This window comes from Rasamsonia emersonii, assembly GCF_000968595.1.
Source record: "Rasamsonia emersonii CBS 393.64 chromosome Unknown ctg1118621760073, whole genome shotgun sequence".
In the NCBI taxonomy this organism is placed as follows: Eukaryota; Fungi; Ascomycota; class Eurotiomycetes; order Eurotiales; family Trichocomaceae; genus Rasamsonia; species Rasamsonia emersonii.
The window spans coordinates 1-243,440 of record NW_013563214.1 but is presented as its reverse complement, the minus strand read 5'-3'; the positions used below and the strand labels follow the sequence as shown (position 1 = coordinate 243,440).

The following is a 243,440-nucleotide window of genomic DNA, read 5'->3' as shown; positions in this document are numbered from 1 at the left end:
AAAATATATTAATATAGACTTATAATTATTAGTTTTTTAGCTATAGCTAACTTATATTATTTTTATTTAATTATAGATATTTAAAACCTCTTTATACTCTTATTAAAGAATAATATTAAGAGACTAATAATATTATATTTCTTGAAGTACTTTAATTATTTAAAAGGGATAGTTTAATTATGACTCTCCTTTATACTAAGAATATATATCCCTTTATTAATTATACTTCCTAATAAATTTATACTTAATTAACTATATTTTTTTGCCTTAATTAATTTAAATATTCTATCTATTATATCTTCTATTACCTCTTATAATCATATTTTATATCTTTAATAGCTCCTTTATAATTAATAATCCTACTTTTAACCCTTATAATATTAATATCTCTATTAGAGCTATTACCTAGTATTAGCTTTATTAGGTAATTAAAGGTATTATAATATTAAAAAAGATTAATATTAGAATTAATTTCTATAACTAATATAATAATCTTTTCTTACTAAATACCTTTATCTTTTATAAAGGTACCCTAACTATAAAGGAACTCCCTAAGGGACCTCTCTATTTAATTATTAGGGCTAATAACCTATAAAAGTAGGATTATATAACTTTCTCTAATAGTAGAGACTAACTTTATTAGGATATAGTAAACTAGGTAACCTTAATAATAATATCTTAAGATAGTTCCCCTAATAATTAATATCTACTTAACCTTTATTATTAACTTTATATCTATAATCCCTATAACGACTAGTACTAATTATATTTTTATCATTAATATTATATTAAGTCTTTTAATACTATAATTTAAAGGGTTTTATATTTAATATTTTCTACATCTACTATATACTCACTAGAATTAAGTACTATTAAAGACTATAGTCCCTTAACTTAGTTAATATATTTTTATTAGTAATAAAATTATTACTTATTATATATATAGTCTTAATAGTTCCTAAGCCCTTTATATATTAGTATCTTATCTAGCTTATTTACCTTTAATTAATTAATATCCTTAATAAGATTATACTACCCCCTAATCCCTTTATTCCTATTTTAAGATTAATAAGATATTTTTAGTCTATTAATAACTCTAATACCTTCCTAGTCCTCTATATTTATAGCTAACGTATTTCCCGGCTGTTTCGATCACCCGGTTGCTCCGATCACTAGAATACCCATACAAAATGCGTTTTTTTGTACGCTCATATCTCAACAAGCTTTAAAGATATTAAAGAGATATTTTATATACTATAATTATAAAGTATTTACAGCATGCAGCATTAATCAGAAGTAGTCTACTCTATTATTTACTGGAATAATATAAAATACAGTGTAATTTTTATGTAAAATTAAAAAATAGGTATCTAAAAAGCAATATATATAATATTAACCTTATATTTCTCTTACAAGTAGTTATACCTATATATAATCTGATTTTAAGATTAAAGGCCAGGATATAATATAGACATTGTGGTATGAGCGTACAAAAAAACGCATTTTGTATGGGTATTCTAGTGATCGGAGCAACCGGGTGATCGAAACAGCCGGGAAATACGTTATGATTGGCCGAGTCTGCTTATTCAGCACCAGTCTGTAGAATCCCCCCTATTGTAAAGGAAATAACAGTTTTTTCCATTCTGCAGTTTTGTGTGCGGATTCCTTTTGATTGGTCCGTTATGCTTACTCAGCAAGCTATACGTATTATGATTGGTTGGATGTGCTTATTCAGCACCTGTCTGTAGAAATTATATAAGCATACCACAACAAGCCTGCCTACCCACAGGCTTCACACTGGCACCCTTATAAGGCTTTATGCTGGCATCCCTGGAGGCTTCATGCTGGCATCCCTATATAGGCTTTATATTGGCACCCTATAGGCGCCCCTATAGGCTTCATACTGATTGATACCCTTGGAGGCTTCATGCTGGCATCCTTGGAAGCTTCATGTTGGCACCCTAGAGGCTTTTATATAGGCTTACATTACAGGTATGCGGAGGGCCGAAGGTCCGGAGCATTTATAGACATTATACTCTGTTAGTAAGCCTAAGTAGTCTTTCAAGCCTTAGACGAGCGGAGCGAGTCGTTAAAGACTTGTACTAAAAAAAAGCAAACACACATAACCTGCCTTAGGTATCTATCTGCCTACACTTCTTGCTTATGGGTTCTTACTGGCTTCTCTATAGGCTTCCTTATAGGCTTTACGGAGTACATAGGCTTACATTACAGACTTTCAGAGGCCTGAAGATCCAGAAGGTTATAGTAAAACCTCATGTAGTATTAATTTTTATGCGTATGATAATAAGAAACCCATACAATAATAGGGAGCCTGTATAGAGCCTACAATTATAGGTCAGCCAGGGCTAAAGGTCCCTGGAATGAGTACTAGTGAGCCCAAGCATTATTCTTTCCCCTTCAAGTCCACAGAGCAGACGAGCGGAGCAAGTCGTTTAATGCTTGTGTTTGCCTCGAATTTGTTCAAGTCAAAATTGAATTCAAGAGGCCATCTCAGAATCAATTCGATCTATATAGTTTGAAAAGATCGGATTGGAACTCGGAGCACGAAGTTTAAAAAGCATTCCTGTTAACCACTTTACTACAGAATTATCACAAGCTTTAAAGGATAATATGCAAAGCTTTCGCGAACCAACACTAGCAATGGTGTTTAGCTCTCTGATTATCAATCATACACGGATGAAAATACCCACAAACTCACTATTCATATGGACGCAACCGCACTGCGGCCAGTGTTGTAATCAAAATAACAGGATAAAAAAAACGAAACGAATAAAAAAACTGAGAGAAGTAAATCGAAATTAATTAAAACCTGCAAGTTAATACAGCTAAAATGGGGGCAGGAAGAAAGGATATCCCCCATTTTTCATTCTGAAGATGCTAAGGAGGAAGCTGTACATTCCCAGCAGCACTACTCCCCAAACGATCACTGCCAGCTGTTGCGCCTTTGCATCCGCCATGCGTGGAACTTTCAATGCCAGTGCGATAGTTGCAAAGGACAATATTCCATCTGGATGGATTAGGAGATGGTTAGAGCCAATACCGATTTTAAGACTCAATTTCAATTCCAAAGAGAACTTACAAATGGCTGCAATGATCTGGGTCTCCATTCCAAATTGATTTGAGAATCCCCCTGCAAAATAGCTTATACCCCCCCTACCGTCGCCAGCAACATATGGCACCTTGCGGATATGGTTAAACATATGGCCGCTTGTGAAGAGCAGGATAGCTATGAGACTGATAGCGGCCCACAAGTTTCGGTTTTGGACTACGGGAAGAACGTAAGGGGATGACACCGTGAAAAGAGTAATAAGGCCCAAAAGGATCGTAATGGCAGAGACAAGACGCATGTAATTTATAGGTCGAACCAACGGAGGTTTCGGACCCTCTGGGAGATGGCGATTCATCCACACATAAAGCTGATCAGCGGAAATGGGGCTGCATTTGAAAACTCGTCAATCGAAGTGACTTAATGAGGCAATGAAGGGATGTCTTTACCCGCTGAAGTCAAATCTGACTGGTGCTCCATCCAAGGTCGCAGAGGGGCCTACAGTCGGCGGAAATAAGAGGACAATTGGAGCAGTTTGGAGCATAAGCTGGGCCAGCAATTAGATGATGGCTCTCAAATCTGGGCTGGTACACATACTTTTTGAAATGTATTCCTACCATTGCTGAAGTCCAAAGTCCCAAAGAGGAGTTTGATCCCATCAGGTTGATTGGCCTTGTTCCAGCTCTTTGCGATAAGTTCCCATTCTGATTGAAATTCACGACAAAGAATGCATCCATAGCGAGCTTCTAAGGCTGTGAGAAGAATAGCAACATAATAGTCGCGCGGAGCCGAAGTGAGTTCGTCATACACGGTGTCATCTAGATCAATGGGAGCGTAGCGAGATAGGGATTGGAACTTGTGGAACTTGTCTATTGCGGGCTCAGCAGATAATGCAATTCCTGCTGTACACAGTAATGTAATGAAGCAAGAAAGGAATTTCATTTTGAGCGACACGATGGAATTGCAGAAGGAAAGTCTTGAATCTCTTGCCGGATTCTCTTGTAGATAGTAGTGTGCCTCACTGCAATACAAGTACCACAGTGCAATGGTGCTCCGAATGTCCAGGTGTCCACTTAGAATACGCGTGGTTGCAAGAAGTAGCTTAGCTCCACACCAACAGGTCGGCTCGGGTAGGCAGACGCATTGCAACTAATACTTCATCAACTACCATCAACGGATTTTATGTTTTAGTGCTTCCAAATATCTTGATTCAGCACATCTATATCTACCGGCATCATAGTGACCCATCAAGACACAGGTCAAGTTTGTATCTCCTCATGGCGCTGTTGTGCCCGGATGAATCATGCCCTGCACCTGAGGTATCTATCCTACTTTTAACGCAATGACCATAGAACTTACCCTGTTGTCCAGTATGAGTTGTCTTTGAGGACAGCGCAACTTGAAAATGTATTTGAGAAGACGCTTGCTCAAGTGAGGCAGCTCTTTGATAGCGAGTCTACCCGAATCGTCAAGGTCAATCGATTACTGCTCGAAGCCGACAATGATCATCTGCGTATGCGATGTCAGCAGGCAGACAAGGAAATATCAGAACTGGTCGAAGCAGAATCGGATTTAAGACAACGGCTTCTCGAAGCTCACCATGAAATATCAGATTTAAAAACTGCTCTTCGCACAAATTCTCGAACAGTCCAAGATCTAAAGGTATGTACATTCCCCCACTTTCCTTTCTCCCCGCTCTTCCCACCCTGAATCTACAATTTTGGAATTTAACTAAATTATATTGCACTGGCAGAATGAGATTGCGTCTCAAAACCGCAAGTTGTTGGAATATGAAACGGTCTTGGCAGAAAAGCTAAGCCTCGCGAAGGAGCTGTCAGATTTACGGTCAGAAGTCGATCGTCTTAGAAGCCAGAATATCTCACATCAAACTTTACTCTCCGAGAAATTGTCACTTGAACGTCAGCTTAATTCACTTGAGATTCAGATGGAAAATGAAAGACGTGCATTCGAGCGTGCAAGGCTCAACGATTCAAAGCAAATGGAAGAAGAGATGAAAGTCCGCTCGCAATTGGAGAAAATCCAGACCGAAATGGCCAAGGAGATCTCGGAGAGACGGCGACTTGAACGAGAAAACCGTGAAAGAGCCATTGAATGGGAAGGCCAGAAAAAACTCCTGGAAGACAAGCTGGAAGCTTTACGGAAAAAGTTGCGATCGACAAAGGATAGGCTGAAAGAAGCCCAAAATGAATCGCAGAAGCCACGTATCGTTTTGACCAAAGACAAAACTAGCGAGACTGGGCCACGTGTCCAAAGCATTTCACTTAGCCGTGCAACATCCGGGTTTGATCCTGATATGACCATTGCGACTCCGGGAGCTGTCCATGTCACAGAGAAAGTTAAGCGATCGTCGACCCTCCCTGGAGATAAATCATCATTCTCAATCACGCCGTATCTCAGACGCACAAACGCTGCCCCGGACTCGCCCGCCGGCTTAACAGATGATGAGGAAGAACGCTATGAATCACAACAAGTACTAAACCGTGATATTGATTCTCATGATAATAGCAATGTGGAAAGTGAAGCAGGGCATACTAAGTCAACTATTACGAGCACTCTCCGTCATTCAACGGACCACGATGAGGTCAGGACGCTCAATGAATTCCCCGGAACAAAGTCAACAGAAGCGCCAGTTGAATTTTCTAAACAAAGTGAGGGAATTGAGCCGATAATTCCCACTGCGTCAGTTAATGCTATGTCAACGCAGGGGAGGCAAAAACAAAAGAAGCGCAAACTTCTAGGTTCCCAGCGTGAGAAAACCTTGTTTGATGAGGAAGATGATAAGCCCGAGAGGGGAAGAAAGGACAAAAGCCTCGCAACTGGCCAGAATTCGGCTATTAATCACCCACAGTTATTCGGTGTTTCAAGCCGAGGGTTTGGGGGTACAACCGAGTTTTCCCCGCTGAAACGAGACAAAAGACCTGTGTAAGCCTGCGCGCGTGTTTTTCTTGGCTTTTGTCGTCTTTAGAGGATTGTATTTGCTGCTTTTTGACATTTGGGAAGGGTGACGATCCAGGGTAATGAGAATAGGAAGCAATCAGAATTAGGCACCAAATCCGTGCAATAACATTCAAAAGCAGTTGCCGGATTTGATTTAAGTCCAGTTTGATTAAAGGTTACTCGGATCTCTACATTGAGTATCTGCATGTCTATATATAGATCCACAAACCTGTGCTCTGCATACCAGTACGTTTATCTCCTCACTGGGCTAGTAGTCTGTGGCTGTGTGTTAGGACAGGATTAGTAGCCAACATTTGAGCACCATACCAGACGAAGGGAGATGAGTGGTTGAATTGTCCTGAGATAACTATGATCTTCTGAATTACAATAGTCCAACACACGGGGGGTCATTTAATCATGGAGAGCACACTGTATGTGCAGCAAAAAAGACTCGAGTTGTTGGGACTGAATAATAGTAGGTATTTGCGGTAGGTAGTCTCATAGCAGACTTGATGTAATAATGCTAATCATTCGCTATACAAATTCCCCATTCTGAACATACTCCGGAGTACAATGTGGGTTGGAGTGATAGCCCAGTGGATCAGAAAAGAAAAACCAACACTCTTTGCTAAGGAATAATGTGATTACTTGGGAGGATGGAATTCCCTCCTAAAACTAAATATATCGGTTAACAATAATTCAAATGTCCCTTGATCAAAATAAAATGGCATTTGGCATTCTGAAGAACTCCGCTAGCATCTATAATTTTTGTAAAATCCAGCACATATAATGCCCCCAGCCAATCAGAGGAATAGCAGTGAAAACGCCAGTTACATTGGAGTCTCTACCTTATTTCTTGTACGGAAACTACATTTGTCGAGAAATTTTTTTTAGCGAAAGAGCTATTCCCTTATAATTACCGCTGGAAAATCTACACTGCCCATTTAAGTATGTGGTCACGGTATATTTATAACCATCGCAATACTCCGTAAGTAGAGGGGGAAAAGGGAGGGCTGTATTTAGGCGTTTGTAGGATAACAGTTATATTTTAAGCCCTTGTTACTATGAAAGTACTTGTTATATTCAGACTGTGAAATTTTTATGTCAGAAAAATGTCATGACTCTTTTTTACAAGTGGTTGATCGTCACCATATTTAATGTTATTATTCTGCCGCTATCTCATGTATCTAATGTGCAGCACATATTCCATACATACTTCAGATGAAGGTTCGCTGGTACCGGGATTCCGGGACTGCTTCGTACTAGGCCAGACAGAGCAGGTACCAACTGCTACCGTACCGGATCAGGGGGGTTTTTAAAAAAAAAACATCATTCAACTGTTACATAAGGTCAAATAACCGGTTTACTATAAGAAATGTTAGCATTATAATAAAATGGTTATATAACAGTTATTTTATAACTAGTTAGTAATTAAGTAATGTTAATTTTTTAAGAAATGTTTATTCTAGGAAAACATTAGTTTTATAAAAAAAGGTCAATTTTTAAGAATTGTTTTTTCAAAAGTCTGCTCCTTCTTCTACCCTTCTGGCTTTTAACTATAACACTAAAAATTAAATAGTCTAAATAGTCTAGTAGTTAGATCAGATAGTCTTTACTATATAGGAATGCCAAAAAAAAAGTTATTTCTTTCCTTTGTGTAGTGATTGTAGTAGCCATAGTTTAAATCTAGCCATAGGTAGAAAAAAAAGATATAATAGTCATTAGTAAAAAAAGGATAACAATAGTAAAAATAAGAAAATGTTTATTTTTTAAAAAGCGTCAATTTTTACTAAATATTAATATTTTGGGAACGGTTAGGTATAAATAGATTTATTTTTTACGTTAAATTTTTGAGAAACTGTTAACTAACTGTTAACTGACGGTTTTTCAAAACCCCCTAGTCCGGTATGGTACCTTACCTAAACACCCGATACATATGTAGGTAGACCAAGAAACTTAAAATTTCTCTGACGAAACACATCAGTAGAAGCACGTTGTGAAGCTTACTATTGTGAACTTCCTCCATCGTAAACTCATTTGACCAAATTGCCTGTCTAATTTTGCCCTCAACTTTATTTAACGAGGACCACAAAGGATTTTAGTGCCTTCAAACATATGAAGCTGACAAGAATATGTGATATATCACCATGGAGGCAACCTTTGTCCTGTCGGTCTGGAGACTTCTCGCCAGTTTTATTAAAGCGTCTAGTGTCTTCAAAACAATGGCAGTCTCGTCAGAGAAATGATATATTCACAAGAGAAGCTGCGGTTCAGGGATTAAAGAGCAGGGCAGCATTCAAGCTATTACAGGTTGTGAACTATGCTTGCTTATTGACAATCTCTGCTAACGCAAGATTGATAGATTGACGAAAAATATCGCATCTTCCGGAGTGGGCAGACAGTTGTTGACTTAGTCAGTCTAATCCTATTGCTTTATTGATCTTTATTGACAATTGTTTCAGGGTTATGCACCTGGTTCATGGTCACAGGTTCGACAAACCAGCGGAAATGTTGTCGCCTGTTCTCTGCTAATTGTGTAACAGGTCGCAGTGAGCCGAACACAACCTAATGGACGAGTCCTTGGTGTCGACATCATTCCAGCTCAGCCTCCCAAAGGGGTATCAACAATACAGGGTAATTTTCTTTCTCCCGAGATACAGCATTATGTCCGAGAGTTTCTCCGCGATCCAGCCAGAGGTCGACCTCGCGTTTCAACTTCTTTCGCCTCGGAACGCCATTTCCCAAGCTCAGCTGTGCAAGATCCAAAATATTTAGATGAGGCAGAGGTTCATCGACCCTACACCGAGAACGAAAATGCTACAGTTTGTGATAAAGAGTCAGAAGAGACGGTGGATGTGGTTTTGAGCGATATGTCCGCTCCCTGGGTTCAAACAAGAGGATTTTGGAAGAGAAGTCTAAGTAACCCGTATCACAGGATGATGAACACCAGCGGCGTTAGCTTCCGAGACCATGTCGGCAGTATGGTATGTTCTCCAATGAGACGAGTTCGCTGTTAGACTATGTGTTGACGACCTTCAGGATCTTTGTCGAGCGGCTTTGCGTTTCAGTTTTAACGTCCTTAAGACAGGCGGTCATTTCGTCTGCAAATTCTATCAAGGACCTGAAGACAAAGCCTTTGAAAAGCAGTTGAGAGAATTATTTGAGAAAGTCCACAGACTAAAGCCCGAGTCTTCTCGCAGTGTATGACAGCCGATCTCTGTATAAGCCTGCTGTCAAAAGTCTTTGCTGAATAATGTTGATAGGAATCGCGAGAGGCGTATTTCGTTGCCATTGCTAGAAAGATGAAGGTCCCTAGATCCGCGGTGTTTGAGAATGAGGAAGCTTAAAGGAAGGTGTCATTCATTTGATTACAGCCTAATTCGACACTTGGCATTGTCAAGGTCGAGGGCTTTATTTGCCGGAATTTTCTTCTTATCCCTGCTTTATTCATCCACTAGTCCATCGAATTCGTCATCCCATTCAATTTCCGCTGTTGTAGCTTCAGCTGTTCGCTGGACCTTTCGACTTGTTAGCATTCGGACCAGAAGCAATTTCATGAAACGAACCTCTTTCAGGCCACTTAATTCCTCCAGATATTCCTTATCATTTAGAGCCTTTTCAACAAAATCCCAGCCATCTTTTCTATAAGCGTTGATTATGTTATCTGAGCATGCACTACAGCAATTGTAGCTTCTACCAGTTACAGAGATATTTGTAAAGGTAGAAAGAAAACCTCTAATTTGGTGCGGAACGAGACCAAGAGGATGGTCTTCTTGATCAGTGTTCTGAGAAGTTGGAGCAGGAGCGGCTGCTCCTTCGGGGTGTTGAAGGATCGACACGAAGAGCTCGACCAGCAATGCTGACGCTATAGCAGATACTCCCGGACGTGTGACAGTGCATTGCTGGTCGAGTGTTTGATCTTTGAGAGACTATATTCACGTTAACAGCTTTCGACTAATAGAGTGATGTTTGACTCACATCCATTGGTGCAACAACATCATTACAAAAATAACAGCCAAGCTCTGATGCTGTGTTGGACGCAGTCTTAACACCATGACGCATGACGACAAAGGTATCGAATCCCAACGCTGCATTCATGACGATCTTCCCTGTGGCTTTCCCGATCACCGTGGGTAGCCAGCGAGACTCCCGACTATCCATGAGGAGAAATATAGCGTCATGGTCGTCAATTAACTTTTTAAGGACCTCGAAATCTGTCCGAGTTTTAACAGTATCGGTTACTGGGTGGCCAGCCATCGGAACAGAAAGGACATGCCCGGTGGAATTCACTCCTGGATAAATATCTCTCAAGGCCTCTGAAGCCCGGTGGGCCTTTTTAGCCCCTCCTTCCAGGCAGTCCTTGAAACTGAACAATGGTTGCCTCACGGGATTGGAGAATGAGACAGATCCATTGTCCACGAAGGTGATTGTTCGCACACCCCAACCCTGTGTCAAATGATATCAGCTCTGCGCCAGATAGGAAGACACTCTGTTTTTCCCACGTACCAGCAAATTTCGAGCAACATAACTCCCCAACGTCCCTGCTCCCAGAAGAAGGCAGCTGGTACGTTTTATCTTCTCAAGATCGAGATTGGGACTTATTCTCCACTTGATAAGTTTCAGATTTAGGTCGACCGCCTGATCAGCCAATCTGCCACGGAGATTTTCAGCATTTCGAACTAGTATAGTTATCCATCCTAGCCATCTTACTTGTGAGGATCCATGTACGCTGTCAAATCAACGACCCGCCCGGCTAATTTGCCCGCAGAATTTCGCTCCCAGCCAGTCACCTTTGGTATTTGACCGTGCGGAGGTTGTTCAATGTCAGGGTCAGCTGCTCGAGAAGAGTCCAATTCAAGAGTGATCACTAAACTCCGCCCTTGGTCACGCTTGGACTGGACATCGCGATAACACAAGATCTGTACCTTATCTAGTCTCCAACGTTGCCTCACGAGGACGAGAAGATTTCTTAGCATCCATCCAGGAGCATTGAGATAGTTAGAAGGATCCGCGAAGCAGATGTAACAGTCTTCAAATTTTGCGCCGTCGAAAAACCCGGCCTCGTAGCTCGCAAGAGAGGATATCTTCCAGGAAAAGCTGGTAGTATCTGAACGGGTTGGTCTGGCACGGTCGGTTTCAGGCGAATCACCATGTTTAGATCTGCCAATATCCAATTCCGTCCTGTCTAGACCATTCCAATCTTTTCGAGCTAAGAAAAAGCCGTGCTGGCGAGCATCCACCCCATATCTCCATGCCTGCACAGCATCAACTAAAGCAGAGCTTTCCTGCCCTGTGAGCTTTTGTGAACCGGGGATGACGCGGTCATTGGAACTCTCATTAGGGCCTGAGGAGCTTTTCGTTACGGGAACCCATGGGGGGTGAGAATGGATTGCAGGAAAAGCAAACCAATAATGGAATCTGTATTTTTTGAGATCCGCAAAAGAAAGAATAATGAAAGAGGACAAGAGAGAAGGGCAGGAATAGATTGTACCATCATTGATAGCATCCCAGATCTGATAGGAAACGTTAGTGCTATGCCAAGTCGTGCGGAGACTTGAAAGTGCTCACAGTTTTTCCTGCCTGCTGTATCATTAACGCCTTGTCCGCATTTCGATATTCTTCGATAGTATTGACATTCTTGATCATTCCCTCAGCTCTATAGTAGCCAGCAGGAACCCTAGAATTAACCGACTCGTCGATCAGTCGAATCAGTCGGCAATCAAGTGGGCCTCGAAGAAGCGGGAGAAAGATAAAGCAGGGGGAAAAAAAAAGGAAAAAGACATATATGTATGTCAAGGGCTGAAAGTACTTACTCATCACTTGTAAGGGCATTTCCGTGAATCTGCATTCGGCATGATGCATCAGGCGCATCGGATGAGCGTATCTCATACAAACCTAGCACTTTTCGGGCGGAGTCGTCAAGCTTGTCATGATTGATTTTGAGAGATGCAAGTGAAGTGTAAAAGGGGAGTTCGATATCCGATACAAAGGGAGTGTACTGCATTTCGTATGATACCCAAGGAACTCTTTAAGTCCTGTATCAAAAGGGCACGACAGAACAGACAAATAATTTGGTGGCTCGCAGCCGACTCAGAGGAAAAGGCGTCTCTTCAGATACTTGCTTTTCCTTTCACGTCGTACACAAGGATTGTATCGCATCTACTGAGAAACGCATTCGATGCGCCTGGGTCGCAGACAGTGGACATCAGAGAGGCGGCAGTTGATCGCCGGTTATCTTGGAATTATCCCCACTCAGAAAAGGAGGCTTCCAAGATTGTTTCGGTACGGGGTAGATGACGAACTTGGGCAATGATGGGCGGTCAGCAGACTCAGTCACGGTCCAACCAGGCTGATGTCATGTCGGCTACCTAATCTGTACGGAGTACGGAGTAAGCCGTTGCAGGTTAAGGCGGCGCTCAGGCCGAAGTTCAGCACGTGTCGGTCCGCGCGATTACCTCTAGGTCGCAACAACGCCCAGGTTCGTAATTGGTTGCACCACCGGAGTCGTGTAACTGCGAGATTCCATTGGCCACCTGAGTATCTTGACGGGGTGGACCCTCGATCGCTCTTCCATTGGACCGTATTCCGTAATTACTGCCTAGGTAGGTGCCTAACCTGGAACCTACTCCGTACAGCCATTTTTCGTTTAAGCCTTGCAGTAGTGCGTACAAAGTAATAATTATTATGTCTGGGCATATTATGACGTCCAGGCTGCCACCCAAAATACCACGCTGAACGACGTTCTCTTTCAAGGGCGTCTCTGATATATCTCTCGGCATGTCGACTTTGTGAACCGTTCGCCTCATCTCTAATAATACCATTGTTTGAAGGCCTGATTGAAAATATCTTCTGTCTCCCAACATCTATTCTCATTGCATCCTGATCAGGGTATATATCCCTAGCCCCGTTGCAGACTGGCCCGTAGTGAATTGAGGCTTACATTGAGTATTTTGCTTGGAGAATCATGCTCATCGGTCTGTGTGGAGGTCCGTTTGCGGAACCCTGATTTGCAGAGCGTTGTCTATCCGCATGATCTAGGCACAGGCTAGTAGCTGACTCTATAAAAGGCATTTGTGCTGGTAAGCACGCCATCGCGGAGTACTTGATTCAAGAGCAGGGTTTCCAATTGCTCGAGTTGGTCAATAAGAACCCCCTCCAGATATCTGATGGGCCCGATGATGATTTTCTACTGCAAGCTTCCGACATAAGGCGTAAGAGCGGCCATGGCTCCGACCTAGTATTCGAGACCGTTGATGCACTCTTGGAGTTTGTCACCAAGAGATGGAGGGAACGGTGGGTCACAACCGATATCTGGGATGGTGCTACATTGGATCGGCTTCTTCAGCGACCATTCTTTCTCCTCGTTAGCGTAGATGCGCCGGTTAGTTTACGATGGCAAAGATTTAGGGATAGGTGAGTTCAAAGCTTTCGGCGTTGTACATCGTGGATGAATAGAGGTCGAGGCTAACATGCCACTCATAGGTGCTTGAGGCGCCAGCTGGATCCTCCGGATCTCGAAAAGTTTGTTCTTTGGAACGACCGACATTTGTATGACAAAGACATTGGCCGCGCCTATTTGACAGATCGGGCGCAGGTTCGCCTCTTCAATTCTTCGTCGTCATTGGGTGAACTGCACGCAGCTCTGAAGGCTCTAGACTTGGCAAATCCCCAGCGTCTGCGGCCAACTTGGGACCAGTATTTCATGCAGCTGGCATCTCTGGCTGCGCAGCGAAGCAATTGTATGAAAAGAAGAGTGGGCTGCGTTATCGTTCGGGACCATCGTGTTATAAGCACGGGGTATAATGGAACACCGCGCAACATCAGAAATTGCAACGAGGGCGGGTGTAAGTGGTATTCGCATGATTGTCCTGGGTTCGTGGGCGAATCTCACAAACATAGGTCCTCGGTGTAACCGTGGTGAGGGTGGAGGCTCAGGTCTGTCAATGTGTCTCTGTATCCATGCGGAAGAGAACGCCCTTTTAGAGGCAGGGAGAGAGCGCATTAGGGAAGGCGCAATACTCTATTGTAATACGTGAGCATGACTTTCTTCCCCCCATCCCATGCCCTCCAACAGTTGCAAAGCTAATATTCCCATGAAGGTGTCCTTGCTTGACATGTACGGTGAAAATCGCTCAAGTTGGTATTTCCGAAGTAGTTTACTCCCAAAGTTACACTATGGACAAAGAGGTGAGTGGAATTATCCTTTCTGTGTGTGAAGACCAACTTACATGGGGACAGAGCGCAGCCATTCTGGAGGCTGCTGGTGTACGCCTCCGTCAATTTTCACCTGTGAGATCCTCTCCATATATTTCAATGTAACAATGCTGATATTTGGTAGCCTCAAAACGGCCTCATTTATCTTCAATCTTTGGGAGATTCCAACGAAGACACAACTTAGAAGGCACGGAGACATTATCCGCATGATTAGATATCGAGGGTTTAGTGTTTGCTATTTTTCAATGCCATGGCGCATGTAGCCTGGTTAATGTTATCCGGCATCGGCTTATACATAGCCCGCATGCATAATCAATTCATTTGAATTATCCGTCAGGGCAAATCGGACGCAAGAAAAACGGGGGGCGAAAAGAAAAGAGGAAGGGATGGAGGCGGTGGAGAGGGAAACTGAGGAGTGCGAAGTATGTTTGCAAATGTGAGAAAAATATATGTAGATAACGTAGATCATCAATAGAAGGTCAAAAATGACATCCTATGTTCCTGACGTATTTGAACATTGACTTGAATTCAGGGTCCAATTAGTCGTTTTCTTGTGGGGCTTTTGGTTTTTTGGTGGTGTCACGGAGCCGCACAGAGCGTATAAATGGAAACCCTGTTCTTCAAATCATCATCATACTCCGGAGTACATCGACTTCGCTCGGCTAATTGATAAGTCTAGAATTCGGCAAATACGCATTCCACAACGGATATTTAGTGAGGGAGATTTGGTATCTTTGGTTGATTCTAGCATTTATCTTGATATCACGAGGCGGTATCTATCTGAACGGGAAGGAAAAAAAATTATTTCGGGCATATCAGTTGTGACTCAGAATAAGCCCGAAGCTGCATGGACGTGTAAGATCTATGCAAGCTTAAATGAACAACTTTCAATAATCTGAACCGTTCGTCATCTAGCTGCGCAACCGCTCACATCCTTATTCCTGTTGGCAAAGACTGCTTATTCTAAGTCAACATGCCCACAGTGCACCTGCTTGATTATGTTGCTGGGAACGTTAGATCTCTAGTCAATGCAATCCGAAAGGTTGGCTATGAAGTAGAATGGATCAAATCACCTGAGGAAATTCGCAATGCAGAGGTGAGTACTTGGGAGATAATCAACGTGTTTACGTGCTAAATTTATGTCATAGATACTGATTTTGCCGGGAGTTGGACATTTTGGGCACTGTCTTTCTCAACTCGCTGCGGGTGGCTTTTTGGAACCAGTTCGGAAGCATATTGAATCAGGCCGACCTTTCATGGGTATCTGTGTCGGGCTGCAGGCACTTTTCAGTGGCTCTGACGAAGACCCCAAAGTTCCTGGCCTAGGGTTGATACCAATGCGACTACGAAGATTCGATGACAGTAACAAGAGCGTACCACACATCGGATGGAACTCAGCTAGGAGCACCAGTCAGGAAGGCTCCACGTCCACAACTCTCTATGGACTGCGTCCAGATAGTAAATACTACTACGTTCATTCATATGCTGTCCCTTACGAGGCTGGCGTGCTCGAAAAAGAAGGATGGTCGGTCGCTACGGCTATGTACGGAGAAGAAGAATTCGTTGGCGCGATAGCACGAGGAAATGTCTTTGCGACACAATTTCACCCTGAGAAGAGCGGACAAGCAGGCTTGCGCACAATTCGCGCTTTTTTGACGGGCCAAAAGTTCGAGTCCTTTGAGATATCTCCACGGGAAGCTGAAAAGCAAGACGGATTGACTCGAAGAGTTATTGCATGTCTTGATGTGCGAACGAACGATGAAGGAGATCTCGTTGTCACAAAGGGGGATCAATATGACGTGCGAGAGAAAGACGGAATAAATAGCGGTGGTAAAATAAGGAATCTTGGCAAGCCGGTCGACATGGCAAGGAAGTACTACGAACAAGGCGCCGACGAAGTGACATTTTTGAATATCACATCTTTTCGAAACTGTCCTTTGAAGGACACTCCCATGCTGGAAATCTTACGGCGAACTTCGGAAACAGTGTTTGTGCCCCTCACGATCGGCGGGGGAATAAAGGATTCGGTAGACACAGATGGGACTCAAGTTTCTGCGCTGGACGTTGCTACGATGTATTTTAAGTCTGGTGCTGACAAGATTAGCATTGGTTCTGACGCCGTCATTGCTGCGGAAGAGTATTATAAAAACGGGAGGAAATTGACTGGAAAGACTGCGATAGAGCAGATATCGAAGGCATATGGGAATCAAGCCGTGGTTGTCAGTGTGGATCCAAAACGTGTCTACGTTAACGGGCCTGGTGACACTAGCCACCACACAATCAAGACGGCGTATCCAAATGCTCAAGGCCAAGACACTTGTTGGTATCAATGCACTATCAAAGGAGGTAGAGAATCTCGTGACCTCGACGTTCGTCAACTGGTACAAGCAGTGGAAGCAATGGGAGCCGGCGAGATTCTTCTGAATTGCATCGACAAAGATGGGAGCAACAGCGGCTTTGATCTGGAATTGATTCGTGATGTTAAAGCTGCTGTCAAAATTCCGGTGATAGCCTCTAGTGGAGCTGGACACCCGGTTCATTTCGAACAAGTTTTCAAGGAAACCCCGGCAGATGCGGCACTGGGAGCTGGCATGGTACGTATGATGAACGTTTCTTCCTGTGACAAACAATTCTGACAATTACAACCCAGTTCCACCGTGGTGAGTTTACTGTAAACGACGTCAAAACCTATCTGATGGATAGGGGTTTCCTTGTCCGGAAACTTGAGACTGAGTGATGAACCCTCCAACCTATAATAATGCCTTCAAATACCTGTCTGAATACAGGGCATTGACCGGTGTTATTATATCAATTATGATCAGTTTGACCAGAGAAACTTTTATTCAATTGAAATAAAGATTCACATCAGTTAAGTAATATGAAAAAAAAACAATGTATCTGTTGAGACAGACTTTCGTGTTTTATCTATACTTAACAGTGCAAGTGAATGAATGACCCTTGACAACGAACGTTTTCCTGCCGAACGTTCTGCTCATCTAAAACAGCCTTGGTTGCCCATACCAGGTATTTATCTGACTTAAAAATACAATCTGCCTACTACTCTGTATATGTAGTTACTGGGCAAGGTTGCAGGTGGTAGGTACTAGGTAGCCACCTCAGTTCATGGTGTGGCCAGTGTCTGCTGCTAGTTACCTAATTGGTCCCATACGCTGACAAAGCAATATTCATGAAATCCAATAGAAGGATGAAGGTTCAAGCCTCTTGGCAGATTCGACCCACTTCATGCGTTTTCCTTTTCGGGTTTGGGCATGCATAACCTGATGGTCACTTCGCCACTCGTGACTGCACCTGCTTAATAATAAAATCTTGCATCGCAAATTCGCTGTGATTTATTCTTCTCAACATCTTCTTTACCCCCTTTCATCAATCACAAAGCCCCTTTCATCCGGTCACACATCAGAAGTATGATCTAACTTATCTGGGCCGTAACACCCCAGCCTTTTTTCTGCTTGTTGTCGAAGTACCGTCAACTTTCCAGTTCTTCCTGCAGGTACCCACGTACGTTGTGGTCATCTCGGCTCAGACTTCGTTCCCTCTCTACGTCAGTCCTAGTTCTGTCGGCAGCAGAATAGGGCCCATTGCCTACGAGGTATTTGAAGGGCTTCCGAATAGTTCCTTGAATCGCGGAGGAGCTTCGTTGTTCGTTTGTGGACTGGGCAGGGAAATTAGGAAGGCCCTCGTTTCGCCTTCTACTTGTCTACAGAGCTCATACCGCTTCATGTACACAAGAGTCTGTTCCTTGTTTGTATCCAGCAGTCTTCGAGTGCTTTCCAATCAACATACAACCAAAGAGTTCTGTCAATTCATGAGATCGGATAACTTGGTCGATAGACATCGAAATTTGGTCTCTGAATTCTGATTTTGATTGATATACTCTCTTTCATAATAACCCTCTGAACAGACTGCTCGGGAATAAATTTATCTACTGGATCCATAGCTTCTGTGTGATTTGAGGCCTTGGAGTTCTTTGTCGCGTGGTTTCCTTTCCCCTCTTTCTCTGAGTCTATTTGTACCTTCGGTATACCGCAGCATTTCTGTCTAGCAATCTCTCAAACTCTTGGCCTTGAAAATCGAATACAATGTCATCTTCCGTTCACTTCAAGTTCAAATCTCAAAAAGAACCCTCGAGGGTGACTTTTGACGGCACCGGCATTTCGGTATTCGAACTGAAGCGTGAAATCATCAATCAAAATAGGCTAGGCGATGGAACTGATTTTGAACTGTCAATCTACAACGAGGATACTGGAGAAGGTTTGTTTAGGCTCACAAGTGATGTGATGTGTCTGCATTTACGTCAAATGGAATAGGCTAACAATACTTTGATATAGAATATGATGACGATACGGCTATAATTCCTCGTTCGACATCTGTCATAGCGCGCAGATTGCCAGCGGCAAGGCCGGGAAAGGGTGGTGCTGCACGCTATGTTTCTGGCAAGATGCCAGTGACTGCACGTAACACCGCTCGTGCTGAGCCATCATCGTCGAATCGCTCGACTACCGGTCCTGGTCAGATAATCGACAGCAGTATGTCAGAACTGGACAATGCCCAGACCGAGGACGAGAAGATCAAAGCTCTTTTTAATCTTCAGGCCAATCAATGGAAAGAACAACAACAAGAGATGGCAAAGTAAGTCAGAAGTGCAATGTATGAAAAGGGAAGCCAACTAACTGTAAGTGCTTCTCTAGTGCCACCCCCGTTGCGGTTGGCCGTGGCCGAGGCAAACCTGTCAACGTCCCAGATCATCCGCCTCCTCCTGGCTATCTTTGCTATCGTTGTCGAGAAAAAGGTACGGATTTGCTGCTCCTTGTTTTGTTTGGGCGCGTTAACATGGTAATGTAGGACATTGGATCCAGGCTTGCCCCACGAACAACGATCCAAAGTTTGATGGCAGGTATCGTGTGAAAAGGTCGACAGGCATCCCCCGATCTCTGCAAACGAAAGTTGAGAAGTCCGTGGCCTTGGCTCTGGATGGCTCGACTGAGGAATTTAAGAACTCAGGAATTATGGTCAATGCTGATGGTGATTTTGTCATCGCTCAGCCTGATAAAGCAACTTGGGAATTATATCAGGAGAAGGCCAAGGCATCCGCGGCTGCGGCTGCAGAAGCTGCGGCTGCAGAGGGCAGCAAGGAGCTGCAGGCCAGAGGTTTGGAATGCCCGATTGACAAGCGGATGTTTTTGGAACCTACAAGAACACCATGCTGCAAGAGAACATACTGCAATGACTGTATCACAAATGCCCTCATTGAGAGTGATTTTGTCTGTCCAGGATGTGCCACTGAAGGCGTATTACTTGACAATCTTTCAGTTGATGATGAGGCCGTCGCAAAGATAAAAGCGTACGAAGCTGAAAAGGCAGAAGAGAAGAAAGAAAAGGAGAAGCAGGAACAAGTCGATGACTCTTCTCATCACACTAAGAAAGAAGCAGAAGGTGACGGTTCCAGATCTCCTAGGGTCGCGTCCGCAACATCTTCCCCAAGTTTACCAAATCAGCCTGGGTCAAGTCAGTCAAAGAAAAGAACTGCAGAAGATGATCCTCCCAAGGAACACTCCGACAAATCTAATTCTGCCCCGGCGATGAAGAAGCAGAAGTCCCAGGACCAACAGAGATCCTTGGACAGTTCGGATTCTCAGGCGAAAGATACTCTATCAAACATTCCTCAATTCCCATTCAACCAGCAGATGCCTTTCCCCAATCTTGGCTTTTCCCAGTCTCAAGGAATGACGACAATGCCGTTTAGTGATAATAGTTTTGTTCCTGGAGCAATGGGATTCATGAATCCAATGATGTTTCCTGCTGGTAACGGCTATCCGAACGCAATGGCTAATGGTTGGGGTCAAATGAATGGCCTCGATTTCACCTTCCAGCCAAATGGAATTTTCGGCGATGGGGTTAACGGCTCCATGATGTTGAATAACTCATACGGACATCCGAATATGTTTAATGGAGGAGTCAGTACTTCCATGCCAATGAATACAATGGGTCAAATGTCAGGTTTTATGCAGCAGCAACCCGGCTTCCAGCAAGGATCAGGGATGAATGCATTTTCGAATCAGCAACGTACTACGTTCAGTGCACCCTCGACCAGGGAAGAGGATAATGCATACTTTCGCCAGCCTGTCAATCCGCACCGACATCAAGCAAGACAACGGCGAATAAGACCGAGTGATTATCGAGAGCTCTAGTTGCCTCCATCTTATGGTCGCGTGGTTTCTGCCACTCCTTTTTTTTTAAAAAAAAATGTCGGTCCGTTTGGAGTATTCTGGTCCCTGTGTGCCGCAGCATGGTGGTTGTCGCAAGTCCACTACATTTCTAAATTTTCGGCTTAAAATCGAAGCATACTGTTTTACTTCCCGTTCCAGGCCAGCCTGTGCTCTTGGCATTCATTTCTTCGCTTTCTACCTCTTGTGTGTATTTTCTTTTTTACTTGACCATCTCTTCGTTTCGAAGACGACGATTACCTATGCTGTCTTCTAGAACTCACGTCGAGCAGGCTCAGCAAAACTTATGATTCTGCATTGACTATTTGAGAAGATGAGGATTCAAAGGCTAGTTTACCGGAGTTTCGGGGGGCGTTGGGTGGCGAAAAATGAGTCGTTTCCTCTCGACTGTGTTTTCGATCTTTCACAGCCGACCCTAGATGCCAACGACTAGAGCTTTGTCCAATTGACGAGATGAACCATGTAAATATATCTGACTATGAAAAAGCTCTCAATAGGCTTCTTGATAATTCAAATATCTATTTTTGCGAAGACAAATGCATTGCGTATTCTCCCATTCTAAGAAGTTTTGCCACGCTTTCCAGGCTTGAGTGTTCATATACTTTTAGGTTCATATGAACAGGCAGCCCTTTGGAAATTAATTTTAAAGGTCCTTTTAATGTACAAGAAGCAATATGTTTGTTTTGAAAGGCAACACTCTGTACAGACCAGTCAGCTCTTGTGGATGTACTCTGTAGATGAAAAGTCTTGGAAGACATGTTTACTAATTGAATGGCAATGTTCTGAGAAGAACAGGGCAGTCTACAAACAATCCTAAGTAATATGCTGTGCACCCATACTGCCACTAACTATTTTCCAAGTGCTGTCCATGTTCGATGAACAGCTGGCATAATAATATGACCTCATGCAGTGCAAGGATGAATTTAAAAAAGGTCATGTGATACCTGTTTCAGGCTGTTCTGTGTTTACGGCCTTAGGCACAAAGACCAGCCACGCAAGCCTTCCCATAAGATCATGTGCACATGCAGTAGGTTAGGTAGTAGTTAATAATCATCACCTGATCTTCCCGCACTTCACTGCTATCCTCCTTTGACATCCAACTGTGCAACTGTTGACAGCTTGTGAACTAATAGTCAATTTCAAAATAATTTTGCTACTTTTTCATTCCTGGTGTCTGTTTTAACCAACCTAAATCCCCAACTTTACCACTCTTCCCTTATTCACAGCCTTCAGCCTTACTCAATACAACACTATCCCTTATCACGTATCCAGGCTATTCGAAAATTCTCATCATGGCGGGAGATCTCAACAGCAAAAACAGTAATTACAATCAAAAGCAGCACTTTTTCGAAAGTAGTGGTCAAACCCGCGTCCTTGCAAGCTGTTACAGTGTACAAGCATCCTCAGAGGTGGTGAAAGGTTTCCATTACTGCACTACTAACGGGGCCGGTAAGGCATTCTATTTTGATATCTGGAGTTTCTCTATATGGTGTTTCATGAGACGATAATAACAATCTGACTTATTCTGCAGGAGCACGGTGGTATCCCTGAGGCTCCCTCAGGGTCTAAAATGCTTGCAACAAGCCCTCCCCTTGGTTCTCCAGCGATTTCCATCGCTGAGAATTTCTTCTGGCCTAGAGACAAGTTGTCTCGAAATACAGGGGAGGCAGCGCAAACCATCACAGAGGAGTGTGAGAGGCTCTTCTGCGACACGCTGTCTGCAATGTTCCTTGGTGAGAGGAACTGCGGACAACGGAGGTCGCTGGTGGTGGGTGCGCATCGTCAGGAATTTCGGCCAGATAGCGTCAAGGACAACTACCGACGAATCGAAAGTTGGGTTGAACTTTGGGATTACGCGAATGATGCGATCTATAGAGGTTTCGTCGTCGACGATAGCAATGGGAAGACGATGTTCGTGTTTTTCGAAGATCGTACATCTGACCATGGTATCAAGACTGGGTAGGTTATCGAATTCGCTGCTTGCATGATTTCACAAAGATTTCTTTCGCATGCAACTTACGGCTTTCTGGCCTTTGTGTAACGAAGTGCTGACTGTGCTCTAGTTTACTATCATTATTTGAATTGGCCGATATGGACGCGTTCAACTGTACTCGGATTGTCGCATGTGTCCCTCGCTCGGCTGATCCGTCCGAATTGGGCATCGTAAGGAACCTAGGGTGGTGTGGATTTTTCCTTACAACTCTAGAGCCTTGGATGCCACCTGGAAGCGGCAAAGCCTCAATAAGCTCCAGATGGCTGTTTCTAGTTGCTGATGTTTAGAGCATTGTCATTTTGCCTTGTCGGACGGGTGGGCCTGTGGTTCGCATTTCTGATAGTCTAAGGCTTCTCACTCAATAATTACATTGTGCCTGTTGCCTGAGTTGGTGTGCTTTGTTACGACTGGCTGTTTTACGGTTAATTTATCATCGTCGATATTCTGCAATATGGAGGAGGGGGGAAGAAAAAATCCTCGATGCCCATACGGTAACTTCTAGTTTAGTCAACGGCCTCATATCTTCTGTAGGAAGACGATGCAAATAGTCAAATTCGGATGTAGATGATGTCAAAAATGGCAGAGTCCAACTTATTGGTTGGGATAGCGTGTGCCGGACACCGCGGAACGAACCATGTGACATCTGAAGTTTTGGTGATACTCGACTAGAGTTTCGTCACTCAGAGCATCAATGTTCATACAATTCTCTTCTACTCTAAAGAGCCAGTCTATCTAGCGAACTGAGGGCTATAACAAAACTGCACAAGACACCGTCATCTCTAATTGCTATACCTAGTACGACGTAAAGTTGCTGACGATACCTGGGAGGACCCCGCATTTTTCCCCTCCTTGCTCTCTATATCCGAAGCCATTGTTACAAGGCTAGCTAATTGTTAGCACTGGCCGTTTGCCAGGGCCTAGTTCTCTACAATCTCCATGTTTCCGTCGTTTCTCGTCCCATCAGCTCCTTTCCATCGGCGACATCAACACTCGCAGCCGCCCACTCCAGAAAGGAGCAAAGCAACTTCAACAACGGATGACGTCAGTGAAGACAGGTTTCTTGGAGACCATGTCTCCTATATCCGATGTGCTCGATGTGCAGCAGACATTTGCCTGACATCCCAGATAGTCAGCAAAGGATTCACCGGTCGTCATGGTCGTGCCTATCTAGTTTCAGCGGTTCCTATACCTACCTCAATATCCATGGCTTCATCATTTTCTCCCACATCTCTGCCAAATACAATCACGCAAAGGCCAGTTCCTCGACAGCTAGTCACCGGTGCCCACACAGTGTGTGACATAAGCTGTGCCTTTTGCGGAAGCGTACTAGGTTGGAAATATGTTGCTGCAGAAGAGGAATCTCAGCGCTACAAGGTTGGCAAATTTATCTTGGAGACCAAGCGCATAAGCACCTCTTCTTGCTGGGAAATCGAATCCGACACTGCTACAAGCGTCTCCAATGCCGCCCAAATATCTAAAAATACTACATCTCAGCCTTTCGACAGTGCAGTGGAATTTGATAGCCAAGACGAGGACGAATGCGAAGACCTTTTCGCTGGAGTGTGGACCCCAGCCCTCGCTATACGCCGGAGAAGGCGCAAGTTCGATAGCCACTCTGCAGTCTGAAATGTTATTTCGTCATTCCTGGTCTGAATACAAACATCAACAATGACTTGGCGCATTTTTCTTTCTCATAACAAATCGATTTTCGAAAGCCTCAGAACATGATGTACGATTTCCTGTCCATGTTTACCATTCTCTTGAGCTGATACCCCTCGCCTGCTCGTATGCTGCCGAGTTTTGCATCACTTTTACCTTCTGAAAAAGGTTTCAGGACCCGTGGCCTTCCTCTGCTGGCAGCTTTTAATTAATAGTATAATATACATGACTTTCCCCGAAAGACAGGGCCATAATGATCTCCTAGCTAAATTCACAAAATCCCCCATTAAAATAGTTCTGCCCTGGGTATCATCAATTCCTGGCCTGACCGCACAACATAATTGCCTCCTTCGGCGCTGGAAATTTCGAGTGCAGCAGGAAGGATATGTGGTCTAGAAACATCAAGAAGCATCTTCCGCTCTAGCCCGTTTCACACTTTCTCCCTGCTCACTGCTTTCGTGTGGACGTTTCCTGTGCGCGGGATCGGATGGAGCCTTCTTTCTTACCAGTGCGGATAGGTCATTGGCATTCTTCGCGACCTCATCCAGGCGTGCATTTTGTTCTTCGGGCGTCTTCCCCATAATTTGCCCGAGAATGCCGTTTACTGTATTGTCAGCATTCTGACTAGGATCGTTAATTGAGACCAGAGGCTGTCGAAGGTCAACAAGCTACATATAGGGCAAAGCTGTTAGCAAAAGAAAAGTCTAGAGAACCGCTGCACAACTGAAAAGTAAGAAACTCACTCGTTGTTCCATGTCCGCGACAATTTCCTTAACATTGGCAATCTTTCGTCTTGCGGCATTCACTTTATCCTCCTCTGTTATTTCGCCATTGTTCAGCTTTTGCTCCTCTTGTGTCATTCTAATTTTGCAACTTTCAATAGCAATTTCCATATGCTTCGCTGCCTCGTCCCTCATAGCAGTATCAACTCTGGCAGTCTTGCCAGCTTTAGATGGCTCACCCCCATCTTCTTGCTTTGTGACAGAGGCGAACTCAAGAGCAAGAGAGAGCTTGTAGTGACACTCTGCAACTGAAGGATCCTCCAGAGGGAAAAGTGCTTCCTTTAGCTCGAGGGCTGTCCTGAGATCGGTAACGGCATCCGTGAACCTTTCGCCTTCCAATGAGATTTCGGCCTGTAGATCATAGATATCTGCAAGTCGTTCCTTGATGTGTCTAATGTCAAATGGCATCTCCGCCAACTTCCCCTTCTCATCTTTTTTATTCTCCATTCCATCCAACTTTTTCAAGAGAAGAACGCGTGCCAAGTCCAGTACTTCGAAAGCGTTGGCAAAATCATCGTCATCTTCTTCCTTGTCCGCTTCATCCTCCCCCTCCTCGGAGTCCGAGTCGTCGAAATTCTCGTCGCCTGTGAATTGAAAATATTGCTGATTTATTTGCGATTTTGTTTGCACCTGCTCCGTTGTTTCAAATGCACTTTTCGATGCGGAACTGGCAATAGCGTTCTTGATGAGTCCTTCGTTCGTAGACGTTGAGCCGGAAGATGTCGCATTTTCGGCGAGCGCCTGGTCCCCTGGGATCTTAGAGCCAAGGACATCACTTTTGCTTACGGCAACATTGTAAAGAGATCTGCCATAAGCGTAGAGAAGGTCAGCGTTGTCCACGGACATTTCCCCATTCAGTTCGGCTTGGAGCTCAGTGGCTTGAGAGTATAGCTCAGCGGCAGCATTGAAATCTTTCACAGCATCTTTTGCCGCAGCACGGGCGGTAAGATCTGCTAAACGCGCCCGAAGTTGCTCAGGGCTCTCTTTCGGGGAGCTCATGTTCCCAGAAAATGCGATTAAATTGGCCTTGACCTTCGGGGTGACAGTGTATAGGATTCCAAACAAGAGAAGAGGACGGTAAATTATAGCGAATGGGTGAGTACGCTTGATGATATCTCAAATCCTCTTTGGTCCCGGAGTGGTGGAAATGATGACAAGAATGACACTGACGCGGGTACCTACTTAATTACTTTACCTAATTGAGAGGTGACCGGGTGTAGCGCGTCTACATGACGCGGGGGACGCGTTATGTTGCAGGTCCGAGGAGCTCATGTCAAGACTCGAGAAACAGAAAGCATTTCATCACCTCCTACTATAATGTTAATTTGTGTGCCTTAACAAATTGTTACACCAGTATCAATATCTTTTTTGTTGTGTTTTCTTGTTCTCATCTGAAAACGTTTGTCTTACTCCCAAAGGCTCCTTTAAATCTTTCCATTGCTGAAGTTTAGCTTCAGCAGGATGGATAACTCACGAGCATCATCTAGCACACCGAATATCTCACTTCCTTCTAAAAATGCTGCAGTACCGGACACAGCTCCTTCTTCATCTCCAGCTTTTGGGACGCCTCCGGCACGGCCAATCCGAGTCGGCAAGCCAACCTCGCTTGCTGGTAAAGCATCGATACTGCCTATTCTTCTGCCACCATCTACTCTTCGACCTGTGGCCTTTCGGACTTTTACCAGAAAACACAACCTTACCATCACATCCAGCACACTTCAGCTTCTGGCCACTTTTATTGGCAAAAATTGCGGCTCAGGATGGCGCGAAGAGGGCCTGGCCGAACGGGTATTGGACGAGGTAGCAAAAATGTGGAGGAAGAGTGGCGGCGGAGTCATCGTAGAGGAAGGCAATGGAGCTTCTATTAAATCAATTCTGCAGGCATTGGAGAGTAATATGGTCGGTGGCAGAATTGTCGGGAAAGTTTCAGATCGGGAAGATGCCTCGGGGCGTTCACAAGGACATGATGCTTCGGAGAGCGGGGTCAGCGGATTTACAGAGCGCAGCAGCAAAGATCCTTTTGAAGACGACGAAGAGAAAAATGACTCACATTCGAAAGATCCAAGAGGTTGGATCACAATTGTCAGCGCATTTGAGCAACCACGCTTGGTATACAACGCCAACAAGAAACACTTCGAAGCGTCAACATCCAGTCCTTCATTATTTCCAGATCCTTCCCATCAGATCGCCATGTTAAGAGACCGATATAATCTTGTCTATCAGCGATTATTGCGCAATGAATCATTCCAAGCGCCTATTTTCGGCAGATATGACGATTCCTCGGTATTGCCATCTTCAGCACGACAGTCCTACAAGTTAACTCCCATCGCGAACTTATTAGGAAGAAACGGCACATCCCACTTATTACTTGGTCTCCTCTCTATCTCGCCTGCTGGAGAGCTATCTCTTACAGACTTGACTGGGAGCGTTGTATTGGACCTGACACATGCCCAGTCAGTTCCCGAAAATGGAGCATGGTTTACACCGGGGATGATTGTCCTTGTGGATGGTATATACGAAGAGGAGGAAAATATCAGAAGGTCGGCTCTAGGAGGCAATGGCGGAGTTGGAGGGACAATAGGTGGCAAATTTGTAGGAATCTCAATCGCGGGTCCGCCATGTGAAAGACGAGAGGTGACCCTTGGGATGAGCAATCCTCAGTCAAATGGAGACGTCGGCGCAACCGGCGGATTTGGCTGGGTTGACTTTCTTGGGGTTGGAAGCGAACGCGCTCAAGGCCCTCGTATGAGAAGACTCGAGGCAAAATATCTAAGACAAGAGCAGCCCGATAAGCAGAAAGCTGGTCGAAGAACTATGGTCATCATGAGTGAGGTGAATCTTGACAATGTGAACACCTTTGAGGCGTTGAAAAATGTTTTCAAATCCTACAGTGACTTACCCTTGGAAGAGCTGCCTCTTGTTTTCTTCATGATTGGGAATTTCGTTGAGAATGCCATGATTGGTGAAGGCGGTCGTGGAAACAGCATCGCGTATAAAGAGTACTTTGACACACTCGCTCATGTGCTATCGGAGTTTCCTTCACTACTGCGACATTCAACATTCGTCTTTGTTCCAGGCGATAACGATCCCTGGGCGTCTACCTTCTCGGCCGGTGCTGCAACCGCCATCCCACGCGAGGCTATTCCAGAGCTGTTTACTTCGAGGGTGAAACGAGCATTTTCAGTGGCTAATAATGATGCAGAGAAGTCATCCCCTAAGTCCGTTCCTGGTGAAGCTATTTGGACATCAAATCCCTCGCGACTGTGTCTCTTCGGTCCGGTTCACGAGATCGTCGTGTTTCGTGATGACATTTCTGGACGATTGAGACGCAGTGCTGTGAATTCGACTAAAGAGACAAGTGGATTTGATGTAATAACATCAGTCGAAGGGCAGGGTCGGCCTCATGAAAACGCATCAAGAGATACTACATTGGATCAAGGCCTTGTCGATGAAAAGCAAGTTCGTGCAGACTCTCGGGAGGGGAATCAAGGGAATGGAAGCAATCCATCGCATACAATACTTTCGGCCAGGAAATTAGTGAAGACGATCTTGGATCAAGGCCATATGTCTCCTTTCCCGCTCAGCTCGAGACCGGTATTGTGGGATTATGCTTCCTCTCTACAGCTATACCCATTGCCCACCGCGTTTATACTTGCCGATGCTGAGATGCCACCGTTTGCGGTCACTTATGAAGGCTGCCACGTGATGAATCCAGGGAGATTACTGCCAGAGGGTAGGCGTAATGTTTCAAGATGGATCGAATACGATGTTTTGAGGAATCGAGGGAGAGTGAGAGAACAACGGCATTGATGTCACAGAACCAGATGACAAGACCTATGTCCTTCTACTACTTATTTTCGAATCCTTTGTTCATAGCTGTGTCCAGCGTGACATCGCATAGCTCACAGGTACGATATCGACTCCATGTATGCATATGACCTTAGCGTTATTCCGCATTTGTTACTGTATGTACAGTACATCCATACATAGATATAAGCGTGCCTCGTCGTGGCACTTGTAAGTGTCTGGAGGAAAGAAAAATGGTATTTTATAATATAGCAGAGTCTTCCTTTTTATTTCCCAGCGAGACCTCTGCATACGTCTGTCTTGAAGATAAAATATGGAAGAAAAAAATAATTTGCCTTTCCAAAAACTACTCTTTTTTCTGCCAATGGGTTAATGTCAGGGGACTATGACATTCAATCTAATAATTATTGGGTTAGATGTATATTATATAGCCTTCACTCGGTTCAGCTATGCCCTCCTTTCCGAGGGTTCGGCAATGCAGTGTCGAGCTCTGTTAATTTTGGCGTATCAGATATATACCCCAGTCTGTAGATAGGCAAGACAAGAATAGGCGTGGAAGTCTTCTCACATGTTCTCTTTATCAATCAACAGTTTGAAAATTCCAAAGATTGGTTGGTCTATCCTGGACAATCGTAATGCAAACCAAGGTCGTGTTTTATTTTTTGTAAACTTTTTTTTTTGGCACGCAAGAGAGACGCGAGAGGTAAGAAAAAAGATATAAATGTATAACTGCAAAAACATTTACAAATGAAGGTAAGAGGAAAGGGCCAAAATGCTTCCGGGAAACATTCAACCAATTAACCAGTCGATCAAATACCACTATCAACAAGACAAGATAAAAAATAATGCTGGATACCTGAGTGAACAGCAATAACTTTAATAACGCTAATAAATAAAGATATGCAGGGCAAACTTTCCCAACAAGAACTCTGTCCATGTTCATGCGAGCAGAAGCCAAAAAAAAAGTCCCACGTGGACTAGCCAAAAGTGATTTCAATATGCGACACCGTAGGTGTGAGGGGGGTGACTGTAATCCTCAGGAGTTGGACTACGACCTCCACTCAAGCTTCTGGTATGCTGGTGATGATGATGATCGAACGAGTCATCTGGAATCAATCGCTCCGTACTCTCATGCCCCTTCTTTGGAAGAGCCTGATGCCGATAAGGTTCATAGGGTCCGGTCATGTTGAACTTGCTCATCTCCTGCATATCACCCCGGGGGCGTGGGCCATCCATGAGCAGCGAGTTCCGTGCATCAAGAGGTGTAAGGTTGTCCAAATCTTGATTCATTTTCTCTGCATCGCGTGTTAGTCAAGAAGGACTCCTCAGACTGAGACGAAAGACTTTTGAGGTTTCATCAGCTTACCACGTTTCATGCGTTTCATGTGCGGATTCTCTCTGATGCAGGTGATGATGGCATTGACCGCAATGAGAATTGCCAGCAACCCCGTGAGGGTGGACTGTATGGCGATCAAGACAATGCCAGTGATGGTTTTGGTGGTCTGTGATATCCCCAATTCTTGGACAAAGACCAAGATACAAGCAACCGAGAGAACCCGGACAACCTGGATGGTGATGTTGATCCATTGGCTAGATTTGGCCACATACGGCCGACTCCACAAAAGGAGGATCAACATCAGGGCTTCGACAATTAATTGACCGCCAGTCTGGAAGAGCCCGTGGCCTTCACCTGCCGCAATGATGCAGCCTCGGACAAACATGTAGACAATAGCTGGTACGAACAGCCACCAATAGTCTCTCTTGTAGGAGTCGTAAAAAAGGCTGTACTTGCGCCAGACTTCCATGTCTTCGTACAAGATAGACGGGTCACCTTTTGCGTTTCTATAACGGCGAGCCAATTGCGCAATTCGCACTGTGAAAAAGACCAGAACACCGGTGAAAATGGCGAGAGTGACGGCTGCCAGAAGTTTTGCCGCCCACGAATCGCCACGCGTGAACTGGTAAATGCAGTAAAGCGTCCAGATACCGTACACGATCAGGATCAAGTTGGTGATGGTTCGTGCCAATAGGCTCCAATAGTGTTGCCGGAAGTCGGAGAGACTGGAGGGGAGATTGCCATAGAGGGCCCAGACCTCGAGGACGACCTTACACAGCAAGATTCCCACAACGATGGCGGCAATGACAATAGCAAAGAACAGCAAGATGGTCATGAACGTGTTCGCCTGAGGAATCGAGAGCTGTTCAGCGTAGGCCTGAATGCCGTGGACGACGTGTTCGAAACTGCTACTATCGCCAGCGTCCGAGACGTTTCCGGTCCCATTGACTGAAGTCGAGATGTCTCGAGCAAGCAGGCGAGAGCGACCCAGAAACAGGTCCAAAGCACGCTTTGTGACCGAGCTTGAATTGGACGATCCATCATCGTACACGAGCGTCGCGTTCCGGAGGTATTGATAGCTATCATCCGTGAGATTACCGCCAGTCATGTTTCGGAAATTATCGATTGAGATCTGCATTTGACCCCACGGGATGAGACCGGTACTGAAGCCAAAATTCGAGGTGAAGCTTCGGTACACCGATGGGTAATCCACGCTCAGCATGCCGCTAGTCGCCACGGAATGGAACCACCCCATCACATCACCGAACCCAGGACTTGCTGATGCCGCCCCAGGATGTGCCACGACACCCATGGCAGACAGACCGCTCATTGCGAGAGCTGCACCAGCTATACCAACCGCTGCATAGGACACAGCAGGAACCTGGGCGGTTCTCCCATTGCTGACGCCTGACTCAATACAGGCAACGTTCGCTCCGCCATCCTGAGACTTCAGTTCTAGTTTCGCTTGCCCCTCCAAGTCGGGGATAGAGAAGGCGATTGCTGGGATCATATCGGCATACTCAGAAGGGATGGTCTGCACGCCCTGAGCGGCAAAGTTACCGGCGGGAACTAGAGAGGGGCAGAAAGGCCCAGGTCAGTCAGTGCATGAGAGCTAGGTGAATACGATTGACGTACCTGGACAGAGCTGGTCAACCTTGGTGTCTGGCGCACACGGATCAAAATCTTTCTGGTAGACTTGTCTTCCATAGGCAGAGACGTAAAGCGAGGCGGTCACATTCTGCACCTTGTCGCTGGTGCCAGCGACATCGAAGGTGAGCTTCTGGGTGGTGCGGTCATATTCAATGTTGAATCTCTGCACCTGGACTGTTGAATGCGCCGAGCATACTGTATAGCCATTTGTTTTGAGGATGTCGGCAGCGAGAATCTGCGCCGGCAAAAAGCCCGCTGCGGCGCATACCGCCGCAGACCATGGGTTTATCCGCATCGCGACAGATGTGTTCTCCGATCAACAAATATCAGCGTCTTCTCCTGGTTCGTTTGCCGAGATGACACACTCGAGGGGCGTCGGTTAGCGGGCTAGGAGCGCAGGTCGGTAAAATCCAATGACGCGTGTGAAAACAAAGGTGGCAGTCAAAACTATGGTCCAGCAGGCTTCGTAGCGGGCCGGATACCGTAATTTTCGAAGAAAAAAGTGGGGGCGAAAAGACAAATTAAATAATCTTAGATGGACGTTCTCAACAGTTCAGTCAGACCATGAAAAAGGGGGAAAAAAAAAAGAACAGGATCAACCTGGATGGAATGGACGACCGAGAACAGAAAACAAGAGGATTACAACAGAGAGCAGGAAAAGGAGAGAGATTCGTGGACGGGAACGGTTCGGTTATGCCATGCGAGAAGCACCACGAACCAGGCAGAGAAATCGGTCGAGAGACATGAAGTCAAACGAGTGAGGATGACAGACTGGAAACGAACGACTGGGAGAGGCAGAGGGCAGCGAGTGGAAGGAGAGAAACGCTCCGTGACCGAACTGACTGAGATGGGGAAATAATAATCATGATGCGAAGCAGTCGTGACGGCGGGCTGGAACCGTGGGCGGGCGGCGGGCGGTTCGCGGCCGGCAGCCGCCCCTGTGCCTGGCGCCAGGCAGGACGCGCTATGCTTGTCCGTCGACTAGCTGCGACTGGGCCGGATTCTGGACCGTCTCGACCGGACCGGTGTCTCAGGGCGCTGGGCCTGATTCGATTATTCGAACAGCGACTTGGTGCCCGTGGGGCTGCCCGCGAGACCGGCCACAGCCACATCGCTTCATACCTGACGGCTGCCCAGGCCGCCCGCAGCGACATGCCCGGCAGATTCAGAGCTGTCTGCCAACGCTCCAGCTGCACAGTGCCCTCGGGGGTGGCAGTTGACATGACACCGTGATTTGAATTGAATGAAGGAACTTGCCGGCCACCGTCCATGCCATTCATCAACTTAGCCGGCGCGCCACAATGCCCACTGTCTTGCGCGGTCCAGCATCCTGGGCCGTCTGAGTGGCCCGTACGTTTTAACCGTGCCTTAGGTGCGCGCAATATTATCCTCCCCACCAGCAGGATGGCCAACCACGAGCCGCGTCAATCCCCTAGGAAGGCCATCGTCAAACGACTTAATTTGGCTAATAAGACCTACCCTATGCCTATGCGAGCTTCTGGGGCAACGACATACCACCGGAATCCCACTCACAACAGATTGCTCGTGCTTGATGGAGCCTGGGGTGGCATCGCGGGTGCCACAGTATTCGAATTTCGAATGAGAGCCTCTGGTGTGACCCATGCCAATCTATAAATAAAGTTGTCTCGGCAAAGTCCGCAGTGCTGTTGTCCTCGTTGCTTCGACTGGTCTAGACTGATGTTTTCGCCTGCAACTAGGAATGCGGAGCTATGCAGTGTACAGCGTAGCCCAATCTGATAATCAGCGGTACCGACGCAGTCCACAACGGGGGTTGCCTGCCCAAGGAGGCCCAGGCTCTCTATACTCGATTTCACAAAGGCTGAGATCTCACTAACCTAGGCGACCACCATACAAAAGATAGACCGATCACCTGCATAGCGGCCCATGGGACTGGTCTGTTGTTGCGTATCATCATCTACAAATGCTCCGTGCAGATCTGGAAAGACACGATCTTCACAGCCACCCCCAACTCGACAGATCGGAACGACGGAGGGGCCTTGGGCAAAGAGGACTCTTAGTACCTTACTGTGGCCCAGTAGTACATGCAGATAAATCTGGACATACTAGCAGCATGGGTATTAGAGCTCTTCATCTGTTCTTCTTACAAGTCGCGTCACGTGTATATATATGGATCGGACCCTTGATTTGTTCAAACCAGACCCTCCAGATGTCCCGTTAGCCAATATACTGTACTGTACATTGTCATGACACCGGCAGCCTCTCTGTCTGTCTGTCTGTACATACGTACATAGATAGTTGGGAATTGCATGGTAGGCTTGCAAAAGTTGATATAGAATTGACATCAGTGGCTCACAATCATGCGACAATTACCGGTTGCCATTAGTGACATATTTTGCCTGTTTTCAAATATAAAACCAAGTAAAGAGCTCCCGTTATCGACCTGACCGAGTAACCTTGTGAATGACAACTGTTCCAGGCTGAAGTACCCATGCCCATGTGCATGTACACGTGTCCTCGTCTCAAGATGACGGTTGCGCAAAGCAACAGCCCAATAATCTGATCATATTTGATCCTCGGATACTGTAAGAAGATGGCAAAGCAATGTCATTTCTGGCCCGACTTCCCTTGCATCTCCCGCATGGCGGCTCGAGCACTCCGACTACCGCCAAGTTTGGGTCCGCGAGGCGCATCGGACTTGCTGGCTTTATTCCGGGGTCGTGCTGCACGACGACGACTCTGTATCGCTTCCAAAAAGTCTCGTCGGAACTGTTCTGCAATGCGATCATCGGCGGCCTGATCGTCCTGCGTTTTGTCCTCCTCGGGTTCGTCGTACACTTCCACTGACGGACAGTTAGCGGAAAGCTCCCAGAGAGCATAGAGCAGGGGCAATGGGCTTACGTTTGCTTTCCCGCAGAACTTCTTCCACAAGTCTATCGCGTTCAATGTCCTCACTATTTCGTCGCCTCCGGCTGCGCCACGGCTTCCCGTCCTTACCCAAGCGCGTCTTCTTCGACGGCGCCTCTTCTTCTGGCGATGGAGACTTATTGCCAGCCAGTCGCCTTGTCGCAGCTTCTGTTCTGGCGATATTCTGCAGTTTTGCCTCCTGTCCAAGATCAATTTCATGGAGCTTCCCCAATGCGGCGGGCTCACGCTGTGGGAACTGGGAGTCCGATTGTCGATTCGTAGTCTCATCTGCGGCATGAGCACTTGGAGTGGGTTCTTCTGTCGTTTGGTTGCAGTGATAACGCTTAGCCAGCTCTGACTCTATATATTCCATCCTTATCTTGTTAGTCCCCGTCACAACTGGGAAAGCATCTGTAACCGCGGAGATGGAGCCCGTACATATGTTTGTCAACATCAACCTTTTGCCCCGTATGCGCGGTAAACCGATCAAACTTGGCTCGGATCATTTCTCCTTCTACGTCTTCGGCTGACATCTCTGTATGGGCCACGAGATCACCGTTGGTCCTCTGTTTGCTAGCTGTAGAGAACTCGATACCGCCTCGTCGGACTCGGTGAGGTTTCCGAAGGCGCACTATGTTGGAGGCTTCATCTCTGCTATCTCCATCGTCGTCCTGCGACGTGGAGGCCGCATTCTTCGTCCCAACTGCGCTTTGTTGGTCGGGATCTGGCGTTGACCTGCTGGGATTATCTACCTCGAGGTCCCCCGTGTCGTCTTCTGCGCGCCTCCGTAGAAATTTCTGCCTCTTCACAGGCCGAAAGAGAATTTCGGACGGCTGACCAACATCTGTCTCCATCTCCAAAGTGACGCGATCTTGGTTGTTGCGCAAAGTGTAAACGGAGAGGTGACCTATTGTGGCGGTTCAGAACGTGAGGTGGCTGGACTGACTCCGTTGGCTGAGACCGGCACCCGCTGAAAGCTCTCCGTCGCCTTGCAGGTCCGGATTCCTGCAAAATAGTTGCCGACACCGCGAAACGTCCATGTTTGCAACATCCACTTGATCGCCACCTGTCTCCATCCAGAAGATCCGTCTTCGCTATTGCTTCGCAGTCGCGGATTTTCTGGGAACATTGCCATGTACTGTCTGCCTCTTTGAACTGCACGGATTTCTCGGTCAAGTGGTTAGCGGTCCTTGGTGTGCCTTGAAAGACAGTTCACTCATCGGTCAATATGAATCCTTCAATACCACCCTCGACCACTGAATACGGCGGAGGTTAGTACCCAACTATTTGCGATCAGTGATTTTGACTTTGTGATCTCCAAAGTCTCGCTGGAGTCGCATTGTTCGGTACGTCTTGCAACTGACTAGAATGGTAAATAGATGAGGTGTCGGCCATCGTGTTAGACCCGGGATACTCGACGACGCGTGCTGGCTTCGCGGGCGAAGATACTCCCAAGTCCGTCGTTCCGACATACTATGGAAAATATTCTACGGACACGGAGAAGTACATCTTTGGCGACGATATCTTCGTCACTCCTAGACCGGGGCTCTCGATCCATAATCCGATAGGTCGAGATGGAGTGGTCGAAGATTGGGAAATGGCAGAAAAATTGTGGGAATACTCGTTTAAATCAAGACTGATAGGGGCAAAGCCACAAAATCCGTTGCTGAACGGGCTGAATGAAGTACCAGAGGGCGAATTGCCCACGGAGATGGAAGGGGTCGAGACAGAAGAGAAACCTCTCGCGGATAGTCCTCTTCTTATGTCGGAATGTGGTTGGAATCCTACAAAAGCGCGCGAAAAGACTATTGAAATCGCGATGGAGAGTTGGGGAACGCCGGCCTTTTATCTTGCAAAGAACGGGGTCCTAGCAGCGTGCGTATAAGAAGCGGGTGTTTTTTTCCCCCCTGGCCACTGCTGACACTACTTTTATAGTTTTGCGGCCGGAAAGGCCTCTGCTCTGGTCGTCGATGTTGGCGCCTCAAATGTGTCTGTAACGCCTGTCCATGATGGCATGGTATTGAAGCGAGGTGTTCAACATTCTCCTCTCGGTGGCGACTATATCTCCTCACAGATCCGTGCCATGTTCAAGAACAACTCCCCACAGCCGATTACTATTACCCCTCACTATCTCGTCGCCTCGAAGACTCCCGTTGAGGCCGGTCAACCCCCTCAAGCAACGTACAAGACATTTCCACCAGATAAAGCGCCCGACGCGTCATACCGTACGTTGCTCGAAGAGCGGACCTTGACGGAGTTCAAGGAGTGTGTTGTGCAAGTATGGCCAGGTCCGAACAAACTCTCTTCCGTAGGTCCAAATGGCGTGTCCAATGAAGAGTTGGCCAAGAGCAGTCCTGGACGACCTTTTGAATTCCCTGATGGATACAATCAGGTGTTCGGGGTTGATCGTTATCGCGTGGTTGAATCGCTGTTCGACGCAAAGGCAGCTATTCCTGACCCGGGATCCGACTTTGCAGCACCAACCCAGGCTCAGACGATTCCGGAGCTCATCAAGAGTGCCCTCAATGGGGTGGATGTTGATATCCGGCCGCATCTGTTGGCCAATGTTGTTGTCACCGGTGCATCCAGCCTCCTTTATGGTTTCAACGATCGTCTGAGCCAGGAGCTGATGCAGAGCTTCCCGAGCCCAAGGGTGCGAATATCTGCTCCAGGAAACACCGCCGAGAGAAGGTTTGGCTCCTGGATTGGAGGAAGCATCTTGGCGAGCTTGGGTGCGTTCCACCAGATGTGGATATCGAAGAAGGAGTACGATGAACACGGTGCCAACATCGTGGAGAAGCGGTGCAAATGATTGCTTGTCCTCTTTCCCCCTGTTCTTTTGACCATCTAGTTTGAGAGCAACCCGGTGCTTTCCGAGTCGGAGTCAGCTTATAATGGGAGGAGCTTTCTAATTCAAAATACTGGAGGGCGAAAAAAAAAGGTTAAGAAAACCGCTTAAGGGACAGAATATCGGGTTGGTCCTTATAAAGTTAAATGTACTGTACGAATAACGTCGGTTGGTTTACTAGACATTATCGTCTATTTCTGAATCTATGACAATAAAAAAAGAGACCAGACCGCTTTGTCACAGTGATCAAGTTTCACATACAGAAGCCTCTAAGCGAACTCGGTGGGGGCGTCTTTGGCCGCTGTGATTTCGCTTCATATGTATACATTACCACCGTATGGGCAGAGAGTATATATCCCGATATAAACAATAATAAACCCTGGCAGTAACCTGGGAAGGAAAGAGAATGACACTCTTGCCACTCAACCTCATCGGCTTGATTATCGCGTGACCCAGGTGCCATCCTTCTCCATACCGTGATAGTGGAACTTTTCATCGTCAATGCCATTCGTAGATCCACCACGGATTTTGATCCGCGACGGCTTGGCTGTCCGGTCGACATTGTGGGGCTGGTCCTGAATCTCACTACGATCCTCGCTTGTTGTATTGTTGTTGATGCAGGTTGTTTCCTTTAGTGATGCGCCATGAAGCAACTTCTTCAGACTCCGCTTCGGTGATAAAAGACGCCGGGCTCCTGCATCAATTGCTGTGCGGAATTTAGTGTATTTCTCGTGTTTCTCGCCCTTCAAAGCAGTTTCGGCCCCGTAGTTTGGGGAGACCATGACTCTTCCACCAGGACCCGGGGGTGGCGGGCTCGCAGGGCTGTAGAGGTCATCAGGATCACATCTTATACCGATATTGATCCCAAGTCCAAGTCTTGCTCGACTGCTTTCACTCTCGAGTGGCTTCAGAGATCTGGGAGATGGGCATTCATCAATCGAAGAAGGTATTCTTGCCTGAGTCGACCAGAGACCTGGAGGAGTCACTCCGGCCGACGGTGGCTTGGATCGAAGATCTGACATGCTGGACTCAGCAGAAACTGAGCTCTGAGCCTCAGATCCTTTCCTCGAGGAACGGAGGGAGAATAAAGATGGCTTCTTGACCGGCCAATGACGATTTTGATGGACGACATGATGTCCATTGCTCCCGGTTCTTGGAATAGAGTCTGACAGTTCGAGAGCTGAGCCTCGGTTTGGGAACACCCTGAAATTGGATATCTTGAAAAAATCAGAATTCTGATTCTTGATATTGCTATATTTCGACGAGGCTAATTGAGCATCCGAGCCCGGGCCACTGGTAGACTCATCACGGATAGGGTTCCCTGATGGTAGACCAGTAGAATCATCCTCCAGGCCTACCAATGGGGGACCTAAAGATGGCAGTGCTGTGAGTCGCGATTCGCCCTCGTCATCTATGCTGCTATCGTCTTTCAATTCTTCCTCGAGATAGTCTTGATCGGGTGAGTCCACAACAAAGATAAGATGTGGAAATTGGGGCGAGTCGCTGGGGCTAGGTTTGAACGTGTATGTCTCGTGCATGCCAGTCCATGTCATATGGTGGTCTAGGGTGGTCGGATGCTTCGTTTCTCCCCGCTCGGAATCGGACCATTGGGCAGTTCCAGCTAGATCAGTGGAAGGCTTTGAACGGAAAATTCCGAATTGCTTGCACTTCCAGCCAGATTGTGGGCGTTCTCTGACTTGTTCCTTGGTACCTGAAAGCCCAAAAAGGTCGAAAGTTCTCGACTTGGACCGGTGCAACAGTTTATTAACTCGCCTATCCTCCCGGGTTGTCGGCGCCGAAAACTTTCTTTTTTCAAGTTGGACAAATGGCTCTAAAGCCATTCTGAAAGGCGATTTCCCTTGCGCCACATTCGTTTCCAATTCGCTTGATGAATGTCTGCGAGCTTCGTGTGAGACAGAAGGCGCAGACGCAGGTCGAGTTGTCGTTGCTGCGGGCATATCGTCAGGATAAGAATTCTCCCTTGTAATCCTGCTGGCTCGGCTTCCCATGACTGTTGTAGTCTTTTGGGAGAGAGGCAACTCGACAGAAGCTCTACGTTGGCGGCTAGTGTCACTGAGAGATCTTGTGCGATTTGGAACCGCGTCACGCTGAACAGATGAAGTTGCATCATCTTTGACAACTGGAAATCTGGGTCGCAACTTCTCTTCCAGAACTTGCGGCGGAACAGCCTCTGCAATGGCAGGATTGAGGGTCTGGGGATAACTAGGAAGGGGTTTTTCGGAGACTGAGCGGTTCGATGTTCCGCCAGACAGCTTTCGAAAAGCATGAGATCTAGCCCGCGATTCTCTGCTGGTATTTGGGGTATGGAAGATCTGTTTCAACGTCAGAATTGATATTGCTCCAGCAACTGTTCTTGACGGTGCTTTTTTTTTAATACGAACCACACTCTTTCTACTAGCCACACCCACTCGCCGCTGCATCTCCGAGACCATCTTGCTCAGCTGAGCCAAGGAAAACGCAAGACTATACCCTTTCTTCTGGAGCCTATCGAATTCTCGCTCCCACCCATCCACATTTCCAATCATTGCTTCGTACACGGCGTCAAGATTGCGAGGTCGGTTATCCCATTCCTTCCCCAGTTCTTCGAGATAATTCCGAAGCGCGTGGACGGAGTCGATGCCCTTTTTTATGTCTTTGAAGGAATCGTTCATGGCTGCTGCAGACCGTTCGATAATATGCTCGATCCTTTCGTTATCCTCGATGACTGTGCGCCGAAACCAGCGGTCTTCGAGCATCCCATCGAACACATCAAGGTTCTCAAGGGGCAGTCTGAGGAACTTCAGACGTTCCCGGATGTCGTTGCGGGCGAGAACAAAGTCTTCCGTTGTCCTCTCAATAAAGCCATCGAATTCGGCCACATGGGACTGGAGAATTTTCAAGACATCCGATTCCGACTTGGCTAGTCCTTTGGCCAGAAGATGCATGCCGAAAGTGATCTGAGCAATGATCTTCCATAGCGGATGGTACCTTCAAGTCGCGATGGTTAGTGCTTTCTTCGTAGTTATTGTTGGGCTAAATTCACATCTTGCCTTTCACCTGGTTTCTGGCGCCATCGCCTGCCACAGAGGCGTTCATACTCCTGGTCTGCCAGCACCTGGTCGCGTCGAGTTTGCGCGTCTATTTCCACTATCCCATCGTTCCGTGCATCATCGTAAGATTCGATGATAGACTCCTCAAAAGGACCTTGCAATTGGGGAACAGGGTGAATGGGAGGATTGCAGGCTTCTAGATCTACTGACTCAGCCCGGTCTGCTTCTTCACGGGCTCTGGCCATTGCTTCCAGCCATTCTTCTTCACTCGGTATGGCTGGCATCTTGGTGTTGTCAACTCCACTTAGCGACGCCTAGGCTTCGAAAATTCCGGGAATGCTGTTCGCAAGAAATCTAGCTCGGGTGCAGTCGTAGGAATCGAGTGTGCACTTCTTCCGTTCCTTCCATTGAGTCCAGTGTGATTGCATGTCGAACCATACAATCATTGTCTACAGACTCATCGCCAGCAAAAACAGGGACGCGTGACCGCAAAATAGGTCAGAAGAAAACGAAATGAGCTGCACGTCCGGGTTTCAAGTTAGCGTCGTGCTGGTAGAAGAGACTGTTAGATCGGGCCCTTACACATGTTGGCAAAGCCGGTGAAGATACGGGGCACGTTCTCTCGGATCTAGACAATATATATAACGAGTCCGAAGACGGCCCCTGCTGGAATTTGACTGCGCAAGAACAGGCCGGATTGCAATGCAGCCTTGCCTTGAAAAGTCAGGAGTGCTGCAAATCAATCCCGAATACTAGCACCATTATCTACTCCGTGCTCGTTTGAGTTCAAGGCCACGGCCCCAAATCGAGCATGAATCACAAGTCTCTAACAGCTAAAGCGATGGCGGCCCGGGTGGACGCTGCCACGGCTCCTGCAATTGGCCGATGGGCCGCGCGGGCAGGCCGTGCCGCGACCGCTGGAGGCCGCCATCCCCGCCCTTGGGACGGAGCATGCCCAGTTTAACTCGCTTAGCCCGGGTCGGCACTGCTTGGTGTCTGTGCCACGCGGCCGCCAGCGTTCTTCCTCAGAACACCCGTTCTTCAGCAGGAGACAGGGCTCTCAACTTGCATCCAGTCTGGGAAGAGCGCGATTGAAGGCCTACTTCGATTGGCACGTCTGCTTGAGTTCTGCGCTCGCTAGATAGTCGTTGGTTCCCCGTGCCAACGAGCCTGGGATTGGAGCCGACACCAATGCTTAAGATCGCCACATATTATTCTCCCGCCCAGCAGACGAAGCAGAAAGTACGGAGGAGCGGCGTAACTGCCTGTAGATAGTTTATGCGCTGAATGCACGGAGTACGGAGTACAAAGGAACGTGCTAGCCTGTTAGGTAGGCCTGCCTACTCCGTATTATTACTTAAGGTTCGGTACCTGGGTATCCGTCCCAAAAGGGATTTATTTAGGGCTGGACGAAGCCGAGCCGCGGAACGCGTCGACGCGGTCCAGCTCCCGACGCGTCGAACCACGAAAGGCCTTAAGGCATAGGCCAATAACAGAGACATCGATTCCACGCTCAAGGAGCGAGCAATGATCTGAACGATACCTAGCTGAGTCGCCGTCTGGATGGCTAGCTAGTAACTTTCTAGCTCTAGCGTGTCATCCTATTATTGAGCTCCTGACTCTCGTCGCCTCCATTCCCCGACCTTGCGAGCTGCACTCCGGAGGTGCATGCTCTATTCCTGTTGCCATCCACACCGTCTCCTATCTGCGCTGCAAAAGACCACCAGACTCTCATCCCATCTTGTTCTCTCCGTCCCTTGTCTTTCCAACATGGCAATCAGCACACCCCTCAAACGCGATGCCAGCCACCTGTCCGGTCCGGCAGTCGACAACAAGAAGCCCAAGGCCAACGGCAGCATTACCTCGTTTTTTGGAGTCCCGAAACCAAAAGCTGATGCTGCAGCGTCTACTCCTTCATCAAAGTTCAATAAGGAGAAGTGGGTGGCCTCTTTAACTGAAGAACAGAAGGACTTGCTCAAGTTGGAGATTGAGACTCTCCATGAGAGCTGGCTGGCTCACCTCAAAGATGAGATTGTGACTCCGGAATTCCTGTCCCTCAAGCGCTTCCTCAAGAAGGAGAAGGAGTCGGGAGTGACCATCTTTCCTCCAGAAAGTGAAATCTATTCTTGGTACAGCAATCACTTCTCGTCTTCGCGCGTGGATGGACAAGTGCTAACTCTCCAAGGTCTCGACACACGCCGCTCCATACTGTCAAGGCGGTGATTATTGGGCAGGATCCATACCACAATTACAATCAAGCCCATGGTCTCTGCTTCTCAGTGCGACCTCCAACGCGAGCTCCACCTTCCCTCCAGAATATCTACATTGCCCTCAAGAATGATTATCCGTCCTTTGAGCCTCCTCCCAACGGAGGCGGACTTCTGACGCCCTGGGCAGAACGTGGCGTTCTGATGCTCAATACATGCTTGACAGTTCGTGCCCACGCTGCCAATAGCCATTCCGGAAAGGGCTGGGAACGATTTACCCAGAAAGCTATCGATACTGTGGCCAGAGTCCGCACCCATGGCGTAGTCTTTTTGGCATGGGGCACTCCGGCTGGAAAACGGGTTTCAGGCATCAACAGAGAAAGACACTGCGTTCTACAGTCTGTTCATCCCAGTCCGCTCAGTGCACGCAATGGATTTGTAAGTAGATCTTCTCTCGACTCCATCAAGCTTCGTGGCGTGTATGATGTACAACGTACTGACGCGCTTCTACTTGGTTCAGTTTACCTGTGGCCATTTCAAGAAATGCAACGAGTGGCTTGCAGAACGGTATGGAGAAGAGGGCAGAATTGATTGGAGTCTGACACCGAACAAATCGGTGCTGAGTCCAACCGCCGCAACTGCTGAGAAGGACATGTCCGTCTCTGCCAATGGCCAGAAAGACCAGTCTTCATCTGGCACTGATAAGACCAACGGCCAAGCAGCTTCGACAAACGCGGACAAAAATGATCCCGTGTCTGATGAAGAAGACCTTGATGCCATTGAAGCCTTGGTTGCAGCGGAAGAAAGCCTGAAAAGCAAGAATGACGATTCCCTGGATAAACCCAAGGAAACAGAGTCTGAATCCGAAAAGAAGTGAGCTCGACTCGAAGCACTCGCTTGGTTGACGAGCATAATCTGACTTCTACTCAATCCCTTATCTGTATGTACACGTCTACTGTGATTTTCGGTCGCCATGCCTTGCTGTTATTTTTGTGGCGTTTGAAGTATTTGGAATAGGGTTTCTTTATTCGTTCGTGACTTTCAAGGCACCTGTCGAGTCGAGTGACTTGATCAGGACACTGTACTATAACATCTAGTTTAGTACATTTCCTCTCAAGACTTTCTTTCTCCAAGACCAAGATGGGGTGTCTTCAATAAAGAACCTAGTTCTTTCCCTGCCTTTGCTTGCTGTGTTAATTTTCCGGAATGGAGTCTTACCTCTTTTAGGAACCATGTAAGGACAAAAATAGGGCAGTGCTTCTTTTCATCTCAAGCACACCAGAGGAACAGTGACTTGTATATATTACAAATCTCCAGACAAGTTATTGTATATAAGAGCGTCACTGCTACCGGGTACTGATTATAATACCTGAGATAGATACCTGAGATAGGTTGGAATAGCACACATTTCTCTCACATTATCACAGGCCTTAAAAACAAGTTGTTCCCATTTCTTCTCTTTACCAATACATCGGCCATGCCTTGATCAAATCAGTCAACAAAGAGGAGGACAAATCCAAAAAGGGTAGTAAAGACAAATACACAGCCTTGCAGTTCCTATTTCACAACTCATCGTGTTCCTTGGCTTCCTCACTTGCCGACGGGGCGGCAGTCTTGGTCTCAGTCGGGACGGAAGCAGGGGCGGTCACGTCGCCGCCTTCCTCGGGCTTCTTGGCCCCAGCAGCGAATGCGTCGACCTTGTAAGTACCCTTCTCCTTGATGAAGTTGGCCAGGTCTTCAACAGTCCTCGACCCGGCGTACTCAATTGGCGAGTCCTTCGCGCCAGCGGGGAAGAGCTTAATGGTAGGGAAGCCCTGGATCGCGTCGGGAATGTCATTCGCAGTAGCGTCGATCTTGGCCACCGTGACCTTGGAGGCAAGCTCAGGGTCGGCGTAGAGCTTGGCGAGCTCCTCGTACTTGGGAGCGAGTCTAGGTTCCGACAGTGAGCAATGGAGCTAATATCGAAAATGGGGGGTGGGGAGGGGATCTCGGCACTTACGCCTTGCAGTGTCCACACCAAGGAGCATAGAACTCAAGGAGGACATCTTTGTCATTGTTGATGACGAGATCCTGGTAGGAGTTCGCAACGACCACGGTGACAGGACCTTCCTGGGTCTCCGGGATAGGCTCGGATTTGATGCTAGGCTCAACCTTGCCATCCAAGACATCCTGCACGAACTTGGCGATTTCCTTGGCATTAACCTCCTTGGATTGATCCCAGGGGTATTTCAGGTTCTTCTGCGGATCCTGAATGGCAAAGGCGGGGAATTTAGAAGGGTCAAGGTTGAGATTACCGGCATGAGCACCGAACGCTTTCGCATCGATAGTGGCAATGTTGATAGCACCCCGGTGCTTCTCGGCAATGGGCTTGAAGTCGGCGGCGAACTGCTCACGCTCCTCTGGGGTTTCGGCGAAAATGTAGGCCAAGGGAATACCAGCCTGTAAGACATCAAGTCAGCAAAAGGCACCAAAGACTGAAGTGAAGGGACTAATAGTTCGCCCAGAATTGCTAGACATACCGAAATGTATCCAGAGTAAGTCTCGGGGCCAATCTCACCAACCAGTGGTGTGCTTGCCGTTTTGACCCAGCTGAGGATAGAGTCTTGGTCGAATTTCCCATCATATACGGCCTTCTTCTCGTCAAACTCCTTGTAGAGCACAATAGAAGGCTGCTTGACGCCCTCGGCCTTGGCCAGAGCAGCATCGTTGCTTGCACCAAAGAGGTAGGTGTCCCTTTGTGATTCCGCCAAGGACGTGAAGGTCTCGTTGGCCTTCTTATCGTCTGGAGAGATGTATCCAACAATAACAACTTTGTCCATCGTCTTGAAGTCTTCGAGATTCTCCTCAGTCACCGAGGATACTGCGGGGAGAGACTGCTTGACCATGTACGATACAATTCTGTAAAGCGTTAGCAAGAAACGCCCCTCGAGCCTATGGAGATCCGACTTACGCTCCGGATTTACGGGCACCGGCATAGGGCTTGATGTTGTCCAGGCCGCGGAAGATCTTCAGGGTGGGATAGCCCTCGACGCCATATTCATGGCAGAGATCCGTCTCCTCCGTGCAGTCGACCTTAACAAGCGGGATGTTCTTCTCCTTCAACTCGGTCGCAGCCACCTCGTATTCAGGAGCGAGAGCCTTGCAATGACCACACCAAGGCGCGAAGAACTCTGCAAGGACCAGATCATGCTCCTTAATGAAATCAGAGAACGTGTCCTTAGTCAAAGACACGACATCGGATTCTGCGTCGGCAGCTGAGGCCACTGATGTGGCACCCAGGAGGGCCAGAGCCAGAGAAGCAAAAGACCGCATGGCGACAAACGATCGTTTGCTTGGAGAAAGCCGCAAAGCGATAGGATAAGCGGTGGATCGGAACTATAGCTCCCAGGAGGGAGAAAGGCGCTCTCCGCGTAATTCGGGTGCGAGCGCAGAGGACCAGAAAGAGAAGTGAAGAGGTAGACTGGCACCTGACACAGGCCAACCTGGTCCTTCTAGGAGAGAAAGCAAAGAAAAGAATGAAAAGACAGAGAGGAATGAAGAGAAATTAAAGCAGGGAGCGCGAGTAGGCGGCACGCGATAAGGACAGTTTGTTCTTTACTCCGGACTATTACAGCGTCCAGGGCTGGCTTGGCGTCCATGCTGACCACTGAACGACCCCGTAAAAACAGCAAGGGAGTGCCTTGACTGGGGCGGTGTGATCCATCCACTGTTCGGTGCTTACTAAGGGCTGTTCTCACGCAGAGTGCATCTCTTTGATTATTTATAATTAGGATAATTAGAATGCTCTGTGTGGGCATTTGGCATTCAAGGGCCTGGCGCAAGGAATGGATGACATCTGGCTTCTTCCCGGCGATCAGAACTGACCGGAGCATCCCTGCGACCTGCCAGCCCTGGACGTCTGGCACGAGGCATATACTCCTGTGTTGCATCTTATCAATGCAGTGTTACGCGAGAGCTGCTCTTCATGTTGTACGGAGCTCTGTAGTCAGAAATGATATCATACCATTCCTAAGTTGCAGGCGGTCGGTCCCCCACACCCAGTGATGCCGTTCCAGTGCCAAGGTGCCGTAGCCTAGCCTTGCTACTAATTAATATGGACATCCACATCCCAGAATCAGTAACTCCTGGAACACCTGGGGTAGAAAAATGATAATGACAGGACCATGCAGGTGGGGAATGAATAGCACTCTGCACAATGACAGTATGTTAAAGAAAGAAATCTGGGAAGCTATCCAACAAGGGTATAGGAACTGATACCGGGCGTAAGCAGAAGTTGCATTTCAATAGAAAGATGGTTAACTCCAAGCTTTACTGGAGAGACACCTGTAATGAAGCAATAGGCAAGCATTGTCAGTCCGAGGCATAAGTCGAGTCTGGACCCATCCCCTCACGACCCGATCCTGCCTCGTTCTCCTCGTCTACGAGCTGGATGGTAGGAACGGTCTGATATCCGGGCCCGTTCCCTGTTGGCCGGCCTTCCAGCTCAGCTGCGAGGGCGAGGGCGTCGCGTTTGCCTCGATCCACATCTACGAGGAGCATGATAGGTAGAGGACAGAAGACCAAGAGGGCAAGAAAGGCAAATGCAGGTCGGATTTCGCCATAACGGTCGGTAATAAGCCCAACAATGGCGGGTCCGAACACGCTCGAGCCTTTGTCCGTGATGGCGTACAAGGCATAGAACGCCGTCTCATAACCCGGGGGAATCAATTCCCCAAAGAAACTCCGACAGTACGAAGACAAGCCACCCATAACGAGACCGTAAATAGCGCTTAATGGGAACATCTCCCAGGGGTTCTGCAGACCAAGAAAACCCCAATTCTGAACAGCGGGGACGAATCCCAGCAGACCGTACAATGGGATGAGCTCGAAGAGACAGATGCAGGCGATGATGGTATGCGTTGTCCGGAGCTTCAGCAAGCGGGAGACATAACTCCACGAAAATGCGCCACAGACGCCAGAAATGGTTCCAATCACACTGATCAGTCCCAGCGCGGCAGGTTGCATCTCGAGCTGGGTTTTGGCAAAGAGAACAGCCGTTCCGCTCACGGTAGCGATCCCATCACTCAGGAGAAACCACGCCGCAAGAAAGAGGCCAACGTCTTTGAGGCGACGAGCGCGAACAATCGTCTGGCCAAGCGACTTCCAGGAATATGCCATGTAGCCCAACCATGTGCGACGACGCTTGCCAAAACCAGTAAAGGGAAGAGGAGGGCCGGGCCGGGGTCTTAACCACAGAATTGCCGGGATTGTGAAAACAAACCACCACAGTCCGATCAAGAAGAGAACGAGCCGCAATGAGAAGGTGGTCTGATGGGTCACCATGACGACAACGATACATATGATCTGCAAGATGACGGATCCAATATACCCTATACCCATGCCATATGATGAGATCCGGGTCGATAATTGCAACGCAGTAGAGGATCCAGGGTGCACCGTAGGACCAGGAAGTTGTGATGCTGAAGCTCTAATATTCGAATCACGCTGTGACTGAAGTAACGGGGAATGGACGTCGGGCTCCAAGGCAGAGTCGCAATCATCAGTCTCGTTATATGACTGCGAGCCTCCTTCGCCGACATGTGCAGAGACTGCCTCGACTCCTGTGTCCAACACAGCAGGATGGTGGCGGACAAGGACTGGAAGGAATGAGTTCAAAAGCACAAAAGACGCTCCAAAACACGTGTTTGCAATGATCGCCAAAAGCGCCCCGAGAAGATACACTTCAGGCTTCACAGCTAGGAACAGCATCGTCGAAACGGAGCCCACGCATGCAAACACGACCAAGAGCAGTTTGCGATAACTGCCATGGTCGGCCGCTCCAGACATGGAAATGATGAGCAACGCCTGTAATAACACGCTCACTGAGAATGTGTACATGGCAAAACTTGCAGTATTGATTTCAATGCCAAGGACATAGACAACGCATTGGCTCGACTCGGGACCTCGAGAAGCTACACGAACGATGGACGGGTGTGAAGCATCCCAACTGGAGCTACATCGGGTAGTCTTGTCGGATACGAGAAAGCCTCGATCCCGCGCCATCTGCTCCAGTGTCATCGGGAGAAAAGATCCTAAAGGACCAAAGGAGAGACAGGTGTTTGGTCAGTCAAGCGCGATTTTCGGGGTGACACACCCTTTGGACGACATCAATGCTGGAGGAGCAATCCATACCCATGGCGCACACCGTGAACACCTCCGCTGCCCAGCCATAGCTGTACCATCCCGCCAGCTCTTTCTTGCTTGTTGGTCGGGTATCGTCGCCTGGGTATTGGGGAGGGAGTAGAGCTTCGTCCTCCGCCATTTTATCTGACTGAGCTTCCGAAGAATCCTTTAAACAGCAATCCACATCGTTATCCGGGAGGACGAAGATAAATATGTATAGATTATATGCCTTGGTCTATCCTGGGTGCTGCTTCCGACAGACTCGATGCAGCTTGCCAGGCGTCCCGTCCGAGCTCCGACGATCCAGAAGGCGCTCTAGGTCCGTCGAGAAGCTACTGTAGTAGACTGTCAACAGATGCGCCTGGAAGAGGATTGGGAGTCCATCGTATAAAGTAGAACCATAAGTAGAAAAGCAGGAGACGCGAGCTCCGGTGCAGGACTGGGCTGTTGAGGAAGGCCGAGAGAGTCGGTCAGTGATGGTTGTTTATCTATTACTGCGGTGTTACGTTGTCGCACGGGATCGGCCCCGGAGAGCCTTAGTCTGCAGGCTAAGGTCGAGACGGGCCTAGGCCGGCCAGTCGCCAGCAGGGGCCTTGTGGAAGACTTCACGACGGCTGCTCGTCAAGGCCGAGTCGACGACGGATTCCCCCGCACGTTCCTCGCTGGCCGTCTACGATTCCTCGAGACTCGTGCCCTCACCACGAGTCTAAGACGAGGCACGGACACTCCACGCGGTCTGCTGTACTGCAGTCTGCCGGCGTACGGGACCTGGATGCCTTAGGCCTCCACGCTGTCCGTCACGATCCCGTGCGGCACGGGGCGCCCGCGTTATCACCGCCCGGCGATCTCTCCATCATCAAGCGACCTGCCTCTTGTTCTTCCGTCACAGCTGTCTTTGGCCCCGACGGTCCTGTCGTCCCTCACCCGCAGGAAACCAGCTGTGTCGCAGCGCCAGGCCAGCCTGAACCCTTTCCTGGCCTTTGTTCCTTTCATGACATTCCCTTGAGGGTCCATGGCCCATTCGGGATCTATCAACTGACCCGTTAGAGCTACTTTCGTTTTTTCTGATATTCCCTTCTGTCCATTCCCAATCCCTCTTCCACCTTCGCCTACTCTCTCTATCCCTCGATTCTATCTGCAGAAGCCCCGATCCACAATCTTTGCGGCCCTTGTCGTCTTCAAACGCTGTCGCGCCTCGTCGTCCTCCTCCGACAGGCGCGCAAACCAGCCGCCGGTGCTTCATCACGAGTCCGAGCAAATCCCTTTCTTATCTCTTGGCAACTATTCTTCTCTGCGCGCAGCTGGTGAGGGTTTCTCATCCTCTGGAAGCCCTTCCTGACCATCTCTGACGGACCGGATCCTTTGCTCTGACCACGGTACATCTGCGACCTTCCCAATGCCGCCGGGTCCGTTGGCATACAAAACACCTTCTTCTTGAATGTTATTGTAACCGCTGCGTATACCCTCGGCTTGATATAGAACCCTCCTTCTGTCTCACAACCACCGGCTATACGGACTTGAGCGATCATCAGCACACTTACTGTTTGAAACGGGATCGCGTGCACGACAGTGAAACCAAGGGAGGGCGCGAGTTGACAACAAGGCCGCACCCAACAGGCCGGACCCAGTTATGCCTGGTATCGTCATGGAAGATGCCAGTGACAGCGGATCCAGACGCTGGACGAGCCCCCATGACCTTCACGAGAACAATGGGCAACCAAATTCGGTGCGCGCGACCGAAAACAATGGCGCGCTGGCGGACTCGGAAAAAGCCTCGAGGCAGCTGAATGGCTCTTCCAAGGAGCCTGGTTCCCTCGATCGACGTCCGAATATGACGAATGATCATCCCCAGAAAATGGCCAGAGCTGAAGAGTCAACTCAGGCACCGAGGCAACCGCCTCCGGAGCTGGTTCACATCACCCAGGGCTTTTCCCCCTACGGCCAGCTGGTCAATAGAGCCGTTCAGCAGTGCTGGAATGATCTCTCTGATCTGATCACGGAGCTGGCGGACATCCAGGTATCGACCCAGCAGCAGCCGTCTCAATTGACTCTTCCGAACGGCAAACCGTCAGGGAACCAGTCTACGGAGAATGTGCAAAAGAAGCTCCGACTCCTGGAATTCTTGCAGAATAAACGTGCCGAATTTATCAAGCTACTCGTTCTTTCCCAGTGGAGTCGGCAAGCAGCCGACGTTAGCAAGCTGATCGACCTCCAAGGCTTCATCCGCACACGTCACATGGCCTACAATGCAGCCATCCAACGAGTCGCCGATATGAAACGAGACTTGGTGAGGGCTCAGGTCGCCAACCCAGATCTGGCAACCGCGCTAGAGGTTTTGTCGACGGGGAGAGTCTCCAGTATGCCAGATGTCAGTTTTCACCCTTTTTGCTGCACACACATGGATCCATGCTAACTCCTTTGTTTTTTTCCAGCTTGGGTACAAGCCCCCGAAACCTCTCACCGCAAAAGGCTTGCTCCGGACCTTGCGAAAAATAAATCGGATCATCAGCACACGGCTGATATTACATGATTCTGTCCCTGCCCCCTTTCATAACTACCGGGTCCACGACGGCCGAGTGACATTCATCGTTCCTAAAGAATTTGAAATTGATCTTTCCATCGCGGAAGAGGACCCCCATTCTCAGTTTTATTTCATCGATATCCGCTTTCTTTTCTCGCCGTCCTCTCCTATTCCCAAGGGTCGCTTCTTCAACGAGTTGGACCTGCGGATCAACAACATTCTAAGAACAGAAGGTCTGGCGGGTTGCTTCGATTTCGTCCACAACCTCGTTCTCTCGAACAAGATCAACATTCTTTTCAGACAAGCAGTGGATCTCATACGGGGCCAGTGGTCTGATGCCTTGCGCGTTGAATTACTACGCCGCACCTTAGTGGTACAGTATTGGGCCAACAAGCCCGGACCAAAGAGCTGGTTGGAGATCGGCATCAGAAGCGGTCGTCAAAAGACCTCTGCAGGAGAGCGAGCTCCACGGGTGTCACATTTGGGTTTGCGTTGGATACGGGAAAACAAGGAAGTGGATTCCACGGATATCAGCTTCGATACAGAGAATCTTTCGATAGAGTCAATTCTGCGCAGCGCAATCGCCCTCCACACTTCTCATTGGCTTCGTTCCGCGTATGCTAGATTCAGCGTGGAGCCCTTATTTGCGACTCGCTCGCTTTCCCTCAGAGCCCAAACCTCGACCATCGAGCCAGGAGACTGCTATCTCAACGTCCAGCTAACGAGGTCTCGGTATCTCTGTGCTTCTGTTGAACCCGTGTCAGGAAATATATGCCTCCGGACCACTCCCACGCCCCTAAGTCTTCTCGATAAGGATCGCAATGCGGATGACCTTGTCGCGAGGATTTCCCGGCTCCGATGTATCGCAGCGATGGAAGAGATCGAAGCGAACGCCAAGATGTTAGGGTGGGAAATCGTCGACCATCGGAAACTCAAAGTCGATATTCGACGTCTATTCCCGCCAAATATTCTGCGGGCTTCATTTTTCCGTCATCGTCTCTGGCAACCCGGCTGGATTGTGGCTGCGACGACCAGTCTGAGTGGTGATGATTGGTGGGTTCTGCAGTTGAAACCCCGGCCGTCGCCAAACCCCAACTTGCAGCACCTACACAGTTCAGCTTCATCGGAAGGCTTTCTGATACAATCTACTCGGGTTGTGGTCGGGAACCTGGTTACCGCACACCAACAGCTTAGCTACTCCTTCTTCGCAAACCTTGAACATTCGTTGGCCGGCATTATCGCGATGCATGCCAATGCGTCTTGGTTGGCGGATTTGCGTTCTTTGCACTCGTTCCCGACTGCTCAAAACCTACAACTCGGACGGAACCTCGAAGTACCTCATCTTTCTATTCGTTTTGACACCTCCAAGCTGCCAGAAGCGCTCCGGATGCATCCCCCTGCAGGAATCAGGAAGAAGTCATATGTGAAAGAAACGATCAGCCTTTCCTACCACGGATTCGACCCTCGAGCGAAAGCTGTTATCGTCGTAGCGTATGGCCGTTTCCATGCTCCCTTGAGGAATCTCGGTCTCCGGACTTTGAAATTGGACGACTCAGTGATTCTCCAGAGGAGAGGATCGGGCTTTGCTATCCGTTTCTTGGTTGCGGCCGGTCAGTCTATCATTGCCGAGCTCTGCGAGCGTGTTCAGCGACTTGAGATTGTCCTCTCCGTTTTCGAATCCCTTCGGCGGAACAAGGTTAAAATACGGACATTGTCCCTTTCGCGGCTTTCCTTTGTTTACGCGCCGGAACAGGACCTCAGCGCCAGCATCGTTGTCCGGCTTTCTGGGCCCGACTCTCTTGCCGATCTGGAACCTGCCGCCCTCCGCTCAGAGACGACATCGCTTTTCCGCCTGCGCCTCGACATTTCTTTTGCCGAGTCGAATCCTCATAGCCGAATCAGACAATCTCTCGCAGCAATCCTGAATCAAGACTCTTACGCGGGTATTGATTCGGTGATTCGGCTTCTCACTTTCACCCTTCCGCTGTTACGGGCTTTAGATCGCCTGGTCACACAGCCGTCGTGCAATCCGTCCTTGACGGTGCAGGTCACTGCGCGTGGTGCGAAAACATATCAATTCCGTTATTCTGGCCTACGCTTCCGATTCCTTCTCACGGCTGGATATCGCCGGGACGGCATGATATGGGTATTGAAGGACATCGGCTCATCACGAGAGAAACGTGAAGGAGAGGAAGTTATCGCAAGCAAATTACAAGAAAGGATTTACGACTCTAAAGGCGACGGTTGGCAGGGCCTTGGAAATGGGGCTGTGGCGGACGCGGACAAAGTTGGAAATCTGATCACGGAGCTGGACTCGTGCTTTGCCGATGTTGCAACTATGGCTTCCAGTGGGGATGGAAAAGATGCCGATGCGGGACAGATGTCTGCAGAAACGAAGGGGCCTGGCGGGTCAACATCTGTCGATGCTCCGGGAAGAGCAGCGGGCACGAACGCAAATACTTCGCAAGCGCCTGACAAGCCGGCAGGCCCCGACGTAATTATGATTGACTAGTTGCCAGCCTGGTATTCCTCGATGGAATACAGTGGGTAATATCTAATTGACATTTTGGAACGGGTCACTTTTTTTTTTTCTCATTGTCTCACCTGGAATTACAGCCCTTACAGATATCGACTAGGTTGAAGAGAGAAGAATACCTTGTGTATCGGAGGGATTTTTGTCTACGGTACTAACTGTACATATAGTTTTATTCATTTTTTCAAATGTATATTCTTATATTTCTTGCAATATCTTTCACTAACATGCAAGATGTGTGTCTCCATCAGTAGTAATCTATCTATATATAGGGTAATAGGCAATCCCTTTGCCAACGACAACTCGTACAATTCTTGCTAGTCGGGTTCCATGGACGTGAGCAGATATGCTTAGCTAGTCATACATCGAGTCAGGTGCTGCGAGTGGTTTGCAAAAACACAATAAGTTTCCTATAAGAATAGAGTAAAGTAGACAAGACATGAACCAGTCAACCTAGCAAATCTCTCCTCTCCGCGCGACCTATTCATTGATTTTATCATCATCAATAATCCACCGCTCATCACCAATAATCCATTCTCAAAGTACATACATGTGTAGACCCATCCACCTGCTTAAGTTGATACAGACAAGCAGTGTGAGAAAGAAAAGAGAAAATGAGATGATAAAGACAAGACTTTGTTGCTTCAGATGGGAAACGGGGAAGGGGACAAAGCATCTTTGATAAGACTTCACGAGGTGGGTTAGGCTCATATCGCACTGCCGGGTAACTGCAAACTCCGAGACTAGGAGAAAAAAAAAGAAAAGGAAGATATTTCCAGATATGACCTCTCTGATGTATTCGTTCTTTCCTTAATCAAAGAAGGGGAGAGGAAAACATTCGCAGGCACAGTACAAGAACTGAGCCCATCCCATCCTGCTTGATTAGAGAAAGGACATCCTGTCCGTACAGGTCAACCTCATCTATCTTCCAACAGGACTTATCGAGCGTAAGGGTGGAAGCCTCGATGTCCTCCTCCACGGCCTCCGCCTCGGTAGTTTGCGCCCGGCTTGCCGGCGTTCTTCGGTCCTGTGGGAGCGTTTGCGGGTGCGCCGCTCGGCTGGGGAGTCGAACCCTTATTCTGTTGAGGACCTCCTGGCTTGTTCTGATTCTGATTCATACCACGACCCATGCCTCCACGTCCCATTCCTTGAGGGCCCGTGGGGATGTTGGGCTGAGGCACTTCATCGTACATGCCTTCCCAGGAAGTTGGGCCACCTTGCTGATAAGGCGAGAATCCTCGATTCTCCATCGCTCGGCGAGCTTGCTGTTGCTCATACTTCTGCTGCTCAAAGGCGATCTGCTCCTGGGCATTATATCCTGGACCACCCCGTGAACCCGTGAACCCGCCCATGTTTCCACCCATGTTTCCACCCATCCCCATCCCTGCTCCCATCTGTCCTCCCATACCTCCTTGACCTTGATTCTGCATTCCTTGATTCTGCATTTGTTGCATTTGCTGCATTTGCTGCATCTGTTGCATCATGGCAGGATTCATCATGTTTTGCATACCTTGCGGACCAGGACTCGGGGACTGCCCCTGCTGTTGACCGCCACCCATTTGCATCTGCTTCATCTGCTGCATTTGCTGCATCAGCGCTGGGTTCATCCCCATGCCCATTGCGCCCATAGCTTGACCTTGACTGGCTGCGGCAATTGCCATCTGTTGTTGCATTAGGGCAAAGTACTGCTGCATCCGCTGCCAGTATTGAGCCATCATCTGGGGCGTGATTCCGCCGGCCACTCCAGCTTGACCCTGCGTTGTTTGTTGCTGTTGACCACTGTCGCCAGCTCCATGAGCGCCATCTCCCCTTCCACGGCGGCCTCTTCGGTCTTCTTCGTCACGCATATTGCTTCTTGGCTGGGCTTTCTTGACTTCGATTGGCTTTCCCAAAATCTCTAAGGGTCGGGAAAGTGTAGCTTCGACAGCAGCTTCGCTATCAAACGTCACAAATCCGAATCCTCGGGGGCGCCCGGTATCCTTGTCCATCATCAGGGTTGCATCGATAACACGGCCAAACTGCATAAAAAACTGTTTGAAATCCTGCTCAGTGGCTTCCGGGCTGACGCCGCCAACGAATATCTTGCTGGTTTTCTCTTGCTCGTCGCGGGGAATGGCGCGTTTTGGGTCGATCTTGGTAATATGTGAGCTTCAAATCCTCTATGGTCGGTAGATATGGGTGGAACGCGGGCAGGAGAGGGCCTTACAATCTTTCCATCCAAGTAGTGTTCTTTGACCATCACTGTGTTGACGGTCTTTGGATCTTTGAATGTGAGGAATCCGAAGCCTCTGGATCTTCCGGTAGCGCTATCGCGCATCACGGTACATTCTTGGACCTCTCCAAATTGTGAAAAATAATCCCTGAGCGATTCTATTAGATTAAGATGTTAGAATGCATCCTGTTGAGCACATTGCACATTGGGACAGGTTCATACGGTCTGTAGTCTCCCAGTTTAGACCACCAATGAACATTTTCCTATTTAAGTCATTCATTAGCTAAGTCTCAACTTTCATCGTTCGTGCATGTTATCAACAGAGCTATGAAGGAAACAAGAAACCAGAGCTGGAAACGGAAGAGATTTTGATTCGGGTTCATGACTGGAATGTCTTCTTGAACGAACAGCAGGGCATCTCAGTATCCGATTTTCTGTGTTGTAGGCTCAGAAAATGGGTGTACTGGCACGTCAAGAACGTGCAGCTCTAGCTTTAAGAGCAATGCAGAATATATCCAGAGACGGAGGCCAGTGGGAGTAGCAGTGATGGGTCGGCCCTTTCCGAACGAGACAACAAACAGTGTTCGAAAAAAATCGCTTGTAATCGTACTTCCTTTCGAGGCTGTGCCAGGTCGGTCTCATTAATAATAATTGCCGTCAAATGGGTGGCTGCATCCCACAACGGACGAGGGCGTAAGCAAATCTTCTAGCCAAAATCCACCGATTTACAAAGTGGACCGACAGCATAAGACTGAAATCCAGCGACGACAATAGCTGTTGTTGCAGGACTGGCAGGAAGCACGAGTGATATGAATCACTGCCTTCGCAGCTTCTTCTGAATTGATAGGTTGAAATTGTGACAGAGTTGATGCTTCTTTTTTGCTTCTTTTTTTTGTCTGCTCTTCTCGACTGAGGGTCGCGGTCTCTCTAATAGTCCGTAGCTAGGTAAAGCTTGTTCGATATTCTTCATTTTCCCAGACAGCCGAAATGTCTAATTCCTGCTCTGCTCTGCTCTATCAAGATGTATCGATAAGAAGCTATATAGTAACAGCTGTACTATAGTCGCTCGCGACATCGGCCTCGTGAAGTTAGGCATTTCGACCTCTAGCTCTCATCGACTCCAATCCGATAGAAAATGGCCAATGGTTGGCCACGCCGAACCATGAATCCGAAGATTCATTTAGTTGCCATTCACAGCCTGTCATCACAACTAGATCCACTCAGAGACTCAAGCTTGGAGAGCCTGCTGAAACAAGGAAGCGTACAGGCTTGCTCCTTTGGAAGCGGATCCAGATAAGCTAATTCTTGAAATGTGTATATCGGTATCGTCTGGTCTCCATCTTTCTCGAAGCGATTCCACCTCCCGGTGCTTGGAATGAGGGCAGGTGTTCCCTATTGTCGCAACTTCGTGTTCCATCTTTTGCCATGCTTCTCCGTTCAGGAAGCCTAACCAGATCCCAACAAGGCTCACCAAAAAGCCAACGCCATCATTCCCTCCCACCACAAAAGACGAGAGCCAAACACCCAAAAGCTGAGCCATGAATCCGTGACTTGTAAATAGTCGTATACTCACGCTGTTTCCGTTTCCAAGAAGACATTGTCCAGCAGAGGAAAGAAATGATACCGAATCAGATATAACAGCAACATAGATAAGACTTACCCATCTTCCTTAATTCCGGTGCCTTGAGGCTCCGGCTCTGCAGGAGCGGTCGCATCCTTGGACTGTCCGGCATCAGTAGACTCTGCACCATTTGTCCCTTCGGTTGGTTGAGTCTGACTGCTGTCATTCGCTTGCGAAGTCTGTAAGCTTTCTGCGGCCTGTGCAGGTGTCGCCTCACTGGACGGGGGATGAGTGGTAGATGGAACAGGCTCAGAGGGGTTTGGAGCGACGCCTGTCGAAGTAGCCTGGTTTGCCGTATCATCTGCATCATACCTGAGAAGGTGTAAGTTCGGCCTTAGGTTTCAGAGAATCGAGCAGGAATAAGGTCTTACAGATCGGCGAAGAGATCTTCTTCGAGATCCTCTGGTTCAGTCATGGTGGGAGAGTACTATAGAGACGGGGTAAAGAGCGAAGAGCAGAAACCCGAGGGGCCTGCGGCGCTGCGAGATAGGGAAGAGGGATGCTTGAACTGGTTAGTGGTTAGGATTATATCAGATCACGTCCACTTGAGGAGCAATAGTTGGGGAGCCCATGCAAGGTTCAGCTATCGATGCGATCGGCAACTGAGCCTTCGATGATCGCTTGGTGAGGGCTGGGAGGAGAGTTCGATGTCGGTGCTGAAGGCAGGTCACCCCCAGTCAGGTGCTCGGCAGGCTAAATCTGAACGGGAAACGGGTGGAGGTGCTGACCGCCCGGGCAGAATGCTGGTTGTTTGGTGGCCCGTGGAGGGGATATCAGATGGAGGACTGTTTCGAATGAAGGAGCAGGGAGAAGACAACACACTGATGCTGTCTGCCATTCTACGCTTAGACCCTCTAGGGAGTGCCAAGAATTAATCTGTGTTCTATTATACCCTGATGATCGGCTTTCGTTTGTGCCACCCATAGACGTATCCAGAAGATGGCCAGCAAGAAAGGCCAGCAGCAGGTAAGTTCCAACCTCTACTCTGATGTGGACACCTACTGATCAGCGCCATTCAACATTGGTGCAGGAGATGGTCCAGGTTGGTTCGTACCTCACATCATTTCCCCCAGATCCAATTGGCCTGAATACCTCATCTAATCTTCGTGCTTGTTCTCAGCAGACCGCTCTGAGTATGTACTGTACCCTCCCGAAGGGCCTTGGTTTCCCGTCGAGAGAAGCCTTCTGATAAGGACGTCATATGCTGACATCTAAAGACGGGGTGGATCCCCTTTTTGGAAGACAAGAACCGCCCCCCAGCGACAGAGCGCTTCGAAGGTGTATGATTCCAATACGGTTGTCGGTGCGTCATATTCGCACGCTGATATCCTAAAGTATATCGCCCAATCCTTTGTTCGCTTCAGATTGATAACATCAACCCTTGCTAACAATATTTTTGTATTTGAAATTTATAGGAGCATGTCGCATGCACGACCTCGAACGCCACCTCGTTCCACTCAGTCCGCGGGAAGTGCACGCCATGTTTCGTCGCCGCCTGCACGGCTCGGGGGAAAGACCACCTCTCCTCCACATCAGTCGTACGAGAGTATTTTATCGCACGGAGTTGGGGGCTGGAGCAATGACAATGCAGTCGAGGATGAGGACGAAGACGACGAGATCGTCTATGACGATGATGAAGACGAATTTGGACTCCCCAGCATAACGAGCATGCGCAGGAAGGGGAAAGACTCTGGCAGTCTTCAGAGAGAAGATAGCGATTCAGGAGGCTGTATTGACAGGAACATGCCAAGTCTTGCACCTGACTTGGGAAGCGGAAGGCAGCGAGCGAATAGTTCAGATATTGCTGAGGAACGAGGTGTGCCTCTGTATCCTTCCGCCAAAAAGAGCGAAGGAAAGATCCTTCGACCTCAGTATAAGGAGATTTTGAGAGGTAATCAATGGTATATGCCGTGAGGAAGTTGCAGAAATGCTGACATGACCCAAGATCCTGTCAACTCTTTGAACTTGATCAATCACTCCCCACCGCCACCCAATGCTACTCCCACACAACTGGAAGCGCATTCGTCTCGGATCTCCAGAATCAACAAATTCAAACGCATTCTACAAGCTAGTACTGTTTCCTTATCTGAGCTTCGCGATTTAGCATGGTCAGGGATTCCCGACGAAGTTCGAGCGATGACCTGGCAATTGCTTCTTGGCTACTTGCCGACAAACAGTGAGCGGCGTGTCTCAACGTTGGAGCGAAAGCGCAAGGAATATCTTGATGGGGTTCGGCAGGCCTTTGAACGTGGTACGGGGGGCGCTGCCGGACCTGGTCCGGGAAGTACGAGTTCGGGACGAGGCAGGGGCCTGGACGAGGCGATATGGCACCAGATCAGTATTGATGTCCCTCGAACAAACCCGCACCTGGAGCTATACGGCTACGAGGCTACGCAACGATCCCTGGAGAGAATCCTCTACGTTTGGGCAATACGACACCCAGCCAGCGGATATGTGCAGGGCATCAACGACCTTGTTACGCCATTCTGGCAAGTATTTTTGGGAGCTTACGTTACAGACGCCAACGTCGAGGAAGGGATGGACCCCGGGCAGCTACCAAAATCCGTGCTTGATGCAGTGGAAGCCGATTCATTCTGGTGTCTCACTAAGCTGCTTGATGGCATTCAGGACAACTATATTTATGCCCAACCAGGTATACACAGACAAGTGAAAGCTTTGCGTGACTTGACCACGCGCATTGATTCCAGTCTTGCCAAACATCTGGAAAAGGAAGGCGTCGAATTCATGCAGTTCAGCTTTCGATGGATGAACTGCCTGCTTATGAGGGAAATGAGCATCAAAAACACAATCCGAATGTGGGACACATACATGGTGGGTTTTTGAACTATGCTTCTTGTGTGGATAGCATACTAACTTGTAGAAAGGCCGAGGAGCAGGGTTTCTCCAGGTTCCATTTATATGTCTGCGCGGCCTTTCTTGTGAAATGGACTGATCGGCTGTTGAAGATGGATTTCCAGGTTCGCACCCATTACTATATTAGACTGTCTTGCCTTGACCTGTGCTAACAGATCAAAAGGAGATCATGATGTTTCTTCAGGCGCTTCCGACGAAAGACTGGACTGAGAAGGACATCGAGCTTTTGCTCAGTGAAGCATTCATCTGGCAGAGTCTCTTCCAGGACTCAAGCGCTCATTTGCGACTTGCAGGTGAACAAGCTTCAAGCTCTGAAGCCCAGTGAAGATTCAATATATGTTTTTGGGCGGATCCCGGCCTTCGATAGGTATCCCTTCCAGGACTAGATCAACTGAAATGAATACCTCTTTGGTTGAAAGCCCATAACAACTTCAAGAAGTCGCCCTCATCGCACATCCTTGCGCGTTTATCCGCTAGGCCCGTGTCATCTTCCAGAACCTGCCGGACTTTCTCGCGGACAAGCTGAGCAACTTTTCCTTTTTTCTTCCTGCTGGGCTTGTTCTTCAAAGCTTCTTGAAGACGGGAACTTGCTTCGTCCTTGAAGAAGTCAGGCACATCTTCGTCCTCATCCACATCCATGTTACCATCCCATTCTTCTTCGCCAGTTTCCGTCTCTCCCATATCCATTTCGGTGTTGTCATTCTCATCTGCGGGCCCATCTTCCACAGGGATGTCGTTCTGTGCACACCATGTTCGATAATTGGTCTCAAGTAGATCCATGACACTTGAAGTGCCAAAGAAACTCGATCGGAGGGTCTTGTTCTTTCGCACAAAAGCAATTCTCAACAGGCCGTCCCACTCTTCATAGCTAATTTGAGGTCTTGGATTCTTGGGAACCAGGCGAACAACACTTGATTCCACTGCTGGTGGTGGCTTGAAGTTGTTCTTGCCAACTTTCATGACATGATCGATTTTCGCCCACATCTGTGCGTTCACCGAAAGTCGACTGTACAACTTGTCACCCGGTTTGGCAAAAAGTCGCATGGCAAATTCACGCTGAAACATAAGAATACAGACCCGGGGTGCTGGCGTGGTTGCTAATAATTTGAATGTAAGGGGAGAAGAGATCTTGTTAATTGTTAATTGTCGTCAGTTCATGACTAGGGTCATACTAAATCAAAGGAAAGAAACGCACCTGGTATGGGGTGTTGCTGATACAAACATCAAAATACGGAAGATCCGTCTTGATCACATCTCCTATCACAACCTCCAGCCGTTTTTGTTCTGGTTTGCCTTGCACACGTTTTGTGACTTCTGCCGCCATTCGGGGATCCAATTCCACTGCGATGACCTTTTTCGCTTTCTCGAGAATTTTGACTGTAAGATTTCCTGAGCCAGGGCCAACTTCTAGGACTATCTGTAGATTTAGAGGACAGTATTAGACGTGAAAATGTTCATACTAATGAGAGTAAATGACGAAAGAAGGTCATGGTACACACATCACTTTGCTTCAAGTCAGCTTTATCAACGATAGCTTGGGCGATACCAGGGTTCTTGAGCACGTGTTGACCAATATCAGTATTCATTTTGAATATGCTATTGGCCGCTTTGGTCTTCGCCGCAGCCTGCGCATAAGGGCTGGCCGATGAAGCGCTATTGCGCTTCTTTGAACTGGCTTTGGGCATGATTTAAATCTGGTGGTTTTTTTCAAATGCCAACCATATGTACAGTGTACTGGATCACTAGTAACTTTTTTTTTGTGAGGTGGTGGAAATCGCAGTCCGATAAGATCGGCGCTCGGCATTACTTTTAAGCGGTATTACCAACGAGTAACATTGTGGTATTAGTTCACCTCCAGAGTTGCCTCTCGCCGCACGCTGCCAGCTCCCCTCACAGCATCGGCGAAGCGATCTTCTTGCGCTCACAGTTCAGCCAAGATGTCGGGTAGAAAGGACTTTTTGAGCCAACCAGCTCCCGAGAACTATGTCGCCGGCTTGGGTCGAGGTGCTACAGGCTTTACCACCCGATCAGATCTGGGACCTGCGCGAGAAGGTCCGACGCCAGAGCAGATACGGGAAGCTCTCGCAAAGAGAGCTCAGCTTTTAGGTGCTGCGCCGCCCACAGCATACGGCGTGGGGCGAGAGAAAGGTGGGAAAGGAAAAGAACAGGAAGAAGAAGAGGAGGACGACGATCGTTTTCAAGATCCTGACAATGAAATCGGACTTTTCGCCTATGGGCAGTATGACCGCGAAGATGACGAAGCAGACCGTATCTATCATGAGGTTGATCAGAAGATGGATAGAAGGCGGAAACTAAGAAGGTTAGTATTCCAGTCCAGCTTCGCATACCCATCCCCCTACCCTTCGGAAGAGTCTTTTTTGTTCATCGTGTTTCTATTTTTCTCTGGACAGAGAACCGACTTGAATTCGTTCGCCACATATAGGGAAGCTCGAGAGCGTCAAGAACGAGAAGAGTACGAGAGAAATAATCCGAAAATCCAGCAGCAATTTGCCGATCTCAAGCGATCCTTGGCCTCCGTGACAGATGAGGAATGGGCTAACCTCCCTGAAGTTGGCGACCTTACTGGCAAAAATAGACGCGCGAAGCAGAATTTGCGGCAACGCTTCTATGCTGTTCCGGATAGTGTGATCGCAAGCGCCAGAGACTCGACGCAATTCGAGACCACAGTCACCGATGATGGCACACAAACGGATGCCCGTAGCGCAGAGGGCGCAGAGGGAACGATGACTAACTTTGCGGACATCGGCGCAGCTAGAGACAAAGTCCTCCAAGCACGCCTTGATCAAGCAGCTCGAGGCTCTGCGGGTGATGCGTCATCAGGAAATGCGACCAACATCGACCCGAAGGGCTATTTGACCAGCCTAACGAAATCAGAACTTAAAGCGGGTGAAGTTGAGATTGGTGACATCAAACGAGTCAGAGTTCTCCTCGAGTCAGTCACACGGACAAACCCCAAACATGCGCCGGGTTGGATCGCCCTTGCGCGTTTGGAGGAGTTGGCTGGGAGAATCGTGGCGGCGAGAAACGCCATCGCGAAAGGGTGCGAGTTGTGCCCGAAAAGTGAAGATGCTTGGCTGGAAAACATACGGCTCAATGATAATCACAATGCGAAGATTATAGCGGCAAATGCGATTAAGCACAACGACCGCTCGACGAGATTATGGATTGAAGCCATGAAGCTAGAATCAGACGTTCGTGCCAAAAAGAACGTCCTCCGACAGGCAATCCTCCACATTCCGCAGTCTGTTCAAATTTGGAAAGAAGCAGTGAATCTTGAAGAGGATCCGGCCGATGCTCGACTCCTCCTTGCCAAGGCCGTTGAAATGATTCCGCTGTCGGTTGAGTTGTGGCTTGCTCTTGCTCGACTTGAAACCCCGGAAAATGCCCAGAAGGTGCTGAATGCGGCCCGAAAAGCAGTGCCCACGAGCCATGAAGTCTGGATTGCAGCCGCTCGACTACAAGAGCAGATGGGTACAGCGAACAAAGTCAACGTCATGAGAAGGGCTGTTCAGGCTCTTGCTAGAGAAAACGCAATGCCGAAGAGAGAGGACTGGATTGCGGAAGCAGAGAAATGTGAGGAGGAAGGTGCTGTTTTGACCTGCGGAGCCATCATCCGTGAGACTCTGGGATGGGGTCTCGACGAAGATGACGGTCGAAAAGACATATGGATGGAAGATGCCAAAGCCAGCATTGCCCGAGGCAAATATGAGACTGCGCGGGCAATTTACGCTTATGCTCTGCGTGTCTTCGTGAATAGCAAGTCACTCTGGCTTGCTGCCGCGGATTTGGAGCGTAACCACGGCACCAAGGAGGCTCTTTGGCAAGTCCTGGAGAAAGCCGTGGAGGCATGTCCTCATAGCGAGGTGCTCTGGATGCAGCTCGCCAAGGAGAAGTGGCAAGCTGGGGAAATTGATAATGCGCGGATCGTACTGGGAAGGGCGTTCGCGCAAAACCCCAATAACGAAGATATTTGGCTTGCCGCCGTCAAGTTGGAGGCTGATGCGCGACAAACTGAACAGGCGAGAGAACTTCTTGCCACAGCTCGTCGCGAAGCGGGTACCGATCGTGTTTGGATCAAGAGCGTCGCATTCGAGCGCCAGTTGGGTAACCTGGACGAGGCTCTTGACCTTGTGAACCAGGGGCTTCAACTTTATCCCAAGGCTGACAAGCTGTGGATGATGAAGGGCCAGATCTACGAGTCACAGAACAAGTATCCCCAAGCTCGAGAAGCATATGGTACCGGCACCAGGGCCTGCCCTCAGTCAGTTCCCCTGTGGCTCCTTGCCTCCAGGCTCGAGGAAAAGGCTGGTGTGGTCGTCAAAGCACGCTCAATTCTCGACAGAGCTCGCCTCGCAGTACCTAAAAATGCTGAATTGTGGACCGAGAGTGTTCGGGTCGAGCGACGAGCGAACAATATCAGTCAGGCGAAGGTTTTAATGGCCAAGGCTCTCCAGGAAGTCCCTAATTCGGGGCTGTTATGGAGTGAGAGCATTTGGCACCTTGAACCCAGAACCCATCGGAAGCCTCGGAGCTTAGAAGCAATCAAGAAAGTCGATAACGATCCGATACTGTTGGTCACGGTTGCCCGCATCTTCTGGGATGAACGCAGACTGGAAAAGGCAATGACTTGGTTCGAGAAAGCTCTCATCGCGAATAGTGACCTAGGAGATATCTGGGCCTGGTATTACAAGTTTTTGATGCAGCATGGCACCGAGGAGAAACGCCAGGAAGCGCTTGCCAAATGCATCGCCACCGAACCAAGACACGGTGAAATATGGCAGTCTGTCGCCAAAGACCCGGCGAACGCGTACAAGTCGACGGAAGAAATCTTGAAGATGGTCGTGGAACGCCTTTCTTGATGTAATGTTCAATTAATACCTTTTTCTGTTTAATTAGACTACAGTTTTATGGATATGAAGGGTCGTGTGGGCGTTCGGAAGGGCAATGGGGAATAATTGAGCGTTTAGTTATTGAATTTGTATACATAGCCAACTTTGGATTTGGCATGACATGTGTGTGTTAGCAGTATATTGTAGTTACTCGATACAAAGATTTAAATACGTTACGGCTTATGAGTAAATCAGACACAATTTCACTCCGTTTACTTACGATCCCAGCAATTCGAGATTGACCATCAAATAATACGGTAGTGATGCAATAATATTCAATAGTAAATGGTGAAAAAGTATGGTGTCATGAACTATAGACATACATTTATTTTCGAATGGTAGGGAGAAAAAAAGTAGAAGATGGAAGCCAGAAGACAGAAAAAGAGGAAGACAAAGCAAAGGAGTATAGAAATCGAGAAACTCCGCACCAAATGCCAGTAATAAAGCTGTATACATGACAGAACAGGGCCGACCAGACCAGGTATAAATTTCTCTCCGGATTCCACGATTTCACCCAAAAAAACGCCACGTCCACGCCCTTCCCACCGTCATCAGTCAGTCCAAATGCATTGAGCTAGGGGATTTACTTCCCCAGCAAAATGCCTGTAAATGAAGTAAGACAGACGCCCCCTTTGATGATGAAAAGAAAAAAAATGAGTCTCACGACTTGAGACTTAGGCTGCCATTGATAAGCACTCGTCGAGGAGAGAGCCTAGTTGCTCCCTATCCGCCGCGGTGCCTCCCTCCCATCCCAATTCGTTCTCGTCAATGTCCATCTCATCCACACCGTTTGCGACCCCGGTGTCATCGTCCATCTTATCATCCCACGTCTGCTCCGCATACTCTTGCCGTTCCAATTCCAGTTCATCTTCATCATAGGCCCCCATAATCTGGTCCACAATCAAAGGCATCTGACCGAGAAGCCCACCACCGAGGGTGAGCGCGAGCTTAAGATCTTTCACCCCGAGTGGCTGTCTCGTACTTGCTTCCTTGGCCTCAACAGGTAGAAGTCCGGTTGCAGCGTCCTTCGTGATCTCGCCACGTGTGAAGGCCAGCTCTTCGCGCTCCAGCTGCCTGCGGTACTTTCTCGTTACCATGCCGTTGATCGTTCCAGAAGGACCATTATGCCTTGTTCGTGAAAACACACTCGAGAGCACCTCCTTGACGAATGTCTCTGTCGCAATCGCCATGAACTCGGCACAGGGATAGCCTGCGCCGCTGACAACAGACTCCTCGTAGCAGATAGGCACCATACGCGCGTGGATCGTTTCTGCATCAGGGAACTCGCCAGTTTCAGAAGCTAGAGGCTGGGCGTAGCGCTTTCGAATCTCGAGTTCCCAATCTGTTAAAGGAAGATAAATTAGCAAAGATCGGACATGAAACTTGCTTCTGAAGACGGATCGCAATCATATTCTTGCTATGAGGGGGTTTCTTACTTGTCTTGTTTAATCCTCCCGCACTTGCTGGGACTTGACTGGGTAGTTTGATCTGCTTAGCCCGGTGATATTCTTCCAATTCATTGCTCGCCAACTCATGAGGTTCAGGCTGGAAATGACAACCGGATTGTCAGCATGTCCTGTCCTGCACTTGAAAATGTCGCAAGGGAGCACTTCAGGGCTCGTTGTCATACCTCAGGGATGGCTTTGATTCTTCGACGATCCCTAGGAGGCAGTTGCATAACCTCAGTCTTTAGTCTCTGCTCCGCCAGGTCGCTGGAGACCGGCTTCGACACCACCGTAGGTTTATCATTCGCAGATACCCAACTGGCGACTCCATGATCAGGGAGATCTCTTGAGAGATTAGCGATGATAGCGCATATGAAATTATTGTGGAGATGTTCTGTTTTGGGGTCGGCGCATATTATGTGGTCAACGCGCGATGAGAATTCAGCCTGGTTGAGATGTCCTGCAACAATCAAAGTTAGCAAGGCCAGGCCGAGAAAAATTGCATGGTTAAAATTTCGATTGACGAAGTCGCTTGAGGTCATGCATGCATACCTAGAAGGAACAGAGCTATCGACTGCTTATACTCGGCCCAGTTGTCGCCGATGGCGGCCTTCAGCTCCGTGTAGATTGGCTCGAGATCGAGCCGCGGGACAGAGGTGAAGGCCTTTGTCGACTTCTGCGTCGAAGAAGTTGTAGAAGCGACAGGCTTAGCCGCCGATACAGGGGCTGATGCAGAGTCTGTTCGGCTCAGAGCCGCTGGGTCGATCTGCATTGTGGTGGGATGGTCCTAGGAGCGCGTTGGGCTGCGCGAAGCCGAAGACTCCTAGGCCTTCATCAACCGGGATAAATATGGCATAAGACGTTGCTGAGATGAGATCTGCAGCAGAAGGGTATCCAGCGCCAAGAACGCCGATAGTTGATGGTTGGCGATGATGGAAGGTGGCTCTCAGGGCCTAAAATCAGATGGACGGAGGTGCACTTCGGCACATCGCCCGCATTCGGTCTTGCAACGCGCGGAGTCGACTATCTATTATCTATCGAGGTCCTCCCTTAGCTACGCATCAATACATCGTCTGACTATTCTCCTAGAATAGCATAATAGTCGAAAAAAAAAAGCGAATTCTATTCACTAAGCACCTACGCGCCAACGCCTTTCAAATGCAAATGGGCAATAGTAGGATACAATTTACTCTCGCCCTATCCCCCGTTCACACTACACTACCGGAGCTCTATTACATCTTCGCTCAAAACACCGAAGAGCCTACTTATTTCACCGATGATCTCCACAATTTCATTGCCGAGCTGGCCTGTTACGAGGACTGGCGATAGTCAGTAATTACGATGATCAAGCGTCTTTTCCGGTTGACAAAACTCACCATAGGCATAGAGCAAAGCGTAATCGCCATCAGTTGTCAAGGACGACACGGTCTTGTCCTGGCGAAAATGAAAAATGCGGGCCAAAAGCCTGTCCCTGGCATGTTCGATACTAGGGAGGGCATCATTTAATGGGTACTCAAGCCTCATTGATGAAGCCAGCACTGAGAAAAGATCAGATGCGATGCCTAAAATCGAAGAGACATGATTGAAGTCTTACCCGATAACAGGTGGCTGATGCGAGCAGATAGCTGGAGTCTTTCTTGAGCTGTGTATTGAAGCAGAGCAATTTTACCTTCAGAGGCCGAGAGATTCTTTAACACCTCGAGGTTCATGGCATAGAACGCATTCAGCATGCGTCTCGTGCGGCTAAGCATGTTTCGATATGCAGCATCGGGAAATGGACTTCTCAGCTCAAATTCCGACCGCGCAGCAACCTGAAGAGCCTCGAGATGAGATACGAAGCGCTCGATTAGGAGCTTCTCCCTAGAGCTTAGATACGCGGTCGCTGGTTTTCCGTTCACCATCGTCGATAATGGATCCCGTTTCCAGATCAAGCTCATTTGGAGCCAGAGTAGACTTAAGTCATCCTTGAGCTTCTTTCTTGCGCTGATGGGCCAGATAATGCGCGTGACTATTATGCCCCAAATACAGCCAGACAAGACAGCAACAACGCGGTGCAGTGCAATTTCGGTGATAATCGGATGTACCCCTCCCTCGTCGTCGTCGTTGTCATTGTCATCCCTTGACAGGGAATATGCGTACAAGACTGAGAGGTTATACGTGAGCATGATGAATCGTCCCATCGGGCCTTGTCCCTTGACTAGAATAATATAAGCAGTCCACGTAGCCATCAGCCAGCCCAGGAAAGCTAGGCCGAATACGTTTCCCGCAGAAATATACCACGAGATAATGGCGCAGCAGGCACCCAGGCATGTACCCAAGAATCGAGCATATCCAGTGGTGTTGGAGGCGCCAATAGTCATGGAACAAACCAACATGTAGGACAGAAGACCCCACTCTCCTCTCCACCGGGAGTATATTGGCCGACTAGATGCAAGAAAAGAGGGCAGAGCATAGAGAGCCGCACCAGCACCGACTTTGAGGGCAAATTTCGTGTCGTCACGTCGCAAAAAGCTGAGAGACTTCCAGATACGATAGGCAAGTCTATCTTTTGTACGCATTCCCAGAGAACTACTTTCCATACTGGAGGGAGTTTTTCGAATTAAGGGGCGCACCGCAGCATCATCATGCCCAGCGGAATTGGTAGCTAAGCGTTCTAGATGGTCCTTCAGTAACAAAAACTTGATTTGGATGTAATGTATGCTTACCTGTATCTGGCGAGTTGGTGTTACTTTTCCCGACATTGATATGCCGCCAGAACTTGAGCCAGTTCCATGACCGTCCTTTGGGCCGTTCTTCAGCTTCAAGCTGCAGCTCGTCTAGGATTGCCAATACATCTTTCAACTGCTCTCCAAATTCCAGAAGGGAGGAGCTGAAAAGGCCACAGCTGGCAGAAACTTCCTCGAGATCAGCCTCAACATCAAAAGATTTAATCTTTGCAAAGTCTTTCTGTCGATAAATCGACGTAAGAGCCTCCTCTCTGGCGGTCCGATACAGTTCAAGTGCACGGTCAAGACTGATCTGATATCGGCTATTGAAAGAAACCTTATATTCAGGTGGTGGTCCAAAAGGAATTTCTTCGAATATCTCCTTTAGAGTGAACGCAAGAGACCGCTAGACAATTTGTCAGTACCTTGCTATATCAGCTAAGCACTTCGGGAGCAAATACCATAGACGGTCCGAGATGATCGATGAAAACCTCAAACATTCTCTGCGGCGAGAGGACTGGCTGCAGCTCTCCATGATCGTTCCATGCCGAAACGGGCCCAGTCTGGTCCTCGTCTGGCTTTGACATCTCTTCTTCCGGTGATTCATCTATCGAGGCCAGCATAACTGGTTCCTCGTAAACGGACCAAATACCTGGGGAGGTAATTGAACCCCTCTGCCCGGAAAACGGTCTGTGGCCCTGCTGGGTAGGCGCTGTACTAGACTGAGCTTGTCTGAGCAGCTGAAACTGTAGGGCTGCGGCACTTTGCAATCCTCCCATATTTTGAGCGATGTCTTGCACACAACGAACAAGTCTCTTCTCCAATCGATACTCCCTTTCGGTACCCGCCGCAAAATGTTCGAGCTTCGCCTCCTTCACAAGCTTGTCGAGCTGACCATACGCTTTTTTGTTCTGCGCAGACGCATCGACAAAGTCTGCGGCATGCAACTTATCCTCGGATCCAGTGAGAAAACTCTCGGTGACACACCCCAGCATGACTGCCAGCGTATTTGTCATTGTTTTCAGGTTGGACCGGAGCTTTTTTCGCGCAGATATCGGAAACATGAGGAAAGAAACAGCCATTGTGGCGCATACGCCCATGATCAGCATTTTCAGGACCTGGGAAATTTTGGCGAAGGATAGAGCTCCCTTTTGAACGGCCCCTTCTTTCGTTAGGACGGTAATTGTAGAAAGTGAGGCCAAAGAGCACGCAACGTTGACCAACGGATCGTTGAGTCTTTGCTTTATCCACCCAATAAAGCCCAAGCCACCGCCGCAGAAGACGATGAGCACCACAGCATGACCGACAGGGAGAAGATCAAGAGTATCTTCGAAAAACATGGCCACGCACATGCTGGTGATGGAGATGAAGGCGGCATAGAGAAAGGCCAGGAAAGCGCAGATCAAGGCTTTGAACATACTCCCCCTCGACCGTGCAGGATGGAAGTAGACAGTAATGGTCGCAACCACATGTTTTCCATCTTGGTGGCCGAGAAACGCAGAGATGGCCGGAATAAACGTTGCAAGAGATCCCAAGAGATACGCCAGGCTGCACTTGAGAACTCCCTTTCCTAACTCCGACGTTGCAAAGCCATACGCACGTTTCCACATCGCGGACATTGGGTCACGAAATCTTGAGAAGGTATCTGGCTGGTGGACAGCCTCACCGTCCTCCTCGGCGAGTAACGGTCGTTGCTCTTCATGGTTGCCGTTCTCCGTCGAATCGCGGCTGCTGAGATTAACAAGACCTTTCAACCGTTGGCCAGTTTTGGGAAGGACGAAGGTTGCCTGCCGCAACTGCAATACCGAGTCAGCAAAAATCAGGAAGCAGCCAAGGCAAGCTGAAGAGGTAAATCCTGTCCGAGCGAGCAACAAGTTAGATAGCTTACTTTGGGCCGCAACATGCGGGAGTCTGAGGACGACCGCTCCGATGTCCTCATTTCCATTCGGCAGCACTTTTCTGACTGTCGCTGTCAGGGCCATGTCCATATCATGGCCTGGAAATCTCTTTTCAATGGCACAAGGGCACCAGGCGCCTTGTGGGCAGCTGTGGTCTCATGATCCACGTCTAGTCATGAAGCAACGTCACAGCTGAAGCTAGCTTCCCAGTTGCGTAACCGCTGCTGCGGGGCTATTGCCACAGCCCTACGATCGGGGCACGCGCGGTCCGTTTCGATGGACAATGAAACTGCACAGGATGTATCCTGGCGTGCGCACATCAGAGAATAAAGACGATGAAAGATACGTGGAGTTTACCTGCTAAGGCCTCGGTTTCAGCATCTATCTGGAGTCCATGCCAGCAAAGAGCGTCAAACAGAGCTAGCTCGTGAAATTCCAGTACGGCCGTGCATTGTTTATGTTATCAAGCCAACTACTCCATACCTACATCTAGCTACATGCATGCATATGATTATCCTTTACTGTGATCAAATCATCAATGTTCACGGTCTCATCTTATACCAAGCTCTCCACTTTCCAAACCTTGATTGTTGCATCAGCACCAGCTGAAGCGATCTTTGTTCCCCCAGCAATCCAAGCAACACCATTGACACCCTCCTTGTGGGCATTGGGAACTTGGATCCAATCTCCAGGATTGGCCAGGCTCCAGACAAAGATATTCGTATCCAAAGCCCCACTTACCACATGGGTGCCCTTCTCGTTCCATGCAATTGAGGTGATTCGAGCGGTATGAGCGGTCCAGCGGTCGGTGACCAGACTGCCGTCAGCGACCTTGAACACTAGAACTCGACCACGAGAATCTCCAGCTGCCAGGAGAGAGCCATCAGGAGAAAATGCCAAAGCGGATATCAGATTGCGTGACGCCTTGATCTCGGTCTTAGGCGTCAAGGTCGAACCTGCGACGGTGCCGATCCGAATCGAAGAATCTTCTGCTCCAATTGCTGCAGTGCTTCCATGCGCAGCGACCGCAGTTACGCTAGCTGCTACGCTGAAGTCCCCGACTTTCTTTCCATCTTTGTATATCTCGATGCCTTCTGAGTTGGCCACGAGAACTGTCTCTGCCCCAGCAGCAACACCCTTTGGCTGACTTGATAGCTTTGTTGCGCTTCCCGTATATGTTTTGGCGCTGATATCAACAGAGCGCAGTGTATCGTCCCAGCCGACGCTGTATATCCTCCCCTTGCCTTCCGGAGTCGTTGTGAGACCTGAGATGTAGCCGGAATGGCTTTCGCCTTCAATCTGCTCTGCAGTTCCCGTTGCAACGTCCCAGCTACATACCGCCCCTCAAAGCTTCCAGACCAGAGGGTCTCATTACCGTCATCCGACTTGAATTGCGTCAATGACGTGATGTTCTTCTGGTGACCCTGGAGAACTTGTCTAGGCTTGGGTGTCCCTTCAACCAGATAGTTCAGGTCTCCACTGAGGGACAAGCTGATGATGAGCCCATCGCTTCGGCCTGGTGGCCAAACGACACCGACCTGGTGATCCTGGGGATTCACAGTGCCCTCCTCCCCCAGGGTCCAGTTCTGAGTGACCTTGCCTGTTTCCACATCCCAGATCTTCACCGTCCTATCAGCACTAGCTGTTACAAACCTTCGCGAATCGCTCGACCATGAGACACCGAATATACTTCCTTTATGTTCTCCTTCTCCAATTTGCTCCTTTGGCTCCCCGGTCTTGCCATCGTACAGCCAGATTCGTCGATCTCCGCCTACGCTGACCAGGTGAGAGCCATCGGGACTGAAGGCGACGCCATAGATGTAATTAGTGTGTTTGTCGCGAATCCCTGTGTTGAATTTGAACGGGGCGCCGTGGTAGAACACGAGAGTTTTGTCGTCTCCGGCAGCAGCAGCTCTCAGAGGCCGCTGTTGCCTGATTGACACGGAATTGATGGGCTGGGTATGTCCATAGATTTCGCCAACACTGTTTCCGCTGTCTGCAGTGAAACAGTGTCCATATCTTTGTTTGCCATCACCAACGGCGATGATACGCTGCGAATCACCATCCCACGCAAGGTCATTAATGCGACCAGTAACAATGGGGTACTCGCCCTTGGTAATCCCTTCTCCAACGCAGTCCCAGACCCTCACGGTACCTGATGCATCGCCGCTAGCGACATAAAATCCGGATGGTGAGAAACGAGCAACTGTGGTCTGGGCTTTATGCTCTGTATACTGCTTTGCGATGGTGGGGTTGTCGATTGAGCGAAGGAATATAGATTTGTTTGACTACGCAACATTAATGGTCATTAGATATGTGTTCCAAAACGAGGGAATTTTGGTGAGGACTATACCGCATACGCAAGTCGCTCGCCTTTGGCATCAGAAGCAAGCTGAGTTGGCTGACCTCTTGTTGTGGAGGGGCTGGCGGCCCAGATGTACTCTAGATCGAGTTCAGCTGAGTTCAGAAATAACCCTCCAAGAGAGGATCATACCGTTCTTCAGAGACATCAGAGGAGACAAATGGAGAACAGAAACACACTATTATTGCTTTTTTTTTTCTCCCTGGAGCGATGGGTGGGTTACGTTGAGGATTGTAGAAGCTATCGGACAGGTGGGGGGTTGTTGACGTTCCCCATCCCGCAACTAAAGCCACTTCAGGCAACGATCAAGCCAACTGCTAACAGCTCTGTTGCCGACATAAGCGACCGAAGGCGTTGAGATAATGAAAGAATCGAGTGGATTCTAGATCCGGACATCTGCTCTATCTCAAAAGTACGCGTAGTGGGTGGATTTCAAAAACTAAAAATACACTCTAATATGTACTGTACATCCATACATACAACCGATATAATAATGTTGCCTTCCAATGCCCCTTGACTCCGTATCATACCATTATGTAGAAAGCCGAATCTCACTTGGTGGATGAATGAGCATTGCCTCTCCTTCAGGCCACGCGGCCGTAATCCAGTCTGTTCTTCGCCTCCGCAGCAAGAATCTCGGGGTGCCGATGGACACTTGGCATAAGGCCAATACCGATCGCTCGTCGGATTGCTTTTGCGATTTTCCGCTGGTTCACTGGACGCAACCCAGTTTGGCTGCGGTGCTTGATACGGCCCATTGGCGTCATATATTCAGACATGATGGAGAAATTCTGACCAGTGAAGCGTACTTGATTAGCAAACTAGTTCTTCTATAGCGAATTTTTGAAGTCATCTCTGATTAGCTTACCTTGTACTGATCCAGCGGATTCATGTTCAATGCATCAAACGCATCAGAGTTCGGGCTGTGGCGCTTCGACCATTTCTTCATTTCTGCTGGGCTCAGATCATGTGGAGCATAGACATCGCCTGCTTTCCATTCACGAGTCTGAAACCTCTCCAAGACTCGACTTTCTCCCTGGGCTTTCTGCTCCTCCAGGAATCTCTGCCGATTCGGAAGTCGACGACGGCTTAGCAATCTCGACTCTAGATCATCTGTCAGCCGCGACTCTGTAGGTGTACACGTAGAGGTGCCGGTATCAGTCAGCCTAGAGAGGAAATCTATTACATACTTTGTGCAGTCCCGGTGGATTGGGTTTGAGCAGTAAAAGCACTCAATGGCGATGCTGCTGAAGACGTGGAATTCCATCGGCAGGTAGAGAGTACTCCGGTAGTCCCGGTGAGACTACGAGGAAGCCACCGGGGAAAAAGATTGAGTGACATGATGTCGCCAAGTCCCTGGCTAAGCCCAGTGCCTTGACAGGGATAACAGCGCAGTTATCGTGCTGGCGGTTAAGTAAAGATGTGTGGTGAAACTACGAAGCTGCTTCGGCGCCTGGCATTTTCTCCCCGTTTTCTCGCAGCGCCAAGCCCGGGGCTGCAAGTAGTCCGTCGACAGCTCCGCTCCCTACTACTGCGGCTGCTGCTGGCGGTCCAACTCAGATTTTCATTCTCTGGAGCCTCTATCTTTTCTGTATTTGGGCTCCGTGTTTTCAATTGATTGTCCATTTCAGCCTTGTAAGGACAATGCTTGCCAGCTTTCCATACTGAGTTTTCTACTTCGAGTTCCACACTCTCTACTCAAAACTCTGCGACAACACCGGAAATCAGATACAGGCAGACAATGCAATCCCACCTCACCAGACGCGTCTTTCGTGCCATTCTCAATAATGAGCCGTTCCGTTTCTCTCATTGTCGCGGTCGACTCTTGCATTCGCTCCCTTCTCATCGCGCCCGAAGGGTGTACCTACACGAGCGCGGCCATGTCCAAAGACGAGGGTTCTTCGCATTTCCCACACCTCCTCCTCCCGATCAACATCAGGCTATAGCTCTGGAGACCGGACTCAAGCCGATGAGCGACTTAGTAAGGTCCTTGCAGAACAGAAGCAGACCACCACCACATGATACCTTGTCTAAGGCTTTCCGGGATTTCTTCAAGCCGCGGGTTGAAACGCCGGGTGTAATAACCGGCTTTCACGGCAGGCTTCTTGTTGCAACATGGAGGTATTTGAAAGAACGACAGGAGGAGCTTGATCCGAAGGACTGGGAAGCCGTTTTCTCCCGAGACAATCTGGAAACGATCCTTCACGTCCTGGCAGAAGCAACGTGCCTACCCGAGTCGCATGATGCCGTGCGGAAAGTGGCACGCTTCGCATTTTTGGAATTATCCGCAGATCGAGGATCGGATGCAGACGATATCGATCGTCAGACACTCTTAGCATATATCCGCGTTCTGTCCATGAACGGCGACCCGGAGGAGGCCTATCGCGTGACTATCACATTCCGGCGCAGGCTTCTCAAATCCAAACCTTCGCCGTGGCTCTGGGTAATGAAAGGCTTTGCTATGAACCATGACAGGCGACGGCTCTGGAGGACCGTAGAAGGAATTGAGAAACACGGCGACATATTCGATCAGGCCACCCACGAAGAGGTGACTATGATGCTTCTCCAGGAAGATCTGGTGGAGGCCGCGAAGACAATGTACGAATGCCCCATCTCCGGCGGTGGCGAACCGACGATGGCCACGAAATTAGCCATGATAAAAGCGTCGATCATGCAGTCCGATCTGGATTGGGCAAGGAACGTTCTCCATTCACTTCCACCGACTCCTAATGCAGACACGCGGGATATTCACTTGTTGTGGGAGGCGGCATGTGGAAGCGGAGCTTCTGCTTTGGCTGAGAAACTGGATACTTGGTCTGCTAAAGATCCTCAGATTCTACAGTCTCTTTCGATCTCTTGCGTGAATACTCTTATAGAATTCGCGAACGCCGTTGGTAATCCGCAACTGGCCGCTGATTTTGCTGCATTGACATCTCAATGGGGCCTGCAGCCAGATGTACAGACTGTGATGCTACAATTGGAGTCACGGATCCAAGCTTCGGATCTCAAGGGCACCTTGGAATATTTACGCGAGTTGGAAAACAGCGACTCGATTGCTGACATTAGTCTACCTCTGATGGATAAGCTGATAACTATGCTCTGTCTTTCCGAACAGGCCGATCCTCTCTTCGACCTGATCTCCACCCTGCTTGACCCTCTTATCGACAATAATATCCGTTTGGAGCCAGATACCATGGCAGCCCTGACTTTTATGCTGCTGCGGCGGCGCGACTGGGATGCCGTGTCCCAGCTGCTGCGACCACGTCTGGGGTCTTATGATATGGAGGAGAGAACTCAGATCCGCAAATCCTTGACGAAATTTATCATGGATTTCAGCCAAAGCGATGACGTTGCGTGGGAGGCATATAATCTCCTGAAGGTAGCCTTCCCAGAGACCGGAGTTAGCGTCCGGACTGATATCATGTGGTCCTTCTTCAGGCGCAACCGAAGCGACTTGGCATGTTTGGTATTTGGGCATATGCGACAGGCGGAGAGCTTTGCCCAACGTCCTAAGCCAGACACGTACAGGAGGTGTTTCTTGGGGATCGCCAGAACGGCTGATCGGGAGAATCTGGAGCTGGTCCACAACATGTTGAAGCTGGATCTGGAGGTAGACCTGACCACCAGGGTCAGGAATGCATTGATGCTCGCCTACGCAAGGTGCGAAATGCCCGAGAAGGCCATGGAGATTTTCAAGGAAATTCTTCGCTCCGAGGAAGGCCCTTCACGCCATACCATAACGATCTTCTTCCGAGTGTGTGAGACGCACCCGATGGGCGTGTCGGAAGCGATCAAGATGATGCAGAAGGCCAAACTTCTCGAGATCAAGATAGATCGTCGAATGTACAATGCATACATCAGGGCCCTGGCGGCTCAGAGCGAATTCGACCGTGCCGTAGAGGCGATCGAGAAGATGCAATCCGAAATCGGTTTGGGGCCTACTAGGGCTACGTAAGTTCTTTTTTTCCCCCTCTATCACCCTTGATTTAATTTCAACTCATTTAAAGAAAAAAAAACCGATGATGATGCCAATGATACTGACAGTACAAAAAACACAGGATCGGCCAATTCTACAATCTTAGTCCTCATCAGCACATAAAGGACCAGGTCGAAGCGTGGGCTAAACAAAGATACCCCGATCTATGGGCCCAATTGGAGACGTACAGTCGGACCGAATACGAAGATGGATGGCGTATTGATGGCATTGACGATCATAATCCCGTGTAGATAGATCGTTATAGTTTTTACGTTTTTATAGACGTATGTTTATGTGTACATATTATTACATATTAGTGAACGAAATGGTGGGATATGTGGATAATGCGCATAGTATGGCTGACTAATTCATTATGTATTTATTAACTAGTTATTGCTTTTTAGACAAAAGAGATGGCTGAGCATCTTGATATGCTGAGAAAACTTCTTGATTTTTTTTTCCTTCACTAACAATTAATTACTCTAACTAACCAAATAACCACAAACTTAGGCAAGGCGCCAATCCTCATCGTCTTTTTTTGCGACATTCAAATGGAAGAATGTGATCCCTCTAAGCCAATACCCATTCCAATAACCACTATTTCGTTAACATTTGTGGATAGAACCGTTTCGACATGCTGTGAAGAAGAAAAGAAAAAAACGTCAAGTCAGTAACCTCACACGAAAGGTGCTTTTCTCAAGGAACCAACTTACAAGTCAAAGAAAGCGAATTGACTTGGATTACTGCCATACTCATACACGAACCGGCTAGCCAGGTAGCTTCCGAAGATGGACTTCAAGTAGCTTTCAGGAACCTATTTTTGTTTTGACAGGTCAATATTTCGCCATAAACCAAAATTTATTTGTGAAGCGGCAACTCACCCTCTTTAGAATCGTATCAAGGCCAACCTTCTCCAGAAGGAGTTTCGGGAGAGCCTCCTGTAGAACTGTCCGGCGGAGCTGGACGTTATTCCACAACCCAGTTTTCTGAAGCTCCTCGTCCAAATTGGTGATCGCATTACTCAGCCGGTCACTCAATACGCTGCGCAGCAGACCGGTTTTCTCGTGCTCCCGCCAGATCGCCTCAAACTCGAGAGTGGCGTTGCGTTTGATGATCTCTTGCACCTCCTTGACATACGCCTGGTAGAATTCTGGGACCGTGCCATCCTCGTGAACGCACATGTTCTCCACGAATTCCTTATCGTCGAGGGAGAGAGACGCCAGGACTTCCAACGACGACGAGGTCACACCACCCTTGTTGGCGGATGCATCTTTGTAGAGAATGCAGCCGGCCTTTTCCAGTCGCAGCTTGCTGTCCTGGGTGATGAAGAGGTTCGCACCTTCGACAATATACGGGATGACCGATTTGCCGTTGACGATGAGTTTGTTCACGTTAGACAGATCGATCGACTCCGGTCGTCCTCCACAAGGGACAAAAATGTCATAAGGCAGATCTTTTCGAAGATGGAAGGTGTTGCGGAAAAGCATTCCGTTGTTGACTACCTCGCCACTTGGCAGCGTCACATTAGTGTCCTCCACGAGGACTCGGTAGCCTTGCGGAGAGAGCTTGGACAGATCGAATTCGGAGATCATGACTCGTTTCTTGGCCAGTCTCACGAGCTCTTCGCGGTCTAAACCGTTCGGATCAACAATGACACCTGATCCATCCACAATGGCCGTATATGTTTCATTGCCCAGCAGAATCTCGTTGGATCCCAGGTCACCGTCCGGCCCGCCAGTTTGCAGTTTTCTCACCTTGGACGGGTCGATGTTCAGCTTGCGGTAAATGCCGAGAACGTACTGACGCACCGACAAGGTGGTCATACCATAGGCATCGTGTGGGATACCTCCAAGCTTAGGACTCTTGCCGGTAAAGAAGGACTTCCACCACGGTGCCCCCCGTTTTCTGGCGTGCTCCGTGGCCCAGTCAACCAAGTCGGCGGTGTTCTCATCCGGACCCATGAAGAGGATCTCGTCCTTGCCATGCAGGTCGACGATGGGATCCTTAATGCCCGGACTGGCCGGTGGCAGAAGCAGATCCATGATACTGTCAATGTACTTTTCAAACGCGACACGAGCCTTGTCTTGATGCTCGAAATCGAGCAGGATAACGCCTTTGGCGCCTCCCTCGGGAATGTCTTTGTTCTTCCGCTGCTGAGTAGCGGCCAGGTTGTAATTCTCGTCGAACAGCGAACGAGCGTTGATACTGTAAGCTTCCTTGTTGCGGCTTTTGACGATACGGATTCCGCCGCGTGCGATGTCCCGGAAGCGAAGATGGAAACCTCGGAACTCGGAACTGATGACGAGGAACATGCCATAGAGTCGCTGAGGGTATTCATGCTCGGGCAGGAAATCGGGGTTGAGTCGGAAACTGAGGGCGACCTTGGTCGGAGTATAGAAGTTTGTCTTCAAAATGGACCTGTTGAAGGTCCGGAAGGCCATCATGACCATCTCGTCATGCTCGTTCACCGCCGTCTTCGAGATGAGCTCCTTCAATCTCGCATCATCCAGAACCTCAGCCACCTGGAGCCGGAGGTAACTCAGGGTTGGCAGGAAATCATCTTGGCCGGGACCACCGGTCTGCACGTAATGCGTGTTCGCAAAGTCCAGGTACAACTTGTGGATGAGATCCGGGTACTTGTTGATGATCTCAAAGATGTAGTCGGACGTGAACGTTTCCGTGCGAAGCCGCTTCTTGATCTTCGCCAGCAGCTCGGCGTGGACGCTGTTGTTCGTGTCCAGGAGGGCGGCCAAGGAAGTATACTCGGACCCGAGTCGGTTCAAAAACTGCTGGACAAAGACCCAAGCACAGTGGGCATAGATGGTCTCTTGCAAGCTGAGGCGGCCGCTGGCGAAGTGATCCTGGAAGCGGTTTTGCGGAATGCAATACAGGAGCGACACTTCCTTCATGATCTGATGGATGGCCGCTTCAATCGGAGGGTACTTCTCGGCAATCTCAGGCTTGTCCACGGGACGTAGATAAAGCGAGATCACGGTAATGCCGTTGGAGAAATTCTCCAAGTACTTCCTCGAGCTGGTCAGGCGGTAGTAATGGTAGAGGTCCGATAGAGCGCTGAACATTCCCATGGCGGAACCCTGGCGATACGCCACTACCAGCCTCTTTTCCCGACTTCCCTCGATGTCGAAGATCTCAATGACAGGACCGGTTCGGGCGACGGCATGTTTGATGATCTCTTGGTAGATGGCCTTGGTATTCGGGGTAGCCTTCTGGAGGAAGCGCTTCTCTCCGATGATCTCGATATTGGTCTCGTCGGGATCGGGATTCGGATTGCTGAACTGGCAGCGGTAGACGAAGTAGCAACGCAGCTGTTGCTCGCTTTCACCCGGCAGCGGACTGGAGGAACGGAAGGTCTCGACGCGGTAGCTTCTCCCAGGCCCCGAACCGTCGATATACTTCTTATCGATCCTCTGCTCGTAGCGGGGACCGTCGAAGGTGGACACACCGGGTTTGCTGGTGTCGATGTAGACGGCATGATCCTCGTCTTCCTTGTCCAGCCGGATCTCCATGCGCTTGTCGTCGCGGGCGTAGGCGGCGACCTTGGCGGCGTACAGGGACAAGATCTGGGTGACAATGGAGTCGACGGACTCGGTTTGGAAATACATGTCATCAATTCCCAGCATGTTGTAGAACCAGGTGGTTTCGGAGACAACAAAGTCGCTTGGGAAGAACCCCTTCTCCTCTAACCGGTCCATGACTATGGAAAAACGTTAGATCTGGAGAGGGAAAATCCCCGACCTTTCCTTGTTTTTCTTGATTCCATTCTCAATGATAACCTCAATGCTCACCTTGCTCCATCTGCTTCTGTTTGCCTTCAAACTTGGCCGCAACATAACCGGGATCCTCTTCCGAGAGGACCCTGTGCCCGGGGATGCCCAGATGAGTGGGCTGCGGCGAGGGCTGGCGGACAGGCGTTCGGGCCACATGGTCGAGGTGTTTGTTATGGGGGTAACGCTGGAAACCGATGGGAGTTCCAGGGCCTGATCCGCCATCGACAAACAGCTTTGGAGTCGAACCGTCGCCATTTACTCTGTTCTCCGGCTCTGTTGCGGACGACATGCCCTCCGATGGAGGATGCGCAGAGCCCGGATCGATCGACGACGACGACATGGCGACTGGGAGAAATAGGAGGAGACAAGTCTGGCGAAGTGGGTAGGACGAGAAATCAGAGCACTGCTGGAGGCGTCTTCAATATCGAGGGGGAAAGCGGTCAGCGGGGGCGTCGAGTACTGCCGTATGAGGTCAGCGCAACGCGACAGCTAGCTAAGACGACGAGAGGGAAAGGACGAGAATGGCAGGAAACGGCCCATTCGATCACGACGCCGGATCGCGCAGGGAGATATGTGGCCGCGAGGCTACACAGCGGCCGCGTGCAGGGAATCGAGGGGAACAATGAAAGGGCAGACGGTGTGCAGGGCCTTATCGAGGTCACATACCACGCGGAAAGCTTATCCGAAGAGAAGGAACACACCGGGCTGGCAGACAGCCGACGCCATGCAAGAGGCAGACTGAACGTCACAGGCATAGAGAACGCCTTTTGCTGGCGCATCCATGTCTGCTTGTCTGCTGGCTATATATAACGAGGGCCTCATGGCGAATCACGGGGCACGACGTCAGAGGGCGCCAGAGCCGCTCGTGATTCGCGGCAAGATGCGGTCTGGGCAGCGGTCAGGAACGGCTGGGCCAGCCTGCGCTATCGAGCGCTAGACGGCGATGGACCCAGGCACATGGCGACTAGCGGCACTTATCTAGATCGCCGCGATTACTATCGACGCCCATGAACGCGAGTCCTCGCGCATTCCACCGCTGCGAAAAGGGGCGATGGTCATGCGACCTGCCATGGTCCGCGCGACATGAGACCTGTCTGTTTTCGCTTTGCACGCGGTGTTTTGCTACGGCCACATGGTCTGCCAGGTCTGGTCGAGACTCGAGGCGGTGCGTTGCAGCCACACAGGTCTGCTAAAAATGGATTCCGCCAGGCACTCGAGTGGATCGCCGCTGGAGGCAATCGTCGGCCGTCTGGTCGAATCCGGGGCGTCCACGGGGGGTGCCAAACGAGCGAAATTACCGAGAAGTCGACGTCCGCCAGGGGCCTGACTGGCCAGCGTCCGCCGCCCATGAGAATCAACTATGAAGCAACTATGGAGTGATTACATAACAATAATGTCGCAGAGCCAGCATGTGGCCATCGTCTCCAGGAATTGCCTGGTCAAGTACTGCTTACTCCACTGGCAGAATTATTCCCAGGTCCTATGACCCAATCATCGACTCAGACGAGCATACAAGCACGTAATATCACACAATCCCACAGCCTTTTGCGACAAAGCGCCGAGAAAGCGAATTAAGAAAATGCCTCAAGAGAAAGAGGCCTGTCACGCGTCATGCTTGACCCATTTTGGAGCCGTGGATTACCTCATAGAAACCGCATGGTGCGGAATACAGACGGGCCGGATGTCTCGAGCCGGTAAGAATGTTCCAGGCTAAACCCCGCGTTGTTCTGTAGCCCATGCCAGTACGAAAGGAGTCTTTCTCTCCGCGGTATTGTTTCCGAGTAACTTCTTCTTTTTTTTTTAAAAAAAAAGAATATCCGTTTAAAGAAGACAGAATGGAATAGAAGGGCTCTTTGCCACAAGTGTTATCCTCTTTCAAGTGAACCGGTTCCGTTCGAGCTTCCCCGGTTCATGCGGGGAAGAGTTGGAATTTCTGCGTCCCACTGTGATGACCCAGCAGTGAACTCCGGATTCTTCTAGGGGCGTCGGACATTTTCTGAAGTCAATTGAGATTGTGAACGTTCTTTCGCTAGCGATCTGCTCATCGCAGTGCAATTGCTCCTCTCTGCTTCGTCAGTCGAACCGAATACTGCAATCAGTCGAATTGCCAGTTCAATTAGAGAGAAATGTTTTTTAATCCAAGCTCTACAGTCACGAATTCATTCTCTGTCTACTAACTAGATGGTAATTAAGTAGCTAATGCTAGTAATTGCTTAAGGTAACTTGCAAAGTTGCAGGTACTCCAGACTGTACCTGAATGCCGACGACCTGCGCCACCTGCCGCAAGTAACCGAGTCTAAGCGTGACAGTCAACGAGTCCTTTGCCCGGTTACTACTGTATACTGATTGTTTTCTATTCTAATCGTTGGTTCGTTAGTCTCTGAAAATCTTGTTTCACTATCGTTACAAGAAAAATTCTGCAGGGCTTAGGTATATCAGATGTCTGTCAGGGTTACAATACTATCCGTATATTCTCCGTATATTACGAGCTAGGAGTGCATTCGTCACGAGACAAGAAAGCTGACTTCCAACCATCGGGAGCTTTTCCTGGGAAGGACTAACGTCGACAATAAGGTATTGTTGGGGCAAAAGACATACCCCCAAAGCAGCACAGCCTCTGCGTCCATCCTCCATCCTTCCTAGACCAGTCGAAGTCGTTGTTCTAGAACTATATTATTATTAAATCGCTGTCAGACGATAGCTGAACAACCCTTAAAAAAAGAAAAATGAAATCAAGTGACCAAATGCAATATGCATCTGCATGGGTGGTATTATTCTGGGGTTTTAGCGTCAAAGAATTACCACCTATAGCCATGGTTTCTGCGCATCCTGTGAGTGTCAAAGCCCAGGCTATGATGCCCGCAACACGACGCCACGCCAAGGCCAGAGTAGTCTCTAGAGTAATCTCCTCTGTAGCCCTGATGAAATGATTGAAGAATACCTGTCCATCACCTAACATGGTCTTCTGAATCATCCTCCATACGGATCTTGAAGTCTGCAAAGACGTCATGGTAGACTAGGGACTCCAGAAAAAATGTCGAAACTTTACATGCCTCTAGGATGCGGAGATAAGTATGGGAGATGCAAACACAAAAACTGTATACCAGTATACTGTGTTGGATAAACAACAGACTTGTCTATGCTTGTAGGTGGTCAAATATGAAGGAAGGTGCTTGCTGCCTAAAGTTATGTGATTTATCGGTCCCGGTAGAGCTGTGGCGGTCGCCTTGAATGTAGCTAGATATGTGCAGCGTCTGGTTCCTCCCATCCAGTAAGCATGCACTGGTCATTATCTTGCTTTTTGCACTATTCGAGAATTAGCAGAACCTAAGCAGGCTTTGTAAAAGCTGACGAACATTACAGCTTGCCGTGGTTGGGCAATCTGTGCCAGAGGTTGTACTCTTACTCGCGCTTAGATTCCGTAGCCCTAATGAAGTGTTAGCTCAGGGGAATTTAGCAAGGGGATGAGCAAAACTCACTCTCAATCCTTCCCTGCATGATGTTATTGTAGATAGCTTCTATGAGTCTCTGCCGCCTGAGTGGGAATTTCTTGCTTTCACTGGACGATATGTGAGCCAGGATCGGCTCTGAAGGTTGTATGTACGGTCTGTAGCAACTTCCAGCCATTGCTGATGCCATGGATATATCTGAGATATCCAGATGCGAGTTGGCAGTGCAAGTGCAACGACATCGTCAATGGTATTCCTATCCGGTATTCCTCCGTACGCTTTGGAATGTGCAAAATCCACCAAGTCGGTTATTTTCAGCTTCTCGGTCATAGCTCCCTAAAGGGGTCTTCTGAGACTGAAAAGGACTGCAAGTCTTGGTCTTTGAAAATCGGTTTGAGTGCAACCTTGGGTACACCATTGATGGTCATCCATGCCGTCGATCTTGTAGTCTCAACTGATCTTGAAAGGATTGTCCATTCCTACTCGCCTGTTTCTGTAGCAGCGACGTATGTAGATGATGCACCGGGATTTTGCTCGACGATCTCATTGAACCAGTGATTGAAGACATCCACTGTCATCTGGTGGATAGGGCTTCCCTTGCATTTGAGGATGGCAAGGATGGCTCGTGCATCAAGTGCTTTTGATACACGCCATGGATGAGGTGGAAATCGAGAAGATGGGGAGCAGGAGAAGAAATGAGTTTAGGGAGATCAGGAAGGAACGTGCAGTTATATATCCAACAAGGAATGATGATTCACCATAAATAGTGCTATGTCAGCGACTTCCTCCGAAATGTCTCATGTGAAGTGAATATAAATAAAGGACTGACTCCGTACTTGATGAGCATGCAGTCTTTAGAGTGAATGCTCAAGCAAATTCAAGACCATGGGCAAGACATTCAAGTGGCGGTATCTACAACAGGAAAAGCCAAGAATCTACACATCAACACATCTAGGTAGATCTTGATTTTGCGTTCTCGATCTGCAATGCAATGCAATGCGATCGACGATCAGACTTACCTGCATCGCTGCCTAGCTGGGATGCAAGAAGAATGTTGAACAGACATACATACCATACGTTTGAGGCAGCATTGCTGTGGCTGGATTGTTGAGGCACATGTCTGTGCCACTCTCCCTTGCAGGATGTCTGTATTACTACGCATTAGCTGAAGTTATGCGTGTGGATTGAATTAATTAGCCAAGTTAATAAGATATCCTGTCTGAATTAATTAACGTCGATATCGAAAATTAATATAAATCCGAAGCTAGAGGAAGGCGTACCTTAGGCACCTAACAGTACATACTATGTGTGGCTGACGTGTTGTAAAAACTATTGGGCGCCTTGCCTGTCGTTGACTATTGCAAGATGATTTGGCATCAATATGCTGACGCCCACTGATAACCAACCACACTATTAGGTAGGCATATGGATGGCCGTATCTTGCCTGTCGCATAGTTGCCACAGGCACCACTCCTCCATTATCCATGTTGCATGCTCTATTGTAGGGATGAACACAGACAAGGGCCCCTTTTTTTTTTTCGTAAGAAAGGAGACGGATAGCGAAACCGGAGGTGAGTGAAACGCCGATTGAGTTGTCCTTTTTCCTATTTTCATGCGCCCTACCATCGGTACGTAACTACCATGGTGGGTTAGGTAGTTAGTTCGACTCTCTACAGGAAGTACGCTGCAAAATATACAATACACCCATAACATGCATGTAATACAGTATGCAGCTATACCTATAATATAATCTGCCAGTTGCAAGTATTTGTAAGTATGGCCGAGCTAACGTAATCCACAACCGAGCAGATCGCCCAACCGAGCGGATCGCCACCTGTCAACGCGACTCATATAGAAATTGAAGTTATTCAACGCGCAATTATGCCACCAATTTGCACTGCAAAGGCAAAAAAAGCCCTCAAATTAGAGGGCAAGATCGAAGCTGCAATTTCTGCTTACAAAAAGAAGCAAATTCCTTCAATTAAAGAAACTGCGCATCTTTTTGGTGTGCCATATACTACCCTACAGTCTCGACTTAAGGGACGCCCTGCAAGAGTCAATTTACGCGCAAATTCACATAAATTGACTGCAAATGAAGAGGAAATGCTTGTCAAGTGGATTCTGGACCTAGATAAGCGTGGATTACCTCCTCAACCTCCTTTTGTTAAAAATATGGCTAATCATCTTCTATCTCAACGTGGGTCTCAAGGTCCTCCTCCGCAAGTTGGCAAGAACTGGGTTTCTAACCTAGTAAAACGCCGCGATGAGCTCAAAACACGATACTTGCATTGATATAACTATGAGCATGCCAAATGTGAAGATAGCAAGATAATCCGCGAGTGGGGGACTGCTTACACAAGAAGATTATGGAGTATGGGATTCAGCCGGATGATATATACAACTTTGATGAGACTGGTTTTGCCATGGGCCTCTGTGCAACTTCAAAAGTTATCACAAGGAGTAAGGTTTATGGCCGTCCAAAGCTTCTACAACCTGGTAATCGCAAATGGGTTACAGCAATTGAGTCAGTTTGTGCAACAGGATGGAGCCTTCCTACCTATATCATCTTCAAAGCAAAAGAACTTCAAGACGCCTGGTTTGATGAACTTCCAGAAGGCTGGCGGCTTGATAAAAGCAACAACAGATGGACAACTGATGAAATTAGCCTAAGGTGGCTTAAAAATCAATTCATTCCTGAGACAGAGAAGCGCAGGAAAGGTGCATATCGACTACTAGTTCTTGATGGCCATGGAAGCCATCTTACACCTCAATTTGACAAACTCTGCACCCAAAACAAATTATCCCGATTTGTATGCCTGCACACTCATCACATCTTCTACAACCTCTTGATGTGAGCGTTTTTGCACCTCTAAAGTATGGATATGGCAACCTTGTTCAGCAGCAGATGCAGCACGGCTTCAATCACATTGCAAAGCTTGACTTCTTAGAGGCATATCCTGCAGCATGCGCAGAAGCCTTTAAGGCTCATACTGTTCAAAATGGCTTTATAGCCACTGGGATTCATCCATTTAATCCAGACCGAGTTATTCAAAAGCTCCATATTCAACTTAAGACGCCTACACCACCAGGAAGTCGATCCAGTAACTCACAGTCATCCTGGGGCTTACAGACGCCTCATAATCCTTGTCAACTACAGCGGCAAGCAACTGCAGTCAAGAAACTTATAGAGCAAGGTCATACAAGTCCTTCAAGTCGGTTTAATGAAGCGTTCAATCAAATTACAAAGGCATGTGAATCCACCATGATTCAAGCAGCAATAATGAAGAAGGAATATCAGGATTTACTTGCTGCACATGAGAAGGAGAAGCAAAAGCGTCAAAGATCCAAGAAGAAGATACGTCATGAAGGAGGAATTACTAGAGAAGAAGAGCAGGATCTCATAAGGTCAAGAGATCAAGTTGTTGAACCTCCAGTCAATGATCCTCTACAGTCTCAATTACCGGCCTCTCCACCGCATGTACGCCCACAATATAGGTGTAGCGATTGTAATACTCTGGGCCACAGAAGGAATCAATGTCCTAATCACAATAGTAATTAATTTTTTGTATATAATTGCTGTTTTAGGTAGATAATTGAGCTTTAAATTTCTATATACAAGACGCGTTGAGAGGTGCGATCCGCTCGGTTGTGGATTACGTTACATCCGATCGACTTGGCCGTGGCACGCCTCGGAGTGTGTGGCTTGATCCGGTTTTTTTCTCGACACACTCCCCCTAGTTTCTCCCCCAATACGGAAGAATCTGTGCTCCCAGAGAATGGAAGACTACATCCGGCTTCCAGAAGGCGACGATGAGGCCGCGGTCCGCGGGATTTGCGCCCTAGTCTGGCCACACATGTCGATCAACCAGGGTTGTTCGGAGTCTGACACGGACAGAAGCCGCTTCTCCGAAGGCCCTGATAACTACAGAGTACTCCTCCGTACTGAGTACGGAGTACGCCTCAACAGATGATTTTATCTACGACAGACAGCCTTGTCCTGCCAGGGAGGCTACCGCTGTAGCAGGCCAGAAGCTCCAGCTGAGGCAGGAGGCCAGGGGCCAGAAGAGTGTCCTCCGTCGATCTCCCTTCCCCCACGTCTGACAGGCTGGATAGCAATAACAAACAAAGCAGTAATGGGGCGTTAATGGGCGTTCAGGAGAGCAGCCCCCGGAAGGCCAGCCCGGCAGGCCGGGCGGTGGGGCGACTCCGACAGGCAGGAATGATCGATCCACTTGCAGGCCCAACCCCAACGTCGGAGTCGCTAGCCAAGACGATCGCTGGCGACGGGGCACAGCAGAGTAATAATCTGTACGCGTAGTCTGTTCTCTGTGTGACAAAAAGAAAGACGGTATTAATTTGTCCACGATTCCGTCGGAAGGCTCCCCGGCCAGTCAGCGTGCCAGACAGAACGACCGTTTTGCAGGCGCCCGTTAATGCGGCGTTCGGCTCTCCGCTTCCCCGGGGGGAGCTCCGCGGCCTCTGGGGAAGTCTCCAGGCTCCACCGCACCGGCTTGGCCGCTGCAAGGCGAGAGGACGATGCTTGGGAATGAATCGGCAGCAAGATAAGGCGAACAAGTCAAGGCATGCAAATCGTCTCCCCACACGTCTGGCTCCTTTGGCCCCTGGTTGGGGCGATAGTACGGAGGACACGTTAAATAGTTCTGGACGACCTCCTCCATCAGAAAGTGGCCATCCTGCTCTCTCACTCTGACGACTCTGTCCTCAGACTCACCTTTCATCTGTCTGTTATTTCAAGGACTGGAACGGTGGAAATTTGAGTATTCACTCCTGACATCACCACTGGAATCCGCATTACTGCAACGACATCGCCACCAAGTTGACAACGGCCCAGTAAGTCCAGCTTAGCATCTCCTCATTCATCATCTTTATCTTGTCACTAACATGCTCCGAACCTACTAGGGAATAACCTTCGTCGGTGCCTGTGCCGTCCCGTCGGGAAGTTTCGGATTCGATTGATCAGAACAGCGTCACGACTGGGACGACTGTCTAGGCAATCACAAAAATACACATATACTCCTGCTGCCTCGAGTACAGACAGCATACAAAACGATCGATCGATCGGCTGGCTGGCTGTTCTGTTCTGAACTCTACTATTTTCTTCCAACTCGAAAACTCCCGAAATATCGATCACCACCAACCAATCGCTTGAATAAATCGTTCTTTCTTTCCTGTCCCCAAAGATTACTAAAAATGGCATCGACCATCCCTCAGAACCGACCACAAAATCACATCCTGGCCCCGTCACCCATCAGACCGTCATCATCCTCCACCTTCAGCCAGGACATCTCCCGTGCCATCGAGGCATCCGCATCCATGCTCCCCAAATACTACACCTACAACCAATACGAGTCTGCTGCTGCTAAGGAGTCATCGACAATCGACAACAACGGCAACGACGCCAGCAGCTTCGTGGACTGGGATCACCATCATCAACCCCCGCCGCCGCCCCCGTCGCCGGTGGGATTCCCGTCCTCGTACAATAGCTAATATCCTCAAGAAAACAAAAAGAAAACTTGCACGACATTCATTCACTCATTCATTCGCTCATTCTTCAATGGCTTAAAAAAAAAGGAAGGAATGAAAAGAAAAAAAAATCTGTTCATGCGTTAGCAAGAACGGATACCTGTATTTGTACATAAACAACTGCATACATATATCCTAATAATCGTCGGGGCGGGTCGGAATTGTCGTTCACTTTCACAATCATTATCTATGCACGGCGTTGTGGTTTGGTTGGCTGGATTTGGCTGGGTTGGGTTGGTCTGGTCTGGAATGAATCAATTCGGGTGGTCCATTTGGCATTTATCCATGATTGCTTATCTATCTATCTATCTATCTATTTATTTACTATATTCTCTTCAATGCCTGTACCCCTCAAACCAATCAATCAATCAATCAATCCCTTCTGTCGATCCGCATGATCCTGTTTCTTATCTATCCCGTGGTTGCAGATAATAACAATAAAGAATTGACCGATCTTGGTCGGGCTTTTGCTGATAACTTGGGCAGTGCCTGTCTTCGAATCCACCTGTCGGCTTGACAGTCCATAAATCAAAGCAAAGCAAAGAGATCCAAACTTATGGACCGCATAGTGTCCTGTCTCACACAGCAGGAATAACTGACTAGTGAGGTCTGTGATGAGGGCACTCCTAGTCGATCAGCAAGATGCCTGACTTGCGTTCTGGCCCTGCGTCAGCCTTGCGCGGTCTGTTTGAATCCCCTGGACCATCGGTTTCGGTATAAGATGGAAGTGCTTGTTCCGTCACAACCTCACTCTTGAGAGTGATTCTGCTGGAGGAAAAAAGATCAATATGACTTCCATCCTCCCCCTAACAGAGAACAGTCGGTTGATGCTACTACTAGGAAATCTCTTCACGTCTCAGGTTGGTGAGGTGAGGCATCTTCATGAGCTGGACCAGCAGCAGCAGGACCAGCATTACTGCTGTCTGCAGCAGCCTCAACCTCTGCGTAAATCTCCTGCAATTCTCTAATGGCATCGGCGTCCCCCTGGAGGGCGTCCCGGCTCAGCCGTTGGATCCTCGCCATGCGCTCCTCCGTTCTGGCCCACCCGCGCAGTCGATCTTCAAAGTGCTGACCCCGCTTGACGCTGTAGACGGTGCGAACCATGTCGGTTTCGCCCTTGGACTGTTTGGCGTTCACGAGACGTTGCAGAAAGCGCGCCTGGCTGGTCCGCTTTGCATGCGACGCTGGAAAAACCTGCAAGCCTTGCTGTTGCTGTTGTTGTTGCTGGGGGTGAACACTGGTGTCGTCTTCTCTGGGCCCCGAATTCGAGATCAGATGGGCCTTGCGTCCGACAATCTTGACGCTGTTGGCGGCGATGAGGTCAAAGTCTTTCCCGTGCCTGAGACAGGTCAGGCCAGCATGCTCCGGCTCGGGTTCTGGCTTAGAAAAGAACAATTCTGTCCCAATCACGTCGGCCCAGGAGCAGCTGAAGATGTGGTTCTGATACGAGATGAGAGGATTGGGGCTGTGAAGATCCAGGATCTGGATTCGGTCCTCGGCGACGGCATCTGGCGGCTGGTCGATCGACGCCCCGTTGGTCTCGTCTGGCGGTGATTCCGGCGAGCCGATTGTTGACGATGGAACATGTGGAGAAGTGGCAGCGGTGGAGGGCGGCTGTCTGCGTCGGGGAGGACGGATCGGGCCGTTCAGAGTGGTGATATCCAGATTGATGTAAAAGGTCTGTGGATTTGCGAGTTAGAAGCAAGGCAGTCCAGGGATTGCGACCAGTCAATGGCTGCACGTACCTCGGTCTCATTCTCGTCATATTCGTACTCATAGTCAAAATCGTCCGCGTCGGGCCCGGACAGCAGAGCTGGATCGACGGCTCGTGCAGAGCTCGCATCCGAGTCGACCTGCATGGACATGCCCAGGACGATGACGCTAGCACAGAACGCAAGCAGGTGAGGGCAGTATGCGCGGTGGGATGTCGCGTGCTCGTAGACAACCCCGCGAACGAAAAAAGAATCCAGCTAGGCAGGTTGCATGCCAAGACGGTAGCGGATCCGGGGATTGGTTAACGGCGTCGCTATCGCGGAGGTCGACGGAAGCGGATGAAGAGAAGAATCAGAGGATAGAAGACGAGCAGAATAAGACGAAATTGGGTTTCATCGGAAGCAAGGAAGATGCTACTGCGAGCCGGATGACGAGGGAAGCATCTGCGCAGTTATTGCTGAATGCTCTGCTAATTGAAAGGAGGCATAATAGTAAATTTCTCAGCAGTCAGTCATTAATCAGTATATATTCTGGACAATTGATCGCAAAATAGCACGAATTCTAATTCTATACTAGACAAAATGAGGATAAGTAAGCCGGAGCAGCGGTTCCGCCCGAGCCTAAGACTAAGTAAGGCTGACCGCCAGCGGGCCGGCATGAATGCTAGCGATGACGTCGATATGTTGGGCCTTCTCTGCCCCTCTTGGTCGACAACAGTAAAGTCGGTGATTCTACGCACACCTGTAGTAGTATGAAGCAGTCGAATTCATGGCAGATTTCTGATCGACATGACAAGCGTGAGGCCTGGCATTAGTCAGGCGGTGGCAGCCCGTGAGTGGCCAGCACCGAGCCACGTTCGAGGATTTGCTGCGAGCCAGTGCCGGCTGCACGCGGAAGGCAGGCTGCGCTCTGATTGCCCGCCTGACCTCATGATGGATTAATCAGGCATCCGCCCGTTTCCGCGTCTGCCTCCAGCTAGTTGTCCCTGCAGCTGCTGGCAGACTTGATGCCGGTTTCGATGCTGCTTTGAGCGTGTCTTTTTTTTTCTTTACCGCTCACGAGATCTCGGCGCCGTCTGCTGGTCCCGGACGATACGCTTTCGTGCCTTCTGACTAACTAACTGAAGCTTGTTCTCCTTCATATACCTACCGACCCAAGTCATGGTGGTCAGGTACCACTCCCATCCCCTTCTCCTGCTGCTCTCTCGCCCTCCGTCGACATCCCTTCTCGCGGCCCCGTACTCTCCCTGCTCTCCCTCCGAGCTCCTGCTGCGGAGCTCGACTCCCTCGCTCCTATTCCCTTGATCACTGCTCCTCTCTCCGCAGGCCTGGTAGAGCACTTTGGACTTCGACCGTCCCGAGACCCTTTGCGGGCAGGATTCCCCGCTGGTCCCGGACAAGCACTGCCGACCTCTCGACCCAATCTCAACCCCGTTGTCGCCTCTGGGAGACCAGGGGTCCTGCCATTCGTTCAACCGATGCCGTCGCGCATCTCCAAGGCTGTCATTGCCGTCCTGTCCAGCCTGATCACCTATGTCTGCATCAACAGCTTTGTCCGGGCTGTGAAGCCGTCCCTGTTCATCTGGTCAGAGGAAGACCTGGAAGAGTCCGAATGGGTCGCGACTTCCAACTCCTGGCTCGACCGTAAAGCCTGCCGCTGGCTTGGGGTCTGCGGATTAGCCCATGTGAAGCTGGTCCACGCCTCCGTGGGTCCGCGCCGGGTTCAACACCAGCAACCTCTGAACGATGACGATGATGGACTCTGGCGTTTGGACTGGACAGATGCGAACGGGACTGTCGAGGACTGGAGTCATGACGAACGCGTGCTGCGGGAGATCCCCGGCTACGTGCTCGAGTACTCCCCTCTGGTGCATCTGTTCTCAAGAGAACAGTTTTGGCCGGGCGATATCGCCGAGCACCTGGCCCACACTCCTCCTCACCTGAATTACACCCCCTCCAGGGCGGATGGCGCCATCCCACCCTCCGAGATCTCGACGAACTGAACCAGTGGGAGCACGGCAAGCATGTCTATCTGACGAGCAACGATGACGTCGAAGAACGCCCCGCCTGGCTCGCTGGCGAGAGGAATATCCCTAGGCCCGGTGATGCTGAGCCCGAGGAGCCCTTGCCGGGTGTTCCGGATGACCCTCTGGACGGAGGTTTGGACGATGAATCGGACGAAGATCGAGCAAAATGGTACGATGTCGGCGAAGGGGAGGACAATGTGAGCGCTCGGGTCACGGGTTCGAACTCATCGTCGGAGGACAGAGAATACGTTGATAGGCTCCGACGACGATATGGCGGCCACGCGATTCGGGGAGATACCCGATCCGGCGGACGCAGTGATGCTCCGGCAGTGCTCGTGGTAGTCGACAAAGGCCACGGCATCGTCGACGCCTTCTGGTTCTTCTTCTACAGCTACAATCTGGGGAATGCTGTCCTCAATATCCGCTTTGGCAACCACGTGGGTGATTGGGAGCACTGTCTGGTGCGCTTCTACCAAGGCAAGCCCAAAGCGCTGTTCTTCAGCGCCCACACCGCTGGGGAAGCATACAGCTACGGCGCTGTCGAGAAGAGGGGCAGACGGGTACGTTGACCACCCTATTAACCCATTTGGACTTTCGAAGCTAACATATTCTATTCAAAAGCCGGTCATTTACTCTGCCGTGGGTACGCATGCCATGTATGCTACGCCCGGGATCCATGAATATATTCTGCCCTGGGGCCTCCTCCATGATGAGACGGACCGTGGGCCTCTCTGGGACCCTCTCCTGAACCTGCATTCTTACACCTACAATCATCAGACGGATGTTCTGCGGCCCTCAACGCTCTCCCCAACGGCGCCCACCGAATGGTTCTATTTCAACGGCCACTGGGGGGACAAGTTCTACCCTCTCGGAGATCGACGTCAATACCGGTTTGCAGGTCAATACCATTACGTGAACGGACCGTTAGGGCCTCGATTCAAGCACCTGGGCCGGCGCAAGGTCTGCCAAGGCGGATACACGGACCCGTGTGTGATCCGAAACTACATCGGTGAGGAGCGACGGGCGAAGCGTTGGGCCCGTGTGGGAACCGGCGAGGAACTCCAGGATGAAGACCTGCAGACGATTTTGGATCGTCAGGCAGCGGCGATGGCTCGAGGCAGCTGATCTTCTCCTTTCTCGTCATTTGACCTAGATTCCTTTACCCGGGGCATTTTTAGACTGAAAAGGATGGTGCTGGATTCACTTCGTGATGATTTCCTTATACCCCAGTGTTGTTTGTCCTGTGATGCACGACTGCTTTCTAGACGCTATGATTGGCTATTACGAGGTATGAAGATCATATAGAGCTAATTTTTTTTGTTTTCCTTTTTTTTTGTTTTGGGAGGGAAAGAAGGGTTATTGGATTAGGACATTCGTTATTGGCGTGTTGGGCGTTGTTGAGCCACGTTAGCTTAAGCTTAACGGATGATTTTCTTGGGCCCTGCGACGGCGTCGTACATCGTCTCCGGTGGTGCAGGTTGGCGGCCAGTCACGGTCCAGCTGTTGGCCAAATCCCGAGTCTAAGATCTGGCACGAGCATCCAACCGACGACCCGACTCGATAGTCTTATACCAAAGTTGATTATCGCTCACCTAGGTTTATCAAACGCATTGACGGCCTGACCGACGTTGTGCTGCGGCAGTGCAGCACCAGGGACGGATGACAATCACGTCCGGACATGGCCTGTCTGTATTACTATTATTAATTGATTCTTCCTGTCCTGTTACTCGGAATATTCCTATTATTATTAGACGATAAAATGACAGGGAATGTCAAAAAAAATTATAACAAGAACCATTGTACGGAGTAAATGAACAACCTAAACAGTAAGTAATTACTAACTACAGTACATACGAGTATTCCATACCTAGTAGTCTAGCATGTAAGTAGCCTATCAACCCGATTCCACCCGACTTTGCTTGCTTGCTTGAGTCATTACCCATTCAATTCAATTCAATCCAATTCATCATGTAGACCCAATAATTGATTGATTGATTGATTGATTGATTGATTGATTGATTGATTGGAGACACAATAGACAGACAGCTAGGCAGATATCCTATCCAGTTAATATCAATAGTCCAATTTATCCTGTATATTATTTGCTTGAACCAAAGTAAAACGATTCGAGTCGATTTGACTTAGTCATTCATTTCTTGACGATAGGACATGATATATGTGATATGATACAATACAATGGAATAAATGGCCTTGTAGAAGAAGATGATAATGAAGAAGAAGAAAGAAATTATTGTTTCTGTACTTAACTTACTTACACTTGCTTGATTTAGTACTAATAAAATAAATAATAGCCACTCCTAAAAAAAAAACAAAACAGAAAGAAAGAAAGAAAGAAAGACAAAACAAAACAGGGCAAGACAAGAGAAAAAACAGAAAGAAATGGCGATCGATCGATACTTTCTTTAGATAGATGCCACCCGATACAAAAAGGGAAAAAAGGAAGCGAAAGTAAGATAATAAGCTAATAACTGCATGATGATGATGATGCAAGTGAAGTGACTGACTGACGGTCGATAGGATAGGATAGATATTACCATCGTCAAGGACTCAGAAGGAAAAGCCTGAGAAAAAAAAAACAAAGAAACGAACGAAAAGCGACAGATCCAAAGGCTGAATAATGATTCGACTTGATTTGATTCGACTTGATTCGACTGATTTGATTTGACAAAATAAAAAAACACCAGGGATATATGACAGACAAAAATACAAAGGTATGATGATGTTGATGATGTTGATAATAATGATGACGACGACGATGATAACGATGATAACGACGACGAGACCAAACGAAACTGACTGAACAGAGGTAACAAATAACTAATCTCACAGAATAAAGAAAGAATTGAGACAAAATTTAAGGGTTAAAAAAAGGACAAAAAGAAAAGAACGCGCAGCAAAGCAAAAAATTCACCCTATCATCCTACCATGGACGCCCAAAGAAACAAACCTAACCCGAACGAAATACACGCCTTTTCCAATCCGATTCCGAACCTGTGCTCATTCCCTTTTGCATTCCTGAAATAAACCACAATCAAGAAAAAAAAAGCAAAGAAAAGAAAGAAAGAAATGAAGCTTGTTTCCAGTCTTGCATTCTAAAATACGACCAGCATATGATGTCACTGCCTGCGTAGGTTGGAAGGAATGATAGTACGACTTCATCTCAAACCCTAGCAGTTCGTTTCCGTAGCCCGAATTCTTGCTCTTGTAGTTCTCGTATCAGTCTCAAGCTTTCCAGATCGGTCTCGCTCTCAGCAAAGCCGTGCGGCTGCTTCGCGCTCTTGCTATGCGGCGCCCGAGGTGACGTGGACGAGCCCGATTTCTTGTCATGAGCAGGAGAAGCACTCTTCTTCGCGTGCGACGATGTCGGGCGCGATACGGACTTCTTCGCACTGCTAGATTTTGTACCACTCGTAGACGTGTTTCGGGCAGAAGACTTGTTTGTGGCCTTTGGCGGAACTACTTCCGGCACATAACGATCCACCTGTCGAGGCTGACGAGAGGAGTGTCGAGAGCTTGATGTGGGAGTATGCAACGCATCTTGCTCTCCCTCCACCGATTTACGCGTCTCTTCATTGCCCTGTTCGGGTGAGTCATCCTTCTCCCCGGCAAGCGAAGTTGGCGGCGACACGAGAGAACTCGCGGGCTCTGTTGGCTGAATCGGCACAGCAGTAACCGTGTCTGCATCAACATCTGCCTTGACGGCCGGCGGGGACCCATATGAGACCTGGTTCGACCCGACGTTATTCATGGCATGCTGCTCCGGTGAAACGGTCTCTGCTGGGGGTGACTGGACACTAGAAGGGACTTTGTAGTCACCCTGTTCGTGTTCTGCAGCAACAAAGCCATTACCCGACACCGATGCAACAGCCACGTTGTCTTCCTTTTGCGTCACATTAACAGGATATGCCGCACCGGCAGATGTGTCCTGTCTCGGCTTCTTGTTTGCCGTGGAAACCGTGCCGTCATCGCCAGGTCGGGGTCGCTTAGATGAGGCTGAAGCCCGGGGTTTCGAACGCTCTTGTGCCTTAATCGGATCAATCCTACCAAATTCATCATGGATGCAGCGACGCTGCTCTTTGTCAGCGAAAAGAAGTCCACAGAAGGAATGTTGATGAATAGGACTGACGTACCTTGCTCTTGCGACATTCGTCGCATGCCTTGCTTCTTCCTTTCTTCCCAACATTCACACCGTTGGGGATTACATCGGTTGGTCGTGCGACGGCGTTTCGCTGCATTTCCAAAAGAGCTGAATTCCGCCCATCAGCAGGGTATCCTTCAAATCGATTGACACCCATGCCATTGGTGCCGTCATGTAGACCGGTCTCCGTGGCGACAGATGCCAGCGCGTTCAAAACGGAGGCAGCATCCCGCGCCAACATCGACTGATTTTGCATCTCCGCCGAGTCGAACACATTAGCCGTCGTCGGCTTCGCGGACGATGGTCTCATCGCATTCGCATCATTTTGCTCATCCTTATGGCGACACCGGATCCGTCTCTTCCGGCACGCATCACAAGCTACCCTCTTTGGTCCCAGGCCGGAACCCTTGTTGACATTACGGGGCTTAGGCGCCTCTTCCTTGACAGGAGGGTTGGATATGCTAGCCTGGTGGGGAACCGATGTGCTGTTGTCAGATGGCACTGACACGCCGTTCGCAAGACCGTGGGGGGCATCGGCACCCTGATCAGACAGACGCTGCAGACCCCGTCTTTCGGCGTATATTCGCTGAGCATCCGCATGGCGTTCAGATCGACGACTGGGTCGGCCTGCTGGCTTCTTGTCTAGTTGCTCGAGCTTGAAATTGGCTGTGATGACGCCAGGTCTGGTCCACTGAGGAGCGGGTTCATTCCCTCGTTTCCAGGCAACCCACACGCCAAACTTCTTGACAACGTCAATGGGATCGCCTTGCATTTTCGGGATGGATCGCTTGACCGCATTTCTAGCCTCCGTCGTGACTCCCTCCACGGAATAGCCAGCGGCAATGAGTGCAGTCCGGAGAAGGTATTTCGCGAGTTCGTGCAAGCCTTCCAACTCGGCTTGGGAGTAAAAGCGCGCATTGTAGTAAGGAGATCCACGAGGGGCTTTGTTTTCTCGCTCCCCAAATTCGTAGTAGATCGGAAATTCGCGATAGAAACGATAATTTTCGTCTCGAGCAAACGCCTCCCACACACTGTCCGGGATGGGATCCTCTTCCAGGTACTTCAGAGCAGCGTACCACTGGATCTTCTGGAAGAAAGGATACCGGAATTTTCTCGGAACCTTGGTATCTTTCTCGATCTTGGCGACCTTGATCTGCATCCCATAATTCAGGCGTGTCAGGAAATTCCCACCGATCACCAGGCTGTCTTCCGGCGTCCACACGGCGTGAATCCAGCCCGCGGGAATCAGCATCGTGTCGCCTTCTTGGAGATCGACCCGGTAGCACTCTTTGGTCTGATCACCGAGGAAGGTCGTGTCCTGGGCAGGAGAATTGCACCATTCTTCGTATTTCTTCAGATGCTTCTCCTTGGGAGGGATGAAGAAGAAGGTCTTCTTCCCCTTCAAGATGGTGTAGTAAACCGAGGAGCCACCGAAATCGATGTGGAAGTCTGTGTAGCAGTCGGCCACGGACATCAAACAGTAGAATTGAACCTTGGGATAGTCGCCGATCGCCTTGAGCTCCTCCGGCCACACGGCATCCTGCAAGTCGAGATCACGCACAATCTTCGGTCGGCGGATCAGTCTGCCCAACGGGCTTTGGGATACCTCGAGACTGATGACGTTCCGAACCACCTTGGATCCCGTGCTCTCGTAGTAGTCCGCCCACTTCTGCATGTTCCATTTCTTATCTTCCCCTTGCTGAGACTTCACATCGATGACCTCCACTCTCTCCTCGGGACCATAGAGCTCCGCCACTCTGCGAACGGTCAGACCTTGAGGAATGACCATATCCAGCAGATCTTGACCACAGTCGATGACCACTTCGGCGTCCGCACCCTCGGGCAGGTGTTCGAGTAATTCATCAAACATCTCCTGCGTCGGAGCCTCGGCGACGAGGTTGTCGAATTCAGGATCGACCGGCGACACGGCCGGGTTGCGAGGGTTGAGCTCCGCGGGGATGACAATGGGCTCCGTCATGCCCACACCCCGCTCGAAGAATTCGGCCGTGACCAGTTCGGCTCTCATGCGTGGGAAGTTCTCGGGCAAAAAGCGGATCTTGCCCTCCTTGATGGGTTGGATATAGTGATGCTGAGGAGAGTCGGTCGACGTTTTGACGAGACCCTGATTGAGACCGGCATAGTCGATGGCGGTGCGGGCGCGAGACGACTTGCGCACAAAGGTGGTTTGGCCATGGATGGGTCGACATCCGCGGCAGATGAACCTGTCCACGGTCCGGACCTCACGGTCGTTCTTGAAGCCCGCACAGACGATGTGAAACCACCGCTTGCACCCGTCGCAGTTGATCCAGGTCACCTCGCCCTGATCCTCCCCGTTGACGCTGATCCGCACCAGATTACAAGCTGCGCAGCTTGCCTGGCTGGAGTCATCTGAATCGGCATCTTCCTCTTTCGTCTCCGGCATGGCCTCCATGGCGACTCCATTGGCAGACTCATGCTGAGATTGAGGTTTCATATTCTTGTTGTACTCATCCGACATGGCCTGAGTGGTTTCGTTGCCATTGTACTTGGCCTCCTCACCATCCCAGGTGACAGATGGAAGCGTCGAGGAGCTCGTATTGGGTCGCAAGCCCGGGATGACCGGCCGCGCAATAGCCGTAGACCCATCCGAGTGAGACCTGATGCGGGAGGGAGAGAATCCATTCTCGTGGAACGCGTATGGCGAGGGTTTATTACCTCCGCTAGTGGTACTAACGGCCGTGGACCACTTTGTCTCCGTCCCATAGTGATGATAAGATCCATCGATGCCAGAGCTCGTCTTCGGAACAGGGGGGATAGAGTGGAAATTGCTGGGTCTGGCAAAGTTGAGGAGGAGCTCGGCATCTGTCTTCATACTATCCAGGACAGAAGCATGGCTCGTCAACGGTCTGGCATCAGCGCGTTCGAGAGACGGTGAGAAATCTTTCTCCGATCGCGCACGCTTAGCGGGTCGTTCATCGGTGCCGTCGCGGGGTCTCATCAGCTGCGGAGAACCAGCCGCAGCGGTATTCTGAGGATGAGAAGGCTCGTACGGGAGATGCGCGAAAGTGGGACTCGTTGCCAACGCAATCGTCGCAAGGGTGTCTATGGTCGAGCCGGAGCGGTGATGGCTCTGGCCGGATCGGGGATGAGAAGCCTGACTGTCCGTCGAGGGCTGCTGGTGATGGCCAGCACCATCCGGAACTCGACGGCTGTCATTGCTCTGAAAGTATGTGTCGCGCGCGAGATCCGATGGCCGGAAGGCGTTGCGCTCATTCCAGGGGATGCGGGCGTCGGAGTTGACGGATGGCGAGATGGGCTCGACGGCGCGTCGCGGGGGGGAAGGAGTGCGGTATCGCGGCGGGCGGCCACCGAGGTGGCTCAAGAAGGACGAAGCGCTCGCCATCAGGAGATTGACGATGGATGGATTCGAGGGTAGGATGCGGAGGAAGAAGGGCGCAGGAGCGAGAGAGGGAACTCGTCCTGTCTTGCGGGAGGCGGGTACGAAGCGGGGGTGTCTGCACCACGCGGACTAGAGAGCGGCGACCAAGGGCGACTGCAAAGTCATCCCCGGTCGGATGAGCAAGCGCGCAGAGATGATAGCCAGAGCAGAGCGCAAAGGATGAGCAGAAGGAGGTACTGGGTGGTGAGGTTGGAGGAGGGAGGATGGCGCGGCGCGGAGGCGATGGGAGGAGGGAGGTGAAGGTGCTCTGCTCGACCTGGGAGACCAACAGCGACAAGCGAGCGCGGGAGGCACGGCGCCGAAGCGAGGCAGGGCGGGCGCAGGCAGCGCCAGAAGCAGCCTAGAAGGTCGTCCCTGGGAGTTCGCAGCACGAGACAGCGAGAATTGCTGGAGGAGGACGGGGAATTGATGAGGAGACTGAGGGGAGGAGGCGCGGTCGGACGTCTGCTGCGAGGACGTCTCGACAAGGGCGGGCTGAGGGCCGGGCAGGTCGTTTCCGGCCGAGGAAGCCGGGCGCTTGGCCGCCAGAGGGAGACGCGTGCGCGCCGTCTACAGAACCAGAGGGCTACAGGGTGCCGACAGAGACGCAATCCTACGAGCCAGGCCGTTCACTGCCCGCATTGCAGCCAGCGGTGCCTTCATCGCGGCCTCTGCTGGGGGTGCTCGCCGTCGTCTTTCTGCGTGCTCAGCGAGCCTCACGGAGGCCGATGGCGCTAGGCCCGTTTTGGATCGCCCCCTCTTGGCAGACCTCGCGCAGTCACGCCTGCCTCTCCATTGCTTCTCCATCGCTGCGGATCTTGCTCCAGCTGCTGCGTTCGAGCTCTTATCTTGCAGTGCCATCGTTCTCTCTTCTCTACTGCACCAGAAATCCTCCATACCCTCTTTTCCACCCGAGAATGAGCCGCAAGCTCGCCCCCGAAGCCAATCGGTTGGTGTCTCCTCCCCCCCCCCCGTGCCCCTCCTCTCCGAGCCGCTCCGCTGGCGCTGCTGTCATGGGCGCTGCTGGGGAGCCGGAGAGGAGTGCTTCTCTGATGTGGTTGTGATGCGCAGATTGCTAACTGGACGTCTCCGTGTCTAGTATTCTCTTCGTGAAGAACCTGAGGTACGCTGAGCTCAATTGACCAGCACTCCATTTCTCCGATCTCGGACATTTGCCTCCAGAGCATATGTCACAAGCATATGCCATTCGAAAGATATCGAGGATGGGCTGGCTGACAGAGGTTCTAGCTACAACGTCACTGCAGAGGATCTGTTCGGTCTCTTTGGCAAATTTGGCCCCATCCGGTAAGCACGGTCTCCCGACTCCCAGCGTGTCTTGAACGCAGAAGGACAAGGTCTGATGATTGTCTTCGTTTCCACTGTCCAGGCAAATTCGCCAGGGTATCTCCAACAATACTAAGGGAACGGCCTTCGTTGTGTACGAGGACGTCATGGATGCCAAGCAGGCATGCGACAAGCTGAATGGCTTCAACTTTCAGAACAGATACCTTGTCGGTGAGTTGGGACTTTGGAATAATATGATTCAGCGTCCGTTTCAGGGCTGACGAGTTCCCATCCGACAGTACTATATCACCAGCCCGAGAAGATGGCCCGCTCGAAAGAGGACCTCGCCGAGAGACAAGAGAACTTAGAACGCCTCAAACAGCAGCACGGGATAGAATGATGTCTTCGTGCATTGTCTTCTTGTGCAAATATTGTCACACTGGGCATAGACCTGCTTGAGGCGTTGCTACGGTCGTCTTGTCTTGTCTTGTCCACCATGGACGGGTCCTGGGTCTCTGGCGTTCCATTTGTTTACGTTTTCCCTTCTTTCCACGTATTTATAATTGTATTTGTTCTTTGATGGCGGGTTTCCACAGCACTCAATTTACGGTTATGGAACTTATTCGTGGGTGAATGGCTTGCAAGAATGATTGATATCCTGGCCAGGTTTGGAATGATGGCACAGATTGTCGGGCCTGTGGGCTGCTGTTTTAGTCGAGTCATGATAATGAGACAACCCTTTGCTGGTCTCCTCGATGTTGATGGTCTCGTAGCTATGTATAGATTTAACTGTAATAGTACGATAAGACTATTTGGCCCTATAATTACTACGGTTTCCTGCTGTGGTCCTCACTGCCTCTCTGACTCCGCCCAGAGCGAGTTAGCTGAAGGCTAATTAACCACCTTCTCCGCATGCTGGCCGCTGCGTCACATCGCCACCTTTCAAGTCTGCTGGGCAGCACCCTGCTGGTCAAGGGGTTCACTTCCTTCGATTTATTCTTGGACTCCCCTCTCCCTGCGTGCATCTGGAGGGGGTTCGCATTCTGCGGGTGACTTGAATGCTTTGTTGGGCGTCGCTGTATGCGCTAGGTCCGCCGCCCAGCCTTAGTGGCGCCTCTCTAGCCAGAGGCAGCACCGCCTGCCAATGGATCGTCCAGCTCACTCGACGCTGGCCACAATGATGACGGTGCCAGTGCCGTCTTCTACGGTGGCCGCCGCAGCGACAGCAGCCAGAATCGCTCATTCCAGCATCACTTCTATAGTGACGTCTGTTCCTACTGCTGTGCCCAATGCGATGGAGAGCCAGGATCCCAACCAAAACGGCGAGTGCGAACTGCTTGGGCCGTTCTCCCTCGTCGTTCAAGCGGCTCTGGGAGCATTAGCCTTGCTATCCCTCGTCTACAAGCGATGGAAGGAGAGGCCGCAACGGCCAGTCAAGGTCTGGGCGTTCGACGTCTCCAAGCAGGTCTTTGGCTCGGCGATGCTGCATCTGGCCAACCTGCTCATGTCCATGTTCTCTGCCGGCCATTTCGAGATCACCCGGACATCATACCAACCGAACCCATGCTCGTTCTACTTGTTGAATCTGGGAATCGATGTGAGTATAGTCATTTGCCCGATCGCCTGCCAGATCACCAGCTGATGAGAGCCTTTATCGACAATAGACCACGCTTGGAATCCCCATTCTCGTCTTCATTCTCCGTATCGTCAACCACCTTGCGCAGTACACTCCTCTCGCTAATCCTCCTGAATCTATCGAGTCGGGCAACTATGGACACCCTCCCAAAACCACGTGGTGGTTTAAGCAGTCGCTACTTTATTTTATCGGCCTGTTGTGGATGAAGATCTGCGTTTTCTTCATCATCCAGATGTTTCCGGTCATTGTGAAGATTGGCGACTGGGCCCTGCGGTGGACGGAAGGGAATACTGCCACCCAAATCATCTTCGTGATGCTCCTGTTTCCCGTCATCATGAACGCGATTCAGTATTACATCATCGACACATTCATCAAGAAACAGGTTCCGGTGGACCGCGAACCGCTGCTGGATGAAGACGCCCTTGCGGACGCGATGTTGGACGATGACCGACATCGTCGCAGCGCTCTGTTGGCTGCTATTAGTGACGACGAAGATAGCGAGTCAGATGATGAAGCGATGGGCAAGCCAGTTCATTTCTCTTCGCAGATGAACGTCGCTGCTCATAGCCAGGATTCCATTGACTACGACCCGACGACTGATGGGGAGGATGCCGACCGGGCATCCTCGTCGAACAATTACAGACTCGATCATGCACACCATGAACGGAATGGCCGGTGATACCAGGACTGGTGCTGGAGACGTCATTTTCGACATGCTTTCCGGTTACTGTTTGGTTCTGCTTTTGGCGCGTTCGGGGCGTTAATCGGTGGCTGCGGCGTTGTACAACTCGATTTCTACGAAGCTTGCATGATTGCCTTGAATAGTCTACGATGAACGGTTTGTTGTGTTATGTCTTGTTGAAGTGGAAGATGATCCCCTCCTCCCATCTATACTGTATAGATTAAACCGTCTCTTCTAAGTTCTTACCAGAGACATGTCCATAGAAGGAATCTAGTTATTATCTAAGACAAATTTTACGGGTCAGGCGAAGAGAAAAAATATTACTCAGTCTATGCTAAGGCTACCTACTTTAGGTAGTCTCACTATATTCTTGTAATGGATAGTCTTATGATCTGCTTTCTAGGCGGGTCCCGACATATTGCGTACTATTTATAATCTTTGATGCTCGTTTTTTGATGGTTGCTTTGTTTCACTCAATACGCGACCACCGCATGCAACACACACTGAGAATGTTTCTTGCCAATCACATTTATTTCTTGATCTCTCTTTAACCTGGAATACTTCGTACAGGAGCTCTTGACATTCCTTACGCCAGTTAGCCCTATCTGTTATCAGCAGCTCCACTGGGCCCGCAGAGCGATTCCGCCCGCGCTAACGGAGCTCCGCAGCAGAGCCGCAACGGCAGAAAAAAAAAGTCTTGGATCTTTGCAGCGAGCAAAAATTTCGGCTGGACAAGAGAATTTTCCACCAGGCTGTTGCGCACTCTTGAGGAGTCGTATGTGTTCTTGTTATCATTGCTATAGTTCTCAGGACCTGTCACACCCGCTCTGATTTCCTAATCGAGAGGTTGCAGAAAAGGACTCCATGTCTCGTGTCAAGGAAAAGGCGCGAGAGGCCAAGGCCTCCGCCGGAGCAGATCCGTCTCCTTTCGAGGAGGACAAGTCAATTTCGAGGCAGTTCCACGACAAAGAAGAGGACGATGTCAGCCAAGACCAAGATCACAATGAATCCAGCGATGAGGACGTCCCGGAACCAGACGAAACGGAGAAGAAACTGGAGAAGCTGTTGTTCGGAGATGACGAGGGCTTTCACGAGGCATTGAAGAGCCATCGGAGTCGACAAACGACCGATATTGATATGATGAGCGGCGATGAAGGCGCCGGCGGGGATGACAAGAGCGCAGAGGATGATCAGGATATGGACGGCATCGCAGATGCTGATGTGAGTGGAGGCCAGCTAAAATGGAGGGAATTTTGCTGCTAACCTCAATTTCTCTCTGCAAAGCTATTTTTCCTCGATTCAGGCACAGTCGAGGCACCCGGTGCTGTTGTTCCCGCCGCTACGACGCCATCCGATAAGGAGGAGGAGGAAGAGGAGACGGACGAGTTTGGCAATCCTGTTCAGCCGCCCGTTTGGGTGGACAGCGATGATGAGCGCTTGACTATTTCTCTGGCGGGCAACCAGCGACTGAGGAAATTGCGCGTCACCGAGTCGGAGGATCTCATCAGCGGGAAGGAGTACATTCGACGACTACGCAGGCAGTACCTGCGGCTGCATCCCACGCCCGAATGGGCCAATCCCCAGAGGAACGCAAAGCGGAGGAAGAGGGCCGGCAGCATGGGTAGCAGCGACTCTGACGTCTCGAGTGTGGACGAGATGGATACCGATGATGAGAGCGAACTGTCAACGCAACCGCTGGCCAAGCTCCTCCAGAGTGCTGGCGATCTTTTGAGACAGGAACGGAAGACCGGTGGTGAAAGGAGACTGCGCCAGGAGGTCATAGACATTCAGCGACTCAAGGATGTCGGGGGCGATCAGCCGGTAAGTGAGCTTTCGAGCCGGGATCTACGTGAGTCTGGCTAATGCTTTGATACAGTCTTCTATAGATTCTCTTTCCTTTCACCCTCATTACCCACTTCTGCTCTCCTCCGGTCCAGCGTCGACACTGTTCCTGCATCATATCTCTCCAGACGCGCCGTCGCCGAATCTTCTCGTTACTTCACTTCACATCCGACACACACCCATCCATACCTCGGCGTTTGCTCCGCCCACGGGGAATAGGATCTTTGCGTCCGGCCGTCGGCGGTACTTCCACATCTGGGATCTGGATACAGGAAAGGTGGAGAAGGTCAAGGCTACGGCAGCCCGCAAGGAGGAACAGAGGTCTATGGAGCGATTCAAGCTGTCACCGTGCGGACGGTATATCGGGCTGGTCGGGACGGCGCGCAAGGGCGGCGGCCTGATCAATGTCCTGGATTCCACGTCCGGGAAATGGATTGCCCAGGTGCGCGTCGATGGCCGGGGCGGCGTCGCCGACTTTGCATGGTGGAGTGACGGCGAGGGGATGTGTGTTGCGAGCAAGAACGGCGAGATATCGGAATGGGATGGACGACTCCGCCGGGTTGTTGCACGCTGGACGGATGAGGGCGCTGTGGGCACGACCGTGATCAGTCTGGGCGGGTCGTCGGGGCGGCCGCAGCTGGGAGGAGACCGGTGGGTTGCGGTGGGCAGCTCGAGCGGCATCGTCAATGTCTACGACCGACGCCCGTGGGCGGCGGCGGTGGCCCAGGCTGAGTCGTCGAAGAAGAAGGATATTCAAGAGGCGATCCCTCGCAATCCCAAGCCGGTGCGCATGCTGGACCAGCTGACGACGCCGATCAGTCATCTCGTCTTCTCGGCGGACGGCCAGCTTATGGTGATGACCAGCCGATGGAAGAGGGACGCTTTAAGATTGGGTAAGCTTTCAACCTTGTTGTTTGTTGTTCGACGTGACATGTTTGTTGTATGCTGACTTGACGCAGTCCATCTGCCATCCTGCACCGTCTACCGCAACTGGCCGACTTCCAACACCCCGTTTGGCCGGATTTCGTCCGTAGCCATCTCGCCCGAGTCCAATCTTCTGGCTGTGGGCAACGAGCAGGGTCGGATCCGACTGTGGGAGATTCACGGTTGATGGGATGATCATATGGCCTGTCTTTTGTTGCATGTTGTATAGACTGGATTGTAGAGTAGTATATAGATGACGCTCATCGACAGAACTAGAGAGAAAGAATGAATTCAGGAAATGAATTGCATGCAGGACTTATTACTGACCTGTTACTAATTTCCAAGTACGGACAGTTTACCAAATATGGATATCAACTTCGTCTTTCAACTGTATATTAGACAGTAGATAGATAGATAGGTAGGTAGATAGGTAGGTAGATGTCATACACACTCATCCAAATAATCAGATATGCATGCATGTACTATACAATATACACAGTACACATTACATACGTTGTATACGTTATACGTACTTACAACTTCGCCCCAGACAATCCTTTCCCTTTCCCCTTGCTTTCCCTCCTCTCAAAGGAGAACAGATTCCTCCTCCTTCTCGCCTTCTTTCTTCTCTTATCGTTCCCATTTTCACTTTCATTTTCATTTTCGTCTTCATCTTCCACAAAAACAAACACCGTCTGCCCGATGGGCTCGAACTCGCTCGAAGAAGACGAGCCAGCCAGCCTAGCCAGACTCTCCGCATCAGCGTGGTTGGCGACGAACCTCTCGCCGGTATCTTTGAGGCGGCCGACAATGAAGCCTTTCTCTGGGGAGCCGGAGCGGTTGAATTCGACGGTGTAGGTCTGTTGGGGTTGTATCGATAAGGATTGATTGATTAATATATGTAGGAATAAATTTCACGTAGATAAGTACATGCATGCACACGTATGTATACATGAAGACTGGGAAGGGAATGAGAGACTCACCTCTATCGTAGCCTCGCCCTCTGCCTGGGCAGCGATCGGTGGAACAGGGACATCAGTAATAACCTCCGGGAGGGGGTTTCTGTCGGGGTAGGACGATGACGATCTTCTAGGCTTCGACGACAGACAGACGACATGCTGGTAGGTCAGGACACCGCCGTTGGCGAGGATCAGGCCATTGGTAGCTGGGCCTGTTCGCAATTTGCGGACCATTGCTGTGATGGCCTATATATGCACCCGATATTGAATATGTATTAGGCAATGATTTTTGATAAGTATGTATTGAGGGCAATACATACGTGCATGGAATAATTATTCCCTGCGCCCCCGAAAGACGTCAGTCCCCCCAGCAGAGTAATCGGCTTTTCAGGGTTCAGGATATCGAGCCCTAAATGATGACAGGCGAGCTTGGGGACGATGGGGAAGCATCTTCAGTCCAGTCCGTCAGCATCAATTCAATATACGATGGATTGATCTCGTCAGGTCTTACGAGTAAAAATCAAACAGGTCAATATCCTCTGCCCTCAACCCCGACGAGCGCAGTCCCTCGTCCAGCGAGCGGGAGATGGACGGACTGGTGAAGAAATTCGGTCGTTCCCAGACTGCGATAATTCATCAGCTCAACTGTATTGTTACATGTGGATTTGTTCCGGAACAGAGATGATGTGCATACACCAGTCACTATCTTTCGTCCCTGCACCACCCAACGGATAGATCCATCGACTTTCCGGGACGCCCAGTTGTCGCGCATACTCCGTCGATGTCAGCAGACAGGCGGCTGCTAGATTGACGGTGTTGAAAGCGTTCATCAGGAGGGGATCTAAACGAGTCAATAGTCAATACAGTGTAAGAATGGTTCTAGTCTCGAGACAGTCTTACATGGAAAGCAGATCATGCGATTTCGCTTGGACACGGTGCCAATCGACTCCGCCGTGTCAGCTGGCTTGCCGTAGTTCCAGGAGTAAGGGTTCTGCGACGCGACCTGGCTGAACTGGGCGTACAGTCTGGCCGACTCGGCATTGTTTTCCCGGATCGACTGGCCCCGATACGCGCGGAAGGCGTTCTCGTACAGAGGATAGACGTGGATCGGGGCGCCGATGGAGTGGATTCCACCGAGGTCTGTTGCTCGCGCCGATGTGGTGAGTGTCAATTGCACATAGGAGGTCAGTGTCTGCAGCATACCTTCACCCAGAGCCAGGGTCGAGGGAGAAAAGACCGACTCGACGCGCTTGTCTGGCGCTGTCCAGCCAGGGGGAGGCAGCTTGTTGGCTTTCGCGCAGGCGGCCACTGTTGCAGTCAGTCAGTACATGTACAGCACATGCAGTATTAGCCCTGCTCTCGTCTGAAGAAGATAAGAGTTGAAGTGACTCACGTGAGGCTAGAGCCTCTCCCCCCGTGATGACGGCAACCTTGGTCTTCCCCAGGGCAATGCGCCGGGCGGCTTCATCCAGCAGCTTCGCGGGCTGATTGCCGCCATGGTCGGTACAGAATCGATGCTCAGGCTGGATGCGCAGCTTCTCCGCCAGCAGCCCCGGCAGATCGCGATAGGGCCAGGTCCACGTCCGGACGACGTCAATGCTGTCGATCTGCGACTGCAGCTGTTGCTGGGAGGCAGAATCGAGACCCGTGTCCTGGATGGCCTGGCGGATGGCCTCGAGCATGAGCTGCGCGGGCTCGAGGGCGTCTTCGACCTGGACAGAGCGGTTCTTGACGTCGGCGACGCCGATGATGACTGGTGTGGCTGGAGCCATGGTGAGAGAACTGTGCTCTTGTTGACTAGCTCAATTGGCGTATACCCATGCGTATACAGGTGTATACAGATCTGTATTTTGCATGTTTATACTATTCATGTAGTACAAGAGTTGAAGAACTAAGTTCCACCGCATGGATGGTCCACAACGCGTGCCGAGGTCGATCGTCTTCCCCGCACATGAAGAAGTATATCGACGTGCTGTTTGCAATTGGGATGAATTCTCCCCACCAATGGCATCTTGGTATATAGCCCTCATACAGTCATGCTCTGCTAAGCTCCGGATAGAGAGCATTTCATACCAAAGGAGCTCTAATGTGGACTGGCCGGACCTAGGTTCATTAGAATTAGCCGCAAGGTGATTAGTTACCGAGGCAGTATTAAGCTTATCCCCGCGTTACCAACTGGAAGCTAATGCGTTGTACAAAACAATAACCCATCTATATACCATAGATCAATAAGACGAATACTCCTCTATCGTACACCATGGCGGACAACATCCAGACGCAGCCCCCCGCCACGACCGCCTATCTGCTGTCCTATCCCGCCCCGCACGTGCTGCTGGTGACCATCAACCGCGAGAAGCAGCGCAACGCCCTCACCAACAAAGCCCACTGGGAAGGCCATGCCATCTTCCGCTGGTTCGACGAGGAGCCCTCGCTGCGCGTCGCCGTCGTTACGGGCGCCGGCGACAAGGCCTTCTGTGCGGGCCAGGACCTGATTGAGCAGAACGAGCTTGCAGCATCGTCGCAATCTTCCTCTCCGTCTTCAGACTCGAAATTGGGCCTTGCCCATCCGCCAACGGGGTTTATGGGCCTGAGCCGCCGGAGAGGCAAGAAGCCCGTCCTGGCGGCCGTCAATGGGTATGCCCTGGGCGGCGGCTTCGAGATCTGCTTGAACTGGTGTGTTCCCTACCTACTTCTTATCAATAGTTTCTACAAGGCTGACAATTCAATCCAGTGACCTAGTAGTAGCCTCGCCCACAGCACAATTCGGCCTCCCAGAAGCGCAAGTCGGACTGTACGCAGCCGCCGGGGGTCTTCCGCGGATCATCCGCAACTGCGGACTGCAGGTCGCGTCGGAGATCGCGCTGACGTGCCGGCGACTGTCCGCGCAGGAGGCGCTGGGGTACCACCTGATCAACAAGATCTCCAAGACGCCGCAGTCAGTCGTGGACGAGACTGTTGCGCTGGCGGTGCGCATCGCCAGCCTGTCGCCCGACGCCATCATCATCACCCGCCACGGCCTGCGCGAGGCGTGGGAGACGGCCAGCGTCGAGCGGGCCACTGCCCGCACGGCGGAGGAGTATATCGACAAGTTGTACCAGGGGGAGAATTTCAAGATCGGCGTGAGTGCGTTTGCGTCCAAGACACAGCCGAAATGGGTGCCGTCGAAGCTGTGAGTTGAGTAGGCGAAATTTTGTGCACAGTTGATTCTTAGTTTCTCTTGCGGGATCTCACGTATAGGTTATATATAAATATATATATATATACATCGACAGTCTAATCTGATATAGTCATTATACTAGATATAAATATAGCATATAAAGGCGCTGATTGAATTCAGCTCATATACCAATCGTACTACTGCAGTGCTCAAGACCAAAACGAATACTCACTCATTCATCGACGTTCTCTATGAATCCAGATTCATCACTGGGCACTCATAATCAAAATATAATCTAGCTAAGCGTTTATGTCCGCCAACCCAATCTATGTATATGTACGTATGTCTGGATCATCTTATGCAATCGGATCGGTCTCGCTTTCCTTTCTGCCCATCACTGCAGTTCTGGGAAACTACAGCATCGTCTCCATGGATCCCTTGTCCCGGATGCCCACCAGATTGCCCTCCTTGACCCGCTTCAGCGTCAAAGCCGCAATCAGCGCCGCGCCCACACCGGATCCATCCTCGGCCGGCAGGATCACCACCTTGTCCTTCTCATCGTCTTTCCAGTCCAGGATCTCCCGCAGCGCCTGCGCGCCCCGCGCCTTGAAGTGCGGGTACTTGGTGAACACCGACCCGTCCGCCCCGACGTGGCACGACTCGATGTTCTTCTTCTTGCAGATCGCGGCCACACCGCACGCCGACAGTCGCGCTGCTCGCGTGCCAATCAGCTCCGCCAGTCGGCGGCACATCTCTAGCTCGGGCTTGGTCGGCTTGATCTGCAGCACCCGCTCGAACAGCTCCTGCGTCTCTTGCAGGTTCTCGAACGGGTCCTCCTCAATGGCCGCCAGGAAAGACGCATCCAGCGAGTACGGCTTGCGCAGCTTGGACACGTCCTGCCCTTCGAAGATCAGACCCGGCTTGTTGTCGATGAGATCAATCAGAGCCAGTCGGAAGATCTCGCCCAAGTACAGACCAGCCGTCATCTTCTCGAACGTCTGTTGCCCGGGGCGGGGCGAATCCCGGTCGATGATGATGTCGTATTGCGTGCGTGGCAGCACGACGTGTTCGTTGTCAAAGGCGCCATACTCGCAGTTGATTGCGATGGGGGTCTCGGGCGGCAGGTTCAGGTGGGCGATCTTAGGGATCGACCCAGCATTCTCCATGTACGCCGCATTGACCCCGGTGCCGAAGATGCAGCCAATCTTCATCTCGGGGTCGGTATAGGCGGACGCGATGAGTGTGCCCGTCGTGTCGTTGATCAATGCAGTGGTTTTAATGGGGAGACCCTAAAATACCCGTCAGCAGGCTTCAGTTGCAGTGTCGCGGCTGACATACTCTTCTTCTCAAAGCCTCCTCGAACTGGGGAACAACGTCGTGGCCCTCGACGCCATCAATGTCAAAGCCCTTGGTCCACCGCTGAAGGATGCCGTGGTCGATGTAGTTCTGTGTCGCGGGGTAGGAGAAAGTGAAGCCCAGCGGGAGTTTGGCCAGCTTCTCGCCCTCGTGGTGGTATTCCAGGAATTGCTGCAAGCAGTCGGCGATGTACTCCCACAGCTCCTCCGCCGTGCCGGTCTTGAGCTCCTCCGGCATGCGGTACTTGGACTGGGTGATGTCGAACTCGCCCTTTTCCTCCGTCAGGACGACTTCACAAACCCGCAGGTTGGTGCCGCCCATGTCGAGGGCGAGGAAGGTTCCGGTCTCGTCACCCGAAGGGAAGCCGAACACCCAGGTGACATTCATCGGCTGGCGGCGTCAGCTTCTTTCGTACTAATCCAGTCGATACTGGACTTACGATGTTCCCGCCTTCCTTACTGAGACCTGGAAAGAAAGGTCACGGTCAGCGTGCGGATTCTCGGGTCTCCTCCATACAGGCTGACATACCTTTCTCCAGCTCCTTGACGAAGTGGTCAACAATCTGCTTCAGCTTGGCGCGGTCCACCGTGAAGAGGTCCTCGAATTCCTTGATCTGCTGCAAGAGATCCTTGGGCACATCGGCCATGGATCCTGGTGACGTTGTCAGCACGCTCTCCGCACTCTGGACGTGGGGTGGGCAACTTACCCTTGCGGGAGGGCGGGCGCCGGGGACCAATTCCCACCATGGTGACTCTAACGGAGTTGTGGCAAGCGTCGACAGTGGAAGAAGAGAAGGCAGACTGAGGGCAGAATTTTTCGAGGACGAAAGAGAAAAGAAGGAGGAAAAGACGAGAGAAGTGCTTGGAGGGGGATGCCAGCAAGCGTGGGGCAAGGCGGGAGGGAGGGAAATGCCGAATCCCAGCCTGCAGCCCGGTGAGTCTGCCACGACCCGTGCGAGTCGACGACCGTCGATCGATCACACAAATCCGAATCCTTGCTTGCTCTGAGCTGGATGATCGACTATCCAATCCTGCAGATGGGACCAGCTGGACGGATTCTTCCGTCCTGTGCTGACAGCTAGAACGGCGTTGACGTTGGTTCCGCCGTCTTCTCCACTCGAGCCAAGCTCGACTTGGAGACAGAACTGGAGTCACCTAATCCCATGACCAGAAAAAAAACTATTCCAAAATTCTAAACTACATAATCTAAACTATCGGTTTCCTGGAACTAAACCCTGGCTGCTGGGCCTGGACCTCCATCGAATCGAATCCGCCCTCACACCGCCAATACGGCGTCGACCACAAAATTAGTCTTCTAGTTAGTCGATAGTCTGTCAGCACTCTAGACAGGATGCCTGATGGAAGATGAGAGAATCAATTTAGTCCAGCCATATACGTGAACACTCTTCTGCTTTATTATCCCCTCATAGAGGGACTAATAATATACGGAGGGTAAGGAATACTCGAGTCATATAATACCCCTCTGTCCTTTTTCATTTCCCTCCCTATCTTCCCTGTTTTTTCCCCCTCTTTATTTTGCTGGATTAGCCCTAAAAAATTGAAAGTTTCTAAAAGCCCTATTCTATTAACTCGTCCAGGCACTATTTTCCCCCCCCCGTCCCAATAACTATTAACTTCAATAATAACTTGCTTTCTTCTGGAAGTACGCAAAAGAAGCCCAAACAAAAAAAAAAGAAGCTAAAGAAGCTATGATTATGTAGCTAGGTAGCTATCAGCAGAATTCATTTCTTTCTTTCTTTCTTTCTTACTTTCTTTCCACAAGAAGCTTCCATTTATTACTCTCACACGCAACACAAGACAATAACAATGGATCAGTGTCGAAAACCCAGGGATTCTTCGCTCCAACGGCGGCCTGGATTCATTACTTAGTACTTCAGTACATAAAAGCTTCCCAAAGTGAAGTCGCATCAAGAAGTCATCTGGCTGAAGAAGCCTTTGTTTTGTTCGCAATGCGAACGAGCCCTCAGGGAGGGAGGAAGTTGTTTCTGCAAGCCATTGCTGTTGTGCTGCATAAGTGAGGATGAAAGAGAATGGTAGCAGGTAGAGAAGCTTAAGGTCGTTAGGAAGGGTTCTTTCTCTTTTCTTTTCTTTTCTTCCTGTACAGCAACAGAAATTAGATCTCATTAATTAGTACTATTTTTCCTTGGTTCTACAGTATAGATAGATCATGGCACAGTTCAACTGCATTCATCTTTGATTGACTACATGTACAGTACAGAACTGATAAACTTCCTCTATCCCGCCCTTACCCATATCCTAGATATATGTATATGAAACAAGTCATGGCCAAGAACAGTGCATAACTTATGCTGTGGTATCATATTCATGGAGAAAGAAAAAAGAAATCTATCGCACCATCGCTCGAGCTCTCGCCCGCTCCTCTGGACTTAACTTGTCCACCACCGCCGCACTCTCCCCGCCCCGGGCCAGTTCCTCCCATTCATCCTCCTCCATCGCCATCACCATCGCGATCTGCACGCATCGAGCAAACGCTTCTCGATGCCGGTAGCGAGATGGCGCTCCAGACCCGCTCCCTACATCCACTGCCGCACTCACGATCCCCGAAATATCCCGCTCCAGCCGGATGGCGCCCAGCGCGTTGACCCGTCCGTGATACGACCAGAGCCGCTTCTCTAGCAGTCGCGCCAGATAGGCGACCGTCACCGTCAACAAACGGTCGAAAGTTGCCGCAGTCAAGATCCGCGAGATGGGCAGAAGCAGCTCTCCCCACGCGGTTGCAAACCGCGGGCGAACGAGCTCCGCACGACGGGCGTCCTCGTCCTCATCCTCGTCCGGATCGTAGCTTTGATATGTGCTGGTGGGATCGTTATGATCCCGCGGCTGGTATTCAATATCTCGGAATGCGTCGGCCAGGATCGGTCGCAGACGATTCTTCACCACATTGTTGAAGACAACTTGAATGCCGTCCGAGAGCAAGTCGTTCGCTTTGGACTCGAACGACGTCGACAGAGATTTCAATGTCTGGGCAACGACGGCAGCGTCGTCTGACACGGGGAACAGCGCCTGCAGTCCGCTGTCGTCTTCTGACGCGTCGTCCACGCCAGCACTCTTCTTCTCCACATGCCCCTGCACGATCCGGCGGATGTAGTCCACCGCAACATCCAAGTTGTTGATCAAAACAAGAAAGGCAATGACGGTCTGCTCTGGCGGTTGAGCACCTTGCACAGGCGGCTTGGGATAGTATTCGTCTCGCATCTTTCGCTGGATCATGCCGATGAAGTCGGATCCCAACACCCGGGCCAAGGTTGGAACAACACTGGTCACCACCGCCCTCTGGGACGTCGCAATAGACTGCTGGAGGACCTTGTTAACTATATACATGATGTCGTCCACGGCGGATGTGATGTGAGGAGGCTCCGCATTGAGTGGTTTGTGCGGATTCAATGTCAGGCCCGACGGCTGCTCATCCAGCTGGAACGCCTTCTCGACCGAGCGGCGTAAGAAGAAGGTAGTCATGGCGTTGAATGGAGTGATCAATCGATCGTTGATCTTCTTCGCCAGGGCCGACTCCACCAGGAAATCCGGCAGTATCAGATGGATCTCTGCGTCCTCGTCTTCTTCGGGAGGCTGTTCTTTTGGTCAGCAACCAGCATGTACGGAAGAAAAAGAATTCAGTCACACACCCTGCACTTGTCTGCCAAAAACCGACAGTAAAGAGACCAACGTCCCAACATGACCGCCATTTCATTCAGAATTCCATCCACCTCCTTCATGTCGACGCCCTCGTCTTCAGCTGGGGCAGCATCTTTGCTCGCTGGCGAGGTTGCACGAGGCGTTCCGCCGCCACGTTGTGCCGGGAGGAAGCTTTGCACCAGGAATGTAAAGGCGTAGGATTTGATATCCTTTAGTTTGCGATCGACATGGCGCTCATCACTCCACGTATCGATGATGATGCCACCCTGGACATCCGCCTCCACCTGTAATCGCTCAATCACCCTTGTCATCTTGCCCGAACCGTAGTGTCGTTCTACCAGCTCCCCATGTCCGTCGATGATCTGCGCAATGTGCTCAAATAGCTTGGTGAGAGCGTTCGCGTAGAAGTAGCCATCCTTGCCCTGCGCTCCTCCGGTCCCCGCATTGAGGTTGGACCGCGCCCGCGAGGCCACTCCCTGACACACGTACCGTCCGTATACATCCAGACCGACTTCCGATCGGCCTATTAGCGGGAATAGCTTGAAGAATCGTGTAATTTTTGCGCTGTTGTTCTCTTTAACCGCCTTGTCGAACTCTCGCAGGAACAGTCCGCAGAGGGACTCGGCCGCATTGTTGAGCGTCACATTGGGGGGATCGGGAACCTCGGCGGTGGGCACGATTTGTGCCGCGAAGGCGCCATTGACCACCTCCGGAGGGATTTTGGAGGCCCGGTTCAGATAGCTGGCGGCCGTCTCCCAGTCCTGAGGGCCCTCCATCGAACCCGTCACGCCCAGGACACACGCCTTCAGTTCTGCCACCTGCTCAACCACCTCCAAAGTCGCCTTCACCCTCGACTGTTCGAGGTCGAGACGTCGCACGGCGCTCGAGATGCGGTCCGCGGTCGCTGCAGCGCCGGAGAGCATGCCATGGCTGATCGTTCGGGTCGTACTGGCCTGGGAACTGAGATGGGCGCGCAGCAGATCCAGTCGACCTAGTTCTCGCGAAAAGTCCTTCTGCGACGCGACGAGCGCATCTAGACGAGCTGTGACTGCTGCCTCCTGGTCCTGGAGGTGGGAGAGGGCCGCCTTGATCTCGGCGACGGAGCTGGCGTTGAAGACATCGGGAGGAGAGGACGTGCCAGCGGTGGCGATGGGCGAAGAGGGCTCCACATGACCATTGATGGTGCTGACACCGTTTACCTTGGACATTTCCTCCTCATGGACGTGGCGGACGTCGCGGGGTGGGATGTTGACAGGTTGCAGTCGGAAGTCATCAGGCACCGTCGTACGGGCCGCTTCGTTGTGGGGAAGCCCGTTCATTGGCCGGACAGAGATGTATGGCAGGCGGTCTACGTAGTAGGACAGATCAATATTTACAACATGAACAAGCATCGAATGTTAATTATAAAATAAAAGATAACCTGTCTACAGCAAGATTTCTCTCAGTGGAAGACGCTAGTCAATGGCAACCAGATCGTGTCTCAGTCAATTGACAGTCACGAATACGCTTCGACAATATCCAAGTACCTCTGCTCAGTTGAGCCCCAACCCCAACTTTGGCGAACCAAACTGCCTCTTCAACTCTTTCTGAGAATCGTTTTCGCTCTCATTGTCCTCGTCCTCATTCATGGGAGGCTGCTCGCGAAAAAAAAAATTTAGTACGCCACAAAAGTCACGGGCTCTGAGCCTGCTCTAAATCTATTAATATCGCTAGTTGGGGGTTGAGGAGATAGCAGATGACGAAAACATGGAATTCGGGATTTAGGCGTCAAGATCCTTCTCTAAGTCGAAGGTGGATGTCGTCTCGACAGTATGCTGGTGAGTGAGACCAGCAAATGAGAGCTGGCACAGACGTATCCACATCTTTATGATTGTGTAGTCTGATACGTCAGTGTCGGAAGGGGAATCAAAGGAAATCCGTACTCCAGGAGAATATGGGATGCAGTGACATCTGCTCATCGGAACGGCCCATTCGACTATCAATAGGTCTACAAGAGGAGTTAGAGTACCAGGCTGACAGACTATCAAACAATTGATCTCACCAGAAATACTACCGGTTTCTGAATCGGCCTTGCAACGCTTCTCGTACTCAACAGTCGAATACCTCCGTCCTGGAGAGATATTGCCGCCAAGAGACAAGCTCTCGAAGTCCTAGGGTAGATGACCTCTCTGCGAGGTGGCGACTCCATATGGAACGTGTTAATAATGAATGCTGGTAAAGTCTTAAAACCAGCAACTCGTGCTGGCATATTGTGTGGTCAGAGAATACGGAACCCGTCTGGTATCATCACAGCCGATGTTCTGACAGGAGTACTCCGTACACAGTTCTGCCTGTGGTATTGAAGCTTGAATAACATTACAACAATCCCAGAAGGGAGGCAACTGGGATAAACAAAAATTGGGGAAAAGGAAAAGGAAAAAAAATACAAGAAATAGAAAAGCTAACGCTGAGTCTCTAGGTTCACTAACAGGAAACTTGCTCTCTACCCACCATTGACTGTATGCTTTCATTACTTTACCTATTCTTTTCACTTACTTGCAAAAGAGCAAGAAATAATGCGAAGACATGTTCTGTTGTATAGATTCACGTGCTGATATGGTCGATCATGCGCTTTACTGTATTGGGAATGGGCTGCGGAGAACGTGCAGACTGACGTATTTCTCCGCCGTCTCCAGTTTCTGGAAAAAGCATGCCCACATTCCACCCATAGTCGCATTATTAGCTCCCTATCGATCGTTATTTGCTTGCCACCGTGTCGAGAACTATCTCTTTTCTCTTACGCTTCTTCAATATAGGTCGCCGTCGCCGTCCCAGACATTCGCGGCCGAAACCTGGCCGTCCCCGGACGAACATGGGGAACGAAGTCTCCACGCCGGTGGATGAGAATACCCCTCCCCGCGTGCTGGAGCGCCGGGATGTGGAGTCTCTCGCCAAATATATACTAGAGAGAGACGTACGGAGGATTGTTGTCATGGTAGGACTCCCACATTCCTTGTCGGAAATGATTCGATCGCGTGTTGTATTTGATTGATATACTAAAAACCTAAAAGATCGGAGCCGGCGTCAGCACCTCTGCCGGCATACCTGATTTCCGGTCGCCAGATACAGGCATCTACTCCAATTTGGCGCATCTCGATCTCCCAGAGCCGGAAGCGGTGTTTGACATCAGCTTTTTCCGCAGCAACCCACGGCCGTTCTATGCTCTCGCTCGCGAACTTTACCCCGGGCGGTATCGCCCGACCATTGCGCATTCATTCATCCGACTGCTCCACGACAAGGGGCGCTTGCTGAAGCTCTTTACCCAGAACATCGACTGTCTTGAACGGGAGGCTGGCCTGCCCGGAGAGATGATCGTGGACGCCCATGGGAGCTTCGCGTCGCAGCACTGTATCGACTGCAAGAGTCATTACCCGGATGATCTGATGAAACAGGCAGTGGAGAAAGGTGAGGTGCCTCACTGCCTGACGCCACAGTGCAATGGTCTCGTGAAACCGGACATCGTCTTCTTTGGCGAGGCCCTCCCTGAAGAGTTCTTCCGTAATCGCCACCTCCCTGCGAGGGCGGATCTGTGCATCGTCATGGGCACGAGTCTGACAGTCCAGCCATTCGCGAGCCTGCCAGGACTCTGTCAGGAAGAAACGCCTCGCCTGCTCATCAACATGGAGCGGGTTGGTGATCTCGGATCTCGACCGGACGATGTTCTGCTCCTGGGCGACTGTGATGCCGGGGTGCGAAAATTGGCCAAGGCCCTTGGCTGGCTGGAGGAGCTGGAAGCTGTCTGGGAGGAGACTAATCCGGACAAGAAAGTGCGGGAGGAAGAGGCTGCCCCATTGCAGACTCGAGACGAGAAGTTGAAGTCAGAGGTGGACCGTCTGACCGAAGAGGTTGATCGAACGCTGAGCTTGTCGAACGCTCATCAGGAGCGGGTGCGCCAGCAACTGGCCAAACAGGATGCCAAGCGCCAGGCTGTTGAGGAGGCCGAAGCTGAAGAGACTAGCCGGGGAACGTGCGGTGTAGTCTCTGCAGGCGAAGAGCCGACGACGGGAGAGCCTGCAGTGAAGGGTGAAGAAGAAGAAAACAAGACCCTCCGAACTGTACAAGAGGGAGACCGCGGAGGAGGACTGGATCATGTATTTCCGCATCTAGAAAAGAAATCATCTCTGTAGAGCGTAGAATGTAGATGGCAGAGGATGTAGACGGCAGAGGAATGATATTTGTTTTACGTAGTGGAATCTGTACTTTTCACGCAACATAGTAACTGTCCGCTGTTGAAATTCCTCAAGTCCGGAATAGATGAGATGACAGATCATATTCATTTGCTTGGCATTGAACAATGTATATTGTATATCTATAGGCTAAAAAAGAAAGTAGATTATAGTCCTAGATTCCTCCCGAAAAAAAAAAGAACTATGATAAGACAATCAACCCAAGTATTGACGATTACCTAACAGACCTATGTAGCTAGGCAAAAGTAAAACAATTGGGACGCAATGGAATTATTCCGCTTTGATGGGTAATAATAATCCAGGTCCAGATTCTGGATTCTAGATTTATCTATCTATCTATCTATCATCCACGTTTCCTTTCCGAGTAGGTACTCTACTCTGTATATTGCTAATCCGTGTTATTAATTAAATGCATACTTGCGAGACTATTACTACAACTAGCTGTGGGTTGGAAGTGTATATATAATGTCTTCGAATTGAATTGTTCTTGTGGGGATTGTGCAAGTCTTGATTGATAGATACCTTTTTTTTCTTTTTCATTGTTGTATTAGCGGTGGGGTGGTGTTGTCTTCTCTCTCGCTCTCTCCTCTTCTACAATACAGACAGACACGATAATAATGGAACTCGTGACGCATCCGCTTACTTTGTCTTTGATCGAGTTGGAAGAGCGCAAGCGAAAGCAGACGCGGAATTTCACTTCCACAGTTCCTCCTGAGAATGGATAGGAAGTAGCTACTATCAGCCGCACTCGAACCACGTTGGTGATCGTGATCCTCACTGGCATCAATTTTCTCAACACCATGGGCTCCGGCATCCCCAGACCTCATGCTCAGCGAGAGTCTCCTGTTCTGGCCCGCGTCCGTGTACGCGCTGGCGGCCGGGTGCACGCTGCTGGTCTTTGGCTCGCTCGCCGACGTGGTGGGCGACAAGCGCATCTGCCTGGCCGGTAGTACCGTGTACACACCTTTCTGACGCTGGGATGCGGTTTGGCCCAGACGGCCGTCCAGCTAACCGTCTTTCGGACCCTGCTTGGGCTGGCCATCGCCATGTGCCTGCCGGCGGCCGTCAGCTTGATGACGAGGAGGTGTCCGTCGGGCTTGAGACGTAACATTGGCTTCGCGTCCGTGGGCAAGAGACAGCCGCTGGGTTACGCCGTCGGCCTGGTCCTCGGAGGAGTCTCTGTCGACACCATCGGTTGGCGGTTCGGCTACTATATCAGCGCGATGCTGAATGGCGTCCTCTCTGTCACTGCTGTCTAAGCTTGCCGAGGATAGCCATTTCATCCTCAGAAGAATCCGGCATCATTTTCACCCCATGGTACAAGGAAGTTGCGAAAATTGACTGGGTCGGCGTGGTTCTCATTAGCACGTCCTTGGCTTTGCTCTCCTATGTCCTTACGTATGCATATAGCACCTTGGAGGCGATTTCCAGCTGCAGGTGCCATGCTGTTGTCTGCTAACTTGGATCTGACAGAGAATTCATTTCTCGACTGCTTGAGTCCGATGAAGTTGATCACTGATGAGGTTAGTTTTGGGTTGGCATCTCCGTGCGCTCTGTGAGACTCTCCATCAAGACTTGGTGGTACCTTGTACAGTGAAGTCCATGTAGTACCGTGCCCAGTCGGGTACCAACAGCTAGGTAGGTACTACCGAACGACATGTGCGTCTATTAATATCATTGACATTCGTACGTTTTTGGACATGACGTGGTGGACTGTGTAACAACAGAGAAAAAGAGAGAGCTCGCATGCCATTGTTTTTTTTCTTTTTTACTGAAACGGACAATGGCATTCAGTGGTATGCGTGCTTCCGTTCTTGTTCGGTAGTTGGCGGTCGGCATGCCGGACGGAAGTCATGCCGAGATCTGGGAAAGCGCAATTACCTGCGTCCTGATTGGTCAGGAGGCCGTCACCTCTTGGCCTCTACCGATCGGTTCTTCGAGGACGGCGTGCTGCAGGAATTCTTGTCCTGTATCAGCCTGATGCTAATCGAGGGCTACTGCGGAGTACTCCGTATTTTGACCGGGTGTACTCCGTACGACTTGCACGAAAATGGATACTGTTCTCCGCAGTGGACGCGGTAGTCCTTCCTACCTAGGGAGCTGCTTGCAGGTGGCCCCTGGGCCCTGCCGATATCGTCCCTGAAACGCCCGAAGGCGTGCGGATAAGACAGAAGCTGGAGGCTCGGCTCTGGGGAAGCCGTGGATGCTTATCAGCAGGAGCAGCAATTTGTAAAGGCATTTCGCAGCCGTGTGAATAATGGTTGGGATCCGGCCAATCAGCGCGCCGGAAAAGGCTCTTATCTGCGGCCAATGGCCATGCGACCCTGCAACACGGATGACAAAGGCGCTAGTCCCGATGCGGCGACGGGGCGTGCAGCCAAGCCTGCAGGCGCCCCACCGCACCCGGTGGCTGCAGGGGCTTTATCTACAGCCAATCGCCGCGTTCTGCGGACAACAGCTTTTGTCCAATTGCTACTGCTCCGGCGATAACGAACTGCCCAGAACGTCTGGGAGATTGCCGCTGCTGCTGGACAGAGATAACCGCCAGGCACTGTCGTCCTGTGCTGGTCAGCCAGACTGAGAGACAGAGATAGCGACCGGGATATGTGTCGTGGTGTAGCATCCAGCCCTGATAGCAGTGGGTAGATAGCAGTGCTGCTGCTGCATATGTAAAGGCGCGGACGCCCGCCAAGCTCGAGACGGCCAGCTCTTCTGGTTCTGAGAGAGCGTGATGGACGAGAAACCGGGCGATTGAGTGTGAGGACAATCGCACAGCCCTGGGACGCTGCATGGCCGGTCATGGCGTCCGACCGGTCCTGCTCTCCGGACGTCTCGACAGCGCTGCAAGATGGTTACAGCGAGATTTCCTTCCAGCCCGCGTCGGTGTCTTTTTTGCTCCTGCTGTGTGGTCATTGTGTGTTGGAATTGGTTTCCTCGTCCAGCTGAGTGGCCTGAATTCCCTCCATGGTTTTTCATTCGTGTAAAGGGGTTGCTCCAAAGGGGCAGCTTCTGACCAAACATGTCTTTGGCTTCATGTTGGTGGCACCTTATATTTCTGTGTTTCTATATGTTCTGTTCTCCGAACGAATTTTTTCTTTTTGGCGGCCGTGAATTTATGATTATCCGCCGTTTCCCTGGTGAACGAAAACAGCCTGCCCTGCGGTCTTGGCGGCGCCGGAAGACGTGACGCTAAGACTTTTTCCTCAGCGGAGCCCTGGATCGACGCTCGAGTCCGATCCTGCTCCGACCTGAGGCAGAAAAAAAAGTTCAGGCGTTTTGCCACGCCCGAAAGCCCGCGGCCGACGGGCTGGGTTTGTCTCAGCCCGGTGGTGATGATGTTGACAGTGACGGCCGATGATGCTTCCTTTTAGCCCTCGATTTCTGCTGGTCACCAGGGCGTGGGGTTTCCTCCCTCGATTCTCTCTCAATCGACGGCCTGCATTCTCTGTCTCGTTCATTTCGCTTGGGCCTGCTCGGCTGCTCGTGTCCCACTCCCACACTACGCTTTCCCCGGCGTGACGACCCCCGTCTTCTTATCAGCTGCTTACGAAGTAGGTCGATCCAGTCAATTCTCGCTCGTCTCCTTCAGGCTCCGGGTAATTTCTGCCCAACCAGTAATCGCCGACCAGATTCGGGCGGTCTCAGCAGAAGCTTCTTTTTTTTTTCCTTTCTCCCCTGTCCCCCCTTAGCTGAGGTGGTTTCGTGGCTTTCGTGACTTTTGTCTCCCCTTCCACCAGTGACAGGGTCATCATTGAGCACACAGCTCGTCTCTTACGGCCTTCTGCGTCTCCTCTCGCCGGCCACTGTCGCGTGAGTCCATTGCCGTGAGCTGGGTCCGCGGGAGCCGTGAGCAGATCCGCCGTGTCTCGCATCCCGGCGTGGATGGTCCCTGTCGCGGCTCCAGATCCCCACTCGATCGAAGCGCCTTTTCGCCGGTGGTTTGCCGCCCGTTGCGCCTCGCGCTTGGATCGGCTTAGCTGGTGGGCTCCGGCCGGTCTTGTCTATCTCTGCAAGCTTTCTTGACTCGTTCCCATTGCAAACGCAAATCTGCGAGTGCTTCCGCGTCCTCGCGGCCGTCCCGTATCGCCCCGGCCCACCCCAGGGCTTCCAGAATATATACATTGCTCGCCCTCGGCCTCCACAGTCCATTCCATTGCTCCGTCCCCCAACTGGCTCCTGACAGTCATTCTCTCCAGACTGCGGCTGGAGACGTGATTGAAGGGCGCCTCCTGCTCTGCTGGTTGCTGCAAGTCTTGTTTCCTCTGTTTCGATTGTGATACCCTTGTTGTCGTATAGCGTCATCTGCCCGCTGCCGTTTTCCTGCCTGCGTCATCTTGCTCTCACGTGCCCAGCAGCTTCCCTCCGAAGAATAACATAGAACAAGAAAAAAAAAAGGCAGAGACATTACATCATTCCAGCCATGTCGTCGTTTGCTGGCCAGGCGCCCTATGCGCCTGACTATGCCTCGTACAACTGGACGGGCGCTCCCTCCAATTTCGCTCTGGCGACTAACCAGGATCTCGGTGGTAATTCGCGTACGTGCTACCAGACGTCTTGGGCGAGGAAGCCAAAATAGCTGACTGGAATGGAAATAGACACGGAGAACCTGAACAAATGGTATCAGTCGGGCGACCAGGCCTACATCATCGTGGCCTCTGCCATGGTCCTGGTCATGGTTCCTGGCCTAGGCTTCCTCTACTCCGGTCTGGCCCGCCGAAAATCCGCCTTGAGCATGATCTGGGCATGTATGGGCTCTCTGTCTGTCGTGACGTTTCAGTGGTACTTCTGGGGTTACTCCCTAGCCTTCTCGCCAACCGCAACAAATGGCTTTATCGGAGACCTGCGCTACTTCGGCCTGATGAATACGCTGGGTGCCCCCAGCCCCGGTTCTCCTCTGATCCCAGGCTTGCTCTATGCCTTTTATCAGGTCCGTCGTTTCTCCTCTTCCTGCTATTTCCTCATCTGACCCTTCCCAGATGCAATTCTGCGCCGTCACCGCCGCCATTGTCATGGGCGCCGTTGCTGAACGAGGTCGTCTCCTACCCGCCATGGTGTTCACTTTCATCTGGGCCACAATCGTCTACTGTCCTCTGGCCTGCTGGGCCTGGAATGTCAATGGTTGGGGGTACAAATACGGGGTCATGGACTACGCAGGAGGTGGCCCTGTCGAGATCGGTTCCGGTCTGTCGGCTCTCGCGTATTCGATGGTTCTGGGTCGTCGCCAGGAACGGATGATGCTGAACTTCCGCCCGCACAACGTGTCGCTGATCCTGCTGGGCACCGTCTTCCTGTGGTTCGGATGGTTGGGTTTCAACGGTGGCTCCGCCTTCGGTGCCAATTTGCGCGCGACCATGGCATGCTGGAACTCGAACTTGGCGGCTGCTTTTGCGGCTATTGCATGGGTAATCCTTGACTGGAGATTGGCCAGAAAGTGGTCGATGGTCGGTTGGTGTTCGGGCACCATCTCTGGTCTGGTAGCTGCAACGCCGGCGTCTGGCTTTATCACCCCTTGGGGAAGCGTTGTGCTGGGCGTTGTTACGGGAATCGTGTGCAACTACGCCACTAAAGGTATGACTAACATTTTTAGACGAAAAGAAGGACGACCTGATTGACCCGTTTTACAGTGAAATACTGGATCCGGATTGATGACTCGATGGATGTGTTCGCTGAACACGGTGTTGCCGGAATCATCGGATTGATTTTCAACGCCCTTTTCGGTACGGACGCTATTGTCGGCCTCGACGGTGTCAACGTTGGTGCGGAGAATCCGACCACTGGAACGAAGGTCGGTGGATGGCTCATCCACAACTACCGTCAGCTGTACATCCAAATTGCCTACATCGTTGCTACCTGCGGCTATGCGTTCGTCATGTCTGCAATCATTGCGTACGGAATTAACATGGTCCCCGGCTTGAAGCTGAGGGCGTCTGAGGAAGCAGAATTACTGGGTATGGACGATGACCAGTTGGGCGAGTTCGCCTATGATTACGTGGAAGTCCGGAGAGATTACTTGGCCTGGACGCCGCAGAAGTCGTCCCAGCTGGAGGACGGCCACGAGATCCCCCACGCGGATCGGTACGGCATTGGAGCCCACAGTGAGATGCTGGAGGGCCATACTCCGGAAGAAGCCTGCAAGCAGAGCGACGAAGATGACGAAAGCAACGGCCAGCCAGCCGAAACGACAGCGTCCCGACCAGCGGCAGAGCAGCACTCGGCAAGTGAACGCACCAAGACCTTGGTGGACCAAGAGAAAACCGCCTAGGCGGCTCTTGAACTGTCGACAAGTCCTTATTTCTTGCTGGGCGTGTTTTATTTTCTCTTTTCGGGCAGGGAGTTTCTGTGGCTTGATTAAGCTGGATGGCACCTCTGTTCTGCTATTGACCCCCTTTATCATCCTTTACCTCGGCAGGCACGACCTCTATCACCATTTCCTCCTTTCTCCTCCTCCTCCTCCTCCTCCTCCTCTTCCTCCGCCTCCTTCCTCGCTTCCTCCATTGACCCGATACCCTTCACCCTTTTCCCTTCACCTCTACCTCTTCCTCTTACCTCCCGTTATCCTTGTTATCCCTCATCACCGCCACCTCTTATCATTACCCATCATCCATGTTCTCCGATTGATCTGGCCTATTTTTTTCCCGGGATTACCCTTTGTTTTTTTTTTTCTTCTTTCGATCTGTACCTTTTTTTTTCCTTTTTCTTTTAGACTTGTAATCTTTCATCATCGGGATCGTTCGTGATGTTGCATGTCTGTCTACGGGCTCAATTAAAAAACGTGGGTGGGTTTGCGACATGGGATTATGGTTTTGTTTGTTTGCTTGTTTCTAATCTTTTTTTTCCCTCTTCTGTATGTACATAGACCAGGGATGACGATGATACCGCTCAACCAGGGGATCAGGATCGATCAGGTAGGAAACAAATCATATTCTATTAAAATTAGATTTTTTTTTCTTCAAATTTCATTCAACACTTCAATACAGGTATAAAAAAACGAATGATTTGTCGGCGCTAGAAGGCAAGAGTGAGAGAGATCATCTAATCCATCATCGAAGAAAAATAATAATCGAATTTCTATCCTGGTCCCAGTCCTACTAGACTCCTATTATTAGTTATATTCAGATTCGATTCTATGCATGCATGCATGCATGCCATTGTCCGACAAGCGCCCTTGTATCATTGATCAACTAAGTACCTGGGCATTTCTTATGTATGCGCAGCCTCCTGTCAACGACTCAACAACCTGTGCTTTGCCACTCCACGCCCCTCCACAGAAAAAGCATTAGGGGCAGGGTACAGTACCTATGTAGCTGCCAAGTTCAACTATCTATGTGAGTGCTGATTTTAGAATGAATCTGAGTTTTTTTTTTGGACTGTGCTGACAACAATGTGTCAGGGATTGTAAGTAAGTGTATGTGTACTGTGCGCCTCTTTTTTTTTTCTTGTGCTATGCTTAAACGCAGGCAAAAGGGCAGGCAAAAAGGATTGAAATAACATGAAATAACTGAAATAACTGAAAAAAACCTGAAAAAACCTGAAAAACATGAAAAAACATGAAAAGGTGAAATAATGTGAAATAACATGAAATAATGTGAAAAAAGGTAGAAAAAAAAAACGACCTGGCCTGAGAGGATATGGTGTGGTATGATATGGTATGACAACGTGATGATGGTATATGGGAATATGATAGATGTTATTGTCTATGTCATGTTAGGAGGACAAAAAGAAGAAGAATGGGTACAAAAAAAATTTATAGATTTATATATATGCCACATGAAAGCTAGAAAGCAGACCCTTCCTTTATTTAAACAGAATGGGGGTAGCCAGTCAAGTCGGAGATATCCAGCCAGAGAAAACACGAAATAGACAAATATTTATCCAGAGGCAAAGGTAAATAATACTCAACAGAGGTCATTCGTCTATGTCATCATAACAACACCACAATCAAACATTAACACTGTAACCAGGACCAACTGCCTGGCGCCGCTTAACTGCATTGAGATACTTTCTCCCCTCGTCGACCCAGAAGACCGTGCTTGAAATGCATACCAGTTTGAACAGGTCCCTCAAGCCGAGGGCCTCGGTCTGGAAGATGGACTGCAGGAACGGGAGGTAGATGACGCACGCCTGGCCCATCAGGGAGCCCAGCACTGCGTAGTTGAACATCTTGTTCCCGAAAAGGGGCAGTTCCCCTCGCAGAACGGACTTGCCCTCGCTGCGGCACGTCAATGCGTTGAACATGTCGAAAAGCACAAAGCAGGTAAAAGTCATGGTCGTGTCGTGAGCTGTAACGATGCGCGAGCGCTTGCCGGGATTGTCAACGTCATCAACATCGCCCATCTCGTGGACGTAAACCAACAAAGTGCCAAGCATGATGAGCAGCGCCGACGTGAGCACCCGCTGGATGAGCGGCTTGGTGAGGACTCGAGCCGTCTTCGGGCGCGGAGGACGGGTCATGACGGAGGGATCGACCGGCTCGACACCCAGCGATTGCGCGGGCGGACCGTCCATAAGGATGTCTGTTCATTATCGTGATTAGTGAACATGTAGTAAACAGAAACACTCAGTGATCACCTACTGATCCACAAAATCTGCATGGCGTTGAGCGGATTCTTGAATCCCAGAATAGTGCTCAGCAAAACCAAGCTCAGAGCTGCCACACTGGTGCTAAGCTGGAAAGTGATAAAGTTCTGAATGTTGTAGAAAATGCCCTTCCCCTGCTCAATCGCTCTCAGGATCGTCGAGAAGTCGTCATCCGTCAAAATCATATCGGCGGCCTCTTTCGCAACGTCGGTGCCCAGCTTGCCCATTGAAATTCCAATATCCGCTTTCTTCAAAGCAGGAGCATCGTTCACCCCGTCTCCAGTCATGGCCACAACGTCTCCACGTGACTGGAAAGCACGCACAATCTTCATCTTGTGCTCTGGACTGGTGCGGGCAAAGATGGTAATTGTCGAGATCGCCTCTGCAAGCTCACCCATGCTCATGCGATCAATCTGGTCTCCTCGAAGGACAGAATGTCCTTCCGGTGAGTCGTTGACAGGCATACCCAGTTTCCTTGCAATTGCTACCGCTGTGGATTCTGCATCACCAGTGATCATAACCACCTTCACACCGCCAGCCATGAGCCGTCGGATGGACTTGTGGACGTCCTTTCGTGGAGGATCGTTCATGCCAACTAGCCCAGCGAAAACTAGACCGCTGAATCGGCTGTCATCCTCAGTCTGACCTAGCATCCCAGGGGGCGTAGAACCTCGGCTCCCCACTCTCCGATGACTCCTGCCCGATTCCCTTACTGGTCCGCTAGCAAACGCGAGGACTCGGAGTCCTTCTGATGCCATTTGCTCAGCTGCCTGTCTGGCAGCCTTCCGCCTGGGCTCATCTAGAATCACTTCGCGACCATCTTTGGTCAAGTAAGTGTCACACCGAATAAGCACCTGTTCCAAAGCACCCTTGATGTACGCCATATCGCTGCCTCCTTGTGAAAAGGAAGAGTCACCCGACATGCCTCCACCGATGATGACACCCATCCATTTCCTCTCCGAGCTGAACGGGGTTTCCGCAACGCGAGCACTGATCCGATCCCGGACGTCGTCCTCTCCAAAAGCATCGAGGAGGTCCAGGATGGCAACGTCAGTGGGTTGCCCAACCCATCTGCTTTTGGACTCGGAGGAGCTATCAGCAGTCGACGAAAGCACAGCGGCAGAGGAGGCGCTCGCAGGAGAGTTGGCGTGGACACGCGACAGCCGTGCATTGTTCGCAATGTTGCCCACCCGGAGGATTTTTCGTGCAGCAGGACTCGGGGTCAGTGAAGCAATATCGCTATGGACTTCGAAAGGCTCGGGACAGTCAAAATGCCACATCTTGGTGACCGTCATGTGATTCATCGTTAGTGTGCCAGTCTTATCACTGCACACGACATTGACTGAGCCCAAAGTCTCGACACTCGGCAGTCTCCTCATGATGGCTCCTCTCTTCGCCATGCGGAGGACACCCAGGGCGAGAGTGACAGTGACGATGATGGGAAGACCCTCTGGGATAGCAGCGACTGCCAGAGACACGCCAATTGTGAACATCTCCAGTATCTTCCGCCCTTGCAAGAGCCCAATGACAACAATTAAACCAATTACCCCAAAGGAAACATAGCTCAGCTCCTGGCCTAGTCGATCCATGGAGAGCTGGAGTGGAGTTCGAGGGCTCTCAATCTCCTGTAGTGAGGCAGAGATGCTACCAAACTCCGTGTTGGGACCGGTAGCAATCACAATGCCCTGCCCATAACCGGAACGCACCAAGGTCCCCATGAAGGCGATGTTGTGCTGCTCGTTCAAGCGGACATCCGCTCCTACGGTGCCCGCTGCCGACGTTTCATACAGCGGTGACTCGGGAGGAGTGATCTCTTTTTTGGCAGAGAGAGGTTGCCCCCGTAAGGCTTCTGAGTACTTCACGACTGGCTCATTCTCTCCTGTCAAGTTCGATTCGTCGATGGACAAATCTGTGGCTGCAGTGATCCGGATATCGGCAGGAATCCGGTCACCTGTAGAAAACAAGACTAAGTCGCCCGGGACCAATTGGCTTGCAGGCACCGTGGTCGCAGCTTTGAGGGCAGCTGAAACGGGGGTCAGGCTGCCTTGTCTCAAATCCTGCATCTCATACTCGTTGGCTGCAGTTGCGCTCCTGGTCGTTTTGTAATCATTGCCGTTCTCGGCAGCGACATTGCGAATCAAATGTGCGTAATGGGGAACAAGGCGGTTCAACGCTTCGAGCGACTTTTCGGACCGGTATTCCTGAACAAATCCTACTGTGACCACGATGGTCACGGCAAGGGTGATGCTTACGGCATCATCGTAATTGCCCATGAAAAAGGAGATCCCAGCAGACGCCAACAGAAGCAAGATCAGTGTTTCCTTGAATTGTTTCAAGAATCGCAGCCACAATGGCTCCGGGTCCTCGTGCGGGAGCTCATTGGGGCCATCTCGCAACAGTCGGGCTTCAGCCTCAGCTGGAGAGAGGCCATGGGTGAGGGAGGTATTCAGGCGCTCAGCGACCTGTTGTGGCTCGAGGAGGGAGTAGGCAGAGGTGATGGACTAGAACCAGTCAGCACCACAGCGTGCCACAATATCAGACCGCCCATGGGCTCAACGCAGCAGCTCAAAACTAGTAGGGGTCGCGACTTACCGAAGAGGTGTGATTGCGGAGGGTCGAGGGCACTGGAGATGTGGACTGCGGTCTTGAAATGTGCGCCTTGTGCAGAGGAAGCGTCGGAGTCGCTGACCTTGTCATTTCTCAAGCTCTGGGGAAAAACCCGGAGCTGTCAATTCACGCCAAAAACTGGATCATGCCGAGAGGGACGATAACGGGATTGGCAACAGGCCGCGGTCAAAGGCAAGCTGGCTCCAACATCAATTAATTGATAAGGTGTGGATCTAGGAGCGGTGGTATAGATGGTTCACAAGCAGCAGACGCAAACCTGGGATCAGGAACAACCGTAGTCACCCGCATGCGCCTCTCCAAAAAGGACAAGAAAGGGAAAACACGTAGGGACTCGATTGCAACAATTAAAATTCAAGGGCTTCGATCTAGCGCAGGAAGTACACCTAAGTTCGGAGTCTGGCCCATCCCGTTTCGGCGGACCACGACAGGCGCCCTTTGGGTTTAGCTTGGGACGCGTTGTCGTGCCCTCGCGGCCGGTGGCAGTGCCTGCCTTTCCGGGACTAGCCCCGGATATTTGTTCTCCCAACTTCGAGCTGTCACCTGACCAGTGTTGTGCCTGATCCCTCAGGAACCAATCGTGATCCGGTCCATTATGTAATGTCAACGCTGACAGTGCACGTGACCCCAGCCACGCATTCCCATGCCAACCGTTCCCCGAGAAGAACAAAAAGAGGCTGGGAATCCGCCCCGACTCTCGCCTTCCTCTTCCGCCCAACGCGCTTCTCGCACGTTTCTCTTTCGCGACCACCCCCTCTCGATCATTCTCTTTTTTGGTACCAGGGTCTCTGCCGTCGTGTGACCCCACACCCTGCAGAGACGCAACGTCTTGTTTGCGCTCTCTTTCAGGATAATATCTGGTCGCGCAAGCTGTTGGTTGTTTGGATAGGCGCGTCGCTACTGACCCCGGGCCCGACTGGACCCTTTTACTTTGACCTGGAGTCGGGGTCTTGTACTCGACACGATCTCGTTTTGAATCGATTATCCAGCGTCTGGCGACTGTTGTGACGCCATGTTCTACTCCGAGACTCTTCTTTCAAAGACCGGGCCATTGGCCCGTGTCTGGCTCTCCGCCAATCTAGAACGAAAATTGTCTAAATCGCATATTCTCCAGTCGAACATCGAGAGCAGCGTCAATGCCATTGTCGATCAGGGACAGGCACCTATGGCTCTGCGACTCAGCGGTCAGCTTTTACTGGGTGTTGTGCGAATCTACAGCCGGAAAGCACGCTATCTGCTGGACGATTGCAACGAGGCGTTGATGAAAATCAAGATGGTCGGTATTCCTACGTTCTTTGTCGCTGCACATATAGCTCACCGTCTCTTTTAGGCATTTCGTTTGACCAACAACAATGATCTTCCTACTAATGTGACATTGCCGCCGGGCGGTATCACTCTTCCTGATGTACTCACTGAATCGGACTTGTTCATGAACTTGGATACTTCTTCGCTTCTACTCCCTCAGTCTCTGAATCAGGAGCCGGAGGGTAAGCGACCGGGTTCCGTTGATTTTGGAAGTCAGCTGTTGCCAGACAGCAGCACCCAACGTTTCGGATCCCAGGAACCGGCCCGTCTCGAAGACCATACCTTGGTCGATTTGGATTTGGGTGAAGATGACACGCCCCTTGGTCACGACTTCAGCATTGAAGTTGGTCGAGATGCGCCTGCGCCACGCCCCGTGGAAGAAGATCTGTTCAGCGAGGAAGGAAAGCTCCAGGATGTCGACCTCCCGCTAGACCTGGGAGAGGATGATGCTCCGCTGGACAAGATGGATGTTGCAGAGGACAGTCATGACAATTTGGACCGATTCGTTCAGCCTGACGACCAGATGGATCTGAGCCGTGACGGCGAGGTCGCCGTCTCTGCTCCTGAAGAGCATGCCGAGTCAAGGCCGGAGGAGACCCGCTCCCAGCGGGAGTCTCCAGATCGCTTTGCTTCTCCCCGCGCCAGTGCTGAACCCGGAGAGGAGGTCAATGCTGCGCAAGAGGGAGATGTGGCTGTTCAAGAGAAACAACGGATCAAGCGGCGTAAGGTCGTTGAAAGTGACGAATATACCGTTTTCACCAACGAGGTCGTCAAAAAACAACAAGAGGACCGGTCGGAGATCCTCAAGCCTACTTCATTCTTGCCTCGGGATCCTGTGCTGTTGACTCTGATGAACATGCAGAAGAATGGGGACTTTGTGTCTAGCGTTCTGGGAGAGAGTCGTGGGCGTGGCTGGGCTCCCGAACTCCGAGGCATGTTGTCGATCGATAATGTCCGGAAGTCTGGGGAGCTCAAGAGGAAGCGGGACAGCGGCGTGTCCGACCTAGACATCGAAGCCGCCAATGCCCCTGCGTTGGAGTTGGGCGAGGATGATGGCGCCGTCCATGTGGACGAAGGCATTGGTCTTGACACCACGCTGCAGCAAAGCCAGATAGAACTGGAAGCCGATGAGGGTGACCGACACGCCAGTGAGGATGAGGGGTCAGGTGCGCTGCCGGAGGAGCACGATGACACGGTGATCCACCCTGCAGACAGTGGCCCAGTCTCCCTTGCTACCAAGCATGCTGTCCACCTGCTCCGGGACCGCTTTGGAGGAGCGGCGGCTGCTGAAGCCCCATCGCCACAGAAGAAGAGCGTGCTGTTCCAGAGTCTGTGTCCGGAGAAGGAAACGAGCAAGGCCGATGCCACCAAGATGTTCTTCGAAACGCTCGTGTTGGCGACCAAGGACGCGATCAAGGTGGAGCAAAACAACGATGTCATCGGAGGTCCTCTCCGCATCAAGGCCAAGCGCGGCCTTTGGGGATCCTGGGCAGAGACGGAGGCCGGCGGCGAGATTGCCAACCAGCCTACCGAGGCTGTGGCGTGAAGAGCCAACAATGAAAATGAAAAGAAAACGGACGATATCCAACTTGGGTCATGGGGCGTTCTATATGAATTGGTGTCTAATGCTGCCTTTTTTTTTCTGAAGAGCCTGCGTCCTGTACAGATTGGATTTGTTTTTCTTTTCTCTTTGAATTGCTTTGAAAAGTTTCTGGGTGGGTTTGTTTGGGAGCAGGGCTTTTGTTTTCTATTAGGGCAGTTTGGGTTTTTTTTTCTCTCTCTCGCTTTCTTTTGCTGGATATCAGAGTATTGCCTTATTACCGGTACCTTTTAGGAGGATTTTGGGATGCTCTTGGTTTCAGAGCTGAAGGTCGGGGTGACCTAGAGCCTGTCAATCTTCTTAGGCTCTGGTAAGTTTAGTCGCATGTACCTTAGTAGTATAGATTCATAATGGACGTGTTTTCGTGTGTTATTGATCTCCTGCCTCATTTAGTAGCTGATTATGTAGTCTGTTGTTCCTTCAAGGAACGACCACACACATCATTTCCAAATCAGCTAAAGTTGCATGAACTTGCTACTTGTTGCAAGGCAAACTAGTCTCATGGTTGGCGTGGAGCATGGCTGAGTCTGTGACAGTGCGTGTTTGACCAGTCCACTGTCTCAGGTTGATCCCGCAACAATGTCTACAGAACTGCATGCATGCCAATGGATACTAGCACCGCCTGCCACTCCTGTCCATAGGTACTTGCATTTGAAACTTAAAAGGGAGGTTTCTTTAACACTTCCCTGCGCCGATTCCATTCCAGTTTCAGAAGTGCCTATTGAGGAAAACTGATTGCCGCTTGACATGTCGGTGTAACTTCTGTCTGTGGTTAGGCAGATTTCATGATGCCAGACTTCGTACGTGTTGTGTGGCTGGGGCTCCCCAGAATAGCAGTTCTTGTCAAAGGCCTGGATGAAATTAAATTAAGTCCAGTTGCAGGATGGGATAATTAGCAGGCCCTTCTGCTAGTCACTCTCCTTCTTTCTCCCTCACTTTGCCCTCCTCTCCTGCTCCATTTGATTCTGTCGTTCTCTTTCCCCTTGTCTGGCAATGACTGATTAGATCTTCTATCTTTTTTTTGATACCCCTTTTGTGTTTTTTGTTTACGTTCCTCTCTTTTGTTCTCTTTTACTTGCCATAATTGCCTCCAGAGGAGGATCATTCCTTTTGTTCTCATTCTTTAGCGCTGGTCGCGGTTCTTGAACAGTGTTTCCAGATAATTATCCCTTGAGCAATAAGCATTGAAGCACTGCAGAGCAGTTGAATCAGACAAGGACAGAAAAGAAAAGGGCGAGATCAGCAAAGGTTAGGAAGACAACGGCAGAGAAATAGAAGTACGACAGGCAAAGCGATGGACTCCTTCAGCAGGCTCGCTTTCCACTGGGCCAACACTCGACAGAGACTGCTGAATGAGGGCAATTCACCCTGGCTGCTGCGAAAGACGGTCATCCGGCTCCTCACGGCTCCTCTGGCGCTCATCGCATCTGCTTCCTTTGCCGCGGCAATCATGCCGTGGAACCAGACTTTTGTTCATACGAGCGGTCCTATTAAGGGAGACTGGCAGGACTCGGTTCCTGTTGCGCCGGTAATTCGTCTTTTGTTTTTGTCATTTCTCTATAAAACTTGGGATCGATGCTGACACTTGACTAGCTCATCCTGGCATTTGTGTACAACCTTTTCGCGACATTCTACGTTTTCTTGAACGCACGGCCGGTTCATTCGATCTTGGAGGGCATTGTTGATTTCCTCGTCTGGGCGGTACTCATCCCTGGTGTTGTTCTTGCCGCCTGGGGTGGCGCGTTTAACCTGTGGACGAGTCCTACAGTGGGCGCAGGCGGTATGATCATTTGTGACATGGACAGGAATGCATTGAGCAGAGAGTGCTTCCCGGAGCTGTACCAGATTGGCGAGCTGGAGTTGGCAGGTGTCGTCTTTGCCATTCCTGTGTGGTGAGTTATGCTTTTGGTTCACTAGTCTACAACTGTCCATATTGCTTCGAATCTGACATTGCCGGCCGGTCTAGGATTATACACACTTTCCTTTTTATACATGGCCGTATGGAAGGGTGCACGCGGCGCCGGCAGCGCACCCGGGGACAGGATATCCCAGGATTGAAGGATCTGGAGAGCGGCAGGTCTGCGGATCCCAGGTGGACCAACTTCTCGCGAGTTTCTTACCAAGCCACCAGGCCGACCTATCCCTCGCCTCCTCCACCGATGCCGGTAGCCCATTATCGGTGACGAAAACAGATGTCTTCATTCGCAGTTGTAGAATTCGTGGATTGTGGAATTGGGGGGATGAACAGGACGTTCCGGACGTTGGACGCCGATTTCCATATTTTCTTGCATTTTCTGTCCTATGTATCTATTGGACTGAGATCTCTTGGAGATAGCCGCAACTCGACGGCATTTCCAGGTCTTCTGGTCATCCATCCCATGATGGATTTTTGGTTGGAATGAAATGAACATGTGACGAATGCCCGCCATGATCCTGGGCAAATTTGGACTGGTTCTGGAGTTCCGCTGGTCAATGATTGGATCCCTGTTTTCTAGGTATATGAATGAACAAGGTTATCTACCTAGGTAGTCTTGCTTCTTTCCTACATCGGTTCGATGGTGCGAGGCCAAGGCTCGGGGATAGATCCGGCCAGCGGCCTTACTTCCGATTTAAGGTGTAAGATCTGGTCAGCAGACAGATCTGCTTAGCCATGATTGTCAGCTATGTGATGGATATACTATTGCTTTTGCTTTCTTTGCATGGCGATTCGCCGGTTAGCCCCATCGGGCTGGAGGGTGGGAGAGCCGACAACCCTAACCCGCAGGGTCCGCGCGGGCCGACGAAGCTCACCGTTCTATACAGAGTAGTTATTGGCCAACGATCTTGAACACTGCTCGTTGGAGCTACGGATTAATAATTCTGGCCTTCAGACTATGGAAATAGTCATGCGCAGACCAGTCGGTGATCGGCCATTGCCACTGATTTACGGTGTATTGGTCATTTCGACTCGACGATCATCAGCTGTTAGCTTGCGAGGCGTCCAAGTCCAACGGCCCAGTTAACTCCGCGCGGCCCACTTCCTCCTCGTCGTTTCCGATTTCCGAATGGCAGACGGCGACGATAGATTGCGCCTGGGGGAGCTAGCTGATGCTAAGCTAAATTACGGTTCTCCCCTCTGCCTATTTCTAGCAATCGTTACATAAATCGCATCTCTCCGTACACAAGACTTTTTGGGGGTCGTGGTCCTCTTGCTTTTCTCTTCTTGCATGGACCTTCCCGTTCGGATATATCCGACCCCGTCGATACAAACCGCATAGCATTTCTTCTCTATCGAGAAGGGAGAATACAGAGAGAGAAGGCATCTTCAACCGCGCGTGAGGGGAGAGAGGAGAGCAGGTGGTTACGTAGGTAGCTGCTCCGGGCTTTGGTCCCAAGTATTGCCACCTCCCTAAAGGTACCGACTGGCCATTGCTCCTAGTTCCCCGCTTTGTTGCAAACTCAATTCGCTTTTTTTTGGCGTCGAGCTCTCATTAATAATATTACTAATCTTACTCGCGATGTGAACGCTTGACTAATCGCATGCTTCCTCTCTCCAACCAGGCCGTCGATGGAATCTAATATCGCTGAAAAAGACTGAAGACAGCTCTTTCGTCGAACGTCGCAATTATTCTCTCCCTTTCGCTTTCGTCCCTCCTCAACGCGTCGAGTCGCCTCGCCTGTCGGCTGTTCGTTCTGCCGGCATAGGGACCATCTGACCATGGCAGACTCACATGCAGAGACCGCAAGTAACGCAACGCCAGAGATCGTTGAAAAACCAGACGCGGAGAGTCGTGATGAGAATGACAAAACGACCTACGAACCGATCGCCGCTGAAACCCGGAATCACCACCTGACCGTTCAAAAGACCGATTCCCACGGCTCTAGACCGCTAGACCGCTGCTGGTCCTTGAATGATGGTTACAGCATTGGAGCAGCAGATGAGGAGGTCGACAACAATGGCGTTTCCCAGGAACAGGCACAGACGGACGGGGCCGCGGGCTCTGAATCGGAGCTGTTGGTCGGCTGGGAGGAGAACGATCCGATGAATCCTCGCAATCTGAGCCTTTTGAGACGATGGCTGATCGTGATTATCATCTCCGTACGGCTCAATTTGCGTGTAAGTGCAGTCTCCACTCTTGCGTGTGAATCGCGCGCTGATCGGGCTTCCAGGACCTGCACCTCGTCCATGTATGTCATGACATACGCCCAATTGATGGAGGAATTCCACTGTTCGCGTGAGGTTGCGACTCTGGGATTGACGACCTACATTTTCGGTCTCGGTATGTGGACATGTCGTCCGGCCGATATTACTGATGCTGATGCTCGCTTTAGGCGTCGGTCCATTGTTCCTGGGTCCTCTGTCGGAGGTCAGTCGGTCGAGTCATATGTATAGTATAGATACTGACGATTCGCAGTTCTACGGTCGAAGGATCATCTACATCGTATCTTTTACCTTTTTCGTGATATGGCTTATCCCGTGTGCCGTCGCACAGAACATCCAGACCATGATCGTGGTCCGTTTCTTCAGCGGTCTGGCAGGCAGCGCCTTTCTGAGCGTGGCGGGAGGAACTGTGGGCGACTTGTTTGCTCGCAACGAGCTGGCTGCGCCGATGATGATCTACACGGCCAGTCCGTTTGTTGGGCCCGAACTAGGTCCTCTGTAAGTAGCCGGAATATGTTTTTTACAGACCATAACCACTGACCAATCTTCGTAGTGTCGGCGGATTTATCAATGAATTCAGCACGTGGTATGTTGTCGTTCTTCGCAAGTTTCAAGGCCGTACTGACTCGGCAGGCGCTGGACATTTTACGTCCTTCTCATCTGGAGTGGAGCAATGTTGGTTGCGATCACTGTGTTCGTGCCAGAAACCTACCATCCTGTGTAAGTGCTTTCCTGTTTGATTGTCTGTCCCGCGCTGACATCGACCAGCCTCTTGAAGCGCAAGGCAATCAAACTGCGCGCGGAAACGGGAGACCAGAGATATATCGCTCCGATGGAGAAGACGAAGAAGTCGATCTTGCAGACCATCATCCAATCGATCTACCGACCTATGTTGCTGTTGACGTTGGAACCGATGTGTCTGAATCTGTGCATCTTCTCGGCCATCCTGCTTGGGATTTTGTATCTCTTTTTCGGCGCTTTCCAGACGGTCTTCAGCGGTGTATATGGTTTTAGTCTGTGGCAGGTCGGCTGCTCTTTTCTCGGAATCTTTGTTGGCATGATGTTTGCCATTCTCTCTGATCCGCTCTGGCGCAAGAACTACGCGCGTCTCGAAAGGAATCACACGGCGGCGGCGGGAGAAAAGGCCGAGTTTATGCCGGAATGGCGGCTGCCTCCAGGTGAGTCTGTTAGGCTGTCTGATGGGGATGGTTGTTAACAGATGTTGTAGCTATCGGCGGTGGCCCTTTCGTGACGGTGGGACTGTTTATCTTTGCGTGGACGACCTATCCTAACGTCCATTGGATTGCTCCTATCATTGGCAGCGCTCTTTTTGGGACAGGGTGAGCAGACTCATATATACCCATCATGTGAAAATAGCCACTGACCGATGCAGCACTGTCCTCGTGTATTCGGGGATCTTTACCTTCTTGGTGGATGCGTATCCTTTGTATGCAGCCAGTGCTCTGGCAGCCAACAGCTTTGCTCGATCGAGCTTTGCGGGGATCTTTCCTCTGTTTGGAACATACAGTACGTACATTCCTGGCTGTTTCGTTGCATGTTGTCGCATGTTTGGCTTGGCTGCTGTAACATGCAAGTTGTGTCACCACACGTGGCAGCATCCTTGCATATCGTGCATATGCTTTATTGCATGTTACACAGCTTGCGCCAAGAATACTCTAATTAAGAAAAAAAAATTTGTTTTCCGTGCAATGCTAACAGTTGATAGTGTACCAACGCCTGGGCAACCAGTGGGCGACGACTCTTTTGGCATTTTTGACCTTGGCCATGCTTCCTTTCCCGTAAGTACAAGCCTGTGGCTCTCCTAGTCGATCGTCCCGACTTGTTTTTCAGTTGGCTAACTGCAGCAGATACATATTCTTCCGCTACGGCAAGCAGATCCGCAAGAAGAGTCGATTCGCGACGTCGATGACCTAGGCTTGACTCGACTGGATGAGTCGAGTCAGTCATTGTCTATATAAAATCATACGCATATGTACAGTACATATATAGTACATACATATTGCATATCTATGCGATATATATTGTGCCGTTGCACCGGAGTTAATGTGAATAATCAAAAGTCGTCATTTATTGGCATGTGGCATGTGGCATGTGGTATGTACAGATATAGATAGATAGATAGGTTGTATGAGACGGAGATTTAATGATATACATAATACTTAATGTGAAAAGTAGTAGTGTTTTAGACTTGATTGATTCCTTTATTTTCTGTCTTTTGTCTAACAGTATCAGGATGAGTTCTCTGTTTGTCTATTTATCTATCGTGTCAAACAAAACAAATAACCAAGCTATTTACAAACAATAATAGGAAGTAATAGGTAAGTAAGTAAATCAGTCAGTCAGTCCCGAAAATGCCAAAAAGAGAAAATAAAAAAAAAACAAGGAACGGACAACGAACGATAAACGATGCCCGAAAGAGAAACAAAGCAAATATTCTATATCCGCTCCACTCTACTCTTTATCAAGATCAAGACTTCTAGTCAGTCAAAACCTCCTCAACCACCTCCTCTGCTCCCTCACATGCTCATCCCCCGTCTCGTCACCATCATCGAGATACACCCGATACGCCTCGCGCTGCAGGCTCTTGCGCGCCACCTCGCAGTCGACGCGAATGTCCTCGATCAGCGCCTCCAGCGAGACGTAGTCGTATTCGGGGCGGATGTACCCCAGGATCAGCAGGTGCAGGCGCGTGGAGTAGAAGTCGGGGAGTTTGTAGAAGGAGACTTTTTGCCCGGAGGATGAATTGCTGATGGTTGTAGGGGAGGATGATGAGAGTGGGGGCATGATGTGGATTTCCTGTGGATTGTTGTCAGGTTAATGTCTTTATTTATATAGCTAGCTAGATTTTATATATATGCTTGGACATACCACCGAGCGAACAGTATTCTTATAAAACGGGTTATACCCAATACTCAGCACAGCAGGGAGGATGGTCGCTGGCTTCGTGCTCGCCGTCCCCTGGCTACCGTCGCTGTTGTTGTCTGCAATCTGCGCGGTGGATTCGTCCTTGTTGTAGATGAACCGCGCCGGGTCGAGCGCGACTACGCCGTAGTAGACGCCCGTCTGCAGGTCGGGATATTGGTCCAGCCCGTCAGGGGGGATGTTGGCGGTGGGGATTCCGAGCTAGAAATCATATTAGCAGAAGTCATTGATATGAACTGGACGTAGCTGGGATAGGTGTGTGTGTGTGGTAAACAGTGATAAGCGATATCAAATAGAGATAGATATCCACTCGTCCAAGGAAGAGACATTACAGACTAGAACTCAACAAAAAGAAAAGAGAGAAGAACAGAAAATGAAAATCCAACATGACAACATGACAACGCTCACGTCTGCCTTCCATGAATGAAATCAACTCAAGATGACTTTTTTCCAGTCAAAATCAGTCTAGACTAGTCCAGACCCGTTGATCTGCTCTTCTTGTCTTCTTTCCATTCCATAACGAGCAAAGCAAGGAAAAGCAAAGAAAAACAAGCAAGCAAGCAAGCAAATCATATAATACAAAAATCGATATGAACTGGGAAAAAAAAACCAATATAACAGCCTCGAAAGACGAAAGAAAAAAGAAAAGAGTAATAAGTAGATCGAACAGACCAACCCCGCAAACACAAAATTCAATAACGAATATATAACAAACCAACCAATCCATCTATATCTTTTTTCCTAATAAAAAAAAGGAATTGAAAATGACAACATCATACCTCCTTACTCCCCCTCCCAAACCCTTTAATCACCGGCCCCTCCAGACGGATAGGAAAGGGAGGTTCTGGCCCGCTGTCGGGCCCCGCGACGGGGTCCCGAGGGCCGTCGGGACGCATTTTCTTTTCTCTCTCTCTCTACCTCTCTTTCCGGTGACGGTTGACAGAAAGATGAATTAATTGATCGATTAATCAGATAAAGGAGTTGGTTTGGTCCCTGCGTTGTGGTGGTGGTGCTGCTGCTGCGGGAGAAATTAATTAATTGACATTTGATTATTGATGGTGGGGTGGAAGGCGGAAGAAGAAGCAGATCGATAATCGATCGGATCGGACCAACAGCGGACGGAGCTGATTGATCGATGCATCTAAGACATTCACGCCAATGCTGCTTGGCGGATGAGATTGGAGATGCACACGACAGGTTTGTTGATGTCATTGTCAATGGCTGTTTTGTACTGTTTTTCTATATGAAAAATGATTTTTCTCTTTCAGTAACTTAAAGATTCTTATCTTATTCTTAGAGCTAGCTGTGCTATCACCCTCACATTCTTTTTGCTAATCAGATATTCTCATCAATTTTCATGATTGATTAAGTTATTGGTTGCTGTATTACTATTCCTATTCAGCAGGATTTACGTGAGGGATAAAGAGAAAAAGAAATCTTTTCTTTCCTTCTTTTTTATCCGTGATAGGATATATTTCTTTATGAGAATGAAGTCTCTTTTTTTTATTTTTGTTTTTCGGCGTTATAACCCTTTGTACGTCTAACATATCGTATATACTGTATATCTATTTATTAAGTCGCTAAGTCTGACTCCTGATGCGCCCGCTAAAACTTTTGGCAAGCGTTCGTAAATTCTTTATTTTGGGCGGTAAGTTCCAGTTTTATATTCCATTTAATGACTCCTATATCCTGGTCAGGACTGTCACTATCAACTTTTTCCCATCATCTTCTAACCATCTTTTCTTCATTCGTATCAGATCACCAGCCTAAACCTTCTGACCTCCACAAACTTACCAAATTATATCGACATTATGCCATACAAGCCTAGACGAAAGCCTGTTATGCCATAAATAATTACGGTGCTCAGTCCTGCTATAATATTCCATTCAAAGGTTTTATGTCCTGGGCAGACCATCATTGTCGACTTCATCATCAGGGACCATCAGAAAGCATGATGGAAGATACCAATATACATACCTACCACTTTTTTTGGTGACCTCTGGCTGGAGCCACCAGAAGAATATCTTACTGGTGATGATTTACAGGTGGTGTGGGAGCTTAGGCCACTCCTGGATGATTTAAAACAGCGGCAGGTGCAGTATAAGACTCTTACTTAACTTGTTTTTGTGGCATATAACTAAATATATAGGCTCTGATTGCAGTTATATGGAGGCATTCTCACATTTCAAACAAGAAACACGAGCATGGAGGCACCTCGGAGTCGAACATTCTGATACGCTCCCCTAGTGGAAATATTAATGCATCAGTTGCATGCCATTTACACAACCCAATATTTTATGTCGCAGACCCTTTCTCTCGGCAAATCGATGATAATACAAGTCCCACAATCAATCAGATCAACCAGGTTGGGTTCTCATCACAGAATTGTCTAATATATGGACAATTCAGAAGATGTTACTAGGTACTACCCTGGAGACATCCTCAAAATCCATGAAGAGTTTATGCTTGCCTTACGCAAGCATATGGGTGCAGTTGTGGAGATTTGCTGGGGGAGACCTGTGCGAAAAAGAATGCAAGAGCTTTTTCACAAAACCCTTGTCCCTCTGAAGCTCTGGGGTTATTTTAAAGATGTGGAGCTCTCTATCATCGGACGGACAGAAGACAAGAACCTCGAGGCCAACTCAATGAAAAGAGGATTATCCCGGGACTCTTTGGCCTCCATCCCTATTCATGAGTTCTTCAAGGATACCTTATAGCAAGAGTCAACAAGCCCTGAGTGAAAGAGATTCGAGTCGAGGGTACGATAGTCGAGGAAGTTGGGTTCCAGACGAGGCAAGACTGGCCCCTGGAGAAGCGAATAGACAGGCATACGACGAAGGCGCACCGCATTATTATACGACGAGTGAAACGACCAGTAACGCGGAGCAATATCAAATCGACTGCTACACCATCACGCAGGAAGACGAAGAAATGGCAAAACAAGTCCTCTTTTATGGCAAAGAACATCAACTTTGGGAAGCCATCACCTACTCCGAGATCAAATTCTTAACAGACGACGCCTTTGACGAGGATAACCGAAAGCAAGCTGCATACTTCGCCTCCCTGTTTCGCGGCACCGCATTGCGCTGGTTAGCAGACGAACGACAACGAGATCCAACCATTCTGAACAACTACGAGAAACTCAAGGCGATGGCTCATCCGATTTGTGGTATGTGTGTGCCATCCACAGTACTTTTTTTATACTGGTCAAAATACTGAAACTGGCAGGGAATTCAGAAAGACTAGGAGGCAGAGACAAGACATCTCTCTAACTGTGGCTGCCCAACTAGGTGGCATCAAGGTTAAAACATTTCTATGAGAGAACACGTTGTCCTGGAACTTATGGGAAGCTAAAGGGACCGGAGAGAGTCCAACAACTAAAATTGGAAGCCGATGCACTTGCTGAGCTAAAGGCAGCTGCCCCATACAAGTTTAAGGAGATTAAAGGCGGGACATCGACTGCTGAATTCACAGAGGTGAAAGAAGTTAGCAATATGACCATGACAAGTATGATCAAAGGAGATGATCTGGCGAGCAAGGAGGAGGTAAAAACTTCACCCTAAATGATTTATTATACGGATTTGCTAACATTTGAAATAAATCAGTCTTTGCGAGGTCAATCTCAACTTGATCAGATTGCCAAGTCCTTGTTTATGGCTGCTTCAGCAGTATTGCCAGAGGAATCAGTTGGCAGTCTATTTGACTTGAGATTTTTAGTCTCTCTCGAGTTGTCAGATTGGGCCGACATTTCTCAGTGGGATGAGCTAATTATCTTGTCTACAAGCTGGAACCCCCATCAAAAGCACAACAGCGAACCGGAACTGTAACGACTCCAAAGCGGACACAGGAAACGACCGGAAGCGACGCAGCCATGACAGGCTCGCCTTTTCTGGCACTACGACCAAATCTCACCCGAAGACTGTCTGAAGCTGACAAATCTCGCCTGACAATGGACGGCAGAAGTGTTTGGGCGACTGTTGACCGCAAGTGCAAGGCTCGAGCGAACGTCTTTCGATCCTTCTTCGAATTCCTTTGGGAGAATTCAGGTAAAGGGTGTGTCAAGATTATAGCGTCAGCAACGTCATACTACGCACTCATCTATGATACACAGCAGCACCAAGACAGATCTTTGGAAAAACTGCAAAAGAAGACGTTTGAGTGCAACAGCACAGAAATTCCCACATCATACGCCAAATTTGGGGATGTAGGTGAAAATGGGCCGCATGCCTGGGTTGTGGCCGTTGGACCTACCCATACTGCTGTGGATATCCAGGCTGGACTCAATAAGAAGTTCAAGGAGCGCGGCCCAGTTATCCCTGCATACGTGATTCGAGAGGTTCTCGCCGGCAAAATTTCAACAGCAACATTTGTCATCATCTTTCCAACGCCAACTCAAAGTCTCGGCAGATCCATCAACGTTGGACCTACCCAAGACAGATGCAACATCAAAAAGGAGGGTGCCAGGTGTGCGTTGTGTAATAGGAAGGGACATCAGTGCTAGGAATGCAAGACTAAGGGTTGCAAAACGACTCTATCAGATATTCTTATCACCCAGAAACCAAAGACCTCGAACAACGCCAGAAACAAAACCGCCAAGAAGTCTAAAAGGTGACGTGGGGAGGACAGTAATTGGCTGCTTTGGTGGTGGAAGGTGCTTGGTCTCTAGGTGGATAGAGGGAGGATGACAGATGGGCAAACAGGTGACCATAACGGTCCCAGTGAGTAATTTCTCGCCGAATTAGGCATGATAGACAGAGTCAGATCGCTGTTGGATTGATTGTCTTTGCTAAAATAATAAATCTTGGTCTGATTCTATCATTATGCTAACAATCTCTTAACCTAGCATGTTAATAACGTAAAGGGTTTAACAAACCCTGAACTCATCCAATGGATCCAGAGCCAAGATGGGTTAAAGATTGATAGAAAGCCCATTTCATCTGAGCATGAGCTTACTATGGCATACTACCTACCTTCTGCAATGCAAAGATAGTCTGTTTGGTCAAAGTCGCATTCAGATCGCGTTCAGGGTTGCTATTACTTACATCTGCAAAACCCGCGGCAAAAAAAAAAGCATCTATCCAGGACCTTATTTTTTTTCCTGGAAGACCGCCATATAATAATATTATGCTACGAAAATGTCGCAGGTGCAATCAAAGAGTTCTTGATGATACTTTTGCATACTATGCACCAAAAAAAAAGGCAAAAAATATATATTGCTGCTAGCTTTGAACATGGCTGTGGGCTACCAAAAATGTACTGTACAGACCCCGATGAAGATACCAGTTTCTGAATAGACATGCATGTGTGCACTGAACCGCTTATCTATATAATTTATAAATCTAACATTCAGTATGAAGCATACATCTCCGTGGTGCAATCTGTCCAGCTTGGAGCCTTCCCGGAGACGTCATTTTTAATTCCCTTTTGGCTAATTTTACAGATATATTTTTTTCTTTGAAATCTAAGGTTATTGCTACTATTCTTTTTTTATCTGTTTATAATTGCTGCTTTTTCCACTTTTTTATTCTTTCACACAGCAAGAAGAAGGCTGCATGATACTCTATGTAATACAGCTGCTGTCGTCGCAGACTTGCTTTTTCTGCAGCCAATCTGCCCTTCTTTCTGCCACTTAGCTACTCATCTGCCTGCCTCCACACACTGTATCTGACCTAAGCCAACTGAACTCTTGTAAATGTATAAATCTACAATGCTATATAGTCTAGCAAAAGTGGTTCAGTGCCAAACATGCATGTGTCACTGGCGGCAAGTCTCCTATAGGCTTCCTTAGAGGCTTTATAAAGGCTTATATATATATTAATCTGTACAGGCTTGCAGAGGGCCACTGGGACCCGGCGGGAGTATCTATAGGCATTACTCCGGAGTAGTAAGCCTAGGTATTCATTTCCCTTCAAGCGGACAACAACCAGACCGAGTCGTACAGGCTTGTTCTCAATTATGTGAGCTCGGGACCTGACAGTCAGGGTCTCCGTGGCGCAATCGGCTAGCGCGTCTGACTGTTAATTACATAATAATTAGCAATCAGGAGGTTGGCAGTTCGAGCCTGCCCGGGGACGTAGCCTTTTTTTTGCCCCTTTTTGATGTTCAATCTACTGTCATATACTCTGTACTCCGAAGAACTTTTTTTCTCTGACAATTTCTACGGAAATGCATATGATTGGTCAGTTTTGCTTATTCAGCACCCGTCCGTGGAAATTATGTAAGCGTTGTTGAGTTTCTCACAGCTTCCCTATAGGTAGGCTTCATATTGGCACCTTATACTCCGCTTACTCCGTACATGAGCATCACATTACAGGTATGTGGAAGCCGTTAGCTTCCTTATAGGCTTTATAATGCCCTATTATTCTCTTTACCATACAAAAACAGGCAAAAAGAAATAATGTAATTGGCTAATATGCAGGGGTCCATCCATCCGAGCAATTAGGCGAATTTTTCTATAATATGAACGACAGAAAATCTCGAAAAAAAAGCAACACGTCCCCGGGCAGGCTCGAACTGCCAACCTCCTGATTGCTAATTATTATGTAATTAACAGTCAGACGCGCTAGCCGATTGCGCCACGGAGACCTGTTTACGTTGAAGATTGTACTAATTACGCCTGAAAAGAATCCGTCTTGCTGTTTTACAGTCCGAGATTACTCCGGAGTACGTCACAGAGACCTGTCCTTCTCGTCCGTACGGGATCCGAGGGGTTTTAGAAACGGTTGATGGACAGTCATTATTTGACATTTTTTTTAAAAAAGTTAACGTCACTTATAAAGTTCTACATATCTGGACCGTTGTTAAGAAAATAGCGTTAAAAAAAATAATCAACTATAAGTAAAAAAGTTAACCCCTTTTTATTTTACTAACCTCTTTTTTATGACTTTACGGAGTAGGAGGCTTTATTTTTTTTACTGATACTACCTAGGGTATAACTCAAACTACGATCATGATCTACCAAGAATATATGCAAGATTACATTTTGGGAAGAAGATAAGGCTTCAATTTCTATCTAATCTAACCACTATATCAAAGTTCTGGTGTTGTGGTTAACAAGCTATAAAGGTAGAAGAAAAAGCACCTAGACTTTTGAAAAAAAAAACCATCCTTAAAAAAATTGGCCTTTTCTTATAATATAAAATGAACGTTTTCCTAAAAATTAACATTTCCTTTTTTTTTAAAAAAAAAATTTAACGTTGCTTAATCACTAACTATAGAATAACTGTTATATAACCGTGTTATCATAATGCTAACGTTTCTTATAGTAAAACGGTTATTTGACCTTGAATAACGGTCGAACGACGGTTTCTAAAAACCCCCTGATCCGGTACGGGTTTCTGAAAGATATACCTATATTAGAATGGTCAGGAACAGGGATTTTGATGTCTACCCCGGAGTAAGAACTCATTGAAGATAATGTGCTACAGCTACACAATCACAACAGAACAGCAACTATCTGTCTGTAGATTCCCCATTCCACTTCGTTCCACCATAGTCCAATAATAAAAACCAAATCAACATATGTTGTATATATACACACAAGCTAATCCAGCTAATCCACCGAAAGGGCATGAAACAGAAACAAACCCATAACCCTGGTATCACTTTTTTTTGGTCCCCGGATATGCAAGATAAAAAAAACGAAACGAAACGAAACGAAACGAGTCGAAGAACCAGTCAAATATGTGGCAGGAACTGTCAACATGTCAGCATCGTCCTGAATATGTCCGGGATGGAGACGTACGTTCATTACTATCAACATCGGAATGTCGAATACGTCCCGCTTGACTGTCCAGCAGTAACTGCACTCCACCTTGCCATCTTTAAACCCCAGCCGGTTCATGCCCGCCTCGCCTGCTATACCCCCCTTCCCCACATGCGTGTTCCATCGCCCGTCGTCCGACTTGACCAGCTCCATGTCCTCCTTGGTCTTGTATTTCAGCAGCTTGCATGTATTCATCACGCTGCCCCGCGAATCGCCAAACGCGAGCCGCGCAAAGTCCTCGTAGAACTCGATCACGCTGTCGTCGTCGAGCAGTTCGGCCAAGAACACCGGCTGTGTCGTTCCCGATGGCGCATTATCCCGCGGAGTGAAACTGCCCCGGGATGAAGTGCCCGAGGAATCCCCCCCTGTGTTGACGTTCAGATTGGGCGCCTTCCCCAGAAGCACCTCTTTCTTCCATCCAGTGAGAATACTGAATTCCTTCCCCACGGCAGCCACCTCCCCGGTGCGCCGGCAGACAATGGTCGGCGTGCCGCAAGCATTGATAAAGTCCTCGTATTCCCACAGCGTTCGCTGGAAACATTTCTCCATGAAGATCAAATCATCCTGATTTAACGTCTTGGTGGTCGCAATAAACGACGGACGAATCGAGGCCAGCGCCTTGGCAATCCGCAACGTCTTCTGGGGCAGAACCGTCGTTGGATGAAAGCGATCAGTTTGTGGAAACCGTTGGTATACGAGTAAGGCTCCTTGACACTTTCGTAGATGGAAGACGGATCGCGGTCGCGCCGCTTAACGGCCGAATACAAGCTCTGATGCCGCAAATGCGGGGTGGAGATAACCGGCTTCGATTTGTTGGCCGAATCGTCGTAGTTCGTTGTCGTTGTCGTTGTTGTCGTCGTCATCTGCGGGCTGGTCGTTGACGGCGGGCTCGTGAGACTGCCTGAACCGCTTCCGATGGCAAACGCGTGCGGCGCATCCTGTTTCAGCAGCTGTCCGGAAACCAGGTTGCCCTGACCAGATGTCCCGTAAAGGTTGCCGATTTGCCCGTTCGACCAGTCGTTCAGCATCGTATCTCCGAACATGAACGATTGTTGATTGCTCGGACTCTCACCAAACCCAGAACCGGGCGCCGGAGTGGAAAACTGCTGAGAACCGCTGCGTCCGACGGACCCGCGCTGGGTCGCCGTGTCGCTGGGCGGCGTATCCCCAGCTCCAGTAGCCATGTGTCCAAGCATGCCAAATTCAAGGGCGCCGTACCGATTTCCAAAGTTCATGCTGGCCAGATCAAAGTTAAACAATGCGGGATCGCTGGGATCGAAGAACGCGCCCCCGAACGGACTCTGCGACGGAGCAGTGCCTATCGACGGGTCGGTCACAGATGTTTGCTGGGTCATCGTAGAGGGCATGGCAGAGGTCGTCGTCATGCTGAATGTGGGCGACACGGGCGACTGGGTGTTGAACGCGCTTTGGCTTATCGTATTCTCCGACAGGATCTGATTTGAAGTCTTGTTCTGGTCGAAGGCGAAGGAGGACGGTTGCGACGAGGCATAGAAGTTGTTGCCGGGGTTAGATTCAGCTTTAGTCGCATTGGTGCCGTTCTGAGGGAAAGGTGGGTTTTTGTTGTTGCGCATCGCATTGGCTTGATTGTAGAAATTCGCACCCACGCCCGGCATGAGCGCACCGTCTGGCGCATCATGGAGATATTTGGCTTTCTTCCGGACTCCGTCATGGCAGGCATCCTGCAGCCCCCGTTTGATGCAGCGTTGACAAGGCCGTTCGTCACCTATGCAGATCTATCAGCAGAAGTCCCAATGTAGAACAGTAACGGCTGATTTAAGGATTTTTTGTGCGTGAAGATGAGCTAGCATACCGCAAGTCAGATGAGCCCGTTGACAAGCAAAGCAAGCTCGCCTTGCCTTCTTCCGTCGCGGCCTCGACGGGTCCTTGGGATTATTCGAAGCGGGCTTTTGCGCATCTTGCGTCGTTCCATTTTCGCCGTTGTTCGAGTTAGTCTTCGATTCGGTCGACCCATTCTGTTCAGCTATATCACCGGATTCCTGGTCGCCGGCGCTGTGATCCACCGAGGGGGATCGCGTGTCATCTTTGCCGTTCTCTGTCATAATCTATGGACTGCGAAATCGACGCGCAGGGAAACACAGCGCAACTTGTTTCCTTGGCATTCAATCACCGATCTAAATCACCTCCCAGCCTTGCTGCAGGTAGCCGAAGCGCTTTTCCAGCCCCTCTTCTGGGCCGTCGCAGATACGGGCAATTATCGAACCAGCGCACCAGGTTCACAGCCCCCAGTAACTGAGGCATTCAAACTTGGGATCGTGAGTTTCGGGTGAGCGCGTTCCAGACGTCAGGCGGAGAGCATCACCAAAGCCGTCTTCCACGGGCGACTCGGAGGATGTCGATTGCGTCTTTGAAGCAGTACGGCAGGGATGCGGACAGAGAGGAAATGACGCGGAGGGATTTCTGGAACTTCAGAGCTATCGTATCGATAAGCCGAGGGACACGATCGAGCGATGACGGTAAACCCTGTTGACGGCACAGACAGAAGATCGATTGAGCAGGGGTCGTGTGGCCAGAGCAGGGGAGCTGGTTGCTGGTGGAGGTGAAGACGCGATGCGATCGATGGGATTAGCGCGGCAAGGCTGAAGAGTGGAGAGAAGCAGCAGCAGTTGTTGGCGCCTGCGGGGAGAGCTGCGCGTTCGGGCGGAGGGAGCGCGGCAGAACCAGACCAGAAGGATTCAGTTGTCGCGAAGACCCCGCATACGAGGGAAGCAAGTGAGGAGAAGAAGAGTCAGCGAAGATGGCGGGATGGCAAGCCTCATTGAACTCCCTGAGGGACTGTGCGAATGGGGGCTGACTGTTAGCGCGACAAGAAGAATCTTGGGTGGAAAAAGATTAATAATGGTTGGGCCTCGAACCGCCAATTAATACGATGGCTGCGCAGGAGGCAAGCCCGAGCAGCTGCAGGACAGAGAAGCAGTATTCGGAGAGCCAATGCCTTTCTCTTGCTCCTCTGGCGTCAGCTGGTGCTCTGGATGCTGCTTGTCGTGTGTCTTGAGCCCGTTGGCGGGGTTGTCCTGAGGCACAAGAAGTTAAGAATGGTGATGGCGTCAGAGTAATAACAGTGCCTGAGGCTGGGCAGAAGCGAGACAGAAAAGGCCGCCGCATTGGGCAGGCACGCCAATGCTAGATTCTGTACTGTATTCGGGGTTTGGCAGCTCTTCAATTAAATAGATGACTTAATTACTCGTTACTACTGACTTGTATATTACCAGCACAGCCACCATTCAATAGCGAGAGAAGATCAGCTGTGCCAGGCCCAACCCATGCTCTGACAGGACTCCACTGCCTGCGACAAGCAAAATATAATGGTGACCAGCTCATTGGACGTGGTCGTTAGACGAATTCCTCCCCACGCGGCGCATGTGTGCGTCATGCATTTTCCCGCGTGGCAGTCCCAAGGCGGCAAGTCAGCACGCTTCTCTGTAGAGTACGGAGTACGTACGCGGTACTCCATACGTCTTGCAAGGCCCATCCTAGTTTACATCGTGCATTGTTAAAAAGAAAGTATGTAACGACGGCATCTCGAGAGTGATACTGAATAATAATGCGGGGAAGTGGTTTTTTTTTGCGTTCCATCCACGCCCAATCAATCCACGTGAGGCAGGGCCGAGGCTACCTAGGTAGCTACAACACTATGCCCTTGTGCGTTCAAGAAAGACACTGTTACGATTCAAAACTCTTCCTGACTTGTGAAATCTCTCTCAATATGGGATTCTTCCCGACACATTCTATCGTTCACCTGCCGAGGTCACGGTCCAGCCTCGGTTAGACAGACGGTAATTAATTAAGAACGATGATGGATTATTATTGATGCCCTGAAGCGCAGCTAGCAACCCAATCCGGCAATTCATCATGCCAACCTGGAAGTCCGCACTGTTCGTCTGGCCTCCTGAGTCGCAAGGAGGTGATCTAATTGCCCGTGTTTCCTGGTCTTCCCCACCTGTTTGTTTTGTTACCGTCAAGGTCCTCGAGTCTTCCGTTCCGATTTTTCCCGACGGGCAGTCCTGCCTGTTGTGGTAGGTGTACAGGATCCATGGATGTAGGAAACCTGACAGACAGTTTTACAGACTCGACAATAATATTAAAGTTAATAATGGAGACTGAGTATCAGACGAGAATCTATTAAAAAGAAAGAACGGTCAACTGACGGTTATTCAAAATCTACCAACAGATATATAAAATCAAAGCCTACCTCTTCTTTTTCACTAAATACATTCTCATGACTTAGCATCTTAGACCACGATAGTAAGTAGATCAAATATAGCCTCAGAGCAGGGAAAAGAAAAATAAAAAGAACAGAGGGAAAAGAGAAGAAGAGGAGTCATTGTTGTTTCCTTCGAAAATTGTTATTTTTTTTCCTTAGAAACGGTCAGTTATGTAGACAATTCTATCTAAACCTTGTTCTACAAACCCTTCTAGTCCAGTACAGACTGTACAGTACAGCATAGAAGTTATGTTGCTCTATTGCTTCCATCGATGCTCTCAGGAGAGTACCTAAGCAGAAGACGTCCACTGCAGTTTGGAACATCTGAAGACATTGTATACTTCCCCAAAAAGGAAATAATAAACTCACCGAAGAAAAAAAAGAAATATAAAAAACATATGATAAGGGGCGGCATCCCTCCCGCAGCACCCCCACTGATTTCTGTTAGGATGATTGGGCCTTTTTTATTTGAAGACCAGAGGGATCGAACACAAACTGTTTTGTTTGTCCAGACCTTTTTGAGTACTGGAGTGCAGTCCTAATCGCTGCACCATTACAACCTGTGTTCGTCGCCAGGGAGAGAAAAAGGAATTATATATGTCCTCAGCCTATGGGTGATTGGTTGTAGGCAGAATGTGCGCGTGTTGGTGACTGAGTGCAATCTGATAGACGATGCAAAATAGACTCAGGTCAGGTCAGGTCCGGGATTTGTTTGTCTCTCTGCTTCTCTCAGTCTTTCTACTTGGTTTTTATTCCAATAGCGTTCTCAAGCCTCGGATATCGACGCTCACACTGTCAGGGCTTTGAAGTGTCTTCAGGCTAGCTTTCTGGGCAACGGGTATAATGTCTTCAAGTCTCTTTACTTGTTTCGTTTCTGACTTCATCGCCAGTCCGGCCATGACGACCCCCAGCAGCGTGTCTCCCGCGCCGTTCACGCTGACAACGTCTTTGTCTGCCAGAACGGTTTCCGGAGGGAACAGCCTCATATAGACCCCTCCAATGAGACTGTTGTCAGTTGCTCGAGACAGGATGTAGGGCGCGGAGTCAGCAGAGGTCAACCGGGGATCGTTGGGCTGGAGCAACTGCGTGAGTAACACTCCCTGCGGCCCCAGCTTGGTCAGAATGCATGGGATAAATGGCAGCAGCTGGATGCTCTGCTGCGGAAGGCCCTCGTCGACGATGGCCTTGGACGTAATGGAGATCAGCCGATCTCGGGACCCAGAGCTCGACATGCCCAGCGCGTCGATGACGTTCCACCACCCGGAAGAGTCGAAAAGTCCATTCTCGCGAGCCGTCGTGTACATCGACGCCAGTTCCAGCCTGTTTGGAGCCGCGAGATTCAATTTATGGTTGGGAACCGTGTCTGATGGTCCAATTACTGCGCCGCCTGATCTGTCTTTGCTGAAGATTCTCGTCGATTTGGCGGTCGATACAGGCTCAAAAGCCACCCGAGCGCCATGGTATTTGGCGCAAGAAATCCATTTCGCCAAAACTCCCGCGCTCCAGTTCGCATCTACCACGACCCAATTTGGCTTGGTCCGGGCCAGGATCGGATCCCAGAAATTATCGAAGTTGAAGTCATGCTCAGGGAGCTCCATAATGCCCATATCTGCCATGGCAACGACCAAGTCTTTCTTCGCGTCATTTACAGCGACATACTGTGCCGTTCTCACTCCCAATGATGGTGGCAATGTCTGGACGCCTTTTGTACTCAAGTTCTCTTTCTCAAGAGCCGAAAGGGCAGCCCGGCCGCTCAGGTCGTCTGCCACTGCGCTGCAGAAAAGAACAGAGCTGCCAGCGTAGCGTGCAGCAAGGGCGACGTTATGTCCTACACCACCCAAGCTTTGTCCAATGATGGCTGGATTGGAGGTGTGTGGAAATGGTGATATCTCTTTCCTCCGGTCACCCAAGGGGGCGTAGTCACAGGAGAAGTCGATTGCAAGAGACCCTGCAACCAGGACATCTGCCTTTTCCACGCGTTTCTGCGACTCAGTGGATGACACTGGAGTTTCTACCTTATTGTCATGCTGCAATGGGGGCGGACTTGACGCAGAGGGGTCAGATACTGCTCCAGAACTCACTGGCATTCGCCTGTACAAGATAGATACAAGAGACATTAGCACATATGTACACCCTCCAGTACGATAAGAGCTGAAGAAGCTCACCGATCAATCTGCCCGCCGTGTGCCTGCTCAAGTTTAGCCAGCTCCACGGCAACTCTAGTTGCCCTCCTCACGTTGGATTCAACTAGAGCTCGATTGGCAGCAACACTCTTTCCGCCAGTAAGTTCTTTTATTTTGCTGAGGACGAAAGGCGTATTGTCGCTTCCGTGGAACCCTTCGACATCAGCAAGTCGAAGTGCCTCTTTGATCACCTCGTCCATTTCAGACTTGGGAATCGAATGCTGCTCCGGCACAGGGTTCGCAAAATGGATCCCTGATGATAGGGGGAGCTGAGACTGGGCGACTGTTGACGGCGTCCCGTTAGTAAAAAGCTGTATCAAATGATGAATGACGATTAGATCGGACTCACAGATGATGGCGGCAGCCTCCGCCTCGTCCTGGATCACCTTTGGACTCTTTACACCACTGTCCCTCGAAAAGAATGCTGGGAAGTCTACGGGGCCTGTCCGTCCATCGGCAAAGGTGCCGACCAAGACTCCTTCAGTTTCGAGATACTCGAGAGTGCGTGGAATGTCCAAGAAGCTCTTGCATCCGGAACTGACCACGGCCACGGGAGTTCGTCCCAGCTCCGTAAGATCGGCTGGTAATGACCAGTTAGTATGCTAAGTTGAGAGACCACTTGCAAAATTACATTCCTACCTGAGATGTCCATGGTGCTTTCTCCTCCACGGTGCACGCCGCCTAACAGACATTAGCCTTCCTGGCATGTACAGCACACTTGCACTTGTCACGCACCGAGTCCACCGGTTCCAAAGACTTTGATGCCAGCCAGATGAGCAAGGATCATCGTGCCTGAGACGGTGGTGCCACCATGGATGCGTTTGCCTGCCATTCCCTATCGCGACTCAGCAATCGGTTCGAATGCGGCAACTGCTCGATCTAATTACCAGACCACAGATGTAGCCAAGGTCTCGACGGGAAACCTTCAATGCCGACTTCGTCTTGGCTGTCGAGGCCAATTCGATGATCTCTTCAGCTCCCAATCCCACTCGAGCTACGCCATTGAATACCGCGATAGTCGCGGGGACGCCGCCATTGGTGCGGACAACCGATTCCAGCAGCGATGCGAGGGCGACATTGTCGGGGTATGGAAAGCCTGTCATTCCATTAGAGACCTCCAACACGAATTGGTTTATGAGAAATAAAGATACCATGCGTATAGATCGTCGTTTCCAACGCCACTACAGGTTTCCCCGTGGCCACGGCATCCCGGACCTCCTCCGCAACCTGGAAAAACTTGCTCCCGGCGAATTCAGCAGCTTTCTGCGAAAGACGCCGTAGTCCGGAGGCTGGTCTTCTAGCTGGAAAGCCGCGCAGCCGCGCGACAGTCCGTGAAAAAATCATGCTGGATGGTGCATAATTCGGTGGGATATATAGGATATATAGCTAGATAGCTTGCAGGTCCCCACAGTATCATCGGAGCTCGACTGATAGATAGCGGAGTGCGCCAAGTGGCCGCAACGGCTGCCGTACAACCGTCCGGAGGGACACCTAAGCTGCTTGACGAGTACGCGACACCAGCTGCACCCAGCTTCACCCCCTTCTTTGCTTTTGTTCATTCTCTTTTTTTTTCCTTGTTATTTTCGTGAAGCATTGGGGACTGCGGAGCGGTCTGCCACTGGACCGCTGCCGGCACAATGAGATTCCTCGCTGTCCTCTCCGGCTTGTTGTCCACTTGGAGTATACTATGCGCCGCTGAATCCAACGTCACCAGCTCGTCTGCGTCGCGCCTGGTTCTGCCCAAGGAGTTCAAGCCGCCACAGGTTTTCAAGAATGCGAACCTCGTCCGGAACACGAATCTGGAAAAGGGATACGTCCGAGAGACGATCAATGTCGTCGTAGAGAACACGGCTAAACAGCCGCAGGCCGACTACTACCTCGCCTTCCCTTCGGACGTCTTTGACAGGATTGGAGGACTCGAGGTTCGGAATAAGAAGGCCCCAGGGAAGGGACGCTTCCATGTTGAAGCTACACAGCTTGACAGCCCGAGGTTGGTGCTGCATCTTTCTCAATGGCATGTCATTTCATCCAATATCTGTCTTGCTGACGTGCTCAGTGATTCGCAATTCTACAAGATTCATTTCCCCGAACCGCTGGCTCCTTCGTCTCAGCTCACGTTGGCTATCTCATACTACATTCTCTCTGCTCTGAACCCGCTCCCCAAGGCTATCAAGCAAGACGCCCAGCAGTACCTGACCTACAGCTTCTCTGCTTACGCGCCCTCTGCCTACCCAACGGAGAACCAGAAGACCAAGATCAAGTTCCCCAACACCAATGTCCCGGATTATACGACTACCTCCGGACTGAAATCTGGCAGCGATCCTGAGAGACAGGGGAGCAGCTACACCTATGGCCCTTACAAGAACGTGGCTGCGGGAGCTACGTATCCGATCACAGTCCGCTTCGAGGCAACCAAACCCATTGTAGCCAGTGCACTGCTGGAAAGAGACCTCGAGGTGTCCCACTGGGGTGGAAACCTTGCGACGGAGGAGCGGTACTGGCTTCGGAACGATGGTGCCAAACTGTCTGACCACTTTGACCGTGTCGACTGGACGCTGAAGACGTACACCAACATGCCCACCTCTGCGCTTCGCGAGCTCAGGTACCCATTGAAGCCAGGGTCTGTGGATCCTTACTTCACTGATGACATTGGCAACGTGTCCACGAGCCGTTACCGGCCCGGGAACAAGGCGCAGCTGGAACTCAGGCCGCGCTACCCGGTCTTTGGCGGGTGGAAATACAGCTTCCGGGTCGGCTGGAACAACGAGCTGTCTTCCTTCCTGCGCAAATCCGCGGAAGGGACCGATTCGTACGTGCTCAAGGTGCCCTTCGTGGAGGGACCTGCGAACCCGGAAGGAATCCAGTATGACAAGGTCGTGGTGCGCGTGATCCTCCCTGAGGGAGCCACCAACGTGCGGTACGAGATTGTCGAGGGAGCCTCCAACGGCCTTCCGGATCCGTCTCAGATCGTGTCCAACATCACCAAGCACCGCACTTACATGGACACGGTAGGCCGGACGGCGCTGAGTCTGAGTGTGGACAATCTTTCCGACGAGGCAAGAGACTCGCAGTTGGTTGTAAGTACCAAAAGTTAACTGTTTGATTGGTTCCATTCCACTAATTTTGAAACAAAACAGGTTGTGTATGACTACCCCTTCGCGGCAGGTCTCCGGAAGCCGCTGACCATTTCTGCTGGCATGCTGGCTGTCTTTGTCACAGCGTGGTTCATTGGCAATCTAGACGTGAGTATCAAAAAGCGATGATTATTAGCCAGTAAAAATAGATGAGCGAGTCAGTCAGTTTAGTTTCAGTAAATGCGCAGTCAGTTTCTTTGTTTTGTTTATCTCTTTGTTAGGTCGGTGCTATCACGCTGTGTATATACAGTAAGGCAAAGAAGTCTTATCAGCTTGGAATGAATGAGAGGTATATAATTACCTAACCATAGTATGTATGCTGTAGTTCTGTCAAACTATCACTCTTTCCGGCCTTTAGGTAAGCTAGAAGACACATGACTGATCCTGTGAGTCTGCTTGGTCAAACCCTCACTTTAGCCGGGCATATGTAACAAACCTAATATTAGAACCTAAGGGTCGGCCAAAGTGAGGGTTTGGGTCAAATTGTCACTTTAGCCGGGCATATGTAACAGACCTAATATAAGAACCTAAGGGTCGGAAAGAGTGAGGGGTATGGGGTCAAACTGTCACTTTACCCAACTAATAGCTTTTAATATTATACCAGAACCTAAAGGTCAGAAAGAGTGAGGTTTTGAGTCAAATGCTCACATTTTCCGGCCCTTATAATACCAGGGTCTAAGGGGTAGAAAATGTGAGGTTTAGGTCAAATTGTCACTTTAGCCGTCCAGTAGCTACCAGTAGAATACTAGAACCTAAGGGCCGGAAAGAGTGAGAGTCTAGGTCAAACTACCTGACCAGTAGCTACTAGAATCATACTGAAACCTAAGGGTTGGAAAGAGAGGCTTTGAGTCAAATGCTCACATTTTCCGGCCCTTATAATATTAGAACCTAAGGGCCGGACAGAGTGAGGCTTTGAGTCAAACTCTCACATTTTCCAGCCCTTATAATATAGGCATATAAGGGCCGGAAAAAGTGAGCATTTTGTCTTCTAACTACCCTAAGTAGACTGGACCAGCTAAGGAAGTCAGATTACCTAAAGGATGGAAAAAATGAGGTCTTTGAGCCAAACTCTCACATTTTCCGCCCCTTAGACTTCAGTATTATAAGGGCTGGAAAATGTGAGGGTTTGACTCAAAAGACCTGACCAGACCAGCTAAGGAAGTCAGGTTTCCTATGGGCCGGACAAAGTGAGGTTTAAGTCAGACTCTCACATTTTCCGCCCCTTATAATATAGCTATATAAGGGCCGGACAAAGTGAGCATTTGACCTTCTGGCCACCTACCTACCTAGGGGGACTAGGCAGACCAGTCAGGGAGGTTACTCAGGTTGGTCAGGTTTCCCTCCTATGGGTCGGAAAAAGTGAGTGTTTGACCAATCTCTCAGATATCAGACTCAGACTCAGACTCAGTAAGTACACAGACAAAGACTCTCTACTTTTTTACTTTCATTTTTTTTTACTTCTTGCAGGTTGCTACCTAGGTAGTGGAGATAATGAACTGGCCTACATGTAGGACAGGGAGGAAGGGCACAAAAATAGAAATTAAAAAAAGGCAAGCAAGAAAGAAAATGGAACAAAGAGAGAGAGAAAGGAACAGAACAGGGAAGAAATACTGCAAGGTATATGTAAATAAAGCCAATAAATAGAAGAAAATAAAAAACAAGGAACTGAATTTCTCTCAGTACCTCTCCTCCCAGATACCTAATCAATCATACTCTCTCTTCTTACTTAATTCGGCACGACTTTTTCTAGGTCTACCGGTCTGACATTGAGATCGTTGTCGTCATTTCGCTTTAGATTTTTTTTATTAGAAAAAAAAAAGATTGTACAGAAAGACATGACGATTGATCGGTATGTTATCTTATCCTCCCTTACTCCGTAATCAATTGAGGAGTAGGTAGTGGTGTAGGAGGAATGGATGGAGCGTAGACTGCCCCCGGTTTTGCACCTTACATGGTGTTGTGGATGGATATGGAAACGTCTCAGATATTTTTTTTAATATCAAGTCGGTCTAACTGGTTGGTTGGATCCTGTCAAACTTGTTGGATGTGATCTAGAATCCGAAGCGCCCTTGTGATAAGTGCCAGGGTTACAACTTACTCCTTACGCTTGAATCTGGATGAATTCGTGTAAAAAAAAAGGAATGATCCCGGCATCGCCAGGGTTGTCAGACTTGAAGCTGATATCAGCAAATTGACAGATTATCATATTCATCGTTTTGTACAACATAATACAATTCCTCGGTTTGTGAACATCAACTTCAACCAGAATACCGTGAAATATCATGTAACAGGACCAGCACACCATGAAGCTAAAACATAGAAAGACGACTTAAGATACAGTCAAGGTCTAGCAAGACCTACAGCTATCATATAGAGGGCATAATTGCCTGCATAGTACAAGTTACACCTCCCACCTATGTTTTGGTACTCTACCCAGCTTGTCGCTGTCATCCGCCTCGAAGCCGCCATGTTGAATGCGGAGGATAAAATTCACCAACACGGCCGTCAACAGCCCCAAGCACAGAATCGTAGGACCCCATTTCTCGTGGTAGACGCGTTTGACATCACGCCGCTTGCGGATTTTATCCACACGCCAAATGTACAGGATCGCACTGTACAGCAACGACATCACCGCAATGACAGTGAAGACCCACGCCGAGGCGAAGGTCACATAATCGCTGCCGAAATTTAGCAGGGTCCCAGCTATCGACCCGAGGATAATGGAGAATTCCAGCCACGAGAGAAACGTTCGCTCTGCCGCAAAATAGACCTTGGGCTCGACACGAACGGGGACGTGAATACCTGTGGGTGTTTAGTTAGAGAGGGAGAAAGAGAGAGAGAGAGGAGGGGGAGTTCTTACGTTTGCCCTTTGGAGCAATGAACCGCTTCACGCTACGCTTCCCTGTCCCCATAATGGTAATTCCATTCGTTCCTTCGTCTGGCATCGGCGTGGCCCGCGGCCCCGGCAGGATGGCCTTGAGCGCTTCCCAAGCCGCATGTCCCGTGCGGCGGGTATAATGACTGAGCAGTTTCTTATAGTAATAAGCTCCTCCCACGCGCCGTGCCTCTTCTAACGTGTCCGAAGTTTCCGACTCATCGTCCGAATCATACAGGGGATAGTCTTCCTCACCAGCCAGGAAATTGGCTGCGATCCGCTCCTCAATGTCCAGCTCATTCCCGGTCGCTTCAGGAAGCGAACCATCGTGCCTATGGCCGTCTACTTCATCCCGGTCCTGGCGCGAAGGCTGGCCTTCGCGATCAGCAGCACGATGCTCTTGTCCCTCCTCGTCCTCCGATTCCTCGTCGTCCATGTCGTCGCTCGTGGATATACTCGTACTGTGGGTAGGCCGCTCAATGCCATATCGGCGCGTGGCGGGTTTCCGGATATCTACATCCATCTGGGGAAACCAGAACGGCAGAAGATGGATCCGGTCTGGGAAAAGAGTGGCACAGCCATGGATGAACTTGCTGAACTTGGGGACTGCTTCGACAAGGTGGCTGGCGGTGAGATCGCGAATCCACTTCGGAGGCTCCTGGCCAGCCTGGGTCTGGAGCTTGACCTCCAGCACGGCGTAGGGAAACCGCACGATATCCTCGGGTGGCAGTTGGGAGAAGGGGAAGTCGATGCCGATGTCCATCCGGCGCCAGTTGTCACCCGCGCGTCGCTTGCCATCCAGACTATCTTCACGGATCATGCACAACTCCGTATCCAGGGAAATCCGGACACGAGCGTCGCCGGGAAGCTGGAACGCAGTCCGATGATAGAAAGTCCGGACAACGGGCCTGAACTTCCGAGAGATGACTCGATATTGGATCTCTCGCGCCAATTGCTCCCAGTCGGCGATCTGCTGCTCCGACTTCTTACCTTCCTTGCGCATCTTTTCGAATACTTGCTCGACCGTCATCCGACCGGACAAAAACGCGTTTACATGCTTTTCCTTCATGGGGAACCGAGCCTTGACCGATTTCTCTCCTGTCCAGTCCTCTCGATGCGTTTTTCGCTCGACAAAGATCTGATCATTCTCCATGCCACCGTACCACCGGAGTCGAATCGCCTCGGCTCCTTCGGTCTTCTTCAGACGCCCGGTGTAGAGCTCCCATGTTTCGGGATTATCGAAGTAGATGGATGAAATGGCCGAATCCTTCTCCTCAAATTCCTTGCTGGGATTGAAGACCAGTACAGGGAGATGCTAGACGCTTCATCAGTATCGTCTCGATGACAAGGCGTAGGGAAAGAGAAACCGACCTTCAGAATAAGCAGCTTGACCTCGGTGATGTTGTCGCGATGCACCCAGTACTTGGTGGTCTGGCGTATAAAGTTCTGCTGGCCCCCACCGGCGGCACTGTCTCCCTTGACGGGGTTTCCTTTGGTCCGGACGAGGTCATAGAGGCGCGACAACTTCACCACAAAGGCATCGTAGTTGTCCTTGAAGAAGGGTTTGGCGTTGAGACGGGCGGCAAAGACGGGTTTGAGAAACCACCCGGTTTGTTTCTGTCCATCCCATTGTGTTAGCGCATTGCGGATAACCCTGAGGAGAGGAAGGGGACGTACGTCATGTTTCTTGATGATCTTCTGGAAGCCCGTGTAGTTCAGTTGAGTGAATTTGGCCAGATCGTGGACGTCCGCGATGATGTCGCTGAGGTCGGCCTCGAGGAGGAGGAAATCTTCGTCGGTCGGACGATTGGGTCGACCGGGCCCGGCGTCGAGACGAGAGACTACTTCATTGACCTCTCGCTCACTCGTCTGAATCCGGCGGATGATCTCCTCACTCTTGATCTTCTGGAAGGTGAAGACCTTGTCGAGCTCACTCTCGAGCAGCGCCACGAAGCGTTTCTCATCTTCCTCAGTCCAGGGCTTGCGGTCGGGCTTGGGATTGTCCGGGGTGGGCTCGGTGACGAATTGAGTCTTGAGGGCGTCCTTGAGGTCTTCATAGGCAATGTAATGCCAGTAGAAGTCCTTGATCATGGACGACCGCAGCTGTTCGCCGAACCTGGACGAGTCAATATTAGCGTTGTGTAATTGTACCACCAATCGCCAGTATCATCCCTTGCTGGCGAACCACCACTTTCCTCAAGCAACTCTGACGAAGGAACTGAGAAGGGCGTACCTCATGGTGGGCTACCAAGGCGTCGTCACGCGGAGAAAGACTGGCAGAGGATTGCGATGAGGGACAGTTCTGAAGTTGAGTCCGCGATCAAGGGACGCAGGCGTTCCCCACGCAGGGATGGGAGTCGGATGGCACGCAAGGTCGATCAATTGGGCGGCGCCATCAAGCAGAGCGGACAGGATGGGAGCAACAGATTAAAACAGAGCCTCAGCAGAACGCACCGCAGCCGGGGAGATATTATTGCTGTTGGCCTTGGCGGTTATCGAGGGGAGCGGGTTCCACTGTGGGCGGAAGTGGGCAGGCAGGCCTAGCGGGAGTTGGAGCTTATCTGGTGATGCCGCATTTGGCTCAGATAGTCAGCCAGACTTGACGCTTACAATCCAGCTGGTTTATGCTGCTATTAAAAGCAGTACGATTTCAATTGGATTATCGCGAGATAAAGTGCCATGCTTACGTACGATCGAGTCTGCTGACCCTCCACACCGCTCTTGCCACTAGCGCAGGAGCTCAGCCCGCCGCCGCAAAGAGCTGGCCGGTCTAGATCGCCAGACTGCATATGGCTCTCTTGCGCGTACTCTACGGAAAACCGATTGATTACACTTGATCCTGTACGCAGACAAGGCAGTTATTGCCATAATCTTCACTCTTTCCAGGATTGAGTACAGAGCACTCCGTGCAAGGTATTGCTATACACCAGGCAATCGAGAGATGGCGATGATGCAAACGATCTCCTCCCTGGAGAACTCGGCCAGCGCCGCTGCAAGTTCGCCGCACGCAGCTGGTCCTGCTGGCCAATCAGCGTCTCCGCGGGGCTCACGTGGTGGGACCGCTCTTTGCGGCAGGGACCGGCGGCGTTCCCGATTCGGCAACAGCGGCTCTGTGCAGATTCCAAGAAGGTGCATGATCGCCTAATTTAGAAGTCGCGACGGCAGCTCTCCACCGCGACGGTAGCTCTTTCCCTGTCTTGCCCTCGTTTGTTGGGCAGCAATCATTTCCCGGCCAATGGACCATCGAGTGATGATTGACCATGTGACTCGGAATTGGAATAAGATCTCTTTCCTCAGATCTTGGTTGGTATGTACATACGTACTGTACAGACTACATGCATTGCGATGGAGCCACTCTTCTCCTCTCGGGTATTTTCCATGCCATCCATGCTATGCTTATGCAACGCTACGATAATCGCCCCCATCTGCAAACTAGAGCGCCGTTGAACTTACCCGACTGGCTGCCACTGCCGCCAGCGTCGTTGTTCCGTTGCAGCCGTTAGGGTAGATGCAGGTTGTGCCCACCAACAGGAAGCCGTCACTGGCAGCTGAGACTTAGATGTAGATTGTAGGTAGACTCTCAGTGCAGTCTTCACTACTACTAGTCAATTGTAGTATTTGCAATTTTATTGAAAGTAGAGATACAATGCTATACATGCGATCAGAGATCTTGACAAAGAAAAGACCCATTGCTGTTCCCATTCCTTGATGCAAATTCTCTACCTGACATGTCAACACAGCTGATTGCATTACACATATCCGAATTAACGAACAGAATGACATCAACGTAAATACCATCATCACGGATCATCCCGAAAAACAATCCCAGGCCCGCAGACCAAAGCGCGTTGCAAAATGTAGACATCTACATGATTGCGCCTCCCACGCGTCTGATCGTTCTCCGAGCACCCTCCCCGATGACATTGACCAGTCCTTCCGTCTCCAACGCTCTCACCGCGTCGGCAAACTCGCCGCCCTCCACTTCGATGCTGCTGTTCTCACTCAGGCGGCGATATACGTCCGCCCACCGAGGAGCGTTGCCCGACGCACCCATTTCGTCCACAAGTGCCAGCACGGCTCGCTTCAGGTTCTCGCGCTGTCGTCGCTCACTCGCGCTCGTCCCTTCCGTCAGCAGGCTCATGTCGATCAGACCCGTGCGCGCGTCCGTAGCCGACTGTTTGATAGCGGATCGGATGAGACGCACCGCCTCTTCGACATCTTCTGCTGTGACTTCGGGCGACAACCGCATCCGGGCGTGTGCTTCTGACAGCCGGATCATCGACTCTAATTGACGCGTCGTGGCAGTGATGCGGCGATCGGCGGAGCGGATGTCGTCGCCCAACTTCCGCATGGCGACATAGGCGTCAGTGAGAGCCGTTGCAGCGGATTGTGTAAGGACGGGATGGATGTTGGTCTTCGCATAGGTGATGTATGCGGTGAGGAATTCGATCGGCTATTCAAAAGGCAATACCCGTCAGTAAGAAGGAAACAAAGACTTCATGGGTCGCATTATCTTACCAGAATCTCCTCCCGGCTCGCGTTCTCCGGCGTGTCCTCGAGATACATGCCCACAAGGTGCTTGGCCAATCGGCGATCCTCCTGTTCATCGACCCGGTCAAGGACAAGATACACCAGGTCAAATCGAGACAGCAAGGTTGGAGGGAGGTCAATGTTCTGAGGGACCGGCAGGTTCGGGTTGTATTTGCTGCCGATCGGGTTGGCAGACGCCAGGATACTCGTTCGGGCGTTGAGGGTCGTGATAATGCCGGCCTTCGCGATGGAAACTGTCTGCTGCTCCATGACCTCGTGCAACACAGATCGTGTTGACTCGTTCATCTTGTCAAACTCGTCAATGCAGCAGATACCTCCGTCCGACAGCACCAGGGCACCCGATTCGAGAACGAGTTGGCGTGTTTCGGGGTCGCGAGTCACGTATGCTGTCAAACCGACGGCAGACGAACCCTTGCCGCTGGTATACACACCCCGAGGGGCGATTTTGTGGACATATCGGAGAAGCTGTGACTTGGACGTGGACGGATCACCGCAGAGAAGAATGTTGATGTCGCCTCGATACCGAGGGCTGCCACCCTTTTGGAAGGTCTTATTCGTGCCTCCAAAGAGCTGGAGCAGGATGCCCTTCTTCACATCATCCATTTCGTAGATGCTGGGTGCCAGCGAACGGGCCAAAAGCTCGTACACGTCGGGCCGCGCAGCGATTTCTTTGATCTTCTGTTCTTCCTCTGCAGTGATCTTCCGCGTCTGCTCAACGTCTCCCGCGGCCTGTTCGGAAAGCTCTTGCTCAACAGTCGACACATCGATCCCAAGCTTCTTACGATCAATCTTTTGGATATGCAGAACATCCACATACGTCTTGAAGAGTGCCTTGGTCGTCCGTTGCCGAGGGTTGACGCGCACCGGATTACATCGGAAAATACCAGTGACTTCGACGCGATCACCTGCCTTGCAAACATCGACCAATTCGTCATAGGCACACAGTGAGACCGAGTGAGGTGTTTGTCCATCTGGAACAGTGTCGGGCGTCTCTTGCAGTTTGATCACCTGCTTGTCCGCAAAGACACAGCGGTTGTGAATCAGTTGCATCGAGTTAGGGCTGCTGCAAACCCGTCGTGGACAGACAGTAGGTTCTTGAATTTTTCCGCGGTCAATGTCGACCCGGACGCTATGATTGCACACCTGGCAGGAAAAGAACGCTACAAAGAGATCATTAGCCGTCTGTCCCTACGTCTTGCTTATGACCGGAGTTCCCTACCTTCTTTCATGTCTGGTATGATTGGTGTGGTGCGAATAACCAGACCCTTGATGCTAATAAGCTTGTCCATATCTAGATATCTCTCGTTAGTATTAAAAAAAATCTTCGTATCTCGATTGCATGTTCAAGGTCACCGTACCAGCAGGGTCCAAGTCTCGCATGTTGACCGTCTTGTCCAAGCCAAAAGGCAGAACCTTGTATGTTTTGCTTTCGACTTCCGCTACCAAATCGGGAATCTCAGGAGGGGGTGCTCGAACAGCATCACTCATAGCATCGGAGCTTGGTGCCGGGGGTGCTGAGCTGCTGTCTCTTGTTTGTGGCTGGTTTCTCAGAGCCTGGCTCCTCAAGCTCTCCATTTCCCTTGTAGCCAAATCCACCATGACGTCCTTCACACTCTGATCCATCAGGGGAATAATTTCCTGAGGATAGTTATGTAATTGATGCCACAGCTTCAGCGTAGAAGGGTAGGCCTTTAGGTTTTTGGCGTCCAGGTTGAGACTCGTTACGCCAAGTTTCCGCATGTCGTTCAACATCGCGATGTATACTCTCTCGTCTGCCTCCTCACCCATGGCACGTGTCTCCTCTTCCGTGGCTCCATCAGCCCACATGCGGTATTTCTTTGCAAAGTTATACAGGAAGTTCTTGAACGCGGACATGGAGTCCTGAATCGAGATGTTAGTACCCCAAATGACACGGGTCGAAGTCCCGCCCAGAGCCTCGGCTTCCGAGGTATCTGGATTGACATTCGAGAACGTGGCATCAGAATGGGCCTCGACTTCATTGACAGGCATGCCATTGGCATCAACGAACAGCCTTCGTCGGCGGTTTGGTGTCGACCCAAAGGCATCCGAATGGATATCACTTCGGCGAGAGGAGGCACGCGAGTATCCTGGGAGAATGTTCGAGCGCGAGGAGCGAACGAACAGTTCACTGCTGCTGCTAGGGATATCCGAGCGGGGTTCCTGGCGATTGTTGCTTCGCGGTGGGCTGGAACTCGACATGTAGCGGATAGGCGAGGAATCTGGATTTAATCAGCACCGAGAAGCGAATTCATAAAGAGTAGTAAATCCAAGTATTTCTGTCTTTGTAGATCGTACCTCTAACTCCTTGCCTATTGCCCCGAGGTGTTGTGTCCCCGTCCTCCGCAACGGACGCTTCCCGTGCAGGTGAGCTGATATCCATTCTGCCTTCTTGCCCGCGCTGCGTGCCGTTCGCGGGGGAGTCAGACTGATAAAACATCGGCGAAGATGATTGAACAGCTGCTTCGCCCCTTAACCGCCTGGAGGCGCGAGGGGTCGCTTGTGAGCCATTAGTCTGTGACTGTTGGTCATCCATCGCTGCAGAACCAGGGCTACTGGGGACCTGTTGAGAGCGTCTGGAGCGGGAGGGCGTCGAGGTAGCAGAGTCCCTGGCTGCTCCGCCGCGACGACGAGAAGAAGCAGGTGAAGACATGATGCTTCCGTCCTCAAAAGGTCGCTGTCGAAGCGTTTGTTGCCGTGGAGGACGTTGTAGTGCAGCTTCCGAGCAAAATCGAAGAGGTCACTGATTCTTCTTGGCGGAGAACAAGGGACGCGTCGTACCGCGAATGGACGCGTAAAGTGCTTCCACTTCTGGTAGACGCGTCATGGCGTACCGTCTGCGTGATTACGTGATCTTCATTACATAACCATACATGGCTAGCGTAGTTAACCTCGACATATCACGTGATAAAGCTTAGGTTTCGGTTGTCGCGCCGTCACACGTGGAGTGACGGTACTTACCTGTCTAGGCAGGCACGATGCAGGTCCCCGTCCATTATTTTTATTGATGAGGAACTTGACACTTACCGAGTGCCTGTACAAAATCAATGACCCTCGCAACCCGAATCAGGTGGAGCGGAGAATGAGACACAATGCGCTCGCCTATTAATATCGACACCTCTACGATGCTCTCGTGTCCAATGGTGGGGTTTAGTCGAGCAAAGCTGCGACGTCCAAGACGGACAGATAGCGCCGGGGCGCCTCTAGTCGATTCGTCCAATGGCTCAGGGGCCGTTGATGTCATTGCCGCCCAGCCTTATCCACTTCTTGCGACGGTTGGACATTTGGAACCCCCAATGTTTATCGTCGCATACCTCTTCGACTGGACAATTGCTGGCGCTGCTGTGGAGGCGGTCCGCCATCCGCTAATTATGATGATCGGTGCCTTATCTCCCCAAGCTTCGTGAGTTGTCAACTCAATCGAAGCCAATGGTCGTTTTTTTCACCTTTTGCGCTGTGCTTCGCTCTGAATGCCGGTACGTTCGTCATCCATTGGACCGTCAATGTTGCGCGGTTACTTACGATGTCCGCAAAAGGATAGCAAACAGGGACCAGGGCCGACCATAGATAACTGGTACACTTCCAAGATTATCGTTTTGTTTGTGCGACCATCTGTCCTTGGTTACGATTCTGCATTCTACCCGTCCCCCTCTCTTTCATGACGAGGTAGTCGCGATCATTCATGGCATTCATCTTTATTTCTTTGTGACGTCTTTCCCTTCGGCGACCTTGGCCGTTCTGCCTACTGCGTCTGGATATCCTTTCCGCGGCTTGTGGACAGTGTTATTAGGAAGATGGTGTACCCTCAGCCTGTGCCCCAGATGGCAGACAACGACCTTGGTGCTGCGCTTGACAGTTCAAGCGGCACTGGTCAACGCAACCAGGGAATGTCCCTCAAGGCATTTCTTGCATCTTTGGTCACTGCCATCATAGTCTTCGCGGTGGAAACGCTCCTCTTTCTCCTCCTGAAGGGAAAGCTTACCCGCATCTAGTGAGTATTTCGGACTTAAGGTTATTTCCTATGATTATTTGTAACTGACCGTCGAATCCTCCACTAGCCAACCACGTACATACCTTGTTCCGGACCGTGAACGTACAGCGCCGTCCCCTCCAGGCCTTTTTCGTTGGATAATCGCTGTCTTTCGTACATCCAATTCGGAGTTCATTCAGAAGTGTGGGCTGGATGCATATTTCTTCCTGAGATACCTGCGCATGCTCCTGAAAATCTTTTTCCCTCTTGGATGTCTGATTTTGCCAATTCTTATTCCATTGAATAAAGTGGGAGGGAAAGATAACACCCTGGAAGGCAGCACCAATAGTTCCAGATGGAATGTGACTGGCTTGGACCAATTGGCGTGGGGAAACGTTGCACCAAACCATACGGATCGCTACTGGGCCCATCTGATATTAGCTGTCATCAGTATCGTCTACGTCTGTGCTGTGTTCTTTGATGAACTTAGGGGTTACATTCGTCTCCGGCAGGCGTATCTAACTTCTCCACAACACAGACTTCGGGCCTCTGCGACAACTGTACTTGTCACCGCAATTCCACCGAGATGGCTTTCAGTCGAGGCCCTGGATGGCCTATATGACGTATTCCCCGGAGGCATTCGGAATATCTGGATCAATCGAAACTTTGATGAGCTAAACGAAAAGGTCAAGCTGAGAAACAAGCTTGCTCTGGCCCTGGAGGCTGCAGAGACGGAGTTGATCAGAAAATGCAAGAAGGCACAGCTTAAAATGGCAAAGGCCGAAGCAAAGAAAGCTGGAAAGAGCGCCGCTGAGGTGGAGCAAAGAGAAAAGGCGGCTGCTGATAAGAGAGCTTCGGAGATTCTAATGGAGTCCGGTATCAGCTCCGGCAATCCTCATCAGATTGCTCACACGGTAAGCGAAGCTTTGTACCTTGGAAATCATCCCCGCGGTCGAGATTCTTCGTTTAGTGAGAGTCAAAGAAATCGAGCGCTCATCCCGGTCGTTGGAGAAGGGCTCAACGCGGTAGGCCATGGAGTAACTGTGTTGGGTAAATCGGTCCTGGGAGGGCTCAAGAAAGTCGAAAAGGGTGCTGATGAGCAGCTCACCAAGAACAACTCGGATTCTGTTGCTCTTCGTGATGCTGATGGCGGAGTGATACAGGATGAACAACTGGAAGATGGTGCTGGCTCCGGATATCGCTTTGCACGATCCAGCAATGAAAGCGAGGCGACTCCTGCTGGTTATAGCCCTGAACAAGGCAGAGAAAAAGACCGTGAGGCTTCCCAAGATCCACAGCCTGGGTCTAGCCGGCCATTTTGGACGCGGAACATATCATCGGCAAACTCGAAGCGGGGTTTCAGGACAGACCGAGATCCCCAAGGAGATGAAATTCCTTTGACCAAACCAGCGACCCCGGATAACCTTGACGGGGAGATGGAATCTGGACAAACCCCAGACAAGCAGCACCATAAGAGAAAGGATGGGGATAAAGCTGACGGCGAGCGATATCCAGTTGCGTATAATGAAGATTACGAGCGTGATCTTGGAGAGCCCTTGTGGAAAAAGTATATCAAGCCAAAGGATCGAGAGACGATGCGGTTGCCCCTTTTTGGCCTCAGCTGGATGCCGTCTCTGCCCTTCATTGGTAAAAAGGTCGACACCATCGATTACTGCAGGAAAGAGGTGGCGCGTCTGAATCTTGAGATCGAAATCGACCAGCAGCATCCGGAGAGATTCCCGCTCATGAATTCGGCGTTCATCCAGTTCAACCATCAGGTTGCCGCCCATATGGCTTGCCAAGCAGTCAGTCATCATATTCCGAAACAAATGGCTCCACGGATTGTCGAAATTTCTCCGGACGATGTCATATGGGACAACATGTCGATTAAATGGTGGGAACGATATCTGCGGACATTTGGCATCTACGTCGTCGTTTGCGGCATGGTCATAGGATGGGCATTTCCCGTCGCCTTCACTGGTCTCCTTTCGCAGCTTTCGTATCTAGAAGGGAAGTTCACATGGCTGGCATGGCTCTCTAAGCTACCGGAATGGTTTGTTTCGGCCATCCAAGGTATCCTACCGCCACTTTTCCTCGCCATCCTTATGGCTCTGCTGCCTCTCATTTTACGGTTCCTTACGAAGACGCAAGGAGTGCAGACGGGGATGGCCATTGAGCTCACCGTCCAGAATTACTATTTCGCATTCCTCTTCGTGCAGCTGTTTCTGGTCGTTTCCATCTCTTCCAGCTTTTCGACAATTTTCGACTCCTTTACGAACATTATCGGCTGGCCTCAACTCCTAGCGCAGAACATCCCCAAGTCAAGTAATTATTTCTTCTCTTACATGATCCTTCAGGCCATGTCTGTCAGCGCTGGAGCTCTCGTGCAGATCTTTAATCTGATAAGCTGGTTTATCCTGGCACCTATTTTCGACAACACTGCCAGGATGAAGTGGGCTCGGACAACGAACTTGAACCAGATGCAATGGGGCACTTTCTTTCCGGTTTACACGACCCTTGCATCGATCGGTGAGTACTAATCGCTTATTACTTTTTTTTTCCCCCTGGCCTTATTCTCATCGAAAAATTTCCTAGGTCTCATCTACTGTATCATTGCACCTCTCATTATGGTGTTCAATGTTATCACTTTTGGTCTCTTCTGGTTCGTTTATCGGTACAACACTCTATATGTGACCAAGTTCCGCTTCGACACTGGCGGCCTCCTCTTTCCGAAAGCCATAAACCAGCTGTTCACAGGGATATATGTGATGGAACTTTGCTTGATAGGCCTTTTTTTCCTTGTGCGCGATACCGAGGGTAATGTCGCCTGTAAAGGCCAAGCAATCATCATGATCGTTGTCTTCATCCTCACTGTCGGGTACCAAATTTTCCTGAACGAGGCATTCTCTCCACTGATTCGATATCTGCCGATTACATTGGAAGACGATGCAGTTCGCAGAGATGAAGAATTTGCTAGGGCTCAGCGGACGAGACTAGGTCTGCCTCCTGAGGATGATGACCAGGACAGCAGTGAACGTGACCTTAAAGAACGTGAACGAGACGAACAAGCTATGGAGAGTAGAGAACATGAGATCGAACTGAGGAAGATCAAAAAGGGGCCGAGAGACCGTCCGCACGAGAACGCGAACACTCTGGGCAATGTTGGAAAGCTCGTCAGGAAACAAAACACCTGGGCGGATCGCTCTCGAAATCGCCGCTCGACGTTTTTTGGGGCGAACTCAGAAGCTGGCGTACCTTCGATACAGAAAATGCGTGAGAAGTTGGCTCATGATGAAGAAAACCAGGGTCCCCCAACCAAGACTATTGGGCATGCGCTTTTCGCTGGCATCAACGACGAACTCGAGGACCTGACGCCTGAGGAGCGTGATCAGCTGGTACAGCGGGCATTCCAGCACGAAGCGTTACGCGCGAGGCGTCCCGTCATCTGGATCCCTCGCGATGATCTCGGAGTCAGTGACGATGAGATCTATCGCACGCAGCGATTCAGCAAGCACATCTGGATCAGTAATGAATATCAGGCTCTGGATGGCAAATGCCGCCCCATCTTTAGCCGCAGCCCTCCTGACTTTTCTGAGGTTGACCTGATTCAATTATAGAGGACATTGCACTGTACCGTGCCAGGGAAGCGGTCATATTGGGCGGATATGTTGATTTTTTAGCGGTAACGAGAACTAGAGCCATGAATTATGATTATTACCCCTTGTTCCTTGTCATCCATTGTTAACGATACGAATTCTTCTTACACCTCCTTCATTTCTGTATTTGTTCCCATCCTCTTGTTATCCAACCTTTTCTATGCCTCTTCTTTGGCTTTGGAATTGCACTATACCCATCGCCGCCTCCTTGTACTCCTTATTCTTTGTCTTCGTCATGATTCTGTAGACAGAAACCTACCTATGACATTGTACTGTACATTAATTCCTCCATCGAGGTCAAGAATATTATTCATATTATTGTTATCTTTTCATTCGGCTTTCCCTTATTACGAGACAACCCAGCGCGCCTTCGTTGGTGCAGATTAGATTGATGATTATTCACAGTTCAGCCTAGACGCCGGCCCAAACGGTGTCGTCGCCATACCACTCACTCTCACCGCGCTGACGAAGCGTAGACTCGAGATCTGCAGGTTTCGGTTCGATAGGAGCAGTGATGCAATACAGTAGTGGCCAAGAGGCCATCATCCGGGCCAGTCCACAGCTGCCGTCAAGGAATGTTGACTGATGTGGTCAAGAACGTCCGCTTCTTGGATGACTGAGAATGTGTTGCACTTGCAGCTGATAAAGCGGTGGTCACATTTACATATTCTCCTGTGGGAGGACTGTCTAGCGAGAGCTAGAGGAACGGTATTATCTACAGATCTGTCAAGAACCCATTGGAAAAGGCTTCTATGCCTGTGAGCTCTCAATTCGCTAGGTGAGTCCTCGTACATGGCACGAGTTGGGTTACTTTGGTTAGGACTATGCCTTATTTCTAAGTATCAATTAGCATAAGACATCATTATAATGTACTTTATCTGGGTATCTCTATACAATCCACTCAGATTACTTGCCCTGAGCTCCTCTAATCTATATACCTGCATATAGGCAGGCGATAGTTATCCACCACCCAGTACCGACGTCGGACCCCCGTCCATTCACCCTCCAACGGAGGGACGGGGATGTCCTCCCAGTCAACGTCAAAACCGGCCTCAAAGAGATCCATCTCTACGACTTTCTGATAGACGTCGTAGCTGATCTGCCGGTCAGCACCCATGCCGTTGAAAAAGCCCCACAGCCCATCCGGGTCCAACAGCCCGATCACCTGCTCGGAGAGAAATCCCCGGAAATCCTCGTATGACTCGGCGAAAGTGTCGTAGTAAATAGCGTCGAAGGTCTCACCCTTCTCGACAAGGGCTGGAAGAACGTCCTGCCAGCGGCCTTCGTGGATCTGGACACCAGGCTTCTCGTGCCAGCCTTTTCGCTTCATCTCAGCCACCACCTCGGGATGTGCCTCGACGATGTGGTGTGCACTGGGCGACTGCTCTTGGAAAAACCCGTCGATGATACCCATGCCATGACCGATATTCAGCACGCGCAAGCCGGGACGAGGGAGGAGCTTGCGGGCTGTCTTCGCCATGATGTCGGATTCCCAAGCCATCATGACGCCGTTCTGATCGTTGTCTAAGAGACGATCATTCTGGAAGCTCAGATGCGATTGAAGGTAGCGACTGCTGGTAACGTCTGGCTCCGTTTCCGTGGCCGCTGGTGTTGCTTCTCCTCTTTCGGATTCCTCAGTCGACGTCTGTGCTGGTTGGGATTCCTGCGCTTCATTTTCTGTGGCGTGGCCACCCTCCTCTTTTTCTTCATCGTCACCCTCGTCGTCTGAAAGTCGTTCGTACCCTTGCAGACGACTGAAAAGCATTTCTGCCCGCACGCCAGCGTCGACCATGAGCTCGTAGAGTTCTTTCAGCCCGAGCCGTCTTGCCAGGCATCCCGGCGTCTCATTATTGTTATCCAGGTCATTCCAGATCGCGCCCTCTTGCAGGAGAAACTTGACCGTATCTATCCCCGCCTGAATCAGCTTTTCCTGTTCACTCTGTTTGTCGGTATCGTCTGTATGGACGCCGTTGGGTGCAGCGCCTGCCGTGTCATCATCGTCTGGCTCGCAGGCTGCAATGGCCGCGTGGAGAGGAGTATATCCCGTTTCTGGATCTTTCACGTTGACGGGGTTCTCGGCCGTGGTGTTCGACCGAATCAGCTCGCGCAGCTTGCGGATGTCATGCTGGGATGCGGCAAGGAGGATTTCTTGGACATCGATGTCGACGTTGATTTCTTCGAGATTCGGGTCGTTGGGGTCCGTCATTGTTTGTTTCCTTCTCTGAAGGACAGTTTTATCTCCTCTAGAAAAGAAAAAGATCCTGGTGTGACGATATAATCAAAAACACATGTGCAGCCCCTCAATTATGGATTCGGTATTGTATCGCGGGGTCAATTCCAAAACTCGCGACGAGGTGGCAAACGCAATTGACAATAACCCTCAAAGTCAATTGCGACCTTGACAATAATAATTCCGTAAACGAGGCCCGAGTTAGCCTCTAGCACAGGTATTCGGGTTGTGGATGGAATGTGATTTTTTTTGCTTTCTTTTGCGGGGCAAGGTTTTGATAGATTAGGTCCTCCGTAGATAAAATTTCGGTGTTGGAATTCATTGGTGCTCCACGCCCAGAGCTTCTCCACACTTTCGTAACTTCTGCAGGCACCGCCAGAACGATGCACTTGGTGATATCAGGTAAAGAGGATAAGAATACATATGTACATTATTTCTCTGGTTTGCAAGCAATTGACGATGATGCCATGAATTGAACCGAGTGTAAAAACGGAATTAGTGAAATCAGGATAAGTGCCAAAAAAAAAGGACTACTGTTACCCCTTCAGACATTAAACGAGTGGATATCTTCTTCCTCTTTGAGAATAAGATATTATCTGTTTAGGTTAGGTAGATTATGCTTGCCACACTTGGTAAGCAAGCAAGTAAATTATAACAGTCTGGAATTAATGACTTACTAGTAACCTTCAAGAGCAAGTAGGTAGGTACGGTAGGTACGTGCGTATGTATTGCAAGAAACGAACTATCTGAATAAGGAAATACATAATAAATCAAAGGTACATTCATTCATTCCATTCCATTCTATCCTGAGACGTTATCTGCAGCAAAAGGCAAATAAATATAAATTCACACCTACCTAGGGAAAATGACCAAAACTATCCCTTACTCCTCTTGGAAGGACTAAATCTACCTATTTCCTTTTTAGATTTTACTAGAGTACCTACTTAACCATTAGGGTATCATATATGTTCGGATGCTGGCTCATCCGTTGCCATGCATGAACCCATGCCCTCGCATCTAACCGCGTTTTGACACTTCAAACGAACTTGATACCTAAATGAACCTATCTAGGAGAGTTAGGTAGGAAGCTAGCTAGTCAATGGCTGTGAATTATTCATTATTGCTATTGCCCCTGACGGTGACTGTTCCGAGTGAGAAGGCAAGTATACTATATACTAGTGACTTTCCTTTTATGGAAGTGATGTATCGTTTAGGAATCTATCTATGCATGTGTCTCTACATACTAAAACCAAGAAATAAATCAATGCAGAACGCCTCCAGTGCATTGCCCTGAAATGGACGTTTCCCGTCTAAGCAAGGTCCCAGCTGAGTTTATATCAAATACTTGCAGCCAAGGAACAACTGTCTCAGGATAGTCAGTGCTATAGAGACGAATTCAAGCCACTACATCCTACCTACTATTATGCTTTCCATTGTAAATCGGTCCGTTGTCCTTGGATTAATGATACTGTGATACGTCTATGCTCGCTCTCATAGTTCTTATTAGCATTGACCAGATGAAACCCTGTCCTTGTCCTTCATTTCCATGCTATTATTTTCTTGGCTCTGTCCTGCATCGACTAGATCTGATCTGGAGATGTGAAGGAGTAAAGTCCTCAAAATGGCGTCTTCGCCCTCTACTGTCGTATCCTCTTTTCGTCCTTGAATCTCTTTCCCAGTTCAGTCGAACTGCAGTCGATGAATTTACCTTCTTTCGTGACGTTCATTTTGCTCTTTTTGACAGTTCTCATTTTCTATTCCATTCGTTGAAGTGCTGGCCATTTCATATTATCATTCATTTATTCGATCTTTGACTCTATAGATCCGAATAGTTCATACTCTCATCTTTCAAGTGCAGGCGTCAACTGTCGACATGAATTTCCTTTCTTCTCGAGCAGTGTTCGTTCCTCTTTGGTGCTGGTGCTGCACAGCCGTCCTCTCGTTCCCTTTGATCAGCCGTCAGCAGGCAGTCTCCGATGTGGACGTGTTGCAGTTTGCCTTGACGGTGAGCACAAATTCCTGAAAACACTCAATAAGATAATAAGATACATTGCATCTGACTCCACCAGCTGGAACACCTCGAAAACACCTTCTACAAACAAGCGCTGGCGCAATTCTCCGAGGTCGACTTCATCGCCGCCGGCTTTGACGCTTCCTTCTTCGTCAACCTGCAGTTTGTCGCCCACGACGAGGAGCAACACGTTGTCTTCCTGCAGCAGGCCATCAGCCAGGCTGGCGCCACGCCCGTCGCTGCGTGTCAGTACACTTTCCCCTTCACCGACGTCGCCAGCTTCGTCGGTCTCGCGACTGTGCTCGAGGGCGTCGGCGTATCGGCCTACCTAGGCGCGGCCAGCATCATCTCCTCGAAGGAGATTCTTAATGCAGCTGCTGCGATCACTGTCGCAGAGGGCCTGCATCAGGCCGTCCAGCGCGCTAGCATCCTGGACGTCGTGTCCGCCAACATCGCCGGCACACCACTCTCGCCCAATGCCGTCTTCACCATCGCGTCAGCTTTCATCCAGTCCTGTCCATCGACGAATGCTGAGCTGCCATTCAGTGCGTTCCCAGAGTTGACAGTCGTCGGTTCAGCAGCAGCAGCAACTGCAGCTTCGACATCAGTATCCGTCAACTCCGTCGCGACTTTAGCCATCAGCAGCAGCAGTACTTCCAGCATCAGCCTCCCTCAACCATCTTCGTCACCTTCATCAGCGGCCTCAGCGTCGTCAGCGTCCCGGGAGAGATCGTCAACGGCAACAGCAACGGTTCCGCCGCAGCAGTGGCAGCTACGATTCCTGCGCAGGCCCAGGGGCAGACATTCGCCCTGCTGACCAGGACAGCCGTGAATGGAAGCGCTCTGGACGACAGCGCGGTCATCGCAGGACCAGCGATTATGGAGGTTACGCCTAGTCCGCCGACGATCGATTTTGGGTTGTTGTAAAGCATACATAGTCCGTTCGTCTTGAGAATGGATCCATTCTGATATGATGAACAGAAGGTATTTGTATCCCAGGGATCTTAGGGTTAAAAAAAAAAGAGAGAGAGACAGAGAGAGAGGGAGAGAGGGAGGGAGGGAGACAGACTTGAATGAATGACACAAGTTGAGAAATATGCTCGTACTTGCGTAATATGTTATACCATACCAAGCAGAGAGATGTCTCGTATCAAATAGGCATCTTTTCCTCTTATATTTTATGGTTGTTCCTTGCTGATAATAAGGAGAGAGATGAGATGCGATGAGACGAGAAAAGCGTGACATTTTTTGATACCCGTACAGTAAGCAGTAAGATAACTGACTACTACGTCGACTATTTGTACATAATTTCGCAGTTCCAAAAATCATCTCACCCACCACACCACACCACACCAGCAAGAGTTTGAGAAGAGAAAGGGAAATTAGTATGAACTGCAGACTGCAGATTACTTCTTCTGAGCATCCGCCACATCCGCATTCAGATTCAGACCCAGACCTTCGGCGTCCAGATACAGCTTGTTCTTGCCAGCCTCCTGCAGAATCGTCGCGATGTGGCGCGCGTTCTCGATCCGTCGCAACTCGATATAACTCTTGGACTTCTTGATGGCCTCTCCAATGAGCTCGGCCGAGCGTGCCTCACCCTGTGCGCGCACAATGGTCGCCTGCTTCTCCTGGCGCGCCTTGTCGACCAGGAAAGCAGCGCGCTGAGCTTCTTGCTGAGCCACCTGCTTGGCTTCGACTGCGGCGGTGAATTCGGGGGAGAATGCAAGGTGCTAGAGACCGCGTTAGCACAGACAGCCCGCTTGTCTTCACACAGACTTATCTTTGCTTACCGTCAACGACACATCATCCAATGTAATGTTGAAACGCGCCGCTCGTCGGGCCAGGTTGTCGCGAACCAGTCTCGCGACGTTCTCTCGCTGGGTGATTAGCTGGCTGGCGTTGAACTGGGCCACCACGCTCTTCAACACCTCGTTGACGATGGACGGCAGCACCCGCTCGTCAAAGTCCGTACCCAGAGTCCGGTAGATCTGGGGAAGGGCGTCGATCCGCGGTCGGGACAGGACACGGCAGGTGATGTTCACCATCTGCAGGTCCTTGGTTCCGGTCAGAGACGCAACGTTGCGAGGCTTCGCGCGAACGTCATAGATGATGGGAGTTTCAATCCAGGGGATCCTAAAATGCGTTCCTACAAATCCGTAAGCCAACGACTAGGCTGATGACTAGCTAGGCTCGGCATACCTTCGTTGTATATCTCCTTCTTCACACCACTGATTCTGGAGTACTTGATGGCGCGGTGACCACCGTCGACTGCACTGCATCAGCATCAACACTCCCAAGTCCACTGAGAGGAAATGCCTACCGTTGAACAGACTCTGCGAGAGCGCATATCCTCCCAACATCAGCACGGCGAGAGCTGCCGCTGGCGCCCCTCCGCCGCCGGGCATGCCAAACCGGAACGCACCACCACCGCCAGCCCGCCTAGCTCGGTTCTGCAGGATGACCTGCAGCCTCTCCCACTGTTCCCGCGGGTTTCCAGCCATGGTGTGTGTCGACAAGATCCCTGTTGGGTGTGTTGCAGTGCTGAGAGCGGCAGGATGCTGGAGCTCCGGAAGGTCGAAGTTGGACGGCTCCGGCCCGATTGGGCTAGTCCGGGCGGACATTCTGGGCATTATTCGAGCTCTTTGATCGCGCTCCCCGCGACAACACACGTCCTCTTCTTGCCCCCAGACAACCACACTCCGACTGCTGCCACGACCTTTTCTGGGGCTGTCATTCAGTGGCCTCATTCCGACCGATCGTGATATAGTCGACGCCCAGGTTTGGCGTCAGTTGGCGTCATCATGGCTCCCGAAAGAACGGGGAAGAGCGTCTTCTTGGGGAATATTCCCTACAGTAAGTACAGCTTTCTTCCAGTCGTTAATACAGCTGAAGCATGCTGACGATGCAGATCTCACGGAGGAGCAGGTCAAGGATATCCTCAGCTCAGCCGGCACGGTGACCAAGTTCCGCCTCATGATGAACCCCGAGACGGGAAAACCCAAGGGCTATGGATTCGCCGACTTCGCCGACGCAGACGCTGCGGCCTCGGCGGTGCGAAATCTGAATGACTACGAGATTATGGGGAGAAAGATTCGCGTGGACTGGCCGCATAACAACGAGAAGGATTCCATACCGGAAGACTATTCACAGCAAACTACCGATGGCCAACAGCAATCGAGCACTTCTCTTCCTCCCCTGCCCCCCGGAGTGGAAGTGCCGCCGCATCTCGACTGTCCGAATGCCATCTCCCAGACGCTCGCTCAGCTTCCTCCGAATCAGCTTCTTGATGTGCTCACGCAGATGAAGCAGTTGGCGGTGGCGGATCCAGCACGAGCGACGGAGCTGCTGCGGCAGGCACCGCAGCTTGCATACGCAATCTTCCAAGCGCTGCTGCTGATGAATCTGGTGGATTATAGCACTCTTGGATCTGTCGTCGAACAAGCAGCCCAGCCAGCAGCTACACAACCACAACCCGCTGCCAGCCAACCTTTCCAGCCGTACGGTGTTCCTGGCCAAGTATCGACTCCCCCGGTCCACAGCGCGCCTTTTGCGCCACCTCAAGGTGGTGCCCAGGCACCGCAGCAACAGATTCCAGGGCAAGAGGAACTGTTGCAGCAGGTCATGAACATGTCTCAATCGACGATCGATGCACTTCCACCGTTAGAGCGGAGTCAGATCATGCTACTACGGCAGCAGTTGATGCAGAGTGGGATGAGACCCAGTTGACCGTCACTGTACTGGTTCATTTCATTCTTTCCGACATTCATTGCCTTGTTCCTTGATTTGGTCTCTACAAGCGTGGTACACAAATCACTGGCGGGAGAACGGCGCAGGTTGGCGGGTAAATGTTTGATTTGTATTGTATGTACACAGTTGGACGGGGTTTTTATGAGTCGTCTTATTTTTTTTCTTGACATGGTCATTTCGACTTGCAAATACGACAGGATGCATGCATGATATGACTATAATATTAGCCTGTCTTAAGGAGTTAGACTATCATATTTGAATCGAAGGCAGAGTCTACAGATATATTTATTCCCCTTGTTCTAGTACCAGGCAACACCACACAGTTTCTGTCAAAAATGGATGGGGTGGAGGAAAAAATATCTAACACTTCGTACCTAGATAGGCAGTTACCTACATTAGTTACGTAGACTCTGTCTCCATATCTCCTAATCCATCCAAATTCCAACCCATTTTGTTAGCGCTAAACTGTATATTAACGTCACCTCATCACTATACGGCACACATAAACTAAACAGTATAGCTTAGGTAGGAGGTAGTGAGACAAATATCATTCCAATTGTCTTTGTTTTTTTTTTGGTTCCTTTTTTTTACGTACTGTAGTCCTTACCATATGCAGCTTTTAATCATCAGTCCGTCCCTTCCTCTAACAAAGTTCCAGCGAGTCTTTTTTCCGTGTTGCTCCTTATATGCTGTGTTCTGCTGGCTGGATAGTAACAGGATGGATTCATGCAGATGTGAAGTATAGAAGTATAACCTCCTGTGCAGAAATAAATTTCTCTACAGAATGTATTCTATATTTCAAGGACCAGAGTGCTTCTTTTCTTCCTTCTTTCTAGTGCTTATGTTATAGAGATGACTGCAACTGGCTGATCTTGATTATTCACACGAGAAACAAGACTCTATTCCTAACTCTATGCGGTATTTCCTGTACTGGAACAGTGTCAGGTCTTGTCCTTTACTACTATGTTGTAATTCCCTTTTTGTCGTCCTCTTCTGTGCTGTTGCTCTGGGCTGCCTGTTAGCAGAGCATATGCAAATCTTCCTCAGGTGTGATTCTGTTCACAGCATATCTAATCACATATAGATATAGAAGATTGGTACTCACTGAGGCTTTCTATTTTAGAAAACTGATAACAGCTATACATACACAATCCATCATCCTTGCCATATTCCTCTTTCCCAGAAACAGTAATTTCCCCTTAGACGATCATCCCTTTCTGTCTTCCTCTTCTCTGGCAAACAATGGATATTAGTACTACCATACCTCCGGCTTCACGAACATGGTGATGCATACCTCTCTGATACTGCCCCTTTCGTCGTCACCCTCTGCCTTCACAGTGAACACCTCGGCGTGTTTGTCTCTTGCGCACCATGCTGAATCCAGCCCTAGGTCGTGAGAGCTCAGACACGTCGTCCCAAAAAGGGCGTGTAAACATATAAACGAAAAATTTTTCTTCTCTCCCACTCTTAGACACGCCTTCACTCGTTTCCTACTTCTTCCTTTACCTCACGTCCCCATATCTCCTTCTCATCATCACCCTTTTTTGGCTTCAACCCCTTTTTGGCTTCAACCCCTGACTCCTTTGACATAAGCTTGTCTCACATCCTTCTTTTGTCATCCAGATCGTTGGAGAAAGCGATCATCATCCTCAAGTTTTGATTTTGGAGACTGTCTTGGTTTCTTGACCGTCTTTTGGGCAGTAGCCTTGCTTTTTGATTTTGGTCTCGTGGCTGTTGTGTCGTCGTGTCTATCTATCAATCGTAAAGATGGCACCGCGTACTCGAGCTCGGGGAGCCCCAACCAGAGTCCAGACTAGAGCCCAGGCTCAAGCTCAGGCAAAGGCGAAGTCCTCACAGGAGGTAGAGGCGACTGTTCAAGAGTCAACTCCTCAATGTCAGAGCGCTAAGCACAAAGGAAAGCGCGCGGCAAGACATGTTGATGTTGAAGACGTTTCCGAGTCTGAAATGTCCTTGGACTCCAAAGAAGAAGAGATCCAAGACAGTCAAGAAGAGCCTGATTACGCCGATGACGATGAGGAGGGCCTCGATTACGAGATGTCACTCGATGAGGTCGAGCACAGTCAGCCTTTGGATGACGACGAGGATATCGAACTCGAACAGGACAGCGACGTGCCAGACGAGCCTGTGACTGAACCCAAGATCCCCGAGATCGAGCGTGTCGAGTTCATGTCCAACAAGAAGCTGTGGAAAGCCGGCCTCGACGCGACCCTTCCTCCAATCGACAATCTGGAGGAGATCTTCGACGACATCACTCGACGGGCCATGGCGAATAACTTCCAGGCGTTCCTCGACCACCTCGCCTCGCGAAAGCTGCGTGTGGTCACGATGTGCTCGGGGACTGAGAGTCCTCTGCTTGCAATGGAAATGGTCGGCAAGAGTATGCCACGTCCTCTTTTCTCTTTTCCTCTTCTTCTTTCTTTTCCTCTTTTTCCATTCTTTAATTTCTTCTTTTGTTTTCATTTTGCTGTTTTCCTTTCCATCTCTCTCGCTCTTTTTTAGTTTGCATAACAGCTAATGCAATCAAACAGGTTTGAAAAAACTCTTCGGTCACATCTTCGAATTCGACCACCTGTTCAGCTCGGAAATTGACCCGTTTAAACAAGCATATATCGAGCGCAATTTCCAGCCTCCGGTCCTCTTCAGAGATGTTAAGCAGTTGACTCAGCCAACAGCGTAAGTCAACTCCCCAATCCCTAGTACATATATATGTACTAGGTACCAATTCAATAACAATAACAATAATATATACTTATGTATATATAGTACAACGGCATATGGAGCAGAATGCGAAGTCCCCCAAGACCCCGACATCCTCATCGCAGGATTCTCCTGCGTCGATTTCTCAGTCCTCAACAACAAACAGAAAAGTCTTGACGACGCAGGAGAATCCGGTCAGACCTTCTTCGCGATCATTGGCTATGCTAAACTTCACCGACCGCCGCTTGTCGTCCTCGAAAACGTCAAGAACGCACCCTGGGCGCAGATCGCCGACCAGTGGCGCGACATCGGCTACCTCGCCGAGTACAAGATTGTCGACACGAAACATTTCTACCTGCCCCAGACCCGGGAGCGGGGCTATATGGTCTGTATAGATCAGTCTCGTGTCGGTAATGACGAAGGTCTCCTCAGGAAGTGGTCGGACACGTTTGAAAAATTCAAACGCCAGGCGAGCTCGCCGTTCACGAGCTTCACACTCCAAGAGGACGATTTGCGCCTGAAAAAATCCCAAACCTCTGTCTTCAACCGCCAGGCGAACGCAACCAGGGCAGCGGTCGACTGGTTGAGATACAAAATTCGGCACCAGGACTATCGACGTGAGAAGGGGCTCGGCCATAAGCGGCCCCTAACCAACTACCAAGACGGTGGAACTTGTCGCCCGCCGAGTTGGACGGATAGACACTGGTTTTCGATGCAGGTTGAACGGGTTTGGGACACAATTGATATGAACTTCTTGCGGACGCTGCGCTCGTCCGGGTTCGATATCAATTATAAACTGTAAGAACCCTGTCCTTTCATCTTCATATATATATAAGACCACCCTTTCTCCCTATGTTTATATTATAAATATTTGCTGACGTTTCTTTGCAAAGCCGCATTATCGACCTGTCTCAGGGCATTGATCGCGAGATTGACGGTAGGCCGTGGGGTGTTGCGGGCTGCATCACTCCCTGTGGAATGCAGTATGTCACAACGCGAGGTGGAATGCTCACTGGACTTGAGTCGCTGGCTCTCCAGGGTTTGCCGTTGGATCGTCTGACGTTGACCCGCGAGTCTTCGAGAGAGTTGCAAGACCTCGCTGGCAATGCCATGAGTTCCACCGTCGTCGGGTCAGCCATTCTGGCGGCCCTTATTGTCGGTTACGGCGCGCTGAACACCGAGTCGAGGCCATCACATGTGACTAAAGAGGACGGTGACAAAAACTCCCAAGCTTTGGAGCCCAGCGGAGAATATCAGATGGTTGCCAGATCCTTAACGGCATCGGTCGACTCCAGCGATCGGCTTGCTAGTATCATTCTGGCAGCTGCGCATTTGGCTTCGAGACTCTGTGCCTGCGAAGAGCAGAACTTCGTCAAGCGCCAACGGATCTTCCAATGTCTCCTCTGCGGCCACACAGCCTGTGGCGAGTGTCGCGGCAATCCGGCCCATCAGTACCTCGCGATCGATCACGATAGGTTGCAGAAGCGCCGTCATCCCTTCAGATTCACTGACATGCTGAAGTGGCTTCTTCCAGTGCGTGTGAGGATGGCCGGGACACCGACACAGGTGTACCACGTTATGCAGTTGAACGACGGACAGCCTCGTGGCGATGTCTGGACCAAATTCATGGAGGGAATCGGTCTTGCCTATGGTGACGAGTTGCGATTTTCCACACTCAAAAGAGCTGAGGATTGGACTGCCATATACAACGGCCGCCACTCGATGCTTCACTTGGTTATCGGAAGACAGGGAATACAATGGTTCCTCTATGCTAGGCCGCCGCGTTCTGATCCTTCCGTGAGCATCAGAAGAGAAATCTTCCTCCGGCCTATCGCTCGAATGAAGGTTGCCCATGGTGCTTCTTCTCTTCTGGAAGGCGTGTGGGAAGTCTGTGCACCACTATCCACCAAGTTGACGTTATACATCTCTGGCACCGGAGATCGGATACCCTCACACGAGGCCCGCTGCGGTCTTCAGGGAGCAGAATTTGAGAACAGAAAAGTGTGGAGCAAGATATCTGTCAACGCTTCAGATGAGGCAGTGAAAGACCTCGACATGGACATCCGCGGAGTCTATGATTACCTGCCGAACTGTGGAACGGCGAATGAGTCGCTTCATAGAAGGCCTGCTCGACCCGGATTGCCGGCTCTTTATTTCTTCTTGGATCCCCGTAAATTGGGACCGCCAGAATTGGACTGCTTTGTCTTTTCGACGAACCATCACCGTCTAACGGGTGATATTTCGAGGCAGATTGTCCTCGAATTAGACCACAACTGGAGGCAGTTTAAGCAGCGTTCAAAGGAAACACCAGTGACGGGGTTCTATCGCAAATGGGTTGCGTGCCCGGATATTTCGCTCCAGGATTTGCATCCCATTGAACCGGTAGTCAGTCGCATACTTCTTCCGACAACCACAGTTGACGTTGACAATGCAAAATGTCACGAGTCAAATATCCCTCTGCTAGCGATCTCCGCTGGTGTCGATTCTGCGAAGGCTGATTTATCTTGGGAACACGGCCCTTGGAAGCCTTTGGATATGAACGCCGAAAACGTACTCCATCGCTACTCTTGGCTTTGGCAGAAGTTCACGAACATGTCTATCTTTGAAGGTTGGAGAAGCATCCTCAATGCCGAATACGTCCTTTGTGACACGTGCGCCCCTGCGAAGCCGAAGATGATTTGGAAGTATATTGGAGACCCAGGAAAGGATCGCCTCGCACCCTGCGAGGATCCCGTTGATGCAGCTAGGTACGAACGCCAATTCAAGGCAAGACCGTCCCCATTTTTGGCTTTCACTAGGATCGACGAGCGAGGTATTGGGCACTTGTGTTTAACTCTGAACCTCAAGACCTTGTTTCACCGCGCTTCTGCAAAGTTGGCGGGGAGACTTCAGGAAAATTCCGAGGTCCAATTTTTCTGGAGGATGAAAGCGAAGGAGATGGACCTCAGGGGCTCTAATTTTGGAACTTTGCGGCTCACGAATAATGTTGACGATCCAGAAAGTGACCAACCGCCCAATTTCCGTCGTCGTAAATTGAGACCAGAGCAATTACGCTCACTACATTGGATTCGAGCATGTGAGTCAGATGACGCCCCTCCGTTCCGAGAAGAAGAAGTGGAGGAAGCTGTCTTGGGCCCTCTGGAGTGGCGAGTCGAAGCCAAAGTGATGGTGAAGCGAGTTGTCCGAGGCGGCGTGTTGGCGGACGTGGTTGGGTTTGGCAAGACTGCATTGGTTTTGGGAACAATTGATGCGCAGCATGAAAAAGATCTCCAGGAAGCCGAACAGCCCTGCGCTGGTGCGATTCCGATCAAGGCCACATTGATCGTAGTTCCTGATATTCTGTTCGATCAATGGCAGTCTGAAATCAAGAAGTTTTTGGGAAATACATACAAAGTCATGGTCATTTCCACTACGAGATGGCTGTTTTCGAAGACAATCGAGGCCTTCCAAAAGGCTGATATCATTATCGCGTCCTGGTCGGTCTTTACCGGGGCAGGGTATTATAACCGGCTCGAGCAGATTTCTGGTGGACCGTCTGTACCGGGTTACAAGCATGGGAGAATTTTCGAAGACTGGTTCCACGAAACGGTCCACTCGATAGAGTCTCACGTCGACGTTTTACGTGACCAAGGCCCCGAGAGATTCCTGGAAGAAATCGAGCGCAAACGGACTACCACTCGGAGTACTAATACCTATAACCGCTACCTGCCATCACGAAGGATAAAGGGTCAGAAACTAGCCGATAAAACTGCTGGTCAAGAGTCGAGCACAAGCGACAACGACGGTGATCAGACAGGAAGAGAAGACAGAACAGCGAACGAGACCGCTGAGCTTGAACAAAGGGCCCCAGGGGGTAAAAGAAGTCGTGCAGTGAAAGCCACAAAGACCAAGAAAGCGAAAGCCGGTAAAAAGACAGGCACGAAAAAGCGCAAGAGAGCAGATACCAACACGGCATCCATTGAAGGCAACGAGTCGAATGAAGAGCTGAAAAGTTGGAATGACAGACGGGACTTCGGCATCCCAGAGTCTGAGAATACCGAAATGGGCGATATGAAGGGCACTATCTTCCACATGTTCCGGTTCCAGCGGGTGATAATCGACGAATTCACATATCTAGAAACCGATAAACATGCCTTGTTGTCAACCATAAAGGCGCGGTCGAGGTGGCTCCTTTCAGGGACGCCGCCCATCAACGGCTTCTCTGAAGTTAATATGTTCGCTCGCTTGATCGACGTCTATCTGGGAACAGATGATGACGCCCAAAATTTAAGCAAGCAACGTTCTGGTATTTGAAACATTTTCTGAAAAATGTCGTTGAAGGAGATGTTTGCTGACCTGTAGACAGACGCCGAGGTCTTTCAATCGTATCGAAAACTGCAGAGTACCGACTGGCATGTGAGACGTCATGGGCTGGCGCAAGCCTTCTTGGACAGGTTTATGCGTCAGGTAAGGCACCCTTTCCGCTCTAGGTCAATGCCATTGCTGATAAAACAACAGAATATGCCCGAAATCCCGGCGATACCATTCACAGTGCATTACCACGCAGTAAACTTGTCGGCGGTCGAAATAGCTCTCTATCACGAGCTGAAGTTGTACTTCGAGTCCTGTAATGCGAGGGTTCGGCCTAGCAAACACGCACGCGGCGGCAATGACCAGTCTTGGAGGATCAATGAGGTCTTCGATTCTAGTCAGACTTTCGAGGAAGCGCTGATCAAGCGTTGTTCCCTGTACAACGCTCTTCCGAGTTGGCACACTTCAGAACCTCTAGACACGCTGGTCAAGGTCATCCAGCGCCGCAGACGGGACATCATAGCTCTTCGGGCTACCGTAGAAAAAGACCTAAAAATGGCGGTATGGCTGTTTGTTCAGCTTGGACGATGCGACCAGCACTTTGCCAAGCTTGAGCAGAGCGTCAAGTCACACGATTTCGGCGACGCAGAAGTCACTAAAAAAGCTTCACAACTAATCCAGGACGCCCTGCAAGCGTATCGAGAGAATGACTGGACTGAGTTCTGGACTAAAGGAAAACCTGAGCGGTCCAGCAAGAAGAAGCCAGCAAAGAAGCAGCAGCAAGAGTCCGATGAGGATGATGAAAGTGACGAAGAAGAACCAAAGCCTCCAAGAAAGAAAACGAAGTTGTCGAATGACCCTGGTGAGGGAACGAAGAAAACCGGACTCCCACAGTTTCCTGAAGAGAAAGAACGTGGAAAGCTCCTGCGTGAAACTGCAACGACGCTAAGGACCAACATCGCCGAATGGGTGAATCAAGCACGAGCCCTGAGGTTCATGGAAACAGTGTACCGGTTCCAGGTAGGAGTTAATGTCCCAGCCTGCAGCCGGTGCGATCGAGAGCACGGGGTCTCTGGGATTCACAACGTCCTGGGAAAATGCGGGCATGTTGTCTGCAATCAGTGCGTCGAGGCAGTGGTGAAAAGTGAAGAGTGTCCTGTAAAGCATTGCAGAGGCGCGGTGAGTCCGTCATATATCATCAATGGAAGATACTTTGGGCGGCACAAAGACCAGACTCCGGCGTCAAGGTACGGTGGAACCAAGATGAAAGAGCTGGTCAATTTGTTGCAGGACACGAGTCGGATTCCGCGCGAGGATCGAGTCATCCTCTTTGTTCAGTACGAGGAATTTATGACAACGGCGCAGGCAGCCCTTAAGGCGAACCAGATTCCCTACGTGGCGATAGGAGCAAGTGAGAAGAATGTTCGAAGCAAGATCAAGGAATTCACCACTGAAGGCAATTCGAAAGCGGAAGACGCGAAAGTGCTCATTCTGATGCTAGGGAGCGAGAACGCAGCTGGGATGTAAGTGGCAATTCGTACTTCGTTCACTTGGACGGAGCCCCCTCCTTCCTCTTTGTCCCCAATTTCAAATCCATCCACCTCACAACTCAAAGAAACTCGCTGACTGAGGCAAACTACCAAATTTAGCAATCTGCAAATGGCAAATCATGTCATTTTCCTGGCCGAGATGTGCGCAGCAACAGCCTACGATCACGAGTCCTCCATGACGCAGGCAATCGGCCGCGCCCTCCGGTACGGACAACGCAAGCATGTGCACGTCTGGCATATCCTTGCTCTAAACACCATCGACATTGCTATGCTCCAGAGCCGAACCGGTCTGATTTTGGTCCGTCGTCCCAATGGTGATTTTACCCTTCTTCGTCGGGACCAGATTCAGCGGGGCGACCTGTTCGGATGGGATCTGCCGGCTCTGACGAAGAGCAATCAAAGCTTCCTGCGGTAGATTGGAAATTGGGTTTTCTTTGTCCGAATTGGCTAAAAAGAATTTCTGTTTAGAGTAGTGAAATTGTAAGGGTGTTGTAATTGTATGTACAGAGTACTTGACCTTGAAAATTGAAGACTCTACTTACGACACTCTGAACGTGAACAATACTTCCGGAATAATATTATCAGTAGCAGCACCCGGAATACTTGCTCCAAAAATCTATAAGCTTACCAGGTCATTTGGACAGGGAAAAAAAGGCGAATCTATATCGATTTGCGGGTTATATCCATGATGCTTGTGTCGGGCGACGAAACATGGAGATGATATACTGTACAGAACAGAAAATGCCCGATCTTCTCCACCACGGGTATTGACTGAAGATTTCCGAACTCTGACACAGATTCTAGGAAACGGCCTCTACCCGTCCAACGCTCCATCCTTTCTCATGAACTCGTCAGGGTTCCATAACGGCGGGTTATGCAGATTCGTCAAGCCAGCGCTGTTCTCGCAAGACTTTCTGCCGCTGAGAGGGCCGGGAGGTGGCACCTCGACGGTCTTTCCGGTTTCGGCAGCAAGAGCAGACTCCTTCAGAGCCTTCAGGAGAGAGACGATCGACTCGGGAGTCAGGTCCTCGTAGTAGTCGTCGTTGATCTGCACCATGGGGGCATTGACGCAAGCACCAAGGCACTCGACCTCGATGAAAGTGAACAGATTGTCCTCCGTCGTGTGTCCAGGGGTGATGCCAAGGTAGTCAGAGATGGCCTTGACAATCTTGTCGCTACCGCAGCCACCGAGTTGGCAAGGTGTCTAGACAAAGGCCGGTCAGTCTCAGCGCATTGCCTCAGAGATTGTTTCGCATGCAAGCAAGACGATCCCATAGTAAATAAAACTTCCACATACCGTAGTGCAGACTTGCACGAAGTACTTGCCCACTGGTTCCCGGTTAAACATCGTGTAGAAGGTTGCGACCTCGTAGACACGCATCGGGGGCATCTCCAAGATCCGTGCGACCTCGTTCATGACACTGATGCTGGTGAAGCCATGTTGGCGCTGTCCCAGGTCCAGAAGAGGCATGACAGCGGCCTTCTTATACTGCGGGGGGTAGCGCTTAAGGATCTCATCGATGAGAGCGAGGTTCTGCTCATTGAACTTGAAAGGGATCGAGGGGTTGTTGTAAGGCTTGTTTCGATGCTGGAGGAACAAAATATTAGCATCCGCATTAGACAATTGGAAAGAAAGCAAGATATTCTTCTGTCTGAAGCCAAATTGGGCGATTGTGGAGGCGGTCGGACGAAGGGTCGTAACATACCACGGCGAGCGTATCACTGAGGACCTGGGGTCCAGCGGAGAAAGATCTCCATTGTTGCTTCGAGATCTGGGGAATTAGCCGGCGGCTACAGCGCGCGACGGAAGGGGCGAGTTTCGAAGCCATTTCCGGCGGTATGATGGCGTGAGAAGTCTGGACAAGGTCGCTGTATCGACTTCTCGCGATGTTGGAGAAGTTGATTCCGAGTCGGGGCTGGCAGAGGCATTCGCGGGTGCTGATCGGGCCAATCACATCACACAGAATTCCTGATCAGTCAGCCAGTGCCATCTTCAGCATCCATCAAGAAACACGACCAACAAAGGGGCAATTGCCTGTAATATTTACAAAGAGGGGTATTGAGTTTACGGGGACAAGCACTGGGGGGAAATATTGGATGATACTCGTCGTTGTCGGACAATATTCAGGGTCAAAAATCTTCCCCCCGTGTCGAGCACATCCATATCACTTCTAATTTACAAAGAGGGCAGACTCTTTGAAATGATTACTAGCAATGACAGCTTTGACTGACCAAAAGAAGTATCATTATCCTTTGGAAGCGTCTTGATCAACAGTAGAGTTCCGTGTCACTCATTATCATTACCTATCCCATCCCAACCACACCGACGAGTCTGCTCATTCCCAGCATCCTCCCCCACTGCACCTAACTACACATTTTCTAATTTGTAGACCTCATACGCAGGCTCCTCGTATGGATGAGCCTTGAGAAGGGCCTCTACGGCCTTGAGCATCGTCTCTCTCCCCACGCAGAGTATCTCGACCTTCATCTCCTCGACCTGCTCGAGCGTTCCCACGGCCCCGATATTCGGATTCGCCCCCTCGTTGGGAAGAAACTGCCCCGTGCCAGGATACTGGAAGCAGCACTTTGTGTATTTACCGCCGGGAAAGGAACCCGCACCGGTGGCGAAGACGGCCTCCTTGCAAGATTCGAGGTGGGGGGTGCGGGACAAAGAAGATGAGCTTGTAGCGGTCCGCCAGCTCGTTGCTAGAAGACATGGTGGCCTTGAGGAACAAGGAAGGTGGACGTTGGTAGAAGCGAGACCAATTTGCCGCAGAGCGTATGCTTCGGGTGAGCGTGAACATGGGACAAGGAGACGCAGTTGGAGAACCGTAATTTGTTTGTGTTCCTCGAACGCTGCACCCGGATTTCTGGACTGCCCGTACATTGATTAGTCATCATCTACTGGCCTCCCTGCTAGATTGGCCAGGACATCCAACTTCAGCTGTACGAATCACATATAGAAACTAGGATAAGAGAGATATTATAATTAGGAAAGTGTTAGTTATATGTCGCTTATTTCTCATTTTTGTACTTTACTTCATTTCCGTACGTTAGCAGACATATCGGGTACTGTATCTGTATCATGTTGGAATACTAAAATAGTCTTCTCGATTCATATAAATATAGAGCCTTATTGATGTACGCAACAATGCTAGTCCCTTGGTATTATGCGTTGAGACAAGTAAAACAAACAGCAGGTTATGAAGATGGATGGAGTTCATGAACCATTGGCAGATACATGTAGCTTCAGATACTGCTTTCGTCAAAAAAAAAAGTGAAACACTCCAATTGAAGAGCAATTGGTCTGACAATTCCTCAATCGATCGCCTTCAGAAAACGTCATTTGTCAATTCTAGACAGTCGTTTGATATTTCTTGACATGATCGTCTACCAGCTGTAAAAGCTCGGATTTTCTCGCATCGTCTATCCAACTGCCTCTGATGCTGTTCCCCGCAATGGTCCTCCATTCATCGATGGACAAGTGAAAAGCATCTTGGACCGCACAATAATTGTGCAATATAAATCCTCCGAAGTAGGCAGGGTCATCACTGTTGATGGAGAACTTGACGCCTGCATCCAAGAATTTTCGGATTGGCACCTGGTCGATGCTCTCGAAGCAGCACAGTTTCACATTTGACACAGGGCAGACAGTGAGTAGAATCTCGTCCATCGCGACACGCGCCATCAGGCGGGGATCATCGATCAGCCTGACTCCGTGGTCTATTCGCTCGGATTTGTAGATGTCTAACGCCGTACTGATATAGGAAGGATCACCTTCCTCGCCAGCGTGAGCCGTCCTCCGGATTCCCATCGAGTGTGCTGTCGCGTATATTTCTCGAAACATGTCCTTAGGAGGACCAATCTCGGACGACGAGCATCCAATACCATGAACAACCCCAGACTTGAAGTCCCCTCGTTCCAAAGCCATGTTGAAAACCCGCTGGGCATTGTCCACGGGCAGATGTTTCACAAAGCATAGGATCAGCCTCGTCGTCATACCAAACTCCCGTTCAGCTCGCCGGCATCCGGCAGTGAACCCTGACACGACCGTATCGTACGGAACGCCGCGGTTAACATGTTCCTGCGGGTCGAAAAAGACCTCCGCATGATGGACACCATCGGCGTGTGCATGCTGGAAATATTCCCATGCCAGATCCTCGTAATCTGATTTTTCCCGGAGGACTGACATTCCAACAAAGTAGAAGCTCAAAAAATCATCCAACGAGGTAAAACGCTGGTAGCGTTCAGTGAGCGCCTCTGGAGACGCATACTCTGGACGCTGTTCAGGATCCGGGAGCTTGACCGAGTTGCGGGCTGCCAGCTCAAAGACCAGCTTGGGAGTCAGGCAGCCTTCCAGATGGACATGATGCTCACATTTGGGCAGACCCTTCAAGAATTCGTGTAGTGGGCCTCCACACATTATTTGCAACAGGGAAATAGAAAAAACAACAGATAAAACCAGGGAATATCAAGCAGTGATTGATCCTATCAACGCCGAAATCCAGACTCTGCGGTCCCTCAGATGTCAATCTTTATATGCTCCACCGACAAGGCACTCCTGCCTGTGGATCCTCGATATCAGATACGTCCCCTGGGTCTGCGAAGAAGAAAAGAATTTGCTGGGTCAGCAGGGGCAACGTCGCTGACAGCCCCGCCGGAGACTGCAGAATCCAAGGCTCCATCGTCGGGAAGCTCCGATAGACATGCTCTCGGCTAGCCCCGGCACCCGACGTCACTCGGTGGGATTTAATCTCACAGCAGAATATCATTCACGATAACTCTGATAGGAAAACAAAAACAGAAAAATGAGTCTTGTGAGAATTCTGAACCAAGAAGGCGCATTATCCCTACAACTGTTTTTCTTCAAGTAATCATTTCAAACAGAACATGGTATTGAATTTCTCGTCTCGCGTCTTGGAAATAGATTAAGACGAAATAAATCAAGACACGGAATCCAAATTGGTCATAAACCATAATGAACAATTATGTCTGTTTCTTTCTCTACTTCCGCTGCGAGATCCCCGGCCAAATCTGCTGGACAAAAGCTGCCAGATCCTCCGCAAAGTCCTGGGGCCGTTCCAGTGCAGCGAAATGACCGCCCTGCAAGAAAATCAGCAAGACGAAAATGGGACAGGAAGCTTTCAAGGGCAAACCTTCTCATGTTGTCTCCAGAACACCAGGTTTCCTGTCGTTTCGATCCATGATCTGGGCACTGGTACCAACTCCATTGGGAAATAGGAGAAGCCAAACGGCTTGCGGATATACCATCTTGGATCCATGGTCGCAGGCACTTCAGACGGCTGGAGAAACTGAAAAAGAGTTACTACAACGGAAAAAAAAAGGATATGGGGAAAGATAGCATCAGTATATCTCATACCTCGCGATATGGATAAATTGATCTGGGAAATGTCTCTGTGAGCCAGTACAGCGACACGGATTCCAGGATAGTCTCCAACGGGAGAGGATCATCAACCCAATCGAGGAACTTTTCACCAATCCTGTGGATGGATTTTGTTAGCAAGAACTCGAAGATGAAGACAATGTTTCAGCCCCCTTCACTTGGAGCTCTTTCGACATACCAAGCTAGCAATGCAATTGGACTGGCCGCGAGGACATGCCCAATGGTGCTCGGTCGAGTGCCGTGCTCCATACTGTAAGCTGAGCCATTGGAGGCGAACCATTGCATTCGCGCTAGGCCTCGCTGTTCGATTTCAGAGAGAGGGGCGTCTGGTCCGTTGGGTGGCTTCTTCATGGGGCAGAAGTTCACTGGGGGATTAGCTTAATACAAAATGACTAGGGGCGGACATTTACTTACAATGTACCGCTGTTGATATTAAAATCCTCATTAGCATGAGAAGTCCAAAAAGTTTGATCTTGGAAGGTCCAGTACGTGCCTTTGCAAGACTCGTAATCGACTGCCAGCACTCGACCAATTCTGGAGCCGATATCACCCCCTTGTGCCACATAGCCGCTTTCAAACCCAAGATTGACCATCAACTGATTGATGATCCGCGCAACATCGGCGGTACTGAAATTCTTGTCGAGTGGTGGCCCGGACGAGAACGTGTAACCGGGGAGCGACGGGACCACGAAATGGTAAGGCAAGGTGCTTGGGTCGTACTTGTCGCGAAACAGCGACAGAAGAGGCAGAAACTCGAGGAAACTTCCTATAGTCCAAGGAGGATCTATATCAGCAAGGCACGAAATGGGCCATGAATGAACTCAAGAAGCATTACCGGGCCACCCATGCAGGAGAACAATGGGCACTGCGTCCTTTTTCTCGGAGAATAGGGCCACGAAATGGATTGTCAGCCCCTCGATTTTATACGTAAACTGAGGGAAACTGTTTATCCGCGTCTCAACGGCTCTCCTGGTTTTTCAATGGCATCAGCTATGAATGTATCGACGTTGGCCCCAACTCCTAAGGAGGTACCAGTCAAGCTTCTTCCATTGGTCCTTGGCTGACGACAGCCATTCGGTGGTGATCCCGTATTTACGGTCCTGCTGCGATCCTTCGTATGTCTCAGGCGCGATCTTTGAGAGCCTCACCAGAATCTGCATCTCTTTGATGCGCTCATCTGGTATGGAGGCTTTGAACGGAGTTGGGGCATTTCTTGCTCCTGAAGGAACAGTGCCGAACGGGAGAGCCATGTTGGATGGATGGCAGCAAAATGTGGCTATATCGATAATCTGTTGTGGACAGATGGTGTTTTCCAGTTGTAGCCATGAAGTATATTCGGTGACTATGTCTCTTGCACCGAAAACTAATTATTATACCCGAGCCCGACACCCTCCACCCCCCCCCCTCCGCTCTATCGACGAATTCCCCATCGACGCTGGACGCTATAGGGACCGCAACGCGGGCATGCCGTAATTAATAATACGGAGAATCAACACGGAGAATAAATAAAAGCGTGACATACACGCAAGACCACTTTTAGCCCAATTACACGAGCTTCAGGATTCCAGGCAGGGAGCCATCTGTCGGCTTGAGAATCACTCTAAGTTCCTTCTAAATCGATGCCAATAGGCAACATTGAGAAGTCGATAGAAAATCCAGTCTGCATGTTTCTGTGCCTGATCATCGAGGCTTGCTCCTTTGGGAAATGCGACGTCATCGAAGATTCGGGCAAAGCACCGTCGCCGATAAGATTAACGTCCTGGAAAATTCCGCGCTGACCTCATCACCCACGCCGCCATCCTCATGCCCAGCGACCTTGAATTTCTCCGAAAAGACAATCTGCAGGTATTTGGCCTAGTCTGTTGGAGCTACTTACTGGACTAATATTCCGTTGATCTTTTTGTTCCAATCCATCCCCGCCATACCAATAATCTTCCCCGCGTCTGTCGCAAATTTTATCCGCTGCCGTGATCCCGCATAAGCTCGCGTCACTCGCCGTCAACTCATCTTTACATACTTCGCAGAGGAGGTTGAAAAAGGAGTTGACGCTCCAACGTGTTTTGTGGGCCTCAGGGCTCACTGCAGTTACCAGTTTGCCGTCGTCGTTTATCTCCACTGCAGGCCGCTATCGGCGCATCTTCAACCGTTGTTTCGCGACCATGGCGGCCCGGTCGACGCGTATACTGCCAGTCCAACGACTGAGGAAGGCTCCTGAGAACCAGTCCATTGCAGAATGGTGGGCGACTGAAAGCAGTCGAGGAAGTCCCGAAGCGGCCGCGGTCGCTGAAGCCGCTGAGGCTTTGCGGACCAGCGACATACCCGTGGGATTTCCAACGGAGACAGTATACGGGCTTGGAGCAGATGCGACACGGAGTTCTGCGGTGCAAGGGATATACAAAGCAAAACAGAGACCGTCGGATAATCCGTTAATTGTTCACGTCGACTCTATTCAAATGATCCACCGGATATTGAACCCCAAGGAAGGGAAAGGCGCAGCCTCCTCAGCGACCAGGGAATCCAACTTGATCCCGCCCATTTATCAGCCCCTGATATCGCGATTCTGGCCCGGTCCTTTAACGATCCTCCTCCCCAATCCTCCAGACTCTCCTCTCGCTAAGGAAGTCACAGCGAATCTTCCCACTTTTGGCGTCCGGATGCCAGCCTCGGATTTCGCACGCCTCCTCATTCACGTCGCAGACAGACCGCTTGCAGCACCCTCTGCAAACGCCTCGACGAAGCCCTCCCCAACGACTGCGCAGCACGTGTACCATGATCTGCATGGCCGGATCGATCTTATCCTTGACGGTGGACCTTGTGGTGTGGGTGTGGAGAGCACTGTCGTGGACGGGTTGTCTGATCCACCCGCTGTGCTCAGACCTGGTGGGATCGGGATTGAAGAGCTACGTTCCTGTCCAGGCTGGGAAAACGTGAAAATAGGATATCATGATACCTCGTTGCATGTGAAGGAGGTTCCGCGGGCCCCAGGGATGAAGTACAGGCACTATTCGCCCAAGGCGCGGGTGGTCCTTTTCGAGCCGGGTTCGCACTCGACGTCTGTTTTGCGCTATGTGCGAGACGACCTCAGGAACACCGCCGTTGGCCTGCACAGCATTGGCATTGTCCGGACCAAATATTGGATCCCAGGGCTGGGACTAGCCTCGGAGGAGCAACTATCCCAGACGAAGAAGCAAGAACCATCCCCTCCTCAACAAAACGAGAATGGAAACGATCAACTCAACACCTCCCTCACTCCAATCTCATTCGACGTCCCGATCGATTATGATCACGACATCTCACCTCCCCCGTCATCTCTACCTAAAACAAAGAAAGTATATGATCTTTCCCTGGGAGCGGACACAGAGTCCATCGCTCGCGGGCTGTTCTCCGCCCTCCGCACCCTGGACGAGTTGAACGTCGATGTCATCTACATCGAAGGCATCCCCGATAACGAGGGGGACCTCGCGGCTGCCGTGATGAATAGACTTAGAAAGGCAGCCGAAGTAGGGGTCAGAATATAGATATAGACTGCTTTTTTCCTTGATTTTTAGGAAAGACTTTTTTTTCTTTGACGTTACTATCTTGCTATCTCATCTCCAGCATTTTGCATACATGGTCTGGTCTGGTCTGGTCACTGTGTGATAGACAACAGATAACAGATAATATGCGTAGATAGATTGGATGGTCTAGGGGGAAAGTCTAGCATTCTGGAAAAAGAAAAAAAATTTTTTTTCATCAGTCAGAAGAAAATCCTAATTCCTATAATTATAGTTATAAGACGGGGAAAGATTATATCTTTCGTTTTGGGTCGGTTTAGTTTCTAAAAGTAATTCTAATGCGGTAGTATGCCGTTCACACGTCTAATTTAAAAAAAAAAGGGGGAAAGGGGGGGGTTGGAGAAACTTAGAGAGAGAGAGAGAAGCAGAGCAGGTCTTTGTTGAATTTGTCTCTAGTAAATATTTATAGTCGCAGAAAAAAAAAATAAACGAAACGAAAAAGAGCCATTCACAGAACAGCCACAGCCAAGAAGAAACAAAAGCATCGTTCTTCGTCAGAAAACCTGCCAGTACCAACTAGTCAGTTACCTGCTTTCTTTCTTTTTTTTTCTAAGGCCCAAATGATAGGAAAACATACCGCCCCGCCAATAATGAAGAGCCTCTCCTCCTCCTGCTGCACCCATCGGACGATCTTGTTAGCGCTCTGGGCGAGCGCGTTGCGGTTCGTGTTGGGTCCTGCCACGCAGTAGAACTCGAAGATGGGCGTCACCCAGGCGAACGAGCTTGCGGATCGGGAGACGCTGTGGTGAACCTTGACGTGGGTACCTCTTGCATGGACGCTGTCGTGGAGGGCGTTGTAGGTTGATATAAGTCTAGAAGAACACTGTTAGAGATCAAGTCATAGCAAGGCATAGTGAAGAAGACTTCGACTATGCTTACCTCCGATGTCGTGTGATGGATGAAAAGTCTGGGTCGTAGCTGGACATGACGAATTGGACGTGCGCCTTGGATTTGTATATGAAGTGGCGCAACACTGTTCCGGGGACAATGTCTGTTGGAGAAGGTCGCCCTCTGTCAATGGCTTCCTTTATGATCTTGATGCTCCCGTTTTTCTCCATTTGCTACATTGTAGCCAAAGGTTAGCGATGGGGAATCTCAGAAGGGGGGAGGAGGGAAGAACAAACCTCAACCAGAGCATTTCGCATCTCTTGCATTTGGAAAAAGCTCTCCTTGTCCGTACTAATTAAGATGATGGCAACTGACTCGTCCTTCGAGGGACTATTTTCCGCGGCGCTGCCAGCTTCGCCACGAAGATCGAGAAAGCTGACATACATATAGAGATACCCGGAACTATTAAATCCAGGAAGGCAGACGGGAATCCAGCTCTCTCCGCCACCGGCCTTCACGCCGTCTGCTTCGAATATCATGTTGAATAAAAGTTGCAGGTCTCCAGGATGCAACGAATGCTTCTTTGGGCGTATCACGCTCACAAGCCGGCCTCCTGCGGCGACCAATCCATAAAGCAGACTGTCTGCTCTCGTCTTCAAAAGAGCATTGTTGATGACCTGCCGATGAGACTTGCGGATTTTGAGGCACTCCAGCGCCGAAAGAAGAGTAAACGGTGAGCCCCTGGTGAAAGAATCGGCTAGAGATGAGAGCAGAGTCTCTGTGCCCTGCAAAGGCCGCTTCAAATCTGTAGATGGTCGAACCGAAAAAAGACGTGTCAATGTTGGAAGGGTCAGAGTCGACAGGATCTGCATATACAGCGCCTCGAGCTGTAGTCTGATATGGTTATCGCTCTCCCATATCCGACTGATAGCGACAAGATACAGCGGTCCTTGAGTCAGGATCACAAACTTCGTGTCTCCGGCAGTAAAGCTCTTTAACGGGTCGTCTGAATCCTGATAGAAGGAAATGATCGTCTGAATGATGCCGACATAGCTTGATATTAAACCACCGTCACCATGTCTCGTATATATTGGTTTCCCAGCAGCGGAGAGAATGAGATAGTGCTTGCGTTTTGCCTTCCATCGCTCGAGAAGCAATTCTATAGATGACTTGTCAGCGCGCAGATCCCTTCAACAAGCTGCGTCTATAGTCACGAACCCTCATTCCGACCGTCTTCCGCCAAGTCGCCAATAGGCTCGAATTCTTTAACAAAGTCGTCCTCCCCATCGTCTTCAGGAAACTCCGGAAGACTGAGAACCTCTACCTTCCCCTGCTGTTCGTGGGTGGCATCTGTGATAAAGTCCCCAAAGATGCTCTCTTCTTCACCTCCCTCTGCATTGGGCACGTAACTTCTGATGCTAGCAGTGTCGCCCGCTTCACTCCCCCTGGCACTTGTCAACTGACTCAGACTGGGTTTGGCTTTTAATCCTCTGCCCAGGAGGTTACGGCCAATGCTGGAAAAAAGGACCTCTCTGGGGACGTCCGGATTGGTCTGACTGCTGATGTCCTTCAAGGACAAGGCTGTAGTCGCCTGCGATTGTAAATTCGGCCTTGTTGAGGGCCGTGGGCTTTGAGGAGAGTTGGAGAGCGGATTGTTGGTTTCATCCAGAAGATTGATAGTCCCAGGTCGAGGCGGTGCAGGCGGCCGTATTCCTTCAGAGCTCGAACCTGGGTTCAGGGTGTCTCCAGTGTTGGATCCCTGCTCTTGCGCTGCAGTTGGGAGCTCATCTTCCCCCCGAGTTTCCATTCTCCATCAATCTCATGTTGAGGCCATAGAATGAAGTAGCCAGTGAACATGCGACTATCGCTCGGACACCCAGTCAATGGTCGTATGTCGCATACATTTACCTCGCCGACATGGTATCAAAGGGACTCCCATTGGCGTCGTCGTCGAGGAAAATAGCACCTCGAGGGGTTGCGTTGACGTAGCGGGAAGCGGGCTGTTAATTAAAGTCGGAGCTTCAGGCGGTCACTGCGGAGTAGATCATCGCCAAGTTGCATGCGTGGCCTTCTGCTCCATCCCATTCCCTAGGTGCATTTGCGCTCGACAACGCAAAACTTTCGGGCAGGTCGAACCATATGTCGGAATTATGATGACGTGCAGCTTCGCCGCAATCTCGACTCGACTTCCGACACTTGCATCATGAGCCTTGATCCGGGCGGCTTCACCAGGGCCAACTCCCCCGCAAGCTCCGACAGCTCTCTGCCTCGTTCGCGCATTCGTGACAATGAAGGTTATTCTTCCCATTGCAATTATGATCGGACAGAGATTGACTTGCGATAATTCTAGAAGCTTTGAAAAAGGACAAGAACTATCGTCGCTATGCTGCCACCGTCGAACGCGCGCTGTCATTGTTCGACACCGCATTGCAAGAATGGGCCGATTACATCTCTTTCCTCAGTCGCCTTTTGAAGGTACGATGCCTGGTGGTCAATGAGTGATGATAATCTGACAATTCGATCTCTAGGCGCTTCAATCCCATCCTCCTGAGCTCCCAGTAGTCCCGCACAAGACGCTCGTCGCGAAAAGACTCTCACAATGCATGAACCCCTCCCTTCCCTCAGGGGTGCATCAGAAGGCTTTGGAGGTCTACACATATATCTTCTCCTTGATTAAGGTATCTCCGGTTCTACATTCTGCTGCACTCGTGTCGGGGCTGACGTGACACCTATCTTGGACCAGCCGGAGGGTCTTTCTCAGGACCTTCTCCTATACTTCCCCGGACTTGCGCCCACTCTGACTTTCGCCTCTTTGTCTGTGCGACCGCTGTTTCTGTCATTGATTGAGTCCTACCTTCCCGAGATAGACCCAGCGGCTATCCGTCCTGCTTTGAAAGCCATCATCCTTGCACTACTCCCGGGGCTGGAGGAGGAAACGAGTGATGATTTTGAACAGACTCTTCGTATCATCAACAAGTTTCGCGATGTCGCGAGCCAAATGGACATGCGGAGACCTAGCGTGGAGGAAAATAATGGTGGGCAATACTTTTGGCAATGTCTGTTCCTCGCGTCAATAACAAATCCCAGCAGGCGGCTGGGTGTCTTAGCGTACCTCAATCGTCACCTGCCGAAACTTGGAATCACGAATTCCAAGGAGGCATGGTCAGGGAAAGAGGATAGTCAAGAGATTCCAGAGGACGCTATGGCTGTTGCTAATTCTGTTATTTCCCCTGAACCTGGTCTGCTCATTCGTTGTTTTGCGACTGGCTTAGCTGATGACCAACTTCTCGTTCAACGGAATTTCCTCGATTTACTGGTGACACACCTGCCACTGCACTCCCCGATTTTACAATCGAGAATCACGAAAGATGATTTTGAGAAGTTGGTGATAGCTGCTGCGGGAGTCGTCACGCGAAGGGACATGAGTCTGAACAGAAGACTCTGGGCATGGTTTCTTGGTCCAGAACCGGCCAGCGTAACGAACGAACACCCGCACCTGGAGTCGCCCAAATCAGGAGCTGAAAAGTCAAATATGCCTGCAGCAGATGGCCAGGAACATTCCCAGTCTCAATACTTCAGCAAATTTGGATTGGATCCCCTGGTGCGTGGCATTCTCAAAATGATCAATCGGGAATCCACAATTCCGTCTGAAAGAAGCCGGCCTATTCGTATCTCACTTTCCCTGATGGACCGCTGGGAGGTGGGTGGATTTGTTGTCCCCGCCGTCTTTCTGCCCATTATGCGAAGTGTCCAATCCTTTGAAGGTGTAGCATCAAAAAGTCAATTCGACGAAGTCTTTAGGAGCGCAAGCGCCTTTTTTGACGGCGTTGAAAGCAGCCTCATATTTTCCGAGCTTCTTTACCTGGTAGATCTGAGTCTTGATGGTATCGACGCCGATTTCGAGAAGAAACTGGACGACCTGAAACTTGCATACTTCATAATTGCCAATTTCAATGTGCGGGAAGAGGAGATGCTGCTGATACATATTCCCTTGCTGATCTTGTCAATTCTCGTCAAGACGGGCCAAATAATATCAGAAACCAAGGAATCTCAACTGAGCCCAAGTTTGCGCAAAGCCGCAGTCCAGCAGTTGATCAAGCTTCTGAATCTCTTGGTCGGCTTACTGCCAGAACGAGCTTTCATTAGGAAGGCCGCCGCAGAAAAGCCTGCCAACACTCAATCTTACCAGATGGAACTTGACGGATCGGAAATCCTGAGGAAAATTCATTCTTTCTATGACCAGAGCAAGGACAGCCTTGATCTGCCCCCTCTCCCGTTCACACCAAGAGCCATTGGAGAGCTTATTCTGCGCGAAGCTCAAGGATTATCGATGTTAGCATTGGCGGTTACGAATAACGTTTTGTCTGCCAAAGAAATCTTGAATCTCCTTATAGCCTTGCTGAAGAAGATCCCCAAGTCTCGAATACTTCGAGATGGTTCCCTTTATACGGCTTTCCAGAACAGTATCAGTTCCAATGAAATTGAATTGAATACGTCGACATTTTCCGTCATTTCATCGATCACTTCTACCGCAACTACTCTCTATACCGTCCATACACCTGGTTATTACGTTACCTATGAACAATTGAACGATCTGATACCTGAGCTTGTGCGGCATTTATGGGCCTTCTTATCCTCGAAAAGCCCGAAATTCCATGTTGAGGCGGTACGCTGTCTATGGCTGTTACACTCGGTTTCGTGGTCGGATCACCTTGTCGAGGCTGCCATTACGTCGTTGATGTTGGAGCCCATGTCAGCTGGATCCCACTACGTTTGTAACGTCGAAAATGCGGAGAAATTCTTCGTCCTGTGGAACCATAGTCACCATTGGACATACGAATCTTCCACAATGCGTCAAGCTGAGGAGCAAGCTTTGAACGGGAAGACCTCGGAGCAAGATCGGTCACTGTATCAAACCTCATTGCTTGAGCGCCCTCTTTTTATCGTCTTGGACTTGCTTTCACAGGATGTCAATGAGGCCTCACAAAGTGCGCGTGATTGGATCCAAGATTTGCCGTCTATCCAGAAGTAAGTCGACGCCATTCCTTTCGTTGCTATGTGTGGCTCTGTTTATTAATGATGGTAAAGGGTCTTATATATTGTTGTCTCAAAGCTCGAAGGGCTTTTGACACGCGGCACTGCGGAGCGGGCGCGAACAGATAGCAGCTACGGCTCTGTTTCGCCGGATGATCTTAGGGAGTGCCAATATCTCTTGCAGACATTGTCTCGAATTCTCTCCTGTCTCTCGCACAATGGATGGGTCACACTTGTTTCTCATCCAGTTTCACCGGTCGAAAAGCCTCGGGATGCCTCGAATGCTGATGGTAAGTCTCTTTTGGATGTCATGGTTGTTCTCAGGCTAATTTCTTTTGCCAGAAACCGTGGAGCAGAGGACCTTTCAAATGGCGGTCGCCGATATTGCGCTTGCGGTGCTTAATTCCAGGCCGGAACCTACGACAAAACTGAACTCTGAAGAAGCGGCGTTGCAGCAGACCGCACTCCTGGTCCTGAAACAACTTTTAATGGGAGTCGGTTCCGAGCAAATTGTTGAGTCTGATGTCCACATCACTCTCATAGACAGATTGTTTGTCGCTCTAGACCAGGGCAGCGACATTGTGCAGAGTACCATCATCGACACCCTTCTTGTCGCACTGAAAATCCGATTTGCACAGGTTTTTCAGCCTCCACCGCCTACAAACTCAAAACATCGGCGGGCTGGCTCTCGCGACACTATCGTGAGCACATCATTGTTGTCGCTGAGCACTGAAAAGGTGGATAAAGTACAGCAGACGCCTCCGGTGCCACAACCTCCCCCACAACTTTTGGACTGCCTTCTTAAGGGTATCAGCTCTCCAAATTCAAGGGAGGCGTTAGACAAGTGGATACTGTTACTTTGTGAAAGCCTTCCTCTGTACGCTAAGGGCATATTTCAGATCCTTCTCACGCTCGTGGAATGCTTCTGCAGAGAGATCCGGTCTTCGTTCAACAATCTTCAAGAAGTATTCAAGAAAACGGAGAATTGGTCGAAGGATCGCTCAGAATATGTCACCATAGCTCTGTTGACAGGGCTTGAGACGTGCCTCGCTACTGCTCATGAGCGTCTGCGTACCGATGAAGCGAATGCGCCGTCCGTCAGGAGTCCTGACCAGCCGCAGGGATTCTTTGGAAACATGGTATCAGGAGTTTTCACCTCAGAGGGGATGCCAGGGCGTAACTCTGCGAATGACAGGTTGACAGTTCTCCTTTGCTTCCAAGACGCCGTTCGATTGTGTTTCTCGATTTGGTCCTGGGGCGCCATTAGCAAGGGCGGAGCATCCCTGGACTCGGAATCTGCGGCTTCTTTCCAGTATACTTCATTAAGGATGAGGAATCGGTCGCGTCGTCTACTTGAGCATCTGTTCACTGCTGAAGCACTTGAGTGCCTCGAAACATTGGTGGAAATGTGGAGCAAATCTGGTCCCTCCGAGACAAGCACGGCAGTTCATATCTTCAACCTCCTCCATACCCTGGATGGAGCTCGGCCGAAAATCACAATTCCGGCAATCTTTAATGCTATATACAGCCGGACAAATCCTTCAGCGCTGGATCCAAGTCGCAAGTCTGCGATGGCATCTAATATTTCGGAATCCGAGTTAGCGGCGTTCTTGGTGACTTATGCCAGGTCGCTTGATGACGACGTGCTCGACGAAATATGGTCTGACTGTACTACTTTTCTGAAAGACGTCCTTGCGAATCCTTTCCCGCACCGGCAGATCCTACCGCGCCTTGTTGAATTTGCCGCAATTCTTGGGGCGAAGATGGAGAATACGAACTTTGGTGAGGATCGCCGAATGAGAAAGGAGCTTGGTGTATGTTTTTTTTTCCTTTTCCACTACTTCCTGTACTTCCTGGTACTGATGACGTTTTTAGGATTTACTACTGCGTCTTCTCGCCGCTATATTTACGAGCAAGCCATTAGGCTTGTCCCAGGATCCCGGCATGTCAGGAAAGCCTCTGTCGGACCAGGAGGGCGCGTCGACATCTCATGCAGGGCCCGATGATATGATTAGCATTTTGGCCGTGTCATTACCAGCATTTATCACGACCCTTGGCGAGTCTGACCGCATCAACAACGCCATGACCAGTATCTCTACCAACGTGATAGGGCCGATATTTCGATCTCGTCTCTTCCCCAACAATGTCAACAAGAATCTGTTGGCTCTTTTACAGCAGATGTCCAAAATTTCGACGGCTTCGAAGCTGTGGAAGAAGGATATTAACGATGCTTTCAACGACGCGCGATTCTTCGGCTCGCAGGTCGATCTTGTCAAGGATGGTTGGATGAGTCTCCTTCGCCAGTGGGTCCTAGTGGATAGGGAGCGATTTCCAGAACTGCTGTCACGTCTGACGCCTCCTACCTCTGCTGGAATTATGTTTGGCGTTGGCGCCTCTGCTGCGAGGCTTGAGGCCGATCGTAAAGCGCAGCTAAATTTGCGAAGGATCGCTCTGCTTATTATTTCGGCCGATGATGACCATTTTGTTGCCGAGCTTCCGGGTCTTCTTCAGAAGCTGGAAGATCTCAATACAGCCACGAATGTGTCTTCGCCGTCGTCGGTAACGAAAGCGGAAATATTTATGGTTCTCCGAGCTCTTGTGTTGAAGACGTCTGCGACGCATCTGGCGCCTTTCTGGCCTTTCATCAACACGGAGCTGCAGGAGGCCCTCTGTGCCGTCCCTCAGCATCAACAATCGGAGCTCTACAACCCTTATTCAATGCTCCAAGCGTGTAAGCTTCTTGACACGCTCCTCGTCATGGCTCCCGACGATTTCCAGCTGCAAGAATGGCTCTTCGTGACCGATACGATCGATGCGGTCTATCCTCCTGGGCGCTGGGAGCCCGTAGCGCTTGCGGACGAGGTATCTCAATGCTTAGGGCCTAGGGATTCGACCTCGCCCATACCAGGAGATCTGAATGATACGCACGAGGTCAAGCGGCCGTGGTTAACCTCCGACCGCATCCGCGAAACGGCGAAGGACGAGATTGTCGATCTCATTTTGAAACCCTTCTTTGACCGTCTCAGCATTTACGCTTTTGAGAGCACCTACGGCATGGGCGTTCCGGACCGGGAGGCGTGCAGGGATGACCTGCTGGCCGATCTTTTCAACGAGAGTACGATGGCGAGTTGATCACTTCTGAGCATTTCAATTGAGCAGGACTCTTTGTACAATTGTTAGAATAGCTAGATAGATTTTGCAATTCAGATGCCAGATACCCGGCGATTATATATAGACATACGTGTACAGCAGATCATTGTCAGCAGAGTAAATTAGCCTCAGACTAATTTCACATTTCTACATTAAATGCTATACTGTCTTCTGTCGCTTTCGCTGTGCTGGAAGCAGTTACCGGTAGTAGTAATACCCGTCAACTGGCCGACTCCATCCTCACCCCGCCAAGCCCCGTCATCATCGATCGGGTGACATCTGCGACAACCGTCATTCCTACCCCGGATGGAATCTGCGACGTAAGGGGGCCATCGCAGGGCTTCTTTCTCCCTTGCCAGTTCAATTTTTTGAATGCGGAATTCTAAGCGACAAATCTGATATTTATTTACAGTTTTTTTTCTCTTGCAGCAACCATGATTCGCCGACCGGTCGTTCCGCAGCTCCTGCGCGCCGCTTCTTCGCTGCCGGCGGCCAGCATCTCCAACACCGCACGCGTCATCCCCCGGCCATTCTCGACGTCAGCGCCTGTCCTGAACACTGCCAGCACGACGCTTCCTCCACGGAAGCCCGTGGGCGCTTTCAGAGGAGGGTTAGTTCTGCATCTTTGTTTATTGCGCTGGTCGTTACTGATTTGATTAATTGTTCGATGCCAGACTGTTCGGCTTCCTCTTCGGTTCCGTCGTTGCCGGCGTGTCAGTGTACTACTATATTCTCGAGGAATACAGGGTGTCGAATGAGCAGTTGACGGATGATATTTACGTACGTTTACCGTGTTTGAATGCGCGTTGTTTCAATACCCTGGATATTGAAATTCAAGGGCATGCTTGTACAATATCACTCTGGAAACTGGTCGCGAAGTTGGGCATTCTCAGCTGCGTTTTGAATCACAGCTTTACCCTCTGTTTTCCCGGCTTCGTATTTCGTTTTCTGTGGCGATATCTGCATCCTCAGATTACATAGGATCAAGCTGCTGACGGAGATTATCTTTCTTCAGGCCCTACAAGCTGCATCGCAACGACTCAACGGATACATCACCGAGTTGGAGACGAAGATAGATGAGCTCCAGAAAAAGAAATAAAATAATGATGGCGGACAATGTCTTGATATACTGGAGATGATGAAGGTGCCGTGCATGCATACTCCCTGTGCGATGTTTCTTTTTTCGTTGGTTGTATTTTTCTTTCTGGGCGATAGCGAATATACCAGTGTTGCATACCGTGCCTATCTGCTTTGTGTAAATTTATGCAGAATTTTCTTGTCATTGGATCGGTTTTCTTCATTGTCTGCGTCCTCTGAGACTCCAACATTTCGTTCGGCAGGGTTTCTCAGTACAACGAGACAGTCTGCCTATGCTCCTGGGCGGAGAAGTGAGATGCCTTGATCGATTACATTATATCTTGATGGACCTTATAAAGATTGAATATACGCGTACGTGGATCGACTGCACACTCGGCCCATTATGCGGTAGTGATACTTGAATGGGGTCCATCGACAGTCGTCATTTTGATATATTATACTTGAAGGAAAATCATAAGGATCATCTTGACTTCTTTACAACGTACAGCAGTACTAATGATGCCAATGCTTTTTTTATTTCTTTCCTGCCATTGCTCGATTGGATACGTAATTCCAGTGTACGAGACCGACTGGTGATGTTTGTTGTACAACATAGAACTGTAAATGGATATGTCTCAACTAAATAATATAAAGACAACTGACAGATGCCTTCCTTACCATTTCCAACGATATAATTTGATATTCATCTGGTAGATACAGGATCAACCTGACAGAATTCCGAGATAGAGCACGCAGTTCTGCCAGCACAATCCCAAAGGCGGTGTGCTTCTTCTACTGTATATGGAAGGCGGTATGGTTATATGCTAGCCTAAATAGGAAAGTCATGTGACTCTGAAACCTCGCATCGAAAATCACTGATTTCAGGCCTTGTCCGACATGCCATTTTCTGGTTCAGCATTCGGACAAAAGTGCACAAGAGGTTTGTGCAGCTGCCTCTAGTCAGGTAGGCAAGGTCACCTGACCTAACATGACCCCTTGCCAGCAGTGCTCTGCTATCACTTTGTTCAGCGTGAATGCATGTGATGCACTGCAAACACTGCAAACTGCCATGGAGTCTTGGACATTCCGCGCTGGTTCCGCCATTCTAGAACCGCCATCATCCAAACCATCCATTTCCATGCCCCTCATTATTACGACCTCACCATAGACCTGTATCCAGAGGGGGATTAAAAAAAAAGTCAATACTGGATTAGATAGATATCATCGAGATCGCGCGCGACAAACAACATGCCCCTCGTCGAAGTCCTCAACACCACCTCATCCCACACCACTCCGGGATGGACCTATGTCCCCGACACGGGCATCGACCCGTCCCAAGCAGCCATCAATCAGACGACGGGGAGGAAACGAGGCATCCGCGAGCCCGGCGGCCGGACGGACCTGACGTCGCGACAGAACACGGCCATCATCCGCCATCTGGCGGAGCTGGATCGTGAGAATCATCGGGATGTGCAGATACCGATTCCGACGAAGAAGGATGCGCCGAAGGATGCTGCTGGGAGAGGTGTGTATCCATCGTCATCATCATCATCTATCAATCCATCTGTCACCTTTTTTTAGATCTGTAGTATACTGATCGTCGACGACTGACTCTCGCTATCCCAGTTTCCCGAGCCAAAACCACGCCCAACGTCCGTCGCATCCTGCAGTCGCAAAAGACGTTCCGAAACTACCTAGACGACGAGGAAGCCGCCCTGGCGCAGGCGCAGAATGCCGGAACGGCGGCTTCTCAGCGTCCGGGCCCCCCGAGGATGACCAAGATACCGTCGCGAAGCACAACGCCTGCTGTTTCGAAGCCTGAGCAGTCTCGCAAACAGCAGCGGAAGTCCTTGCCACCACCATCTACTGCGCCGACAGCACCGGAGGCTCCAGCTGGAAAGGGAAAGGGAAAGGAGAAGGAAAAGGAACAGCAACAGGAGCAGGAGCCGAAACAGGAGCATGTCCAAGCCCAAGACCAGGACCAAGACCAACAGCCAGAAGATCCGGAGGAGCAATACCCCAAAGGCCTAATCAAGACTGAATACGACAACGACCCCCTCCTGCGGTCGTACATCCCCTCCGCCCCCTCGGAACGCATCATGCAGATGCTGCTGGCCGAACCGCCGCTGACATACAACGCGGCGCGCGCCGGTCCTTCGACGTCAGGGAAACCGCCGCGATATTTCTGCACTATCTGCGGGTACTGGGGCAAGATCCGGTGTCGGAACTGTGGGGTTCGGACGTGCGGACTCGACTGTTACAAGATTCATGAAGATTCGCGGTGTGGGGCGTTCTTTTAATATGATTTCAAGGTGCTTCGCTGCTGGCTCGCTCGAAACTGATTTGATATTTCTGTTCCGTTTCGGCACTGTCAGAGCCAGCTGGCAGTTAACTGTTTTTGTATTTCTGCTGTATAGATACCCCATAAGCATTGTTTTTGGTCTTTGTATGTGATTACTACATGTGACGCAACCATACCAGATGGACGCTAATGAATAAATTATGAAGAAATGAATGGACCAAAAAATGTTGCTTAAGAGCTACTACCATTACACGCATGCAGGTATAAACAATGCTCCGGAGTAGGTTCCCTCCCACAGGCACAAAGTACAGGGCTGCCTAATACTTCAACACAATACCCGCCCTCCGCTCCGACTCCCTAACCTCAAACATGACCTGAACACCAACAAACAAGGCCGCGCAGGAACTGAGGAGGAAAGCCACGCCGGACCACGAGCCCACGATGCCGGCGAGCAGGCCCTTCAGACCGTCCAGCCCCAGGGCGAACCCCACCAGGTTGGCGATCATCATCATGAGGATGTTCCCCACGGCGCCGATGCCGCAGAGCACGCGGTACGTGTTGGGGCGGTCGCGCCAGCGGTGCGGCGGGAAGAGCAGGCTGGCGATGACTTCGGGCAGGACGAACAGCGTGATCAGCCACCCCCACATCAGCAACCGGAGGTTGATGTCGTGCCAGACGGCGACGAAGGTGAAGACGGTGAGGGCGTTGAAGATCCGGCGGGCTTGGGAGAGGATAGGCGAGGATTTCTTGCCGGATGATGATGATGAGTGTCGTCCGCCGCCGCCGAGTGGAACGTACAGATATCGCACGATCCAGCGGTTGAAGGAGCGGTGCCAGGCTCGCCAGAAGGCGAAGGCGGAGTAGTTGTTGGACATGCACCGCACCATGTTCTCTGGAGGGTCCATCCCGTCCAGGAGCGCCCATAGCCGGAAGAAGCGCCACGGGATCAGCAGCTTCAGCCAGATGATGTGCAGGTTGAAATAGCCCAGCATGCTTAGCTGGCCCGGCGTATATTGGGACCAGTCGGTGGTTGCCTTGGAGATGGCCACGGCGTAGATGTAGTGGAGGACAACTTCCATGCAGAGCAGCGTCAGGCAGAACCGGATGCCGTAGAGAAGGGTGCGGATTGGCGTCACGGCGGGTGACGGGTATCTTTGCTGGGAGATGTAATCGTTGAACGTGAGGATCGGCCCCGTCAGGTAGAGGGGTGAGTACAGCACGTATGCTACGTAGTATAGGGGGTTGAAGGACGCCTGATCCGCCGGAATCGCTACGCGATCACGTTCCGACAACGAGGCGGGATCTAGTTGCTTCTTCTTAGGGGGGTCAGGTCTGCAATTCATCATGCGGGAGGGCAGTTTCTGTCCGGCTTACCTCGATTGGACTGCTGGACCGATAGTCCAGACTCCAGTAGTAGTCCATATTGAAGCTGATCATGCGGAGAATGGTGACCTTGAACAGGATCTGCCACCGGGGCATCAACCCGCCGAGACCGTCCAGCCATTGGGCCCACGCAACAAGCCGAGGTTCCTGGCCCGGAGACCATGTGTCGACGGAGGTGAGGAGCTTTGCGATGCTCGCCAATGGGTAGCCATCGCATAACTCGTTCGCAAAGAGAACACCGAGGTTGAATATCCACGTAGCAGCGGGAATATAGGAACGAGGCAGGTCCTTGGCGATTTTGTAATTCAAATACAGAATCAGCAGTATCTTTGCTGCAGAGATGCCGTGAAGAGCGACGATGAAGACGAGAGCGAAATAGTAGTCAAAATAGGTCCTCTGCTTCAGTCGCGCATCGGCGGCGGCGGCAGTTGTCGACGCCTTGGGCCCCTCAGACTGGGCCTGCACGGGCAGGAAATAATCGTGGACGCGACGGAGGAGAGGGTGGAAAACCAGCAGCGCAAAGAGATACGGGATGTTGTCGCGGAAACTCGAATACTGGGCGTCCGAGTTGTCCTACAGGAATGCGGTTAGCGACTCACCCTCCTCTTCCGGAACGAACAGACACGCAGGTAGCAAGACACTCACAACTTTGCGGCCGGGAATCCACCCAGGAGACAGTAGATGCGAGTAGGTGGGATAAGTAGGGTGACTCTCTGCGAATTGTCAGTGATGTCTGCCATGGAAGAATAACGAAGTTTCAATAGATACCAACCCTGCGAAACACCAATGACGGTTTTGAACATCAACGGCACGAGCGTCACGAAGACCAGATAATATACAAAGTACTCTGGCGTCTTCCACCTCGACGGCGAGGCGCCGTTGGCAATCTCGGACGACCTGGCATCTTTGGCAGAGGGATCCGCCGAGGCGGACGGAGACGATCGCGTGTCAGCCGCGGCCTTGAGGGGCGTGTTCGCGGGGACGGTGAAGCGAGTGTCGAGGGTGTCGAGGGAGTAGAGCCTCCGAAGCCAATAGAGGAGACTCATCGTACAGGCGGCATCGCGAGCGGGAGTAGGAGAGGAGCAGGCGTTGAATACAGTAAATATTAATCGATCGGCTTGAAGTTGTTCGGATGGCACGTAAGCCAGGGGCCGCGGCCGCTCATTGGCCAACCCCGGATCCCCACTACGATTGTACTGCAGAACGTCCATTGCGATGCCAAACTGCCAACTATTACATCTTTATCCAATATCCACCATAACTGCCGTTGGAGTCGTCTGTACATCAGCCGTAATACTCCATCACATCATCAAAGCGCGTCATGCCTCCACAGTGCCTGTCACCACCGCTCTGATCCCCTTCGAGTCCAGCTTGGGAACACCGACGAAAAAGTCGCGAGCAATACGGACATCGTCCACCGTTGTCACGAAGTTCTCCAGCTCAAATCGCCGTAGCACCGTCGCCAGCGTCAAGTACAACTCGGCGTATGCCAGACTTGGAAGGAGTTAGGGTTAGCATAAGAATCTCTGAGAGAGAAAGCTCTGACGTACTTGATTCCCACACATTGCCGGCTTCCTTTCGAAAAGGCCACCAGATACCGGTCGAGACGGACGCCCTTCTCCTGTGCTTCGATCCATCTCTCCGGTTTGAACGCTTGAGGATCGGGAAAGATGACTGGGTCCATGTGGACGAAGTAGTTTGACTCGCTCACTGGTATCTATGCGACTGAGTTAAGAATCATACGAGAGAGAAAACTTTCCGCAGGTTCAGATCATCACCTACATTCGGAGGGATTATCCACTCCTTGTATTTGAGCGGCTCATGGGCCACGCGTGGCAGCCGGGTTGTCACCCCGTGCATATGTCGGAGACCCTCGCTGACCACTGCTGTCTGGGACCTGTGTCAGCTCGCAGTTCCAAGACAGAAGAATCTGTTGGCTGGATTTACCAGATACGGCAGTTTCTCAAGACGAGATAGCAAGCTTTCGCCAGTCGGTTTCAGCGGCACACCGAAAAGCTCGTCGCGAAGCTTCTGCAGTTTCGTTTTGTCCTGCAGCAGGTAGAAGGTAATGATGCTGAGCGTCTTTGCGGTCGTTTCGCTTCCGGCGCCTACCAAGGTCTGGCCCTCGTCTTGCAGCCGATCGGCTGTCTTCTCCTCGTCGGGAAGATCACTGTCGAGGACGGCTTGGAAGATGGTCCCGGTGGCCTTCTTGCCCTGGCGGTTGTTCTCCAAGGTTGTTTCCACCTGCTTCCGAATCATGCGCTGCCACGATACCAATGCAGCCGCTTTGGGGTTCAAGAGCCTCAACACCGGCAGAGGGGTCGACTTCAGGATGGGGAGCGCCCAAGGGAACTGGCGCAGGAACACACCGTTGGCAGAGCCGCCAACCACGGTTTCCTTCCACTCGAGCTTGAAGTCGTCCTCGGCGAGGTAGTTGTAGCTTTCACCATAGGCGTAGTGGGTGATGATGTCCATCGTGAGGGCCATATAGGCGGCATCCAAGCGGATAACCTCCTTCGTCTTCGCAGCTTGGGCAAGTCGTTGGCACAGACGCTCGATCTTGTCCCAGATCAACGGCTCCGTGTTGGTGATTGCTCGCTTGGAGAAATACGGATTCAAGGCGGACCGTCGCAAACGGTGCAGGCTGTGAGAGACGGTGGCGAAGCTCGACGTGGGCGCTCCAGCAAGAGCCGTCCAGTTGGCATATTTGTCGCGCTTCTTGGACGCGGGGGCGTAGAGCTCCTCGTAAAAGTCCGAATCGCGGATATGAAGCTCATCAGGGTTGATTCGAACAATTGGGCCTGTTTTACACGCCGTGAGCTTACATCTACAGTCACGGAAAACCTGACGAGGTTTAATAACTACCGTATCCGTCATGCAGCTCCTGGATCTTCCAGATAAACAAACCCCGGCGAACAACGTCGTGGTAGAACTCGTACCACCCGGTCAGGGCCGCGAGTCGGGGCCCGGGGAACTTGGCCAGAGGGTGGAAGTAGAGGCGGTAAATGGCGCCGGACAGGAGATACAAAGCCCATGCGGCTAGAGCAGCCAAGGACACATTGACCAACGGTGAGGACATGATGAGTCGAAAGCTATTAATTTCTTTTTTTGTTTCGCTTCCCCCAACGAGCATCCCGGTCAGGGTGTGTACATGTAACAACGGTCAGAAGCATAACAATGACAGAGAGGCAGCTGAGGCTGCAGACATGGGGGCGAATAATGTCGAGTACTCATGGTGCAGTAATAATCCACAGTCAGCACTATAGTAATAGTAATAATAGTTAGTTAACGACCTGAGCTCAGATCTCAACAGCAGGGAATACATGTAATGCGTACGTGTAGGCATGGGAGAGTTTCAAAAGAACTGCAATTTCAGCCTATCTATCTGAAATAAAACGAAATTGCAATACTTGCACTCCATCCAACCAGTCATATCGCGTATCGTAATTTTGCAGCTGCAAACTTGACAACTTTCACTTTCCAGAAGTTCTTCTGCAGGTATCTACTCCGTATACTAGATACAATCTACTACAGCCTGGCCAGGCAGGTCACTTTTTAGCTCATGCGCTAAGCCTTCAGCCTTCGGGACTTCCGCCCCCTGGCCCAGCTTGCAAGGACGATCGTTGGCTGCCAGCAGCAGCGTGGCTCGTGGGCTGCACGTTCCCGGTTCCGCGAGCCAACGGAGCTGCACAACGTGGGCGGAGGCTCGTGCGCGTGAAGAGAGACATCGCCACGGTATACTGTTGCTACTGCATCATGCTGCTGTTATTGGTAGATCTAGCTGTAGCTGTCATCGGAGGGGTTCTGTTGCATCGTGGAAGGATGAGCACTGTCATTGCGGTCAGATCTATCTACGGAGTTGAGGTGCATGTCGCAAGCAAGCGGTTCATGCATGTGTGGGGTTTGTCACGGTCTAGCTCTTGTAGAACGTGCTCTAGAAGCTGATGACTGGGATTGGCGTAAGAAGGGACAATGATAGAGTGTACAATATAACAGAACGGAGCACTAGACATTTGCAGAGCCTTCACAACCTTGGAAATCTGTGAACTTTGAAGCTGCAGCATCCGGCAATGTAAATCCTGACAAGATGGCTGACCAAGTGACTCCAAACGAGCTGATTGAGGCCGATGTGTGTGCATCTGTGCAGTGGACTCGTCTACAGAATAGCATGTTGATTTCGTCGTGTTTGCCAGCCCGACAGCGACGAGTTTGACCTTGAAAGCATCGACAGTGATCTCACCTCCCTATCGTCGTCCATCTACAATTACAAGTACGAAAACGGCCGGACCTACCATGCATATCGCTCAGGATCCTACGTAAGACCAAGCATTCGACCAGCAGCAATCAATTTGGACTCGAAACTGATGATGCCGCAGGTCCTCCCCAATGACCAGGCGGAGCAAGACCGGCTGAATCTCCTGCACCATGTCTTTCGACTCTGCCTCAATGGGAACTTGTGCAGGACGCAGTTGACGAATCCCCAGAAGATCCTCGATGTCGGCACTGGTACCGGAATCTGGGCGATGGAGAGTAAGAGAGCAGCAGCTCACGCATGATACGCTTGGTAGATCGTTAACAGGTGTGCAGTTGGTGATGAATTTCCGTCAGCGGAAGTGATTGGAACGGATCTGTCTCCGATTCAGCCTGGCTGGTTCGTAGTAAATTTCTTGCCCGGTGGTGAGGTAATTCTAAGTGACTCGTAGGGTACCACCTAATGTTCGCTTCATCATAGACGACGCCACGCAAGAGTGGGAATTTCCAAAAGAGTCCTTCGATTTCATCTACGTCCGTGGGTTGGCAGGAAGCATTCGAGACTGGCCCAGTTTTCTCGAGCAATGCTACAGGTGAGTCGCTATTTTACGTCAATATCGAAATTTCCAAACTGCTCATTCTGACCAACTCCTTTTGCAGGCACCTCCGACCCGGAGGCAAGATTGAACTTTCGGAATGCCGCACGCATATGGAATGCGATGATGGCACTTATCCCCAGGACAGCTTCACATTCAAGTGGATTGTAAGAGCAGCAGTCTTCCTGTGAACTTGAATTTGACCGACCTGATTTATCTCTGCTACCAGGCTGAATTCAACAAGATCTCGCATTCACACGGCATGATTTTCGACATGTTCCCCAACTTCGAGGGCCTCCTCCGCAACGCCGCGTTTGAGAAGGTCGAGATCATGGAAGAAGTGTGTCCCATCGGCACATGGCCCAAGGACAAGAGACTCAAGGAGATTGGCCGCTATTTCCGTGCGCAGTTCTTGGACGGCGCCGTGGACAGCTATTCCCTGGCCCTCTTCACCCGCTTTGGCGGCTGGTCACGATTAGAGGTGGAGGTGCTTTTGGCGCATGTCCGCGACGAGATCAAAAGCAACAAGATGCACGTGTATACGCACTGGTAAGATGGCCGTTATCGGCCCCTATCCATGGTCGAGATTACAGTCTGTTTTCTGACCGCGAGCAGCTCGTTTGCGACAGCGCAGAGACCGTTGAAATGATCCAGCGTTTCGATCCCGCACTATATATTGAAACGGATATATCACTGAGAGAATGTCCTCAATGGACGTAATTTAGTAGAATGATAATATGTGATACCAACATGATGAGACTTTGACAATGCAAGAGGAAAAACATTTGAATAATCAACCTTAAGCACGCAAAATTCTAACGCCATGTACATCCATACTATCAACTAAGTTGGAAGTTCTTGAGATCCAAGAGAGAGTCACCTTTCCATGTGTCACATGACCTGGGCATCTGCCCCACTCAGGTCGACAATCGGCAGTCAAGTGGGAGGACTCCACTATACGCGCTATGATGATATCAGATTGAACACCACCACCTGCTCAACACATTGCAAGACGTTCCATCTACAGAGTGCATCCACCCGAGCTGGATTCTAGGAAGACAAGTAGCCGATCCCAAGCACGGCTTTCTGTTATCAGCCCGCCATGGCGATCAAACGTGTACGTCTGTCTGGCTATGGATAATACCTAAATCCCTGCATACAACGTCCCGTCCATTCCTAATGGAGACTTGCTATGTAATAATAATGACGATGGGCTAACGGAATCGATCAGGTTGCGTTTCGAGTTCACGGCACAGTTCAAGGTACGTTTGTTCCGCGCCGAATAATCTGTACAGTACAGTACATGCAGGGAAAACTAACTAACCGTTCTTCTGTGTACCAGGTGTCAGCTTTCGGTATGGCTCGAGATAGGGAGTCCTCTGTTTGACTTTCACATGACAATTGGGGCTTTTTTGGGCGTTCCGTTTGTCCAGCTGCAGGACCACTTGCTAAACCGGGTCTCTTCTATGTTGTTCGCAGGGACTTTACCCAACGAAAGGCCAACGGCTACGGCGTGACTGGCTGGGTGAAGAATACCCCTGACGGAAAGGTAAGTGTATGTGATGATCTTTCCTAAATTCGTGTTTGACAAAAAAAAAAGAAAGAAAAGAAAGAAAACATAGTTTCAATGGTTCATTGCTGATCCTTCTCATGCAATAATATAGGTAGAAGGCGAAGCCCAAGGCGAAGAAGAATCCGTCCAGAAGCTTCTCCAGGATGTGAACCAGGGTCCCCGCCTGGCGCATGTGGTGAAGCTGGAGAAGAAGGAGATCGATACCCAGGAAGGCGAGAGCAACTTTGTGATTCTAAGATGAACAAACAACCTTTCGTCTCTGGTTGATGCATTACTGTTCTACGGGTTCCAGTTCTAGCCAGGTTTATTCAATAATGATGATTAGCAATGATAATGTGAATTGATAGTTCTGGATCAGACTGGTTACCTAATAATGCCATGATACCTACCTCGGAAGTTCCTCTACACATGCATCTTCATGATTATGCATGCATGTACTGTAGACTTTCTTAAGATTATGCATACGGGGTATTCCCTTGCCTCGCTCCTATGTGGAGCCTGTTCTCCAGCATCCATTATTCCTCACATCTACTACTTACTACTAATAGCAATCCCAGATCCGATCCGATGGCCTACCTAGGTAGCTGCATCAAGTAGGTAGATACCTAGATAGATAGGTAGATAGAGTACCTTAGGTAAGGTAGGCAGTGTGAGGCGTAACATGTGATGTCATCCCACTCCGCGAATGGATGAGATGTGCGGATACCAGATCTGGAATGTGCAATGGACCAATCACGGCAAAGACAAAAAAAGCAGCTTCTGTTACTGCTAGGAGGAACTACCTACTTTTTCTTCGAGTGCATTCGAGGGGCATATGCGCATGTTCTACGCGCGTGTTCTAGGTATGTCCGTACGTACAGTCCATGTGCATGTGGTAGAAGTAAGGTTAAGATTTCTCACCGATCGCCACACCACATGAGGTTTTCTTTTCTGTCAGGTGACCAGTAATTTTTCCCCGATGATGATGATGAAAAGAAGTCCGAGATATTCTCGTCTTCCCATTGTCTTTGAGATCACGAGTTCAATCAAGCGAACAAGGGAAAAGGAAAGGAAAGGAAAGGAAACATGCTGAGTCATAGATAGATCTCGTTTGATCCCGCAATCTCCCGACATGTCATGTGCCAGCCCAGCGGACAAGAGAAGTATATGGAACAGGACGGTAAAGATACTGTAACTTCGTTACACCGGGGGTGGCGCCGCCGCCTCGCCGGGCCGGGCCACATTCGGGATTTTCATTTCATACTGCAGGCTAGGAAGGGATGATGGATGATCTACGAGATTGTTCCAGTATGCTATTATTATTATTATTATTGTTGTTACGGGGTAAATAATAATCACGGTTGTCTTCTTCTTGACTTGACTTTCTTGTTCAATACTCCGTAGTCCCGGCTTTCTGGTAGAGGAGAGAGAGAGACATGTAACTAACTAATTGAACGAAACTTACCGTAATCGGGCCGAGTTCAAACGAACGAACCAACTCCTTTTGGACGAAACAACGACATAGTTCTGGATGATGATGACGATGACGGTTGACAGACACCGACCCGGACCCGGACCCGACTGACTGACTGAACTGACATTCGGTCGGGAAAGGCAAGGCAAGGCAGTGGGGCACTTCTTAGTCAATGATCCATATTCCCATCCCTTGGCGATTTTCACATGGCCAATCTGGGCCTACCGAACTAGGTAAGTGTATAAGGTGCTCCAACTTTCCCCGACATAACCCCGAAGGTATTGAGAGAACGATAATTTTTTGGAAAAGGGGGGAAGAAAAAGAAAACCTATTCGAGATAGGAATTGATTGATTGATTGATTAGTTGTGTCTGGTTTGTTGCTGTTTCCTTTATTTTATTTTTTTTACGTGGCGGTGTATACTCCGTAGTGGTGGCTCAGGTCAGGTCAAGTGTATTTATAAGACTTTCCCTTACCTCTCTCCTAGGGCAGGACTATTAGTACTCGAATATAATCTTCTTTGATAACTGGCTTTCTATTTATATTTATGACTCAGGGGGGTTAAAAATAAATAGCGTCGACGATACCTCCATCCTTGATCAGATCAAGTTCGTTCTGCATCACAACTTAACTCATTCACATACCGTTATTCATTCACACATCGTTCACACATCGACTGTTCCCAGACATCTTGATTGACCTTGACATACCTTGAACTCTCATGTACTCGACCACCGCTACGGTGCCCATTAGGGCCGCCTCGGCCCTCCCAAAGGCCGCTGCGCGTGTTCCCGTCGTCCCCGGAGCCTTGAGAACGGCCGGTCTGCGTGCCAGCTTCGTCGCCTGCAATGACATTGCACAGAAGAACAGCAACAATGGCAAGCGCATGTTTTCCTCTACGCCTCGTGCGGCCCTCAAGGAATTCTTCCCCAAGGTAGAGACAAAGCAGATTGTGGACGTGGAATCCGGCTGGCCGCATCCTGTGTAAGTACACCCTGAGACGATGATCAATCGTTCGACTGATGCTGACGTTCATCAGTTACACCGACAAAGAGATGCGTGAGATCAAGTACGCTCATCGCAAGGCGCAGAACTGGGCCGACTGGATCGCGCTGGGGATGGTTCGACTCCTCCGCTGGGGTATGGACACGGCAACCGGATACCGTCACCCTCCAGAGGGCAAGCCCTTGCCCAAGAAGTTCGAGATGAATGAATGCAAATGGTTGACCCGGTTCGTCTTCCTGGAGAGTGTCGCTGGTGTCCCGGGTATGGTGGGAGGAATGCTCCGGCATCTGCACAGTCTGAGAAGAATGAAGAGGGACAATGGATGGTAAGTTCAACCATTTCTTATCGATCTGATCTGATCAACGTCCACTGACAAAAAATTAGGATCGAGACCCTTCTGGAAGAAGCCTACAATGAACGCATGCACCTTCTGACCTTCATGAAATGGCCGAGCCGGGCATCTTCATGCGTCTGATGGTCCTGGGCGCCCAGGGTGTCTTCTTCAACGGCTTCTTCATCTCCTACCTCTTGTCTCCGCGCATCTGCCACCGGTTCGTCGGCTACCTCGAGGAAGAAGCCGTGCTCACCTACACGCGGGCAATTGAAGAGCTCGAGGCCGGCAAGCTGCCCAAGTGGAAGGACATGGACGCCCCGGACATTGCCGTCAAGTACTGGAAGATGCCCGAGGGACACCGCAAGATGCGTGACCTGCTGCTGTACGTGCGCGCAGACGAGGCCAAGCACCGCGAAGTCAACCACACCTTGAGCAACCTGAACCACAAGACAGACCCCAACCCGTACGTGGCCAAGTTCCGGGACACCAACAAGCCGCGTCCTAGCAAGGGAACGGACCTGGTGAAGCCGACTGGATGGGAGCGTGATGAAGTGATATAAATTGATTGCACCACTCCTTTTATCTCTGTCTCATTATTGTCTTGTTTCTCTCTTTCGTTGCTGTTGTTGTAAATCCCCGTTCCTGTTCTGCTGACAGTTGTATATATATACCTTCTGACGACTGCTGGATTCTTCCTTTGCAAGCGAGCACAACATGGCGTTGATTGATGTCAATCGTTTGGTGCTATTTCCTTGTTCTTGTTTCGTAGAGACGGGATCGTACCTGTACAGTACATGTCGTATGTACAGCTAATATTTCTATGTAACGACTCGCCTCTCTGTTGATTTCATGACTCGGTCTGCAACATGATCTGACTTGCTAGTCTGGCAGAGGTTGGACTGTACAATTGCCTCATGCTCTTCGTCTAGTCTGGCCAGTGGGTGTACTGTATGTGTATCATGCAGACTTCGTTTTTGGCGGATAGTCTCCACATCCTGTGTTAGAAGACAAAAAGAGCTCTTTTGCACAGTCAGCAGTGTCAGCAATAATCAACTTAACAACGTCAGCAGTGGAATGACCCATGGCACGCCCGCATGGAAGGTGGAATGGAAGCTCTGGAACACGCAGGCAAAGGTTTCCACATGCGGAGTGGAGGCGAGTCACGGGTCACGGCTCTGGTTGGCGAATGGGGGCGGATCGGCCAGGGGCAGAAGGGGCATCCGCAACTGGGCCAGAATAGCGACTCTGCTCGCTGTGGGTGCTGCCTGCACGTTGCTGGGCCAGCCTGGGTGATGCGGATTCCAGGAGAGTCGTTTCGGAGTGGTCTATATACCAGGACAGTCATATCAGGTCGATAGCGTCGTGGGTTGTGCTTCTCGGCTGCTAGCCAGATCGCACTCCGGCAGCTCTAGAAGGCAGCCTGAATAATTAAATTGCCTCCCCGCAACCGCATCCTCCAGCCCTTCGCTATAGCTGTTATTATTGGCCTGCCAGCCTCGTTCTTCGTGAACTCGGTTGGCTGAATGGTATCCCGTCGCCGCGTCGACCCAATAATTCTATTTCTTTATTTAGCCCCAAGTCTACTACAACGCGACCCGGAACCCCGAGGTTCTACGTGCTAATCCCCCCTTTGACGACACGACACAATCGACACCGCTCGACACTCACTCCCTGCCGCTGACTGCTCTTCGTCCGGCCTGGCATCCCGATGTCGACGTGTGGGATTGAATGATCCCGGCATCATCGCAGCTATTCCAGAGCATTCTTTGATTCTGCAACCCGATAGTCCCTGACAGCCGAATATCCGCTCGCTTGTCCACTCCATTTCGAGTCGAGTCTCTCCCCACCGATTTTCGTTCTACTTCCTCGTCAGACAGATAGCTTTCGTTACGCCATGGATGACCACGTCGAGACAGAGTCAAGGGCTTCTCCCATTCTTCGCTCGCCGTCGCCCTCTCCTTCCATCTGCCCCACCCCGGCCATCTCGTCATGTCCCTCGCCGGACCGCACCTTCTCGACAGTGTCATCCGTGTCCAACTTCTCCGCCAACTCGGGAGATGCCCGCTCCTCCGTCTCTGCCTCTTCGCGGAGACGGGGCTATATCCGTCCTCAGGGCGTGGAATTCGCGGAATCAGCCAAAAACAGGGAGAGTGTGATGTGTCTGGGCAGCATCGCCCACCTGCAATACTATTTTGCAAGGACGGGCTTGTTGGATGGTAAGGGGGCTCAGATGGCGCGTCCTGGGAAGAAACTTGGGAAGAAGGAGGTCCCGAAGCTCCTGCTCACCCCGCAGGACGCTCAGTTTGGAGAGAATTTGGTCGAGAGTCCGACCGAGGAATATGCCGAACCCGAGGATGGGGTTGCTTTCGATGACGATGACGATGAAGTCATGCTCCCTCCGACGGTGAGCACTTACAGCGTCAAGCCACACAACGTTCCCCCTCCGCCAGATTTGCAGGCCCTCCGGAAGGACCTGGTAGAGGCGTTGGACAAGGCCTCACTGTGTGTCCAAGCATCAGAGAACAATTCCCAAGCGCGTCGAAATTCGAAGTCTTCGCAAACGACTCTTTCACCTCAGGCTGAGAGGACAACCGCGTCGGAGCCCGGCCAAGGTTCCTCGGAGAGCCCCGCGTCGACAAAACCCATGGGCTGGCATGAAATTGAAGGAATGAAAATCCTGGATGTGGTCACGCTGGCTATTCGAGCAGCTCGGATATATTACACCTCCCACGAGCGACCCGACCGTCTGGCCTCCATCAAGAGTGAGAAGAAGATCCGAGAGGAGCTCTTCGAGGTCCTGGACGTGTTGAAAGGATGGGCCTCGCGGAACTTTGCGGGTGGGCTGAGGAACGACGAACGAGCGGCGATCCTGGACTGGATGTCAGGGGTCTTGATGATTCTGGATGAGGAGCGCCGCCTGGAGGACCTGGAGGCCCAGGAACGAGCCAATTGGACATGGATGAAGGGCGACTGGACCGGCCGAGAGCGTGAGCGCGAAGAGCTGTTCCTCCAGACCTTGATGAAGGGCGTGGGGCCCCCGCTGCCGCGGTGGACGTCTCCGGACGAGGGTCCTCTGCCGACACCGATGCTGGAGCGACTCCGGGACGGTCGAGATCTCGTCCGCATGCACAATCAGGCGCTCCGGAAGTCTCGACGGTTTTTCTGCGAGATCAAGAGCTTCCACGAGGACGTTGCTAAGCCCTACCGCCGGGCAGAAAACCTCCGGTATTGGAAGAAAGCAGCCGAACTGCGCTGGGAGATCAAACTCGAGATGGACGTCATGGGCGTAGTCTACGGCAGCAGTGACGATGCGTGGAAGCAGTTTGACGCTGCCCTCCTTGCCTGGTGCAAAGGGGTCCGGGAGGAAATTACACGAGACTGGAGCGACGACCCCAAAGCGTCGACGTCAGTCCCTCCCGAGGCAGATGGGTTAGCAGGCGATGACGTCTGAAGAGGAGAATGGCCCCTGAAATTATACTCTGCCCATGATTGGATATGATTGGCACCACGTAGCTTATTTCCTGTCTGCTTCATTTCTCATCAGATACCCGTTTTATTTACCCCCCCTTTTTTTTTACTTGTGATTTTTATTCTATCTCAGTCAATGGCCTTTTGCAGGCCGGGTGTTTCAGGCGTTGTGTCGAGGCATCATGGGATAGTGGCTTCTGGTCCAACTGGAGTGTTTCCAGCCGATCCTGTACCGTGGACGGTGTTGATTGGAACTGTATCTATCTCCACACGCATGTATGTACAGCGATTCCGTACAGTATATAGACCCACATCTTCACTGTGAGGCGATACGCAGCACACAGAGCGACCTGGGGCCATTATTGGGAATGAATGCATGTGCTGGCAGCCAGGCAATCCGTCAGAGACGAGGCACTGTGTTTCAGGACCTGGGGACAGGGCAGCAGTATAGAAACAGGATGATTTCCAGCGCGATCGGACGACGAGTTCGTCGAGGTGCTTTAATTAGTACTCCGGTTCAATAGTCTGCACAAAAATTATTATGGGCTCCGGCGAGCACTGGGATGCCCAGACCGCCCCCCGACGCGGAATTGCTCTCCCTCTGCCCTCGCTCCCCTTCCTCCTGACGAGCCGCCGCAGTGTGTTCCACAGCCATGTAGATCCGTTCAGTCGCTCGCTCGCCATCCGACAGCGTGTCCTCGAGACCGTTGTTGACAGAGTCCAGTCGTATCGGGTCTTGGGGCCGAGTGAGCGTGCTGACAGGCGGCCTGCAGGCCCTCGCCTTTGCGCCAACATTCCAGCTGGCGATCGCGTCCTCGCTACGCCGCCAGTTCACCAGCCGACCTCCACGATCACCGCCATCCACCGCTTCCACTTGCACGCATCGCTAGCCGCAGACGGGACTCGGGGTTCGGGCGATAGCCGCACGGAGATCGTATCCATGCCCGCGATATTCCCCGGCTCTGGCTCCCCTGCGACGACGACGACAACAACAACGACAGCAACAGCGTCTGCCGACTCTGCCACCCCTGCCTCCGCAGCTGGCTCTTCTTCCTTGAAGTCGTTGACCAAAAAGTTGTCCGCACCGCAGCTGGCCCAGCCCTCCTCGTCCTCGTCCTCCTCCTCCTCCTCCACCGCCGATCCCAAGCAGCCGTCCTCTCCCTCCTCGACGCTCAACCCCAACTCCCTGTCCCGACGCTTCAAGCCCAAGGGTGACGGCAGCAACAATAATAGCAGCAGCAAGGATCAGCCCACCGACGATCCCCCTCGCACGTCGATTTTTCGCCGTCTGTCCCCCGGTCTGGCCGCGCGGGTCAAACTGCTCGACGGGTCTGCCAGGAATTCGTCAGCCCAGCAGTCTCGCAACCGGAGTCCGGTAGGGAGGATCCCGGCGGATCAGATTCGGGAGTTGGACAATCTCCACCAGGATCTATCGATCAAGGTCGAGAAACGGGGCCGAGCTTGGGCGGGATCCCGACCTCTGATCAAGCGGGAGAGAAGTGCCCCCAGTTTACTGAACTCGCAGACTACGAAGGACAAGGAGGAAGCTGTTCCGTCGATTGCGTCTCCTACGGCCGATTCGACCGTCACAGTCGAATCTTCGTCGCATCTCGATCCTGCCGTCTTTACGCCTACGTCTAGAACACAAGAGTTTGCTGTGAACACCTCTCCCGCCCCTGACAATTCCACCGACGCCAGCGTATCCCACGGGGGTGCTGCGCCGGCCATGGCCGCAGTTGAACCGGTGATGGCGCCGCAGGGCGCCTCCGCAGAGTCCAACTCGACGTCCAACGGCATCGAGTCGACGCAGGGTTCGACGGACCTGGAGGAATATCTCAAACGCAGCACCCTGGCCGATTCGGATCAGCCCCCGCCCCCTCCTCCGAAAGACACGCCTCCTGCCCCGTCGACGCCCTTGGCGACCAATGTCCAATCGTACTTTAACCCCCTAGGTCTCCACCGTGCAGAGTCGATCTACTCTTTCTCCCGAGCGTCCTTCAGCAACCAACTGTCCCAGCTGACCTCGATCAACCTTCCGCAGCCGTCGTCACTTGAGTCGAGCATCACCTCCATCCCGACCGCCCCTGCCGCCGTGAAGGCCCTCAATGGGGCCGCAGAACAGATACAGAAATGGATCAACAAGGCTGCCGAAGTGCTGAGCGGGATGGATGCGGAAGACGATGTGGAATGGGCCGCTGCAGGTGGAAGGGAGGGCTTGGATGAAGTGGACAAAGCCGTCACCAAGTTTGAGAGTTTGGTCAATGTCTACGTCAAGGCGATTGAAAATGTGCAGTTGCGAGAGGATATTGGGAGCGTCACCGCCGAAGATCTGAAGACGATTGTGTCCCAGATGGAAAGCACCCTGAAGAACTGGGCCGAGATAAGGGCGCAGCTCAAGGGGGTCAAGGAACAGGTGGAGCTGGCAATGGAGTGGGAGGAACTGTGGACGGTCGTCCTGGGCGATGTTGGTCTGGAAATCGACGATCTCAGCCGGCTGGTCTTTGAAATGGAGGAAAACAGACACAAGACCCTCGCCGAGCAGGATGCCGAGCCCAGCAGCGGATTGGACATCAACGAGCTCGAGACGATCGTGGAGGAATCTCCGTTTCAGGGAACGTCATCGTCAACAAAGCGATTCAGTCTACTTGACACGAGCTCCTCGTTTGATACCTCCGCCGCCGCAACTACGAATAACCCTCATGACGACGCGAATCTGATGCAGTTGTTTGCGCGCATGCAGCCCCTGAGGGCTTCTTTGGATTTCCTTCCCATGAGGCTTTCGATGTTTCAGTCCCGAGCGGAGAAGGTGTTTCCAACGGCCTGTCAAGAATTGGAGGATCGGAGGCAGAGACTGGAAAAGAGCTACAAGAAACTCGAGGCTGACGCCGAAGCTCTCCGGCGAGAGTTGGGCGAGGACCGATGGATCCTGGTCTTCCGAAACGCGGGCCGGCAGGCGCAGAAGATGTGCGAGTCGGTGGAACGAAGCATCGGAAAGCTGCAGGAGTCGCTCGAGGCGGGCGATCACGTCAACAACCCGACGGCCATCACGAAGAAGATCGAGAGCTACGAGGCCAAGAAGATGCACTACATCCCGGCCATCGACCGAGTCTTGTCGATCATCCAGAAAGGCGTCAACGATCGCCTGACGGTCAACGGGGAGATCCTCACGTTGCTCTCGGACATGAAATCGAGGGTGGACGCTCTCAAGGCGAGCATGAAGGTGATGGACGGGTTGCTCGAGGAGACGCCCATCAGCAAGAGCCAACAACTGCGCGATTCCATATCCAGTATTATCACGATGGACAGTCCTGCCACCGGCAGTGCCATTGGCACTCCTGGCAGCTCGCCGGCATCCTCGGTCATCATAGGTGGCAACGGGACCATCCGTGGTTCCTCGACGCCCAACGTTGGCAGCTCCAGCAGACGGGGCAGTTCTGTCGGTAGCACCGCTCGATCGACCACGGCTACGAAGGCCCGACGATACTCTGGACTGCCGCAACCAACGTCGTCGTCGAATTTGAGCGTACGAAAGTCGTCGATCCCTCGTGCTTCGGTGTCGTCTTCGATCCCCTCCCCGACGACGACGACGACGAGCCAGAGCAGCGTGGCGACGACGACTCCGACACCAGGAAAGCGCGTTTCCCGGAATCTGGCTCCAGCTCCGACATCCAACAAACCGCGTTGGAATAACAGTGCGAACACGAACGATCTCGATGTCGGTCATAACTTCAAACCTCTTTCCCTCACCACTCCGTCTCCCTACCGAAAAGAGCCACCTCCCGCTCGCGCATCCCGCTCCGTCTCGTCGAATTCATCTCTTCCGGTGCCCAGTCCGTTGAGTCGTGCGACTTCGACCTCTCCGGTGCCCGGTGGGAGGACCGCCAGCCGTACTAGCAGCCGTCCTGGCAGCCGGCTGACTGTGTCTCCGACGCCGGATCGTATGAGGTCGCCGTCTTCTACAAGCTCAGTACTGGACCCGCCGCCGTACAGCAAGCTTCGAAAGCAGCCATCTTCGACGGGCCTGGCGACGGCACCTCGGAGTCGGCAGAGCTATGCGGGCACGCCAGCGAGTCGAGTCGACCAAGACGGGGGAACTGGCGGAAACAAGCAGTCCCGACCGGGGACGGCTCTGGGTCACTCCAGTCGGCGCAGCAGCTTGATTCCGCAGCCCAAGCAGCAGAATCGCAGTTCGAAACTTGATGAACGGCCTCCATGGAGATGATTGTGACGAGAAAAACTTTTCTTTCATACGAAACAGAACATGTCTGTCTGTTTTTCATGGCCCTTCTCCGTTTGACTGGGTTTTGTTCTCCGCGTATCTGCTTGTAATCCACCGTTTCGTCGACGATTTTGCGAATCTTCGTTAGATCTCTCCATGATCTTTCCCTTGGTCGTTCTACTCATGTTCTCCTCGAAGCCAGCGTCACACACATCATCACCATCATCTTTTTTTCTCCTCTCTGGAAATTACCTTCGATCTCTCTTCCGTCGTCAGATTCTTCCAGCTTGTATTATCTCGTATTATCTCTTTTGTTATTGTTTTTTTTTGTTCGCTCTTCATCTGTGATGTCATGTCAAGCTGCTCGAGTAATCTCATTTGTCTTGTTCGGTTCGATTCGATTCCCCCGGTGCAGTCTTTCTTGTCTTGTCTTTTTTTTATTTCGTTTTTTTGCATGCATAATTGCGACAGGTCTGCTTTTTTTAGTAATTGTTATATCACAGGGCTTTTCTTTTTCTTTTTCTTTTCCTTTTTTTCTTATGTATGATATGGACTTGGCGTCCGGTAGGTCCGGTGCGGTTCGGTTCGGCTGTTACCTCTCCCTCTTCTCTCCTCTCTATCTATCTTTGTGTGTATGCGAAGGATATTCGCAACGCCTGAGTTCTCGTCGGGGCATGCTCAGATTTTGGGAATTGGTGATTTGTCTTGTCTTCCCTTGTAGAAGGAAGGTTGGTGGAGTAAGGAAGGGAGGAAAGGAATGAACCGGTCTCAAAAGGTTGGGTCTGTCTTGACGGGCGTTGTTAAATTAAATTAAATTTATTTATTCTTTCATCATCGCTACCGGACACGGACAACAAGGTACCAGGTCATCAGGTGTAAATAGTTAGAAAGAATCATAGTGTTGAATTTCGCATTGTCAGAAGACCATAAGAGCAGTAGACTTGTGACCTAAGTAAGACAGGACGGGCTTGCAGCAATATAAATAAGAATAAATAAATAAATACAAGCCAGTCACACCATTGCCGCAACTGTGCTATTTTTATTTTTATTTCCTAAATACCTGCCAGGCAGTTTCAAGTATGGACTGTACTACAGGCTGTAGGCTGTAGCACCCATGTCCATTGGCGTTGGTAATTAGTGCACGGCAACATGCCATGATTGGTTCCTCCTTTTCCTGAAACCTCAGCCTTACCCCGTAGGTGGTTTTAGATGAAACATGAATCTGCAGATTGTTTGAGCTTCTTCTTCTTCTTCCTTTTTCTTTTAAAAAAAATGCAGGATTGAAACAAATGAATCTAATCTAATTTTTCTCTAGGCGGCTGGCTAGTCTAGTCGAGTATTTCTGGGTACAGGAACTGTACATACCGCACAGTACATTATTGATTGATTGATTAATTGCATCGCGTGTCGCATCGCACCTAGATATCTATCTACAAGACCTGCCTACCCCATACTCCGTACATATCCTGGGATAAGCAATATGCACCGCTCCCTCCTCCTAGCCTCCAGCCTCGCAGTAGGCTCCTCCCTCGCCCTATCACTTTATCTCTACTGGCTGCACGACACTTTGCACCGATGTACCCATCACACCTCGCGCAGCGGCCCGCTGGCCTCGTACTCGGTCGCGGATCGCATCGAGACCGTTCCCGAAGCTGTCTTTTCGTCGGGGCTGTTCTTTTCCGTTTATGATCGGTCTTGGAGGGTTGTGAAGAAGAAGATCCTGCCGGAGGCGGAAAAAGAACAAGAAGAACAGCAGGAGCTGGGCAACCTCCTCACGCTCTACCTCCGGCATAACATGCTCCAATTCTCGCAATTTTTCCCTCAAGCGTGGTTTCTGCGGTTTATCGCTCCGGCTGGGTCCTTGTCCCGGAGGAGTTTTTCTTCAGAGTATATCCGGCGACTGGATTTTCAGCCAGAGGATGTTGTTTGTGGAGTATATGTGGTGAAACTGCGGACGAGGAACAAGGTTGAGTTTGAGATACGGCCCTTTACAACACCTGCGTCTGCATCTGCAGCTGCAGATGAAAAGACAGGAGGAAGACTGGTGATCAGCATCCAAGAAGAAGGCCGCGACGAGTACGTTTTCTCCAACGAGACGGTCATGTGGAAGGCGGTTGATGATGAGAGTGTCGTCCTGCCGTTGGAGAGAGCGCCGCTCAGGTGGATGCACGAGTTGGCGTCGTGGTGGTTGTTGGATTCTGGTGTGCGGTATTTGCGGGGATTGTCTGGAAGATGAGATAGCTGTGCTGCTGTAATATCAGCTGGAGATGTGCTCATCGACGACACGACTTATCCTTGATCGAGGATGGATATTTGTCTCTTTATGTCACCAGTATAATATGATTAATTCCGTTCGTCGTCTTGTATTATATATAATATGATTGATCTTGATGACAGGTGTATATATATACCTACTACCATACTAACAACTATTATCTAATATATAATGCTGTGGTAGATAGATATGAATACGACAAAAGCCCGACAAAAACTGCTTTCACCAAGATATTTCTGATATATATCCAATTTCCCCTTCTGGTTACTCATTTCTCGTAGAAATAATATCTAATCTTTTACCTACAGAAGATTTTATTTCCATTATACTTATCTATCTGAATGACTAATGCAGCCGTAAATAACTAACTAGTTAACTAACCATTGATATTCCATGGCTGACTAAACCCTTCTTTTCTGTTCCCCGCACTGCGCCACAGTTTCTCCTATTCGTCAATTCCGCTCCATCTATACAATCTTTATCTAGACTTACTCAAAGACATAAAACTACATACATCATCGTATAGAACAAGCAATCTCGTATACAAAATCCAACCCAGTCAAATACAGTAATAGTTATTTACCATGCCCGGCTCCATTCTCGAAAACATCCACGACCCCCCAATCCCCGCTCCCCAAACCCACCGCGACAAAGCCCCTACCCTCCAACCCCGCCATGACATCCTCCAGCCCAAGGATGGCTCTTCCCCAGTCCCTGTGACGCTGCACCCCGTGACACAAGGCGCAGCAAGCCTCCCTCCGGGACTGGTCAAGTTCCTGCACAAGGAATTCAGCGCCGAGATCGAGCGCGGATGCACCTATCCGATGGAGGAGCCCATGTCACTGGAGCGGTTTGCAGAGTACTGGTTCGGGACCTTTGCGGTTGTTGCGTTGACGGGGAGCAGCGATGCGAAGGAGATTCGTCGCGACGAAGAGAGGAATTGGGAAGAGGAGTGTTTGGGGACGTTTTATATTAAGCCTAATTATCCGGGTAAGTCCACACTACATATTATATATATGCATGATATGGAATGAATCGCTAATATATAATGTTTGCAGGCCGCTGCTCACACGTCTGCAACGCAGGCTTCCTCACCTGCACCGCTGCTCGAGGAAAAGGCGTTGGCATGGTCATGGGCAAGACGTACCTGGAGTATGCGCCGAAATTGGTAAATACATACACCCTATACTTTATATATATATATATTGACGAATTTATTTTTTTTTTACAGGGCTACAAATACTCTGTCTTCAACCTCGTCTTCGCCAACAACCCTGCTTCGATCCGTATCTGGGATAAGCTGGGTTTTACGGTGCTGGGCAGGGTGCCTGGTGCCGCGCGGCTGGCGAATAGTGATGAGTTGGTTGATGCGTTGATTTATGGGAAGAAGTTGGTTGAAGATGGAGATGGAGATTCGAAATAAGTTGATGAGTTGGTTTTGTTTTTTTTTTAACTCTTGGGGTTATTTACGGAGATTAATAGAATTTTAGCTGGTAGTATACATTACATATGTATAAATATGTGTCTATCTTATCTGTGTTGTCTATATACTCGCTTGTTGTAGATCAACAACTTCCTTACATTGAACAACTCACTTTTTTCTCTGACCTAACCTTTATGTACATGTCCACGTACATACATCTAGCTAGCACGGCCATATGCAATATTAACAAACATATAACACAAGAAACAAAACACCTCCCGATTAGGCGAACCTCAACCCATGTCAAGATTCAATCAAACAGCCTTCTGGAATGATCCTTCTTGAGGGTTGACGGCTGCAACGTAATCGGGGCTGTCGCAGAATCGAAGTAATGCAGGATGCAGGATGCAGGATGCAATTTTTTTGGCCGGAAAGAAATTTCGCTAGAAAAAAAAATCGCTCGCTATGCATGCGTAGCCTGCAGCAAAATAAAAGACAAAAAAAAAGGACAAAATAGAAGAAGAAGAAATAATGAGAAGAAGGAGAATGGTTCGCTTTTTTCCCCCTTCGATAGTTCGACCAACTCCGTTGTATGCTGATTGTGCCAAGGAACACAGCAGCAGCGAATACTTCATCAAACGCACTTTTCTGTAATTGTCCCGCATTTTTCTAAGTTGGCGTCGTCACGAGTTGTATGGCACCGGTTCAGGCAGAATGGCCCGCGAAGACCGGTCCTGTTCACCATTAGGAGCATCTTTCTTGTCCAATTCCTTATTCTCATTCTGGTCCGCTGGCGCATCACGACCGTACAGGAACCAGAAGACGAAACCGCTGAGGATGCAGCCCCCGATAATGTTGCCAATGGTGACGGGAATGATGCTCTGATAGATGAACTTGCCCACGCCGAAATTGGTCCCGTAGAACATGCCGATGGGGATCAGGTAGTAGTTGGCGATGCAGTGCTGGTAGCCCAGGATGACGAACGACCACACCGGAATCCAGATGGAGTAGATCTTCGAGACGTGATCGCCGGAGGCCATGGCCAGAAATGCTGCCAGCCCGACAAACCAATTGCAGCCAATGCCCCGGAGGAAGTTCACCGACCATTGCTGATTGACGCGCTGTTCCGCCTGCAGGGCCGCATAGCTCTTTTCGGGATCGGTCGACAGCGTGTCAGACCACCAGCACAGGAAGCCCGCGATGAAGAGACAGCCCGCGAAGTTGAAGATGTAGCCCGTCACCAACACCTTGAGCGAGCCCAGGATGCTCGTCTTGCGCTGCAGCGTCGTGTAGGTCATGAAGAACAGCGACGACGTGAACAGTTCGGAATTGGTGAGGATGATCAACACGAACCCGAGTGGAAAGGTGAAGCCCGCGATCATGGTCGCCAGACTCGGATTACTATCGCGGAGCCCTGGACTCCCTGCCGCGACAATAAGATCACAATGCGCGCCGAGACTGATGAAGCAGCCGCCCAGGAAGGATTTGAGGACCAGCTTGTCGAAAGAAAGCTTCTCCCGCGAGACCCCGGCCTTGGTCAAGAGGGTTGCCGTTTCCTCGGGGGTATAACCGTTGATCCTGTCAAGAGGCATGCTGGTTGAAGAGCTCTGCACGATGGTCAGTTTTTGTTGTTGTTCAGTCAGAATGCAATAATGACAGGAGAGAGAGACAGAGCTCTGCAGGCATACCTCTCCTGCCGAGAGACAACAAGAACGGTCGTCACGTCACTACTTCTGCTTGGCCATGAATGAAAATGATGATGCTCGCCATTCGATTTTGTACCCTGCTCGGCATGGGCAGGCGGCGCGATGCGCGGAGCCCGCAGTCGGTGATAGCTCGGATTGACGACGCGCTGCCCCATGTTGCGTAATGCGTTCGAGGACTTCTTCATAAAATGCCTCTTCCTCTTTGTCAATGATCTAACCACATAGCCTGCGGAGCCCTGGTCTTTTCCAGAAGGTGCCGTTTGCGGGCGCTGTTACCATTCGGGAAGCCAGCTCCGCCGGTAACGGCGAACCGAGGATCGTCCTCGCAGGCTGGATGAAGCCGCAGAAGAGCCACAGAGGCTGGCTGTCCCACAAAGCTTGTCTGCGACGACGAGTCAACGAGAGGCCTGGCCGGTGGAGCGGTGGCTCTGGTCTGCAGCGAGGGCGGACTCCCGAGTCCCGCCCGGGGCAGCGGGGGGTGCCGGCAACACCGGGAAGCCGAGAGAAAGCTGGAGGTAGGCGCTGGCGATGGAAGACGGTTGCGATTGGCGATGCGCGTTCAAAATCTGGTCGCAAGAAACCAGGAATGGAGGTCGATCAGGTCAGTCTCTGCGTCGTCGTCTCGCTGGTGGCGGGGGACAGCTGGCAGGGATTTCTTTCTCTCTTTCTTTCCGTGCGTAGTGATATCATCGTCCAAGCTGGGACAAGGATGCAAGGAGGAGGAAGGGAAAAATTCAGATCCACGAATATGGTGGCTAGACGATGGTGGTGTACGGAGTAGAACGATCAACGAAGACTGCTGGCATTGGGATGAGGTCGAGACCTGAAGAGACGCGTCCTTCCCAAACGGGTAATATGGCCCGGCAAGGCAGACTCGAGTCGAGATCTTGAAGATCTCAAAACCACAGGAGGCTAGTAGATCTACAGTTTTGTCTGGTGCTCGCGTGTCTGTGTCCAGCAAGGTGCAGGTTCTGATCGCCCGGAACCTACCCAGGTAGGGTTCTCCTTCCGAGATTACTATTTCTGGAACAGTATTCAGTCGATCTCGTCAAGGCGAAAAATGAATGCTTTTTAGAATCGAAAAGCAGATATATCTGCAGTCATATACAAATGCTGGCTCCGCATTGTTAATGGAGCAGCTGCTAGTACCAAGTAACTAACCCTAGACTGCCAGGGGTCCTCGAATCAGGAAGACGGTCTTGGTGCTAAACTTTATAGCAAGACGATCTTGCATGCGTCTATGGAGTACTTGCATATAGTATGTAGCTAGTTCTGTTTCGAAAAATCAATGGCCGAAAACCGGACCCAGACGACAGGGGAACGGACGATTCTGCGAGAAAAAGAAACTCGTCTCGCTGTCAGTGTGGAGCAAGCATGGTCAGTCATCAGGTAGGGTCTTTCAGGTACAAGCTCATTAGAATATCCAGCATACGCGTGGGAAAAAAAATCCATCGAAAACCATGCATTGAAATGTAGCATTCTCAACTGTGGCACCAGCTCAACAAGGACATGTATGCAAGGTTGCATACGCAGTTCGTGAAGACAGCGGAGCAAGGCGGATTATTTTTACGATCAGATTGGCGAACCAGAAACAGCGCCAGTGATGCCAGTGGCATTATTCCCAGTTTGTTAACAGTATACAGCAAGTAGGAAAGCAGAGAACAGTGCTGGAGGCCCCTGAAAGTTGGTAGTGGCCCAGCAGATGGGGGTTTCATTGGTAGACCGAGACCAGCAGCATATCTAATCCGAACCTCTCGTCCTGTACTATTATTAGTCCTGTTAATCTATTATTATAATTGTATTATTGTAAAAATTATGAAAGCATAATAACAGTCGTTATGATTATGTTTTGTTATTATTTATGAACACTAGAACTGTCAGTTGACAAGTTTGAATCGAATCAATTAAGAAGATAAAACGATGAAGGAATAGGCTAATTATAAGCCAGAAACTCGAGATCGATCAGCTCAATCTCTTTTCTTTTCTCGGACCTCCAAAGGAACGAAGAGTTTTTGTAACGCCATTTTCTCAGAGGTGAGAGAAGAACAAAAATTACGAGTAATGCTTCCCAATTGATTTTTGATATTTCTCATGAATTTTAGATGAAATATAGTCCTGGATGGAATGTTAACAGCATTTTTTTCCCTTTAGAAACATTTGCAAAAGTAGGTGGAAGTGGCAGTAATTTACTTTGCTAGGAATAGAGAGAGCTTCACAAAAAGCTCAACTAGTAGTGCCTGCCAGACTATAAGAGGTAAGGCAAGCAGACAGACCATCGAGAGGACAATACTGGTAATAATTTCATCCCATATGGTAAGGGTAGAGAAGAGAAATAAAAAGAAAAGAACGAGGCTATGCTATGTAGAAGATGCAGCACGACTCAGATCCGTAGAATCTGTTCCTTGACAAGCAGACAGTGCTTCCTTCCATCACCGCTCTTTTTTTTTTGTTTCTGCTGACTTCATCAATTCGTTCATTTCTCCGTCCCGGATCTATCATCATACAGTGTAAGATACCAAACGCCAAAAATGGCGTCTCGTCGAACGGTTGAAGGGAAACGCGCTATTATTGTTGTTGTGTGGTCGTTATGTTGACTCAGACAGAAGCGATGCCGTCAGATCAGATCCTATACAGGGATTGAGTTTAGTCTAGGCCTATGTAGAGAGAAGTAGTGCAAACAATTATCAAGCTCATTCGCTATTCTGTCCTTTATTCCCATCTCTGAGTGCTGAAAGAGCGAAAGAGTTGAAATTGTCTTCATCTGAAGGTCGAGATCTCGTTTACTACGATTATGGCCCGCAAGGTAGAGAGTGAAAGGATAGAGAGGGGGGATGCAATTTTTTACTAAAAAAAAAAAGAAATGGGGAAGAAAATCATTCTACTGGTTGGCACTGGTTTGGAGTTGAATGAGAATAATATTCCTTAAGAGAGTTTCCCGGGAGTTTCCCAGATAGAATGAGTAGAACTGCTTCCTGATATTTTTTTCATGACGTGATGATACAGGAAGATGACCATGGCTTAGAAACGAGTCCTTCATTGACGTCAACTCCGCAGACAAGAATCTTGGCAGGACGATGAAGTTCCCGTGCCATTTTCTCTACGAAAATCCCTCCCATTCCCAGGTATGTAAATCACCCGACTAACGCAGCCGTCGTTATCGTGGTATGCTCTGACAGCAGTTAATTTCCCGACATATCAGATAATCGCAGCAAAAACAAACCGATTCTCCGCAGTTCACATCACACTGCAGCAGTAGCCCACCTGCCCGCGCTCGACAGGATCAAATGAAAATTCCACTCTGTACACCTTGTCCTTGATCATCCGGATCTTGTTCCCATCATAATCGCCGTTGAAATGGCAGATAGGACACCACTGGCGCGAGACAGGATACGATGCCACGGTCAGGTCGGCCCGGACGCGGTTGTCGATGACCTGGGGACAGGTATTGAAGCCGCCGTGGGGACCGTTGCATGGCAAGGCGATGGACAGCCAGCGATGGCGACAGGACTGGGAGGTCCAGTAAATGACGTAGCACATTGTAGCTGCCAGAAGCTGATAATGAAGACTGGTTGAGCCGATAGGAGATGGATTATATCTCGCTTTGTAAGACTTGTAGAGACGGTGATGAGCAGATATTGGTTTGAGAACGAAGCAGTGGTGTATTCTGTTTGAAACTGCATTAGCAGATGATACACGAGAAGAGACTGTAGCTCTATCAAACCTTCACTATGACCATTTTCACGTGTTTACACGTGAATCATTCACAGACAGGAAGTGACTGCTTGTTTACAACCTATTCGTTCTCTCCCTCTTCACCCTTGTTTTTGATCGCCTTCATGAGCTCATAGAGCTGGCCAATCTGCTGGTCTGATCCACGAATTAGCACGAGCTTGACTCAGCGGGCAAGACACGACACAACAACGAACCACTCATTTTATCCAGCTTAGCCTTATCCAGCTTCTCGCCCTGCCACGAATCACCCTCCAGCTTCTGCGCGTACAGCTGCCACTCCGTCAAGAACCCGACCTAGACGATGTCAGTTCACGTCCACCCCGGTAGTTGACGACTGGTCATACAATATGAACGGGATTTTCCACATTCCGATGGGCACGGAACTCGCTCTTGACATATTCATCCCCCAGCAGGCGCATATCCGGCGGCAGTTTCTTACGGTGAATGCGGAGCAGGCGTCGGTAGAGGTGGAGCGGAGGGAGGAGGGCGACCCGTTCGGATGTCAGGCTGGCTTTGGAGCCGAGCGAAGAGGGAGTCGCTAGCAGAAGTCGATGAAACACTCTCATTTTGGCAGAAGAGCAATTGTGATTGCAATTGTCAGGATACGGAGTGAATTGATTCAAGCCGATGTTGATGTTCGCAGCCGAGGCGGGAAAAAGCTCCAGCTCCGGTCGCCCAATCGGAATGAATTCATCTCCGGCCAAGACTCAAATTCGATCTATATCGATTCTTTTATCATCATGAATCAGCAGTCAACCTGGGATTACTCCTACGTTATTCCATACTCGTTTGTTTTGTGTTGTCTCTGCTCACTATAGAACTTGGATACATTACAGTACATGTATCTTCATTCCCGGAAACACCAGTTACTGCGGCATCCAGCAGTCCAATTGAAGAATTAATTCGCCTTTTCGATCACTCTTCTAATGAAGAATTGCATCTCAACTATTGGAATTGAGTGCATTGGATACTATCGATGCAATCTGTTTTGAAATTGAACTGATAAACGGGCAATATCTTGGGCGTAAGAAAAAGAATAGGAAAGGAAAGGAGAAGAAAATGCTCCCAACACCATCAACATCGCACGTCTCATTCGACAACATCTATGAGCCAGCGGAAGACTCGTATCTCTTCTTGGACACGCTGTCTTCCGCGTCAGAAGCAGCCTGGCTTTCACATCGGTTCTCATCTACAGACCCGCCCCTCGTTGTCGAAGTAGGCTGCGGATCGGGGGTAGTATTGGCCTTTACCGCCGCCAACTCGAGAGAGATTTTCGGCAGAGAGGATATTCTGGCGCTGGGGACAGACGTCAACGGCGATGCCTGCAGGGCAACACGACAGACGGTACTCACCGCGATTGAGGACAAGAGGAGGGAGAGAGAAAAGACAGAAGACAACACACCCGACAAAGACGCTGGAAAGCAACAACAGACACAATTCATAGCCTCCCTGACCGGCGACTTGTGCAGTCCCCTTCGACCAGGCAGCGTGGATGTCCTCCTGTTCAACCCGCCATATGTGCCCACGCCAGACGTCCCGCCATTGCCGTCATCTACAGAAAAGGACAGCGATCCAGACGAGAAGCAGACATTATCTCGAAGCGCCAAATTCGAGCGCGACTCGTACCTCCTCTCGCTCTCCTACGCAGGCGGCCTCGACGGGATGGAGATAACCAACCGGTTCCTAGAGGCCATTCCGACGGTACTCAACCCGCACCGGGGCGTGGCGTACGTCCTGCTCTGCGCGCAAAACAAGCCCGAAGAGGTCAAAGAGCGCCTGCGACGAGGTGGATGGCAGGCGGAGACGGTCGGGCGGAGCGGGATGCAGGCGGGGTGGGAGAAGTTGGTGATTGTGAGGATCTGGCGGGATCAGAAGTAGATGTTTTAATCGATAGCTTATTCTTAAGGGGAAAAAAAAGATAATGATGATGATCGTAATGATACTGAGATACTGATGATGATGATATCTCTCATGATGCAATACTAATACAGCAGAATGAGCACTGAAGTAAACGGTAAATATAAGAACCAGCTCCCTCGGTTTCAATTCCAGTTTCTTTCTCATGAAATCCGTAGTCGTAAAATATCATGATCATAGAATCCCTCTCAGTGTCAGCCTCATCGTCAGCGTCAATGCTAGAAAACCATACATAAATATCATACTGTCATATCCCGCTCAGCAACATCAATAAACTCGACTCGATCGTCCAAAGAAGAGATAAAATAGTCCAAATACATAATACAACACTGAGAACGCGAAAAAAAAAATGTAGCCTATGAAATGACTACCCACCAACTTCTTCCTCGTAGGACCTTTGGACCATATCCTCCCACCGGACCAGGTCAGATCGATCGATGAATCGAAGAAAGAAAACCCCCTTCAATTCAGCTAGCCACCCAGCCAGACTGACTGATTTTTTTTTCTTTTTGAATTTAGCAGACACCACCACCACCCCAACTACTACCACCAGCAGCACCACCACCACCACCATCAATACCACCACCCCAACTAGCAGTAGCACCTCCATAAATAGCACCACCATGATGATGAACATGAACAGTACCAACCCCACCTCCACCACCATCGACAGCCGCATTGCCCATCGCCGCTGCAGAAATGGCAGTGTTCTGGTTATGGCGATGTCGGTCTTGTCTCGTCATTTGGCTGTGCCTGGAATAGTTGTCGTTGGTGTAATAGTTGTTGTTGTTGTTGTTGTTGTTGTTGTTGTTGTTGTTGTTGTTGTTGTTGTTGTTGTTGTTGTTGTTGTTGTTGTTGTTGTTG

The 243,440-nt window shown here is 50.2% G+C and overlaps 75 protein-coding genes across 75 annotated transcripts; 39 read left to right on the top strand and 36 right to left on the bottom strand.

The window, feature by feature from the left end:
• Positions 1-3,512: 3,512 nt before the first annotated feature.
• On the bottom strand, positions 3,513-4,009 carry T310_3625 (Oligosaccharyl transferase subunit; the record flags this gene model as incomplete). The annotated part of the gene is made up of 2 exons (XM_013473577.1): positions 3,513-3,614; positions 3,665-4,009. The coding sequence occupies 2 exons, from the start codon at positions 4,007-4,009 to the stop codon at positions 3,513-3,515; spliced, it is 447 nt and encodes a 148-aa protein (XP_013329031.1).
• Positions 4,010-4,344: 335 nt separating this feature from the next.
• Positions 4,345-6,014, top strand: T310_3624 (Uncharacterized protein; the record flags this gene model as incomplete). Its single annotated transcript, XM_013473576.1, has 3 exons — positions 4,345-4,386; positions 4,439-4,729; positions 4,821-6,014. 3 exons carry the CDS (start codon positions 4,345-4,347, stop codon positions 6,012-6,014), a joined length of 1,527 nt encoding a protein of 508 aa, XP_013329030.1.
• Positions 6,015-8,172: 2,158 nt separating this feature from the next.
• T310_3623 (uncharacterized protein) lies at positions 8,173-9,372 on the top strand (the record flags this gene model as incomplete). The annotated part of the gene is made up of 6 exons (XM_013473575.1): positions 8,173-8,196; positions 8,388-8,438; positions 8,488-8,514; positions 8,569-9,009; positions 9,065-9,226; positions 9,289-9,372. The coding sequence occupies 6 exons, from the start codon at positions 8,173-8,175 to the stop codon at positions 9,370-9,372; spliced, it is 789 nt and encodes a 262-aa protein (XP_013329029.1).
• Positions 9,373-9,468: 96 nt separating this feature from the next.
• Positions 9,469-12,804, bottom strand: T310_3622 (Autophagy ubiquitin-activating enzyme ApgG; the record flags this gene model as incomplete). The annotated part of the gene is made up of 8 exons (XM_013473574.1): positions 9,469-9,543; positions 9,592-9,954; positions 10,004-10,471; positions 10,532-10,676; positions 10,736-11,538; positions 11,594-11,702; positions 11,839-12,023; positions 12,481-12,804. 8 exons carry the CDS (start codon positions 12,802-12,804, stop codon positions 9,469-9,471), a joined length of 2,472 nt encoding a protein of 823 aa, XP_013329028.1.
• A 185-nt stretch (positions 12,805-12,989) lies between these two features.
• Positions 12,990-14,423, top strand: T310_3621 (dCMP deaminase; the record flags this gene model as incomplete). The annotated part of the gene is made up of 7 exons (XM_013473573.1): positions 12,990-13,011; positions 13,093-13,438; positions 13,508-13,869; positions 13,925-14,057; positions 14,125-14,212; positions 14,264-14,314; positions 14,364-14,423. 7 exons carry the CDS (start codon positions 12,990-12,992, stop codon positions 14,421-14,423), a joined length of 1,062 nt encoding a protein of 353 aa, XP_013329027.1.
• A 789-nt stretch (positions 14,424-15,212) lies between these two features.
• On the top strand, positions 15,213-17,346 carry T310_3620 (Imidazole glycerol phosphate synthase subunit hisF; the record flags this gene model as incomplete). The annotated part of the gene is made up of 3 exons (XM_013473572.1): positions 15,213-15,335; positions 15,388-16,833; positions 17,314-17,346. 3 exons carry the CDS (start codon positions 15,213-15,215, stop codon positions 17,344-17,346), a joined length of 1,602 nt encoding a protein of 533 aa, XP_013329026.1.
• Positions 17,347-18,339: 993 nt separating this feature from the next.
• On the top strand, positions 18,340-20,448 carry T310_3619 (putative E3 ubiquitin ligase; the record flags this gene model as incomplete). The annotated part of the gene is made up of 4 exons (XM_013473571.1): positions 18,340-18,511; positions 18,589-18,889; positions 18,949-19,049; positions 19,103-20,448. 4 exons carry the CDS (start codon positions 18,340-18,342, stop codon positions 20,446-20,448), a joined length of 1,920 nt encoding a protein of 639 aa, XP_013329025.1.
• Positions 20,449-21,776: 1,328 nt separating this feature from the next.
• On the top strand, positions 21,777-24,103 carry T310_3618 (Yippee family protein; the record flags this gene model as incomplete). Its single annotated transcript, XM_013473570.1, has 4 exons — positions 21,777-21,875; positions 22,016-22,443; positions 22,548-22,647; positions 23,603-24,103. 4 exons carry the CDS (start codon positions 21,777-21,779, stop codon positions 24,101-24,103), a joined length of 1,128 nt encoding a protein of 375 aa, XP_013329024.1.
• Positions 24,104-24,537: 434 nt separating this feature from the next.
• Positions 24,538-25,917, bottom strand: T310_3617 (uncharacterized protein; the record flags this gene model as incomplete). The annotated part of the gene is made up of 2 exons (XM_013473569.1): positions 24,538-24,804; positions 24,880-25,917. 2 exons carry the CDS (start codon positions 25,915-25,917, stop codon positions 24,538-24,540), a joined length of 1,305 nt encoding a protein of 434 aa, XP_013329023.1.
• Positions 25,918-26,379: 462 nt separating this feature from the next.
• T310_3616 (DNA-directed DNA polymerase) lies at positions 26,380-29,256 on the top strand (the record flags this gene model as incomplete). Its single annotated transcript, XM_013473568.1, has 4 exons — positions 26,380-28,651; positions 28,820-28,826; positions 28,909-28,935; positions 29,157-29,256. 4 exons carry the CDS (start codon positions 26,380-26,382, stop codon positions 29,254-29,256), a joined length of 2,406 nt encoding a protein of 801 aa, XP_013329022.1.
• A 462-nt stretch (positions 29,257-29,718) lies between these two features.
• On the bottom strand, positions 29,719-33,805 carry T310_3615 (DUF907 domain protein; the record flags this gene model as incomplete). The annotated part of the gene is made up of 10 exons (XM_013473567.1): positions 29,719-30,020; positions 30,092-31,630; positions 31,697-32,021; positions 32,077-32,098; positions 32,430-32,675; positions 32,834-33,078; positions 33,191-33,209; positions 33,245-33,439; positions 33,568-33,627; positions 33,759-33,805. 10 exons carry the CDS (start codon positions 33,803-33,805, stop codon positions 29,719-29,721), a joined length of 3,000 nt encoding a protein of 999 aa, XP_013329021.1.
• A 492-nt stretch (positions 33,806-34,297) lies between these two features.
• Positions 34,298-35,451, bottom strand: T310_3614 (uncharacterized protein; the record flags this gene model as incomplete). Its single annotated transcript, XM_013473566.1, has 3 exons — positions 34,298-34,533; positions 34,592-34,971; positions 35,036-35,451. The coding sequence occupies 3 exons, from the start codon at positions 35,449-35,451 to the stop codon at positions 34,298-34,300; spliced, it is 1,032 nt and encodes a 343-aa protein (XP_013329020.1).
• Positions 35,452-35,825: 374 nt separating this feature from the next.
• Positions 35,826-37,409, top strand: T310_3613 (Chromatin remodeling and histone acetyltransferase complexes subunit; the record flags this gene model as incomplete). The annotated part of the gene is made up of 3 exons (XM_013473565.1): positions 35,826-35,868; positions 35,977-36,472; positions 36,533-37,409. The coding sequence occupies 3 exons, from the start codon at positions 35,826-35,828 to the stop codon at positions 37,407-37,409; spliced, it is 1,416 nt and encodes a 471-aa protein (XP_013329019.1).
• Positions 37,410-37,885: 476 nt separating this feature from the next.
• On the bottom strand, positions 37,886-40,779 carry T310_3612 (uncharacterized protein; the record flags this gene model as incomplete). Its single annotated transcript, XM_013473564.1, has 2 exons — positions 37,886-40,433; positions 40,544-40,779. The coding sequence occupies 2 exons, from the start codon at positions 40,777-40,779 to the stop codon at positions 37,886-37,888; spliced, it is 2,784 nt and encodes a 927-aa protein (XP_013329018.1).
• A 1,384-nt stretch (positions 40,780-42,163) lies between these two features.
• Positions 42,164-43,579, top strand: T310_3611 (Uracil-DNA glycosylase; the record flags this gene model as incomplete). The annotated part of the gene is made up of 3 exons (XM_013473563.1): positions 42,164-42,624; positions 42,681-43,140; positions 43,223-43,579. 3 exons carry the CDS (start codon positions 42,164-42,166, stop codon positions 43,577-43,579), a joined length of 1,278 nt encoding a protein of 425 aa, XP_013329017.1.
• Positions 43,580-44,264: 685 nt separating this feature from the next.
• T310_3610 (Protein disulfide-isomerase) lies at positions 44,265-46,014 on the bottom strand (the record flags this gene model as incomplete). The annotated part of the gene is made up of 4 exons (XM_013473562.1): positions 44,265-44,631; positions 44,702-45,141; positions 45,222-45,600; positions 45,653-46,014. The coding sequence occupies 4 exons, from the start codon at positions 46,012-46,014 to the stop codon at positions 44,265-44,267; spliced, it is 1,548 nt and encodes a 515-aa protein (XP_013329016.1).
• Positions 46,015-47,052: 1,038 nt separating this feature from the next.
• On the bottom strand, positions 47,053-49,003 carry T310_3609 (Autophagy protein Atg22; the record flags this gene model as incomplete). The annotated part of the gene is made up of 2 exons (XM_013473561.1): positions 47,053-48,744; positions 48,836-49,003. The coding sequence occupies 2 exons, from the start codon at positions 49,001-49,003 to the stop codon at positions 47,053-47,055; spliced, it is 1,860 nt and encodes a 619-aa protein (XP_013329015.1).
• Positions 49,004-50,494: 1,491 nt separating this feature from the next.
• Positions 50,495-53,897, top strand: T310_3608 (RNA polymerase II holoenzyme/mediator complex component Rgr1; the record flags this gene model as incomplete). The annotated part of the gene is made up of 2 exons (XM_013473560.1): positions 50,495-51,232; positions 51,297-53,897. 2 exons carry the CDS (start codon positions 50,495-50,497, stop codon positions 53,895-53,897), a joined length of 3,339 nt encoding a protein of 1,112 aa, XP_013329014.1.
• Positions 53,898-54,856: 959 nt separating this feature from the next.
• T310_3607 (Heterogeneous nuclear ribonucleoprotein HRP1) lies at positions 54,857-58,166 on the bottom strand (the record flags this gene model as incomplete). Its single annotated transcript, XM_013473559.1, has 7 exons — positions 54,857-56,050; positions 56,125-56,288; positions 56,353-56,393; positions 56,860-57,057; positions 57,396-57,704; positions 57,791-58,063; positions 58,123-58,166. 7 exons carry the CDS (start codon positions 58,164-58,166, stop codon positions 54,857-54,859), a joined length of 2,223 nt encoding a protein of 740 aa, XP_013329013.1.
• Positions 58,167-58,690: 524 nt separating this feature from the next.
• On the top strand, positions 58,691-60,950 carry T310_3606 (GTPase activating protein (Gyp1); the record flags this gene model as incomplete). The annotated part of the gene is made up of 6 exons (XM_013473558.1): positions 58,691-58,717; positions 58,782-58,888; positions 58,969-59,642; positions 59,697-60,583; positions 60,637-60,729; positions 60,810-60,950. 6 exons carry the CDS (start codon positions 58,691-58,693, stop codon positions 60,948-60,950), a joined length of 1,929 nt encoding a protein of 642 aa, XP_013329012.1.
• Positions 60,951-61,012: 62 nt separating this feature from the next.
• T310_3605 (Dimethyladenosine transferase) lies at positions 61,013-62,310 on the bottom strand (the record flags this gene model as incomplete). The annotated part of the gene is made up of 3 exons (XM_013473557.1): positions 61,013-61,753; positions 61,821-62,042; positions 62,125-62,310. The coding sequence occupies 3 exons, from the start codon at positions 62,308-62,310 to the stop codon at positions 61,013-61,015; spliced, it is 1,149 nt and encodes a 382-aa protein (XP_013329011.1).
• A 252-nt stretch (positions 62,311-62,562) lies between these two features.
• On the top strand, positions 62,563-65,505 carry T310_3604 (mRNA splicing factor (Prp1/Zer1); the record flags this gene model as incomplete). The annotated part of the gene is made up of 1 exon (XM_013473556.1): positions 62,563-65,505. The coding sequence occupies one exon, from the start codon at positions 62,563-62,565 to the stop codon at positions 65,503-65,505; it is 2,943 nt and encodes a 980-aa protein (XP_013329010.1).
• Positions 65,506-66,209: 704 nt separating this feature from the next.
• Positions 66,210-67,752, bottom strand: T310_3603 (Transcriptional co-activator (Hfi1/Ada1); the record flags this gene model as incomplete). Its single annotated transcript, XM_013473555.1, has 4 exons — positions 66,210-66,877; positions 66,972-67,080; positions 67,166-67,440; positions 67,533-67,752. 4 exons carry the CDS (start codon positions 67,750-67,752, stop codon positions 66,210-66,212), a joined length of 1,272 nt encoding a protein of 423 aa, XP_013329009.1.
• Positions 67,753-68,117: 365 nt separating this feature from the next.
• On the bottom strand, positions 68,118-75,286 carry T310_3602 (uncharacterized protein; the record flags this gene model as incomplete). Its single annotated transcript, XM_013473554.1, has 15 exons — positions 68,118-68,177; positions 68,217-68,299; positions 68,357-68,542; positions 68,575-69,633; positions 69,686-70,091; positions 70,147-71,525; positions 71,574-71,681; positions 71,941-71,968; positions 72,071-72,076; positions 72,166-72,868; positions 72,922-73,871; positions 73,937-74,025; positions 74,619-74,766; positions 74,814-75,073; positions 75,136-75,286. The coding sequence occupies 15 exons, from the start codon at positions 75,284-75,286 to the stop codon at positions 68,118-68,120; spliced, it is 5,616 nt and encodes a 1,871-aa protein (XP_013329008.1).
• Positions 75,287-75,686: 400 nt separating this feature from the next.
• Positions 75,687-78,172, top strand: T310_3601 (CIA84-like protein; the record flags this gene model as incomplete). Its single annotated transcript, XM_013473553.1, has 2 exons — positions 75,687-77,896; positions 78,004-78,172. 2 exons carry the CDS (start codon positions 75,687-75,689, stop codon positions 78,170-78,172), a joined length of 2,379 nt encoding a protein of 792 aa, XP_013329007.1.
• Positions 78,173-78,630: 458 nt separating this feature from the next.
• On the bottom strand, positions 78,631-82,049 carry T310_3600 (Glutamate dehydrogenase; the record flags this gene model as incomplete). Its single annotated transcript, XM_013473552.1, has 3 exons — positions 78,631-78,735; positions 78,803-81,636; positions 81,728-82,049. 3 exons carry the CDS (start codon positions 82,047-82,049, stop codon positions 78,631-78,633), a joined length of 3,261 nt encoding a protein of 1,086 aa, XP_013329006.1.
• Positions 82,050-84,191: 2,142 nt separating this feature from the next.
• Positions 84,192-85,336, bottom strand: T310_3599 (uncharacterized protein; the record flags this gene model as incomplete). The annotated part of the gene is made up of 6 exons (XM_013473551.1): positions 84,192-84,266; positions 84,308-84,348; positions 84,512-84,704; positions 84,843-84,946; positions 85,116-85,136; positions 85,189-85,336. The coding sequence occupies 6 exons, from the start codon at positions 85,334-85,336 to the stop codon at positions 84,192-84,194; spliced, it is 582 nt and encodes a 193-aa protein (XP_013329005.1).
• A 1,329-nt stretch (positions 85,337-86,665) lies between these two features.
• T310_3598 (uncharacterized protein) lies at positions 86,666-90,666 on the top strand (the record flags this gene model as incomplete). Its single annotated transcript, XM_013473550.1, has 11 exons — positions 86,666-86,729; positions 86,885-86,928; positions 86,968-87,408; positions 87,483-87,968; positions 88,058-88,709; positions 88,778-88,852; positions 88,897-89,104; positions 89,290-89,466; positions 89,500-89,795; positions 89,915-90,009; positions 90,214-90,666. The coding sequence occupies 11 exons, from the start codon at positions 86,666-86,668 to the stop codon at positions 90,664-90,666; spliced, it is 2,991 nt and encodes a 996-aa protein (XP_013329004.1).
• An 885-nt stretch (positions 90,667-91,551) lies between these two features.
• On the bottom strand, positions 91,552-92,567 carry T310_3597 (uncharacterized protein; the record flags this gene model as incomplete). Its single annotated transcript, XM_013473549.1, has 2 exons — positions 91,552-92,382; positions 92,448-92,567. The coding sequence occupies 2 exons, from the start codon at positions 92,565-92,567 to the stop codon at positions 91,552-91,554; spliced, it is 951 nt and encodes a 316-aa protein (XP_013329003.1).
• Positions 92,568-92,996: 429 nt separating this feature from the next.
• Positions 92,997-95,566, top strand: T310_3596 (uncharacterized protein; the record flags this gene model as incomplete). The annotated part of the gene is made up of 4 exons (XM_013473548.1): positions 92,997-93,164; positions 93,542-94,282; positions 94,375-95,001; positions 95,063-95,566. 4 exons carry the CDS (start codon positions 92,997-92,999, stop codon positions 95,564-95,566), a joined length of 2,040 nt encoding a protein of 679 aa, XP_013329002.1.
• Positions 95,567-97,622: 2,056 nt separating this feature from the next.
• Positions 97,623-102,825, bottom strand: T310_3595 ([histone H3]-lysine-36 demethylase; the record flags this gene model as incomplete). The annotated part of the gene is made up of 4 exons (XM_013473547.1): positions 97,623-98,531; positions 98,593-102,108; positions 102,217-102,588; positions 102,739-102,825. The coding sequence occupies 4 exons, from the start codon at positions 102,823-102,825 to the stop codon at positions 97,623-97,625; spliced, it is 4,884 nt and encodes a 1,627-aa protein (XP_013329001.1).
• Positions 102,826-104,479: 1,654 nt separating this feature from the next.
• T310_3594 (uncharacterized protein) lies at positions 104,480-105,617 on the top strand (the record flags this gene model as incomplete). The annotated part of the gene is made up of 2 exons (XM_013473546.1): positions 104,480-104,899; positions 104,967-105,617. 2 exons carry the CDS (start codon positions 104,480-104,482, stop codon positions 105,615-105,617), a joined length of 1,071 nt encoding a protein of 356 aa, XP_013329000.1.
• Positions 105,618-106,484: 867 nt separating this feature from the next.
• On the top strand, positions 106,485-108,573 carry T310_3593 (Small nucleolar ribonucleoprotein complex subunit; the record flags this gene model as incomplete). Its single annotated transcript, XM_013473545.1, has 4 exons — positions 106,485-106,841; positions 106,905-107,441; positions 107,497-108,355; positions 108,422-108,573. 4 exons carry the CDS (start codon positions 106,485-106,487, stop codon positions 108,571-108,573), a joined length of 1,905 nt encoding a protein of 634 aa, XP_013328999.1.
• A 276-nt stretch (positions 108,574-108,849) lies between these two features.
• T310_3592 (Thiolase) lies at positions 108,850-111,117 on the bottom strand (the record flags this gene model as incomplete). The annotated part of the gene is made up of 8 exons (XM_013473544.1): positions 108,850-108,868; positions 108,924-109,246; positions 109,370-109,591; positions 109,666-109,795; positions 109,857-109,968; positions 110,040-110,186; positions 110,246-110,653; positions 110,739-111,117. 8 exons carry the CDS (start codon positions 111,115-111,117, stop codon positions 108,850-108,852), a joined length of 1,740 nt encoding a protein of 579 aa, XP_013328998.1.
• A 485-nt stretch (positions 111,118-111,602) lies between these two features.
• On the top strand, positions 111,603-112,627 carry T310_3591 (Carnitinyl-CoA dehydratase; the record flags this gene model as incomplete). The annotated part of the gene is made up of 3 exons (XM_013473543.1): positions 111,603-112,018; positions 112,077-112,514; positions 112,618-112,627. 3 exons carry the CDS (start codon positions 111,603-111,605, stop codon positions 112,625-112,627), a joined length of 864 nt encoding a protein of 287 aa, XP_013328997.1.
• Positions 112,628-112,915: 288 nt separating this feature from the next.
• On the bottom strand, positions 112,916-114,604 carry T310_3590 (Hexokinase; the record flags this gene model as incomplete). The annotated part of the gene is made up of 5 exons (XM_013473542.1): positions 112,916-113,791; positions 113,841-114,248; positions 114,298-114,323; positions 114,387-114,509; positions 114,565-114,604. The coding sequence occupies 5 exons, from the start codon at positions 114,602-114,604 to the stop codon at positions 112,916-112,918; spliced, it is 1,473 nt and encodes a 490-aa protein (XP_013328996.1).
• Positions 114,605-115,493: 889 nt separating this feature from the next.
• On the bottom strand, positions 115,494-119,160 carry T310_3589 (uncharacterized protein; the record flags this gene model as incomplete). Its single annotated transcript, XM_013473541.1, has 7 exons — positions 115,494-115,564; positions 115,627-115,974; positions 116,128-116,134; positions 116,234-116,350; positions 116,435-117,466; positions 117,523-118,880; positions 119,097-119,160. The coding sequence occupies 7 exons, from the start codon at positions 119,158-119,160 to the stop codon at positions 115,494-115,496; spliced, it is 2,997 nt and encodes a 998-aa protein (XP_013328995.1).
• A 1,223-nt stretch (positions 119,161-120,383) lies between these two features.
• T310_3588 (SIR2 family histone deacetylase) lies at positions 120,384-121,698 on the top strand (the record flags this gene model as incomplete). The annotated part of the gene is made up of 2 exons (XM_013473540.1): positions 120,384-120,506; positions 120,583-121,698. 2 exons carry the CDS (start codon positions 120,384-120,386, stop codon positions 121,696-121,698), a joined length of 1,239 nt encoding a protein of 412 aa, XP_013328994.1.
• An 852-nt stretch (positions 121,699-122,550) lies between these two features.
• Positions 122,551-123,202, bottom strand: T310_3587 (uncharacterized protein; the record flags this gene model as incomplete). The annotated part of the gene is made up of 3 exons (XM_013473539.1): positions 122,551-122,693; positions 122,771-123,013; positions 123,157-123,202. The coding sequence occupies 3 exons, from the start codon at positions 123,200-123,202 to the stop codon at positions 122,551-122,553; spliced, it is 432 nt and encodes a 143-aa protein (XP_013328993.1).
• Positions 123,203-126,178: 2,976 nt separating this feature from the next.
• T310_3586 (Ammonium transporter MeaA) lies at positions 126,179-128,020 on the top strand (the record flags this gene model as incomplete). The annotated part of the gene is made up of 4 exons (XM_013473538.1): positions 126,179-126,293; positions 126,354-126,685; positions 126,735-127,326; positions 127,383-128,020. 4 exons carry the CDS (start codon positions 126,179-126,181, stop codon positions 128,018-128,020), a joined length of 1,677 nt encoding a protein of 558 aa, XP_013328992.1.
• Positions 128,021-129,696: 1,676 nt separating this feature from the next.
• Positions 129,697-133,032, bottom strand: T310_3585 (Calcium-transporting ATPase; the record flags this gene model as incomplete). The annotated part of the gene is made up of 3 exons (XM_013473537.1): positions 129,697-130,271; positions 130,331-132,836; positions 132,928-133,032. The coding sequence occupies 3 exons, from the start codon at positions 133,030-133,032 to the stop codon at positions 129,697-129,699; spliced, it is 3,186 nt and encodes a 1,061-aa protein (XP_013328991.1).
• Positions 133,033-133,972: 940 nt separating this feature from the next.
• Positions 133,973-135,811, top strand: T310_3584 (Double-strand-break repair protein rad21; the record flags this gene model as incomplete). Its single annotated transcript, XM_013473536.1, has 2 exons — positions 133,973-134,236; positions 134,291-135,811. 2 exons carry the CDS (start codon positions 133,973-133,975, stop codon positions 135,809-135,811), a joined length of 1,785 nt encoding a protein of 594 aa, XP_013328990.1.
• A 1,504-nt stretch (positions 135,812-137,315) lies between these two features.
• On the top strand, positions 137,316-137,923 carry T310_3583 (uncharacterized protein; the record flags this gene model as incomplete). Its single annotated transcript, XM_013473535.1, has 3 exons — positions 137,316-137,393; positions 137,459-137,752; positions 137,783-137,923. 3 exons carry the CDS (start codon positions 137,316-137,318, stop codon positions 137,921-137,923), a joined length of 513 nt encoding a protein of 170 aa, XP_013328989.1.
• Positions 137,924-139,562: 1,639 nt separating this feature from the next.
• Positions 139,563-141,985, top strand: T310_3582 (Synaptic vesicle transporter SVOP-like transporter; the record flags this gene model as incomplete). Its single annotated transcript, XM_013473534.1, has 9 exons — positions 139,563-140,211; positions 140,243-140,504; positions 140,560-140,592; positions 140,640-140,726; positions 140,775-141,184; positions 141,235-141,346; positions 141,462-141,533; positions 141,733-141,805; positions 141,875-141,985. 9 exons carry the CDS (start codon positions 139,563-139,565, stop codon positions 141,983-141,985), a joined length of 1,809 nt encoding a protein of 602 aa, XP_013328988.1.
• A 526-nt stretch (positions 141,986-142,511) lies between these two features.
• On the bottom strand, positions 142,512-143,845 carry T310_3581 (Riboflavin kinase; the record flags this gene model as incomplete). The annotated part of the gene is made up of 4 exons (XM_013473533.1): positions 142,512-142,823; positions 142,896-143,150; positions 143,665-143,676; positions 143,729-143,845. 4 exons carry the CDS (start codon positions 143,843-143,845, stop codon positions 142,512-142,514), a joined length of 696 nt encoding a protein of 231 aa, XP_013328987.1.
• Positions 143,846-145,640: 1,795 nt separating this feature from the next.
• On the top strand, positions 145,641-147,554 carry T310_3580 (uncharacterized protein; the record flags this gene model as incomplete). The annotated part of the gene is made up of 4 exons (XM_013473532.1): positions 145,641-146,122; positions 146,251-146,494; positions 146,734-147,413; positions 147,488-147,554. The coding sequence occupies 4 exons, from the start codon at positions 145,641-145,643 to the stop codon at positions 147,552-147,554; spliced, it is 1,473 nt and encodes a 490-aa protein (XP_013328986.1).
• A 3,072-nt stretch (positions 147,555-150,626) lies between these two features.
• On the bottom strand, positions 150,627-152,795 carry T310_3579 (Transcription activator of gluconeogenesis acuK; the record flags this gene model as incomplete). Its single annotated transcript, XM_013473531.1, has 4 exons — positions 150,627-150,644; positions 150,694-151,245; positions 151,317-152,458; positions 152,546-152,795. The coding sequence occupies 4 exons, from the start codon at positions 152,793-152,795 to the stop codon at positions 150,627-150,629; spliced, it is 1,962 nt and encodes a 653-aa protein (XP_013328985.1).
• Positions 152,796-155,706: 2,911 nt separating this feature from the next.
• T310_3578 (IdgA domain protein) lies at positions 155,707-158,484 on the bottom strand (the record flags this gene model as incomplete). The annotated part of the gene is made up of 6 exons (XM_013473530.1): positions 155,707-157,048; positions 157,123-157,720; positions 157,780-157,821; positions 157,876-157,975; positions 158,028-158,236; positions 158,292-158,484. The coding sequence occupies 6 exons, from the start codon at positions 158,482-158,484 to the stop codon at positions 155,707-155,709; spliced, it is 2,484 nt and encodes an 827-aa protein (XP_013328984.1).
• Positions 158,485-158,777: 293 nt separating this feature from the next.
• Positions 158,778-160,403, top strand: T310_3577 (Oligosaccharyl transferase subunit (Alpha); the record flags this gene model as incomplete). The annotated part of the gene is made up of 3 exons (XM_013473529.1): positions 158,778-159,130; positions 159,197-160,217; positions 160,278-160,403. 3 exons carry the CDS (start codon positions 158,778-158,780, stop codon positions 160,401-160,403), a joined length of 1,500 nt encoding a protein of 499 aa, XP_013328983.1.
• A 2,272-nt stretch (positions 160,404-162,675) lies between these two features.
• On the bottom strand, positions 162,676-165,387 carry T310_3576 (Vacuolar transporter chaperone (Vtc4); the record flags this gene model as incomplete). The annotated part of the gene is made up of 5 exons (XM_013473528.1): positions 162,676-163,076; positions 163,135-164,464; positions 164,521-164,766; positions 164,827-165,265; positions 165,383-165,387. 5 exons carry the CDS (start codon positions 165,385-165,387, stop codon positions 162,676-162,678), a joined length of 2,421 nt encoding a protein of 806 aa, XP_013328982.1.
• Positions 165,388-166,195: 808 nt separating this feature from the next.
• Positions 166,196-170,371, bottom strand: T310_3575 (DNA replication licensing factor Mcm4; the record flags this gene model as incomplete). Its single annotated transcript, XM_013473527.1, has 8 exons — positions 166,196-166,448; positions 166,603-166,750; positions 166,873-166,889; positions 167,019-167,602; positions 167,668-168,860; positions 168,920-168,991; positions 169,059-169,940; positions 170,017-170,371. The coding sequence occupies 8 exons, from the start codon at positions 170,369-170,371 to the stop codon at positions 166,196-166,198; spliced, it is 3,504 nt and encodes a 1,167-aa protein (XP_013328981.1).
• Positions 170,372-170,810: 439 nt separating this feature from the next.
• On the top strand, positions 170,811-175,305 carry T310_3574 (uncharacterized protein; the record flags this gene model as incomplete). The annotated part of the gene is made up of 4 exons (XM_013473526.1): positions 170,811-171,121; positions 171,509-171,709; positions 171,777-174,217; positions 174,284-175,305. The coding sequence occupies 4 exons, from the start codon at positions 170,811-170,813 to the stop codon at positions 175,303-175,305; spliced, it is 3,975 nt and encodes a 1,324-aa protein (XP_013328980.1).
• A 450-nt stretch (positions 175,306-175,755) lies between these two features.
• Positions 175,756-177,550, bottom strand: T310_3573 (Arginine N-methyltransferase 2; the record flags this gene model as incomplete). Its single annotated transcript, XM_013473525.1, has 3 exons — positions 175,756-175,829; positions 176,009-176,166; positions 176,283-177,550. 3 exons carry the CDS (start codon positions 177,548-177,550, stop codon positions 175,756-175,758), a joined length of 1,500 nt encoding a protein of 499 aa, XP_013328979.1.
• Positions 177,551-179,447: 1,897 nt separating this feature from the next.
• Positions 179,448-180,402, top strand: T310_3572 (uncharacterized protein; the record flags this gene model as incomplete). Its single annotated transcript, XM_013473524.1, has 2 exons — positions 179,448-179,579; positions 179,644-180,402. 2 exons carry the CDS (start codon positions 179,448-179,450, stop codon positions 180,400-180,402), a joined length of 891 nt encoding a protein of 296 aa, XP_013328978.1.
• A 589-nt stretch (positions 180,403-180,991) lies between these two features.
• T310_3571 (Prohibitin) lies at positions 180,992-182,209 on the bottom strand (the record flags this gene model as incomplete). The annotated part of the gene is made up of 4 exons (XM_013473523.1): positions 180,992-181,318; positions 181,379-181,734; positions 181,788-181,856; positions 181,909-182,209. The coding sequence occupies 4 exons, from the start codon at positions 182,207-182,209 to the stop codon at positions 180,992-180,994; spliced, it is 1,053 nt and encodes a 350-aa protein (XP_013328977.1).
• Positions 182,210-182,564: 355 nt separating this feature from the next.
• Positions 182,565-183,314, top strand: T310_3570 (Polyadenylation factor subunit CstF64; the record flags this gene model as incomplete). Its single annotated transcript, XM_013473522.1, has 1 exon — positions 182,565-183,314. The coding sequence occupies one exon, from the start codon at positions 182,565-182,567 to the stop codon at positions 183,312-183,314; it is 750 nt and encodes a 249-aa protein (XP_013328976.1).
• A 1,788-nt stretch (positions 183,315-185,102) lies between these two features.
• T310_3569 (SNF2 family helicase) lies at positions 185,103-192,308 on the top strand (the record flags this gene model as incomplete). The annotated part of the gene is made up of 7 exons (XM_013473521.1): positions 185,103-185,733; positions 185,885-186,029; positions 186,120-186,851; positions 186,947-190,338; positions 190,399-190,499; positions 190,551-191,866; positions 191,993-192,308. 7 exons carry the CDS (start codon positions 185,103-185,105, stop codon positions 192,306-192,308), a joined length of 6,633 nt encoding a protein of 2,210 aa, XP_013328975.1.
• A 399-nt stretch (positions 192,309-192,707) lies between these two features.
• On the bottom strand, positions 192,708-194,780 carry T310_3568 (NADH-ubiquinone dehydrogenase 24 kDa subunit; the record flags this gene model as incomplete). Its single annotated transcript, XM_013473520.1, has 5 exons — positions 192,708-193,097; positions 193,191-193,481; positions 193,600-193,749; positions 194,126-194,156; positions 194,293-194,780. The coding sequence occupies 5 exons, from the start codon at positions 194,778-194,780 to the stop codon at positions 192,708-192,710; spliced, it is 1,350 nt and encodes a 449-aa protein (XP_013328974.1).
• A 468-nt stretch (positions 194,781-195,248) lies between these two features.
• Positions 195,249-196,316, bottom strand: T310_3567 (Adenine deaminase; the record flags this gene model as incomplete). Its single annotated transcript, XM_013473519.1, has 1 exon — positions 195,249-196,316. The coding sequence occupies one exon, from the start codon at positions 196,314-196,316 to the stop codon at positions 195,249-195,251; it is 1,068 nt and encodes a 355-aa protein (XP_013328973.1).
• Positions 196,317-196,897: 581 nt separating this feature from the next.
• Positions 196,898-198,547, bottom strand: T310_3566 (epoxide hydrolase; the record flags this gene model as incomplete). Its single annotated transcript, XM_013473518.1, has 7 exons — positions 196,898-196,996; positions 197,050-197,205; positions 197,274-197,394; positions 197,476-197,547; positions 197,712-198,063; positions 198,133-198,239; positions 198,330-198,547. The coding sequence occupies 7 exons, from the start codon at positions 198,545-198,547 to the stop codon at positions 196,898-196,900; spliced, it is 1,125 nt and encodes a 374-aa protein (XP_013328972.1).
• A 909-nt stretch (positions 198,548-199,456) lies between these two features.
• Positions 199,457-200,815, top strand: T310_3565 (Protein SUA5; the record flags this gene model as incomplete). Its single annotated transcript, XM_013473517.1, has 1 exon — positions 199,457-200,815. The coding sequence occupies one exon, from the start codon at positions 199,457-199,459 to the stop codon at positions 200,813-200,815; it is 1,359 nt and encodes a 452-aa protein (XP_013328971.1).
• Positions 200,816-201,029: 214 nt separating this feature from the next.
• T310_3564 (uncharacterized protein) lies at positions 201,030-203,486 on the bottom strand (the record flags this gene model as incomplete). The annotated part of the gene is made up of 5 exons (XM_013473516.1): positions 201,030-201,053; positions 201,429-201,663; positions 201,731-201,912; positions 201,976-202,838; positions 202,898-203,486. The coding sequence occupies 5 exons, from the start codon at positions 203,484-203,486 to the stop codon at positions 201,030-201,032; spliced, it is 1,893 nt and encodes a 630-aa protein (XP_013328970.1).
• A 396-nt stretch (positions 203,487-203,882) lies between these two features.
• On the top strand, positions 203,883-209,845 carry T310_3563 (Cellular morphogenesis regulator DopA; the record flags this gene model as incomplete). The annotated part of the gene is made up of 7 exons (XM_013473515.1): positions 203,883-203,973; positions 204,030-204,154; positions 204,208-204,357; positions 204,423-206,707; positions 206,768-207,003; positions 207,056-208,527; positions 208,589-209,845. 7 exons carry the CDS (start codon positions 203,883-203,885, stop codon positions 209,843-209,845), a joined length of 5,616 nt encoding a protein of 1,871 aa, XP_013328969.1.
• Positions 209,846-210,297: 452 nt separating this feature from the next.
• T310_3562 (uncharacterized protein) lies at positions 210,298-210,767 on the top strand (the record flags this gene model as incomplete). The annotated part of the gene is made up of 3 exons (XM_013473514.1): positions 210,298-210,473; positions 210,538-210,643; positions 210,702-210,767. The coding sequence occupies 3 exons, from the start codon at positions 210,298-210,300 to the stop codon at positions 210,765-210,767; spliced, it is 348 nt and encodes a 115-aa protein (XP_013328968.1).
• Positions 210,768-212,188: 1,421 nt separating this feature from the next.
• T310_3561 (HIT finger domain protein) lies at positions 212,189-213,240 on the top strand (the record flags this gene model as incomplete). Its single annotated transcript, XM_013473513.1, has 2 exons — positions 212,189-212,465; positions 212,567-213,240. 2 exons carry the CDS (start codon positions 212,189-212,191, stop codon positions 213,238-213,240), a joined length of 951 nt encoding a protein of 316 aa, XP_013328967.1.
• A 319-nt stretch (positions 213,241-213,559) lies between these two features.
• Positions 213,560-217,704, bottom strand: T310_3560 (Glycerol:H+ symporter (Gup1); the record flags this gene model as incomplete). The annotated part of the gene is made up of 9 exons (XM_013473512.1): positions 213,560-214,558; positions 214,617-215,198; positions 215,271-215,338; positions 215,398-215,821; positions 215,969-216,119; positions 216,176-216,342; positions 216,408-216,515; positions 216,573-217,426; positions 217,491-217,704. 9 exons carry the CDS (start codon positions 217,702-217,704, stop codon positions 213,560-213,562), a joined length of 3,567 nt encoding a protein of 1,188 aa, XP_013328966.1.
• Positions 217,705-218,712: 1,008 nt separating this feature from the next.
• Positions 218,713-221,286, top strand: T310_3559 (Phosphoethanolamine N-methyltransferase; the record flags this gene model as incomplete). The annotated part of the gene is made up of 11 exons (XM_013473511.1): positions 218,713-218,754; positions 218,819-218,941; positions 219,002-219,155; positions 219,213-219,276; positions 219,329-219,469; positions 219,537-219,639; positions 219,702-219,959; positions 220,451-220,589; positions 220,704-220,734; positions 220,952-221,021; positions 221,137-221,286. The coding sequence occupies 11 exons, from the start codon at positions 218,713-218,715 to the stop codon at positions 221,284-221,286; spliced, it is 1,275 nt and encodes a 424-aa protein (XP_013328965.1).
• Positions 221,287-223,218: 1,932 nt separating this feature from the next.
• Positions 223,219-224,396, top strand: T310_3558 (Alternative oxidase; the record flags this gene model as incomplete). Its single annotated transcript, XM_013473510.1, has 4 exons — positions 223,219-223,481; positions 223,537-223,768; positions 223,798-223,827; positions 223,995-224,396. 4 exons carry the CDS (start codon positions 223,219-223,221, stop codon positions 224,394-224,396), a joined length of 927 nt encoding a protein of 308 aa, XP_013328964.1.
• A 1,334-nt stretch (positions 224,397-225,730) lies between these two features.
• Positions 225,731-231,526, top strand: T310_3557 (uncharacterized protein; the record flags this gene model as incomplete). The annotated part of the gene is made up of 4 exons (XM_013473509.1): positions 225,731-227,265; positions 227,455-227,580; positions 227,642-227,799; positions 227,829-231,526. The coding sequence occupies 4 exons, from the start codon at positions 225,731-225,733 to the stop codon at positions 231,524-231,526; spliced, it is 5,517 nt and encodes a 1,838-aa protein (XP_013328963.1).
• Positions 231,527-233,003: 1,477 nt separating this feature from the next.
• On the top strand, positions 233,004-233,822 carry T310_3556 (Uncharacterized protein; the record flags this gene model as incomplete). The annotated part of the gene is made up of 2 exons (XM_013473508.1): positions 233,004-233,724; positions 233,785-233,822. The coding sequence occupies 2 exons, from the start codon at positions 233,004-233,006 to the stop codon at positions 233,820-233,822; spliced, it is 759 nt and encodes a 252-aa protein (XP_013328962.1).
• A 560-nt stretch (positions 233,823-234,382) lies between these two features.
• Positions 234,383-235,221, top strand: T310_3555 (Acetyltransferase, GNAT family; the record flags this gene model as incomplete). Its single annotated transcript, XM_013473507.1, has 3 exons — positions 234,383-234,788; positions 234,857-234,966; positions 235,030-235,221. 3 exons carry the CDS (start codon positions 234,383-234,385, stop codon positions 235,219-235,221), a joined length of 708 nt encoding a protein of 235 aa, XP_013328961.1.
• Positions 235,222-235,904: 683 nt separating this feature from the next.
• On the bottom strand, positions 235,905-236,813 carry T310_3554 (Formate/nitrite family of transporter; the record flags this gene model as incomplete). Its single annotated transcript, XM_013473506.1, has 1 exon — positions 235,905-236,813. The coding sequence occupies one exon, from the start codon at positions 236,811-236,813 to the stop codon at positions 235,905-235,907; it is 909 nt and encodes a 302-aa protein (XP_013328960.1).
• Positions 236,814-240,161: 3,348 nt separating this feature from the next.
• T310_3553 (Acetate non-utilizing protein) lies at positions 240,162-241,225 on the bottom strand (the record flags this gene model as incomplete). Its single annotated transcript, XM_013473505.1, has 3 exons — positions 240,162-240,631; positions 240,854-240,953; positions 241,004-241,225. The coding sequence occupies 3 exons, from the start codon at positions 241,223-241,225 to the stop codon at positions 240,162-240,164; spliced, it is 792 nt and encodes a 263-aa protein (XP_013328959.1).
• Positions 241,226-241,718: 493 nt separating this feature from the next.
• T310_3552 (uncharacterized protein) lies at positions 241,719-242,537 on the top strand (the record flags this gene model as incomplete). Its single annotated transcript, XM_013473504.1, has 1 exon — positions 241,719-242,537. The coding sequence occupies one exon, from the start codon at positions 241,719-241,721 to the stop codon at positions 242,535-242,537; it is 819 nt and encodes a 272-aa protein (XP_013328958.1).
• A 554-nt stretch (positions 242,538-243,091) lies between these two features.
• Positions 243,092-243,440, bottom strand: T310_3551 (uncharacterized protein; the record flags this gene model as incomplete). The annotated part of the gene is made up of 1 exon (XM_013473503.1): positions 243,092-243,440. A coding segment is annotated over one exon (349 nt), but the record flags the coding sequence as incomplete, so codon positions are not given.